Source organism: Neoarius graeffei, chromosome 4 (genome assembly GCF_027579695.1).
Source record: "Neoarius graeffei isolate fNeoGra1 chromosome 4, fNeoGra1.pri, whole genome shotgun sequence".
NCBI classification, from domain to species: Eukaryota; Metazoa; Chordata; class Actinopteri; order Siluriformes; family Ariidae; genus Neoarius; species Neoarius graeffei.
Window position 1 is genome coordinate 82,731,074 of NC_083572.1, and position 288,358 is coordinate 83,019,431.

Here is a 288,358-nt window from a genome sequence, read left to right on the forward strand (position 1 = left end):
GTACATACAAAAGAAAGAAAATGAGAAATAAAATAAATAAATAAAACAACATAAAGAGCTAAGACATTACAAAACACCGCACATGGACTCTAAATTGTCCATAGGTGTGAATGTGAGCGTGAATGGTTGGTTGTTTATTACTGTATTAGCCCTGCGACAGATTGGTGACCTGACCAGAATGTATTCTACCTCTTGCCTGAAGACAGCTGATATTCTATCCACATTCACTGGAGATGAGCAATCTCACGCCCTGATTGGCTACTGTACTACTAGGCTATCAGCTCCTATACCGTGAATAGAGAAAAACAAAATGGCGGAGCGCGTCAAGTCAGATACATCAAGTATTTAAAAGAAACAGAAATAGCTAAAAGAATATAGTCGTCCCCCCCCCCCCCCCCATTGCCTGTTCCACACTCCAGCCCAGTCGGTGGCATGCTCCGTTTCTCAAAATCCAGTGAATGTGGATAGAATAAAACAATTATTCCATTAAATCTTCTTGTACATGTCTTTTCGCCAACTCGGTGCTACATGCCTCGTCAGCTATCAGCTCATGTACGACTCGATTTCATGGAATAACTTAATTGACTCCAGTTTCCCCTGTGACTCTGACGGATAAGTGGTATGGATGGGGATTAATGTCAAACACCTGATAATACAATACAGGACAACAACACAGTGTATATTTTATTTTATTTTAAAAGATCATTTTCATATGCTTTTTCAATATATTCTGTTCTGTTTAAATAAGTTTCACCAGACTTATTGAAGCCTGTGAAATATTATTAGGAGATGCATCATGTATTGTTTAATGGTAGTAAGAATAGATTCATGTCAAATCGCTGATTGAACACTTGGTTTATTTGAGCTACTGTGTTTTGCATGCGCTACAGGCTTCAGTAAATCTGGTCTCTTTTGTGAGAATAGTATGAAGAGGTATACAATAAAGTAGATTTCATCTAGGTTACTAGTGGCATTGCAAAACCGATAGCCATTATATAATCTGCTTTAAGTTAAATGTACATAAAGGTCTATCTGTACTGAAATGCAAAATTAGGATTATGTATATGTCATAGAAATGAGGGATAGAATAAAAGAGGCATGACAATTTCATGCATATAAATAAAGCTACCGCATTCAAAAATAAGTGCATTCAGCATGCAGTCCTCATAAATAAGGAGTTCTATAGTATAAGGTCATCTAGATCATCTCACCTGAGATTGTACAGAGGTCTAAAAAACAGGAGACATTCCTCGGGCTCTACCAACATATCAGTTCGATCATTTACAGTAGGAAGCAATCATCTAGAAAGCACAGGCCAGTCACAGAGAAGTTACAGTCGTTTAAAGAAGCAAGACGTAATCTAAAAAAATAATAATAATCAAAATAAACAGATTTGGTCACTCATGCTAAATTCAGGCAGAAAGTATGTGGCCTGTAAAGATGGATATGCAAACGTTCTCATGTTTCCTCCATGCTGTTTTTTGTTGTCCTGTCTATGTGGACTAGTTGTAGCGAGTTACACAGAGAAGAAACAAATAAGTGCATATTTAACTCGCGATCATGTTTTTTTCCATGATATTTCCATAGTAAGTTGATAAAATATGACAACACTCATTCCTTAGGTAATCTGCCTCCATCTTTACAAACAATAAATTGAACCATGATTTCAAGTTATGCATCATTCATTACTTGACCCTCAAGTTTTGTTTTGTTTCTTTTTTTTGGACACTTTCACACTCGTCACATCACATGCAGCAAAAGTCTTAAAATGAGCTTTAAGACGATGCAATAATGCATAACTTTATGTCAAATGGAACTGTGGAGGACAGTCACCTGCATATATTTTGTGGGTTCTGCCATCATCCCCATAAGATCTCTGATGTTACTAGCTGTTTGTCATGCATTTTAAATAAGGCTTTACAGTCTGGTCTGCAGCAAAGAACAGAAATTCTTTTCTCGCACTACATTTAAGAAAATGCTAAAATAGGACCTGTAGGTTGTAGCACTAAACAAGTTCAAACTATTGCTTTGATCTATCTGACAATACAGATCTGCATCCGTTTCATCATACAGGAGACACAGAAACGTAACTGTTTGGAGTTACAGACCCCCCCCCCCTAGTTCTTTTTTCCCCCCAACACATCCATCATCCACCTGGCAAGACTTCACTAACTAAGATCTTCTCTAAGGCATACTTCTACAATCTTCCAGACATTGTGCTCTTCTCTGAAATCGTATACTGCGGTGCAGTTCTCAGGAATGTAAAGGTGCTCTGCGAAAGAAAAATTAAAAATGTCTTCGGTAAAACAGTTTCTGCTTCCTCCAGTTGAAGGACTTTGGGTTCTTGGCTTATACTCCGTCAAAAATATTTGCCAGTTCACATGTCCAGGTTGAAGGCCCTCATGAGTAAGTCCAGGTCCCCAATGTTTGCTGCCTGGAAGAGCTCGGGCTGGTCCAACATTGAGAGTGCTATCCTCAATGCTGCCCAGATGTTTCCAGACATGACCTGGTGTGAGAGCTGCTGACTCCTGCTCTTCCTCTGCAGGCTTAATGCTGTCAGGAAGTTGCTGGCAGCTTCCCTGCAACAAAAGATGAAATGCCAAGAATTGAACACATGATACTGAAACTTTTGCTTGAATTCTGCTAAAACCTGGTTGCCTCTGCTAAGAGGCTGCAACTTGGCTGGAGATGGACCTTTAAACAAGATAATGGCACTACGCTTACTATAAAGAGTATGAAGGAAGTGGTCCAAGATCCACCTACAAGTGTTCACAAACCTTGTTAGATATTACAGGAAGAGGCATAATGGTTGTTATTCTGTTCAGGGAAGGCTGCACCAAGTATTAAGGAGATGGATGCTAGTAATTTTGAAACCATAATTTTGCTGAAAATATTTTTTAGGTTTGAAAATAATGTATACATAACATAAAAGTATTTTGCTAATTTGATAATGCAGGGCTCGAAATTCGCGGTGGTCCGGTCGCCCGAGGTAACTTAATTTGCCATTTGGCGGGTAATTCCTGTCACTAGCCAGCCTGGCTGGCTAGTTGAAAATAAAAAATATATATGAAGCGAAGATTCAGACTAGGGCTGTGCGATATATCGAATATACTCAATATATCTCCGAAAATTCTGTGTGAGATACATATAATTATTATATCGTAACTATTGAGTATTTTGTGGTCATCTGCCGACTTGCGTTTGTTTCGTGTTTGTTGCATTTGTTTAAAACCTTTTCCGGTGGTTTTCTCCCTGTCCCTCAGGCAGTAACATGAGAGGCTGCCTAAGGATAAAAAAACCCCCCAATAACGTCACACATTCGCCAACCAATCCCGGGCGACATCTCGGTGCTGAAAGGAACTTGCGGGAAGATTTTCTAGTTTCGGTTTACAGCGCTGACTCAGTTTGTGCAATCACTGGTGTTGCATAGGCTACCGTGTAAGCTCTGTCAATTTCAGCGACAAATTAAAAATGGAAGCGGACAAATTGGTTCCTAAAAGAACTAGTAAGGGGTCAGTCATCTGGCATTTTTTTTGGATATCGCGAGGAGGACATGGAACAGCAAATGCCAGTTTGTAAAGTGTGCAAAAAACCCCAAAACCGTATCAAAATACTCGGGTCTTGAAATAAATGCACATTAGCCATGAACAATGGTAACTACTCTCTTTTGTGTTATTTTTGACAGAAGTAAAATTCATACATGAACAAATTTTGGCTAGTTGATTTTCTGTTTAGCTAGTTACTTTGGAAGGTAACTAGTCCGGCTGGCTGGTGAAAAAAATATATGAATTTCGAGCTCTGTAATGTGTGTTTGGCATGCTTGAAACTGGTACAGGCCTTTCTGATTGCTACTTGTTTTGGTTAGTTAAATCTTTGAGATTTATCTTTGCTTGCACATTCTGATCTCTGCCTAATGAAGGTTATGTTGACCAGTAATGTCTTTCTTCTTTTCATAAGATTATGATCCTGACAGGTGAGGTAATGGTACATCATGTCTTTCTTCTTTCATACAGTAGTGTAGTCTAAACCAGTGATGTAATGCTTCATCACCCATTTACATTATACATAGATAACTTAGCTTTGTTAATTAAATCATCATCCAACCACATAGCTACAACACACTCTTGAATGTGACTATATATTTATGTTTGTTCTACAATACTGACAACTGAGAAACATCTCTGAGCAGCTGTGTTTGTATCAGTGACTATCTGCTCCCGGATGTGCGGCAGAGGTCTACATTCCAAGATCATACTTTGTCAATTCCTTCAGTACAGACAGATTAAATAAGCCTAACAATATCTCCATTTATTCTATCCACATTCACTGGATATGAGCAATCATGTGCTCTGATTGGCTACTCTACTACTAGGCTATCAGCTCATATACTGTGAGTATATGAGGCAGAGCGTGTTGCTGAACCAACTGAGGATGAAATAAAAGCTACTTGAAGACAAAACCCCCCAAAATACAAAAAGGCAACAAAATATGGAATACAAGTATTTGATAAGAACATATCTTTTTTTTTATTTTTCAAGAATTATTATAGCATTTTTCACAAATTGCTACTGTCATTTTGCCGGATTGTTTACATTCTGTGCGGAAATAATTTTGTCGGACGTTTTATATAAAGTTTTTATTTAATGTATTTGCAAAAAATAAAAATGCTCGGTTTCTCAAAGTCCAATGAATGTGGATAGAATAAAACAGTTATTCCATTCAATCTCGTCACACATGGTTTATAGCCGACTCGGTGCTATGCGCCTCATCGGCTCATGTATGACTCGATTTTGTGGAATAACGTAAATATTTAAGGCATTTGCATGTATTGTACATTTATTTTTGTTCATTTTAAAGGAGAACTGAAGTCATTTTTAAACTTGCTTTATTTCTTAATTGACGTGTTATTCAATTATGTTTTCAGTTTTAGTAACCTTATATCATGATTCATATTGGCAACTAATTGCAATTAAATATTATACTTATCGGCCTATTCGGTTTTTAGCCATGATGAATTTAGTTCGTTTGGTCCACGGCAGGCGTCACTTATCCACGCAATCTTCACAAGACTTGTGCGAGACTTCAAAATGTGAAGTGTCAGCCAGGTGTCAGTGCCACCATTTTGAAAACTGTTTTCCAAACGAAATATTGCACAAAAACAAGTTTAAATGACGATTACTGCCTACTTTTTTCAAACTTTCCTGATTGCTATCAAACAAACAAAACTTCCAGCTTGATTACATCAGCATTCGAAAGAGGGCGCACGTGTCTTTTGACAATGTTGGCAGATGTTGGTCACTTTGATTTCTGCTGTACGTTTTACTTCCGTCCTACGATGTCTCGCACAGGTCTCAACGAATCTCGTTTACGGCCATTGCTTTGACATATGGACTGATATATATTACATAGCATATTTCAAACACTCATAACTTGCTATAGCAGTGACAAAATAGCTGTCAGAAATGCATTCCTATATTTAATAAATTGAGAAATAGAATTTTGATTATAAAAAATTTGCCTTCAGTTCTCTAACGAAGGACAGTAATAATTCTGAAATTGATTGTAGTCAGTGCTAATATTCCTCCCGTCTTCATCACGTGTTGTGCCCTTTCATAAAATCTTACATTCAAATCATTGAATACAAGCATTCCAAATTCAGTCATATGCTATGGCTAACTGGGATGCTGTTGTGTTGTTAGATGATGTTTTAAAAATGTAAGAACATAGGAGAAATAAACGTCAGAACTCCCAGACCTGTGTGCACCCAGGTTGATGCAGCTGATGCCCAGGTTGTAGCGAGAGCGAATGAAACCAGGCTGGAGCTCCAGCGCTCGGGTGTACGCTTCCACTGCCTCCTCACTGCGGTCTCCATTAGCTAGTGTTGCCCCGAGACGATTCCACAGCAAGTAGTCCTGTCAGTGGTGCGAAGGAATAGTATTTATTTATTTATTTAGTTAGTTGCTCCACTTTTGTTTATAACCTTAAAAGGATAGTTCGGGATTTTTGACATGAATCTGTATGGCATCCCCATCAATAGTGTCGTGCAAACACACTGACTTACCCCTGACAGCATCCTGTGAGTCCAGTTTTGGTCCAGACGAAAGTAGTCCGGCAAGTTTGTTGGGGTCACGAAAGTAAAATGTTTTTCGTCTCAAAACAGTATGTGTTCAAAAGAGTGATATATTTGCATCACAAAACCGTTGTCAAATAAAAAGTCAGACCTCGAAATCGCTTGGCACTATTTTCTCTCCCTCGGTATCACTGCGCGCTGCCGCCAGGTGACAGCCACGGCTGTTTCATTCATTGTTTACTAGTGATGGGAATTTCGGCTCTTTTTCGGGAGCCGGCTTTTTTGGCTCTTCTTACTATAAGGAGCCGGCTCTTTCGGCTCCTGAGATTTTATTTTTGATTTAAAGGAATACGCCACCCTCAGATGAAATTGAGTCAGTCCCTGCAGTCCCTAGAGTTGGATGAGTGAGCCAAAGCGTTTTGTAGCCGACCCAGCCATTGTCCTGATCTATAAACGCCCCGGTTAGCTTAGCTTAGCGTAGTCACTGTAATCAGGCGTGTCCAGCTAGCATTGTCGTTACAAAAGTGAATTAAATAACTCAAGATTGTTTATAATTATTTCTCATGACTTGTACAGTCACATCGAGTACACATATCAATGCAAATTAACACGAAGGGATTTACTAGACCAATTTATATCTGGAACTATTTTCAGCCACAGCACAGGCAAAGCACCGCTGCAGGCGCAAAGACACCGCGCAGCGCCTGAAAACGGGTCCGCAGCGCCTGAAAACCCGTTTTCAGGCGCTGCGCGGTGTCTTTGCGCCTTCCTTTTCCTACCTATTCCTTTAATTGCTGCAATTAACTAGTTAATTCTGATTCTATTTCTCCTCTCAGTTATAATCTGTCCTGCTTTTGAAAAGATCCTCTCTGGGGGGACAGATGCTGCCACTATACACATCCTCCGTGCCATCACGTGTGTAAGCCGTGGATAGAGTGCAGCCTTGGTCTCCCACCAGCTTAGTGGGTCTGCATTTCGCTGTCACCTGGCGGCAGCGCGCAGTGATAAGAAGGGAGAGAAAATAGTGCCAAGCGATTTCGAGGTCTGACTTTTTATTTGACAACGGTTTTGTGATGCAAATATATCACTCTTTTGAACACATACTGTTTTGAGATGAAAAACGTTTTACTTTCGTGACCCCAACAAACTTGCCGGACTACTTTTGTCTGGACCAAAACTGGACAAGAACTGGACTCAGAGGATGCTGTCAGGGGTAAGTCAGTGTGTTTGCACGACACTATTGATGGGGATGCCATACAGATTCATGTCAAAAATCCCGAACTATCCCTTTAAGCATTTGAGCTTTTACCAGTATACCAGTTTAACTTCTACAAATAAAAATGTATAATGTACACAGTCATACTTAAGAAAGTTTATAAATGTAATGCCTGGAATTCAGTCCAATTCTATTTGTATAGTACTTTAGCAATAACATGAGGAAGAAACCTTCAGAGGAACCAAAGAGAACCATTTCTGGGTGACACCAGATACATGGATTATAAATATTACAGAATACAGGTATGGAAGAGAAAGTAAAGAGTATTGAAAGGATGCTCATTATTAGCATTTTGCAAGGAAGAATCAGCCCAGGACAGTCTTTATGATTACAGCAGCAGTTCATTGGTACAATCATCGGCATCCACTTGAGATTATTCATTGAACCAGTGATGAGTCTTGGCCGTAAACTTTTTTTTTTTTGGAAATACAGGTCTTTTGGTTATTCATAAGCAACCATCCTACTTTAATTTCCGAAGCCCTTGTGTGTAGAATCTTCATAAGGAACCACATGAATTTGAAAGCACTCAAGTGTATTAAAAAGTACATTTTAAAGATGAAGCCGTTTGCCTTTGGTATTGACATTAGAAATTTTTTTAATACTCCAAGTGAGTTAAAGTGATGTAGCTTTTGGAGCATGACGTCTTATATTTCCACCAGAGAGTCTATGCACAAAGGCAAAAGGCATCCTGATTTATGGTTGCTTTATGGTTATACACCTACAATGTCACTTTTTGATCTCTTTCAAAATTTTTTTAAAATCTCCTGCCATCATAAAGCCATTACAATATTGATACCATCATTGATCTTTAATATTCCAAACTGTAGACATTATATATCTACATCTACTGTAACATCAGCATTAAAAAAATCCCAGCGTTAATCCTAATACTTTGTACATTATTAAAAATGAACCCCATTATCGGTTATCTTCTTGAGGTCTGTTTTTTTTTTTTTCTGTCCACTGAGCCTCTATGTTGCCATGTTTACCGGGAATGCAGCTCTGTGCTCATAGTGTGTGTCTGAGCAGCTTGATGCCCAAGGCATGCCTGGTGTTGGAAACTGGCACAGACATTCAGTTTCATTGTATTGAAGAACTGAGTCTCCCAGTAGGCTGGCACACATTACCATGTCAAATAAACTGGAAGGATTTTTGATTGTGTGTAAATGTAGCCTACGTATAGAGACTGAATAGAGCTCAAAAACCAAGGTCAAACAGAGGCTTATTACACATTCTCATAATAATGGTGGTTTAGTATAAAGCTTCACTTAAGATCTAAATGAATTCCTTTCTGTTCCTCGATGGTAGGTCTATATTCTTTTATAGGTCCATATTCTCTATATAAGAGACTATATTCTTTTAGCTATTTATGTTTCTTTTAAATACTTGATCGCAATTTTTGTGTAGAGTAGAGTTTTTATTTTGTCCTCGGTTGGTTCAGCAACACGCTCCACCATTTTGTTTTTCTCTACTCACGGTATATGAGCTGATAGCCTAGTAGTAGAGTAGCCAATCAGAGTGCATGACTGCTCATATCCAGTGAATGTGGATAGAATAATAGCTGATGTTCCACTGATTTTCTCACCTTCCTCGAGCAATCACAGGGACAGCAAGCTCACTGCCCCACTTAGCTTTATTATTATTGCACCTGGCGGCACGGTGGTGTAGTGGTTAGCGCTGTCGCCTCACAGCAAGAAGGTCCTGGGTTCGAGCCCCGGGGCCGGCGAGGGCCTTTCTGTGTGGAGTTTGCATGTTCTCCCCGTGTTCGCGTGGGTTTCCTCCGGGTGCTCCGGTTTCCCCCACAGTCCAAAGACATGCAGGTTAGGTTAACTGGTGACTCTAAATTGACCGTAGGTGTGAATGTGAGTGTGAATGGTTGTCTGTGTCTATGTGTCAGCCCTGTGATGACCTGGCGACTTGTCCAGGGTGTACCCCGCCTTTCGCCCGTAGTCAGCTGGGATAGGCTCCAGCTTGCCTGCGACCCTGTAGAAGGATAAAGCGGCTAGAGATAATGAGATGAGAGATGAGATTATTGCACCTAGTGGTCAACAGAATTGCAACAAGTGCTAATAGAGAAGCATGGAGCAGGAATCGTTCCCAGTGAATAACAAAAATTTCACTGGGGAAGGAGAAACAGACACAAGTTTATGGGTTGCCAGATTGGACCACTTTAAAATACTACCTTTTGGTTTGCTTCAGACATTGTGTTTTTTACATGTAGTTGGACTGGACATTTTTCTGAAACCTGTAACCCTGGTTAATGATATTTTATAACAGGAAAACATGGATAAATTAATTTTATATGGCATCAAACACATAGTAAATACACAAGACATGCATGTGTATTTTTAGTAACCCACCAAAACAGTCAGTGAGAAGTCTGTAGTTAACACTTCTCTTAGAATATCTGGCCTTTAATGTGTACTGTGTATATACCTACACTCAACAACCACTTTATTAGGAACACCCATACACCTGCTGTTTTATGCAGTTATCTAATCAGCCAATTGCTTGACAGCAGCACAATGCATAAAACCATGCAGATACAAATCGAGAGCTTCAGTTAATGTTCACTTCAAACATCAAAAACTCAAAGTCCCTCTCATGCCAGAATCTAGTCTTCCCAGGCAGTCTCCTGTCCCAGTACTAACCGGCTATTTGAGGCATATGGGTGCGGTGCTGATCTCTGTTTCGATAGCACTCCGTCTCTCGCCTATACAACTAGGGTTACAGTGGATGGGGGGGGGGCTGGTCCTCTGGTAACCGTGAGAGTTTGTCTTCCCCACTCGCATCTGTATTGCAGTGTGCCTTGCCAGACAGCAGTAGGTACCATTTTTATGATGGTCTTTGGTATGACCCGATCTCCTGATCGAGAGGTGGACATGCTAACCACTAGGCCAGCTTGCGGTCACTTGGAAATCACCCCACAGATCACCCTAACAACCCTCTAGGCTGCTAACACCATTCACACCCGGCCTCCAGTGACCCTAACACCTATAGAGAGTGTCAATGACCTATGTGATCTCAATGACTCTCCTTAGGTTTGCTTTTGTTCCACTAGAGGATAAATACCTGGAACCCCCAACTAGTCAGACAGAACTGAAGAAGCCTTTTGGATGAGAGGTGAAACGTCTTCAAGAATTTCAAGCAAGTCCAGTTGCCTTCTTTAGCACCTACGGTTTACAACCGTGGTGAGCAGAAAAGCATCTCAGCATGCAACAGCAGAAGACCACATTGGGGTCCATTCCTGCCAGCCAAGAACAGGAATCTTAGAATCAAAAACAAGTTCCTATTAAAGTGGCTGGTGAGCGTATACCATCCAGTGTGCAAAATGTACTGTGGTATCAAAGTCAGAGGTGGTAAAAGCATGGGTGCAAGTATAAAATTTTCAAAAACCTGAAAAGTCTGACAAAGTCAGACGTGCATGGCATAGCTATGCGGGGGGGGGGGGGGGTTTACAAAGGGGGGTGAGCTCCCCTTAGGGCTCGAAAAAAATTTCAATTACAAGTTAAAATGGTTGTCTCTCATGCAAACATCTCTCATCTCATCTCATTATCTCTAGCCGCTTTATCCTGTTCTACAGGGTCACAGGCAAGCTGGAGCCTATCCCAGCTGACTATGGGCGAAAGGCGGGGTACACCCTGGACAAGTCGCCAGGTCATCACAGGGCTGACACATAGACACAGACAACCATTCACACTCACATTCACACCTACGGTCAATTTAGAGTCACCAGTTAACCTAACCTGCATGTCTTTGGACTGTGGGGGAAACCGGAGCACCCGGAGGAAACCCACGCGGACACGGGGAGAACATGCAAACTCCGCACAGAAAGGCCTTCGCCGGCCACGGGGCTCGAACCCGGACCTTCTTGCCGTGAGGCGACAGCACTAACCACTACACTACCGTGCCGCCCATTAATAGTTATATGATTTGCATATTCACATCAAATGTTTAATACATTTCATCAATTCATCTGAAATAACAATATTTCAAGTACAAGGCTTGATATTTCAAAACATCTAGCAACTACTTACTTAAATGTTGAAACAACCATTTTTAATATGCTTTTGCTGTGATACCTTTTTTACAATATATACACAGCTTGAGTTAAAATAAGGAGCCACATGTCTTGATGTCCTCAGAAACTCCTGGATTTTAGCAAATAACAAGATTTAGCTTTTTCCATATACAAAAATATCTATATTTTATAATCGATTACTGACTACAAATGAGTTTTTCAACCTAACAACCACATTAGAAAAGATGATAAAAAAGCTAACAAACTTATTTCAAGACCTACTTTACTTTTATTTAATAATTGAAAGGTAATCAAATGTAAAAAAAAAAAAAGTTTATAAAAGCAGATATTTGTGATGAATAATTTCAATTCTAGAAGAAAGCACATTGCATTTGCACATCACACAATATCAGATGACAATTTAAATCACCAATAAATGTTTTGAATTCACTTATTACTACATAGCACAAAAATCAGAAAAGTGATTAGTCTCATTGGCGGGACTTTTAAGTCCCTTCTTCCCGCTGGAGCCGTACTTGATAGTCTTTGAACAGCAGTCACAATACGCAACTCCCGGGACGTCCGGTTTTCTCAGCCATATTCCCCCATTTGTCACCGTTTTTGTCACACTCGCTTAACCATTCCCATCTCCATTTATTTCTAGACGTCTTTTCTAATTCTTTTGTATTGAAGCCTTCCGATAAAAACTTCATTTTGACATATTCTGATTAGCAACCAGAAGCAAAGCACTTGGATCTGTCGCAAGGGAGGGAAGCGAAATAAGACTGATTATAAAAGCTGAAGTTTCATTGGACGGCAGTTAACAGTGAGCCAATCAAAAAGCACCATTCTAACTTTCACCAAAAGAAACGGCGACTCATGGGAATAGCTGTGTTGATTTGGTCGAACAACGTGCTACGTGCATGAAACATGATATCACACATGTATAACACCGTGAAACAACGGGCTAGTCAGGACCGCTCGTCGGTGAGCGGCGTATAAATTGAATGAGGTTTGTGGCGACGACAAGATGAAAAGATTTGTCTCGTGCAGAGACTGTACCACGGTAACCCGGTAATTGAGGTATTTCACCTGACGTCACAGGGTCACGTGACGCCCCGGTGTCCGCCATTTTGAACGTCAAGCTACATACTAACACTGCAGACAGAGAGGGAGAACCAGCTCGAAAAAAAACGTGTTACAGACACCTAGAATAGATTAATTTGTCAGTAAGCACTCTATAAATAACCATGGTGTTTGCTTGTTGTGCTGTGGGCTGCCACAACAGACAGGGACAGCGTGCAGGATGCTCCTTTTACCGGTTTCTAGTGATGGGAATTTCGGCTCTTTTGGCTCTTCTTACTATAAGGAGCCGGCTCTTTCGGCTCCCAAACGGCTCCTGAGATTTTATTTTTGATTTAATTGCTGCAATTAACTAGTTAATTAATTACATTATTATTTATATTTTATCAATAGGATGTTTTCCATTTTATTTTTTAGTTTTTGTAGCCATTGTAAAGCTTTGTAAAGTATAGCAGTGTAACAATGTTCTAGCTATAGAAATAAAACTTACTTACCAATTTATAAATTATTTTCTCACAAACATAATGCAAAACTGTGTTATATTACCAATATAAAATACACAGCTGATTTTCCCCTCCTCAGGTGCCTCACAGACTCCTCTCCGCTGCGCTCCACAGCTTTAAGCATTACACCAATTTTCGTATTTTCGCAGCTGTGAATGACATCAACCCCCCCAACCAAAAAAAGTAGGCGTACACCATGCTACTTTTTTTCCTTTGAATGGTAATAGACAACACAAAGACGCAATCAGACAGCAACTTTTTTTGTTTAAGTCTCTCTCTCTCTGAGGCACCTAAGGACAAAAAACTAATTCGGCTCCCCAACTCGGCTCCCACCGAAGATCCGGCTCCCGTCGTTCACTTCAAAGAGCCGGCTCTTTGAACTGGATCGTTCGCGACCGACACATCACTACCGGTTTCCTACTGACCCAGACAAGAGGGCCAAATGGATTGCAGCTGTGAAGAGACAGGATTGGGAGCCAACAGAGTACTCCAGACTTTGCAGTGATCATTTCATTTCAGGTTAATTTATCAGTTAACGCAATTTTGATAAAATATATAGCAAAAAGTAAATGGGTCAGTGTTTGTTAACCCATCTGAGCAGTGAAACAAGGCAGTGTTAATTTGTCTAGGGTTGCATGTAGCAGACATCAGACATAAAACGCAATAACAGAGGCTAGAAAGAAACGGGACACAGAAATAAATAAACAGGGCTCCATACCAAGGCTGGGTACAGTGTTTGTGATAAAAGACAGATCCAATTTAACACGAATCACAGCTTACTTTCTTGTTAAAATGTGCAAAGGTCTCCACCATCTCATACCGCCTTGCACTGAAGGACTTAAGCGTGCCGTCCAAAATGGCTGCGTCACGTGACTTGGTCACGTGGGTGAAATACCTCAATACGCTGAGAGTGAGACAGTGAGAGAGCCACCCCTATACCCCCCCAAAAATCTCAACGGATTTACACGATTTGGAAAAATGACTTTTTCAGAACCGAAAAAAAACGGAGCTTCCGGCACATGCCGGAAAACTTGCACCCATGTAAAAGTACTGAAATTCTTAATTTAATTTAAAGCATAATTACTCATCTAAATAAATACGCTGGTAAAAAGCTAGGGTACACTGTCAAGCTCACTCAAGTTGAATAAGAAAAGTATAAACTTCAATTTACTAGAAGTATACATAGGAAAATACTAGCTAAGGCTAACTAACAACAACTTTATTCCTAATGTCTCTAATGTTATCCAGTATGAAAATTACCTCTGAAAATACAAGCTGGATTCTGATGGCTAGTTGTCACAAGACAAACTGCCTTAGTGTACAAAGTGTACATATCCATAAATAGATTACAGCAAGGTCTCATACTTGCTGTCACATCTGTTGAAAGTTCTTGAAGCTGCCTGCTAAAATGTCACCTTATGACTTTAGAAATACAGTATATAATTATAGAAAAATGGACTGAAGTAGTGTTTTCAACTGCAGTGACTAAAAAGTAAAGAAGATGCATTAGGTGAAAGAAATACTCAAGTAAAAGTACTCAAGGAAAAGTGTATACTTAAAGTAGTTAATAGTTCCTTCTTAAAGCTAGACAGCCTTTTGATTTCATAAAATCAGTGAAATTTAGTTCCCTCTGAAATTTGGTCATTGTGATATATGTTTATTTCTGGAATATCTTACAGAATATCAGACTATTCTGTGGCTGGGAAGTTATTTAATTTGAGGGGATTCCCGAGCAAATAATGTGCATGAAATCGCTCGCGTCGCGCAGTCAAGCAGACGGAGGAAGTCCGTGTGCAGGTTTACCTTGACCGTACACTGACAGTTACATCATTTTGTTGCTAAACGAACAGCTGATCACACCGAGGTGCTCGCTGACTGCCGATATTTATTAGTTTGGTCCTGCGTTTCCTTTCCTTTGCAACATAACGTCTTTTCTTCTCGCTTTCTGTTACTGTAGTCGGTCTTTCACGTTTCATTTGCACACTCACGTCCTCAATTTTTCTCTCCTGTTTCAAATTTGTATCCCACAATGCCTTGCGCGAACGGGGAAAGCCCACCACATGATGTATGATGTATCTTGAATTGGGTCATGGTGAAGCAGGAAAAAATAGCGGAGAATTTGTGGCCCTAAATTAATTAATTGTTCTATTAACAACAACAACAAAAAACTAATAAAATTGGAAGTCTGTGATTCAAATTCAGTCGTTTTCAGTCCACTAAACAAAAATAATTGTGTGTCTACCTTTAATTCCCATATCTTCTGAAATTGCTTTGTAAGAACAGTAATTTTGTATTACACTTTATATACTGTAGTTTTTGTGGAGCCTCTGCATTGCTTTTTATTTTACATTGCAGTCTTGAAGACACCACATTTCATCCCATTGAATATCAGAATAAAAATCGATGTTTCAGTTCAGGAGTGTCAGTGTCAGTCCTGTGCGCTGTGGCGCGTGCACCTGAAGGGGCGCCCTGGGCTGTGCGTGCGTCGAGTGGACTCCAGCACGCGCACCATTAACAATGCGCACCTGAACTTAATTAAGGAGCTATATGTGCACCTATTTAAGGACTGTTCTGATGCATGATCAGTGCGAAGTATTACGCTACGTCAGTACGCATTACCAAGCCTTGTTTCCTGAGTCCTCGTTCTTGTTTTTCACTCTGCCTTTGATATTCTGTTTGTGCCTCACCCTACCCTTTGCCTGATTAACGTTTTGGATTTAGCCTCCCGTACCGGACAGTCAGAATTTATTTAAACATGTTTGTTTCTGTGTGTTGCTCTGTGCTCCTATTTGTGTTTGTGTATAAATCTTTGTGAAGTCTTGCATTTGTTGAAACTGCATTTCTAAGCTGTGGCTCCCATATCCATGGTCCTAGTTCTCTTGTCTCAACGATTTCTTATTCTACATTTTTTTCTGCATTTGACCTCAGCCTGCTAATCAAAAGTTGACTTCATTAAGACACTTCATGTCTTAAAGTGCATATCCTGGACCAATTTCGTGTTTTTTTTTTTTATATGAAAGTATGCCCCTTTACACACTCATCCAGAAGGGTAATTTTCCACAAGGCCATCTGTCTACAGCAGAAAAAAATAAAATCACAAAATGCGTCTGGAAAAATCCCAAGGGAGTCTGGAGCCAGATTCGTGACGTCACGTGTGGATCCGCCAGCAGGCTGCGAGAGCTCACATGGATTCAGTGCACAGTCTGTGTAGAACAAGTTTAACAGCTAGCGATTTTGCATTGAAATATGGAATTGTTGCCTGAGCTTCTAAATCCATGGATTGATGTATCAATGCTCATCTATCTATTGTTACATAAATCATAGTTTTTCTAATTACTATTATGTATTTACAGTGCCTTGAAAAAGTATTCATACCCCTTGAACTTTTTCACATTTTTCCACCTTACAACCACGAACTTAAAAGTTTTTTATTGAGATTTTATGTGATAGACCAACACAGAGTAGCACATAATTGTGAAGTGAAACGAAAATGATAAATGGTCTTCAAAATTTTAAACAAATAAAAATCTAAAAAATGGGGTGTGCATTAGTATTCAGCCCCCTGTACTCTGATACCTCTAAATACAATCCAGTGCAATCAATTGCCTTCAGAAGTCATCTAATTAGTTAATAGAGTCCTACTGTGTGTAATTTACTCTCAGCATAAATACACTTGTTCTGTGAAGGCCTCAGTGGTTTGTTAGAGAACACTGAAGAACAAATAGCATCATGAAGACCAAAGAATTCACCAGACAGGTTAGGGATAAAGTTCTGGAGACGTTTAAAGCAGACTTAGGTTATAAAAAAAATCCCAAGCTCTGAACATCTCAAGAAGCACTGTTCAATCCATCATTTGAAAATGGAAAAAGTACAGCACAACTGCAAACCTACCAAGACATGGCCGTCCACCTAAACTGACAGAGCGATCAAGGAGAGCACTGGTCAGAGAAGCAGCCAAGAGGCCCATGATCACTCTGGAGGAGCTGCAGAAATCCACAGCTCAGGTGGGAGAATCTGTGCACAGGACAACTATAAGTCGTACACTCCACAAATCTGGCCTTTTTGGAAGAGTGGCAAGAAGAAAGCCATTGTTGAAAGACAGGCATAAGAAGTCCCGTTTGCAGTTTGCCAGAAGCCATGTAGGGGACACAGCAAACATGTGGAAGAAGGTGCTTTGGTCAGATGAGACCAAAGTTTAACTTTTTGGCCTAAATGCAAAGCACTATGTGTGGTGGAAAACTAACACTGCTCATCACCCTGCATACACCATCCCCACTGTGAAACATGGTGGTGGCAGCATCATGCTATGGGGATGCTTTTCTTCAGCAGGGACAGGGAAGCTGGTCAGAGTTGATGGGAAGATGGATGGAGCTAAATACAGGGCAATCCTGGAAGAAAACCTGTTGGAGGCTGCAAAAGACTTGAGACTGGGGCCAAGTTTACATTAGACCGTATCTGTCTCGTTTTCTTCGCGGATGCACTGTCCGTTTACATTAAACCGCCTGGAAACGCCGGGAAACGGGAATCCGCCAGCGTCCACGTATTCAATCCAGATCGTGTCAGCTCCGGTGCTGTGTAAACATTGAGATACGCGGATACGCTGTGCTGAGCTCTAGCTGGCGTCGTCATTGGACAACGTCACTGTGACATCCACCTTCCTGATTCGCTGGCGTTGGTCATGTGACGCGACTGCTGAAAAACGGCGCGGACTTCCGCCTTGTATCACCTTTCATTAAAGAGTATAAAAGTATGAAAATACTGCAAATACTGATGCAAATACTGCCCATTGTGTAGTTATGATTGTCTTTAGGCTTGCCATCCTTCCACTTGCAAGTGGTAAGTGATATGCGCTGGGATCACACACACAGCGGCTCAGTCCTGAATAACTGCTTGTGAACTTCACTCGCGCGCTCTGTGAGCTGCGCATGGCCGGAGTGCGCACCCTCCAGAGGGCACTCGCTGTTCAGGACGGAGTGATTTGGAGCGCAGGATGCCTGCGGAGCCGAGCGTATCCGTGTATTGGCGTTGCTATGTGCATGCGAATCGTGTATTGGCGTTGCTGTGTGCACACTAATCGTTTTAAAAACGTTAATCTGATGATCCGCTGATACGGTCTAATGTAAACTTGGCCTGGGAAGGAGATTCACCTTCCAGCAAGACAATGACCCTAAACATACAGCCAGAGCTACAATGGAACGGTTTAGATCAAAGAATATTCATGTGTTAGAATGGCCCAGTCAAAGTCCAGACCTAAATCCCATTGAGTATCTGTGGAAAGACTTGAAAATTGCTGTTCACAGACGCTCTCCATCCAATCTGGCTGAGCTTGAGCTATTTTGCAAAGAAGAATGGGCAAAAATTTCAGTGTCTAGATGTGCAAAGCTGGTAGAGACATACCACAAAAGACTTGCAGCTGTAATTGCAGCAAAAGGTGGCTCTACAAAGTATTGACGCAGGGGGGCTGAATACTAATGCACACCACATTTTTCAGATTTTTATTTGTTTAAAATTTTGAAGACCATTTATCATTTTCGTTTCACTTCACAATTATGTGCTACTCTGTGTTGGTCTATCACATAAAATCTCAATAAAAAACTTTTAAGTTCGTGGTTGTAAGGTGGAAAAATGTGAAAAAGTTCAAGGGGTATGAATACTTTTTCAAGGCACTGTATATATTTCTTCATTCTTCATTGGCTACTGTAGGAGAAAGATTTCATAAGCTACACACATGGAATTGGCTAAGCAGGGTTGTAATGTGTTTGACAGGTCCCAAGATCTCAAGCCCTGACACACAAAAGTAAACAACACGAAAGCGCTGGGCGATAATACACTTACTTCACATGTATCAAGGGATACATGTGAAGTAAGTGTATTATCGCCCAGCGCTTTCGTGTTGTTTACTTTTGTGTGTGTCAATAAATAACATTATCCGTGTACCACACAAACACAGGAACACCTAATTTAGAGTATAGTCTCTCTTATTTCTTACCCTGGCAACAGTCGACTTGTGAATTGCCAATTTTTCTTGGTCTTTTTCTCGGCTCTGATTTGGTCCTCGGCTTCCGGATGCCTCGCACGAAGCGCTCCCATTTCTCTCTCATTGTCTGGTCTTTTGGAAAATGATGAGTAGTAATCCCATCATGATTGGTGTTGCTACACCCTCCTACAATACATCTGTTAACCATTTTAATAATTGCGTAATAACATTGAAGAAATTTGCAAAAAACTACCAGGTCGTTTTCTCATAAACAAACCAGCGCTGACGTAGGATTCAGAAGGAGGCGTCCCGCATGCGACGTCACGAAAATCAATGTTCGCCGGGAAATCCAAATGCCAAGTTTTTTTCAGGGGCAGACGAATTCGCCTCAAATGACTTGATTTCAACTGAATTTTTCTGGTATTGCGCAAGGTAAAAAAATTGCACAAAATGCAAAATGTTACAGATATTTGACCAAATTTAATATAAAATAGGAGAATTACATTGATCTTGCTCCTGAATTTACCTGTGATATACACTTTAGACACTACTGGCATTATCTTAAAGTGTCATCAAGGTAAATGCTGGCTATTTTGAAGAATCTAAAATATGAAACATTTTGTTTTTTAACACTTTTGTTTACCACATCGTTCCATACATGTTCCAGATGTTATTTCATAGTTTTGATGTATTCAGTATTGTTCTACAATGTAGAAAATAGTCAAAATACAGAAAAACCTATGAATGAGTAGGGGTGTATAAACTTTTAACAAGTACTGTGGCTGTGTGGCATGTAACGGCAGTGTGTCAGCAGAATGAGTACCTCTGGCCGGACAGACAGTGCAGCATTGAAGGCCTCTACAGCCTTGTTAAACTCCAAGCTAAGGTTGTAAAGCACACCCAGGCCCGTCTGCAGGTCCGGATCAATTGTTTCTGGGTTCTGTTGGGCTGCTTCCAAGAACAGCTCCTTCACTTCAGGGAGCAGAGAGCTGAAATAATTGCGAGAAAGAGATATGATAACAGATACTGATCAGAGGCTGAAACCACTGACCTACACGGCACAAAATAAATAATTCTCGCCATTATTACAGTACCATTCAAAGCATTTTGGAGCCGAAACAAAGTGTGTGTGTTATTTTGTTTACTGAAGTGAGGCATCAATGAACATTCTATTGAACGAGCCCATCAGCCCATACCAAATATATAAACTTTGTCTGAATTCAACAATAAAAACAATATTTATGTAAGCAGACAACTCCCTTCAGGGGTTCTCGTGATACCTTTGGTCGGAGGCCAGAGTGTGAATAATGAAATAAAAAAAATTTTTAGTTTCGTATTGACAAAAAAAAAAAAACCCACACATTTATTTCAGTTCAAATACACATTTTTTTAACCATAGAAATGAAATAAAAACAAATGAAATGGTGAAAAAGCCCTTACTCTCACCTACACTACCAGTCAAACTTTCGCCTTCTCACTGAAAGGTTTCTTCATTTTTATTTTCTACTAATTTAAGAGAATAATGAAGACATCAGCATTCTAGTGATCAAAGTGTTAAACAACTCAATTATTTTATATGTTAATTCTTTGCAGTGTTCCTGATCAAACTTTGTGCACACTTCCAACCAGCTTCATGTGGGAGCTCATGAATTTCCTAAACAGACCAAGCACTTCACTGCTTCTCCTACATTTTACATGAAACCTGCCTGCTAGATTTACTTTTAAATAAAACGTACAAGTAAATAAGACGTGTTAAAATGTATTTTGGGACATCTAGTGTGGCCAGACTTTGAACTAAGAATGTACTGAATGTGGTGGCAAACTTACTGGTTAACTTCTTTTAAATTCAGAGCAAAGTTTAAAATCAGAAAAATATGTTTGGCAAACATGATATTATTATATCCTCACCATGCCATGGGCGCAGAGTAGGAGAGGTGGCGTGAGCTTGGTGAACCCTGCAGGTTATTGCGGTTCTTCAGATGTTTATATTTCGGGTTATGTCTCAGCCAACCCAGTAGTGCCTCACATGCTTCCTGCTTCATGCCCGTGTTGGTTAGGCTCACTGCCAGTGCCATGAGGGCCTGGAGGTTGTTGGGGTGGAGCTCCAGACACCTGCACGTGTACGCACATATCAAAGACACACACACACACACTCTTCAGGACTGAATCAAATGGACTGCAGCTTTGATGGACACTAATTAGCTCACAAGCAGCATAACGAGTAGCAGATGTTTCCTTTTTAATTTACAGGTGACTACCTGTACCATCTCATGTGTACTTCATCAGGAAGACTTCAAGTTGTACAAAAAGTGCTTTAGAGTTAAATTCAAGAACTTCCTTATTATAAATAATTATAATAAAGAAATTATACAAAATACTGGCAGCAAACTACAACTACTAGAGAATTACAGTAATTAACTCTACATTTAAATCAAAGCTTTTTATTTTTTTATTTTTTACTATATATTACTATAAATAGTAAATACTGGGAAAGGCTTACATTCACACCGACATTGCATTTTTCCTCACAGTTTAAAAACGACCAGAGTTTTAATTTCATTTACATTACTGTTGATTACTGAAAAATGAAAAATCAATGCTCGTCTCGTCTCATCTTCTTCTGCTTATCCGGGGCCGGGTCGTGGAGGCAGCAGTCTGAGCATGGAAGCCCAAACTTCCCTTTCCCCAGACACCTCGGCCAGCTCCTCAGGAAGAACACTGAGACGTTCCCAGGCCAGCCGAGAGACATAGTCCCTCCAGCGTGTCCTGGGTCTTCCCCGGGGCCTCCTCCCGGGGGGACATGCCTGGAACACCTCCCCAGGGAGGCGTCCAGGAGGCATCCGGAAGAGATGCCCAAGCCACCTCAGCTGATTCCTCTCGATGTGGAGGAGCAGCGGCTCTACTCCGAGCTCCTCCCGAGTGACTGTGCTTCTCATCCTATCTCTAAGGGACCACCTAGCCACCCTGCGAAGGAAACTCATTTCGGCCGCTTGTATCCGTGATCTTGTTCTTTCGGTCATTACCCAAAGCTCATGACCATAGGTGAGAGTCAGAACGTAGATCGACCCATAAATCGAGAGCTTCGCCTTTTGGCTCAGCTCCTTCTTCACCACGACGGACCGGTAAAGTGACCGCATCACTGCGGAGGCCGCACCAATCCGCCTGTTGATCTCACGCTCTATCCTTCCCTCACTCGTGAACAAGATCCCGAGATACTTAAACTCCTCCACTTGAGGCAGGACTTCTCCACCAACCTGGAGAGGGCAAGTCACCCTTTTCCGGTCGAGAACCATGGCCTCGGACTTGGAGGTGCTGATTCTCATCCCAGCCGCTTCACACTCGACTGCAAACCACTCCAGTGCATGCTGAAGGTCCTGGTTTGAAGAAGCCAACAGGACAACATCATCTGCAAAAAGCAGAGATGAAATCCTGTGGTTCCCAAACAGGATTCCTTCCAGCCCCTGGCTGCACCTAGAAATTCTGTCCATAAAAATTATGAACAGAACCGGTGACAAAGGGCAGCCCTGCTGGAGTCCAACATGCACTGAGAACAGGTCTGACTTACTGCCGGCAATGCGAACCAGACTCCTGCTCCATTCGTACAGGGACCGGACAGCCCTTAGCAAAGAGCCCCGAACCCCATACTAGAGCCCTGCACTCCCGCGGGAGTCCCGCGGGACTCGTGGGACCCACCGCAAAGCAGTGCGGCGTGGGACAAATTTTGAAAGCTCATTGCGGGCGCGGGCGGGACCGGAAGTGCACATATGCGCACGCGGGCGGGAGCGGGAGTGCACATATGCGGCGCGAGTGGGAGCGGTGATAAGCTGCAGTCCCGCTAACTAAAAACATGTTTGAAATAAAATTTATAAAATTATTAATTTATGTCTATCATATATAATTTGTGCTGGATATTTTATTTGGCATTAATAAAAACATTTTAAGATGCCTAAATTTACAGAGAGAGTCAGATTGCCAGAGGAATAGCATCTTAAATTTGCCATTGATCACCCTAATGGGAAATCCTTTGATCACTCTAATGACTCGCAGTTCACACCCAGCTAGCAAGAGAACCATGAGTGAAGTGATTTACTGCTTGCGTTAGTCTACAACTCTAATCAGAGAGACAGGTTACACAGTGACGCTAGGCTTGACTCAATGCTATCCCAGAAATCCTTCCTGTAATATGTAAATTTGGCCGCCTCTGATTGGACAGCCAAATTTGCATATTACAGGAAGGATTTCTGGGATAGCATTGAGTCAAGCCTACCGTCACTGTGTAACCTGTCTCTCTGATTAGAGTTGTAGACTAACTCAAGCAGTAAATCAATTCACTTCTCTTACTAGCTCTGCTTTGCAATAAAAAAAAAAAAACACCATTGGTACAAAGCAAGCCCATTCACTTTTTTTATGCTGATCAGAGAATTACAATGGTTTCTCATGTGATAAAAATGTGTGATTCGCGATTAAATATTTTAATTGCTTGACAGCACTAATTATTATTATTAGAGACACTACATGCTGAATTCAGAAACAAGGTAAATAATAACAAACGTGAACGTGAGCTATAGATATTTATGCTCAAATCCACTCAAAGTAGGGGGCGGGGCACCATCACGCTGTGTCAAGACAAGAACTTTCCTGAGAAATAACGCGAACGTCTGCATCATGTGGGATTTGCGGGTGGGAGCGGGACAAAATATGGCAGGCGGGAGCGGGACTGAAAATCATAATTTTTTTGTGGGCGCAGGCGGGAGCGGGACTGAAAATCATAATTCTTTGCGGGCGCGGGCAGGACTGCACAATGCGGGCGGGAGCGGGACTGAAAAATCCGACCCGCGCAGACCTCTACCCCATACTCCCGAAATACCCCCCACAGAATACCATGAGGGACACGGCCGAATGCCTTCTCCAGATCCACGAAGCACATGTGGACTGGTTGGGCAAACTCCCATGAACCCTCGAGCACCCTATGAAGGGTATAGAGCTGGCCCAGTGTTCTGCGACCAGGACGAAAACCGCATTGCTCCTCCTGGATCCGAGGTTTGACTATTGGCCGAATTCTCCTCTCCAGTACCCTGGAGTAAACCTTCCCTGGGCGGCTGAGAAGTGTGATTTCCCTATAATTGGAGCACACTCTCCGGTCCCCTTTCTTAAAAAGAGGGACCACCACCCCAATCTACCACTCCAGAGGCACTGTCCCCAACCGCCACGCGATGTTGCAGAGGCGTGTCAGCCAAGACAGCCCCACAACATCCAGAGACTTGAGATACTCAGGGCGGATCAAATCCACCCCCGGTGCCTTGCCACCGAGGAGCTTGCTAACCACCTCAGTGACTTCAGCTTGGGTAATGGACGAGTCCACCCCTGAGTCATCAGCCTCTGCTTCCTCAATGGAAGCCGTGACGGTGGGATTGAGGAGATCCTCGAAGTATTCCTTCCACCGCCCGACAATGTCCCCAGTCGAGGTCAACAGCTCCCCACCCGCACTGTAAACAGTGTTGGCAGAGTACTGTTTCCCCCTCCTGAGGCGATGGACTGTTTGCCAGAATTTCTTCGAGGCAGACTGATAGTCCTCCTCCATGGCCTCACCGAACTCCTCCCAGTTCCAAGTTTTTGCCTCCGCAACTGCCCGAGCTGCGGCATGTCTGGCCTGCCGATACCCATCAGCTGCCTCAGGAGGCCAACATGGCCCGACAGGACTCCTCCTTCAGCTTGATGGCATCCCTTACTTCTGGTGTCCACCACCGGGTTTGGGGATTGCCACCACGACAGGCACTGGAGACCTTGCGGCCACAGCTCCGAACAGCCGCATCGACAATGGAGGCAGAGAACATGGTCCACTCAGACTCAATGTCCCCCGCCTCCCTCGGAAGCTGGGAGAAGCTCTCCCGGAGGTGGGAGTTAAAGACCTCCCCAACAGAGTGCTTGGCCAGACGTTCCCAGCAGACCCTCACCATACGTTTGGGCCTGCCAGGTCTGTCCAGCTTCCTCCTCTGCCAGCGGATCCAACTCACCACCAGGTGGTGATCAGTTGACAGCTCAGCCCCTCTCTTCACCCGAGTGTCCAAGACATAGGGCTGGAGGTCTGATGAAACGACAACAAAGTTGATCATTGACCTCCGACCTAAGGTGTGCTGGTGCCACATGCACTTATGGACACCCCTATGCTCGAACATGGTGTTCGTTATGGACAAACCGTGACTAGCACAGAAGTCCAATAACAAAACGCCACTCGGGTTCAGATCGGGGAGGCCATTCCTCCCAATCACTCCCCTCCAGGTGTCACTGTCGTCGCCCATGTGAGCGTTGAAGTCCCCCAGTAGAACAATGGAGTCCCCAGTCTGAGCACCTCTCAGTACCTCTCCCAGGGACTTCAAGAAGGCCGGATACTCTATACTGCTATTCGGCCCGTAGGCACAAACAACAGGAAGAGCCCTCTCCCCGATCCGAAGGCGCAGAGAGGCGACCCTCTCATTCACTGGGGTAAACTCCAACACATAGCAGCTGAGCTGGGGAGCTGTAAGCAAGCCCACACCAGCCCGCCGCCGCTCACCATGGGCGACTTCAGAGAAGTGGAGAGTCCAGCCCCTCTCGAGGAGCTATGTTCTGGAGCCCAAGCTGTGCATGGAGGTGAGCCCGACTATCTCTAGCCGGTACCTCTCAACCTCCCGCACAAGCTCAGGCTCTTTCCCTCCCAGCGAAGTGACATTCCATGTCCTAACAACTAGCCGCTGTGTTCGGGGATCAGGTCGTCGAGGCCCCTGCCTTTGACTGCCACCCAATCCACACTGCACCGGCCCCCTACGGGTACCTCTGTGGGTGGTGAACCCACAAGAGGTCGGGCCCATGTCACTGCTTCGGCCGGTGTGCCACTCAATCAATACTGTGCCACTTAATTATGAATGACAAGACTTGAACTCACATCATTATTGTTATTGGCAGGGAAAACAGATGTTTTAACAGATTTTTAAAATTGAAACTACACCTTGGTTCTTTTATCTCATGTCGTTTTCGTGTGGTATGAAAACCCTACAGGCTGCTTTTGGCAGTATGCCTTTAAAGCAGCATTATGTAGGAATTTTACCTGAAAATATCAGCTTCAAAATCATTTTGATGGCACATTGACTAAATAGGGAGAATAGTAATAGGGAGAATAACTTGTCTTTCATTCTGAGTCCATGCCCGGTTCACCAGTTATAGAACAAATGTAACTCTGATGGCATGTCCTGGAGACCTCTCATGAGAACTGCATAACTCTTTATAACACCATGTCACACATCAACAAATATGGGTCTTAAGAGAGCTAGCTATAAGAAGAAACCTGTTCACAGACCTGTTGTACAAAAGCAAGATCACACTTACGGTACAATCTGCTGTTCTGCTGAATATCAGCACAGTTATGATTACCTAGCGCACTCTGAATGAATGAGTCACGCACGCACACTTTACTATTTTAATTAGAACTGGCTCTAAATCCTACCAAACATTTCAGGTGTGAATGAAATGCATTAATTTCAAGAATGTGATTAATAGCACTCGAGTTTTATGAATACACACCACTGATGAATTTATATAAACTAGCCTTCTAAAAGAGCCAACTCATTCACAGACTACATGTCTGTAATTATCTCAGACTAAAACTATTTTTAGTTTGGAGTGAAGTAGCAGGGACCAGGGTCACAGCCCTTTTTTTTAACGAAATGAGCTAGCTAACAGTAATTCAAGGAAAAACAGTACCTCACCAACTCGTTATATTAAATTAAGCAAATGCTCTCATGAAGAGTGACATACAACATACCCATCGCAGCCTGGGGTTAGGTGCCTTGCTCAAGGGCACTTCAGCCATTCCTGCTGGTCCGGGGAATCAAACCAGTGACCTTTTGGTCCCAAAGCTGCTTCTCCAACCATTAGGCCATGGCTTCCCATGGCTAGTTAAGCTAGATAATTCTGTGAAATGTTAGTTAATATGTGAACTTATTGTAAAAGAAAATTAGTGGACAGTTACTGGAGAGTCAAAGAAGCTGGAGAGCTAATTTAGCTAAATGTGTTGGAAGTGAATTTTTGATGTTAACAGCGCATTAAAAAACTTTATAGTTGAACTTTATAGTTAAAAATACCTGTAAAACAACATATTTTTTTCACAGTGCATCACATGCAGTCTCGTTTGCTTTCTTTACAACATTTTCCACAAAGTGGTCTGGAAAATGCAACATGACTGAGAAAAAAAAAGCCTAAAAAACCCTAAGACCCTCCCAGGAAATTTAATTTAATTAGAATGTTACACAATCTTGCACTATGCTCCAGAATATAGTATTTGTTTTAATTTATACAGTAGTGATGGTACAAGGAGAATATCATGCTTTGAGAGTGTAACTAGTGATTAACATAATCAGATGTGTTTTCACTGCTGGTTCCTCAGAGGAACCTGTGTAAGATTATCTATCTGCAATAAATGTAAAATCCCAAACGTCTTGCTGTGTATAAAATGCAATTTTAATAGGATCAACAATTTATTATGTTTCTGCACTGAAAGCAGAAGAGGAGACAGCAGAGAAATACATTCTTTTCCACATCGGTAATTACACAAATTGTTTTATAGCTACATTCTTGTTTTGTGTGTGCAATTTTCACATAGATATGCACGCTAAATGTTTTCTTAACACCAGCTGTTCAACTGCTTCAAATCTGTTAAGAGCAAGTTTCATAGTATATATTTTTTTCTTTCAAACCTTTCTTTCAAATGTTCTTTGTGAACACTATACACCACCTTTTTAAAAGTGAATCCAACCAGGAAAAAAACAATACGACCCAAACCCTGGGGAGTTGTGTGTTGGCACCTCCTTACCTCTGGAGGGAGACAATTGCTGCCTGCTCATTCTCATTCTCTGCCTGTGTGGTCCCCAGGACTTGCCAAGCCTGAAAAAATACAATGGAGATGGAAGGCTGAACAGCAGGGTTATCACCGTGACTCCAGTGAGGGGAGTGTATTGTTGAAGACCACAGCACAACTCAGGGGAAACAGGCAATTTCTACCAAAGCTGAAGAATCTTGATTCTTGTCTAAGAGGTTTGTAGAATAAACTTCCATCTCACGTTGCCCATGCTTTGCTGCTGTTGCTCAGTGAAGCAAAGTCAGAATCACTTTAAGCTTACAATTACAATATTTATCAAGTACAGGGATTTTCTTTGGGTATGAATGATCCCTGTGGTGGGCATTACATAAAGAACAAAACATCACAGGACAATAACCAATGATGGTTATTGGTATGAGGAAGCAGATTTTCTTAAAATTATTTACCTCTAAAAGTATTCCCCAAAGTGTTTTCTTCCTATTATACCATGACAATATGCCAACACTAGTCATTTTTATTGATTAAAGAATGACACATTGTTTGTCTACATTTTTTGTTATCCATTTACAGATACACTCATTGTTGTGGAACGTCTGTGAAACAAGTTAGTTTGTTATAGCACTTACATTATAGCAGTTATAATCAGTTGTCCCATCACCACCCTCTCGTTTTGGCTCATTTTAATTTCACAAAACCAAAACAAAGCTTGCAATGTTACTGAGAATCTACAACACACAAACATCTCTGTCTTGAAGATTTTTTGTGGTAGGTGTATCAGACGCTTGCTGGCTGTGCTGTGAAAATTGTGCATGCAGACGCTCATCTAAGTTTCCAAATCTATCATTGCTTAACTCTTGAATATTTTTCTATGGTGAATACTGTCATTAAAAAGCTCATAATTTCTGCTTTCGAAAGAAATTTATCTCGCTAAGATCTGTTCAGTATTTTGGGAGTAACAGCAGGTTGAAGTTGGTACAACAGAGTAAAAAAAAAACTCTGGTCACGTAACGTCAGGAATCTGCCAGTGCTTTTTGAGTCACAGGAAAGTGGTCAGGCTCTCTCTTCTGACTGGTTTCTGACTGGATTGCTCATGAATATCAATCAGATAACTTTTATAGGGATGTTCTCTCGCTCTCACTGTTTCTGAAGAAGTATTCAGCAAAATTTTTCATCTGCTAGTTTTGATGTTATGCTTCATGGGAGACTTTTGAAGTGAGTTTTCATAGCTTTGCCTACTTATTTTTTCAAATCAAACTGATTCATGTAAATGAATAACTCTTTTAGAATATAACTGTAGTTGTTTTGATGAAAAATATTGAGATCTTAGTGGTCGGAATGAGATTTTAAAAAACCCGGAAGTTAGAAATGCGAGTGTCAATTTCAATTCAATTAAATGGAATTATTTACTGGATGTGGCTCACACAGTTTTTTCGAGGTTAGCCTTGAAAGTTAACTTCACATGAGGTTATATTATATTGAACCTCATTTATATTCTTTAATATACACACTAGTAGGCCCTACTTTTGAGAAATACAAAGGCCTACAGAGCACAAAGAGGGTATTAGAAATAATATTTTATTACTTTTTTATTGAGTGCTCCGATTTAACGGTTTTACCGAATTAGCATAATCAATACTAATTAAACACTAATTTGCATAATTGTTTTTTAGTAATTTTTCAAACTTTGTATTCAGTATACAGTCATCTATGTGCCTACCAATTTCCATGTAAATATCTTGAAAAATAAAAAACTTATTAAGAAAAATTTGAATCTCATTCAGGGCGGCACGGTGGTGTAGTGGTTAGCGCTGTCGCCTCACAGCAAGAAGGTCCTGGGTTCGAGCCCCGGGGCCGGCGAGGGCCTTTCTGTGTGGAGTTTGCATGTTCTCCCCGTGTCCGCGTGGGTTTCCTCCGGGTGCTCCGGTTTCCCCCACAGTCCAAAGACATGCAGGTTAGGTTAACTGGTGACTCTAAATTGACCGTAGGTGTGAATGTGAATGGTTGTCTGTGTCTATGTGTCAGCCCTGTGATGACCTGGCGACTTGTCCAGGGTGTACCCCGCCTTTCGCCCGTAGTCAGCTGGGATAGGCTCCAGCTTGCCTGCGACCCTGTAGAAGGATAAAGCGGCTAGAGATAATGAGATGAGATGAGATGAGCATTTTATGGATTGAAAATGCCATCTACTTTTTAAAATCATCTCTGTGTCATGAAATGTGTGTGTAAATCCCCACCTCCCACAGCCCCCGCCCTTGAGTGAAAATCTGTGAAATTGCTCTCGTTTTCAAATATATGCTGATCGAGACTCACTGAGCAACTCCTATCTCACACATCCATGCCCCTCACCCATCCCCATCCTCACCTGCTCACCCTATCCTCCTCTTCAGCCCTTTGCCAACTTTTTTTTTTTTTAATTATGCCATGCGTGGAGTTAGGCTCAGAGCTGTGGATGAAGTTACCCTTTAAAGGTGCACTATGTAGGATTTAGTTGTGAGGTTGCAGACTGCACCCAAATGAATTTCCTCTCCCTCACCCGTCTTTCCAAGTGTGTTCGACGAACCTATGGTGGCTATCAGGTGCAATAATATCTATTTGCAGAGCAATATTTTACACCAGCAGTTTCATCCCAGTGGAAGAGCATGTGTGGCCAATATTTTTTGGTTTATTTTAACGACTATTAGATTAATCAACATTTCAATCCTTTTAGGTGGGTTTCTGATACATTTGTGATATAAAATAATGCTAGTGTCATAAACAATTTGAATCTTTTTACCTTTTTCTTCTGAAAACTAAGAGTGGTTGGTAGGCTAGGTGGTTTGCCTGGGCTTTATGTATACACTACATGTGCAGGAATAAAACTACTTCATACAGCCTTAAACTGTAAGCATCATAATATATATTTTTTTGGAACCACCAAAACAATTACATAAGCAAGAATACAACTCCACTGACATTTACCTCTTCTTTTTTCATCTTCGTCTTCCTTTCATTTTTCTTCATCTTTCTTCTGGTGCTGGATTCAAGCCGTTGCTTGTAAAAATGCGAAACGTGAAATGCGCTCTCTAGATTCAGTGTCTAGGTTTGTCCCTTCTGGGCTACTGTAGAAACATGGCGGTGTAACATGGCAGGCTCTGTGGAAGAGGACCCGCTCACTAGATATGAAAGGCTCATTCTAAGCTTATGCAAACACAATGATTCGAGCTACAGCTGATTATACACTAATGAAAACATAATCGAGGATACTCTATTCAATTTCTCCTAATAGAGCCCCCTAAATCCTACATACTGCACCTTTACGTTTAGATATGTGGCGCATCTCTACTGAGGTCATCTCAATATTTATGATGTTTTATAAAGAATAGCATATTACTGTTTCTCAAAACACTTAATTTGGATCTTTTAATGCAGTTATGATATTGTTATTGCCATGACGGCACTGTTATACTAATTATACTGCAGTGTTGGCTTATGGTCCCCTTTATAGAGCCAATACCTCTGGGGCATATACAGTGCATGAGCATCAGTTACTAATTAGTCTAAAAGTATTCCAGCAGCACAAGGGGGATAATCCTCCTTGGTTCGAAGAAAGAATATTAAACGACACGAAATAGACTGACATTTTAATTTAGAATGAGGAAAGATCTGCTACTTTTTTCTATTGACTGTTCCTGCAAAAGTAAAGACCAGTTTGGCTGTTTTGTCAAGGTAAGCATACACTGCCTTCTTCAGTTTTCTAAGCTCACAAAAGGTCAAACCAGTGTCTGGTGAAAGAGCAGCACAGCTATCAAGGTGCATGCTGTTATTTTGATGGTACTGAAGGAATAGTTTGGTAAAACAGCTTCAGCTCATTTGACCCATATGTCTAGTTACCTCTGAGTCTTGAGGATCCTGCAAGATGGCTGCCTCCAGGAGAAGAACAGCATTTGGCAGCTCTCCCTCTCTGGCCTTCCTCAGTCCCTCCTCAAACGCATTTGGCCAGTCTTTATATGGATTGTCTGTGTGGAAGTAATATCCCTGCAATGGAAAATGCTCAAGGCATTATAACCTGATATACTGAGATGAATTTTAAATCACTTTTTAAAAAGATAAATACATGAGCCTTAAGGCTTGGCTCAATGTAGTAAACCTTTTCAAGAGGAGACACAGTAGAGGGAATCTGGGCTTGCTCATTCTCTGTAAGCCAGTTTCTGCGAGCCAGTTCTTCCCATTCAGCCTGCATCTTGTCCCAGAACTCAGTGTCTGACTGAAAAGCACATTTGAACCAAGAAGAGTTGAAAATGAACTTCACAGATCTACATCAACCAAACTCCCTGCAGTCAGCAATCTGAATAATGAATCATGGTGTATTAATATTGATGAAGGGAAGTCATGCAGTTGAGACTTTGGTGCAATTTTTGATTGCATGCAAGTACAGAAAGTGAACTACTGTACTAAAGTAGCCACATGGCTAAAGTATTGTTTTATTTTTTGCTAATAAGTCACCAACATGTGCGGCACGGTGGTGTAGTGGTTAGCGCTGTCACCTCACAGCAAGAAAGTCCGGGTTTGAGCCCCGTGGCCGACGAGGGCCTTTCTGTGTGGAGTTTGCATGTTCTCCTCGTGTCCGTGTGGGTTTCCTCCGGGTGCTCCGGTTTCCCCCACAGTCCAAAGACATGCAGGTTAGGTTAACTGGTGACTCTAAATTGACCGTGAGTGTGAATGGTTGTCTGTGTCTATGTGTCAGCCCTGTGATGACCTGGCGACTTGTCCAGGATGTACCCCGCCTTTTGCCCGTAATCAGCTGGGATAGGCTCCAGCTTGCCTGCGACCCTGTAGAACAGGATAAAGCGGCTAGAGATAATGAGATGAGTCACCAACATTATTTAAGTACGTAAACTCATGACATGCTTAGTTTTTGAGTATATTTATAATGCCTTGAACAATTCTTAACAACGAAGGGCTGCTTTAACACCATATTGTTGGCTACTGGCTGTATTAATATTCAAGGCATTTACAGTGGTGCTTGAAAGTTTGTGAACCCTTTAGAATTTTCTATATTTCTGCATAAATATGACCTAAAACATCATCAGATTTTCACACAAGTACTAAAAGTAGATAAAGAGAACCCAGTTAAACAAACAAGATAAAAATATTATACTTTGTCATTTATTTATTGAGGAAAATGATCCAATATTACAACCTCGATTCCAAAAAAGTTGGGACAAAGTACAAATTGTAAATAAAAATGGAATGCAATAATTTACAAATCTCAAAAACTGATATTATATTCACAATAGAACCTAGACAACATATCAAATGTCGAAAGGGAGACATTTTGAAATCTCATGCCAAATATTGGCTCATTTGAAATTTCATGACAGCAACACATCTCAAAAAAGTTGGGACAGGGGCAATAAGAGGCTGGAAAAGTTAAAGGTACAAAAAAGGAACAGCTGGAGGACCAAATTGCAACTCATTAGGTCAATTGGCAATAGGTCATTAACATGACTGGGTATAAAAAGAGCATCTTGGAGTAGCAGCGGCTCTCAGAAGTAAAGATGGGAAGAGGATCACCAATCCCCCTAATTCTGCGCCGACAAATAGTGGAGCAATATCAGAAAGGAGTTCGACAGTGTAAAATTGCAAAGAGTTTGAACATATCATTATCTACAGTGCATAATATCATCAAAAGATTCAGAGGATCTGGAAGAATCTCTGTGTGTAAGGGTCAAGGCCGGAAAACCATACTGGGTGCCCGTGATCTTTGGGCCCTTAGACGGCACTGCATCACATACAGGCATGCTTCTGTATTGGAAATCACAAAATGGGCTCAGGAATATTTCCAGAGAACATTATCTGCAGTGTTATGCAAGTTCACACTTTTTTTGAACTAGTTCAAGTTCAGTTCAAACATGTTAAAAGTGAACTGGTCACGTTCATAGTTCACAGTTTTAATTCTGAACTAGTTCAAAGTTCAGTTCATTTTACTTTTAGGCGGGATATGAAAATAAAGACTAAAATCATATGCTACATTCTAGCTCAAAACTACTTACATTATAGATATTATATTCTATCACACAAAATGGAAGTTATTGTACATACTATATATGGAAAAAGGACAAAATATTTTGATTTCTTCACTGACTCAACCACTGCACCAAAACGTTACACGTGACTTCAAACAAATGCTTTCAGTTTCAACTAACAGTAACTTCTAATAAACTAGTCTGATGAACGAGGGTTTCTCAACTTTGCTTAGTGGTTGTAAATCTTCCACAGTGTAGTCAATAATCAGTTTATCTACCTGCTGCTGGGAGACAGTGGTACTCTTGAAGGCTGCAGGCAGTGTGACTTGGATTTTGGGATTTTGGCAGGGGATCTTCTTGCCCTTTCCCTTCTGATCCTCGAGGACTTGCATACAGTATATGCTTTGAAACTGGACAGATGCTTCAACTCAATGTGTCGTTTCAAATTTGAGAACGACGTTGTCGATGTTCTTACTTGTTTTTTTCAGAGAAGGTGGACAGAGCTTACACAGAAAGGTAAGGTTTTTACCGTCTGAGTCTGTGTGAAATTGTGTAAAATTGCTGTAAATAACCATGAGGAGAATCTGTCTCATCTGTGTTTTCCGTGCCGCTACTTGAACTTTCACTGGCCATGTTGCTGTGAGTGTGCGCCGGCTGTGGTGTGCGCGCTGTCTGCTGCCTGTAGCTAGGGAACGCTGGGTTACGCCTACTCTGCTCTGCTGCATCATGGGTAACGTAGTATGGAGCCAAATCATAGAGCCATCCACTATCTCCGGCTTCACACTACGTTATCCATGATGCATTGCACACACGCGGCACCTCAGGGCAGTGAGTGACAACAACATCAGACCGACAGTGAAGTCGTAGAACGTAAAATATCTTGCAAGTAGACGTGCCACTCGATTCATCAGGTTTCATGTTTCGTTCATCTTCATGTTTGTCGTTCATGTCGCATAATTTGAACGAATTCACGTTCAAGTTCTTTCATTACAAAGTTGTTGCGTTCAGTTCAAAGTTCATGGAAAAACGAGCGTGTTCTTTTGAACGCGTTCATGCACAACACTAATTATCTGTGAACACAATTCACCGTGCCATCCGCCATTGCCAGCTAAAACTCTATAGTTCAAAGAAGAAGCCGTATCTAAACATGATCCAGAAGCGTGGACTGTGACAAAGTGGAAAACTGTTCTGTGGTCAGACGAATCAAAATTTGAAGTTCTTTATGGAAATCAGGGACGCCATGTCATTCGGACAAAAGAGGAGAAGGAGGACCCAAGTTGTTATCGGCGCTAAGTTCAGAAGCCTGCATCTCTGATGGTATGGGGTTGCATTAGTGCGTGTGGCATGGGCAGCTTACACATCTGGAAAGACACCATCAATGCTGAAAGGTATATCCAGGTTCTAGAGCAACATACAGTTAGGTCCATATATATTTGGACACTGACACAAATTTTGTTTTTTTTTACCTGTTTACTGAAACATATTCAAGTTATAGTTATATAATGGACATGGACATAAAGTCCAGACTTTCAGCTTTCATTTGAGGGTATCCACATTAAAATTGGATGAAGGGTTTAGGAGTTTCAGCTCCTTAACATGTGCCACCCTGTTTTTAAAGGGACCAAAAGTAATTGGACAATTGACTCAAAGGCTATTTCATGGGCAGGTGTGGACAATTCCTTCGTTATGCCATTCTCAATTAAGCAGATAAAAGACCTGGAGTTGATCTGAGGTGTGGTGCTTACATTTGGAAGATTTTGCTGTGAAGAAAACATGCGGTCAAAGGAGCTCTCCATGCAGATGAAACAAGCCATCCTTAAGCTGCGTAAACAGAAAAAAACCATCCGAGAAATTGCTACAATATTAGGAGTGGCAAAATCTACAGTTTGGTACATCCTGAGAAAGAAAGAAAGCACTGGTGAACTCATCAATGCAAAAAGACCTGGACGCCCACAGAAGACAACAGTGGTGGATGATTGCAGAATAATTTCCATGGTGAAGAGAAACTCCTTCACAACAGCCAACCAAGTGAACAACACTCTCCAGGAGGTAGGCGTATCAATATCCAAATCTACCATAAAGAGAAGACTGCATGAAAGTAAATACAGAGGGTTCATTGCATGGTGCAAGACATAAGCTTCAAGAATAAAAAGGCTAGATTGGACTTTGCTAAAAAACCTAAAAAAAGCCAGCACAGTTCTGGAAGAACATTCTTTGGACAGATGAAACCAAGATCAACCTCTACCAGAATGATGGAAAGAAAAAAGTATGGCGAAGGCGTGGTACAGCTCATGATCCAAAGCATACCACATCATCTGTAAAACACAGCGGAGGCAGTGTGATGGCTTGGGCATGCATGGCTGCCAGTGGCACTGGGTCACTAGTGTTTATGGATGATGTGACACAGGACAGAAGCAGCTGGATGAATTCTGAGGTATTCAGAGACATACTGTGTGCTCAAATCCAGCCAAATGCAGCCAAACTGATTGGTCGGCGTTTCATAATACAGATGGGCAGTGACCCAAAACATAAAGCCAAAGCAACCCAGGAGTTTATTAAAGCAAAGAAGTGGAATATTCTTGAATGGCCAAGTCAGTCACCTGATCTCAACCCAATTGAGCATGCATTTCACTTGTTAAAGACTAAACTTCAGACAAAGGCCCACAAACAAACAGCAACTGAAAACCGCTGCAGTAAAGGCCTGGCAGAGCATTAAAAAGGAGGAAACACAGCGTCTGGTGATGTCCATAAGTTCAAGACTTCAGGCAGTCATTGCCAACAAAGGGTTTTCGACCAAGTATTAGAAATGAACATTTTATTTACAATTATTTAATTTGGGGGCGGCACGTTGGTGTAGTGGTTAGCGCTGTCGCCTCACAGCAAGAAGGTCCGGGTTCGAGCCCCGTGGCCGGCGAGGGCCTTTCTGTGTGGAGTTTGCATGTTCTCCCTGTGTCCGCGTGGGTTTCCTCCGGGTGCTCCGGTTTCCCCCACAGTCCAAAGACATGCAGGTTAGGTTAACTGGTGACTCTAAATTGACCGTAGGTGTGAATGTGAGTGGTTGCCTGTGTCTATGTGTCAGCCCTGTGATGACCTGGCGACTTGTCCAGGGTGTACCCCGCCTTTCGCCCGTAGTCAGCTGGGATAGGCTCCAGCTTGCCTGCGACCATGTAGAAGGATAAAGCGGCTACAGATAATGAGATGAGATGAGATTAGTTAATTTGTCCAATTACTTTTGAGCCCCTGAAATGAAGGGATTTTGTTTAAAAAATGCTTTAGTTCCTCACATTTGTATGCAATCATATTTTGTTCAACCCACTGAATTCAAGCTGAAAGTCTGAACTTCAACTGCATCTGAATTGTTTTGTTCAAAATTCATTGTGGTAATGTACAGAACCAAAATTAGAAAAATGTTGTCTCTGTCCAAATATTTATGGACCTAACTGTATGCTCCCATCCAGACGACGTCTCTTTCAGGGAAGACCTTGCATTTTCCAACATGACAATGCCAAACCACATACTGCATCAATTACAGCATCATGGCTGCGTAAAAGAAGGGTCTGGGTACTGAACTGGCCAGCCTGCAGTCCAGATCTTTCACCCATAGAAAACATTTGGCGCATCATAAAACGGAAGATACGACAAAAAAGACCTAAGACAGTTGAGCAACTAGAATCCTACATTAGACAAGAATGGGTTAACATTCCTATCCCTAAACTTGAGCAACTTGTCTCCTCAGTCCCCAGACGTTTACAGACTGTTGTAAAGAGAAAAGGGGATGTCTCACAGTGGTAAACATGGCCTTGTCCCAACTTTTTTGAGATGTGTTGTTGTCATGAAATTTAAAATCACCTAATTTTTCTCTTTAAATAATACATTTTCTCAGTTTAAACATTTGATATGTCATCTATGTTCTATTCTGAATAAAATATGGAATTTTGAAACTTCCACATCATTGCATTCCGTTTTTATTCACAATTTGTACTTTGTCCCAACTTTTTTGGAATCGGGATTGTACATATCTGTGAGTGGCAAAAGTATGTGAACCTTTGCTTTCAGTATCTGGTGTGACCCCTTGTGCAGCAATAACTGCAACTAAACGTTTCCGGTAACTGTTGATCAGTCCTGCACACCAGCTTGGAGGAATTTTAGCCCATTCCTCCGTACAGAACAGCTTCATCTCTGGGATGTTGGTGGGTTTCCTCAAATGAACTGCTCGCTTCAGGTCCTTCCACAACATTTCAATTGGATTAAGCTCAGGACTTTGACTTGGCCATTCCAAAACATTAACTTTATTCTTCTTTAACCATTCTTTGGTAGAATGACTTGTGTGCTGAGGGTCGTTGTCTTGCTGCATGACCCACCTTCTTTTGAGAGATTCAGTTCATGGACAGATGTCCTGACATTTTCCTTTAGAATTCGCTGGTATAATTCAGAATTCATTGTTCCATCAATGATGGCAAGCCATCCTGGCCCAGATGTAGCAAAGCAGGCCCAAACCATGATACTACCACCACCATGTTTCACAGATGGGATAAGGTTCTTATGCTGGAATGCAGTGTTTTCCATTCTCCAAACATAACGCTTCTCATTTAAACCAAAAAAGTTCTATTTTGGCCTCATCCGTCCACAAAACATTTTTCTAGTAGCCTTCTGGCTTGTCCACGTGATCTTTAGCAAACTGCAGACAAGCAGCAATGTTCTTTTGGAGAGCAGTGGCTTTCTCCTTGCAACCCTGCCATGCACACCATTGTTGTTCAGTATTCTCCTGATGGTGGACTTGTGAACATTAACATTCGACAATGTGAGAGAGGCCTTCAGTTGCTTAGAAGTTACCCTGGGGTCCTTTGTGACCTCATCGACTATTACATGCCTTGCTCTTGGAGTGATCTTTTTTGGTCGACCACTCCTGGGGAGGGTAACAATGGTCTTGAATTTCCTCCATTTGTCCACAATCTGTCTGTCTGTGGATTGGTGGAGTCCAAACTCTTTAGAGATGGTTTCATAACCTTTTCCAGCCTGATGAGCATCAACAATGCTTTTTCTGAGGTCCTCAGAAATCTCCTTTGTTCGTGCCATGATGTACTTCCACAAACATGTGTTGTGAAGATCAGACTTTGATAGATCCCTGTTCTTTAAATAAAACAGGGTGCCCACTCACACTTGATTGTCATCCCATTGATTGAAAACACCTGACTCTAATTTCACCTTCAAATTAACTGCTCATCCTGGAGGTTCACATACTTTTGCCACTCATAGATATGTAATATTGGATCATTTTCCTCAATAAATAAATGACCAAGTATAATATTTTTGTCTCATTTGTTTAACTGGGTTCTCTTTATCTACTTTTAGGACTTGTGTGAAAATCTGATGATGTTTTAGGTCATTGTAGCAGTTTGTATGGGTGGGTGGAGCACAGAGGACGGCAGGACAGAGATCAGGTTCGTAAACGGTGGTTTTATTGCCACACTTTTCAGTGAACAACTCGTAAACTTAAACACACACACACACAACCGGCGTCTGGTTCGGGGATGAGCTCCTCTGCTTTCGCTCTCCCTCCTTAAGTAGGGTGCAGTCACTGGGAAGAGACACACAAATACAGGTTAATTGACATCAGGTGTAGTGATTCTGCCACTTACCTTCCCTGACTCCGCCCTCCTGTCACAGACCGGTGCTTGACCACGCCCCCGCTGCCACATACCCCCACCGCCCGACTCAGACCGGGCAGCCGTCCGGCCTGCAGCCGACTCCCCCCCCCCCCCCCTTGACAGGAGAGGAATTTCGCCACGACCATCTGTGCCCCCGGCCTGTGGACCACCTTGAAATTAAAGGGTTGGAGCGCCAGATACCAACGGGTGATCCGCGCGTTGGCATCCTTCATGCGGTGGAGCCACTGGAGGGGCGCGTGGTCTGAACAGAGGGTGAAAGGGCGTCCCAGCAGGTAGTAACGGAGGGCGAGGACCGCCCACTTGATTGCCAAGCACTCTTTTTCGATAGTGCTGTAGCGCCCCTCCCGCACTGACAGCTTCCTACTGATGTATAAGACTGGGCGGTCCTCTCCCTCCACCTCCTGGGACAAAACAGCCCCCAACCCTCTGTCCGACGCATCCGTCTGTAACATAAAGGGGAGAGAAAAGTCAGGGGAGTGTAAAAGTGGCCCCCCACACAGTGCGGCCTTTACCTCAGAAAAAGCCGGCTGGCATTGCTCCATCCACTGGACCGGATCTGGTGCCCCCTTTTTAGTGAGATCAGTCAGTGGGCTGGTGACATCCGAATAATTAGGTATAAACCTACGATAATAGCCAGCCAGCCCCAGGAACTGTCTCACCCCCTTTTTGGTCTTGGGCCTCGGGCAGGCCGCAATTGCTGCGGTCTTGTTAATTTGGGGACGCACCTGCCCGTTGCCCAAGTGGAAGCCCAGATACCATACTTCCACCCGCCCAATCGCACACTTCTTCGGGTTGGCTGTGAGACCCACTCGCCTCAGCGACCTAAGGATGGCCCTCAGATGTTTGAGATGCCTCGGCCAGTCATTACAATAGATGATAATGTCGTTGAGGTAGGCGGCCGCATAGGTGGCGTGGGGGCGGAGGACCCTGTCCATCAGCCGCTGAAACATAGCGGGCGCCCCAAACAGCCCAAACGGAAGTGTGACGAATTGGTGTAAACCAAATGGTGTGGAAAAGGACGTTTTTTCTCGGGATAGTGCAGTCAAGGGGATCTGCCAATATCCCTTCGTTAAATCCAGTGTCGAATAAAAGCGAGCAGTGCCTAGTCGATCGAGCAACTCATCAATACGAGGCATTGGGTACGCGTCAAATTTGGACACCGCGTTGACTTTTCTATAGTCCACACAGAACCGGACCGACCCGTCGGACTTGGGTACCAAGACCACCGGGCTGCTCCAGTCACTGTGGGACTCCTCGACGATGCCCATTTCGAGCATGGCCTCGAGTTCCTCCCGAACCACCTTTTTTTTGTGTTCGGGTAGCCTGTAAGGGCGGCTACGCACTACCACCCCCGGGGCGTCTCAATGTGGTGCTCTGTGAGGTTGGTGCTGCCGGGCAGGGGCGAGAACACGTCCAAAAACTCGGTCTGCAACTGGGCAACCTCCGCGAGTTGGGTCGGGGAGAGGTGGTCTCCACAGGGGACCGGAGAGGTATGCGATGTCAATGCGCCTTTTTGAACCTCCGGCCCCAGCTCCGCCTTCTCCAGAACCACCGACACCAACGCAATGGGGACCTCCTCGTTCCAGAGTTTGAGTAGATTGAGGCGGTAAATCTATAGCGCCCCACCCCTGTCCGTTCGCCTCACCTCATAGTCGACGTCCCCGACTTGCCGTGTGACCTCAAAGGGTCCTTGCCACTTGGCGACTAATTTAGAGCTCGATGTGGGCAACAGTACGAGTACTTTATCTCCCGGTGTGAACTCTCTAAGGCACGTACCCTTGTCGTACAGGCGGGCTTGCCGTTCTTGGGCCTGCCGCAAATTCTCCTGGGTTAGGTGCGTGAGGGTGTGGAGTTTTGCGCGCAGGTCAATAACGTATTGAATTTCGTTTTTACTTGGTGAAGGTCCCTCCTACCAATTTTCTCGCAGCACATCTAGAATGCCGTGCGGCTTACGCCCATATAATAATTCAAACGGGGAGAACCCCGTGGAGGCTTGGGGGACCTCTCGCACTGCAAATAACAAGGGTTCGAGCCATTTATCCCAGTTACGTGCGTCCTCACTTACAAATTTTTTAATTATGTTCTTGAGGGTGCGATTAAACCGTTCAACTAAACCGTCCATTTGTGGGTGATACATGCTGGTGCGGATCGGCTTAATACCTAATAACCCATACAGTTCGTTCAGTGTTCGTGACATAAACGAGGTGCCTTGATCAGTCAGAATCTCTTTTGGGATTCCAACTCGGGAGATGACGCGGAAGAGTGCCTCCGCAATACTGCGTGCTGAGATATTGCGAAGAGGCACGGCTTCTGGGTATCGCGTTGCATAGTCCACCAGGACTAATATAAAGCGGTACCCTCATGTTGACCGATCTAATGGCCTGACGAGATCCATCCCAATTCTTTCGAACGGGGTCTCGATTAATGGTAGAGGGCGCAAAGGCACTTTTGGAATGGCCGCTGGATTTATTAACTGGCATTCGCGGCACGCCGTACACCACCTACGGACATCGCCGCAAATCCCCGGCCAATAGAATCGGGCCATTATTCGGGCTAGTGTCTTATCCTGCCCTAGGTGTCCAGCCATGGGATTAAAGTGAGCCGCCTGAAATACCAATTCCCAGCGGCTCTTCGGAATTAAAAGCTGCGTGACTCGCTCTTTAGTTTGAGTGTCTTGCGTCACTCGGTATAATCTATCCTTCATAATCGCGAAGTAGGGGAAGGACGGGGTGGCGTTTGGCTGGAGCATTTGACCATCGATTACTCTCACTTGGTCAAACGCATGCCGCAGAGTTTCGTCTCGCAACTGCTCTAATGGGAAATCCGCGAGGGATTCCCCAACAGCGAGAGGAGGGGCCGGCGGCTCCTCACTCTGACGCGGAGATGACGTAGACGGCTCTGCGACAGCTGCTCCCGCCAAAGCAACACCGGGACCTCCCCCTATTGAATGGCAGGACCCACTCTTCACTAAGTGTGTCATTAAATCCAGAAATCCCGGCCAATCAGTCCCCAAAATTATAGAGTGGGTAAGGCGAGGATTAACCTGCTGCCTTCACTATAAATTTTTCCCCTCGGAAAAAAATGTGGACCAACACCAAAGGGTAGCTGTGAACGTCCCCGTGCACACACAACACCTTCACCCCCTGTGCTCCCCCCAATGCCTCGTTTTGCACCAGGCTTTGGTGAATTGAGGTCTGATTACAACCAGAATCCACCAACGCCTGATATGTATCCCCTTGTATACTCACTGGTATGTGATACGCTCCGGCCCGATCGAGGGCGGCTCCTGGCGCGTCGGGGATCCGAACCACTGCGCCCACCTCCATTACTGTGCACTGTTGTTGGAGGTGGCCCGGCTCCCCGCAGCGCCAGCAAACCGGCCCGGGCTTCCTCTCCTCACCGGTGTTCTGGGGCTCACTCACCTGAGGGGGGGGACAGACAGACACAGAAGGGAGAAATGGGAGGGCACCGCGGGTGCGGCGGGCCGGCACCGGTGGCGCCGACCCCCTCCTCCGCGGTGGGTGAATGGGGCGAGGACGAGACACAGGAGGAGAGGGAGAGAGAGAAGAGGAGAGGGGAGAAGAGGCTGTCTGCTGTCCTGCCACCGGGACAGCCACCATATGGTCCTCTGCCAGCTCGATGGCCTGATCCAGCGACGCCGGGCGGTGGCACTGGACCCACTCCGCGGTTCCTGCTGGCAAGCATGTGACGAATTGCTCCAGTACCACCTGGTCGATGATCCCCTCGGCGTCGCGGTTGTCAGCCCTCAACCACCAGGAGGCGTCCCGGAGTTGCTGGCCAAATGCGAACGGCCGGCGGACTTCCTCAAAGCGCGGAAGCGCTGACGCTGCTGCTCAGGGGTGTGCCCCACACGCTGGAGGACGACCCGGCGAAGGTCCGCGTAGGCCAGCCAGTGGTCGGCGGGGAGCTGTAGCGCGGCCAGCTGGGCCTCTCCCGTTAGCAGGGGGAGAAGGCGCGCCGCGCGCTGCTCCATCAGCCACCCCGAGGTCTCCGCGACTTGCTCGAAGAGCGCGATGAATGCCTCGGGGTCGTCCTGTGGGCCCATCTTTGTTAGGGTGAGGGGGGACGGGCCCGCGGTGGGAGCGCTGGTGGACCCCGCTGACGCGAGGAGGTGCCGGAACGCCTGACGATCTTCTTGCTGGGCCAGCACCAGGGCCTCGAACCGCTGTTCCTGCTCCTTTCGGAGGGTGACTAGCGCCTGGTGCTGGCTTTGCTGGGCCGTGGCGAGGGCGTGGACCAGTTCAGCGAACGGGGAGGACTCCATGGGGCTGTTCGGCTGCTGCGCTCCAGATCCTGGGTTTCAGCACCACTGTAGCAGTTTGTATGGGTGGGTGGAGCATAGAGGACGGCAGGACAGAGATCAGGTTCGTAAACGGTGGTTTTATTGCCACACTTTTCAGTGAACAACTCGTAAACTTAAACAGACACACACACACAACCGGCATCTGGTTCGGGGATGAGCTCCTCTGCTTTCGCTCTCCCTCCTTAAGTAGGGCGCGGTCACTGGGAAGACACACACAAACACAGGTTAATTGACATCAGGTGTAGTGATTCTGCCACTTACCTTCCCTGACTCCGCCCTCCTGTCACAGACCGGCACTTGACCACGCCCCCGCTGCCACAGTCATATTTATGCAGAAATATAGACCCCTTCGCAGTAAACGTCATTCATACATAAGCGGAAATTGCGCGCGCAACCTGGACTCAAAAAAGACTCAGCGAATGCCTAGTTGTTGTGTTGTCGGGTGTCAGAATCGTAGCAGTGATGGGGTTAAAATGTACAGAATTCCAGCAGGATCTCACCCATTCCAAAAAAATCGCTGACGTCTATGGCTACAAGCCATTAAACGTGTAGACTGGGATGAAAGGACTATCAAAAATGCGCGGGTTTGCAGCGCCCACTTCATCACAGGTAAGATCAGGCTATTTATTAAATCTTTCTTTTTTATTCTTTCTCGTCTTCATTTATTGATGTAGCAAAATACTTTGGTAACGTTTGTCTGATTAGCTGGGTCATAGTTACACAATGTAATGAATATTGTTAGCATGTTAACTTAGCTTTGCATGCAATTTTGTTTGTAGGAGAGCTCTCGCTTGACTCAAGCAGTCCAGATTTTGTGCCATCATTATTTGTGTATGCCGAAAATCACAATTTTAAAGCAAGGATGGAAAGGTAAAATTGTGTGCCCTCATTCTAAATGCCAACTTATGTTGACTGCTCTAACCTAGCTCCCGCCCCGTTCAGTTTCATTTCTGGTCTCTGCCTCTCGCTTTTTACGCAGCTCTGATTTCTCTTAGCTGCACTCTTTACACTATCATTCCTTTCATGCCATTACCTCCTGCAAATTGCTGTTTAGTGTTGGTATTTGCTGTTGTAGCTAAAGCTAAAGGTACGAGTATATATCTGGCCATTGTATACCAGGGAACTTACTAACATCGTCCGTCCACTCTTTAATTAAATACGGATCCGGTAGGTGATGTCCACTTGTTAGAGTTAACTTATTTATGTAACATTCTCGATCTTGTAATGACAATTGTTTTGCATAATCTGACAGCTCATAATGCCGGTCTATGGGCAGCGCCATTGTTTCTGAGTCCAGGCTGCGTGCGCATCCTGGCAACGGTCGGTTTGTTTACAAACATGCGAAGGGGTCTATAGAAAATTCTAAAGGGTTCACAAACTTTCAAGCACCACTGTACCTCATGAACACTGCATTTAACATAAATCCCATTCATCATATGATTATAAAGCTCTTCATAAAAACATTAACAAGAGTGCTCTACTTCTGTGCACTAGTGAGCCTGAGAACTACTCATGTGATGGCGGCTGAGTATTTCTTTGAGCTAGATCACATTACATGGGATGTTATTTTGTTCAGCATCGTCCCTTGTGTTGCAGAGATAATTGCTCTTTTACGGTCCGTGATGGGAACAGTGTTGTTAAGCATCCAATTATTATAATTGGATGACCTCTGTCATCTCTGCGCAGTGACAGTCCAACTAGTCAAAGGGCAAAGTTGAAAGCTCATTATCTCCCCTGTCCTCGAGCTATATGTCTGACTGTGTCATTCAGGATGTGGGTATGAAAGGTTATGAAGATCCTTAGCACACCTGAGCTGCTGAGACGAGAAGTTCTTCATTTAAAAAGTTGGCCTTTTGTCTAAATGTGGAAGCAAGTGCTGTTTATCTAAATTTTTTTTAAATCAGTGGCTGTACATTTCCTTATCTCTATTAGTCATCCTTGAGCCCAACAATCAGTGTAAAAAATATACCAATCAATCACTTATTAACAACTAGAAGATAGCTCTTGCAGTAGTAAAAACTAACTTGCTGCTTTATCACTCTGGCTGTAAGTAATGAAGTGAAACCAAGACCTCCCTGAGCCAGTATAAGGCCTGTACAAAGACGAAGAAAAAAAAAAGCCAGAAATCGTACAGCAGCTGTCAGTTAAGACAGATGTCAGTTTGGAAAAGCTCGGTGAATCTAGAGATAGTAGGCAGAGACATAAAGCTGTATGACTTTAATAAAGTCTGACATGCTGCCAGCAACTCAGCTGCCCATGACGGAGGGCTTAACTGGGGCCCAGGCATCACAGAGGACAAGAGGGCACCACCAACAACAGGGAAATGACTCCTTTCCAATTATTCACTATTTTCTTAGCACAAGCCTTATTACGATCACTTCTTGGCATGGTACAAGTCTACCGATAGTAAGAACTGCACATATACACTTATCATTTATATTTGTACCGATCAGCATATGTAAATCTAGGACACAAACAGTCTGAATCATTTTTTAATAATTGCTATAAATGTAAGCCCGGTTTATTTATTTATTTTAGAATTCTTTGAGGAGAATATCTGTGTTTAAATTACAGTTTAAACAGCTAAAAATTATGCATCAGTGACATTTACTGTAGACTTTGACAGAAGGCTTATTCTGCACAGCAGTCATAAAATATGCTTCCAAGTGAGGCATTTTCATGCTTCATGGTCCAATACTCATTTTTAAGCATAAAGTATGAAAAGAAGTATGAATGTATGAAAAGAATGACAAATGATTATGGTCTGTACACTAATTTATGATCTCCACAAAAGAGAAATTCATATAAGCGTTAATGTCTCCTTAAGTAAATACACTCAGTTGAATAATTAAACTAATACAGAGGATGGATCAGACTGGGTTCAAGACAGAAATGACAAAATGATTTGAGGAAGTCAGTTTGAAAGGCATTACTAGGACTTTTTTTGATAATTACTTGAACTGCTTTAATTATTTAACTAACAAAACTAAATTAAACTATATATGATTTATTTATAATATTTAGATGTTTGTATTCTTAAAGAGTAATGTGTAAGAGGAATAAGTAATAGTATAAGGATTTGTGCATAGGTTTTGAATCTCTCTTTTCATTCATTGAAATTCATGGTGGATCTGGAGCCTATCCTGGGAACACAGGGCATGGGACAGGAATACACCCAGAAAGGATTGCCGTTCCTTCACAGGGCACCATGCAGACACACATTCACATCAGTCATCGCCAATACACCTACTGGCTGAGAGCTGAGATGAAACTGGAGAACCCAGAGAATACCCACATGCACACTGGAAACACCAGAATGAGATTGAGCCGAGGGCCCTGGTGCTATAAGGCTGAAATGTGGCATGGGGCAACTCGCAATTCCCCTTACTACATATTACTCACTGGTGTGAATCAACAAAAATAACCATCTTACTTAAGTTATTTGAATAATCTAAACTCAGTTTGGCTTGCAAAATTGATGTCATTTAGTATATCATTTATTATTATTATACATAAAGGACCACTTTTCGACGGAGTAAAAACATGTATTCTATTCCCTTCTAGAGGGTTTCATTCATTTGGTTGGATAGGATGCAATATTGTTATCATATCGCTTATCCTACGTGTATTACGTCACTCTACCCAATGGAGGATGAGTACTGAATATGGTTTACGATATTGCATGGTTGTCAAGACAACATGACGTCACACATCGGAGACGTAAAACTTCTGTGCTAGCGAGCGACTGAGACAATTTGTAAATAAACATGGCCACCAGGTTTATTTCGTTAAATATGGAAGATTTTGAGAGAATTTTGTACTGTGTACGGTATGTATTATAATAATAATAATAATAATATTGGATGGCTTTTTTTCGTGGTATATCAGATATATTCCATTCAGCTAGCATGATATTGAACTTGTCTTTGACTCATTCAAAATCATGCTAGCTGAATGGAATATATCTAATATACTAATAACAAACATGACCGCCAGGTTTGGCTCATTAAAAACAGAAGATTTTGAGAGAATTTTGAAAGAGAAAGACGTGTTGAACACATGAAAGGCTACCAAAACTTCATTAGATATTCTTCACGCATATTTCCAAGAGAAAAACAGGAGTTTTTGGAGTTGGAACATTTCTATTGTTAGAACTTTGACTTTTTAGATGTACATTGGATTGACAGAACATGGAATTACATTGGATCAGAATCATCATTCCATATTGGTAAATAAATCCCGTTCTTAACTTTTTGTAAAATCTATAATTGTTCCATCAAGTGTCTAATAATAATAATAGTAATAATAATAATAATAATATTGACTGGCTTTTCTGTCACACGTCGGAGACGTAAAACCTTTGTGTTAGTGAACGACAGTGACAATTTGTAAACAAACATGGCTGCCAGGTTTGCTTCGTTAAAAGCGGAAGGCTTTGAGAGAATTTTGGCTGCCAGGTCACTCCGTTGTGTGTAGCTGTCGATGTTGATTTTAAAAGCAACTAAGTAAATTACACAGGGAAAAAAAAATAATCGGTTTGACTGCGCTAGCATTGGCCTTCGCTAACATTACACCGGCTGGAAGGTAACTGGACTGCTGCGCTAACAGCATTGAGTCATGGGTAAGCTAGCATTGGCTTTTGCTAGCGCTACTGCTACACCGGCTGGAAGATAACTGGACTGCCGCACTAACAGCACAGAGTTACAGGTAAGCTAGCGTTGGCCTTTGAGAATGCTGATATGAAGAGAGTATGTATGTATGTATGTATGTATAATACTAATAATAATATTGGCTGGCTTTTTTGTGGTCTCTCAGATATATTCCATTCAGCTAGCATGATACTGAACTCATCTTTGACTCATTCAGTATCATGCTAGCTGAATGGAATATATCTGATAGACCACGAAAAAAAGCCAGCCAATATTATTTAAGTATATAGTATATCCATGTCTTGTGTGGCGTCATTCATATTAATACAACTAATGATGGAGCTTGATAAATGAAAGCAAAAAACTGTTCATTTCTAACAAATGAACAGTTATATGGAAGCCTACCACCAGTATCATCTAAAATAGCATACATGAGGCTGAAGTTAGCTGGACATTGTGTCAGACATCCTGAGGCAGTGGCATGGAAACTAGTCTTGTGGCAACCAATGACTGGGAAGCGGAACGTGGGCAGGCAGGCCATATCCTACACAGATGTCTGATGAATGACACAAATCTGGGAAGTGTTGAGGAACTACAGACGGCCATGATGGGCGAGACGTGACTTGAAGCAAACGGAAGCTCGACTGAAGTAAGTAAGTAAAAAAGAGACAGTAAGACAGTCTTACAGGCAGATATTTATAGTTTCGGCAAGAGGGCATAATTTATGTTACCTGCAGTTCACTGCCAAGATGTGAAATTTACTCCTTTCCTGTGCAAATATTTCACTGAATAGAACACTCAAACTCCATTTCAGTTGTAATCAGAAAGATAATTGAAGCAAAATGTTTCTTTGCAGCAGTTGCTTTCAAAAGAAAAACACTGTTTTTTAAAACAGTGTGGCATTAGAATACTTAATGATTATCTAGAAGCAAAGAAATTGACAACCTGTCAAATTCTTCTTGGTAAAATCAGCCCCTGCTGTGGAAAAAAAAGCATTACCTGTCATTTTGTATCAGCTAAAACCCAGTCTGATAATGGAACGCAATTTCACCAACTGGGAGGTGAAAGGTGTGTTGTTCCAGATGAGGCTCTTATCATTCTTCTCAACCCTTTGCTGCATTCTTGAATGACAGTAGAATTTTTATTTCGCATATGCCCTGTGTGAGTACTGTACTCTAACCCTATGTCCGAAATAGCTCACTCGCTCACTACTCCCTACTCCCTATATAGGGAATTACTATATAGAGGACTAATGAGCTCATTGGTAAAATGAAGAAAAAAAAACGCTTTCAGACACTAGTCCGTCGCACTGGTATTTATGTCATTACTGTCGCACAATTAAAACGTACCAGATCAGTTGGCTGGTGGGTTTTCAAAATAATAAACACATGCATGTATTTTGTGATAAATACATATTATACTGAGCGTATTTCACACATTAATCAATACAAAGTACCTGCACTTTTTTAAAATCAAGGCTGAATACTTTATTCTTTGCCGCTGCCTTTCATTAAATTAAATTTGAGACTTTTAATTTGATTTCTTTCAGTGCGACTGCAATGCATGATGGGATATATTGCTTTGGTTAGTGACCATCGGTTGTACACTACTTTTCGTGATGCATTGTGGGATACTTTGAGTGCACTATATAAGGTGTAAATAATCCTCACTAAGGTTTCGGACAGCACTACAAAATGGTGTCCCCACTATATAGCGCCCTATATAGTGAGTAGGGAGTGATTTCAGACACAGTCTAAAAGTCAGGGTCCTTAAAGCAAAACAACAGGCTCACATTTTCATAATAATGCTTGCACACCACCGAAGTGGAGTAGACCACTGCTGCTCTGCTCAGATTAAGGATAAATAAAGGACCTGTATCTGCACTAATGGTACTGTCACTGAGAGGAGCAGCCCACCTCATGTTAAAGCTGATTCTCACCTGCTGTTGCTCCTAATGAGAGCAACGTGGCTTCACTTGTGCATTGTCTTTTGTACATGTGAAAAAAGGGCTTGGGTGGTCACGGCTTTTTTCCCTGGTGATCTATTTTTCAGGGTGCACCAAATTAAAATATGAGGTAAGCATTTTACAGGGCCCAGCCACCCTCGCAGGTCATTCCACTTTCATAGACCCTGGGAAGCATTATGCTGGAAAAGGACTTTAACCACAAGTTTCTTTGTATGCTGCTCTAATGTGCAGCACCGGCTGGAGCTTAACAGCTATTCATTTTTAGTCCCTGTGCTATTCCTTTGTTCTGGACAGCCGGCAATTACACAAATTAAATGGATTGGAAAAAAGCCTGCATGCCACAGGAAGTAGATTTCCAGGCAACCAAGCGCCACACAAGGTTCTTAATTAGAACAAATGTATGCAGATAAGAACCTACACAGAACGCTCAGCTGGTCGTGATCTTGAAAGCTTAAGTGTCTCAGTATGCAGGATGCCATGATCGATGAATCTTCCATTTGTACTCAAATGGTCCTGGATAAGGTTACTTTATTGGAAATAATACCATCCACTCACTCACAAACTCACTCAGCACTGCAGTGCACTGGAGCTCACCAGTGAAACCAGGGACTCTAAAGCGTTTGTGATAATATAAAAGTACTGTCTGGAATGTTCCTTCTAGAGTACCCCTCTCAGTCTTGCCTTTGACTGGGTCATTTTTCAGTCATTTACAGTCACTAATCACTTGTCTTTGGCTTTCCAGGACCCTGCAACTGCAACCACATGTAATACAATAGCAGGTACAACAACCAGATGAGGCGAGGTCAGAGCAAGATATACATACATCAACACCTTCAGTGTCGTAATCCAGAGTTTTCATTTCATATTGCTGGCTGTAAGCGATTAAAGCATAATAGTAAAGGAGATACGCAGAACCATGGCCTGACTCTTTGTTTATAAGTGCCTTGAGACCTCAAGAATGGCACAGGAATAGTTTTAAGCGTTAACAATAAATCTAATATAGTAATTTTTACAATTAAAATGATTCATATAGGTAGCGGTCTGAGTGAATGACCTTGACATCTGTGACGTCACCGCAGGAAGGCTATTGGTCTCATCGCCATTTTCGCTATACTAAAACACAGAGCTGACTGCAACTTCGAGCTTCCATTTTGAGCTAATTTATCGCCGTGCCACATAGATGTGTTGCTGCCGGGTGCAGCAACACAACAGAAGGTGTATTTAGATTGCATTCATGGCCCAAGAATGTTCAAACTGCAAAGATTTGGATGTGTTTTGTGAGGAAAGGAAAGTAAGTTCAGTTGTACCAGTTCTCCCGGAGTGTGATCCGAGGGCTGTTGCTAAAACCCGGGATGGAACAGAACATGACATATTATCGCTCGGGCAGTGACCTACCCGCGGTTGTTGCTAAAACCGGTGACGTCCCATCCCGTCCTGGGTTTTAGTAATTGCCTGAGCCGAGCAGTAATGGCGGAGTACTCAGTATGGAGAAAATGGAGGATGAGTGGAGCAGCCATCTGATTTCTCTGCTGGATATTGCTGCCATCTTGTCCTTACATGGAAGAAGTGAATGAGCGGAGAACTGAATGAGCAACTGAAAGTCAGATTGTTTCGAAACAATCGGCCACAAGATCGGCCTTCAAGAAGTGAGAACACAGACAGGTAAGAAGCATTCTCATTTGGATCTCATTGGAATCTCATTTGGATACAAAACAACAACACTTGTTGTTTACTTGCATTTAGATTAACACATGTAACTTGTATTGTGTGTTTAAGTTACCGGTATACGATTATTTAATTTGCTTCAGAATGCGATTGTCTCAGGTCATCTGATTATTTAATTAGCCTTTTACGTTTTATCAGTGAAAATGCATGCATGTACATGTATGTTGCATAAGTTATAATATCCTGTTTTAATGACAGTCAACCCACAATCAATGAAGTCAAATCAGTCTTAGTTGAGCAAGTCGGTAACGGTATTTCTTATTTTCGCCATAAATTTTTATTTATATGACTTTGGTCTATAGCTGTCAAAGGCCTCGGCCTTAAAACCAGTTCCCGCTGTGATGTCACGCACTCAGGGCTGGCTGGCTCGCTCAGCGGAGCAGCTTGAATGCCAACTTTGCAGTCGATTTTAACTCTCGAAAATATATTTTTTTATTCCCATTTATGCAGCATACAAAAGTCAAGGATGGAGATACTATCTACTTAGAAATGTATTTAAAAATAAAGGTTCTGCGTATCTCCTTTAAGAACATGAGATATGCGCACCATGGAGTTGTAGAGAGTAGTGTCATTGCCTCACAGCTCCAGGGTCCCTGGGTCAATCCTCAGCTCCAGTTACTGACTATGTGAAGTTTTTATGCATGTTCTCCTCATGCACATATCTGTTTCTTCTAGGTTCTCTGTTTTCCTTCCAATAACACATTCCTCGGTGGTTTGGCTTGGCTAAATTACCCTTAGTGTAATTGTGTGTGTGCATGGTGCTCTGTGATAGACAGTGTATTCCTGGCTTGTACCCACTGTTCCTGGAACAGGCTCTGGATCCATTGTGACATGTTTCTGTTATCCGTTGATAATTTCACAACTCTAAAAAATTTGATTTTTTAAACCCAGAAATTACATTCCTGTAGAAGGCAATGGGAAACCACTACTGTAAATCTTCCCTAGAAACTTTGTTGGCTGGAAGAAAAAGCCGTCAATATAACCACGTCACTGCAGCGATATACCAAATACAGAGAGAGAGAAATTACATTGATATTTTCATTCATTATCCATAAGATATCCTTAATTACCATGTGATGCTCACCAATATGGAACAGTTGGAATTTATCGCCAAGGTAAACAAACTTATCTGATTTGGGTTACTGATATACCAGTACTGCCATCTAACCCCATGTGCCATGTTTCAAGTACAACTTATTTGCCTGAGTACAAGATTATGTGTGATGTGTTTGTCTACTGACAAGCTTTATAAGACATTCAGTCAAAGTTGAAATTAGATGGTGTCCAAAATCCTCTGTGTGACAATCATACAACCCAATTTCACGGTTGTCAGTACATCATCCACATTTCACTTCACATCACACTTCACATTTTAAACATGGTGATATTAAATTACATTATACTGTAGAGGCAATGTAAATTCTAAATCAGTTTCTGACAGAAACTGTACATTACACCCTGAAAGGGGACGTGGGTGCAGCCAGTACTGCTGAGCTAGCAAACCGCATGACTGATCGACAGGATTGGGGCACCAGGTATGCGACTCGGTTGAGGCTGCCATGAGTGAGTGAGTTGTACATGAGCTGATAGCTGACGAGGCGCCTAGCACCAAGTCGGCTCTAAGCCATGCACGATGAGATTGAGGGGAATAACTGTTTTATTCTATCCACATTCATTGGATTTTGAGAAACAGAGCATTTTTATTTTTTGCAAATTCAATAAATAGAATTCTTTTATACAAAACATCCGACAAAATCATTTCCGCTTAGAATGTAAACAAACCGGCGAAAGGGCAGTAGCAATTTGTGAAAAATTTTATAATAATTAATAATTCTTGAAAAAAAACATTCTTACCATCAAATACTTTTTATTCCATATTTTGTTGCATTTTTTGGGGTTTTGTTTCAAGTAGTTTTTATTTCATCCTCAGTTGGTTCACCAACATGCTCCGCCATTTTGTTTTTCTCTACTCACAGTATACGAGCTGACATCCTAGTAGTAGAGTAGCCAATCAGAGCACGCAATTGCTCATATCCAGTGATTGGGGATAGAATAATATACTATATATGATAATTTAACTATTCAGATTTCTTCTTGAAATGGTATGGTATGCCATTATATCCTCATGATATGACTAACAACATATTCCTGTGGACTTATCTGAATTATGGCTTACTTCTACAGCTGCTTTAGCACGCTCAAACTCTTCCTCGAGTGACTGGTTTCTGGATAGGAGTCCTCCACCCCACCTCTGATCTTTGCTCTGTCGGCCCTGTCACATGCATACACACACACACACACACACACACACACACACACACACACACACACACACACAGCATGAGTTAGACAGCATGTGGGTAAACCTCAACAGTCTCTCCCTTCTGAGAGAAGAAAAAACTCTGGGCTTGCAGAGCTCTGATGCATTAACAGCTCACACCCCTCTCAAACACTCTGCTGTCTTCCGCTGACATCTTTTCATCAGCCACTCAACTTAGACTGGCCCTGAACTGACATGCTGACATGCCGCAGTCAGTAAATGGACATTTGCACATTTTCTCTTTGTGAATGTATGAATATTGCATAGCTTTATTCTTAATTTGAATCAGAAAAAAAGGCATGACATTTCAGAGAGGCACACAGGTAGGCATGCTACATGTGAAGCAAAGCAATGCATTTCATAAAAACAGAACACAAAATGTTGTAGTGGCTTGTATAAATCTCTAATATCACCTACAGTCTAAAAATAAACATTTATATACAAACCCATGTGTCCCACTGCTGTCCAGCTTCATTTCATACAATCAATCATTTTAATCAATTTATAATTTTGTCAATGATGACAAATGTTACATGCTCATCCATTAAAATCATATAACACATCCGGTAACAATTTGATTACTTTCACTTTCAATTGCAGTAGCAATCACTCTGTCTGTTAGTCCTTGAATCTTCTGTCCTTCTGATATTAAAAGAGAAGTTGCACTACAACAATATCTTAGCAAGTGAAAATAAAATGAAGTGAAAAAGTTATCTAATAATTCTCATGATGAGTTTATTATATAACAAATAAGACTAAGTCTATTATGATATAAATGCACTAATTTCAAACAAATATGGCCTTGTTCTATTGACAGATAATTTTGCTTCTTTTAGACCAAAACAAGAAAATGCTTGAAATAAGCAAAGCAACGACCAAAGGAATAAGACAGTTTCAAGCTCAAATGAGCAAAAATATCCAGAACTAGGTTCAATAACATTGTTTATTTAAAACAATTAAATAAATAGAATTATTAGTTGAATTTCAAGATATTCAATATTCAAGATATTTTTACATGCTATCTTTTTTTTTGCAGTGTGGATCCGTTTTAATATCAAATGGACGCCCTGCCTATCAAAGGCAGAACTTTGCTACCTGAATTCAATCTTCTGTATAAGCAAGTCTTACTGAACAAAGAGCACAGGAGGTGGTGTTTTAGACCTGTCTCACTGGACATTCATCAATTGCCAGGGTTAAGGTATTAAATGGATTTCAGGAAGTTATAATGGAGGCCTGGGAGCAGACAATCAGTCTTGCTTTAGTGTGCTGTAACCCTAGCCTGTGTCTTGATGACTAATGTGCTCCATCAAACTCTGAGTCTGAGCAACAATTACCCTAAACATTGCCCTTTCCATTTTTTGTGGCCCCTCATTTTTAAGCACGCAATCAAACAAAACTTACACTGATGGGAGCAACTACTGTGCAAAATGACTCTCATGGCAGGCTCCCTAAGATCTGAAGGTAAATTTTATAATTCCAGTTTTGTCATTTTCTATTGTAGAACATGTCATTGCTGGATTTTATAAAGCACCAAAATAATGAAGACCAGTGTACTTGGTACAGTTAGACTGCTTTCTGAGCAAAAAACCCTTGTGTATTATGTACTATTGTACCATGTGCCTAAATATGCAAAGTGCATATTTACAGGCCCGTCGCCATGGGCGGGCCTTAGGGGGCCGTGCCCGCCCTGAGACTCATGTGGGCCCGCCCTGCTGGAACCCAGAGCAGAGACTTTTTTTTCATAGGAGACAGGTCACTGAAGAAATCTTCCACAGAAATGAATGGGGACAGTTCGTAACGGCAGCAAACATTCTAATCAACCGTCTCTGATGGCAGTACGGGTCTGCAAATATCCCGCCTGTTCCGCTGCCAACAACCAATCATATGTCGATCTGAACCAACAGCTTTCCAATCATCTTGCAGCTTCATGCTCCGCTGTCCCTCTCCTGCCGTTATAGAAGTACTGCGCCTGCGCAGTGTCAAAATAATCCACGAGAAAAGTGGATTTTAAAGCTTTTTCTGAGTCATGAGAACCAACCTAACACTCAAGTATAATCAACTTTTCATGGCGATTTCAATCATATGCTCTTCGCGACCGTTAGTTTTCACAGAGTCCAGTATTGATATCTCCCCATTCATGTTCAGAGGGTCTGGTCTCACTAATCCGAAAAAGATGCCTGAAAGTGGCCGGCGAGTGACAGCACTTGGCCTGATAGGAGCCCGTCACAGCTTCTTCTTCTTCTTTGTTTTTTTTCCCCCTCAAAAAAAAAAAACGTAAACTACAAGTCAAAGTTTTTCAGTATAACAATAATAAAGAAAAATGTGCTCAATTTAAAATGTATTGAAACTATTCGAAATCGGCTGATCGGTTCATTCATTATTATCCGTGAGTAATAATTTCTGGATCATTGCTATAAACGTGGACTAATATTTCTTGGGAACCAATGGGTTAATGTAATGGAATGAACCAACCGACCAATCGCATTTTTCCTTCAAATGGTATCTGGGTAAATCAGCAGCTGTCTCAGCCAATCACATTTTATTGCTGGACGGGATCATATCACGACATCTTCCGGTAGATACCCGAAATCAGCTTTGTGCGTTGTGAGGCCAGCGGAGCAAAAAAAAAAAAAAAAACCCTTTTAATATGCTGAGCAATGTTTGATAGATTTTGGAAAGTTGTTTTGGTTGCTTTATAGGTTTCTTAGAATATTTAACTCGTCACGTCTGTGCTGCTCTCCTGGGTTGCTAGAAACAGTTGTGCTGCCCTGGCTTGGCGTATAAAATGTGTGCCCCCCCAAAGCAATTCAAGGCCCGTCCGTCAGTCCGTGTCTGGCGCCGGGTCTGCATATTTAGTGAGTTTCCCGACCTCTCTTACATGTCTCTGGAATACCTGGACTTGTTTTCAGCAAGACCCAAGCAGTGTCCCTCCCTCCTCACAGACCCTATGACTGTGAAATCGACCTCCTGCCCGGGACGGCACCACCCAAAGGGTGATTCTACTCTTTTTCTCCCGTTGAAAGGCAAGCCATGGAGAAGTACATCTCTGAGTCTCTGGCAGCTGGGATCATCCGCCCTTCCTCATCCCCAGCAGGGGCGGGATTTTTCTTCGGGGAAAAGGACAAGTCACTCCGCCCCTGCATTGACTATCAAGGCCTCAATGCCATCATGGTCAAGAACCGCTACCCCCTACCGCTCATGACTACGGCCTTTGAACTACTCCAGGGAGCCAAGATATTCACCAAGTTGGACTTACGCAATGCCTACCATCTTGTCAGGATCAGGGAGGGGGACGAGTGGAAGATGGCCTTTAACACCACCACTGGCCACTATGAGTACCTCGTGGTCCCTTTCGGCCTGACCAACATGCCCGTGGTCTTCCAGTCACTCGTCAACGATGTCCTAAGGGACTTTCTTAACATCTTCATTTTCGTGTACCTGGATGACATCCTGATCTTCTCTCGCTCCCTGGAGGAACATCAGGGCCATGTCCAGCAGGGCCTCCAGTGCCTACTAGAAAACAAGCTGTTTGTCAAGGCGGAAAAGAGCGAATTCCACCAGAGCTCTGTCTCATTTCTGGGGTTCATCATCTCCCCGGCTAGGATCCAGATGGACCCCCTCAAGCTTGAGGCAGTCGCAGACTGGCCTACCCCATCCTCATGACGAGAGCTCCAGCATTACCTGGGATTTGCTAATTTCTGCAGGCGCTTCATCCACGACTTCAGCATGGTGGCCGGACCTCTCCCTGCCTTGACCTCGATTAAGACCTTGTTCAAGTGGGGGGAGGAAGCAGAGAAAGCCTTCTCCATGCTTAAGTGCAAGTTCACCACAACACCCATTCCCACCATACCTGACCCAACCAAACAGTTCATCGTGGAGGTCGATGCTTCCGAGTCCGGGGTCGGAGCCATTCTCTCCCAGAGGGCCAGCGATAACATGGTCCACCCATGCTCCTTCTCTCGCCGGCTGTCCCCTGCTGAATGTAATTACGACATTGGCGACAGAGAGTTGTTGGCCATCAAGGTAGCCTTGGAGGAGTGGAGGCACTGGCTCGAAGGTTTGGATCTCCCCTTCCTAGTCTGGACTGACCATAAAAACCTGGAGTACCTCAAGTCTGCCAAATGTCTCAATTCCCGTCAAGCCTGTTGGTCTCTCTTCTCCTCCCAGTTCAACTTCACACTCTCCTACTGCCCAGGCTCCAAGAACGGCAAACCCGATGCCCTGTCCAGGATGTTCTCTTCCCACCAAGAGGAGTCCAAGCCACCCAAGACCATCCTTCCTCCATGCTGCCTGGTGGAAGCCGCCATTCTAGAGGTTGAGACGCTCGTGCAGAAGGCCCTGGAGCAGAACCCCGGTGAAGGTAACTCAAGCAACATACCACCCAACCATCTGTTTGTTCCCTGTTCTGTGTGAACCCAGGTGCTGCAGTGGCGTCATGGCTCCAAGTTGGCTTGTCACCCGGGAGCTGCTCAAACCCTGGCGCTTGTCCAACAGCGCTTCTGGTGGCCATCCATCTAGGAAGACATCCAGGAGTTCGTGGCAGCCTGCGACACGTGTCTCGAACAAGACAGCCAATCGACCCCCTGCTGGCTTGCTAAGACCCCTCCTGATTCCTCATCGCCCTGGACTTCATCACAGGACTCCCCAACTCAGGTGGCAATACATGCATCCTCATTGTCATTGACCGTTTTTCCAAGACTGTCCATTTCATTCCTCTGCCCAAGCTCCCCCCAGCCAAAGAGACCACAGAACTACTCATCCACCATGTTTTCCACCTACATGGTCTGCCTACCGACATTGTTTCTGACCGGGGTCCTCAGTTCACTGCACAGTTCTGGAGAGCCTTCTGCAAACTCATCGGGGCCACCTGTAGGCTCTCCTCAAGCTTCCACCCACAGACAACCGGCCAGGCAGAACGGGCTAACCAGGCTTTGGAGGTTGCACTCAGGTGCATGGCGTCCAGGGATGCCACGAGTGTGGTTTTTGTTATGTTACCAAATGAGAGTCGCGTCTTTCCTGTCCGTGTTCTCGCTTCTTGAAGGCCGAGCTTGTGGCCGATTTGTTTTGAAACAATCTGACTTTCAGTTCTTCATTCATGCGCTTCTTCCACATAAGAGTGAGATATTGCTGCTGAGGCAAGCATATCCAGCGGGGGGAGAAAAGAAAGGGGAAAAAAGAGCATATCCAGCTGAGAAGTCTGACGACTCATTCGCCATACTGAGTACTCCGCCATTACTGCTTGGCTCACACACTGGAAGCATTGGTGCAACTGAACTTACTCTCTTTTTCTTGTAGTTTTCTTTTCCTTTAATTGTTGGTACTGCACCCTCTTTCGCTACGGGCTTATAGCCAACGCTCCTCAACAAATCCGAGGTTTCGTACGAGTCCTCAGTAAAATGTGCAGAGCAGAGGGGAGACCACTTCTTAGGCGCCCAATCCATGAATTTCTCGCAAAACGCGTCCAAAACTTTGCAGTTTGAACATTCTTGGACCATGAATGCAACATAAATCCACCTTCTGTCGTCTTGCTGCACCTACCAGCAACAAATCTACATGGCATGGCGATAAATTGGCTCAAAATGGAGGCTTGGAGTTGCAGTCAGCTCTGTGTTTTTAGTATAGCGGAAATGGTGATGAGACCAATAGACTTCCTGCTGTGGCGTCATGGACGTCAACATCATTCACTCAGACCGCTACCTATATGAATGACTTTAATCGTAAAAATTGCTATATCAAATTTGTTAACACTTAATTATTCCTATGCCATTCTTGAGGTCTCAAGTCATTTATAAACTAAAAGTGAGGCCATGGTTCTGCGTATATGCTTTAAGGAAATCTGTTTTAATATAGCTGGTGTTTTCAGCTGGTTGTGGGGTGGCTTTGAAGAGTTAATGGACTGCTTATGACAAGCAGATCTGGCAATCCTGCTGATATTATCTAAAAGTATGCAGAAGGATGTGCCGAAAGAATAACATTATTCAGCTCTAAGAACAAACAAACAAAAAAAAAATCAGGAAAAAGTACAGATTAAAGTACACATTACTCTGGCTTTATTTTTACCATAAGCTATTGTTTCAACCTTTTAAGTGTGCGTCCTGCAGCACTAACCTTTTCATTTTACCACACTCCAAAGTCTGTTTTTGTTTTAATTTAAATTGAGCTTCTCAAGAATATTTTGATGCGAGGAAAATTTCTTTTTTTTCGTCATAAATATTTTATCAACTTGCTGGATGAACATTTCCACCTTTTCACTAGAAGCTTTTAAACCGTGTGCCTCAAGCACAATGCAATTAATAGGCCATCCCATGATATACAGCCTGAGTAAACCGAACTGTAATTTCAGTTGCATTGTAAATGCATACTGCAGTCACTACAAGTTGTGTTTTGAATGGCATCTTAAGCAAATTCCTCTGTATCATGCACATCTGACAAAGTTTCTGATTGTAATATATTATTGACCTATATCATCAGGTGACCATCAGATATACAAACACTTAAATGTCATAATAAACACTGTCAAACCTGAATGTTCAACTGGTTCTGTTCCTTACATTAATTTCCCCCTCCAATCCCAATCTCATGCTTTCCTAAGCGTCACTAAAATGTGACCAGTAGATGACTTGTTGTTGTGGACATCTTATACTGCAGTAAGCACAGGAAGAAGTTGCTGAATAATTAATTAGCCATCAATCTAACAGATGCTGTAGCAACAGGTATAGCAGCCCAGCATGCGCCAATGAGGACACAAGCGCATAACATTTGAACCCTGTAGCACCACCAAAAAACAAAACAAAACAAAAAAAAGATGATGCAAAAGTTTCAATTTGATTATTAATTTTTTTTTAAATGAATCGATGCTGCCATGACATGGTCCTTTTTTAATTAATAAAAAAGAATGTGGCGATGCTGTTGGCATGGCACGGTGCAAATGCATATACTGGTCAGCATGTCATACAAAAAAGCATAGAGAGGCTTACATGTCTTCCACTAATATACTGCTTGTTGAGCTGTAATGACAGAATTCTATGAGTTAGCAGATAACCAGCACATATATTTATATGTGATTACAGTATAACATTTAAAGCATAAATCATCACGTACTTTGGCATGAAACTGGAAATACTAGCTTAAAATGCAATATTTCTGACAAAGAGATGGGTGGGTAGTAAAATGTTTATGTTGCAGGTCAAAAAATTTCAACCTACGTGATTTTTTTTTTGACCTGGGTTAAAAAATTTTAACCTACAGTGGTCCTTGAAAGTTTGTGAACCCTTTAGAATTTTCTATATTTCTGCATAAATATGACCTAAAACAACATCAGATTTTCACACAAGTCCTAAAAGTAGATAAAGAGAACCCAGTTAAACAAATGAAACAAAAATATTATACTTGATCATTTATTTATTGAGAGAAATGATCCAATATTACATATCTGTGAGTGGCAAAAGTATGTGAACCTTTGCTTTCAGTATCTGGTGTGACCCCCTTGTACAGCAATAACTGCAACTAAACGTTTCCGGTAACTGTTGATCAGTCCTGCACACCGGCTTGGAGGAATTTTAGCCCATTGCTTCGTACAGAACAGCTTCAACTCTGGGATGTTGGCGAGGTTCCTCACATGAACCGCTCACTTCTGGTCATTCCACAACATTTCGATTGGATTAAGGTCAGGACTTTGACTTGGCCATTCCAAAACATTAACTTTACTCTTCTTTAACTATTCTTTGGTAGAACGACTTGTGTGCTTACGGTTGTTGTTTTGCTGCATGACCCACCTTCTCTTGAGATTCAGTTCATAGACAGATGTCCTGATATTTTCTTTTAGAATTTGCTGGTATAATTCAGAATTCATTGTTCCATCAATGATGGCGAGCCATCCTGGCCCAGATGCAGCAAAACAGGCCCAAACCATGATATTACCACCACCATGTTTCACAGATGGGATAAGGTTCTTTTGCTGGAATGCAGCATTTCCTTTCTCCAAACATAACGCTTCTCATTTAAACTAAAAAGTTTTATTTTGGTCTCATCCGTCCACAAAACATTTCTCCAATATCCTTCTAGCTTGTCCACGTGATCTTTAGCAAACTGCAGACGAGCAGCAATGTTCTTTTTGGAGAGCAGCGGCTTTCTCCTTGCAACCCTGCCATGCACACCATTGTTGTTCAGTGTTCTCCTGATGGTGGACTCATGAACATTAACATGAGCCAATGTGAGAGAGGCCTTCAGTTGCTTAGAAGTTACCCTGGGGTCCTTTGTGACCTCGCTGACTATTACACACCTTGCTCTTGGAGTGATCTTTGCTGGTCAACCACTCCTGGGGAGGGTAACAATGGTCTTGAATTTCCTCCATTTGTACACAATCTGTCTGACTGTGGATTGGTGGAGTCCAAACTCTTTAGAGATGGTTTTGTAACCTTTTCCAGCCTGATGAGCATCAACAACACTTTTTTTCTGAGGTCCTCAGAAATCTCCTTTGGTCGTGCCATGATACACTTCCACAAACGTGTTGTGAAGATCAGACGTTGATAGATCCCTGTTCTTTAAATAAAACAGGGTGCCCACTCACACCTGATTGTCATCCCATTGATTGTAAACACCTGACTCTAATTGCACCTTCAAATTAACTGCTAATCCTAGAGGTTCACATACTTTTGCCACTCCCAGATATGTAATATTGGATCAATTTCCTCAATAAATAAATGACCAAGTGTAATATTTTTGTCTCATTTGTTTAACTGGGTTCTCTTTATCTACTTTTAAGACTTGTGTGAAATCTGATGTTTTAGGTCATATTTATGCAGAAATATAGAAAATTCTAAAGGGTTCACAAACTTTCAAGGACCACTGTAGTTCATAATTTCCAACCTAGGTAAAATTTAGAATTATCTAAAATTCTTTACAGGGATTTTCCATCACTTCTTTTGTCTCTTTTTTTCCATCTACTTCCTCTCTGTCTATACCTACCGAGTATTTCCTCTTGTCTATCTCTTTCAAATTCGCATTTAAAAAATAAAAATCACTCATGCTTAACTGGGATTTGAACTCATAACCTTCTGATTTTTAACCCAACCCTTTAACCACTAGACCAGCAACAATTACAATGGAAGGCATGATATATATTTTGAATTTATTGGGTCCAGTCTTATTACATCATCAAGTAGTTTAAAATGCAAAGTCTTCCCAAATCCTAACCCTAAACCTAACCCCAAGGTACTTTATGCTTTATTATAAAATACAAAGTCTTCCCAAATCCTAACCCTAGCTATAGTAAGTCTCCCTAATACAAGTAGCAAATTATGAACTGGGGTAAAAATTCTAACCTAGGTTGAAAAGTTCCACCTGACCTCCAATTCTGACCTGTAACATATATATATATATATATATATATATATATATATATATATATATATATATATATATATATATAACTTTTCTGGCTATTTTTATGTCAATTACATTCAAGTTTACTGTTTATGGTTAATACATATGACAGAAAAATTATTCTTTAGAAGCTCCATAGCACTGAATTTGATGCTATTCTCACAACATGTGACTCATCTAATGTGTAATTCTGCCCTTTTCCCCTTTATTATGGATCTTGGCTTTTCCGGGCAGCATGGTGGTGTAGTGGTTAGCACTGTTGCCTCACAGTAGGAAGGTTCTGGGTTTGAGCCCAGTGGCTGACAGGGGCCTTTCTGTGTAGAGTTTGTATGTTCTCACTGTGTCTGTGTGGGTTTGCTCTGGTTTCCCACAAAGACATATGGGTAGGTTAAATGGCTACTCTAAATTGTCCATAGGTATGTATGAATGGTTGAGAGGAGAAAACCTCTATAATAATCCAGTAGAAGGCAATGGGAAACCACTACTGTAATGTTCCCTAGATACTTTGATGGCTGAAGCTGTCAAGGTGGCCAAAATGGATGGCTTTTCTACCCACCTCACCTTTTGTTCTTTGATCTCAACTTAATTAGGGCATGTATTGAAACACCGGAGTTTTAGTAAACGCTGTTACAGAGGTGAAATTTTCAACATGTAGAAAATAAATGAGCTTACTTGAGTGGAAGGGGATGTCTCTGCCTCAGCCTTGTAATTTATTTCTAATGAGTTCTTGGCAGCTGTATCAGGTTGTGTTTTGCTGTCAGTAGACCTTTGGGTGTATCAAAAGGGACAGAAGCAATAAGACAGTGGTTATAGTGATGCTTGCTTTGTATGGTTTCCTATAGAACATTTCACCTACTGCTTTTCAGAACATATGGTAGAGAAGAGGTTTACCAAACAAATTCTCCAGAATTTTTGGACGACCGTCTTTTGTTTAGTTTCCATTTCCTGCTACCGGTTCTCTCTGCATGAGGATTGAGTTCCTCCCATTTCTCCAGTGGTGAAGTAACACCTGCTGCCAACATTCAACCAGATACATTTCTAAGATATAGCAAGTGAATTATTTAAAGGTTTCTCGTATTCACATTTACTTATCTCTTGACCTGGATACCTGAATCCAGAGAATCTTTCACAGGTGTATGAGAGCAGGGTTTGTTCTGTTCAACATCCACTTGGATCAGCTCGGTTTCATCTGCTTTCTTTCGATGTGGTGTGCTCTTGGTGGACATGGGACTCTTCCTGTCTTTACTGTTCCTCCTCTCACCAGGCTCACTTAGGTCCAGCAGGTCCAGAGAAGAGGACAGCACTGGGAACAGGAGATGTGAATATGTTTAATAGCTTCCAGACGTTTAGGATGACCTCATTTATTCATCACCCCAAAGAGCATACCACACAGTTTCCCTCCCAAAATTAGCAGCACTGTAATATGATGGGACAGAAACTGCTGCTACACTGAAGATTGGCTAACTGGGAGAACAAAAGCTAATTAAAATGTCTAATTTTAGGAGCAGCTAATTTTTTTTTACACAACATACTAAATGATGCAAACCTAACAATCACAATCAAAACAATAGCTGATCTACAGTACCAGTCAAAAGTTTGTACACCCCTACTCATTCATAGGTTTTTCTGTATTTTGATTATTTTCTACATTGTAGAACAATACTGAAGACATCAAAACTATGAAATAACATAAGGAACATACATGGAATTATGTTGTAAACAAAAAAGTGTTTCATATTTTAGATTTTTCAGCATAGCCACCATTTACCTTGATGACACTTTGCACACTATTGGCATTATCTTATCCAGTTTCATAAGGTCATCACCTGGAATGCTTTTCAATTAACAGGTATGCCTTGTCAAAAGTTAATTAGTGCAATTTCTTGCCTTGTTAATGCATTTGAGATCAAATAGTAAATAATAAAAATACAGTAAATAGCCCTATTCCACAACTGTTTTAATCCGTATTATGTCAAGAACCCTTTGACTAAGTAAAGAGAAATGACATCCGTTATTACTTTAAGACATGAAGTGTCTTTTAATTAATAAAATAAAAAAACCCACTTAATTAGAAGGTGTATCCAAACTTTTGACTGGTACTGTATGTCAAAAGCATAGGGTTGTGTCTGTTAATTCATATACATGTATAGTAACAAAGCAAATGGATGTTTTACCAACATAGCCCTTGGTTCAGAGAAAAGTCTGCACATTACTGCAGCAGTATGAAGCTGAACGCTTGCACAGTGTGACTATCGACAGGAAAGACAGAGAAATTATAACATTCCCTGGTAGCTGCTATGGCTCCGGGCACTTACCTATATGTAATCAACAGCATGTGGATCTGACAACCCGAGGGCTCAGAATTACATTATCTTTGATTTTATTTCCTTCCCTGCAGCACAACTACAGTTTTGAAAGGTGTGTAAAAGTTGAGCTGTACAGTATTTTGATCGTTAGAATTGATCCATGCAGGGGAAAGCCAGAACAATTTTGTGTGTTGTATTAAATGACTCAATGATGCTTTAAATTACAGACTTTATATTTTTCACATAATGTTATACATACGTTTGCTTCTGATATCAAGTTTCTTTTTTGACACAGTGGTGGCGTCAGCCATCTTTCATGGTGTGGTTTGCTGGGAGAGCAGCATCTCCTCCACAGCTGACAGGAAGAGACTGGACAAACTGATCAGGAGGGCCAGCTCTGTGCTGGGATGCCCCCTGGAGCCAGTGGAGGTAGTGGGTGGGAGGAGAATGATAGCTAAGCTGTCATCTATGATGGAGAACGACTCCCACCCGCTACAGGACTTACTCACTGGACTGCAGAGCTCCTTCAGTGGAAGGCTGCTCCACCCTAAGTGTGTGAAGGAGCATTACTGCAGATCATTCCTTCCTGCAGCTGTTAGACTGTACAACCAGCACTGCTCACAGTAGACTCACATCTGTATGTCTGTCAAGTTGTTCCATTTTTTTTTGCAATTACTACCACCTGACATGTGCAATAAGTGCATTTCATCTACTTCATAATTCCTCTAATTTAGTATTTATCGTAGGTATATATTTTTTCTTTTATATATATATATATATATATATATATATATATATATATATATATATATATATATATATATAACACTGGTGCTTGAAAGTTTGTGAACCCTTTAGAATTTTCTATATTTCTGCATAAATATGACCTAAAACATCATCAGATTTTCACACAAGTCCTAAAAGTAGATAAAGAGAACCCAGTTAAACAAATGAGACAAAAATATTATACTTGGTAATTTATTTATTGAGGAAAATGATCCAATATTACATATCTGGGAGTGGCAAAAGTAAGTGAACCTCTAGGATTAGCAGTTAATTTGAAGGTGAAATTCGACTCAGGTGTTTTTCAATCAATGGGATGACAATCAGGTGTGAGTGGGCACCCTGTTTTATTTAAAGAACAGGGATCTATCAAAGTCTGATCTTCACAACACATGTTTGTGGAAGTGTATCAGGGCATGAACAAAGAAGATTTCTGAGGACCTCAGAAAAAGCGTTGTTGATGCTCATCAGGCTGGAAAAGATTACAAAACCATCTCTAAAGAGTTTGGATTCCACCAATCCACAGTCAGACAGATTGTGTACAAATGGAGGAAATTCAAGACCATTGTTACCCTCCCTAGGAGTGGTTGACCAACAAAGATCACTCCAACAGCAAGGCATTTAATCGTCAGCGAGGTCACAAAGGACCCCAGGGTAACTTCTAAGCAACTGAAGGCCTTTCTCACATTGGCTAATGTTAAATGTTCATGAGTCCACCATCAGGAGAACACTGAACAACAATGGCGTGCATGGCAGGGTTGCAAGGAGAAACCCGCTGCTCTCCAAAAGAACATTGCTGCTTGTCTGCAGTTTGTTAAAGATCACATGGACAAGCCAGAAGGCTATTGGAAAAATGTTTTGTGGATGGATGAGACCAAAATAGAACTTTTTGGTTTAAATGAGAAGCGTTATGTTTGGAGAAAGGAAAACACTGCATTCCAGCATAAGAACCTTATCCCATCTGTGAAACATGGTGGTGGTAGTATCATGGTTTGGGCCTGTTCTGCTGCATCTGGGCCAGGACAGCTTGCAATCATTGATGGAACAATTAATTCTGAATTATACCAGCGAATTCTAAAGGAAAATATCAGGACATCTGTCCATGAACTGAATCTCAAGAGAAGGTGGGTCATGCAGCAAGACAACGACCCTAAGCACACAAGTCGTTCTACCAAAGAATGGTTAAAGAAGAATAAAGTTAATGTTTTGGAATGGCCAAATCAAAGTCCTGACCTTAATCCAATCGAAATGTTGTGGAAGGACCTGAAACGAGCGGTTCATGTGAGGAAACCCACCAACATCCCAGAGTTGAAGCTGTTCTGTATGGAGGAATGGGCAAAAATTCCTCCAAGCCAGTGTGCAGGACTGATCAACAGTTACCGGAAACGTTTAGTTGCAGTTATCGCTTCACAAGGGTGTCACACCAGATACTGAAAGCAAAGGTTCACATACTTTTGCCACTCACAGATATGTAATATTGGATCATTTTCCTCAATAAATAAATGACCAAGTATAATATTTTTGTCTCATTTGTTTAACTGGGTTCTCTTTATCTACTTTTAGGACTTGTGTGAAAATCTGATGATGTTTTAGGTCATATTTATGCAGAAATACAGAAAATTCTAAAGGGTTCGCAAACTTTCAAGCACCACTGTACATCAGGGAAAAACAATGATAAAGAATGATACATTTATTACTCTACATGATTTATTCAATACTGTGTGGTTCCATGATTTAAAAAAAAGTCTTTATATGAGCATGAGACTTTTCTGTCTCAGTGCTCCAACTTTCTCTACTCTGAACAGAGTGAGACACCTCTGAAGCAAGATACTTTACATTTATAGCAGATGTTACAACTGTACTAGAGGTCACACTCATGCTTTCTCATAATCTGGTAAACAGAAGCAGCATGCATAAACTCTGAAAGCTATGCTAACAGTAACTAGAGATAAACTCAATAGACACTTTAATAGGAACACCTGTACACCTGCTCATTTATGCAGTTATCTAATCAGCCAATTATGTGGCAGCAGTGCAATGCATAAAATCATGGTCAGGTCAAGAGCTTTAGTTAATATTCACATCAAACATCAGAATGAAGAAAAACTGATCTCTGTGGCTTTAATCATGGCATGGATGTTGGTGCCAGATGGGCTGGTTGGAGTATTTCAGAAACTGCTGATCTACTGAGAGTTCACACACAACAGTCAGTAGAGTTTACAGAGAATGGTGCAAAATGGGGAAAAAAAATATCCTGACGGTCTGCAGGCTGAAACACTTTGCTGATGAGAGAGCTCAGAGAATGACCAATGGTCTGAGCTGACAGGAAGTCTATAGTAACTCAAATAAGCACTCTTTACAACCATAGTGAGCAGAAAAGCATCTCAGAACACACAACATATGAAATCCTGAGGTGGATGAGCTACAACAGTAGAAGACCACATCAGGTTCCACTCCTGTCAAGCAAGAACAGGAGACTGAGCCTTTCATAGGCACAGATTCACCCAAATTGGACAGATGAAGACTGTAAAATGGTCCAGGTGATTTTTTTTTTCTTTTCTAATCTTCAACTGTACAGTTTGGGTGATTTCTGTGCCCATGATAGCCCCAAATTCCTGTTCTTGGCTGACAAATATGGAACCTGATGTGGTCTTCTACTGTTGTGAGTTGTCATGATGAAAGTCACAGAGATCAGACTTTTCCCTTTTCTGATGTTTGATGTGAACATGAACTGAAGCTCTTGACCTGTATCTGTATGATTTTATGTAATGTGCTGCTGCGACATAATTGACTGACTGGATAAATGCATAAATGAGCAGTTTTCTGGGTGTTTTTACACGTTTTTGAACAGAAAAGGAAAAATACTTACTATGCTGTCTTGTACTACCGGTATGTGTGACACTGCACCAAAATAAATTTCTTGTATACCCTGTACTTGGCGAATTAAAAACATTCTGATTCTGGTTTAAAAAACATATTCTGAAACCTAGCAAGAGTGAAAATATACCCAGTTGGATTTTTCAAATAGACAATGAGAGGGCACACTTGTATATGGATGTAATATTGAAGCTGTATTTCGAGGTTCTCTCCTACTAGCCAAAATGATATCACGATTGAACAAATCTTCCAGCCGTCTTTTGAGTTTTATTACCAGATGATAAGTTAACACATGGTAATTCCAAATCACTTTCAACTCATCAAAATATATAATTAACAGTTATTCCACGAAATCAAGTCATACGTACATGAGCCGATAGCCAATGAGGCACGTAGCAGAGTCGGCTATAAGCCATGTATGACAAGATTGAGTGGAATAACTGTTTTATTATATCCACATTCACTGAATTTTGAGAAACACAGCATTTTTATTTTTTGCAAATTTGATAAATAAAAACTTTACACAAAACTTCTGACAAAATCATTTCCGCTTAGAACGTAACCAAACAAACCGGCGAAATGACAGTAGCAATTTGTGAAAAATGCTATAATAATTATAATTCTTGAAAAATAAAAAAGATATGTTCTTACCATCAAATACTTTTATTCCATATTTTGTTGCTTTTTTTGTATTTTGGGAGGTTTTGTTTTTGAGTAGAGGTTTTATTTCGTCCTCGGTTGGTTCAGCAACACGCGCCGCCATTTTGTTTTTCTCTACTCACGGTATATGAGCTGATATCCTAGTAGTAGAGTAGCCAATCAGAGTGTGCGATTGCTCATATCCAGTGAATGTGGACAGAATAATATCCTTATTTTACTTGATAAATTGGTTCATCGCAGTCTGAATATGCCAGTATTGATGGGCTCTACTGCAGACAATTTCTCCCTGATGGACAACATAAGCCTGCCAATGAATATAATAATAGGAAGCTGGAGCATCATTCATTCAGGTCATCCACAACTCTAAAGTGCCAGAAATTACTACAGACCTTTACTCACATGCCTTCTCATTACTCTCAGTAAACATCAGTGGCACAGTTATTATCAGGATGAGTGAAGCCTTCACATGAGGACCACCCCCCAGATGGCTGACATAAAATCCTCTCCGTCACAAAGAGAAAACGACAAAGCATTTACTTATAGCTATAACTGAGTGACTTGAGTGACTGCTTGGCGATTAATGAAAAGATCAGGACATCACATCTGTTCTTCTGGTTAGGCATAGAAACCTTCTGACAAAGCTGCTAGGCCATTTTATTATGTTGGCGTCCAACTTAAAGGAAAATCCAATATTTATTTTGCATAATTCTTAGTTGACTTTAATAGTCATTGACATGTTGGTCTATTTTCACTTTGGTTAATTGTTTCCGATATTACCCACAATTCTGTTTGACTCCCTGCTGATAATGGTGCCAGTGGGATTGAGCCCCTGCTTTATGTCTCACTAAACAGAGTATTAGTTTGTCCAGTTCTCTCATGTCCTTATCTGTATACACTACTCAAATCAGATCATGCTCCAAAGCATCACCTTACATGCTACTACCACTATTAACACTATCAAACTCATCATGTCGTAGATAGCTAACTAGCCATGCGTATTGTAGCAAAATGTGGCTGTAGTGTGGCATGCATCATTCCTCACAAACTAGAACTTGAGGTGCCATCTGCGTCCTATAGCTGCAATGCATTATGGAGCTTTGAATCCAATGTTTGCCATCTCTCCTACTTCTACGTTAATATGACATGGAATGTGCTGAAAAAATGGTAAGTGAGAACAGTCTAGACCCACAAGGAACACAAATGGATTTCCCAGAGTTATGGTTGAAGCAAGCCAGAAAACAAAACTGATGGAATAAAAAAAACAACAACAAAACCCCCCCCAAAAATATCTTCCTTTGTGAAGCATATTTTAAATTACATGAAATGACTATGGCAGCTGTTTCTGTAATAATATTCAGAAGACACTAGAGACTGCGAATATTAATTGTTACCCAAGGAGAAATAAAACGGCCAAGTCTGAGGTTTTTCTTAATTAAGCAGATGCGACCAGATGTTCAGCTGTTTATAAATCCTGCTTCCAGTCTTGGTAAAATTTCCCCAAGAGATTACATCACACTTTCATACAACGCAGCAGTATCACTTGGGGGTTACTGAAGCAACTATAAAGAAATTTAGTCAAACAAGAGACTTTCCTTAGAAAAACATAATACAGTTTTGCATTAGAGGAAAGAATGAAAAGCTGTCTAATAATCAAAGCATAATCACACAAAAATCAATAGCCAGCTCCGGATATTACTTTCTAAATAAGCATCTTGTCCTTTTCTGAGAGAACTAAGTGCCACCACAAAATAATTTGTATGCAGTGAGTAAAACCCAGTCTTAGAGTGAAAGACTGCTGCTTTATTGCAAATAGAAGGATTGTCAAATGAAAAGTGGATTCAATTAGAGCCCTGATAGAGGCCTCTCCAAATGTATACACAATTAGACTAACAGCAATGGGTCTCCTCAATGGATGTGAATGTCTTAATTGTCTTGTGAAAGAGAAAAGCTAGAATGCATGAATAAGGATCATTAGTCTTTTTGTGTACTTGAAATAATGAGTCTGTCTGAAAGTAAGCACGCTCACATTTCTAACACATGATCTTCATTTATCTATGTTTTGGTAGCACACAGAGTGTTCACTTGTATAAGAAAGTAAACATCAATCTCAGAGGAATTATGAAAAAAGTGCTTATATAAATTTAAATTCAAGTTCAAATGTTATTAGTCACACACAGCCACACACAGTATGAAGTGCAGTTCAATGCGTTTTACAACTGACATAAAAATAGAATTTACAAGTGCATAAACTAGACTTTACTGGCATAAAAGTCGAAAAAAGGAACATATAAAAACATAATATAAAGGATATAAAAGACAGATGGCAACAACTGTGTGTGTGTGTGTGTGTGTTTGTGTATATATATATATATATATATATATATATATATATATATATATATACACACACACACACGTGTGTGTGTGTATGTATATATGTGTGTGTATATATATATATATATATATATATATATATATATATATATATATAATATAAACACATACATACATATTGTGTGTTTTTTCTCATCATGGACATGACAAGAATGTCAAGGCAATATTGGACTTTCAATAAGTTATTTGAACTGTTATTTATTCTGAGTCAAAATGATTGTTCAACATACATCTTTAATAGAAAAAATCCCAAGAATTTGGTGCACAATTTTTAATATACTTTGGGTTTTCTGAAATCAACACTAGGTCAAAATGATACATACAGGATCAAAAATATACATATACCCATGTTCATGATGATGTCAGTGGTGCTGAAAGTTTCAAAATATCTTTTAACTTGCCAAGGCCAAGGCCTCTTGACCTCCTGTCAGGGATCATGACTGACTACAGCTGGTAGCTTCTCTGTGCCAACATAAAAAGGGTTTGTTTGACAAGTATAAATTATTGGGAGGTCTAGCCACATTGCCAAGGTCTGGAAGAAGACCCAAAATGTCACCCTCAGCTGAGACCAAATTGGTTTAGATGGTCAGGAACAACCCAGGAACCACCAAGGCACAGGTCTGCCATGAAATGTAAATTGCTGGAACACCAGAATCATTATCTACAATCAAGCAAGTTTTAGACTGCCATTTGCTGCTGTTCAAGAAAGAAACCCTGCTCTAAAACTGACACCTTCAAGCTCAACTAAAGTTAGATCATTTTTGTCCATGTGGTCATGGATAAAAAAAAAGCCCTTTGGAGGAAAATTTTATGGTCAGGAGACAAAGATTGAGTTGTTTAACTACAATGACCAGAGGTACAGTGGATATAAAAAGTTCACACATCCCGTTAAAATGGTAGGTTTTTCTGATGTAAAAAAATGAGACCACGATAAATAATTTCAAAACTTTTCCCACCTTTAATGTGACCTATAACCTGTTCAATTCAATTGAAAAACAAACATCTGTTAGGGGGGAAAACATAAAAAATAAAAAACATACAATAAGCTGGTTGCATAAGTGTGCACACCCTTAAACTAATACTTTGTTGAAGCACCTTTTGATTTAATTACAGCATTCAGCCTTTTTGGGTTCACACCTGCTATCAATTAAAATGACTCTGATTAACCCCAAATAAATTTCAGACATTTACTCAGTTTCATCCTCCAGCAAAAGCCAGGGTTCACAGAGAGCTTACAAAGCATCAAAGGGATCTCATTGTTGAAAGGTATCAGTCAGGAGAAGGGTACAAAAAAAATTCCACAGCATTCGATATACCATGGAGCACAGTGAAGACGGTCATCAAGAAGTGGAGAAAATATGGGACAACAGTGACATTACTGATAACTGGACCTCCCTCCAAAATTGATGAAAAGACAAGATGAAAACTGGTCAGGGAGGCTGCCAAGAGGCCTACAGCAACACTGAAGGAGCTGCAGGAATTTCTGACAAGTACTAGTTGTGTACTACATATGATAACAATCTCCCGTATTCTCCATATGTCTGGACTATGAGGTAGGGTCAAAGAAAAACATCCAGGCCCCGATAAATTTTGCAAAAAAATTCATCAACTCTCCCCAAAGCATGTGGGAAAACGTGTTATGGTCTGTTGAAACCAAGGTTGAGCTTTTCAGCCACAATTCCAAAAGGTATGTTTGGCACAAAAACAACACTGCACATCACCAAAAGAACACCATACCCACGGTGAAGCATGGTGGTGGCAGCATCATGTTTTGGGGTTGCTTTTCTTCAGCTGGAACAGGGGCGTTAGTCAAAGTGGAGGGAATTATGAACAGTTCTAAATACCAGTCAATTTTGGCCCAAAACCTTCAGATGTCTGCTGGAAAGCTGAAGATGAAGAGGAATTTCAGCTTTCAGCACGACAATGACCCCAAAAAAGTTTTTGGAATGGCCAGCCAGAGCCCAGACCTAAATCCAATTGAAAATCTGTGGGGTGACCTGAAGAGGGCTGTGCACAAGAGATTCCCTCGCAATCTGACAGATTTGGAATGCTTTTGCAAGGAAGAGTGGGCAAATATTGCCAAGTCTAGATGTGGCAAGCTGATCAACTCCTACCCAAAAAGACTGAATACTGTAATTAAATCAAAAGGTGCTTCAACAAAGTATTAATTTAAGGGTGTGCACACTTATGCAACCAGCTTATTGTATGTTTTATTTTTTATGTTTTTCCCCCTAACAGATTTGTTTGTTTTTCAATTGAAATGTACAGGTTATATGTCACATTAAAGGTGGGAAAAGTTTTGAAATTATTTATTGTGGTCTCATTTTTTTTACATCAGAAAAACCCATCATTTTAATGGGGTGTGTATACTTTTTATATCCACTGTATGTTTGAAGGAGTAAAAATAAGGCATTCAACCCCAAGAATACTGTACCAAATGTTAAGCATGGCTAAACAGAGTGGATGGATTAATGGAGAAGGAGGACTACCTCAGAATTCTTCAGCATTTTTCACCTTAACTGATTGACTAGACAGTTCAAACTTGGACATAATTGGGTGTTCCAACAGGACAATGACCCCAAACACATCAAAGCTAGCTGTGGAATGGATAAAGCAGGCTATCATTAAGCTTTTAGAATGGCCTTCCAAGTTTTGACTCAAGCCAATTGAAAATGTGTAAACTGTTATTAAAAGTTGAGTCTGTCCCAGGAAACTCACAAATTTGATTGAACTCTATTAATTATGACAAAAAAGAGGGGTCAAATATCCAAATTCTGCCAGAAGCTTGTTGATGGCTAGTCTGGCTAACGCAACTTCAAAGCTCTGCGAGCATTGGTCTGGCATAGATATTAAGCCCAACCGTTTCCCAAAGTGCGTGGTTGACCCGCCTCCCTGAAATGCCTCAGTTTGCTACTGGTCGAAGCCAGAAAAGGCTGTGACGAAGCTTAAACCAATCACATCACTCTTTCCTCTGACGTATGTGACACGACGGAAACTGCTTGAGTAACAGGAAGAAGAAGGAGGAGCCGGTCGGGAGCAAGGCGAAAACGTCCTTCCTTTCAATAAATACCTCCAGGGCTGCTCTTTGCTCCGTTTTCAATGAGAACTTCCCGGTGAATGCTTTCAATACAGCATCTACCGCTGTGTCAAAGGCTTGCAGCTGCTCCATGTTCGTAATGTTTCTAGTGAATGAAGCGCTTCCGGCATAGATTGTGTAAACAATCTATGGCTTCCGGTCGCAGTTCTACTACGTCACTGCCTTGAACACGCCTCTACCCAGGGCCGTTGGAGATGCTCAAAGCTGATTGGCTCCCAATTTTTCGGGAGCTTGGAAGAGCTGGAGATAGCTTGCCTTGCCAGACTAAGTTCGCAACAGCCCCCCGTGTTGCGTCACACTTAGGATGGGCGGGCCCAGGCTAGTTGATGGCTACCCAAAGCCTCTGGTGAAGGTGAAACTTGCCTAGGGTCATTTAACCAAATATTAGGTGAGCTGTATGTATATGTTTGACCCTGTATGTATAATTTTGATCCTGTGCTGATTTCAGAAAACCCAAAATAAGTTAAAACATATGCACCAAATTCTTTATATATATATATATATATATATATATATATATATATATATATATATATAAAAATTATATAATATACTATATTATTACTATATTATATATATTATATATATATATATATATATATATATATATATATATATATATATACACACACACACACACACAACTGAAAATAGTACAAAGACAACATATAAAATGTTAAAACTGAGAAATGTTATTGTTTTCTGAAAAAGTATATGCTCATTTTGAAGTTGATGTCTGGAACACAGTTAAGAATAGTTGGGACAGGGGCAACAAAAGACTGAAAAAGTTGTGTAATGCTAAAAAAAAACTAAATTGTGTAATTGGCAACAGGTCAGTAACATGATTGGGTATAAAAAGAGCATCCCAGAGAGGCTGAGTCTCTCAGAAGTAAAGATGGAGAGGGGTTCACCGCTCTGTGAAACAATGCATGGCCAAACAGTGCAACAATTTAAGAATAATGTTCCTCAGTGTAAAACTGCAAATAATTTGGGAATCACATCATCTACGGTACATAATATCATTAAAAGATTCAGAAAATCTGGAGAAATCTCTGTATGCAAGAGACTAGGCTGAAAACTGACATTAGATGCCTGTGATCTTCAGGCCCTCAGGTGACACTGCATTAAAAGCAGACACGTGTCTGTAGTGGAAATCACTGTATGGGCTCAGGAACACTTCAGAAAACCACTGTCTGTCAAAAAACAGTTCATTACTGCATCCACAAATGCAAGTTAAAACCATTTATAAACAATATCCAGAAACACTGTCACCTTCTCTGGGCCTGAGCTCTTTTACGATGGACTGAAGTGAAGTGGAAAATCTCATCTCATCTCATCTCATCTCATCTCATCATCTCTAGCCGCTTTATCCTGTTCTACAGGGTCGCAGGCAAGCTGGAGCCCATCCCAGCTGACTACGGGCAAAAGGCGGGGTACACCCTGGACAAGTCACCAGGTCATCACAGGGCTGACACATAGACACAGACAACCATTCACACTCACTTTAGAGTTACCAGTTAACCTCACCTGCATGTCTTTGGACTGTGGGGGAAACCGGAGCACCCGGAGGAAACCCGCGCGGACACGGGGAGAACATGCAAACTCCACATAGAAAGGCCCTCGCCGGCCACGGGGCTCGAACCCAGACCTTCTTGCTGTGAGGCGACAGCGCTAACCACTACACCACCGTGCCGCCCTGAAGTGGAAAATTATCTGATAAATCAAAAGTAGAACTTGTTTTTGAAATCATGGACCCCACGTCCTCCAGGCTAAAGAGGAGAGGGACCATCTGGCTTGTTATCAGTGCACAGTTCAAAAGCCAGCATCTGTGATGGTATGAGGGTGCATTAGTGCACATGACATGGGTACTGTAGCTTGTACATCTGGGAAGGTATCATTAATGCTGAATGACACATACATGTTTCAGAGCAATATGCTGCCATCCAGACAAAATTTTTTTCAGGGAAGGCCTTCCTTCTTTCAGCAAGACAACGCCAAACCACTTATTGCACTTATTAAAACTACATAGTTCTATAGTAAAAGAGTCCAGGTGCTAAACTGGCCTGCCTGCAATCCAGACCTGTCTCCCATTTAAAACATTTGGTGCATTATGAAGTGCAAAATACAACAAAGGAGACCCTGAACTGCTGAGCAACCGAAATTGTATAATCAAGCAAGAATGGGACAACATTTCTCTTTCAAAACTAGAGCAATTGGTCTCCTCAGTTCCCAAATGTTTACAGAGTGTTGTTAAAAGTAGAGGTGTTAAACATGCCACTGTCCCAACTTTTTTGAAACGTGTTGCTGACATCAAATTCAAAATGAACATGTATTTTTCAGAAAACAGTAAAATTTCTCAGTTTCAACATCTGGTATGTTGTCTTTGTCCTATTTTCAATGAAATATAAGGTCTCCATGATTTGCAAATGATCACATTCTGTTTTTATTTACAGTTTAGACAGCATCCCAACTTTTTTGGAATTGGGGTTGTATATGCCTAATTAATGAAGAATCATTATATACATTTATAAATAATCGCCTCTGCTGGGCCTACAGGGAAGGTGTTTGTTCTGGTTGGTGCTCATGCATATTTAGAGTGAGGGCTGGAACTAGACATCTTGGAAGAGAAGTCAGCTTTTTGATTACCTGCTGTGTTGGAGGTCACGGGGCGAGCAGCTCCATCACACTTGGTCTCGCACAAGAAGTCGTCGATGGAGGGGCTTAGCAAGGGACGGCTCTCTTGTTGTTCACTCACCAGCTGAAAAAAAGTGCAATGTTTCACTGAGATCTCCATAAATGTGCATTTCAATGAACACAGACAGCACCCTTCGGGCAAACACCTTCCGATTTGTCAGTCCCATTCTAACTGTGGTCTATTTACAGATAATACTCCCAATTCCCAGCTTTGGTCCTGGTGTGGTGCAGCATGACTCGTGTATCCTTTTTTGGCTTAATGTAGGTTTTTTTTGGTTCCTTGAAGGCCAAGTTGCAAAAGTCCTATCTAATTATTCAGCTGACAGAGTGAAAATGAAATAACACAAGTATATGATAGTTTTGGCATTTCAGTGCACACGTGTAAAGTTGATGTAATTAAGATGACGTCCCCCAGCTATTCCTTACGACTCTCATCTTACAAGTACATACATATTTGAAAGGTTGTCTGGCCTTCAGGGAGTCCAGCATCAAAGAACTGAGAAAACACATCAATCATCATCCAGCTCTCATGGTGCTCGTTCAGTCATGTTAGACTAACCCAGTGAAAGACATTTGTGAGTGCACGGCAGGCATCTTCAACTGTAAATGGCCCTACATCAGAAATCTGAGGTCTTAAAGATGGATAAAACGATAAAGCACTGATGCTAAATCTTTTATGAATCTATTTTTCCCCTTTTCCCTCCCTATATAGCTGCTGATGACATGCTGTAAATATTTTTAATTGAAAATAAAATCCAGATCCATAGATGCATGAATTGGCTGTGTTTGCGTTATAGTGTTACCGTATACTGCAGAGAGAAATAAGGCATCTGGTGTCCTGGACATTCAATGTCTACCAGCTGGTTAGGCAATAACTCACATGCAGTGTTAGCTCCCATCCACATGTTCTGTAGCTCAGTTTTAACATCAACAGACACACTAGTGTACTTGTGTATTTCAGAAACAAATGCGAGCATGATTTGAAAATTTTAGCCTATTAAGGCTAACGCCATTGTCAAGTCAAGTTTATTTGTATAGCGCTTTTAACAATAAACATTGTCGCAAAGCAGCTTTACAGAATTTGAACGACTTAAAACATGAGCTAATTTTATCCCTAATCTATCCCCAATGAGCAAGCCTGTGGTGACGGTGGCAAGGAAAAACTCCCTCAGACGACATGAGGAAGAAACCTTGAGAGGAACCAGACTCAAAAGGGAACCCATCCTCATTTGGGCAACAACAGACAGCATGACTATAATATTAACAGTTTTAACATGAAGTCGGTTTCGTTGATGTTATAACTCTTCATTGATGGAAACTTGGAGAGTCTTCAATATTCTATTGCATATTTGATGTTTTATTCAGATTAATGTTTTGATTAATTTCTTCTTCTAAATCTTACCAATGATGAAATTATGTTTTCAAACCTGGAGCTTGTATTTATTTTTGTTTTATCATACATTTTGAACTTTGAAAGTTCATACTGGTTCAAGGAACAAAAACAGAAACATAACCATCCTTAATTGTTCCTGAACAGAAATGTTAATTTAAATATCCGTTACCCAATAACAACATTTATTTGTTCTTCTTCATGTAGCCCACTTGCTTATTATTTAAGTCTTACCTCCAAACTCCCAAATGTGTTTTGCTCAAATCCAATCTTATTTACATTTCATTCAATGCATCAATTTACATGCGCTGTGCAGCACCATGCATCATGTTCCATGATGTCAGTTCATGGATCAGTAAACGAAATGATTTAAACTTAACTCTAAATGTTCTCTCAACATAAGATTTCATTAAAGGAAAATTCTGGGATGTTTTAACCTGGGCCCTATTTTCCCATCTCTTTGGATCCAGATATTTACTAGGGACAAAAATGATTGAAATTGGTCCAGTACTGAGTGAGAACTCTGGGAACTGAAAAATGGCTACAGAATGTAATTATATGAGGAAATCATCCATGTCAAAGTAAACCACTTGTTTTTGCCACCAACAGGCTTATAATGTTATTATAAGTGTTTGACAACATGGAAAGGATCCCTACAGAGATATACAATACTGTGCAAAAGTCTTAAGCACCCTATTTTTTCCATACAAACTTTGTTATAGATTTCTATTTTATGACTTCTACATTATCGAGTCAGTCCAAAAACATTTTAGAGTCCAAACATTTGTTTTCCAGAACAAACTTAAATGTTACTGAAAAAAGTTTGTATCTGAGCAGCATATTACATAAGAGAGCACTTTTCAGTTTAAAAAAGAAAACATAATGAAGGCTGCTGGGTTTTGCTGCAAAATTAAGAAGCAAGTGTGACATTCAAAGTGTCCAGAAGAACTGTGGCTGGTTCTGTAAGATGCTCAGTAAAACCTACAGCTCATTTCCTTATAAAACTGCACTCATTGTACCGGAGGCTACCATCATTTATTTATTTATTTATTTATTTTAAGCAAAGGGTCATCTCACACCAAATATTGACTTTGTTTCATTTATTATGGCTTACTTCTGTTTATAGTATTTTTTTAAATGTTGAAACATTTCATTTCATTATTTTTTAGCCATTTTTGGACTACAGCATTTCTTTACATGTGTCTAAGACTTTTGCACAGTACTGTACCTGTGTAAAGAAATGTGATGATTTTATATGCACATATGTAGTCACGAAAACATACACACACCTTAAGTAATCACAAATGTACTCTGATTCATATAACCATACGTACACTAATTTCATTTTATGCTGATTATATATTAATTCAAAGCTGAGTATGTTAATTTTCAGTAAAGAATAAATGAAGTTAATTCTATTAAAAGTAATACATTGGTTTATGAATGATCATACTTACAGTAAAATACAGCAAAGGCATTGTTTATACTGAAGGTTGTTTTCTGCTAAGTGTATTATTCTGACTCCAACACCTGGAGCATTATCATATATGAGAACGAGTTAACCAAGGCCATGTTGAATTAACCAGTTGTTCATTCTGGAGTGTGTGCATACCGACATAGTACTTTTATCAGGCCATTCTAAACTGGATAGTGTTAGAAGCTGCAGAGTGCATTTTCTTTTTTTAAAATTATATGGAGTAGCAGACTGATCAAGGCCACGAGTGGTTTGTTTACTCGCACCTGCAGCCTGTATTAGCCTTAAACTTGATTTGAACCCAGTCATTTTGAATCATGTATTGTACGCTCTGAATGCTGTGTTGTTTATACCATATCCCTTCTTATCGTATGCTTTGACTCTTTCTGAATTGACCATTCATACTGGAAAATTTGGTTTAGTTGATACAAAATATGAGAAGCGTGAGATGTATTGCCCGATAGAAAATGTTGAAGAGATATGATAACCAATGAAATTATTTGTATACACTGTCGGTTCACTCTGCAGACTGAATACAGCTTTTATTGGTTGAATAAAAGTCTAAACCTCTCTGCAACTTCTTGGACTTTGAATCATTTTTTGCTTGGAGAGTTAGAGTTTTCATGATAGAAACTGTTGAAAATGACTGTTTCTACACTCACTGTTTTACTTTTCTCTTCCTCCGGTCTCTGACGCAGCATCCCATTCAGTGCATGAAGGCGATTATCACATGGGGGCTGTTTTCTTATGTTTACAAAAGAAGAAGTCAAGCAGAATTTGTGAAGAAGTCTATTTCCTAACTAATGCCTGACAAGTTAGCTTATTAAAACAATATGAATGAGTGTATGACAACATGGAAAGGATCCCTTTTGTTTTAGTGCCTAGTAAATATTTTTTGTCCCTAGTAAATATTTGGACCCAGAGAGATGGGAAAATAAGGCCTGGGTTTAAAAAAAAAAAAAATCCCAGAATTTTCCCTTAAAGTATGCATCAGACAGATATTCAACCCTGTTTGTTGTTGTCCTGCGCTCAGAATCTCTGTGAGAATTAGAGAAAAACAGCTTAGCTAGCAAACCCAGACAGAGATGGGACTTAGCCAGCTAGCATGTCTGAGTATTTTTAAATGGGGAATTTCTAACTCCATTGATTACATGCAACACTAGAATATGACTTATTTTGACCACAACAACTTGTGTTATTTTATAACTTTTAATTTTATTTTTTATTTTATAGGCAATTTATTATGTATTTATTATATAGTTCTTTTTTTTTTTTTTTGGAGCACAAACAGTAAAATTCCAAAGTCTGCAGTCACTTAATACTGTTGCAGTAATTACTGTGGATACAGTACCAGTCAAAAAAGTTTGGACACACCTTCTAATTCAATGGTTTTTGTTTATTTTTATTAATTAAAAGTTACCTCATGTCAAAGTAATGATGGATGTCATTTCTCTTTCCTTAGTTGAGCGGTTCTTGACATAATATGGATTACTACAGTTGTGGAATAAGGATATTTATTTTATTTTTATTATTTACTATTTACTGTTTGATCTCAAACACATTGAGAAGGTAAGAGAGTCCACTAACTTTTGACGAGGCACCTGTTAATTGAAAAGCATTCCAGGTGACTACCTCATGAAGCTGGTTGAGATAATGACAATAGTGTACAAAGTGTCATCAAGGCAGGCTTGTAGTACTTGAGTCTGACTCGTGCCCTAATTTTAAAGACTCGTGACTTGACTTGGACTTGAGCACTGATGACTCACCTGGCATAATAATTTGGCATAAGATATTTATATCCACATTAATTTTTATACTAATTTTGTGCACGAGAATGCACATTCACCTGTTCATACGTCATGTTCAGGAACAAACTAACGTTAATGGTGCTAAAATGCCTGGAGAGAAGCCCCTAGGATTGTCCACTTTGCTTATACAGACTTCTCGTGCAGTAGGAAAAAATGTACTGCTATGTGTTCCATATGTAGAAGAACTATCGAGGAGACGACGGGGACAACCTCGAACTTCAATCGTCATTTGGCAAGACTCCACCAAGAGAAAGAAGTGACACGCTATGTTCATTACTCTGTTGATAGTGGGGCTTGCTGAGCGATGAACTAGCTAGTGTTAACCCTCTCTCATGTTATTTGCCCTGTTGATAGTGGGCGGGGCTTGCTGAGTGATTAACAAGCTTTTTATCTGTAGTCTATGAACTAAAATGGGGCAGTCAAGCAGTAATGTTAGTCCAACACAGTAGCAGAGATGGTTTCCATTAAAGGCAGCAATAGCCACCATCAAATGGTACGGTTGGAGTCTTGTTCTCAGACTCGACTCGGATCAATAGTGGACTCGACTTGAAATTTTCTTTAATGACTTGGACTTGAACACTGGGGACTCGAGACTGGACTCGGACTTGAGGTTTACTGACTCAACTACAACACTGCATCAAGGTAAATGGTGGTTACTTTGAAGAATCTAAAATACAAACCATATTTTGTTTAACACTTTTTTGTTTACCACATAATTCCATATGTTATTTCATAGTTTTGATATCGTCAATAGTAGACCCTCTTGGTGGCATAATTTTAGTAGCATGCCTCTGTCATTGCTAGTAGCTTTTTGCTGCTGGGGAATGCCTCAGGTTTCCTCACATGAACTCCTACAGTTACAACACTTTAGAGAGGAAGAACTGGAGACGATTCATATTTCTGTTAGGATTTATGGACTTGTTGTAAATAAATTATATACAGTATTTCACCAGTCTGTAAAAATGAAATGATGATCTCTTCAAAAGCGAAATCATTTTACAGTATAGATTTTTTTTCATGTGGAAGTATTTCATGTACCATGTTATGCATTAGTGTAGCAGAATCAGGCTGGAAGTTTCATAGATAAATCATTAATCCTTGTGAGAGCCATTTGAATTCTGCACGTCAGTCTCATTAAAAAAAAAAAAAAAACAACCTTCATCTTCTAATTGCCAGCAGAATACGAGGAGATAAAATATTTTAGAACTATGCCATCTAATTAGATCATTTTCTTTCTGTATTCAATTAAAACCTTTTTGCACTGAAAATGAATATAAAAGGACAGATGCCACTGATGGCAATCATTAAGAGGACAAAGTCTGTCCTAGTAATTAAACCAAAACAACTCCAAGCATCATTGTGATTTGGCAAAAAAAAAAAAAACCCAAAAAACGGTTATTTGCTTCTGGCTCATTGTATGATCGCGTCAGCAGGTAATTAAATGTAACCAACCTCAAATTCTGAATGGAGAGAAGACAGAGCTAGTTCTTATTTATTGCTGAAATCCTGATATGGGACAGGATCTTAATGATACTCAGCAGGGATGTGTACACAAACCACAATAAATCAGGAAATCTAATTATCCAGAGTACATCAAGAATTAAAATTACGACAGAGTGCAGGTAATAAGTTATGCTACAGGAGCTTAATATCCAAATTGAGTGAAGTAATTAGTATAACATATGGTTATACAGTACCCATCAAAAGTTTATACACCCCTACTCATTCATAGCTTTTTCTATATTTTGACTATTTTCCACATTGTAGAACAATACTGAAGACATCAAAACTATGAAATAACATATGGAACATACATGGAATTATGCGGTAAACAAAAAATGTTAAAAAATGTTTCATATATTTTAGATTCTTCAAAGTATCCACCGTTTACCTTGATGACGCTTTGCACACTATTGGCATTATCTTAACCAGCTTCATGAGGTAGTCACCTGGAATGTTTTTCAATTAACAGATGTGCCTCGTCAAAAGTTAATTAGTGCAATTTCTTACCTTCTTAATGCGTTTGAGATCAAACAGTAAACAGCCCTATTCCACAACTGTAGTAATCCATATTATGCCAAGAACTGCTCAACTAAGTAAAGAGAAATGACGTCCATCACTACTTTAAGACATGAACTAATTAAATTAATAAAAATAAAGAAAACCCACTGAATTAGAAGGTGTGTCCAAACTTTTGACTGGTACTGTACAGTATATGGGCCAAGGGTATTGTCTGACCCAAATTACCTACGCAAATGCCACAGTAATATGCTGATGTAGCCCAACATAAGAACAGCAACCAAATCAATCTGTTAAACTAGACTAAACAAAGTTTCAAGACTTTAGGACATTATTGCACACACAAATCCATAGTGGCCTGTATCTCACACAGTGTTAGGCTGTGTCCACAAACCTCACCATTCATTGACAATTAGCCTGTGGTAGTTTGAATGAGAATGGGGTTTAACCAGCTGCTAAACTAGCAGGAGGTGTAAAGTATTGAGCTAGATTGCATCCAAACAAACTACTGTGTTAAAAAAAAAGACTAAAGATGGAGGCCATGTGCTAGTATTTATCATGAGGTAAAACAGAGAGATTGTAAATGATAAGGTACACTGTCAGAAACAGGGGTACAGTAAGAGTCCATTTCTGTCCTCCAAGGTACAAGCTACACTAATGTACCCCCTAGGGATCATTATTGGACCTCAAGGTAACTATGTGTGGACCTTTTTTAGGGCCAAAAAGGTACATACTGTATATGTTCCCAAGCAGTATATAAAGGGTACAAATACATATCTTAGAGGGTCCTGCCCCAGTGACAAGCTGTTGTACTCTTAAACGTACAATGATGTACTTTATTTTCTGAGAGTGTAGTGCTAAAATAAAGGTCAACTTCAGACACCTGACTCATCAGAATCACCCTGACATGAGCCAGCACTACAAAGATTCACAAACTCAAGTTCATGATGTGGGGCATCAAGGTCATGTAGTTAAGTATTTAATTAGGATAAGCTAATTAGTCTTGAATAAATTCTACTCTTCTGAGATTACACCAGAAACATTCTTTTGATGTCCTGTTTTACTGTGTCTTTTCACAACTCTAACTGCCAGTGGGCCTCATCATGTGCATAATGATGCTCCTTACCCTTTCCTCCCACTGCAAAATCTAGCTGGAAGTGAAAGGCCACTTAATTACCTATGTTGCCCAACAAAAAACATGAATCATATAAGTTTCTACTCTCACAATAATTACAGGAACTTGTCCTGATTCATTCTTCTAAAGAGGCATTTTCTTGAGGACTTGTCCATCTGTTGCCTCTCAGTGAAATCAGGTGATCATTTTCTACCTTTTTTGCTCTTATTCCCTACAACATACTCTTTCCCTTTGTTTACACATGCTGGAGGGCAAATCCAGAATTATGTAATGGAAAAGCGCAGCTAATTGTGTCGCCCGAGTGTGGTTCCTATTGCCATCTCTAAGATATTGTTGTCAAGGGAAACCAGGAGCAGGGAAGCTGGCAGGAGTCTTGAGGGACAGAGACGGGGCCAGCAGGGCAGGAGAGGGGGTTAAGGAGACAATCAGTACACTGCTTTTAGATAACAGCAGGAATTTACTCCCTGCATTGCATGACTATTATATTTCAGCAGGACGGATTTTCCTAAAAATACTTTACCTTTCCTTCCTATCTCACTGGTGAAATTTAAAACTACCTGATTTCTCCTATCTTTGAAATTAAATTAAGTCAACCATTGAGCATTCCTCTGGTCTCTCAGAGCTGATATGAATTTGTTTGGGGATTGGAATGAAAAAAAAAGAAAAAAGACACCTTAAGACATTATAACGCTCACGATTTAGAGGTTTATAAGTAAACCTTGGTTGTTCTGTATTGATTTTTTTTAAAGGTCGACATCTTTATTGACTTTTTAGCAAAGTCAAAAATTCAGCATTACTTGAGTTTCTTTCCCCCAGCTGTGTTTCATTTAGCGTTTTAGAAAATATAGACCTGATGTAAACATGTCAATATAAGCCTGACACCACTGCTAAGTTTAATAGTGTAATATCACATGTTTTTATCCACAGTGTGGTAATTCAATCAGGATTAAACTATAAAGCAAAAACCCAACAATCAGACCACTTACAAAGCCTAAGTATTTCTAATAAACAGCTGAATCTCACTCAGCGGAATGTGGAAACATGTGGAAAAGGTAAAATGTTGATATACTATACAAACTTCTAAATACCACACATATTTTGCCAAATTTTAAAATATGTAACATGCACACACTAAAATACAATCAATAATTAATAGTACACTCCACTCAATTAAACATCAAGCTAGCACATGTATTATTACACAAATTCAACAAACGGATTTTGCACCTACTTGAGCTCTGCGCACACACACGCCTACATGCACACGCATATAAGAAGTTTAAAAAGCATTTCACAAAGCAAATGACTGGAACACACAAGAAACACACAAGCAAGCCAAGAGTGGCACTGGCTAAACCCAGACCAGGCACAGAGAAGCAAAGCAACTCACTATAACACACACACAGACACAAAAGAGACTGCGTAGAAGTCTAAGGAAGTTGGAAAAGATTTTCATGCTGTTACATACACAACTATAGAATGAAACAGAGACCAAGGTTAGCTGCTTATGAGGTGTAAAAAACCCATTATGCCAGGCAGTGAAGTACTACTCTGAATGATTTCTCCTGTTATTTCATTCCACAGCTTTTATTATGGAACAGGCATATCACCTTGTGACAAAGTTGTACTTAGTAGAAGTAAAGTTAGATACAACTAATGTGTGCTTAAACTCATCCACTTAGTCCCATTTCTGCAGCTAAGATAACATACATGTAAACATACTAAAATGCTCCGTTTTAAACCCCATAGAGCAGCTCAGAATGAAATAAAAACAGCATGTGGGAATTGGTCAGTGAGTTTTGATGTGAGACAGATACTATGAGTTTAAAGGCTTTAAAGTATAGGGAACAAATGGGATGGTCAAAGCCTTGCCATTGGCAAAGTCCAATCCAAATGGGCAAGGCCTTTGACCTTCAGGGTTGCTGCGATAGATCTGCCCACCTTGTTGGTCACCGTGAGGAGGGGTTTGCCTTCTGGGGACGCCTTATTGGGTATCTCCTTCAGGACCATGGCAACGGCCTTATCTGCAGCCCTAGAGTCTTTCCCCTACAACAGTGAAATCAACAATGACTTGTGTCAGGACAAAAATGTTCAGTTATTCCAGTATATTAATCCTCCTTGGGTGTTTATTCGCTAATGTTGCCCATCACACACATTTTCCTCACACACATCACTCTGTCTGCTGAAGCAGGGGCCGGAGCAGTGATGTAAACATCCATAGACTTGTCTGATCATCCACAGGCTTGACATTATTAGTTTGAGAAGTCTAGAAACTCAGTCATTTCTGAACTCAGCCATCACCCTTGGAACAAGAGTCTGACCATGTCAAAAGCTGCTTATCTAAGAGCATCAAACTGAGCCACAAACCAACCTTTATTCTAGAAAACAAGTAATATACGCACTGAAAAACCAAGTCACTGACTAGAAAACAAAGAAATTGAATTGACAAGACATTTAGTGTGTTTGGTTTCACAGATGATCCGAACAGGAGATAACAAAAGTGGTCAGATATGAACTCTACCAGAGTGCATGGCAAATCTCTGCTTCTTATTAATATCTGCTCTAACTCAGATTGGACATGGGGACTGATTTTGTCTTTTATTTTGTACTGTTACTTTACTGTAAGACACACCTAAGTTTCATTTTTAAATGCTGGAATTCTATTTTTATAGATAATTTGTAAAATACACAATTTCTTTTTCCTTTTTTAACCTACAAAACATTGAGGGTGCAAAGGTTTGTACTCGTCTGTATATAGGTACACAGTAACTTAATGACATACCTTTGGTCTGTGTATCACCTCAGTTTTGTGTCTTATGAATTAGTGCTTTTAATGGGGGGGGACCCACACTTGTATCCACACAAACCAAGTCGACCAAAGTGTAAGTAAAACATTTTACAAGGATAAATATCCTATGAAATCAACTCTCCTGGACGCTATCTGTAGGGCAGATGTAAGTCACTCTGGAAAAGGACATCTGCTCAATGCTATAGAACATGTAGGACAGACAATGCTTGCTTGATCAACATGATATATGATATCTCTTATGTGGCCATTAAAATACAGCAACAGTATAGCAGAAAAAATAAATATGGATCACTTGCTTAAGAAGAATGCCTGATGAATCAATTTGTTTGTAATACAAACCTGTAAAAAATTAGATGCTAACACAGCGTTGCCTTAAGTGCCTTAGGTTTTTAAATGAAACATGTTTACTAATTAAAAGGCCTGTATCTGCTACATCAGTCTCTTCAAAGTACTATAATGGGAATTTTATTGTATTGTATTGAAAACCAGTATCAGTGCACAATCTTCACCATGGAATAGACATTTGGAGCAGTGTAAAATAAATACAAATACATTACAGAATGGGGCGGCACGATGGTGTAGTGGTTAGCGCTGTCGCCTCACAGCAAGAAGGTCCGGGTTCGAGCCCCGTGGCCGGCGAGGGCCTTTCTGTGCAGAGTTTGCATGTTCTCCCCGTGTCCGCGTGGGTTTCCTCCGGGTGCTCCGGTTTCCCCCACAGTCCAAAGACATGCAGGTTAGGTTAACTGGTGACTCTAAATTGACCGTAGATGTGAATGTGAGTGTGAATGGTTGTCTGTGTCTATGTGTCAGCCCTGTGATGACCTGGTGACTTGTCCAGGGTGTACCCCGCCTTTCGCCCGTAGTCAGCTGGGATAGGCTCCAGCTTGCCTGCGACCCTGTAGAACAGGATAAAGCGGCTAGAGATAATGAGATGAGACATTACAGAATGCTATTTGAAGGCTATATTATTATATATTATATGGAAACGAGTGTTTGACTGGAAAATACACCACTCATATTTTTCATACGAGGTACTGTACATGGAGATTCAAAACCATGACATATTTCTCTATATGTCACTTGTGAGGAAGTTGATGAATTATTTTGATAAATTTGGGTACTTTTTGTCTGTGAATGTGTCTATATAATAAAAAGAAAATCACATGTTGGCTTGAAGATATGAAGTTTATCTTTTCATGTTGAAAAATTTGCATTTTTCATACGAAATACATCGTGGATCTGAGTAACATATTTCCCGATATTTCACTCCGACGACGTCACTCCCAGTGTTTTCCTGCTGACTAGATGCATGTTGTCAAAATGGTGAACTGGTTCAAAATTAAAATTCTTTTGATTAACTTGGTGGGGTTTTTTTGTGTGTGGATGTGTCAATATAATATAAAGAACATTACACGGTGGCACAAAGATATGAAGTTTATCTTCTCGTGTTGAAAATATCGCTTTGCTCACTTGGGAGTATGTTCACTCCTCGAAGATAAACTTCATATCTTCATGCAACTGTGTAATATCATCTCTCTCTCATATATACACTAATTCTTATGTGGTATTCTTTCTATAGTAACAACATACATAGAGATGTGCATGGTTGATGTTCCACATAAAAGATTTTATAATATTTTTTACTATTTCTGGAAGGAGTCTTCAATGTCAGTGCCATGTAACAATCAGAGGTAAAGCCTCTGTTCCTTTAGATTTTCCAACATGGGAAAGTCTTCAGGATGGAAAGCATGACACACTGTATTTTTTTGTCTTAATAATTTCAAGAGAAAGGCTGATGAGGGAAGGACCCAAGTGATAACAGTAACTAACTTGTTCTGTGTAGGTTCCACAACCTCAAACATAACTACTAATGCATAAAGCATATAACGTGTCATTCTTCAATAAACTGTAATAGTTGGTAAACTGCTTTGATATAAGAGGAATAAAACATTTTGTGTCATCCAATCAGTGTTATATGATAATGGCATCACCTCTCCCCATTGTTTATTATCTTCGCCCGTGTCATGTTTTATTCTTTTCATAAATACCCATATGCTGCAAGTCCATGCTGCACTTGTTTAGGAACTAAGAGTCCTGAAGATCTCTTTGTGAGCACTTTTATATATGAATAATTAAACTTATTTTCCTTTGTCCTGCTGAGTTATGACAATGTCTATATTGTTAAAAGTGATGTACAAATAAAGTGACTTGCTTTTCCATTAGTATGACTAGGAGCTATTGTGTACTTCTGTAAAGTGGTTTCAAAGTTCTCTTTTATAGTGGGTGGATTACAGAATGCTTAACTGAGACAAATGTGCAGAGACAGCAATTAATGTGATTATCACAGCTATGACTATTCATGACTATTAAAGGAGAACTGAAGTCATTTTTAAACTTGCTTTATTTCTTAATTAACGTGTTATTTAATTACGTTTTCGGTTTTAGTAACCTTATACTGTGACTCGTATTGGCAACTAATTGCAATTAAATATTATACTTATCGGCCTATCCGGTTTTTAGCCATGTTGAATTTAGTTCGTTTGGTCCACGGCAGGCGTCACTTATTCGTGCGATCTTCACAAGACTTGTGCGAGACTTCGAAATGTGAAGTGTCAGCCAGGTGTCAGTGCCGCCATTTTGAAAACTGTTTTCCAAACAAAATATTGCATAAAAACAAGTTTAAATGACGATTACTGCCTACTTTTTTCAAATTTTCCTGATTGCTATCAAAACAAATAAAACTTCCGGCTTGATTACATCAGCATTCGAAGGAGGGCGCGCGCGTCTTTTGACAACATTGGCAGATGTTGGTCACTTTGATTTCCGCTGTACGTTTTACTTCCATCCTACGACGTCTCGCAAAGGTCTCAATGAATCTCGTTTATGGTCATTGCTTTGACATATGGACTGATATTACATAACATATTTCAAACACTCATGACTTGCTATAGCAGTGACAAAATAGCCATCAAAAATGCATTCCTATATTTAATAAAATGAGATAAATAGAATTTTGATAATGAAAAAATTTGCATTCAGTTCTCCTTTAACCTCAATATATTCATAATGTATTAGCCTATTATTCAATTTGTTTAATTCAGTCTTTGCCTAATTTATATTTATATATTATCATCTTAGTCGTGGCGGCACGGTGGTGTAGTGGTTAGCGCTGTCGCCTCACAGCAAGAAGGTCCTGGGTTCGAGCCCCGGGGCCGGCGAGGGCCTTTCTGTGCGGAGTTTGCATGTTCTCCCCGTGTCCGCGTGGGTTTCCTCCGGGTGCTCCGGTTTCCCCCACAGTCCAAAGACATGCAGGTTAGATTAACTGGTGACTCTAAATTGACCGTAGGTGTGAATGTGAGTGTGAATGGTTGTCTGTGTCTATGTGTCAGCCCTGTGATGACCTGGCGACTTGTCCAGGGTGTACCCCGCCTTTCGCCCGTAGTCAGCTGGGATAGGCTTCAGCTGGGATAGGCTCCAGCTTGCCTGCGACCCTGTAGAAGGATAAAGCGGCTAGAGATAATGAGATGAGATGAGATCATCTTAGTCAAACTTATGTTAAGTATATACCAGAAAAATTTTACCATATTGCAATTTACATTTTTCATCAATCAAATGCAATTTGATTGATTAAGCTGCATTTTCTATCACCTAATTCATTTGGACTTTAAAATAAGCATTTATTTTACTGGGAGTGGGCAAGACATAATTGCAGAACTGCTGCATAGAGAGCTCTACTCATGAAAACCTGCCAGCCTTGGAGACATAAAGTGCATACTGGTCGTTTTAATAATCTGAATGGGCCATCAACAAATCAAGCCTGGCACATCAAAATGCAGTTCTTCTTACCGATAACTTCGCCTGGATATCTACTGATGCTGCACATAAGTGTCTGAATTAGAGATGGATGACAAATTAAAAGACAAAAAAAAGATAACCCAGTGGCTCTATTACACTGTGGGAGCATTTATTTATTTAGCTGGTATGGTTTGGGTTTTAGAGCTGTCACTCAAAATCAATACAAAGTTCTTCTGACTGATCACCTTTATCCTACGATGAAACATTTCTAACCTAATGGATAGATTCTACCCTAGTGGATAACTCTGCCTTCTTGAACAGGGCACAGTGGCTCAATGAATAGCTTGATAAGTCTGAAAATGATGTAAATTATGCTATAATCTTCATACTCATCAGATCTCATCCCAGTTGAACACCAATGGAGGATTTGGACCGATGTTGGATGAGAGAATATAATATTGAAGAATGGTGTTCATGCCACCAGTATAGTTCCAGAGACTTCTATAATCAATGCCACAGCACAGTAAAGCTGTACTGGCTGCTCATGAAGGCTTTACATCTTATTACAACACATAGACACATTTGTTTTTCCTTTAATATATTGCTCAGCTGTAAGTTTCCAACTTTAAAAATAAGGCCCGCAGTGAGAAAGGAATTGGCAGCACTGTAACGACTGGTGCTTGGTCAGTATACAGTCCCAGGATAATGTAAGAGCAGTGTGGCTAATGGCTGTTAGCTGCATCTCCAGAGCTGCCTCTGGCACACAGCTTCCTGTATGCCATATTGATGCACCATCTCAAAGAGAAATCATCTTAAATGGCTTTGATGCTGTGTACACCATAAATTATCTTGGTTCAAGACACAAAGCCATTAGGTGTGTGTGTGTGTGTGTGTGTGTGTGTGTGTGTGTGTGTGTGTGTGTGTATAGCATAACACTGCACTGGGACAGCAAGGAGAAGTGAGCTATGGCCTGTCTTAAAACGAATAGGGAGCTCTTAATGAAGTCTACAGAGACAGATGTTAGGACATGCCCTTGCACAACACTATGCAGTAGTTCATCCAAGTACCTGCTGTCTGTCTCAACTCCTCCACGTGGAGGAATGATTCACCATCCAAAGCCTTTAGGTGTTTGTGAAAAGCTTCACATAGAGCAATTTCTCTCATGTAATCACCTTTTAAGGCTTCCTATGAGGATGTATGTTCGTGAATGAGTAGCTCATAGCTGTATAAATGTCAAATACCATGCCGTAGATTATTCACTGTAACCGATATACAAAGTGTCTCCCATTCCACTTAATCTTATAGATATTCCTACAGATACACAGTAAGATCAGACAGCGTCGACGGACATGCTTGCTTCCATTTCTTCAACAGCTTGCACTCTTCTATCAGAAGTTTCCTGACCTGAACATGTACAATACCAACTAATAGACTAATATTAATATTACCAACTAACATTAGACTAATATTACCTACTAATAATACCACCTGCAGAACTGCTATACACAGCTTGGCATACACAATGACTGCCAGAAATATTAAAATTACAGACAGTGCAAACTTCTGGGAGCACAAATACGAATACAAACTGGAGAGCCGTAACATGTGCAGGACAGTCACTAATGTCTGCTCAAAAGTTGCTAACAGATGACATGGATGGGATCCAGCTCTGCACTCTCCACTAGTGTCCAACAGGACTTAGTATGGGGTGACACAGTGGTGTAGTGGTTAACACAGTCACCTCACAGCAAGAAGGTTCTGGGTTTGAGCCTCAGGGCTAACGGGGGCCTTTCTGTGTGAAGTTTGTATGTTCTTGTGTCTGCATGGGTTTCCTCTGGTGCCCCTTTTCCACCAAAGCAGTTCTAGGGCTGGTTCGGGACCAGTGCTTAGTTTGGAACCGGGTTTTCTGTTTCCACTGAACAAAGAACTGGCTCTGGGCCAGAAAAACCGGTTCCAGGCTAGCACCAACTCCTTGCTGGGCCAGAGGAAAGAGCCGCTTACGTTAGCGGGGGGGCGGAGTTGTTAAGACCAACAATAATCGCAAGACCGCGAAAAGTCACCATTTTTAAGCGACGAGAAGCAGCAGCTGTACAAACGCAAAGTCATCCATTATTATTGTTGTTGTTGTTGCTGCCTCTTCTTCTCCGTGTTGTTGTTGCTTCGATATTCACGCCAAGGTTTATGCAAACGCAGCGACGTAACTGACGTATACAGCGACGTAACTGACGTATACAGCGACGTAATGACGTGGCTCCCCTTAGCACCGCGAGCTATGGAAAAGCAAACTGATTCTCAGCTGGCTCGCAAGTTGAACGAGTTGTGAACCAGCACCAGCACTGGCCCCGAACCAGCCCTGGAACTGATTTGGTGGAAAAGGGGTATGGTTGATCCAGTTTCCCCCACAATCCAAAGGCATGCAGTTAGGTTAACTCGCTATTCTAAATTGCCCATGAGTGTGAATGGTTGTTTGCCTGGGAAACTGTGACAGGCCTAGCAAGTTGGTGGTAGATGAAGTGTGCTCAAGATAGACGCAGACAGCCTTGTGAGAGGCTGGCAACTGACAGGCCAATTGGCCTACAGGGCGTCAGAGTGAGTGAGGACTTAGTAGGGTTGCTCCAGTTACCAGTAATTTACTGTTACTGGAAAATCTGACATTTGAAACTATCACAATTTTACAAATTTGGGTAGTTAACATTGCATAACTGCATTTTGCTGCTTTTTTTATACTTTGAAATGCACCTTTAAGAGTTTGCTCTCTCACTTGCCCTTTAAGACTAAACCAGCAGCTTGTTGGCATGATGCAAGTCTAACATTAACAGTGAAGAGCTCTCCCTCTGACCAGTGAGCTGTCACACCACCTCGAGTTATCTAGCTAAGTCTGGGAAGACGCTATGGATTCAGTAACTGCTGAATGAACTACTGACATCAGATTGCTGAAACTTGTCAAGAAACAAGGCTCTCTGTGCAAAATATGGTGATATTTTGCTTTTAGGGGAAGTGATAGTGGAGAGATGGAGTCTTCTTCTACACCTGTGTGCAAACGGTGCCTCAGCTCATGTGTGGTAGAAGGAGGCATTACATCTCACCTAATGGAACATTTGAGACACCATCCATCCATCCATCTATCCATCCATTATCTGTAGCTGCTTATCCTGTTCTATAGGGTCACAGGCAAGCTGAAGCCTATCCCAGGTGACTATGGGCGAGAGGCAGGGTACACCCTGGACAAGTCGCCAGGTCATCACAGGGCCGACACAGACAACCATTCATACTCACATTCACACCTACGGTCAATTTAGAGCCACCAGTTAACATAACCTGCATGCCTTTGGACTGTGGGGGAAACCGGAGCACCTGGAGGAAACCCACATGGACGGGGGAGAGCATGCAAACTCCACACAGAAAGGCCCCTGTCGGCCACTGGGCTCGAACCCAGGACCTTCTTGCTGTGAGGCGACAGTGCTAACCACTACACCACCTTGCCGCCCCATTTGAGACACATACATCCCAATTTCTACAAAGAATTCCAGGAATGGAAGGTGCACATGATGATCACATAACTAAATTGAAAATAAGATTGTCTAAATGATGGGTACTGAACTTTGTCCATCTCTTCTCATTATCTCTAGCCGCTCCATCCTGTTCCACAGGGTCGCAGGCAAGCTGGAGCCCATCCCAGCTGACTATGGGCGAAAGGCGGGGTACACCTTGGACAAGTCGCCAGGTCATCACAGGGCTGACACATAGACACAGACAACCATTCACACTCACATTCACACCTACGGTCAATTTAGAGTCACCAGTTAACCTAACCTGCATGTCTTTGGACTGTGGGGGAAACCGGAGCACCCGGAGGAAACCCACGCGGACACGGGGAGAACATGCAAACTCCGCACAGAAAGGCCCTCGCCGGCCCCGGGGCTCGAACCCAGGACCTTCTTGCTGTGAGGTGACAGCGCTAACCACTACACCACCATGCCACCCCATTTGAGACACATACATCCCAATTTCTACAAAGAATTCCAGGAATGGAAGGTGCACATGATGATCACATAACTAAATTGAAAATAAGATTGTCTAAATGATGGGTACTGAACTTTGTCCATGGTTAGCTTATTCACAATATTTCCCATCCTGAATCTAGCTAACAGACTAGCCTAATTTTAATGCAAGTTTAGCTGACTTAACGTTATGAGAGGCTAACTGGTAGCCAGCCGCTGTGACAATGGCGCTAAGGCTGCTGTTTCTCTTCTTAGGCTACATCCACATTAGGCCACACCAATTTAATTAGTTGGTTCTCGGATTTTTTCAGGAAAAATATGAAGTGAGTGGGTGAAATAAAAATAAAAATAAAAAAAATGCTCTGATGGTAAAATTAGCAGTGGAAATAGACCAAACAATACAGGCAAACCAGTAAACAGATAGGCTAAATAAACGATTTAATTACAGTCAATTGAACATCTACAATGCACAGAAAAAAAGATTTGACCAGGAGTAGGCTACTTCACAAGTCTTTAATGAAAGTGAAAGGGGTGATTTGATTGGTTTTCGATGTCACATGATCTCACATCACATGACCTTTTCTGTTGGCGGGAGTTTGATTTCGATTTTTTTTTTTCATTTTTCATTTTCTTCAAGCGGCGATTCTGAGAACCAACTAATCGAATTGGCGTGGCCTAAATAAGTTTTATTTTTAAAATGCATAACTTTTGCTACTTTTATGCCTGGAGTCCACATTACTTTGGAGTTTTCAATCCCCTAAAATGGAGACTTTCTGCATTTGTATATTTTGATGTTTGTTCTCTGTTTTAATATTTTGCTGATTTTGTCTCTTTGTTTGCTGGTTGTAGCATAGCTCCAGACCCAGTCTTGAGCTTTGGTTTCCCCAGGCTGGTTTTAAAACTACAACATTTTAAAACTAAAGTTAAAATGCTGTTTTAAAACTAAAATGTATTATTGTGGATGTCGTGTTATCCTACTTTGCAGTCTACTCCTTAATGAATTCATGAATGAAATAATAACGATTCTATAGAAATAACCTTAGACAGATGTTTGTAAAATTAGCCTGCGACTAAATCTTTCTTCACTTGTCATCCACAGACAGGCAGAAGCAGGAACTCAACATTTTCACTCATCTAATGTGGTGTATTAATGCATCTAATGTGATTATTAATTTCATCAGTTTGTCTCTCTCTCTCTCATTATTTCTAGCCGCTTTATCCTGTTCTACAGGGTCGCAGGCAAGCTGGAGCCTATCCCAGCTGACTACAGGCGAAAGGCGGGGTACACCCTGGACAAGTCGCCAGGTCATCACAGGGCTGACATATAGACACAGACAACCATTCACACTCACACCTACGGTCAATTTAAAGTCACCAGTTAACCTAACCTGCATGTCTTTGGGGGAAACCGGGGCACCCGGAGGAAACCCACGCGGACACGGGGAGAACATGCAAACTCCGCACAGAAAGGCCCTCGCCGGCCCCGGGGCTCGAACCCAGGACCTTCTTGCTGTGAGACGACAGCGCTAACCACTACACCACCGTGCCGCTCATCAGTTTGTATGAAACTTAATTAAGTAACTTATTTAATTATTGCATTGGTACCAAGCTAGTACTGTTACCATTCTACTGTGCCAGGTACTGTACCGAACCCAAAATTTTGCTACCAAACCAACCCTAGGGCTTAGTGCTGGGTCCTCTTCTGTTCTCCCTCTATACCTGCTCTCATGGTGAGGTCAAATCCTTACATGGGATTTCATACCACAGACAACCAAGCTTTTCTATGGATGTCAGCATATCTGATAATCTTATCAGCATCCCGTTATGAATGGAAGTTCATCAGCTGAAAATTAATCCCAGAAAAACTGAATTGGTCATCTCTGGTGATTCATCTCCATGTCATCTTGTGATCTCCCTGGACAACTCAAATCTCACCATCTGTTCCTATCTTGGGGTAACCAAAGACAACCATTTCTTCTTCTCAATTCACGTCACTAAGCTCATGCTGGTTTTGCCTTTACAGCATTATAAGGATCTGATCATTTGTATTCAGAGGCCGCCCAGGTACATGTTCAGTCCCTTGTCAGTTCAAGACTGGACTACTGAAACTCACTCTTCATAGGTCTTCCTCTGCACAACATCCAACCTCTGGCAATTCATCCAGACTGCAGCTGCACAACTTCAGCCTTCTCAAGTTTCCAAGCTTCACTGCCTTCTTCTACTGGCTTCCAGATTTAAAAACACTGATGCTTGCCAACAAAGCCAAAAACCCACAGTGCCTACCTACCTTAAAGCACTCATCATACCCCCTGCTCTGCACCACACACCCTCAAGTCCTCTAGCATTGCTTCAATGGATGCACCATCTCTCAGGGTGCCAGGAAGACAAGGTTCTTCTCTGTCCTGGCACCTAGATTGTGAAATGAACTGGCTGTCTTCAAAAGAAACCTAAAGCCTTACCTCTCAATAAAATACGTACTTAAATTACATATTTGTTATTTTAAAAAGTGTTATCTTGTGTGTTTTTCAAACTGTACTGACGACCTCAGCAGGGATTTTAGACTGATGGTAATTTTAGTCCCTGACCCAGTAAACCAGTATGAAGATGTGTTTATTGATGGGAACTTTAAATTACTTCTGTATGTCATTCTGGATAAAGGTTGTCCAAATGCTAGACATGTAAATGTAAGATTTGTCACCAGTTTTTTTTTTTTTTGCTTTTAAAATATAGTTGCTAAAGGTCTGTATGTTGGCAACAATACTCTCATGGCTTATTGTAAAATTTAGGGTTCTTTAACAACAGGGTTCTTTAATACCTCTGGTAAAAGGAGTAAGTGTTCTATGCAAAAGCCAACTACAAAAATAGAATAAGAGTTAATACAAGAGGTAGTAAGAGATAGTTGCATAGTAAACGAAGATGATGATGATGATGATGAAGAACGATAATAATTTGATCTACAATCTGACAGTCTGCACTCTGCCATTAAAAACACTTTCTTCTGAGCAGATTTAATACATGATCTAATGCAAATATTACCACATCACTCCTTCTTCACGAACCAACTACCCTGGGCCTACCATACACAGTAATCCTCATGTCCAATAATAATTAATGGCATTAAAAAGAATTGCATATCACACTGAATAAACACAAACATTGTTGACAAAAATGCAATTTTTCCTCCATGTGCTATAAGCTCTTCAGTCAACTTATCTAATTAATAACTACACGGAGCCCAGCAATAATTAGGATGCAGTGCTGCTGCACTTTTCTGCACAGGCAGAAATTACCCGAAATTTCCCATTCATTTCTATGGAATTATTTGAAAAACTACACATATTTATAGCTACCCCTAGAACGGTCTGGCGCAAAGTTGTGAAATTTTGTACACTGATTCTTGACAATGTCAGGGTTCTTCTCAGCAAGTTTCAAGTCACCACCGTAAACTCTTTAGCGCCACCAACAGCTCAAAGTCACAGGTACATTTCTGCTTGTAACTTTTGAACCGTTGGTCCGATTTTCAAAAACTTGGTATCCCTGGAATCCTTGGGCCAACATGAATCCAGCACAACCTCTAACAAAATTTTCAACCTTGGAAAGTTTTTGCGCTATTTTGAATTTTTTGAAAATCAATTAAAATGCTTCTCCTCCCTCAATTTTTGACCAATTTCTCCCAAACTTGGTACATGCCAACTTTGGACTAAGCTGCAAAAAAGACATTCCCAGATTTTTGAATTTCATAAGCGTTTGGCTGTGGCAGCCAATCAAAATTGGCTGCGCAGACGCGAAACGGGAAGTGTGCTCATATCTCGGCCGCACTTTGGCGTATCTTAACAGAACTTGGTGTCATTATGCCCCACCCCTCCACGAAGGCCCACAAAAAAAGTGGAACAAGTTGGCCGCTAGGGGGCGCTACAGCTGGGAAAAGTGTCCTTTGGCTCATATCTTGACGTCATATTCTGGAAAAGTTCTGCAATTTTGCACACTGCTTCTTGACAAACTCAAGGTTCTTCTCAGCAAGTTTCGAGTCACCACCTTAAACTCTCTAGCACCACCAACAGCTCAAAGTCGCAGGTCCAAAAAACCCCATCTTCCATACAAATTTTGATTCGTAATAACTCAATAGCCATACGTCGCACACAGACAAGCAATATATCAAAACATGCGGCTCGATCAGACTCGGTGTGCTATTACTTTGTTCGTTATTCTACAACTTTTTCACGAAATGGTCGTGAAAAAATTGTCCAAAATTTCCCAATCATTTCTCGGGAATTAATTGAAAAACAACGCACTTTTTCAAACCTCCGCTGCTCTGGCATGCATTGACCTAGAGACATGATTCAAATGTAAAAACGTAGAGAAACTTCTCCTGTGTGGATCTGGCATTCAACTTTTTTGCTAGGTTCTATACTTTTGGATCAGTCCCGGCTCAAACACCATGAGCAAAAATGGAGAAATTCGGGGTTTATAATGGGTGTCTATTGCGTTACACACCAGTGAAGCTCGTTAAGTTAGAGTGTAGAGGGCCTGAAAAAAACCCTCAAATTTTCTCATTTAAACTGTGTTTTCAGCCACAAATTTCACTCTACAGACATAATTTTCTCAAAAGTAGTAGTAAAACTTGTCCTGATTCACACAATGTGTCTACCTAAACGATAGGATTTACAGTTTTTGAATGAGAAGCCTCAAACTGAGGAGAGGGCTGGCGAGCTGTCTCATTCACTCCCATTATAAACGTGACAGAAAAGTCACTCGTTTTTAACTCGCTCTAGTGTCCTCATTTTTAACACGACAGACAAAAAATTACATCAGTGTATTCAGGAGACCCTTGTGGTGCTCAAGGTGAAAGAATTTTGTGAATAGCTGCTTTCGTTTTTGAGTTATTCGTCGTTGTTCGAGGCCTGGTCCTGAGCAAAAACCAGCCAAAAACTGACAAGATTTTGTGTGACTCAGCGCCTTCTCAGGACCGTCGCCATGCCAACTGGGAGCAGTGAGGGAGCAGAGTGGGGGGGCTGCTGTCTCAAGCACACACATAATCATTGCATTGAAACATCATAGCAAATGACACATTCACAGCTAGCGAACATGCGTGACCAAATTACTTCGCGCACTGCATCCCTCTCACAATTTCCAGCAGGGGAATTGTCGTCTCTACTTATTAGGATGCAGTGCAAAGCACTGCAACTATTGTTCTTCTACGTGTTTCTTCTTCTTCTTCTATTTATTCCTACGCAAATTTCGATTTCGAATAACTCAATAACCGTACGTCGCACACAGACAAACATATCAAAACGTGCGGCTCGATCGGACTCGCTACGCTATTACTTTTCTCTACAGAATACGATTTTTTCGCGACATAGTCGCGAAAAAATCTTCCAAAAAAACCCCATTCATTTCTATGGAATTAATTGAAAAAAAAAGCACTTTTTCAAACATCCGCTGCTCTCGCATGCTTTCACCTAGAGACGTGATTCAAACTCTAAAACGTAGGAAAACTTCTCCTCTGTGGATCTGGCATTCAACTTTTCTGCTAGGTTCTACACTTTCGGATCAGTCCCGGCTCAAACACCATGTGGGTTCTGGGAGAAAATCCGGCTTTTGAATGGGTGTCTATTGCGTTACACACCAGTGGAGCTCGTTTAGTTAGAGTGTAGAGAGCTTGAAAAAATAGCTCAAACTTTCTCGCTTAAACTATGTTTTCAGCCACAAATTTCACTTTACAGACATGATTTTCTCAAAAGTAGTAGTCACACTTGTCCTGATTCACACAATCTGTCTACCTAACTGATAGGACTTACAGTTTTTGAATGAGAAGCCTCAAAGTGAGGAGAGGGCAGCCTCGCTGCCTCATTGACTCCCATTATAAACCTGGCAAAAAAGTCACTAGTTTTTAACTTGCTCTAGTGTCCTCAGTTTTCACACTAGTGACAAAAAAATTACATCTATGTGTTCAGGAGAACCTTGTAGCACTCACTGTGAAAGAATTTTGTGAATAGCTGCTTTCGTTTTCGAGTTATTCGTCGTTGTTCAAGGCCTGCTCCTGAGCAAAAAACAGCAGAAAACTGACAAGATCTTGTGTGACTCGGCGCTCCTGCTCAGGCCCGTCGCCATGACGACTGGGGCCAGTGAGGGAGCAGAGAGGGGAGGGGCTGCTGTCTCAAGCACACACATAAATCATGGCATTGTAGCTTCATAGCAGGTCACACATTCACGGCCAGCGAACATGCGTGACCAAATTGCTTCGCGCACTGCATCCTCTCACAATTTCCCCTGGGGAATTGTCCGGTCTAGTTAGTTTAACTGTACAAATTGTGATCATGTTCGTCCTTTGGGGTTGAAGATGACCATGACTTCAATTTGGTGGGTGGCGGTTGTGGGTCCGGAGGTGAGTGATAAGGCCAATCCGGGCTTTGAAGGTACACCCACATGTCGGGCATGCGGGGGTAGGTGCTGTAGTGGGGATGGAGATAGTTCGAGCCTTCCGTGCAGCTCGTTTCTTCTAGGCCTCGGCGATGTGTTTCATCTCTGCTTCATGTGTGCCACTGGTGAGCTTTGCTGTCCAGCATGGCAGATCCTGAGCAAGCAACTCCCAGGAGTTGAGATCAATTTCTCAGGTTTTGAGGGACACTTTGAGATTGTTCTTGAAGCATTTCTTCTGCCCCCCAGATGAGCACTTGCCTTGGCACAGCTCTCCATACAGCAACTGTTTGGGCAGTCGACTGTCTGGTATCCTGACAACATAGCCAGTCCATCTAACTTGGGCTTTCTGCAGAAGAGAGTTAATGCTGGGAAGTCCAGGCCATTTTAGGACCTCTGTGTCTGGGATTTTGTCCTGCCACTTGATATGAAAGAGTTTGCGGAGGCAAGTCAAGTGGAAGTGATTGAGCTGCTTAGCGTGTCTGCTGTAGACAGTCCAGATCTCACAGGCGTAAAAGTAGGGTGGTAAGTATCACAGCACAGTAGACCTTCAGCTTAGTTGTAAGGCTGAGCTCTCTCCATTCCCAGACATTCTCACGAAGTCTCTCGAAAGCGGAAATCTTGTTGTTCACCTTGACATCTATGTTCACTGCTCGGGAAAGGGTGCTGCCCAGGTAAATGAATTTGTCGACTGCCTTAATGTCCTGCCATTCACTGTAATATGTGGTTCTTGGTAGGGCCTTCCAGGCACGGGCTGGTACATTTAGCTCAGTCTTTTGGGTGCTGATGGTGAGACTGAAGTTGTCGCAGGCTTGTGAAAAACAGTCCATTTCGTGCTGCATCTTCTGCTCTGTACAGGTGTTGTACAAACTGTACATACACAGACAGTGATAGCAAAGGTGCAACAAATGAATGTTTGTGCTTCTAGTGTTAATTAGCTATCCGTAATACTCTGCTTGTACACACACTTAACTTGCTTAATGAACAGGACAATGAAAAGGAAAGATTTCCCACATGCATGTGCATATATCAGGGTGGAGTCTTTAAGCTCAAGAAATCATCTCATGGTGGCTTAAAGAATAATCTTTTCTGCATGGTTTTGGTAAATCTTCCCCCACTGCTTTGATGATATACAAAGCTATATATAGCTGAAAGTACTAAGAGTTCTTGAACACATTCGAAGTTTAACACCCATGTTTAACCTGCCACAGAAGAACAATGCCAAATGTGGCAGAAAGATTGCATTCAGAATGTACTAACTTTAAATTGTCCTTGCTTGCTTTCCTCTTCAACAGTGATGGCTCATTTGCTACAGTGAATATTTTAACATCAAGACAACCTGTTCTATACTTAGAGGTTCAAGATAAAGAAGGTTGCATAATAATAATAATAATAATAATAATAATAATAATAATAATGTTAATAATAATAATAATAATTTAGAAGGTATTTACATTAAAGTATATTTAGCAAGATAAAATACCTATAAATAATTATAAATAACCTAGAAGTACGTTTTTAATCTGGGTTTTAAAACACTTAAAAAGATATAAAATCCTTTGAAAAGCATCTTTTTGCATGTATAACATAAGAAATTTCATATGGACTGTAGACTTATTGACTGACAAAATATAATTATGGAAATGATGTCACGGGCGGCACGGTGGTGTAGTGGATAGCACTGTCGCCTCACAGCAAGAAGGTCCTGGGTTCGAGCCCAGCAGCCGGCGAGGGCCTTTCTGTGTGGAGTTTGCATGTTCTCCCTATGTCTGTGTGGGTTTCCTCCGGGTGCTCCGGTTTCCCCCACAATCCAAAGACATGCAGGTTAGGTTAATTGGTGGCCCTAAATTGACCGTAGGTGTGAGTGTGAATGGTTGTTTGTCTCTGTGTCAGCCCTGTGATAACCTGGTGACTTGTCCAGGGTGTACCCCGCTTTTCGCCCATAGTCAGCTGGGATAGGCTCCAGCTTGCCTGCTACCCTGTAGAACAGGATAAGTGGCTACAGATAATGGATGGATGGAAATGGATGTCACATGCAAAATTGGGGGCTAGAAAAACTATTTAAATGAGTTTGTTTTGCTTGTGATAAATGCTCTTGATAGCCATGGCTATCATTTGGATCATAAAGAGAGAAACTTGTTCAGTTGCGTATAGATGTGACAGCAAGTACACTGCTGAATAAAGTTAGTGATGTGTACCAAAAAACAGTTCAAAATTCAACAGCAAGGCAAAAAAAAAGTGCAGACCTGAGTGTGTCCTGTGCATTCTGTCTTTTTTTGTGTGATGATAAGGTCACACACACACACACACACACACACACACACACACACACACACACACACACACACACACACTCGTGTTTCACTGGCTCTCTTTAAATGCTAATAGCATCAGATGGTATAAACATCTGTCTTATACAGGTAGTCGTCGACTTACAACCTATGCAACTTTTCGGAAGGACTTTTCGAGGTTCACCTTACGGCCTAATGCACAGGTCGAAGTTCATGCCGATGTAAACAACAAACATGGCTGCCTTCAGTGAGTTTATGCCGAGATTCAATCTGAACACTTTTAGCTTGGAAGTTTTTGATGAGGGATATAAATCAAATATACCATGCACTGAGAGGCACCAGTAATTATGGATTCTCTTCGGTGACTGGCACAGTACCATTTTCTGAGGAGCTACACCCCTCAGAAAACAGTGCTGTGCCAGTCACCACAGAGAAATCCATAATTTCAACTGGAGCCTCTCAATTCATGGTATATTTGATTATTAACCCGCCTGTATGATGGTAATATTTCATCCTAAAATTTAATTGTAGAAACTATAGAAAAGTAATAATCCTCAATTGATGGAAACAGGCCTCCACAAGTTTAGTACCTGATCTTTGGTTGTATAATTTGCACACACAATCATCATTCCCAAAGTGACTTTCAGGTTGAGAAAATCACTCCATGGGTGATAAATGAATCTATTTGCATTGGCAATGCCCTGTATTTTGCACTGCTTGGCCAAAAGACCCCAAATTACATAATTATTAAGGCAAATAACACATGGCATTTTTTTGTATTTGAAAGACTCAATGCTTCATAGAGGGCACAAGCTTAAGGATGATGAGTGAAAAGCACAACCCACCAGCAAGCACTCCTCAAGTACACCTCGGAATTAACAGGAAGCTTAACTCAATGGAACAAAGTGTTGGGAACCATTCAGCACTTTAAACATTTCAAGTTGGACTTTGTGCAGAACCTAATGGTGATTGAATAAGGCTGTGGTAACAGCAATAACTACAATTTTTAATTTACATAGCACCTTTCACCAACCCAAGGACACTTAATAAGCTCTGTTACATCCTCAACTAGCTGAAGCTTCCTTAAAGGAGATATGCAGAACCATGGCCTCACTTTTTGTTTATAAATGCCTTGAGACCTCAAGAATGGCACAGGAATAGCTTTAAGCGTTAACAATAAATCTAATACAGTAATTTTTACGATTAAAGTGATTCATATAGGTAGCAGTCTGAGTGAATGACCTTGATATCTGTGACGTCACAGCGGGAAGGCTATGGGTCTCATCGCCATTTCCGCTATACTAAAACACAGAGCTGACTGCAACTTCGATCCTCCATTTTGAGCTAATTTATCACCATGCCACGTAGATGTGTTGCTGGCGGGTGCAGCAACACTACAGAAGGTGGATTTATGTTGCATTCATGGCCCAAGAATGTTCAAACTGCAAAGACTTGGACATGTTTTGAGAGAAATTCATGGGCACATTTTACTGATGACTCGGACAAAACCTCTGATCTGTTGAGGAGCGTTGGCTACAAGTCTGTATTGAAAGAGGGTGCAGTACCAACAATTAAAGGAAAAGAAAACTACAAAAAAGGAAAGTAAGTTCTCCCGGAGTGAGCAGAGCAGTAATGGCAGAGTACTCAGTATGGACAAAATGGAGAAGGAGTGGACGAGTCGTCAGATTTCTCCGCTGGATATGCGTTTTTTGTTTTTTTCCCCCCCGCTGGATATGCTTGCCTCAGCAGCAATATCTCGCCCTTACGTGGAAGAAGTGAATGAACGAAAAACTGAAAGTCAGATTGTTTCAAAACAAATGGCCACAAGCTCGGCCTTCAAGAAGCGAGAACACAGACAAGTAAGATGTGACTCTCATTTGATTACATAACAACAACAACAACACTCGTTGTTCACCTGCATTTAGATTAATACATGTAAGTAACTTGTATTGTGTGTTTAAGTTACTGGAATAAGATTATTTAATTTGCTTCAGAATGTGATTGTCTCAGTTCATCTGATTATTTAATTAGCCTTTTATGTTTTATCAGTGAAAATGCATGCATGTACATGTACATTGCATAAGTTATAACACCTATCCTGTTTTAACGACAGTCACATGAGACTGTCAGTTCAAGTCCATCCAATTCTCCAGACGGCTTTGTTCTCTGGCTTTATTTTGTAAGGTGGGGGCCTTCGTGGCTGACGTGTTACTATCAGATTCACTTTCCGATGGTTCAGGCTGATACGGTTCTACATGTATAGCAGTAGCATGTACACACTCCAATTTCAGGACTATCACAGTCAGATGTATTACTATCTGAGGAATCTGAAGAATCTCCAATAAATCCAAATGAAGAGGCCATTGCAACCACTCTCGCCTGCCGAGTCTGGCTTTGGTCTATAGCACCAGATCCCGCTGTGACATCATCCACTCAGGGCTGGCTAGCTCAGCGGGGCAGCTCGAATGCCAACTTTGCAGTCGATTTCAACTCTCAAAAGTATATATTTTTTATTCCCAGTTATGCAGCATACAAGAGTCAAGCATGGAGACTGTTTTAGGCCACATATTGTTTTTCCATTATATACAATATCTTGAACATGTGATTTACAAATATAATATTGACTTTCGCTTCTTGGTGGCTGGTAAACAATTATATTTCTGTCAGATTCAGTGGTACTGCTGCACATTTGACCTTAGATCTAGATTGCTATTCTATTAAAACAAAAGCAAGCACCACCTTGGTGTAGCTTATTGTCATACTGAAAATAACATATTTGAAAACCATAGCTTTAAAAAAAAAAACGCTAACCCTACACAATCCTGAGAAACTAGTATATGTCATAACATCTAGATTGGACCATTGTAATGTTTTGCTGGCTGGCTGCTTTGCTGTCTCTTTAAAGGAGATACACAGAACCTTTATTTTAAAGTAAATTTCTGACACTGTAAACCCGGACTTTGTATTTAATTAAATGTTTTAATTACAATGTACGTAAAAATTTAAGTTTGATTGCATTACTAAAAAATATTAAGTATATTCTACTAATTTGTACACATAGTCAAAAGTGTTAATAAGTTTAAGTTGAATGGCCTTAAAATTCTAAGTTTTAGTCATGACCACACCTCTTTTTTAATCTGCGCAGAGTTGTGAAGCCGCCATTTTAACTTTCACAGATCAGCAGCAGTTACGTGAGGTTTGGTAAAATTGAGTGAGCTTCAGCCAACGTTTCTTCTCTGAACTTAGTATTTTGGATCCTGACTGTCGGTGGGAATGTTTGTTTTAACTTTAAGAGCAGTGGAAATCGCGTGTTTTACAGTTACAGGTGGTATTTTACCAATTTCACGTCATTTTCATCTGTTGGCTAAGTTGCTTTTGTCACTGTGGAGAGCTCTCTGGATTTGGACACTTTTTTTTTGAAAACTTTTCGGATAATGTAAGTATACAGCGTCCCGCTGGCAGTACGGGGAATGTTAAGGGGCTACGTATTAATGTTAGCACATATCTGGTTAAAGAAAAAACGTTTCATGTTTCAATGTTTATTGTGCACTTGTTAATAAAATACAAATGCAATGGAAAAACTTTATACACTGTCATTTGTTTTATTGCTTTAACAGGTAAATTAATTCTTGTTAAGTTAAAATGTAAAGTATAATCACTAAAGATTAATTCTAGGAAAGTTTAAATATTAAGTTCAATCAAATAAACATATTTCAGTTTAATGTACTATAAATTTCAAGGCAACCAGTTTCCCAACACTGTTTGAGTAAATACGACTTATCAGGCTTTTAAGTACAAAAAACTTAAAATGGTTAGTTCATGCTGCATGGTAAAGCAATTTACATTTACAAGACATCTGAAGTTTAATGTACTATAAATTTCAAGGCAACCAGTTTCCAAACACTGTTTGAGTAAACTCAACTTATCAGGGTTTACAGTGTAGCTTGTGAACTTTTTTAGGTTCTGAAAAATCAATTTGAGTTTAAAGCAGTCTAACCAACCAATTTTTTAATCTGTCCAATAGTACAGTATATAGTTGATAAACCAGAGTACACACCCCTGTTAAAATTGCAAGTTTTTGTAATGTAAAAAAATTAAACCAAGATAAATGTCAGCTCTTTTTCCACCTTTCATGTGATACAGCAGCCAATAAATTCAACTGAAAAACAAATACAAAACTTTTCAGAAAAAAAAGAAAAAAACATAATAACCTGACTGCATGTGTGTGCATAACTAATCCTTTGTTAAAGCACATTTTGACATTTTTCTTTTAATACAGCTCTCAGTCTTTTTGATCTTCTGAAGCCATTCTGTGGATTCTTTGGTTGATTTGGATTTGTGCTTTAGGTTGTCATCTTGCTGAAAGTTGAAATCTTTCTTCATCTTCCGCAGACATACAGAGACCTGCAGTTTTTTATTAACAAAACAGAATGATATATCTCCATGATTCCCTCTATCTTGACTACAGCCCTAGTCCCAGCTGGAGAGAAGCAGCCTCATAGCATCATGCTCCCACCACCATGCTTCACTGTTGGTATGGCGTTCTTTGGGTGACAAGACATTAGAATTATGTCATAATCAACTTTTTTTTAGTCTTAGTCTCATCACATCACATATGGGGTGATTATTTGCATGTTTTGCCAAAATGTAGGTGGGCATGGATGTTTTTTTTTTCCTTCATGAGAAAAGGTTTTTGTCTAGTCACCCTACCTCATAGCTCAGACATGTGAAGAATACATGAGGTTGTTGTCACATGCAGGGACTGACCAATACTTGCCAAAAATTCCTGGAGCTCCTTTAATGTTGTCATAGGCATGGAGAACATGCACAGAAACTAGCCCAAGCCCAAAAAAGGAACCATGGACCTGTGAGGTGGTAATGTTACACACTGCACTACACCACCTCACCTCCTTGTACATTAAACATTTGTTATATAAACTGCACTTAATCACTAATGTTAATTGGAATTGGTGCCCAATTTTTTTTTACTAATTGTAGATGGTAGAAAATTATTCTTCTTATTACATTTTCACTTTAGCAAAATTGTAGTTATTTAATTTACCAGCTTATCAAAACAAGAGAAAGAAAAATAATTAATTGCATGTATTGTAATATTTTCATGGAGAAATAATTACAGCAACACAAACCAATTTACAACCAAAGATGATAAACAGGTCATGGTGTAGGGCCCATCCATTTATGTGAAATAATTGGTTCACGTCTCAGCATGATATAGTTCAGTGCAGCACTGGCCAGATTCACAACATTTCTAAAATCCATTAATCATACAAATAACCATCAGCTTCTTGGATGAGAGTACACCTCTCTTTCTGAAGATTGCGGTTTTCATCAATAATGAAATTGAGTGCAGTGTAGTGATATTATTTCTCAATTTTTTGCTGACTGTCTAATGAGTATATAATGAGTATATAATGTCTGGGTGGATGCTGGTGTCGAGCAGGTCCTCCTTTTGTGGATGACTGGCTCTTGTGGTTCAGAACTCTGAAAAGCACTTTTGGACCCTGTATATGACCTGCACACTCTGCCAATTTTGATCCCCTTATGCTTTGCCAATAAGGCCCGCTTCATTATTTCTGCTGACCAAATTGTTTTTAATTGGGCAAACTGTTTTCAAAGTCCTAAGAGCTCCAATTAATCAATATCTTGATTCTATCTGATTGGTTTTGGAAGGCTATTGGATACTTTGCAGTTTTGCATCACTTACTTCTATGAACCTCTATTGTTTCTGTGTAAACATACACCATTGGAAAGGAGAGAAGTGCATGTACATACACACACTGGATCCCCTCAGGTAACAAATTACATCTCAGAGCTGACCATGAGCTTACTCAGAGAGGATAAAGGAATTGTCAGCACATCCCAGAGTATGGTCTTAGAGTTTGCTCATAAGGATGTGGCAGTGACTCACAGTAAAGTGGTCTCGCAAGGCTTTGGCTGGCCTTTTTCATCTTCAGCTCAAATTACTCTGAATTCCCTGATCAGAGCAAGCAACACTCAAAAAACACAATCAGAAGCATGAACAAAGTTAAAATGGTCTGAAACTGAGTCTCTGGTACCTCAAGCGAAAAGGGGGAATGCAGTGTTTTAGACAGTCCTTGTAAAATAAAAGTATTTACATAAGTAACAAATGAATGAGCAAGATAGAGTGTGTTTCTCACTCATATTGTCATGCTCTGCCCCAGACTTCTACTCCGGAGATTACTTATCTCCCAGGTCGGTGCTAATCCAAATCCCTGCGGTCTCAAAAGTAGCCGGTCACCGGCGGCAAATCGCCGTCTGTGGCTTGTTATGCCGCCGGCTATTGTTAGTCGAGTCACAAAATTTAATATTAAATATTTCTGACGGCAAAAAAAGTTGTGAACGTAAATTACATCCACTATGTCATGTATGTCTGTTGCCGCGTCAACTTTGTTTGCATCCTTGACATGAGTGCAGCCATTACTGCCCCTTGTGCCATATGTAAGCCGTACTCTGATTGGCTTAGAGTGTTCCATGGACTGTGAATGGTTCATACCATCATGTGACTCACAAATGGCGACGAAGAGAGTTGCAAGCGGCTCCATGCTGGATGCGTGGCTAAAAAGGTCTAGAGGGAAAGGTAAGTACGTTTTGAATGCAAATTTATTCTGTCATTGTGTTGATATAGAAAAATAAATATGTCTTAGTCCATCGTTTCTCAGCCTTGCTTAAGACGTTATAATCGCAGATCGTAAAGTTGACTCTGCGTTTGACAGCTGCTCGAAAAAACAAACTGCGTGCGTAACAACGCTAATCAAGCTTAAGCTAGATGACCCGCCTCAAATACCCATCCCGGGTAAATGTTATCCCAATTTTAGATAACCTGTTCCAAACCATCCCGCCCCATGAAAAATTCATACTTGCATCTCTCTCTCTCTCTCTCTCTCTCTATCGATATATATATATACACACACACACTCGTATAATATTTGTTTTGCCTAACCCGCACTAAATAACTAGATTTATATAATTTCTATTCAGTAGGCCCCTACATGATTAGGTTGATGAGATTTGGATAAAAGTTATTTTCAATAGAAATGCTGAGACTGTCAATGAGTGCAGCTAGCTGCTGTTTTTTAATAACGATGAAGTCAGCTGATGAAGTACATGTAGCTGCATTTTATGTAACAGTTTATTGACTGCCAAAAAATAAACATTTTAATTATAATTTAAGTTGTTTTGTTCTTCATCTGTATTCAAGATTTCACCATATTCTTCAATAGTATTAGAGAATCTGGAGAAACTTGTCACCTTAGCTTAGTCAAAGTGCACATCAGACTTAAAATTATTATATCATCCATATGTGGATTTCAATCGGACTACTTTTTATGTGTTTGTTTGCAAATATTTCTGAAATTTGATAAAATGACTGAGGTATGGTTTCATATTTCAAGTTTCCAAATAGTATTGATTACCCTTTATTTTTACTGTTAAAAGTTACCAGAAGCCACCATTTCTCAGTGCATTTCATAAAATTTTCCGTGCCCAAAGGGGGGGGCGCACCCCCCTTTGAAACCCCCCCCCTGCACGCTTTGCATGCATTATGTCTGCCACTTGCAGACATTTTACCATTTTTTGCACCCTGCTGTAAATTATTTGTACCCTGCTATTCTCCCAAACTTTGAAGCCCCTGAAATCCGGGACGGGAATTCCATCTAGCCTGCATTTCACTTCCTGGTTCTCTCTGCTGTAAATAAGCCGTTCTCAGACCCTGACTTTGCCAGAATGGCTTGTTTCGCTATTCTAGCTGTTTCTGTGCCTTCATTGTGGTTCATGGTTTTTGCTCAAGCTATTTTTTCTAGTTCATGGTATTTGCACTTAGTTTTTTTTTTTCTTGTTTATGGTTTTTTGCTCTAGTGTTTTTGTCCTTGTCTGTCTTGTGTTTTTGTCTAGTTTTTGTCTCTTTTTACCTGGACTATTTTTGCCATGTGTTTTTGTCCCATTTTTGCCACGTCCTTTTCCCTGGATTAAAGCACCTTATTAATTGGATTACTGTCTGTGTTCTGCTTGTGGATCCTTATCTCACCACACCTCCACCACCCCTAACAGTACGTTCTGGCCCACATGGATCCAGCGGAACTCACCCGTCTGAGAACGGCCATCCAGCGGAAAGGGACTCTCCTCGGGACCCATCAACAAGACCTCCAGCAGCTCAACCAGAACCTCGCCACCCTGTCCAACTCCCTCAATCTCCTCACCACAGATGCAGCGCTATCAAGCCGTGCCTACCCCTGCCCAGCTGTCTCCTACTTCAGCTCCTCTCTGCGAACCCAGACTTCCAGTGCCTCAGCCCTATGATGGAGAACCAGGTACTTGCAGATCATTCCTATCTCAATGCTCTTTGATCTGAGAGCTGCAACCTCTGGCCTTCCCCACAGAATGCTCCCGGGTAGCATATACAATCTCGCTCCTCACCGGCAAGGCCAGAGAGTGGGGAACAGTGGTCTGGGATGCCGATGCACCCTTTTGTTCCTGTTTCAAGGATTTCTGCGAGATGAGGTGAACTTTTGACCGCTCTCTATCAGGCTGGGAGGCAGCTAGAGAGCTCATGGAGCTGCGGCGGGGTCCCAGTCTACCTCGGACTACGCCATCGAGTTCTGGACATTGGCGGCATTGTGCGGTTGGAACGAGAGTGCCCAGGTCGCTGCGTTCCTGCATGGCTTGCCTGACGCCATTAAGGATGAACTGGTCTTGCGGGAACTGCCGTCGGACCTTTCCAGTCTCATGGACCTTGCCAACTGTATTGACGCCTGTTTCCAGCAACAGAGGAGAGAGAAGACCCACCCCAGCTTCACCTCCTCTCCACCTCCCGTCTTGTCTATCGACCCATGCAGGTAGACCGGGTACGGGTGTCAGCGGAGGAATGACAGTGCCGGCGGAGCACAGGGGCCTGTTTCTACTGTGGTCAGCGAGGACACATCTGCCAAGCCTGCCCGCTAAAGGGAATGAGACCACCAGTTAATTGAGGGGCCCTGGTGGGCAACACTTGGAACCAGCCCCCTGCTGATCGACTGTTACTCCCGGTCATCATCCACGACAACCAGCATCACCATCTCCAGGCCCTCATTGACTCGGGGTGGACAGGAACCTGTTCTGCTCTGCCACCGCCAAGCGTCTGGGAATTCCACTACTCACCCTCGGCGTCCCTCTCACAGTCCTGACACTCAATGGCACCGGCTTGACCACCATCACCCACCTTACTGCCCCGCTCACCCTGAGGATTTCCGGCAACCACTCTGAAACCCTCTAACTCCACATCATGAACAACCCCCATGTACCCATCATCCTAGGATTACCCTGGTTAATGCAGCACAACCCCCACCTAAACTGGGCTGATCATACCATCCTAGGCTGGAGCCATTCCTGCCTAGCTTCCTGCTTAAACTCCGCTCTGCCTCCCGCCAAACCACCACAGCCTTCAGCCAGCGAGTTTCCTGACCTCTCTCTCTCTCGTGCCTCTGGAATACCTGGACTTAAGACTTATTTTCAGCAAGACCCAAGCAGTGTCCCTCCCTCCTCACACACCCTATGACTATGGAATTGACCTCCTGCCTGGGATGGCGCCACCCAAAGGGCGACTCTACTCTCTCCTGTTGAAAGGCAAGCCATGGAGAAATACATCTCCAAGTCTCTGGCAGCTGGGATCATCCGCCCTTCCTTGTCCCCAGCAGGGGTGGGATTTTTCTTCGTGGAAAAGGACAAGTCGCTCCACCCCTGCATTGACTATTGAGGTCTCAATGCCATCATGGTCAAGAACCACTACCCCTTACCACTCATGACTACGGCCTTTGAACTACTCCAGGGAGCCAAGATATTCACCAAGTTGAAATAATGCAATGCCTACCATCTCGTCAGGATCAGGGAGGGGGACAAGTGGAAGACAGCCTTTAACACCACTACTGGCCACTACAAGTACCTCGTGGTCCCTTTTGGCCTGACCAACACATCGTGTTGGTCACGACATCGTTTTGGCAGGACATCGTTGACAAGTCTTCCAGGCACTCGTCAACGATGTCCTAAGGGACTTTCTTAACACCTTCATTTTTGTGTACCTGTATGACCTCCTGATTTTTTTTTCTCTTGCTCCCCGGAGGAAAATCGGGGCCACATCCGGCAGGTCCTCCAGTGCCTGCTAGAAAACAAGCTGTTTGTCAAGGTGGAAAAGAGCGAATTCCACCAGAGCTCTCTCGTTTCTGGGGTTCATCATCTCCCCGGCTAGGATCCAGATGGACCCCCTCAAGCTTGAGGCAGTCGCAGACTGGCCTACCCTATCCTCGCGACGAGAGCTCCAGCGTTTCCTGGGATTCGCCAATTTCTACAGGTGCTTCACCCGTGACTTCAGCACGGTGGCTGGACCTCTCTCAGCCCTGACCTTGACCAAGACCTCATTCAAGTGGGGGGAGGAAGCAGAGAAAGCCTTCTCCATGCTCAAGTTCACCACAGCACCCATTCTCACGATACTCAACCCAACCAAACAGTTCATCGTGGAGGTCGACGCTTTTGAGTCTGGGGTCGGAGCCATTCTCTCCCAGAGGGCCAGCGATAAGGTCCACCCTTGCTCCTCTCACCGGCTGTCCCCTGCTGAACGTAATTATGACATCAGTGACAGAGTTGTTGGCCATCAAGTTAGCCTTGGAGTGGAGGCACTGGCTCGAGTGGTTGGATCTCCCCTTCCTAGTCTGGACCAACCATAAAAACCTGGAGTACCTCAAGTCTACCAAATGTCTCAATTCCTGTCAAGCCTGTTGGTCTCTTCTTCTCCCGGTTCAACTTCACGCTCTCCTACCGCCCAGGCTCCAAGAACGGCAAGCCCGATGCCCTGTCCAGGATGTTCTCCTCCCACCAAGAGGAGTCCAAGCCACCCGAGACCATCCTTCCTCCATGCTGCCTGGTGGGAGCCGCCATTCTAGAGGTTGAGACGCTTGTGCAGAAGGCCTGGAGCAGAACCCTGGTGAAGGTATCTCAAGCAACATACCACCTAATCATCTGTTTTCCCTGTTCTGTGTGAACCCAAGTGCTGCAGTGGGGTCATGGTTCCAAGTTGGCTTGTCACCCGGGAGCTGGTTGAACCCTGGTGCTCATCCAGCAGTGCTTTGGTGGCCATCCATCAAGGAGGATGTCCAGGAGTTCGTGGCAGCCTGTGACACATGCTCCTGGAACAAGACAGCCAATCAACCCCCTGCCGCCTTGCTAAGACCCCTCCCAACTCTACATCGACCTTGGTCTCACATCACCCTGGACTACGTCACGGAACTCCCCAACTCAGGTGGCAACACATGCATCCTCACTGTTATTGACCGTTTTTCTAAGACTGTTCATTCCTCTGCCCAAGCGCCCCTCAGCCAAAGAGACCGCAGAACTACTCATCCACCACGTTTTCTGCCTACATGGTCTGCCTACTGACATAGTTTCTGACCGGGGTCCTCAGTTCACTGCACAGTGCTGGAGAGCCTTCTGCAAACTTATTGGGCCCACCTGTAGTCTCTCCTCAGGCTTCCACCCACAGACCAATGGCCAGGCAGAACGGGCTAACCAGGCTTTGGAGGTTGCACTCAGGTGCATGGTGTCCAGGGATGCCAGTTCTTGGAGCAAGTACCTACCTTGGATCGAATACGCACATAACACTCTCCCTTTCTCTGCCACAGGTCTCTCTCCATTCCAGTGCTCACTAGGGTACCAACCACCATAGTTCCTCAGCCAGGAGGAGGAGGTTGCCATACCCTCATCCCAGATCTTCATACGCTGCTGACATGGGCAATGGCCCAGAGAAGACTCATTCGCCGCTCTAAGGTGCCCACCTATCAGGTGGGGCAACAAGTCATGCTCTCCACACGCCACCTGCCACTCAGAACCGTCCCCCACAAGCTGGCTCCCAGGTACCTAGGACCTTTCCTCATCAGCAAGGTAATCAATCCATGTTCCATCAGACTGGCTTTACCACTCACCATGCAATGTGTTCACCCCACCTTTCACATATCACAGCTTAAACCCCTGGTCTCCAGTCCTTTGCTGAAGGTCAAGAAACTGCTGAAGGTGCGGTGGCGAGGCAGAGGACTCCAGTACCTGGTGGACTGGGAGGGTTACAGTCCTGAGGAGAGGAGTTGGATCCCTACCAGGTTCATATTGGACCCAACACTCATCACTGATTTCCACCAGCAACACCCTGACACTCTTCCTAAAGCACCTGGAGGAGCTTGTTGGGGGGGGTACTGTCATGCTCCGCCCCAGACTTCCACTCCGGAGATTACTTATCTCCCAGGTCAGTGCTAATCCAGATCTGGGACGGGAATTCCATCTAGCCTGCGTTTCACTTCCTGGTTCTCTCTGCTGTGTATAAATAAGCCATTCTCAGACCCTGGCTTTGCCAGAACGTCTTGTTTTGCTATTCTAGCCATTTCTGTGCCTTCGTTGCATTTCATGGTTTTTGCTCAAGCTATTTTTTTTCTAGTTCATGGCTTTTGCACTAAGGTTTTTTTTCTTGTTTATGGTTTTTTGCTCTAGCGTTTTTGTCCTTGTCTGTCTCATGTTTTTTGTCTCTTTTTACCTGGACTATTTTTGCCATGTGTTTTTGTCCCATTTTTGCCACACCCTTTTCCCTGGATTAAAGCACCTTATTAATTGGATTACTCTGTGTTCTGCTTGTGGATCCTTCTCACCACACCTCCACCACCCCTAACACATCACAGAACACACTGTGACCTTTCAGTTATGGGTCATGTAACCTGGAGTGAGTGGGGTGCAGGGCACACTCCATAAGGGTTTGTTCTTAATTATGAATATTAACACCTAAAACACAAGAAGGAAAAATCTATTCTTGAAGAATTAGTCAGTGTACCAGATATCAATGCTCATGGAACCCTTATGGTCAAGTTCACTTGCTTGTGTTTAGATGTTCAAGGTATTGATATACTGGATGTGTGGAGATATGCTACTAGCAGTGCTTACTCATCCTGCTGTCTGTGTTTTCTTCATAGTTACATTGCCTTTGTCAGAAGTTGTAATATCCTGTTAGGGCTATTTTACTGCTGGTTGAATACTTAATTAATTGGAATATAACTCTGCTGCACAAAACAGTTTTTCCCCCTTTATTTTAGCTTAGTGGGAATTAATATCTACAGTTTCATTTCAGAGGCTATTCTGGTATGAAATGACTTGCATTTGCAAAGCCTCTGAATGAACTGGATCAGTTTTGCTGAAACCGACTAACACTAGTCTGACCTTATTGTTCTTTGGAGTTTTATGGATGTAAGGGACTTAATTAAAAAAATAAAAGCATGGTGCTTATGAAAATCTGCTATGGCCAATATTTTAAAATAAGAAACTTTATTGATCCTCCATAGGGGAAATTCACAAGAAATGAAAAATGACTTAAAAGATTGTGCCAGCAGCTTTACACAGGCCATGAAAAATAACGTACATATATCAAGTGACTTAAAAGATGCAGCAAGACAAACTCAGCAAATGATGTTGTATAAAATTGTAGGTATCATGCCGCCATCTTGTGTCAGAACTACAATTCCCAGGCAACTTCCGTGTGACCTACGTCACGCGTGGGCGGGATCACCTATGTCAGTCTGCCATGCACGCATAAATCCAAGCGGAAGCTCCGCCACCTTTGTCTCTCACGTCTGGCTCCCGATGAATCTGGACGTATAAAGAGGCGCTCTCCACCCCAAAAAGACGTCTTCTTTCTTGCAAGATCCATCACTCAGCGCGATCTTCTTACCCTTGGCAAAGGTAAACTCTAGAGTCGCGCGATCTTTAAACTCAACCTGAGTTACAACCGGTTTACTTGCATTAGAAGTGACGTCACGACTGCAGCCCAGGCAGTTAAAAGTTGAGAAGCGATTGAATCCTTTTTAACTCAAAAGCGCTGTGCATCTCATTCTGATCAGAGACTTTTCCTCACGAATGCTGAGGTTCGGACCAAGAATCCTCTGCTTTCCACGGGAACCACCCAAGTGCTCCGCTGGACCCGAAAGTTTTCTACGCCTCCATCACGAGCAGCTCACGTGCTCCCACGGCGAGGCCCGAGACTACACCGGCGAATAGTTCTTCATATCTTGCTAAAGGCAGGATTAAGTAAGATTTTGGCATTTGGGCATAATTAGGATAGTCTTAGGAATTTGCTTTTATTTGAAATGGTGTGAATTTAAACCCAGGTTTATTCATTACACTGTTAGACACGCAGCGTGTTGATTTATTTTGGTTCTATGTTCTCTCAATTGTTTAATAGATAGGCTGCGCATGCTTCTCTCTCTCTTATTCTTACTAACATTATAATTTCATTATTATACATCTTGATCTCATTAAGATTTCAGTGGATTCAGTATGGTTATGAGCTAGTGGGTTAGCTACAGCTTCCCTTTTGTCTGCTTAGCAACACAAAGCTAATCAAGGCCTACCATGTGCTCAGCAGGCCATCAGGCCTGATAAACCACACCTCAGCTAGAAATCCACAAGCCAGCTTTTAGTTAGCTACGGCTAATACCCTTGTCTTTAGCAACACGTGCTCAGTAGGCCTCACCAGGCCTAACAGACACACTTTAGCTAGGCCATAGGGCCTTTAGCAAACACACACTAGCAACACAAGGCTAATCTAGGCCTCCACCACGTATAATTAGCTACACGAGGCTAAACACATGGTCAAGTCCTACACACACACACACACTGTTTTAGCTAGCCACAAGCTAGGCCATACACACACACCACACATGTATATACACCTCACTGCTTGTATATATTGATTATCCATTTTTTTTAATCTTTGTATAATAAATTCATTTATTATCAAAGCTGTGTGTATTCATCTTGTTGGTGAACAATATGTGAAGTCCCCAATCTTCTCAAAGAATTCAGAAAGGGTGCATATGTTATGTAATATGGTAAGTGATCGTAATAATTTGGAAATATACCATAATCTAGCTGTTTGGTAATTTATCCAGGATTCATTGAACGATTCACTAAATGATTCATTGAACGATTCACTAAATGATTCATTGAACGATTCACTGAATGAGACTGATTCTATGGTATGATTCAATTCAAACGAGTCAAATTAAACAATTCAATGGGATTGATTCATTTTAATTATTGACCTTCAAAATTTAATGAGACTGATTTAACGAGATTGATCACTTAATTTCAATAATTAACTGATTGCACCCACAAAATGAAATTAGCAAGCACTTAAAAGTAGATGGCCTTTCAATTTCATAAAATCTGTGAAATTTAGTTCCCTCTAAAATTTGGTCATTGTGATGTATATTTATGTCTGTAATATCTAAAAAAAAAAACCCAGGCCATTCTTTGGCTGGGGAGTTATTTAATTTGAGGGGATTCTCTAGCAAATAATGTGCATGAAATCTCTCGCTTTGCGCAGTCAAGCAGACAGAGGAAGTCCGTTTGCGCATGCTTACCTTAGCCATTGTTGTCTTCATCTTTTGGGTTTTATGGCAGCTAGCATCCAGTGTTTGCATTACTGCCATCTACAGGTTTACCTTGACCGTGCACTGACAGTTACATCATTCTATCGCTAAACGAACAGCTGATCACACTGAGGTGCTCGCTGACCGCTGATATTTATTAGTTTGGTCCTGCGTTTTCCTTTTCTTTGCAACATAGTGTCTTTTCTTCTTGCTTTCCGTTACTGTAGTTGGACGTTCACATTTAATTTGCACGCTCACGTCCTCCATTTTTTTTTTCTCTCCTGTTTCAAATTTGTATCCCACAATGGAACAGGGAAAGTCCCCCACATGATGCATGACGTATCTTGAATTGGGTCATGATGTAGCAGGAAAAAATAGCGGAGAATTTAGGGCCATATGGGCCAAGTTATCTTATCTTAAAAAAAAAATTGTAAGTCTGTGATTCAAATTCAGTAGCTTTCGGTCCATTAAACAAAAATAACTGGGTGTCAGGGAAAATTATTTTTATGACCTAACCTTTAAAAATCTGAAAGGCAGTCCACCTTAAAAGAGAAATTGGTAAGCTCAGAGTTGTGAGGTTAGTAATATATACAGTAGAGGGTACTTTACATCAATCTGGGGGTGGGGGGGAATAAGAGGAAAGCTTTCATAACACAAAATAAAAAACACTGAGACTTTGGACTCCTATTCTATGACAATCATGATCTCTCTCATTTGCCTTCACCTACTTTTTCTACTTTGACCTAGTGAGAAAAGCTATTTAAGATCTCTGAGCTACACTGAACCTAAATGTTCTTGAAAAACGTGCTCTAGTTTAATGGTAGAAACTAAATCAATGAAAATGTTCCTCAAACTAACATGTTTCTGTTTGTGATCCACCATCTGTTTCAATAAGTTAACTTCTTGACACCAAAAGCATTTTCATATATATTGAAAATCAAACCTTGAATAAGTGTTATTTCTGTACTGGCATATTCAGAATAATGAACAGTTAAGTAGATAAAAAAGGATCAACACTGTTGGTTAAGTGAAACCATTTTCTTTTTCTTATAATTTAGTTGTTAAAGTTTGTTGAACAATTACATTCACTAAATTAATAATTTGTTTTTGTTTACCTCCACTTTCTGTGTGGAGTTTGCATATTCTCCCAGTGGCCACGTGGGTTTCCTCTGGGTGCTCCAGCTTCCCCCACAGTCCAAAGACATGCAGGTTAGGTTAACTGGTGACTCTAAGGCCCTGTCCACACGGCAACGGATTCAGGTGAATCCGATACAATTGTTTATCGTTTCAGCCTGGCGTCCACACGGCACCGGCGTTTTGGGTGCCCCAAAACGAAATCTTTTGAGAACGGGTTCCAGAGTGGAAAGATCTGGCAATGGCGCCGTTGCGAAGTCGTCTGGATGAGTAGAACGGATTTGTTTACGATGACGTCACAACCACATGTGCTTCACGCCGGGTAGAAGTGTAACGAACTCGATGCGAGTTGTCAACAAATCCTATAACTTGGTTCATGAAACGCGCTTACAAAATATTTTCACTGTGAATATTTATTGTGTAATGGTGCAAAGTGAGAGAGAGAGAGAGAGTGAGAGTCAATCCCGCCAGCAAAAATAGGGAAAAAAAGGAGCGATCTCACCTCTTCAGATGTTGGTTTAAGTCCTACAATACATTCCTCAAAAAGGGTGTAGAAGAACAAATTAATCCATCAACGTGTAGCATTCAATTTATTCCGGACCATTAAAGACGCCGCCTTCCGCGTAGAATCATACGTCATCCTCGCCACCATATTGGATGGGGCAAAGCGGAGAATAAAGATGCCTCATTCATGTGCTGCGTTTAACTGTACCAACAGGTTTGCCGTCCAAACGAGATCACATGGGATTACCTTTCACAGGTGAGACTGGAAAAATACTTTTCATTGTATTTGGTCATTATAATGTAATTTTACGAACAGATTTTTCGGACTTTGTGGCTAATATGAAGTCTCGCGCATAATAGTTTATGCGCATGCGTCCTTACTTCTTCTATTGTTCTGGTGTCTCCGAAGGGACCGTCTTACAGCGCCCCTAGAGGTGTGGCATGTGTATTGCATCATTTTCAGCAAGCGTTGCGTTGCCATATGTACCTGATATTTTACTGATCCGTTGCCCATGTGGCCGCGATATTTTTTTTAATAACATCTCGTTGCCGTTGTCGTGTGGATGTAGCCTAAATTGACTGTAGGTGTGAATGGGAGTGTGAATGGTTGTCTGTGTCTATGTGTCAGCCCTGCAATGACCTGGTGACTTGTCCAGGGTGTACCCCGCCTCTCGCCCATAGCCAGCTGGGATAGGCTCCAGCTTGCCTGTGACCCTGTAGTACAGGATAAGCGGCTACAGTTAATGGATGAATGGATGTTTATCTCCAATATCTCATCTCATCTCATTATCTCTAGCCGCTTTATCCTTCTACAGGGTCGCAGGCAAGCTGGAGCCCATCCCAGCTGACTACGGGCGAAAGGCGGGGTACACCCTGGACAAGTCACCAGGTCATCACAGGGCTGACACATAGACACAGACAACCATTCACACTCACATTCACACCTACGGTCAATTTAGAGTCACCATTTAACCTAACCTGCATGTCTTTGGACTGTGGGAGAAACCAGAGCACCCAGAGGAAACCCACGCGGACACGGGGAGAACATGCAAACTCCACACAGAAAGGTCCTCGCCGGCCACGGGGCTCGAACCCGGACCTTCTTGCTGTGAGGCGACAGCGCTAACCACTACACCACTGTGCCGCCCTATCTCCAATATATAAATGTATATTTAAGTTGTTCCACGAAATTCAGTTGTACATGAGCTGATAGCCGACAAGGTGCGTATTGCTGAGTTGGCTATAAGCCATGTACGACAAGATTGAATGGAATAACTGTTTTATTCTATCCACAGTCACTGGATTTTGAGAAACAGAGCATTTTTATTTTTTGCAAATTCAATAAAAGTTTATACAAAACGCCCAACAAAATTTCCGCTTAGAATATAAACAAATGGGAGGAATGACAGTAACAATGTGAAAAATGCTATAATAATTCTTGAAAAATTAAAAACAAGACATTCTTACCATCAAATACTTTTATTCCATATTTTGTTGCTTTTTTTTTTTACTTTTTGGGGTTTTGTTTTTGAGTAGAGTTTTTATTTCATCCTCGGTTGGTTCAGCAACATGTGCTGCCATTTTGTTTTTCTCTACTAATGGTATATGAGCTGATATCCTAGTAGTAGAGTAGCCAATCAGAGCACACGATTGCTCATATCCAGTGAATGTAGATATAATAATTTCCAATAGTTCAACAGTAGCCAGTAGGGGTGTGGCAGTATGACAAAAAATATCATATTCTCTCAAACACATCTAAGATGCACAATATGCATCACAATATATGTCTGTAAATAATTCCCTAAAGCAATTAAATTGTAACGAGAGCCTCAGCATGTGCACTCTCTTGACCAGTTAAAACTGATGATAACATCACTGTGTCTTTGGGAAACTGGGTCTAGGCTGTTCAGGTGTGCACTCTGAACCAGCAAACGCTGATAAAAGTACCCATAATGTCGTTCTGAGGATTATCCTCTAATTTACAACAAAGACCAGCATGGAGCCTGCCTTTCACATGGTTAACTCGGTAACCATCAGCATTGTGCCAACCCACTGCCCTTTTGGCTAGCTATGCTCTGCTTTCATTGGAAATGCGACAAGAGGCATGCTGTGCCATTAAGGCTAGATGGCAAGCTGCTGAGCAGGTGTGTTGAACAAAAATAAATCACATCCCAGGGGGCATGGCATTATTCTTTGTATATCTGGTGGGGGAGGGTAGAAGGTGTCGTATCCTACCTGCAAATTACCATGAAATATGTGCCACAATCTGCAAGCTTGCAATCTTTGGGTGCTACAGATGGCTTATGTATACATGAGACCTCACACAACTTCATAGGACAGTGAGAGTACACAATGGTCCAATAAAATCATTCAGGAATGACCCAGTAAATGGATTAGCAGGGACAGCATTTTAAAGACTCCCATAAATGTGCTGCAGTAATATATTTCCAATTGAGACATTTTAAATGTTGTTTAGAGCAGTAGGGCATGAATTTATTTTTAAAAAGAAAAGAAGGCTTTACCCTTGTGATGAACATCACGACATATTGTATATTTTCTCAATACTGTTCCTCCTGAACCATTATCCCCACTGAGACCGGTGTTTACCTCACTTGTGAACGAGGTTTAGAAAGACGTTTCAAAACATCACACTTACGCAGAAGCTGTGAAAACTGTACAAGTATGAAGCATCTTCCTGCTGAGCTTTTATGCAAAGTTTACTCCCAAACCTAATCTAACACACCTGAATCAGCTAATTAATGTCTCCAGAAGACTCTAATTAGCTGAATCTGCTGTGTTAGATTATGTATGGAACGAAACTCTGCTGGAAATCAGCACTACAGGAAGATTATAGACTTCCCAAGTGTTCATTTTTGGATCCCTCTATCTTTTATGATGGATGCACATTTGATTGCTTCTCTTTAGACAAAAGCAGAGGGTTCTTCATGCCAGAAATGTTCATTCTTATTTTATGCAGAAAGCACACCTCACACTAACTTTATACAAGTTGTTTTAATACTTAGGACATTCAACTATTTGGGGCATTGAGAACCTCCCATGACGTTGGGGTTTGTGGATTTTTTTTTTTTTTAAACTCTCCCAGGTGCATACTCTGGCAGCTATGTGCATTGTAGTTGCTGAATAAGTGTGGAATAAAAGATGACAGGGTGTGTTTTTAAAGGAAAATAATCCAGGGTAATGTGATGCCACCCTTAAGTGGATTCTTTTTCCGCTGTCTCAAAGTGATTTATTACTCTAACACTACAGTGATTTGACAACTATTACATTTAAAAAACAAACAAACCATGTATTACCGAATCATGCTTTTTTATCTTTTATAGTTAGAATTAATGTGGAACATCCATGAGAAAAGTTAGTTGTTCATTTAGATTATATCTGCTAGAGCAGCGGCTACAATTAATCGACAGTCCATAATTATCAACACCTTTTCAGATTTACCAATAAAAAACAATTCTACAAAAGGTGAGTTTCAGTTACAACAGGTATTATTGGTTAATTAATCAATCAACCAGAAGACCCCCCCGGCCTTTGATCTTGTCATCTGATGACACAGCTCGTTACCTGAGATGGAATTTTTTTTATCACGATCAGCAATTTGAGGAAAACCCGGACGTTATCATCACAGGTAAGTGGGGCAGTGGGGGCGTGGTCAAGCGTCGGTCTGTGACCGGAGGGCGGAGTCAGGGAAGGTAAGTGGCAGGATCACTGCACCTGAGGTTGATTAATGTGTTTGTGTGTCTTCCCCAGTGACCGCGCCCTATTTAAGGAGGAGAGCGAGAGCAGAGCGGGCTCTCTCCTGACCAGAACACGTGTGTGTGTGTGTGTGTGTGTGTGTGTGTGTATATAGTTATATATGAATAAACGTGTAGAAGCTGAAAAGCTGTTAATAAAAGAGTGATTGAGAACTCAGTACTGGCCTGCCGTGCTTCTGTGCTCCCACCCACCTAGAACGCTTGTTACAGTGGTGCTGAAACCCGGGACGGAGCGCAGGAGAGAACAGCCCCATGGAGTCCTCCCCCTTCAAGGACCTGGTCTATGCCCTCGCCATGGCCCAACAGAGCCAGCACCAGGCGCTGGTCGCCCTCCGGGAAGAACAGGAGCAAAGGTTCGAGGCCCTGGTGCTGGCGCAGCAGGAAGATTGCTGGGCGTTCCGACACCTACTTGCGTCGGTGGGGTCTGGCACCTACTTGCGTCGGCGGGGTCCACCACCTCCACCGCCGCGGGCCCTTCCCACCTCACCCTGACGAAGATGGGCCCGCACGACGACCCCGAGGCCTTCCTCGTTCTCTTTGAGCAGGCAGCAGAGGTGTGGGGTTGGCCGGTGGAACAGCACATGCCGCGCTCGACTTCCAGAGGGAACCGCGGAGTGGGTCCACTGCCATCACCCGGCGTCGCTGGATCAGGCCATTGAGCTGGCGGAGGACCATATGGCGGCCGTTCCAACGGCAGGACAGCGTGTCTCCCCTTCTCCCCTCTCTCTCTCCTTCTGTTCCTCTCCCTCGCCCCATTCCCCCACCGCGGAGGCAGGGCCTGGCTCCACCCCAGCCGGCCCACCACACCCGCGGTGTCCTATCTTCTCCTACTTCCGTGTCTGTGTCTTCCCCCCCCTCAGGTGAGTGATATCCGGAACACCGGTGCAGAGAGAGAGCCCGGGCCGGTGTCCTGGCGCTGCGGGGAGCCGGGGCACCTCCAGCATCAGTGCTCGGCAATGGAGGTGGGCGCGGTGGTCCAGATCCCCGACGCGCCAGGAGCCGCCCTCGATCGGGCCGGAGCGTATCGCATACCGGTGAGTATCCAAGGGGATACGTATCAGGCTTTGGTGGATTTCGGCTGTAATCAGACCTCAATCCACCAAAGCCTGGTGCAAGACGAGGCATTGGGGGGAGCACAATTGGTGTTGTGTGTGCACGGGGATGTTCACAGCTACCCTTTAGTGTCAGTCCACATTCTGTTTCAAGGGGAGAAATTTATAGTAAAGGCGGCGGTTAATCCTCGCCTCACCCACTCTATAATTTTGGGGACTGATTGGCCGGGATTTCGGGATTTAATGAGTCATCTAGTGAAGAGTGGGTCCTGCCGTAGTTTAATAAGGGGAGGTCCCGGTGTCGCGTTGGCGGGAGCAGCTGTCACAGAGCCGTCTACGTCAGCTCCGCGTCAGAGTGAGGAGCCGTCGGCCCCTCCTCTCTCTCTTGGGGAATCCCTTGCGGATTTCCCATTAGAGCAGTCACGAGACGAGACTCTGCGGCATGCATTTGACCAAGTGAGAGTAATCGATGGTCAAATGCTCCAGCCAAACGCCGCCCCATCCTTCCCCTACTTCACAATTATGAAGGATAGATTATACCGAGTGATGCAGGACACTCAAACTAAAGAGCAAATCACGCAGCTTTTGATTCCGAAGAGCCGCCGGGAATTGGTATTCCAGGCGGCTCACTTTAATCCTATGGCTGGACACTTAGGGCAGGATAAAACACTAGCCTGAATAATGGCCCGGTTCTATTGGCCAGGGATTCGCGGCGATGTCCGTAGGTGGTGTACGGCGTGCCGCGAATGCCAGTTAGTAAATCCAGCAGCCATTCCAAAAGCGCCTTTGCACCCTCTCCCATTAATCGAGACCCCGTTCGAAAGCATTGGGATGGATCTCGTCGGGCCATTAAATCGGTCAACACGAGGGTACCGCTTTATATTAGTTCTAGTGGACTATGCAACGCAATACCCGGAAGCAGTGCCTCTTCGCAATATCTCAGCATGCAGTATTGCGGAGGCGCTGTTCCGCGTTATCTCCCGAGTTGGAATCCCGAAAGAGATTCTGATTGACCAAGGCACCGTGTTTATGTCACGTACACTAAAGGAACTGTATAAGTTGTTGGGGATTAAGCCGATCCGCACCAGCGTGTATAACCCACAAACGGACGGTTTAGTTGAACGGTTCAATCGCACCCTCAAAAATATAATTAAAAAATTCGTAAGTGAGGAAGCATGTAATTGGGATAAGTGGCTCGAACCCTTGTTGTTTTCAGTGCGAGAGGTTCCACAAGCCTCCACGGGGTTCTCCCCGTTTGAATTGTTATATGGGCGTAAGCCGCGCGGCATTCTAGATGTGCTGCGGGAAAATTGGGAGGAGGGACCTTCACAAAGTAAAAATGAAATTCAATATGTTATTGACCTGCGCGCAAAACTCCACACACTCGCCCACCTAACCCAGGAGAATTTGGCCCAAGAACGACAAACCCACCTGTACAACAAGGGTACGCGCCTCAGGGAGTTCGCACCGGGAGATAAAGTACTCATACTGTTGCCCACATCGAGCTCTAAATTAATCGCCAGGTGGCAAGGACCCTTTGAGGTCACACGGTGAGTCGGGGACGTTGACTATGAGGTGAACGGACAGGGGTGGGGCGTTACAGGTATACCACCTCAATCTGTTAAAACGTTGGAGTGAGGAGGTCCCCATGGTGCTGGTGTCGGTGGTTCCTGAGAAGGAGGAGCTGGGGCCGGAGGTTCAAAAGGGAAAATTGGCATCACCCACCGCTCCGGTCCCCTGTGGAGCCCACCTCTCACCGACCCAGCTCGTGGAGGTCGCCCGGTTGCAAACAGAATTTTCTGATGTGTTCTTGCCCCTGCCCAGCCACACCCACCTCATAGAACACCACATTGAGACGCCCCCGGGCGTGGTAGTGCGTAGCCGCCCTTACAGACTGCCCAAACACAAGAAAAAGGTGGTTCGGGAAGAACTTGAGACCATGCTCGAAATGGGCATTGTCGAGGAGTCCCACAATGACTGGAGCAGTCCAGTGGTCTTGGTACCCAAGGCCGACGGGTCGGTCCGGTTCTGTGTAGACTATAGAAAAGTCAACGCGGTGTCTAAATTCGACGCGTACCCAATGCCTCGTATTGATGAGTTGCTCGATCGACTAGGCATGGCTCGCTTTTACTCGACACTGGATTTGACAAAGGGTTATTGGCAGATCCCCTTGACTCCATTATCCCGAGAAAAAACGGCCTTTTCCACACCGTTTGGCTTACACCAGTTTGTCACACTTCCTTTTGGGCTGTTTGGGGCGCCCGCTACGTTTCAGCGGCTGATGGATAGGGTCCTCCACCCCCACGCCACCTATGCTGCCGCGTACCTTGACGACACCATTATTTATAGTAATGACTGGCCGCGGCACCTACAACACCTGAGGGCCGTCCTTAGGTTGCTGAGGCGGGCGGGTCTCACAGCCAACCCGAAGAAGTGTGCGATTGGGCGGGTGGAAGTATGGTATCTGGGCTTCCACTTGGGCAATGGGCAGGTGTGTCACCAAATTAACAAGACTGCAGTGATTGCGGCCTGCCCGAGGCCCAAGACCAAAAAGGGGGTGAGACAGTTCCTGGGGCTGGCTGGCTATTATCGTAGGTTTATACCTAATTATTCGGACGTCACCAGCCCGCTGACTGATCTCACTAAAAAGGGGGCACCAGATCCGGTCCAGTGGATGGAGCAATGCCAGCGGGCTTTTTCTGAGGTAAAGGCTGCACTGTGTGGGGGGGCACTGTTACACTCTCCTGACTTTTCTCTCCCTTTTATATTGCAGACGGACGCGTCGGACAGAGGGCTGGGGGCTGTTTTGTCCCAGGAGGTGGAGGGGGAGGATCGCCCAGTGCTGTACATAAGTCATAAGCTGTCAGTGCGTGAGGGGCGCTACAGCACCATAGAGAAGGAGTGCCTGGCCATCAAGTGGATGGTCCTCGCCCTCCGTTACTACCTGCTGGGACGCCCTTTCACCCTCTGTTCGGACCACGCGCCCCTCCAGTGGCTCCACCGCATGAAGGATGCCAACGCGCGAATCACCTGTTGGTATCTGGCACTCCAACCCTTTAACTTCAAGGTGGTCCACAGGCCGGGGGCGCAGATGGTCATGGCGGACTTCCTCTCCCGTCAAGGGGGGGGGGAGTCGGCTGCAGGCTGGACGGCTGCCCGGCCTGAGTCGGGCGGTGGGGGTATGTGGCAGTGGGGGCGTGGTCAAGCGGCGGTCTGTGACCGGAGGGCGGAGTCAGGGAAGGTAAGTGGCAGAATCACTGCACCTGAGGTTGATTAATGTGCTTGTGTGTCTTCCCCAGTGACCGTGCCCTATTTAAGGAGGAGAGCGAGAGCAGAGCGGGCTCTCTCCCGACCAGAACACGTGTGTGTGGCGTGTGTGTGTGTATATAGTTATATATGAATAAACGTGTAGAAGCCGAAAAGCTGTCAATAAAAGAGTGATTGAGAACTCAGTACTGGCCTGCTGTGCTTCTGTGCTCCACCCACCTCGAACGCTTGTTACAGTAAGCATGGTGGAAAGATCATAGACATGTTTTTACTTAGCAAATTCACAGATATTTCATGATCTCCTTGTCGAAACCTACAGTACTTTGTTTCATACTCTTTCATTTGACAGTCACCATTTTGTATCTAAACGCGCGTTTGAGAAGTCACGTGAGGTGTTGATAATAGTGATCACTTTCACCAGTGTCCACCATTATCACACCCTGTGGAATTAAGTGACATTTACAACTGTTATGTATCGATCTTTGTGTAACATTTGTTGAAGTGGATGAAGTACTTTAAGAAAAAATAAAAGTGCGGTGATAATTTTTTTCTGATTCATAACAGAATGGGATGCTTATAGAGTATTTGGAATCCTACTGCAATAAATAGAATTAGACCAGAATTAAATTCCTCGCATATAAAAAATTATCACATGCTTGAAATATTCAGATTTTTTTTATTCCATTCAGAATTTTTTTTTGTAGTTTGTTGTAAATATCTACCACATATTACAATATCAATAGACATTTTATATTTTTAGATGTAAATTTAAAATCTCAATTTAAAAAATTGACCTTTGACCTGGATTTTCATGTGGTTACAATGCCAATTGCCCGTTGACATTTATTGGTAAACTACAAAACGAGAAATTAATACCAACAACAACAACTGATTAACAAAATGTGAGCTACGAAAATACTTAGAAAGTGGGTAGAAAGTGGAACAAAAAGATTTGGCAGGTTAAACTATCAGTTCATTTGTTGACAAACATTAGAATTACTTCCTCATTTGCATAAGCACCGACATTGATATATTTATATAAAAGATATTTTGTACTAAATATAAGTCTATGTAAAACAAATTTTAAATACAAACTACGTTTTGTTAACTTAATACCACATACAGATTATTATTATTTTTTTTATAAATAATCATCTGGGGGTCAATAATTGTGGAACGGTGTCGATAACTCTGGACAAAGGAATCAATAATTGTGGAACGGTTTCATGTGATCTGATACACCAAGTAATCAGAAATCAACTCGTTTTTTTTTTCCAGTGGAAGTTTGAGTAATTAATCATGCATAATTTTACATATTGGAAGTCTTTTCTATTTTTGCAATCACCAAAAGATCATTAAGGTGTCGCTAATTGTAGCCGCTGCTCTATAACAGTTGTTCTCATACCAGCGTCTCTTTTTTTTCTCCATCTTGAAGTTAATAAGGCAAAAAACCCACCACAGATGTTAGCAAGATACAAGATGTCCTCAGTCCTGTTGACAGGCACCACTATCCTTCAAGGTTTTAATAATACGTTGGACAGATCTTGACCCAATTCAAGTCATTTCAGCAATCTCCTTTGCAGTTTTCTTTACATGCTGCAGGCCAATAATTTGACCCTTTGGAAACACAGTAACATCTTTTCCATGATCATAGGATATATGTCTTTAAGAAATGAGAAGCTTCTCACTGCATCAGTTAGAGTTAAAAGAATTGCTGCCAGCTGAAACATTACTTGCTGCAGTAATTATCCAATCAAAGGCTCTTGAGTATTTGCATATTTAAATCCAGAACGTGACTCTTTTTGGCCAGTCAGTGTATTTAATTCCTTTTTAATATTAGACAACACACTCATTAGATCATGTGGCGCATCTCCCATACAAGTTCTTGTGTCTGAGTTGTTGCTATAGAAACCACAATATACTACAACTTTAATCTAAACCTGTCAGGACTACTGTAATAGCTGCTGTTATGGAAAATTAATCAATGATGCATGGCTAATTAGATTTGAGAATTCAATATGCTATATTATTTTACATACAGGACCCTTTTTCAATGGAATTAAAGCATATATTCTACTCCCTTCTAGCGGGTTTCATTTATTTGGTTTGATAGCATGTAATATTGTTAGCATATCACTTATCCTATGTGTATTACATCATTCTCTCCAATGGAGAATGAGCGTTGAATATGGTCTATGATACTGCATGGTTGTCAAGACAGCATGACGTCACACACCGGAGACGTAAAATTTCCATGCTAGTGAGCAACTGAGACAATTTGTAAACAAACATAGCTGCCAGGTTTGCTTTGTTAAATACGGAAGATTTTGAGAGAATTTTGAAAGAGAAAGACACGTTGAACACCCAAAAGGAATGTATAATAATAATAATAATAATAATGTGTCTCCGCTACGTCTCCGATGTGTGACGTCATGTTGTCTTGACAACCGTGCAGGATCATTGGCTGGCTTTTTTTTCGTGGTATAGCAGATATATTCCATTCGGCTAGCATGATATTGAACTTGTCTTTGACTCATTCAGTATCATGCTAGCTGAATGGAATATATCTAATATACTACTCAATGCCATCCAATATTATTTAAATAAACTGGGACTTTAAGGGGGTAGCAAAAGTCCACAGCACATACTGGAACCAGTAAAGACTTCCTATAGTTCTTATTAACATGTCTTTATCGACCTCTCTTCTTGAAGTGTGTGCAAGTGTGCATTATCTATGTCACACAAGTGGCCACTTGCAGCACCATGACGTTGTATGCTCTAGGAACTCCAGGAATCTCCCAGATTCCCTGGTGAACTACCAAACCCCTCTCTCAGCCAACTATTCAAAAGTTCACCAGTTTACCAATCACACTCACCAGCACCTCATTTACTAATCACCCCTTCACCTCTCAGTTTGATTTGTCCAATACAGTATTATGTTTTTTTTTGTCCCTTTAGCCTACATTTCTCAGCCTTTTGGCCAGTATCAACCTTTTGTGTATGAGTTATGGTCTGTTTTCGGTGTGTTTTGACTTTTGCAATTTTTTGTACTAATGCTGTCTTTTGAATAACTGCCGGTTACTTCCTCTTTGATTTTTTTAGCTAGATGTTTTGGATTCTTTGCCATGAGTTGCTTTTAATAAAGCCCATTATTTGTTTTACCCTGCATATGTCTCTGCGACCCTGTCCAAGTCTGACATGGGAAATGAATGTATAAGAAATAGAAATACACTGCAAGAAATAGAAACACACTGTAGTTAAAAGTAGTTATTTCCCCCATCAGCTTCCTTCAAACTATGTATAGAATCATATGAGCCTATTAACAAGCTAGCAGAAGACAGAAACAGATATTTCCCTTTGACAGACTCTAGTTGGCTTCATAAAGCCTAAATTGAAATATACCTTTTTTTGCTTACTCCACCATATAATGTTGATATACAACCTGATTACCACATTATGTATGTTGATTTAGTTCCCTATCCTGATAAAAGCTCATCTAATGAAAATGACTTGAGATGAAATCAGGATAAATGCATGGTAGGGAAATTCCGCAACAGGAAATGACAAGTATGAATAAGTAATACTGTAAATAAATAAATAGCTCAATGTAATGTAATTTTTTTTTCTGTCTCTCTGTTTTTAATTCACTTGCACTCAGCATTTTAGCGTAATGAAATAAATAAAACAACTATTTTGCCAAGTGTCTGAAAGCATCTAATCAACATCCCTAAAATGAAAAATGTCTGCATCTAATCCTTACATTATACTGGACAAGAGTTGGACCAGAGGCAGCATTATAAAAGCTTTTCACCATTTAAAACAGAGAGCACTTCAGTTTCTAGTATCAAAACATACAGATTTTTTTCCCTCTTTCGGTAAATTACAAAATTACGTTGCCCAGTTATTAACTACACATAACTATTACATTTATGAGTAACCAGAGGCAGCATTATAAAAGCTAAATGGTAATCGACATTTTCCAAGTTTGACGACATATGCACCTTTCAGTACACGTTCATGTTAATCTGAGTTAACCTCTTTCAGATTTTTGTTTCTCTTTTTCTCTTTACCCCTTTTTTGAAAATGGTCAAGTTGATATTTTTATATAAATATATCCTTTTTATGTAAATACACCCACAACTGTGAATATTACACACGTGTTCCTTGGCATAATGGTCCAAATAAACTCAGTAATCCTTGCTATATATACACACATTTCTTCCTGAAGGTGAACTAAAGATGATCCTACACCCACTTTACACAAACTTTAAGTACTTCCTTCTTTGTCCAGTGAGGCCATTTAGCTCAATTCTGCTGCAAGACGAAGTAGAATCATACAGTGGTGCTTGAAAGTTTGTGAACCCTTTAGAATTTTCAATATTTCTGCATAAATATGACCTAAACCATCATCAGATTTTCACACAAGTCCTAAAAGTAGATAAAGAGAACCCAGTTAAACAAATGAGACAAAAATATTATACTTGGTCATTTATTTATTGAGGAAAATTATCCAATATTACATATCTGTGAGTGGCAAAAGTATGTGAACCTTTGCTTTCAGTATCTGGTGTGACCCCCTTGTGCGGCAATAACTGCAGCTAAACGTTTGCGGTAACAGTTGATCAGTCCTGCACACCGGCTTGGAGGAATTTTAGCCCGTTCCTCCATACAGAACAGCTTCAACTCTGGGATGTTGGTGGGTTTCCTCACATGAACTGCTCGCTTCAGGTCCTTCCACAACATTTCGATTGGATTAAGGTCAGGACTTTGACTTGGCCATTCCAAAACATTAACTTTATTCTTCTTTAACCATTCTTTGGTAGAACGACTTGTGTGTTTAGGGTCGTTGTCTTGCTGCATGACCCAATGTCTCTTGAGATTCAGTTCATGGACAGATGTCCTGACATTTTCCTTTAGAATTCACTGGTATAATTCAGAATTCATTATTCCATCAATGATGGCAAGCCGTCCTGGCCCAGATGCAGCCAAACAGGCCCAAACCATGATACTACCACCACCATGTTTCACAGGTGGGATAAGGTTCTTATGCTGGAATACAGTGTTTTCCTTTCTCCAAACATAATGCTTCTCATTTCAACCAAAAAGTTTTATTTTGGTCTCATCCGCCCACAAAACATTTTTCCAATAGCCTTCTGGCTTGTCCATGTGATCTTTAGCAAACTGCAGACGAGCAGCAATGTTCTTTTTGGAGAGCAGTGGCTTTCTCCTTGCAACCCTGCCATGCACACCATTGTTGTTCAGTGTTCCCCTGATGGTGGACTCATAAATATTAACATTAGCCAATGTGAAAGAGGCCTTCAGTGGCTTAGAAGTTACCCTGGGGTCCTTTGTCACCTCGCCGACTATTACACGCCTTGCTCTTGGAGTGATCTTTGTTGGTCGATCACTCCTGGGGAGGGTAACAATGGTCTTGAATTTCTTCCATTTGTACACAATCTGTCTGACTGTGGATTGGTGGAGTCCAAACTCTTTAGAGATGGTTTTGTAACCTTTTCCAGCCTGATGAGCATCAACAACACTTTTTCTGAGGTCCTCAGAAACCTCCTTTGTTCATGCCATGATACACTTCCACAAACATGTGTTGTGAAGATCAGACTTTGATCGATCCCTGTTCTTTAAATAAAACAGGGCGCCCACTCACACCTGATTGTCATACCAATTGATTGAAAACACCGGACTTTAATTTCACCTTCAAATTAACTGCTAATCCTAGAGGTTCACATACTTTTGCCACTCACAGATATGTAATATTGGATCATTTTCCTCAATAAATAAATGACCAAGTATAATATTTTTGTCTCATTTGTTTAACTGGGTTCTCTTTATTTACTTTTAGGACTTGTGTGAAAATCTGATGATGTTTTAGCTCATATTTATGCAGAAATATCGAAAATTCTAAAGGGTTCACAAACTTTCAAGCACCACTGTAGGCTTAAAAACATGCACACACACACACACACCTCTTGTTGTCTCTCAGACACAGTGATATGCTCAGGTTTCCTTTACCACCTATGATGTTATATATTGAACAGGGCTATCTTTAACAGCAACTGTTTGCATAAAGTAGCCTACAATGAAAAAAGGGAATATGTGCTCAGTCATCCATCATCTGTAGCCACTTATCCTGTTCTACAGGGTTGCAGGCAAGCTGGAGCCTATCCCAGCTGACTATGGACGAGAGGCAGGGTACACCCTGGACAAGTCGCCAGGTTATCGCAGGGCTGACCCAGAGACAAACAACCATTCACACCTATGGTCAATTTAGAGCCACCAATTAGCCTAACCTGCATGTTTTTGGACTGTGGGGGAAACCCATGCAGACATGGGGAGAACATGCAAACTCCACACAGAAAGGCCCTCACTAGCCGCTGGGCTTGAACCCAGGACCTTCTTGCTGTGAGGCCACAGTGCTAACCACTACACCACTGTGCCGCCCCGTGCTCAGTCAGATTTAAGATAAAATATGATGTATAGTTTACATAAAAATATTTAGTTTCTTATCAAAACATGATTCCATTGCTAATATGAAATTTATGAAGAGTGTGATCAATTATTTACTAGTATTAACATGATTCAAGTTATAAAATTTTGCGAGGATGCTGCTGCTGACAGGAAGAAATGACAAGTATTACAGTTTTTTTTTTAATTTTACAATCATTTTCACACTTGTCTCAATAGGGGAGAGCGGGGTAAGATGAGCCAGGGGGTAAGATGAGCCACCCCCTGTTTCTAAGAAACAGTAAACAAATGTGACCATGTGACCACATTCAAAGGGGGGCGGGACCATTTACTTACACTTGTGGAGAGGAGCACCACATGTCAAACTAGGTGAGGGAGATATTTATAAAAATGTGTTTTTGTGCTTTCTAAGTCAATTCCATGTTTGTCCACAGTGAAGATGATTTAGAGAAGACAAAAGTAGAATTAAAGCCGCAAGCGGCCTTGACGGGCCCTCGCGCCAGCGGCCAGTGGGGGCGGGGGCATGCGTCCCCGCGAAATACCGTAAAGAGTCTGCTTGCCAAGTTTGACCAATCAGAAGCTGCAACATCGTGTGTGCCATAACCAGCACCCCCAGGGGTGAAAGTGCACAAAATTTGGCGGATATGTCAGGAGAGCTATGAAGAGTTTGCTTATGAAGTTTGATGACAATTGAGTAAATAGAAGATGAGAGATAGATTTTTGAAGAATAAATGTTTTGGTTTTTCCCATGTCAGAAGGTGGCGCTATGCTGTACATGAGCGATTATGAGTTGGAGAAATAAGTGTCTACAACAGCAACGCACTATCACAAGGTAGTGGTGTGAAGGAAAAGCATTATGGAATTATTTACCAAAAACCCGTTTTGGAGAAATTGCGTCGGCCAAAAACAGCGCCCCCCATGGACGAAAATTCCCAAAATGTGGTATACATGACATGGGCGGTAGTAAGAGGGTGGCCGTGAAGTTTGACCAAATTTGAGGAAAGATTGGATTGTTTGCCCAAAAATAGCGCCCCCAGTGGCGAAATATCACAGAAAATGGGGAACATGTCAGAAGCCCAATGAGGGATTTGCGTGTGAAGTATGAGCAGTTTTGAGCAATTAGAAGATTTGTTATGAATTTTTAAGCATGTAAAATTTTGCATTAAAAATTGATTGACGTATAACTTCTGAGCGGTTCAAGCTACGTGAAACTTATTTAGTAACTTTTGTCAGCCATGTCTGTAGATGATGTGTATCAATTTTGGTGACATTCCTATGAACAGTCTAGGAGGAGTTGCGCCGTCTTCGTGGCCATGCATTTCGCACAAAAGTGAAATTACCTCACTTCCTGTTGGGCGTGGCTAATGCATTGGCATTACATTTTTGTCCGGCTTAGTGAGATACATATGCGTACCAAATGGCACGCCACTCCTACAAACTACATGGCAACCAGGCACCTTAAAGCGGGAGGCCAAAATCACAACGAGTTAGGGGGCGCTATAGAGGCCCTGAGGCCCGGCTGGATCTGGGCTTTTGGTTCTCAGTAGCGGTGGCAGTCTAAGAAAAAGGAGCCAAATTTCGTGCGTTGTCGACCATGGCAAGCGCCCCAATAAGGGTCTTGAAAAGAGTTTGCTTGCCAAGTTTGACAAATCAGAAGCTGCAATATCATTTCCGCCATAACCAGCACCCCCAGGGGCGAAAGTGCACAAAATTTGGCGGACATGTCAGGTGAGCTATGAAGAGATTGCGTATGAAGTTTGATGACAATTGAGTAAATAGAAGATGAGATATAGATTTTTGAAGAATAAATTTTTTGGTTTTTCCCATGTCAGAAGGTGGCGCTATGCTGTACATGAGCGATTATGAGTTGGAAAAATAAGTGTCCACAACAGGAACGCACTATCACAAGGTAGTGGTGTGAAGGAAAAGCATTATGGAATTATTTACCAAAAACCCGTTTTGGAGCAATTGCGTCGGCCAAAAACAGCGCCCCCCATGGACGAAAATTCCCAAAATGCGGTATACATGACATGGGAGGTAGTAAGAGGGTGGCCGTGAAGTTTGACCAAATTTGAGGAAAGATTGGATTTTTTGCCCAAAAATAGCGCCCCCAGTGGCGAAATATCACAGAAATTGGGTAACATGTCAGAAGCCCAATGAGTGATTTGCGTGTGAAGTATGAGCAGTTTTGAGCAATTAGAAGATTTGTTATGAATTTTTTAGCATGTAAAATTTTGAAGTGAAAATTGATCGACGTATAACTTCTGAACGTTTTATCCTACGTGAAACGTATTTAGTAACTTTTGTCAGCCATGTCTGTAGATGATGTGTATCAATTTTGGGGACATTCCCATGAACGGTCTAGGAGGAGTTGCGCCGTCTTCGTGGCCATGCATTTCGCACAAAAGTAAAATTACCTCACTTCCTGTTGGGCGTGGCTATGCATTCATAGAACTTTTTTTGTTCGTCTCAGTAAGATACATATGTGAACCAAATTTCGTTCCTCTACGACAAACTATATGGCAACCAGGAGCCTTCGAAAAAAGGCAAAATTTTCAAGGCGTTAGGGGGCGCTATAGAGGCCCAGAGCCCCGCCCAGATCTGGGGTTTTGGATCTGAGTAGCGTAGGGGATGCCGATAAAATGATCCAAAATATGCGCGTTTTCGTCCACAGGAAGTGCCCCAAAAAAGGCCGAACAGCGACCGCGACTAAGGAATAATAATAATAATAATAAGAATAATAATAATAATAATAATAATAATAATAAAAAACCGAACAAGATCAATAGGGCCTTCGCCCTATAGGGCTCGGGCCCTAATAATATTTAGACACATTAGGGTTAAGTTAGTGGCTTTCTAAGCTATGATATGAATGCTAATAAAAATAATTTTGATTAGCCTAATCCCCTTTATTAGCATTTTTCTACAAAATGGTGGCCACGGGGTAAGATGAGCCATTAGATGTGGGGCAAGTTGAGCCACTGGCTCAACTTACCCCATTGGTGGCTGAGCTTACCCAATATGGATGACACTTAAGTTTTCACATTTACTGGTCATATATGACAACAACATATACATATGACATCAGATGAGGAAGACCAGTTGTTAGATGTGGGGGATTATGTTGTGGCAAAATTCACGGGGAAGAAGAAAGTGCATTTCTTCATTGGCCAGATAATCAAATTGGATGTCTTCGAAATAGAGGCAAGATTTCTCAAAAGAAGCCGGTCATGCCATGGCTCTGCAAGAAAGCCAACCTTTGTCTTCAAAGAGAAAGATGAGGCTGTCCTGTCAAGACAGGATATTGTGAAAAAATTGCCCCGCCCCTTTACTGTTGGGGGGACAGCACGGAGGGAGAGGCAAATGGTGTTCCCTTGCAATTTGAACGCTTGGAACATTGAATAATGATGAAATGAATGATGGAATGATTGCTGCATGTTTTAGCAATGTTTCAACCTACTGAAAGAAATAAGATTTTTTGGCACTGTTCTACTGTTTTAGTAATTTCTATAATATAGTATATCTCTCATTCCCTCTCTAACCATCCCTCTTTCTATCTATCTATGCATATCTCTCTCTCTATCCATCTATCTATCCCTCCCTATCCCATCTCGTTCTATCACCTCTCTCTTCATCTCCCCTTCTCTATGCAACGGCCCTATCCCCCACTTGATTGACTTGACTTGATTCACTGATTGCATTTCTAATAATAAAAGTTGTTTACTTTGTTAACCTAACGTGTTTTGTGTTGGCTCAATTTACCCCACACAGTGGCTCATCTTACCCCGTGCATGGGGTAAGTTGAGCCACTTGACATTTTTTTTTCAAGAGGTAATATCACTCTAACCATAAGAGCTTATCAATTATGTTTTGCTCAGATAGTAACAGTACACTTTGAAATTTGGTATGATGTGTAGACTGGAAGCAAAAATGGCTTTAACATGTAGTTATGATGAAAAATGTAAAAAGTGGCTCATCTTACCCCGCTCTCCCCTACCATGTTCACGTTTTCAAAACACAACACATTCACCATATCTGTAGACTATGTGAGCTAAACTGAGAATACTTTTGCATTGCTTTCATACAAAATGCATTCAGTGACATCATCTTCCAAAATTCATAAACATCTCTCTGTCAGTATTCACCATCTGTAAAATTCTGTACAATTACAACAATTTTTGCAGACATTTAAATACTTTGTTCAAAACAGTTAACTTTCAGTTCAAAAGCTAACAAAATTTAAATCACTTTAGATGGAAATATACTGCATTTCAACAAATGAAGCTATTGTAAAAGCATGAATTACTGTCAGATTAGTCTGATGTGAGCTGAAAGTTAGTTCTGTTTTTTTGCAGCCTTGTTACCTTCTGTACAAAAGTGGTGATGTTTACAGTATATTTCATATTTGCAAATGTCTCATCTCATTATCTCTAGCCGCTTTATCCTTCTACAGGGTCGCAGGCAAGCTGGAGCCTATCCCAGCTGACTACGGGCGAAAGGCGGGGTACACCCTGGACCAGTCGCCAGGTCATCACAGGGCTGACACATAGACACAGACAACCATTCACACCTACGGTCAATTTAGAGTCACCAGTTAACCTAACCTGCATGTCTTTGGACTGTGGGGGAAACCGGAGCACCCGGAGGGGACCCACGCGGACAACATGCAAACTCCACACAGAAAGGCCCTCGCCGGCCCCGGGGCTCGAACCCAGGACCTTCTTGCTGTGAGGCGACAGCGCTAACCACTACACCACCGTGCCGCCCTATTTGCAAATGTGAAATTCATAAAATTTTTATTCAAAATTCAGTGGATGGATAAGCCATTTCAGCTAAAGACCTACCCAGGTGTTTCTGTTTGTGCCCTATTACCATATATACAAAAGGAGCCATCTTTGGATTGACATTTGCTTTCCTTAATTAGTAGTATATGTGAGTAAAATGGATGTAGCAAGATGCATAAGAAGAAGACGACATTAGTGGAGAAGAGCTAGAACCGTTGTTTCTGATGAAATCAGAACCATAATAATTGACCGTGTGGTAAATCATGGTCTGTCCTTGAGGGATGCAGGTCTGAGGGTTCAGCCAAACTTACCTAGATCCACAGTGACATCAATAGTGAGGATTTTCAGGGAAACCTACAATATTCTGATTGATATGTATATACAGTTGTGGTCAGAAGTTTACATATAGTGACATGAATGTCATCTTGGATATGAATGTCATGGCAATATTTGGGCTTTCAGTAATTTCTTTAAACTGTTCTTTTTCTGTGGCAGAATGATTGTACAGCATACATCTTTAATTTAAAAAACAACAACACAAAAACCACTAGAATTTGTTGCACAAGTTTTAATTTTCTTTGGGTTTTCTGAAATCAACACAGGGTCAAGAATATACATACAGCACACCTAATATTTGGGTAAAATGTCTCTTTGCAAGATTCACCTTGACCAAACATTTTTGTTTACCATGAACAAGCTTCTGGCAGAATTCTGGTTGGATATTTCACGACTCTTCCTGGTAGAATTGGTAGAGTTCAAATAAATGTTTTTTTTTTTCTTGGCATGGACTCGACTCATAAGCACGGTCCATATATTTTTAATAGGGTTGAAATCAGGATTTGTTTTAAGCTTAAATGCTAGCCTGCTTTATCCTCCACAACCAGCTCTGATGCATGTTTGGGTTCATTGTCCTGTTGTAACTCCCAAGTTCCAAGTCATGTTCAAGTTCCTGATGGTTTATGCTGAAGAATTCTGAGGTAGTCCTCCTTCTTCATTATTCCATCCACTTTGTGCAATGAACCAGTTCCACTGGCAGCAAAACAGCCCCAGAGCATGATGATTCTACCACCACCACCAGCTGATACAGTGTCCCTCTGTACATGGTGGTCATTGTGGCCAAACAACTCAATCTTTGTCTCATCTGACCATACAGCTATCCTCCAGAAGGATTTTTCTTTGTCCGTGTGGTCAACTTCAAACTTTAGTTAAGCTTGAAGGTGTCAATTTTGGAGCAGGGGTTATTTCCTGGATAGCAGCCTCTTAGTCCATGGTGATCTGAACTGTAGACAGTGATCCATCAACTTCTAGTTCATGGCAGGACTGTGCCATGGTGGTTTCCAGGTTGTTCCTGACCATCCAAACCAATTTCCTTTCAGCTGAGGGTGACAGTTTGGGTTTTCTTGAAGCAAAGTGGCTTGGCAAAGTGACTACACTTCACAATAACTTGGATACAACTGTTTGAACTGATCTTGGAATTTGCAGTTGTTTAGAAATGGCTCCAAGAGACCTTCAAGAGTTGTGTATATCTGCGATCCTCTTTCTCAGATCTGCAATGAGCTCCTTGGATTTCCCCATTTTATTGTGTGTTGGTCAATCCAACCAAGTGCTGTAAATAAACCCTTTTTATGAAGGCATAGAGAAGCTACTGGCTGTAGTCAATCATGATCACTAACCGGAAGTTAAAAGACCTTGGCCTTGGCAAGATAAGAGACATTTTGGAAATTTCAGCACCACTGAATTAATAATCTAAGTGAGCGTATGTAAATTTTTTTACCCTGTATGTATAATTTTGACCCTGTGTTGATTTCAGAAAACCCAAAGAAAATTAAAACTTGTGCACCAAATTCTAGTGGGTTTTTTTTAATTAAAGATGTATGTTGTACAATCATTCTGCCACAAAAAAAGAACAGTTCAAAGAAATTACTGAAAGCCAAAATATTGCCATGACATTCATATCCAAGATGACATTCATGTCACTATATGTAAACTTCTGACCACACTGTACGTAGACAGTAGTAGTACTGTGATTTGACATATACCCCTTTTCCACCAAATCAGTTCCAGGGCTGGTTCGGGGCCAGTGCTGGTGCTGGTTCACAATTCGTTCAACTTGCAAGCCAGCTGAGAACCAGTTTGCTTTTCCATAGCTCGGGGTGCTAAGGGGAGCCACGTCATTATATCACTGTATACATCAGTTATGTCGCTGCATTTGCATAAACCTTGGCGCGAACATCGAAGCAACAACAACACGGAGAAGAATAAGAAGCAGCAACAACAACAATAATGGATGACTGCTGCTTTACTGCATCCATGATATCTCGTTGCTTATTTAAAAATGGCGACCTTTCGCGGTCTTGCTATTGTTGTTGGTCTTAACAACTCCGCCCCCCTGCTGACATAAGCGGTTCTTTCCTCTGGCCCAGCAAAGAGCTGGTGCTAGCTTGGAACCGGTTTTTCTGGCCCCAGACCCAGTTCTTTGTCAGTGGAAACAGTAAACCCGGTTCCAAACTAAGCACTGGCCCTGAACCAGCCCTGGAACTGATTTGGTGGAAAAGGGGCAATAGTGTCTTTGGCTTACAACTATAGGACACAGAAGTTACCTCCCACAGGCGGAAGGGGAGAATATTTATGCCTCAACAGGAGGATGCAATAGTTGATGAACTGTACGAGAGACTTTTAGCAGACAGGCAGAATTTACCTGTATTTGTGATTGTATGGGACAATGTGGCCTTTCATCACAGAGTGGTTTATAGCTCATCCCAGGCTGATGTCATTATTCCTGCCACCATAATCTCTTTTACTGAACCTGACTGAAAAATTTTCTTCTGCATAGCGATGGAAGGTTTATGACCACTGCCCACATGACCAGATATCCCTTTGAGGTGCAATGGCTGATGGTTGTACGGACTTAACAGTGGAGAACATCCAGGGCTGGATAAGGCACTCTAAGAGATTTTTTCCTGTGTATGGTAGGAAAAAGCATTCAGTGTGATGCTGATTAAAATTTATGGGAGAGGACAGGATGGATTAAGCCAGGCCAACAGTCTACCTCTGAGACACTGATGGACAATATATGTGCAAATTACCGAATACAGAGAAAGCTTGCTGTTTGGCATTTTTGGTATTGAATGTCATGTATTTTTCTTTTACAGTATATTGCAGATATAGCTGAATTTCAGATTTACTGTATTTAATGGTTTTTCTTTTATTTTGCAATGCAACACCATGTAAAAATATAGGAGATGGCAACACATTTTATATATATATATATATATATATATATATATATATGCATTTTGCAGTGCTTCAAGTTGTATGTGGTTTTTCATTCATTGGACTTTGAGGGACAAAGTAGTCTTATAGGAGAGAGCATGTGCTATAGTTATGGCAGCATGAGTCACCTTTGGGTTAAGTATGAAGTGTTTTGGTGGTTTTAGTGTATTTTGCACCAAAAGTTAACTGATGTGCTCAGGTACATGTTCGTAAAGCACACTGTGTGAAGAGTTTTGAAAAACTGGACATGGTATCCCTGACTTGCAAGTGACGTCAAAGCAAAATAGAAACCCGGATGTCGGCCATGTTGGTGGATATACAAATGCGGGGTCAAGCAACATTCCATACAAAACATAGTCACGTGTGCACAACTCTCTTTGTTTTTCCACTGCTTTAAGCGTTCTTCTAAGCCACATCTTTGTGCTGTATATGGTTGTGGTCACAACAGTACTCGTGACCATGGCACGTTCCGAGTTTTTTTTAGAATTCCATCCATGATTCGGAAAGAGGGTGAGGAAACTCTGAGGCTTAGTACAGAGAGGAGACGAGCACGGCTGAACAACATCGGCAGGGCTGATCTAACAGAGGCTAAAACCCAAAAACAGCTTGTGTTTGCAGTAATCATTTTATCTCAGGTGAGATTCAAAAGCTTTCTCGATAATATCATGGAAGAATTTTATTTTGTGTTGCTAGAATTTTGCTATAAAATGAGCATTCCCTTGTTCACTCGGTTGTTGTTATAATTTTAACATGTGTATTACCATTTCACTTCTAGGAGCGCCAGCAAAATTATACGATAGAAACAATCCAGACTGGGCACCTACTCAGAAAATGGGCTATGTTTAGTCCAAGGTCAGACTTGATTCTTCAGCAGCCAAACCAGATAGAACGCGATATCTGGGTACTCGATGGTTGGTAGAAGCATCTTATCTTCAGAAAAGTCTGACTTTTTTAAATAATATGGGTCAAAACCACAAATATCCATCTTCTCTTTGTATCGAATCTTCGCTCGACCATTCAAATCGTGGTAATACTGAGAAAATTCAGCCTTGTTTATAGACACGCTTTCAGACGTGCTGTCATCCTAGTTGTTTTGTATGTCCACCATCATGGTGGACGCTCATGACATAGCACATTTTCATCACATGGTTGCAAGTCATCTATTGAGACAAGTGTGAAAACGATTGTAAAAAAACCTTGTAAATTAACTGGATCATAGTTTGGCATGGTAAAGTAGTGGGCCATGCTACTGCGTCAGAGCTTCAGGGTCCTGGGTTTGATTTTGAGCTTGGGAGAGTGTGTGAAGTTCAGTCCTGTTCCAGAGCTTTGAAAGTACATGATAAAATCATATTAGCTGTATGAAAACAAACTGTGTTAATGCAACTCAAGTCATTCACATGAAACAAAACATATCTGAAAAAAAGTAAATTCAATGAGCTTTTTTCCCCCTCTCATGTACCATAGTCATTATTTTCTAAGCTAATAAGTATTATGCTAAATAAAACCACTTATTTAGACACAACAGTCATTCCTCTTCATAGGACATAATTCAACATTTGTAGTCAAATTTCTAAAATGCATGTGGATGCGCTTCAAGTTAAAATGAGAGCACAGCCTGTTTAGAATCAATAAAACAATAATTCATAGACACACTGTGCTCAGCACTAGATTTAGGTCTATTAGTACAAAACGCCCTAAGTTACTGTTCCATCCGTTAAAATAGCCTTTTGTGTCTCGTTCAATATTCTGACTCTGACCAATTTGTCATCTAAGATAACTAGTCTAATCCTTTAAGACAAGTGCAATATCTCAGTTTCTGCTTCATGTATCCTGATAAAACAAGGGAGACACAATGGATCTGCTGCTGCTCTCACTTTACTGCACTAGATATACCCTGATTACCTCACCAAAGGCAATTCCCAGGACATTGCCTTCTATTGGTGACCTAGATCTATGGTGCTCAAAGAAACATAGCTGGATAGCTAAAAAGGAAATGAAGAAATCTTATCCCACAGGGGTTACTTGGGCAGTTTTTCCTGGTTAGCTATATTAGTTACGTATATTGGAGGTGATACTGCTCAGTTGTGTCAAATAATGTTTCGCTAAATTTCAAAGTGATTCCCTACTAAAACATCTGTTTTGCTTTATGAACAGACCAAATCTGTGTCTCACAAAGCACAGCCTAAAAGATTTGCATAGAAGGCCATGGCAGATGGTGTCAACTCGACAAAATTTGAATTGAAGCCTTTTTGAAACCTCGCTGCAATTTTTCTTGCTATAATGCTATAAGCAACATGCTAAATTTACCAGATATTTCTTAAGATGGCATAACATTCATTTTTCCACTTCGCCCAAGACTTCTCTGATAATAATCCTGCACTTAATGTCGCCTTACTTTAGTTGGCTATGACTGACTCAAGTTGACTTTTCATTATTCCTACTTTGTAAGCCTGAAAGAGCTTCAGGAGACAAGGGGCAGTCCTCTGTGTTTCCAAGCAAAGTGTTTCATAACAGAGATCGAATTTAGGCCAAGCTTGCGAATTACAACAGCATAGTAAGATTTATGTGCCCAAGTAACCACTTTCAACCTCATCATCTCAAAACAGAAAATGCCAGCGCATACTTCTCGATTACCAACTGAAATTCTATTCAGAGTTGTTGTTTTTTTGAAAGAAGAGAAAATCTCCCCATCAGTGAAACATGATAAATTACACATCATAGGGCAATACTGCCATATGCTGATATGACAACTCATAGTTGTGTGTAATTGTGCAGCTAATGCCTTTTGAAAGATTGATTTGCAGGGTGAGTCTGCAAATGAATTTAACAAGATGTGGCACATATGGTGTTTTATTGCTGGCCATGGCAATTATTCAAGGAAATGTCAAGAAATTCAAGGGGACAACTATATATACACAGCACTATACACCAATTGGCAGTACCATTAAAATCACTGACAGGTGAAGTGAAGAACATCTAAACATTGTGTTTTAGTGAGCACGTTTTGGTGGCACAAAAGGGACCTAGACAATATTAGCTAGGTGGTTTGAATGTTATGGCTGATCAGTGTACATGGTTTTGACTGATGCCTTCAAAAATACTGAAAAAGAAAAAAAAAGTTTATACACAAAAAAGAGCCGTGAACAGTAATAAACTAAGCAAAGTGAATATTTGGTGTAATGATGCTTTGTTTTTTTAAAACTGCACAAGTAATCTCAGTTGCACTTTGTTGGTCTGTTTTTCTGAGCATCTTGGAGAATTTGCTACAGTTCTGGAAACCCTAAGTGTTGCACTCATGTCTGTTTTTACAGATAAATCTCAAAAGACTTCAATAAGTGTGTGTGTGCATATATATATATATATCTCATCTCATCTCATTATCTCTAGCCGCTTTATCCTTCTACAGGGTCGCAGGCAAGCTGGAGCCTATCCCAGCTGACTACGGGCGAAAGGCGGGGTACACCCTGGACAAGTCGCCAGGTCATCACAGGGCTGACACATAGACACAGACAACCATTCACACTCGCATTCACACCTACGGTCAATTTAGAGTCACCAGTTAACCTAACCTGCATGTCTTTGGACTGTGGGGGAAACCGGAGCACCCGGAGGAAACCCACGCGGACACGGGGAGAACATGCAAACTCCACACAGAAAGGCCCCCACCAGCCCCGGGGCTCGAACCCAGGACCTTCTTGCTGTGAGGCGACAGCGCTAACCCCTACACCACCGTGCCGCCCTCATATATATATATATATATATACACACACACACTATATATATATATATATTAGTGCCAGTCAAAAGTTTGGACACACCTACTTCTAATCTCCTGTTAAATGTGCTATACAAATAAACTTGACTTGACCTACACATTCATAGGTTTTTCTTTTTTTCTATTTTCTACATTGTAGAACAATACTGAAGACATCAAAACCATGAAATAACACATGGAATTATGTGGTAAACAAAAGAGTGTTAAAAAATATGTTTCATATTTTAGATTCTTCAAGTATGGCGGCACGGTGGTGTAGTGGTTAGCGCTGTCGCCTCACAGCAAGAAGGTCCGGGTTCGAGCCCCGTGGCCGGTGAGGGCCTTTCTGTGCGGAGTTTGCATGTTGTCCGCGTGGGTTTCCTCCGGGTGCTCTGGTTTCCCCCACAGTCCAAAGACATGCAGGTTAGGTTAACTGGTGACTCTAAATTGACTGTAGGTGTGAATGGTTGTCTATGTGTCAGCCCTGTGATGACCTGGCGACTTGTCCAGGGTGTACCCCGCCTTTTGCCCGTAGTCAGCTGGGATAGGCTCCAGCTTGCCTGCAACCCTGTAGAACAGGATAAAGCAGCTTGAGATAATGAGATGGGAGATTCTTCAATTAGCCACCATTTACTTTGATGATGCTTTGTACACTATTGGCATTATCTTAACCAGCTTCATGAGGTAGTCACCTGGAATGCTTTTCAATTAACAGGTATGCCTTGTCAAAAATGAATTAGTGTAATTTCTTGCCTTCTCAGTATCTTTGAGATCAAATAGTAAATAATAAAAATAAAGTAGCCCTATTCCACAACTGTAGTAATCCATATTATGTCAAGAACCGCTCAACTAAGTAAAGAGAAACGACGTCCATCGTTACTTTAAGTCATGAAGATCAGTCAATCCAGAAAATTGCAAGAACTTTGACTGTATTTTCAAGTGCAGTTGCAAAAACCATCAAACACTCTGATGTAACTGGCTCTCATGAGGATGGTCCCATTAAAGGAAAACCAAGACTTACCTCTGCTGTAGAGGATAAGTTCATTATGGTTACCAACCTCAGAAATCAGCAATTAACAGCACAACAGATTAAAGGCTCTGTGAATGCTTCACAGAATTCAAGTAGCAGACACTCTCAACGTTAAGTGTTTGGGCAAGACTGTGTGATTCGGGCCTTCATGGTTGAATTGCTGCAAAGAAACCACTACTGAGGGAGGCCAATAAGAAGAAGAGAATTGCTTGGGCCAAGAAACACAAGGAATGGACATTAGACCAGTGGAAAGTACTGTATTTTGGTCTGATGAATCCAAATTTGAGATTTTTAGTTCCAACTGCCATGTCTTTGAGATGCAGAGAAGGGGGAACGGATGGTATCTGCTTGTGTGGTTCCCACCATGAAGCATGAAGGAGGAGGTCTGCTGGTGACACTGTTGGTGAGCTATTCAAAATTAAAGGTACACTCAACCAGCTAAACATTCTTCAGTCACATGCCATCCCATCTGCTTTATGCTTAGTGGGACCATCATTTGTTCATCATTAATTTTTTTAACAAGACAATGACCAAAAACACCCCCATGCTTCATAAGGTTTAACCTCCTAGGGCTTAGCGGTCACATGCGTGGACAGCACTTTTTAGAAATTCGGAACAAGAATCCACATATGTGGACATACTTTTTCTCTAAAAGTACATCTTATCAAAAGATGATGCTTAGTTTTTATTCTAATCAGGTTCTAATAAGCCCAAATAGCAAAGAGAAATAAAAAATGCATGTAAAAAAACAGCTTGGGCCTTAGGAGGTTAAAATTTAAGCAAGAAGGAAAGTGAAGGAGTGCTGTATCAAATGATCTGAGTCCCACAATCATTCACCCTAAACCCAACTGAGATGGTTTGGGATGAATTAAGACATTGGTACTAGCTTACCAGGCTGTCAAGGGGTTAGGACCAGCATATCTCTAGAGTCTGATCTGCCCCTACATGCCAGCCAGATCCCTACGTTCTGCTACTACTGGTCGCCTGGCCCCTCCTCCTCTCTGCTCCTGCCCAGCCCACTCAAGACTACTGTCTGTCCTGCTTCCCCGTTGGTGGAATGATCTTCCCATTGAGGTCAGAACTGCAGACTCCCTGACCAGCTTCAAGTGCAGAATGAAGACTCACCTCTTCAGGCTGCACCTCTCCCCTCCTTCCCTGCCCACTGTGTAACTGTGTTTCAGTCTAGACCGACCCAGGCTGTTTACTGTCTAGCCTGGGGTTAGCTGTGTGAGTTCTCTATTTAGTTGTACTTTATATGGTTGGTTTGTTTCCTTGGCTGTTTGCCGAGTATTGGTACTTCAACAGAATGTTACTCTAAGTGGGTGGCACGGTGGTGTAGTGGTTAGCGCTGTCGCCTCACAGCAAGAAGGTCCTGGGTTCGAGCCCCGTGGCCGGCGAGGGCCTTTCTGTGTGGAGTTTGCATGTTCTCCCCGTGTCCGCGTGGGTTTCCTCCGGGTGCTCCGGTTTCCCCCACAGTCCAAAGACATGCAGGTTAGGTTAACTGGTGACTCTAAATTGACCGTAGGTGTGAATGTGAGTGTGAATGGTTGTCTGTGTCTATGTGTCAGCCCTGTGATGACCTGGCGACTTGTCCAGGGTGTACCCCACCTTTCGCCCGTAGTCAGCTGGGATAGGCTCCAGCTTGCCTGCGACCCTGTAGAAGGATAAAGCGGCTAGAGGAGATGAGATGAGATTACTCTAAGTATTGTTATCACTTGCTCAATTGGCACTAGAACTTTCTTGTCTAGAAGGTCAGCACTTCATGTACCTGACTTTTACACTCGTTATACATCGCTCTACATAAGAACATCTGCTAAATGCCATGTAATGTAATGTAATGTAATTGGACAACAGAGTGAAAGAAAAGCAGCCAAGAAGTGCTCAACATATATGGGAACTCCTTCAAGACTGTTGGAAAACCACTCCAAGTGACTACTTCATGAAGCTGGTTGAGAGAATGCCAAAAGTGTGCAAAACTATCATCAAAGCAAAAGGTGGCGCCTTTGAAGAACCTAAAATAAAAAACATTTTGCTTTGTTTACACTTTTTTGCTTACTACCTAATTCCTTGTGTTATTTCACAGTTTTGATGCCTTCAGCATTGTTCTACAATACAGAAAATAATAAAAAAAATAAAGAAAAAACATTGAATTAGAAGGTGTGTCCAAACTTTTGACTGGTACTTTTTATATGTGGCAGACAGAATGTTTCTGTAGACTTCTGAATTTTGCTGCTACCATCATGATTTCCATCATCAATAAAAATTAGTGAGCCCTTTCCAGAAACAGCAATGCAAGCCCAAGCCATGACACTACGTCACCTCCACTGTGATTGACTGATGAGCTTGTATGTTTTGGATCATGAGCAGATCCTTTCCTTCTCCACACTTTGGCCTTTTCATTGGTTTGTTAGAGGTTAATCTTGGTTTCAGAAATTCTGTCGCCCATCTGTGTATTTCTTTACAAAGAAATTTTGTTCACTGAGTTCAAACAAAAGCTGCAGTGTTCTAAGTTTTTTTTTGCACATCTAGATGTACAACCCCGATTCCAAAAAAGTTGGGACAAAGTACAAATTGTAAATAAAAACGGAATGCAATAATTTACAAATCTCAAAAACTGATATTGTATTCACAATAGAACATAGACAACATATCAAATGTCGAAAGTGAGACATTTTGAAATTTCATGCCAAATATTGGCTCATTTGAAATTTCATGACAGCAACACATCTCAAAATCGTTGGGACAGGGGCAATAAGAGGCTGGAAAAGTTAAAGGTACAAAAAATGAACAGCTGGAGGACCAAATTGCAACTCATTAGGTCAATTGGCAATAGGTCATTAACATGACTGGGTATAAAAAGAGCATCTTGGAGTGGCAGCGGCTCTCAGAAGTAAAGATGGGAAGAGGATCACCAATCCCCCTAATTTTGCGCCAACAAACAGTGGAGCAATATCAGAAAGGAGTTCGACAGTGTAAAATTGCAAAGAGTTTGAACATATCATCATCTACAGTGCATAATATCATCAAAAGATTCAGAGAATCTGGAAGAATTTCTGTGCGTAAGGGTCAAGGCCGGAAAACCATACTGGGTGCCCATGATCTTCGGGCCCTTAGACGGCACTGCATCACATACAGGCATGCTTCTGTATTGGAAATCACAAAATGGGCTCAGGAATATTTCCAGAGAACATTATCTGTGAACACAATTCAACGTGCCATCCGCCGTTGCCAGCTAAAACTCTATAGTTCAAAGAAGAAGCCGTATCTAAACATGATCCAGAAGCGCAGACGTTTTCTCTGGGCCAAGGCTCATTTAAAATGGAATGTGGCAAAGTGGAAAACTGTTCTGTGGTCAGACGAATCAAAATTTGAAGTTCTTTATGGAAATCAGGGACGCCGTGTCATTCGGACTAAAGAGGAGAAGGACGACCCAAGTTGTTACCAGCGCTCAGTTCAGAAGCCTGCATCTCTGATGGTATGGGGTTGCATTAGTGCGTGTGGCATGGGCAGCTTACACATCTGGAAAGACACCATCAATGCTGAAAGGTATATCCAGGTTCTAGAGCAACATATGCTCCCATCCAGACGATGTTTCTTTCAGGGAAGACCTTGCATTTTCCAACATGACAATGCCAAACCACATACTGCATCAATTACAGCATCATGGCTGCATAGAAGAAGGGTCCAGGTACTGAACTGGCCAACCTGCAGTCCAGATCTTTCACCCATAGAAAACATTTGGCGCATCATAAAATGGAAGATACAACAAAAAAGACCTAAGACAGTTGAGCAACTAGAATCCTACATTAGACAAGAATGGGTTAACATTCCTATCCCTAAACTTGAGCAACTTGTCTCCTCAGTCCCCAGACATTTACAGACTGTTGTAAAGAGAAAAGGGGATGTCTCACAGTGGTAAACATGGCCTTGTCCCAACTTTTTTGAGATGTGTTGTTGTCATGAAATTTAAAATCACCTAATTTTTCTCTTTAAATGATACATTTTCTCAGTTTAAACATTTGATATGTCATCTATGTTCTATTCTGAATAAAATATGGAATTTTGAAACTTCTACATCATTGCATTCCGTTTTTATTTACAATTTGTACTTTGTCCCAACTTTTTTGGAATCGGGGTTGTATATGATTGTTGAACCAGTTTAGCACATTGACTCTTTTACTGCGGAGCCATGCAGTTGTAACACATGCAGAATGTGGTTTGGCATTGTCTTGCTGAAATAAGCAAGACCTTCATTGAAAATGATGTCGTCTGGATGGCAGCATGTTGCTCCAAAACGTGTATATATCATTCAGCATTAATGGTGCCTTCCCAGATGTGCAAGCTACCCATGTCATGTGCACTAATGCCCCCCCCCTCTCATCACAGGTGCTAGCTTTTGAACTGTGCACTGATAACAAGCTGGATGGTCCCTCTCCTCTTCTGCCTGGAGAATGCAGTGTCCATGATTTCCAGTTTTCCACTTCGCCTCAGTGCATCGTAAATGAGCTCGGGCCCAGAGAAGGCGGCGTGTTGTTCATCTATGGTTTTAACTTGTCAGTAAAATGAAAACTGAAATTCTGATCCATCGTTTCATAATCATCTTTTGACCTCAAACCCAAATGTATTCAGTGTATAGCAAAAAACACGGCTGTGGCACCGGATTCAGTAACAATACTTTTTTCTTAATGAATGGGCAACTGTTGGAATGTAATGAGTTGTAATTTCACCAGAAACGTGCTCATGTGGAATTCATTCATTCATCCTTCTTCAGTAAAGGCTTCATGCCAAGAACACAGGGCATGAGGCTGAAACACACCCTGGATGAAACGCCAGTCCATCACACCATGCACACACACGGAATACACATTACTTGGAATTTGACAGCATTTTGATACCTATCTACATCTCTGTAATTTCCTTCTTCTGTAATATGTGCAGCGAAACTCATTTATAAGTCAGACAGTAAAGACTAAATTAACAAATCCATAGTAAGACTGAAAGTGTATGTGAATATTTAGAATAGGCTCCTATTGCAGCCCTTTTCAGAGGTAAAATGTGCAGATGTTGCTGTATGAGTCATTCTATGAATAATAAAAACTGGAAAATCACTCGGCTAGCATGACACGGAAATGAACACTGACATTAAAAGGGGTAATGTTCCACCACAAGGAATAATCACTGTGGTTGTATTAAGTGCAGACACCTCGAAGGAAGGTTTTGTGTGAAGGGAAATTAAACCGATCTTGAATGGCATCCTCATACGATATTTGTGTATCGTCATGTCTCTCTATGAAATGAGTCTGATGGAAAAAATATATTCGAAATTAATACTGGCCAGGAATGATGGACACGAGGAATCTGACAAAGCATTTTTCACACATACCAATTGCAAATTACAACACACAGTTTCAAGAAGGAAAAGACAACAATATGTATTTTAGGACCTGTGTGTACAGATGCCATGTATAAATATAGAAATCTGTAAACTGCAGAGCAAATTTTAATGATAGCTGTATAAGCAATGAAGTAACTTACACACACGTAGCTGTCAGTTACTGGGGGAACATTTGTCAGCAAAATCAGAGGCACAGGGAAGAGATAGTACTTTCTGTTCCAAGGGTTTTATGTTCATCTTGATGGCTCGATATCTCCAAGATGCAGCAGATTATACTGTGATGGATCATCTCTCTTTTTGGATTGGGTTTTCCTCATAGATTTCATTGTCCCTTCTGTCCAAAGCAGACATTTCTGGATAATGTGAGGATGGTTTTGAACAGGGGCTGTCAAAATTTCTGCAGCCAGGGACCCCTTTAACGGTCAATAAATTTCATGAACCTCATCAGAACTGATTTATTTTATGAGCATTTTCTATTCACACTAAAATAATTATTCAAATAGTAAGCTCATTTTTAAATATGTGCAATATTAGAGCTATAGAACTTTCTTGTTCCTGAACACACTGTCATTAGATAAGTTAAGGCCCAGTCCCATAATACCGATAACTCTAACTCTAATGACAACTATAACAATAACTATAAATAAATCGGTCCCCTGCAGTTTATGTGGTTGATGGTCACACCAGACCAATAACGATACCTATAGCCCAGGCCTGGGTTTATCCATATCGGTGAGGTTGCTTCTGGAGCGATTTTTCCAGGACTGGACCTGATCCGATAAAACATCTGACCAATCAGGTAATGGTTTACATTGTTGTGACGTTGCCTGAGCACATGCTATATTTCCCGGGCATCTTTGTATACATCCTTGTTGCATCATGAAGTCACAGAATATGGATTCACAGAAAATAAAAAATATAATACAAAGCATGGCTCTTTTATTCACGGATATGTGATTTTTGATGAAATATCAAGAGTAAATTAATAAAGTAAACATATAAATGCAGGCAAGATATTTTAATTATGAACATCAGCAGTCCAAACATTTAATTGTTTTAGACTTCTTAATTTTTTATCCGTGCTGCATCATCCGTGTGAACTCGGTAACTAATCTGTAATATACTGAAACGTCCGTGACCAATCTGTAAATTATTAGCATCCATGATGCATCCATATTAAAATCTGCAACCACTCCGTATTTTGTATCCTTTTTTATTATATTTCCATAATCCATGACCTATACATATTTTATCAACCACCGGAGTATGTGCATTGGTTGTTTTGGAGTCCAAGCTGTACAGTACAACCCAGAATAATGTGCTACTACTTGGAAAAAACTTCCATGACTCTTCCTAAGTTGCCTGCATTTATTTCCCTGAGTGTCAGGACCAGGCGATATTATAGTCGGGATTATAGTTGTGGTGTGACTGCTCCAGACTGGAACTAAATTCAGGTATAGGTATAGTCATAATTGTCATTATAAGTATAGTTATCGGTGTTGTGGGACCAGGCCCTTACTTATAGAATTTTATAGGTTATTTATACTAGTTTCTTTTTAGTTATTGAGGGTTGGATTAAACCTGTTCAATTCTAGTGACCAGTCAAATAGGCTAATAAATATAAGAACTTAACAATAAATCAAATTTTTATCATGGTGGATTGTGATTTTGGGCGGCACGGTGGTATAGTGGTTAGCATTGTCGCGTCACAGCAAGAAGGTTCTGGGTTTGAGCCCAGTGGCTGATGGGGGGCCTTTCTGTGTGGAGTTAGCATGTTCTCCCTGTGTCTGTGTGGTTTTCCTCTGGGTGCTCCAGTTTCCCCCACGGTCCAAAGACATGCAGGTTAGGCTAATTGGTGGCTCTAAATTGACCGGAGGTGTGAATGTGAGTGTGAATGGTTGTTTGTCTCTATGTGTCAGCCCTGTGATGATCTGAGGACTTGTCCAGGGTGTACCCCACCTCTCACCCATAGTCAGCTAGGATAGGCTCCAGCTTGCCCGTGACTCTGCACAGGATAAGCGGTTACATATAATGGATGGATGGATTGTGATTTCTACCATTGTAACAAAATTACAAAAAAAAAAAAATCACAGCCCTTTGGGGTCCTTCCTAGACCCATGGGAGTCCTGAGATCCCCCAGAATTATGGGCTTAGAATACAGCTGTATAATGAGTGACTAACACTGCCAATAATGCCTGTAGTAGGATGTTCTTTCTAACATATACTGATGTACCTTCTTTTTTAATGGAACTGGATTTGTTTTCCCGGAATAATCAGAAAATATTATATCATGAAAAACCATTTACACTGAAATAATATGAACCTATTTACATTCAGTATGCAGAAATGCAAAGGTAGATCCCTCTGCCTTCCCGTTTTGTTTGACCAGAAATAATTACGTTCTCCATTAGTGTGTCATGTTTAAATGTTGAAAATAAGCAGCAGCAGAGGCAGCACTTCAAGGTGAGTTTCAAAAAGAGACAGGAAGGGAGGAAATCAGACGCCTGACACGACAATGGTTATAGGGCTTTCACTGCAACTGGCCATTTCAGGTCATTGAATGCTATTGGCTAATGTTGACTCAAACACATTGTAATCCCATCTGATATACGTATGTAGTGCTGTACTACATTAAATGAATCACTGCTTGTCAAGTTTTGCCTGATAAATAAACCTTAAGCAGTCAGATTCTTTCCAGTGAGGATCTTGGCCCTTGATGCCAGCTTAAGCAAGGATACTGATGTCCTGATATGGCTGCTCTGAGCCTGGCATCTGGACAGCAGATTAGCAGAGCAGAGCAGTTTTATATGGGTAGCTGTGCAAGGCCAGATACTAGAATGGGCTTTATCACCTCCCGTTTTCATGAACCACATGTCAGGACACTTGAAAATTGCCCAATTTAAATATTTTACTAGAAGGTGATGGAATACCCATTTATGATCATGATTCATTTCTTGGGTTAATTCATATGCACAGTACAATTACAGCGATCCATTAAAATCTCACCTGACATACAATCTTGCTGCCTCACGCAAATATTTCATCCTCCTCCTCATGATATTATCTTCACTGGAAATGATGAGAGCCTGAACACTATAATGTACATATTCATTGCTATGGATAAAAATAGCAGCGTGAATGTTTGCTCTTTATGAGCCAGAAAACTGAAAAGGTCTGGTTTAGCGTGTACAGCTTTGATCACAATTCTCCAGAGGATGAAGGAGCAGGGGCATCTAGGTAATATGATATTAGTATGTACTCTGGGCTCTCCACTGTGTGGAGTGTGGCATCCCCTCTATGTCTACCGCATGAACAGATTTAGAAAGGCAGATTGGCCTCCTTCCACATATTGATTCAAACGTATGGAGTTACAAAGCAGCTTTCTAATCTTAGGAACTGTGCCTGTTCTCAGTGATGAAACTGAGTCGGACATTTCCCCACCCTCAGTTCTTCACTTTATCTCTATTTTGTGCACATCAGAGTCAGCCCATCCACTCCATCACGCCCTAAATGACAGATGTGCGCAGCTTGATATGTTCTTTTCATCAGAGCAGCATTGTTCTAAGAGACTGAAAAAGACACAAAGTGCTTGATGGTAATCAGTCTTTGGGGAGATTGGGAAGAGGGGACTATACAGTATTTTCAAAGGAGTCAAGTATAGCCGTGGCCTGAGCTGTGCTTTTTTGCAAGATGGGGAGCACTTCGATAGTCAGACTGTAGGAGCTAATCACTTTACATGAAGAGCTCATCATGGAACACTTTTTGGTAAAAATATATGCCTTCATGGCTGTTTTGGAGACAGAGTGCTCTGTTCAAGATTAGGGAAGTACTATGGCCCTGATTGCACAAAAGGCTTTAAGAGACTTTGGTAATCATGCCATCGGCGATCACTCCCAAAACAAAGCAAGCAGCCCACATTGATCATTTAAATATATTCTGACCTACTCTGAACTACTGATTGAACATCAGAAAATCTTTATTCTGAAGATGTGTGAATACTGTATCATTAGTTTCACTTTCACACCTTTGAAAACACAATTGCTATGAAATCTGAGTAAATGAATAATTGATTGCAGAAACGTGGTCATTTGGTTTGAGGTGAGGAAGTGTCATGCCTAAATACAGTACACTTTGATTTTTTTTTAAGGAAGGGAGGAATGAAAAGAAGGAAGCATGACAAATTTGTTATGCATAAAGCAGCTGTTGTTTCACTAAGAATAAATGGAACCATGATATCATGTTATTATTCTAGCCACATTCACTGGATATGAGCAATCGCGCGCTCTGGTTAGCTACTCTACTATGAGGCTATCAGCTCATATACTGTGAGTGGAGAAAAACAAACTGGTGGAACGTGTTGCTGAACCAACCGAGGACGAAATAAAAACTCTACTCGAAAACAAAACCCCAAAAATTATCAAGTATTTAAAAGAAACAGAAATAGCTAAAAGAACATAGGTCGTCCCCCGTCCCGCCCCAATATCGCCTGTTCCACACTCCAGCCAGTCGATGGCGGTAATGCACCTTTAAGTTGGTTTGCCAACTGCCAAAAAAACCTAAAGAAGAAGAAAACCCCAAAAAATACAAAAAAACCACAACAAAATAGGGAATAAAAGTATTTGATGGTAAGAACATATCTTTTTTTATTTTTCAAGAATTATTATTATCGCATTTTTCACAAGTTGCTCCTGTTATTGCGCTGGTTTGTTTACATTCTAAGCAGAAATGATTTTGTCAGACGTTTTGTATAAAGTTTCTATTTATCGAATTTGCAAAAAAAAAGCTCTGTTTCTCAAAATCCAGTGAATGTGGATAGAATTAAACAGTTATTCCACTCAATCTCGTCATACATGGCTTATAGCCAACTCGGCGCTACACGTCTCGTCGACTATCAGCGCATATACGACTCAATTTTGTGGAATAACTGTTAATTATGTATTGTATATGGTTGAAAAAGTGGAGTTTTTCCTTTATATTATATGGACACAAATGTTTTACTGGGAAATACACCACCTGTATTTTTCATACACGCTACATCTGGGACATGGAGAACCAAAACCGTCTCTGTCAGTCGTGAGGAAATCAATGAATTGTTTTGATAAATTTGGGTACTTTTTGTTTGTGAATGTGTCTACAGAATAAAAAGAATCACACATTAGCTTCAAGATATGAAGTTTATCTTCTCGTGTTGAAAAACTTGCATTTTTTTTATACAAAATACATCACGGATCTGAGTGACATACCGTATTTCCTGATATTGCAGTCTGATGACGTCACTCCCAGTGTTTTCCTGCTGACTGGATGCGCGTTGTCAAAATGGCGAACCAGTTCAAAATTAAAATTCTGCTGATTAACTTGGGTATTTTTTTGTGGATGTGTCCATATAATATAAAGAACATTACATGGTGGTGTGAAGCTATGAAGTTTATCTTGTCGTGTTGAAAAATATTTTCACTTGTTCACTTCGCACACTCATGAATATATACATTCACCACTTGAAGATAAACTTCATATCTTTGTGCAACTCTGTAATATCCTCTATTTACAATATTTCATAACCACATTAAAAATGAACTATGCCTAATTATTGCAAAATAAAGTAAAAAGCACAATATTGTGGAGGAAGAAATAGAACCTCTCAATGAATTGATGTAGGCAATTAAACTTTTAGATTTTCAGCTTGATTGAAAAAAAAAGGACAGCATCCACCTGGTCTTTTTAATTATAGGAACAATGACAGTCATTTAAAAAAAAAAGGTTAGGAAGATCAATGGCAATGGGACTACAGGGATTTTGGAGGGAATAAATAAATGATACAGTGGGATACTGTTGTTTTTCTCTGAATGCGGCCAACCGTGACGAACTGCAGGAGTCCTTGACAGGGCCATGGTCATGACTGACCTTTTAGCTCCTCTAGCTACAAACGAGACAGCGGTGCCTGTGGGTAGGACGTAATTGACGTGCCAGGCTTCTGAGGAGTTGTCAGGAGGTCTGGCGTGAATTCACAAGACAAAATAATTACAACAAAAAGTTTTAATGGATCTCTTTTTAGTACATTAAACATAGTGTCTTGCATATTAAGGCATCCTGCACTGCTGGTTTTGTCATTAATTCTGTCTTGCACTGACTACAGTTTTGTCAGTAATTTAGAAATGTCACTGTAAATTCATTAACTACAAGTACAGCTCATGTGTCAGCATGAACGGCATTTCCTGTAAATGGTAACATTCAGTTCCTTTCATTTAGCAGCAAACTACGTTTCTCCTGACCTTTTCTCTCAGCTCTTTTTCACACAATTTCTTCCACTCAAGAAATAATAATGTGCATTTTTGCCTCCGAGCGCCCACTTTTCCGCTACACTGCTTCTACTTGCCGGCAAATAGAGCCCAGCCTTCAAAAGGTATTATTTCCTGTAGATGACTGTTCTTTATATGGGGAGCTTCTGCATTCCTTCTGCAGTCATATGCATTTCTTTCATGTTACGTAGTCTTTATTATCATGTGTACCAAGAAAAGAACTTAGTGTTTCTCTTGAATTTTTTTTTTGGAAAACTTTTAGAAAAGTTTAACACACTGGAGATAATTCAACTACAACCCCGATTCCAAAAAAGTTGGGACAAAGTACAAATTGTAAATAAAAATGGAATGCAATAATTTACAAATCTCAATAACTGATATTGTATTCACAACAGAACATAGACAACATATCAAATGTCGAAAGTGAGACATTTTGAAATTCCATGCCAAATATTGGCTCATTTTAAATTTCATGACAGCAACACATCTCAAAAAAGTTGGGACAGGGACAATAAGAGGCTGGAAAAGTTAAAGGGACAAAAAAGGAGGACCAAATTGCAACTCATTAGGTCAATTGGCAATAGGTCATTAACATGACTGGGTATAAAAAGAGCATCTTGGAGTGGCAGCTGCTCTTAGAAGTAAAGATGGGAAGAGGATCACCAATCCCCCTAATTCTGCGCCAACAAATAGTGGAGCAATATCAGAAAGGAGTTTGACAGTATAAAATTGCAAAGAGTTTGAACATATCATCATCTACAGTGCATAATATCATCAAAAGATTCAGATAATCTGGAAGAATCTCTGTGCGTAAAGGTCAAGGCCGGAAAACCATACTGGGTGCCCGTGATCTTCGGGCCCTTAGACGGCACTGTATCACATACAGGCATGCTTCTGTATTGGAAATCACAAAATGGGCTCAGGAATATTTCCAGAGAACATTATCTGCGAACACAATTCACCGTGCCATCCGCCGTTGCCAGCTAAAACTCTATAGTTCAAAGAAGAAGCCGTATCTAAACATGATCCAGAAGTGCAGACGTCTTCTTTGGGCCAAGGCTCATTTAAAATGGACTGCGGCAAAGTGGAAAACTGTTCTGTGGTTAGACGAATCAAAATTTGAAGTTCTTTATGGAAATCAGAGACACCGTGTCCCTGATAACCCTGATAACCCAAGTTGTTATCAGCGCTCAGTTCAGAAGCCTGCATCTCTGATGGTATGGGGTTGCATTAGTGCGTGTGGCATGGGCAGCTTACACATCTGGAAAGACACCATCAATGCTGAAAGGTATATCCAGGTTCTAGAGCAACGTACTGTATGCTCCCATCCAGACGACGTCTATTTCAGGGAAGACCTTGCATTTTCCAATATGACAATGCCAAACCACATACTGCATCAATTACAGCATCATGGCTGCGTAGAAGAAGGGTCCAGGTACTGAACTGGCCAGCCTGCAGTCCAGATCTTTCACCCATAGAAAACATTTGGCGCATCATAAAACGGAAGATACGACAAAAAAGACCTAAGACAGTTGAACAACTAGAATCCTACATTAGACAAGAATGGGTTAACATTCCTATCCCTAAACTTGAGCAACTTGTCTCCTCAGTCCCCAGACGTTTACAGACTGTTGTAAAGAGAAAAGGGGATGTCTCACAGTGGTAAACATGGCCTTGTCCCAACTTTTTTGAGATGTGTTTTATCATGAAATTTAAAATCACCTAATTTTTCTCTTTAAATGAGAAATTTTCTCAGTTTAAACATTTTGATATGTCATCTATGTTCTATTCTGAATAAAATATGGAATATTGAAACTTCTACATCATTGCATTCCATTTTTATTTACAATTTGTACTTTGTCACAACTTTTTTGGAATCGGGGTTGTATTACAGCAACTATACAAGTCAGTGATTGGTGGCATTGTGGCACAGCAGGTAGTGTTGGTGTGTCACAACTTCAGGGACTGGCATTCAATCCTGAACTTGTATTACTGCCTATGTATTGCATATTCTCCCTATGCTCATGAGGGCTTCTTCTGTGTTTTCCTGCATCCTGTCCAGTGTATTTGTGTCCCTGACAAAAAAAAAAAAAAGAGGTCACTAAATATTAAAGCTAGATGGCCTTTCGATTTCATAAAATTGGTAGTTCCCTCTGAAGTTTGGTCATTGTGATATATGTTTATTTCTGTAATATCTCACAAAAAAAAAACCCAGGCCATTTTGTGGCTTGGACGTTATTTAATTTGAAGGGATTCCCTAGCAAATAATGTACATGAAATCGCTCACTTCATGCAGTCAAGCAGACAGAGGAAGTCCGTGTGCGCATGCGCAGGTTTACCTTCTTCTCTTCTTTTTCTTCTTCTTTTGGGTTTTACGGCAGCTGGCATCCACAGTGTTGCATTACTGCCATCTACAGGTTTACCTTGACCATGCACTGACAGTTATATCATTCTGTAGCTAAACGAACAGCTGATCACACCAAGGTGCTCACTGACCGCCGATATTTATTAGTTTGGTCCTGCGTTTCCTTTCCTTTGAAACATAACGTCTTTTCTTCTCACTTTACATTACTGTAGTCGGTCTTCCACGTTTCATTCGCACACTCACGTCCTCCATTTTTCTCTCCTGTTTCAAATTTGTATCCCACAATGCCTTGCACGAATGAGGAAAGCCCACCACGTGCTGCATGACATCATATCTTGAATTGGGTCATGGTGAAGCAGGAAAAAATAGCAGAGAATTTAGGGCCACATAGCCCTAAATTCATTAATTGTTCTATTAAAAAAAAGCTAATAAATTTGGAAGTCTGTGATTCAAATTCAGTAGCATTTGGTCCGTTAAAGACAAATAATTGGGCATCAGGGAAAATTCTTTTTATGACCTACATTTGAAAAATCTGAAAGGCAGTCTAGCTTTAAATGAAATAATGAAGTCTGTGAAATCATTTTATAGTCAGAATTTCTAACAAAGACAGCTGAAGAAGCAGCCTTTTTCCAGAAGGTAATTGGTTTAAAAATGTAAGAATGATTCAGTGCAAAGAATGTCCACTCTCTATATATAACTTCTCTCAGATTGTTAAAAAAAAATAGGTATGCTCTGACTCTGAGGTAGAGATTTATAGAGGTGTCTGGGTTAATCTGCTGAGAGTGCATGTTTGTAGAATAAGTGGGTCTGGCCAGACAAACAGGCTGCTTCAGCAGGTGGAGTTCCACAGGGATGGCTGCATTTTAGAGCATCGCAAGCTACAAGCGAACACACCCAGACAGACTGTGAGGTTAGAGAAGTGCATTACATCTCACAAAGATGTTATGAATATCATTTTGTGGAATATTCATGTGCAACTTTCAACAATGCCCATCACCATCTTTCTCTAGTTCTGTCGCGCTCTTACAAACACATACACACACAACCACAAACACATGCACTCGCAGGTGTTCAGCCTTTTGGTTTGTTGATAATTTGGATGATTCCCCATGACTGATGACAGTGTAGCTGACTGAGAGCCTCGGCACTCTCCATGTTTTCCGAGTGGATGTGCGTGATTCAGAAAGTACCATGCATTAGAGGCCAGTAAGACATGGCTCACTTTGTCAGACCAAAAATAGATGTGCTCACTGTCGTGTACCATGCCTGAAAACAGAGCATTCTTAGTGGCCTCAATAGCACCTCCATTTGTTTTTTTGTGTGCCTTCATGGTGAACGTTCAGGATGGTTAGTGCTGTGGCAATGAAAACTATGGAACTGCTGCCGGCTGTGAGTTATTGTGTTTCCGTCATTGCCTCTCTGAAGGGAGGTCAGATAAGATAAATGGGAAGACTCACTGAAACAACCCAGAGGAGCCACTCACTTTTTTTTTTTTTTGCCATGCATCTAACTGAATATACTATACTCTTCACAGAAAATATAATACACACTTCACGTCCTGATCTACTACAGGAATCTGCTGTACATTACCCTCAAAACTCATCCCCAAACTACTTCCTCCCTTCCCTACATAATGTTCCATCATTACAGCCTCTTCCATCTGTATCCATTGACCCCTTTGTTTATTCTTCTATTATAGCTACCATATCTTTATCTTTAATACTCGAGGAACTGGGAAAAGGGTGGGAGTGGTTAATGCCGTTTGACGGATGCCATGTGACTCTTAATGGTACCTGCAGAAGTGCTTCCTGAGAAAAGAACTGATTGCATCTGCAGTAGCTGATCATATAGGATGATCAAGGAAGTGACTAAGATGCATCCTTCAATAGAGAACACTTCGCTCCGAGACCCTTCATTAAGATAATGGATAGTAGTGTTGTAGTTGCTTACTGTATTTCAATATTTGCAATGTCAGTGAGAAGAAGAATGCATATTTATGGTTACACAATTCCCCAATCCACTTATCATAGATAGAAGGTCAGTATGGCATTGTACCTCCCTAGAGAAGCCGCAAAAGGGTTAGTAGAAATAGAAGCAAAAAAAAGTTCATTTAGCCCTTCAACATAAAAAGCACGCCTGTCTGAAAATGACAAGTATAAACACAAGTGAGACACACTGCCGTCGGTCTCAAAGATGCACATATGACTACATTGAATCCCAGTAGTAATCGAAAGACAAACTGTCAGGAGAAATGCAAGGATGCTTGAAATAACTTAAAACGCATTGACTGCATTGATGACACCCTGCAGATGCTCAATGACAGAGACCTCATTTCATCCAATTACACTCATATCATCTTACAGTAATTATCTGGTTCACCGGTATCAATTCTCAGCCTCCACATCATGGCCTCTTTTTCTTCCCAAACATTACATAACAAAGCTTTGAGACCAATTATTTGTTTGTTTCGCAAATCAGCCCTTAAAATTAATTTGTAAAATCAGAGCAGCCTTTGTTTGTGTTTTCTCTCTGATCTCTGTGGAGCAGTTTTCAAAAATGGCTGGCTTCAGCAGTCGAGAAAGAGAGAGAGAGCACGTGCGCGAGAGAGAGGCAGGCAGATATGAATATGATGAAATTAAATAATTACATAATAAATCTGTATTGCCTCCATCTTTGTTGGACCAATATAGTTTTGAGCCACTGGAGCACCTTCCTTTTGTATACATGTTTGTTGGCTTTGTGTGGTCTCGTTCCTCTTCCTATTTTTACATAGCTAATGGGCTTCAATCATGAAAAACTATATGTGTTAAATATAATTAAGAAGAAGAAGTCTTTATTTGTCATATGCACACTCAAGCACACAGTGAAATTCATCCTCTGCATTTAACCCATCTGAAGCAGTGAACACATGCACACACACCCAGAGCAGTGGGCAGCCATACTACAGCACCTGGGGAGCAGTTGGGGGTTAGGTACCTTGCTCAAGGGCACTTCAGTCCAAGGCCCCCCAATGTTAACCTAAAGCTAAATTAAAATGTCTGTGCATAAAATCAAAAACTAACTCAAAATCTAAAACTTTTAGCCAGTCAACAGATTGCTAAGCCCTGATGCCAATAGGTCGTGCTATATAATAATAATAATAATAATAATAATAATAATACATTTTTTATACTGCGCAAATTTAGCTATACAGTTTTCAAAAGTGCCTAACAACAAGAAAAGTGCTCTGAGAGCACAATGCCCCCCACTGGCAACTATGCCCTAACTCTGGTAAAATGCGACTAAATTGAACGAAATTGCAACATGCGTATTACCGACATATAACAAAGAATCTTGCCAAGTTTCATGAAATTCCTCCAAAAATTGTGAGAGGAGTTGATTTCAGAAGGTGAGTACCCTTCCCAGGATGGATGGACAGATGGACGGATAGACATCGTCACGACATAATCCCCCTTTGGGCCTTTCGGTCAGCAGGGGATGAAAACAACTAAATAAATATAGCTAATAATAAAAGTAACTATACCTACATTTAAAAAAAAATGAGGAAAATGAGTTCATTCATCTAAATGGGTCATTCCGTGCCAACTCACCTAAATTTCAGGAACTCCTCCACATCACCGTCTCAGATTTTACTCAAAAAATTCTCTAATCAAGAATCATATGTTTGTACCACACATGCAAAATATTAGCCCCCAATTATGTTGTAGTTTTGGAACTACAGGCCTTTGAAATATTGGTCAAAACACCACGTCGAAATTGGCTCTTTCCCCAACTTCAGAGACCCATAACTTTTTATTGCAGCTATCTAGAAAGTTGTGTGTGCAGATTCTTACTGAATGATACCCACTCTTTTCAAATCTGTTGCCAGAAAGCCTCTGAAGGACATACTTTTTGCATAATAGGAAGCCAAAAATGGCATTTTGGCCAAAATCGCTTAAAATTCATTAAAACTCTAAGGGGCCTAGTAGAAATATGAAACTAGTTAGATTTTTTTCCTCATTACATAGTAATTGTAGGGTTGTTATCTGTTCACAGAAACATATTTTGCTATGAAAATTATATTCCTGAATTTTTAAATTTTTTTTTAACATCTTACGTCCTTTCCGAGGGGGCTAAAATAGGGCATTTTTGCCATCTTATTTGGTAATGTGGCTAGGGGTTTAGGATCTTCTAATTTTTTGTGAAGATGCTCTCATATAAGATGTAACTACTCCCTGATTTTTTTTAACAAACGCCCCTTGCTTCATATTTTAATAATTTGTTTTGTACATGGACAGTTTCATCATTTTTCACTTTTTTCCACATTCAGAACTCTGTAACTCTACATTGGAAAATTCCTACTAGCAGCTATTTCAGATTTACATACACTGACATACAAATTTTCATATTTTAGTAGTAGTATGCCCAAGAAATTCATATTTTTCTTTCTATTGGGACCTAAAAACAGCTATTTGGCCAAAAATGACAAAAATGTTGACTTGATATTTTTCAAGTTCTGGAGGGAATGGGCTATTTTCCTCATAAATTAAAGATGTGGTGACTTTTTCTATCCATATATATATATATATATATTAGCAATGATATCCTTAGCAAATGGGGGACGCCAATACCAACTAACAGAGGATGACTTCAAACTTGTGAAAGACTTAAGTTTTAACTTATGTACTACTAGATGACAGTTTATGAGTGTCTTAGCACATCACATGAAACTGTACTGCCTGTGAATGAATTACCCATTATCACGGATGCCCATATTTGACTTTAAATTATGTACAAATCTTGTGATGTTTTTCAACATCATGATCATGGATCATTGAATGTGTTAATATGTAAATAAAACCTCATTGCTAAATGTTTTGTGCTTACACAACCTTGAAGTATATTAAAAATACTACTCCAGAATTTTGTTGTTATTTTTCTATATTTTCCAAGGATATTCAACAAAAATTGCAATTATACCTAAAATTTTCTAATTGCAAAAAATACTATACAATACAGTAAAAGTTGTTCAGGAAATGTGTATGCCTAGATTAGGTTCTTATGAGCCTTAATTTGTGTGCAAAACACCCCTTCATTATTCCCTTGTTTATTAAAAGCTGCCCAGCTTTTTTGTCATTTTTGGCCAAATAGCTGTTTTTAGGTCCCAATAGAAAGAAAAATATGAATTTCTTGGGCATACTACTACTAAAATATGAAAATTTGTGTGTCAGTGTATGTAAATCTGAAATAGCTGCTAGTAGGAATCTTCCAATTTAGAGTTACAGAGTTCTGAATGTGGAAAAAAGTGAAAAATGATGAAACTGTCCATGTACAAAACAAATTATTAAAATATGAAGCAAGGGGCGTTTGTTAAAAAAAATCAGGGAGTAGTTACATCTTATATGAGAGCATCTTCACAAAAAATTAGAAGATCCTAAACCCCTAGCCACATGACCAAATAAGATGGCAAAAATGCCCTATTTTAGCCCCCTCGGAAAGGACGTAAGATGTTAAAAAAAATTTTTTAAATTCAGGAATTGAAATTTCATGGCAAAATATGTTTCTGTGAACAGATAACAACCCTACAATTACTATGTAGTGAGGAAAAAAATCTAACTAGCTTCATATTTCTACTATGACCCCTAGAGTTTTAATGAATTTTAAGTGATTTGGGCCAAAACGTCATTTTTGGCTTCCCATTATGCAAAACGTATGTCCTTCAGAGGCTTTGTGGCAACAGATTTGAAAAGAGTGGGTATCATTCAGTAAGAATCTGCAAACACAACTGTCTAGATAGCTGCAATAAAAAGTTATGGGTCTCTGAAGTTGGGGAAAGAGCCATTTCGTCATGTGGTATTTTGACATCAAAATTTCAAAGGCCTGTAGTTCCAAAACAACAATGAATTGGGAGCTAATATTTTGCATGTGTGGTACAAACATATGATTCTTGATTATAGAATTTTTTGAGCAAAATCTGAGACGGTGATGTGGGGACCCTTAGGTGAGTTGGCACGGAATGACCCAAATGCCTGTCGGAAGAGGACTGTTTTTAGCTTACTCCTGAAAACATTAAAATAGCAATAGCATCACCATCATCATTATTTTGGGTTTCCCTGGCCAACTGTGAGCTCTCGCCACACATTATTGTCCAGCATGCACGCCCTCCATTCCACAGTGGACTCGAGACCGGTGTCCTGCTTAACCTGGTCGATGCATGTTAGAAATTGACCCCCCGCGAGGCCTGGCCATGCTTCAGTTCCCAGAGTACCACTGGATTTGCTGGGAGGCCCTCATGTCACATGCAATGTCCAGCCAGTTTCAGCCTATGGGATTTTATTTTTGCCGAGACCATGGGTAGGTTTCTGTATAGGTCCCCATTTCTGCTCAAGTCCCTCCATGTCACATTCAAGACCATTCACAGCATTCTGGTATAGCATCCATCCAGCCCGGCTTCCTGTTCTTTGTTTAGGGCCCAGCTTCGCACCCATACAGTAAGATTGATTCAACTGTAACATACACTAGTAGGGGTCCATAAATTATGAGTTCAGAAAATTATGTCTTACACTGACATTACAAACTTAATGGCTGCTGATGTTTGAGCTGATTCACACTTCAATCAACATGTTTTATCCACAATACAAATTAATTGCGTTATCCACCTTAATAGAGGACATGGAAAAAAAGGCGGCCATTCAGCAACTCTAGTGGGTTTAAAAAAAAAAAAAACTTTTCTGCAGCAATGTGTAAGGCTGTATAGCAAGTCCAGTCACTTTATTCATATAGCACATTTTAAACAACCTACAAGTTGACCAAAAGTGCTTTACAGAGTTAACAGATAAAATATAGAAAGTCATCAATAAAAATAGGATATAAAAGTAAATAGTACATAAATGGATAACAACAATACAACACGACAGGGAGATAAAATACAAGCACATAAAACAACTAAAATGGCAAAGAAAACACATAGCAGATCCTCTGCTGCAGCCTATCATTATAATCATCATGTTGCAGCCAGAGACATTATAAGGGAGGAGACAAACCACTTAAACAATCCTGAGTAGAAATCTACAGGAAAATCCGTAACGCCAAAGATAACAGTTGTATGCACATATCCCGCCCCTCTCCCCAAACAGCCAATCATCTGCCGAACCGGGAAACATATTAAGCCAATCGTGTTGTTGTACTGATGCAAGTGCACAGTTGCAGAAATATAATGACCTCATAGCAACCTTGCACATCTCATCTCATCTCATTATCTCTAGCCGCTTTATCCTGTTCTACAGGGTCGCAGGCAAGCTGGAGCCTGTCCCAGCTGACTACGGGCGAAAGGCGGGGTACACCCTGGACAAGTCGCCAGGTCATTGCAGGGCTGACACATAGACACAGACAACCATTCACACTCACATTCACACCTACGGTCAATTTCGAGTTGCCAGTTAACCTAACCTGCATGTCTTTGGACTGTGGGGGAAACCGGAGCACCCGGAGGAAACCCACGCGGACACGGGGAGAACATGCAAACTCCGCACAGAAAGGCCCTCGCCGGCCACGGGGCTCGAACCCGGACCTTCTTGCTGTGAGGTGACAGCACTAACCACTACACCACCATGCCGCCCAACCTTGCACATCTCATCTCATCTCATTATCTCTAGCCGCTTTATCCTTCTACAGGGTCGCAGGCAAGCTGGAGCCTATCCCAGCTGACTACGGGCGAGAGGCGGGGTACACCCTGGACAAGTCGCCAGGTCATCACAGGGCTGACACATAGACACAGACAACCATTCACACTCACATTCACACCTACGGTCAATTTAGAGTCACCAGTTAACCTAACCTGCATGTCTTTGGACTGTGGGGGAAACCGGAGCACCCGGAGGAAACCCACGCGGACACGGGGAGAACATGCAAACTCCACACAGAAAGGCCCTCGCCGGACCCGGGGTTCGAACCCAGGACCTTCTTGCTGTGAGGCGACAGCGCTAACCACTACACCACCGTGCCGCCCAACCTTGCACATGTGTAGTAAAATTATTTTGGGAAAAAGATCTTTTTAAACCTTATTCAGGGCAAAGTCACCAAACATTTCAAGTGCCTTTTACCAGATTTGACAGCTGATTCTATATATGAAGGTTTTATGTCCCAGTGGCCACTGAAAGTGCAGTTATAGCTCTCTCTTTCCATTCATTTAGATAGGGGCTTGATCTTATTAGCCCAAAATAACTGCCGAGGCACATTACTAAGATGGCTGCTGAGTGGTGAGACTTGCCTATAAGGATTTTGTATAAGCTTATTCGCCGCACATCACATTCAAAACTGATACATCAGTGGTGTTAGTCAAATGTGATAACATGAAGCACCATTACAAAACAAAACAAGCACTTTGATTAGCTTATGGTTATACATAAGACAATCATCAAATGGTTAAACATTACAGGTAACTGTTGTTGTTGTCATTCGCTGTGTTAAGGCCCAGTTCCACAATAACTGACTATAACTATAATGATAACTATAAATAAATTGGTCCTTTTCAGTTTATGCGGTTGATGGTCACACCAGACCGATAACGGTTATGGTTATACATAAGACAACGGATATGGTTATACATAAGACAATCATTAAATGGTTAAACATTACAGGTAACTGTTGTTGTTGTCATTCGCTGTGTTAAGGCCCAGTTCCACAATAACTGACTATAACTATAACGATAACTATAAATAAATTGGTCCTTTTCAGTTTATGCGGTTGATGGTCACACCAGACCGATAACGATACCTATAGCCTGAGCCTGAGTTTATCAGTATTCTGAGATTGCATCTGGAGCGATTTTTCCAGGCCTGGACTTGATTCGATAAAACATCTGACCAATCAGGTAATTGTTTACATTGTTGTGACATTGTCTGAGCACATGCTATATTTCCCGGGCATCTTTGTACATCCTTGTTGCATCATGAAGTCACGGAATATGGATTCATGGAAAATAATAAAATATAAAACAAAGCATGGATCTTTTATTCACGAATATGTGATTTTCCATGAAATATCAATAATAAATTAATAAAGTAAACATATAAATGCAGGCAAGATATTTTAATTATGAATTTCAGCAGTCAAAACATTTAATTGTTGTAGACTTCTTAATTTTTTATCCCTGATGCATTGTCCGTATGAAATTGGTAACCAATCCGTAATATACTAAAATGTCCGTGACCAATTCGTAAATTATTAGCATCTGTATTAAAATCCGTAACCACTCCATATTTTGTATCCTTTTTTATTATATTTCTGTAATCTGTGACCTATGCGTATTTTATCAACCACCGGAGTATGTGCATGGGTTGTTTTGGAGTCCAAGCTGTACAGTATGACGCAGTGCTACCACTTGGAAAAAACTTCCATGACTCTTCCTACGTTGCCTGCATTTATTTCCCTGAGTGGCGGGACCAACCGAGATTATGGTTGTGGTGTGACTGCTCCAGACTGGAACCAAATTCAGGCATAGGTATAGTCATAGTTGTAGTTATAGATATAGTTATCGGTGTTGTGAGACCGGGCCCTTAGCTGCTTATCCAGATTTTTGTAAGTGAGGAATTTACATAGTTGCACCTTTATGAATTTTAGTTGAACAGCCCTGCTCTAAATCTTTAATGAAAGTGCCTTTAAGGTTTCAGTGGAAGAACATTTCTACAGGATCATCCAGAAATGATATCAAACTAAATTCTGCATGCTAAAAGCATCTATGATGCCTGAACTGGGACCTCTGACCAAATGTTCTGTGATTGAATGTTCTGTGGTTACGTGTCATCATGTAAATTGAGGCACTTTACTCTGAATAAGGTGGGGTTTACATTAGACCGTATCAGCGGATCATCAGATTAACGTTTTTAAAACAATTAGTGTGCACACAGCAACACCAATACACGATTCGCGTGCACACAGCAATGCCAATACACGGATACGCTCGGCTCCGCTCCAAATCACTCCGCCCTGAACAGCGAGTGCCCTCTGGAGGGTGCGCACTCCGGCCCTGCGCAGCTCACAGAGCGCGCGAGTGGAGCGCACGAGCTGTGATTCGGGACTGAGCCGCTGTGTGTGTGATCTCAGTGCATGTCGGGCATGCGCGTCACTTACCACTTGCAAGTGGAAGGATGGCAAGCCTAAAGACAATCATAACTACACAATGGGCAGTATTTGCAGTATTTTCATACTTTTATACTCTTTAATGAAAGGTGATACAAGGCGGAAGTCTGCGCCGTTTTTCAGCAGTCGCGTCACATGACCAACGCCAGCGAATCAGGAAGGTGGATGTCACAGTGACGTTGTCCAATGACGACGCCAGCTAGAGCTCAGCACAGCGTATCCGCGTATTCTCAATGTTTACACAGCACCGGACCAGACACGATCTGGATTGAATACGTGGACCCTGGCGAATTCCCGTTTCCCGGCGTTTCCAGGCGTTTTAATGTAAACGGACAGTGCATCCGCGAAGAAAACAAGACAGATACGGTCTAATGTAAACTTGGCCTAAGAGAACCCTGAGCCCGATGCCTGTCTGTCCCTAAACATCCAATGTCTAGACACATTCCAGATAAGTGTGTAAGGTTCAGTGCTGTTCGAGGACATTACTATTTGATCTGTGAGAGCTCTTGGATAGAGATGTAGCACTTTATAGAGCACCCTTAAAGCTTAAAGGTGGAAATTAAAGCAAGCCTCAGCAAGCCTATTTTAGCCCAATTATGAATGCAGCCTAGGGAGAACACTGTTCTGTTCTTCTATTATAAACTCTCCACACTATGGCTATCATTAGCCGAAAAGAAAAACAAAGGTGATTGTTACCTTTGCCAGTCAGTTAGCATAGCAATATGTGCTTCAAAAGAAGGTATGTGGCTTGCATGTACGACTTAATGCTTTTTATTACCATCATGACAAAAGAAGTTTAAATATTTTAAAACAATAAGTGATCGTCACCATGCCACAACAGCATTAGCCAGCCAACTCGGCATAAATGTTTATATCCGACGGAGTGATTAGTCAGGAATGATTAGAGGTCCCTTTTCATGGCAACATACCACTAATTAGAGCACAGAGAGCTCTTCATTGTTGTAAATCCTGATCTTGTTTCTGAGCCTTGTAAAGCTTATTTCAAATATATTTTCGATGTGTATATTCACATATCAAGCACCTAAGTACAATTATAATTTACTGACATTTTGACTGGCTGAGCAAACTGCAAATAACTGCCTGCAAATAATTGTCAGCTCATGCGCAGTTACTTCGCACTTTTGTCAAAATGACTCGCTTTCTTTGTTATTGTTTGACTCGTTGTGCAAACTTTATAATCAGTATTTCAAAAAGATTTGAATCATAAAACAATTACTGAACTCAGTTTTCACAAAATATTGTGATTTGTTAATGCCTCGCAAACAATTATTTGTCTCTGCCTTTGGCATCAGCAAATAATTAATTGCTTTTTCGCCACTAATAAATCACAATATTTTGTTCAACCTTGTCCAATAATTGCTTAATATTTGACGAAAGTGACAACAGCCTTAAGCATTAACTCACTCGTTTCAAACCAGTAACCAAGAGTCGTTTTTCTTTGCTTAAAGGATTGTCTTTGACATCTCAGATTCACTTGTGTTTCTTTTAAAGATCAACTTTACCACACACATTTCTCCTAAAAGAGAATGAGATCCAAAAGAGGTGTGGTATTTTTTAAAAGTAGACTGCCTTTCAGATTTTTCAAGTGTAGGTCATAAAAAGAATTTTCCCTGACACCCAATAATTTTTGTTTAGTGGACCGAAAGCTACTGAATTTGAATCACAGACTTACAATTTTATTAGTTTTTTTTAAATGGAACAATTAATGAATTTAGGGCCCTAAATTCTCTGCTATTTTTTCCTGCTTTACCATGACCCAATTCAAGATACTACATCATGCATCACATGGTGGGCTTTCCCCGTTCACGCAAGGCATTGTGGGATACAAATTTGAAACAGGAGAAAAAAATGGAGGATGTGAGTGTGTGAATGAAATGTGAAAGACCGACTATAGTAACGGAAAGCGAGAAGAAAAGACGTCATGTTGCGAAGGAAAGGAAATGCAGGACCAAACTAATAAGTATCGGCGGTCAGCGAGCACCTTGGTGTGATCAGCTGTTCGTTTAGCAACAGAAGGTAAACCTGCGCATGCGCACACGGACTTCCCCGGTCTGCTTGACTACGCGAAGGGAGCGATTTCATGCACATTATTTGCTAGGGAATCCCCTCAAATTAAATAACTTCCCAGCCACAGAATGCCCTGATATTTTGTGAGATATTACAGAAATAAACATATATCACAATGACCACATTTCAGAGGGAACTAAATTTCACTGATTTTATGAAATTGAAAGGCTGTCTAGCTTTAATAATATTAAAGGAGTCAAGACAAAGACAAAGACCATTACATGGCATGGGTAAGAGTCAAACATTCAATATCCTGATTACAGAGCAAACACTTTACCACTGCATCACCTGGACTCTTTTTAATTGGAATTTTAAACATTTTTCCTGTTAGATTGTCTGATTAGGTTTACTGGTTAGTTTAACAAGTCAAGTTTTGACTGAAGCACTGAACAAAATTTGAGCAAACAGGGATTGCAATATCTTCTTTCTATAAAATACAATTTTAAATGCTTGATATAAAATTGATCTCACTCTTTTCTAGGAGAAACTATGCAGCTAACAAGACGATCCACATTTAGATTTTGTTACACCATTGATGGGGCGACACATGGTGGTGTAGTGATTAGCACTGTTGCCTCACAGCAAGAAGGTTCTGGGTTCAAGCCCAGTGGCCGACAGGGGTCTTTCTGTGTGGAGTTTGCATGTTCTCCCCATGTCTATGTGGGTTTCCTTCCTGTGGGTACTTCAGGTTTCCCCACAGTCCAAAGACATGCAGGTTAGGCTAATGGTCTACTCTAAATTGCCCATAGAGATCTTGCAGTCACGTGACCGGAAAGTACACAGCCGCCATCTTGTCGGTCAACAGCACAGCTGAATACTGCTGCACTCGTGTACAGAATGGATCAATTTCAACCGACGGACTACACGGCTCATTTTTCTAATGAACAGATAACTAGATATATGTCTAAAATAAACGACCTACAGATTAGTGACCCTTATGGCTTTCCGGACGGAGTTTTCACGACCGTGTCAGTGGATGTTGAACTGCCAGAGGTGGAATACCCGGACGTGTATAATTACCTCATTAACTTTCCCTCGCTGTTCAGTGGTGAAGCACTGCGTGCTTATAAATCTCTGGACAGTTATCTTTACAGAAATTCAGGATTTGTCAGCGACTCAGATGTGGCATCTTGTAAACAAGAAAATGATCCTCACTGGATGGGTAAGTCACTTAAGTATTGAGTATAGCACTGACCAGCCGATTATAGAATAGAATAAGGTAATTCCAAATCGTCCGTCTTGTTTACCTGGGGTTGGAGAGGTAGAGGCTTAGCAGTGGAGATTTGAGTGGCTGTTTTCTGAGCTTAGTCAACTCTGACTCGCTTTTGCTTCCTCTCCCGGTGCCGCCTCCTTAGCTTTGCTTCCAATAACAATCCACGGAGACCCCGCTGGTCTCACTATCTCGTCCGGAATGTTTTTTTTTTTTCCTCTCTGGTCCGGAATGTTGTGCATGCGATGGAAATCGCTACAAACCGTCATTTTCTGCTGGAAACCAATGTCCAGTAAGTCCATACGGTTGTAGTGGATATTGAAGTCCGGTACAGACGAACAACACGCAAAAATACACACAAAAAACATAAAAAACGTGCATAGGTAGGGAGAGCTTGCAGCCGTTGTAGTAGAATTGTATATAGTAGGTTTTTCCAGAAGAAAAGGTAGAAGGCGGAAATATGGCGTTTGACCGCCAAGATGGCGTCTGTCACAATCTGGATCGGCTGTGACGTCACATGCAAGTGCTCCATAGGTGTGAATGTGTGTGTGAGTGTGCAGAAAGGAACTGGCCATCTTACTGCTGCAATTCTGACCAAGTCAACCAAACACTGTTTGCCACAAGCCCAGATCGGGTTCGGCGACGACGACACCATTGATGGGACACCAATCCATTGCGGGGCACCATGCATAAAAACACATTCATATTCATCTAAGGGCAATTTAGCATAGCCAATCCACAGAGAAGTATGTTTTTGGGAGGTAGGAAGAAACTGGAGAACCCAGACAAAACCCACATAGACAAAGGAACATGAGAACATGTGAAAATCCATACAAATTGTAACCAAAGCTCAGGATCAGTAACATTTTCCAATAATCCTGTCTGTGTGAAGTATGTACTGTGATGAAAGATAATGGCCAGTATTACAGTTGGTTCCCCCCCCCCCACAACATTTTAAGTTTTCATACGGTGGTGTAGTGGTTAGCACTGTCACCTCACAGCAAAAAGGTTCTGGGTTCAAGCCCAGTGGGCAGTGGGGGCCTTTCTGTGTGGAGTTTGCATGTTCTCCCCGTGTCTGCGTGGGTTTCCTCCACAGTCCAAAGACATGTGGTTAGGTTAACATGGGGCAGCCATGGCTTTAAGGTTGGGCTGAAGTGCCCTTGAACAAGGCACCTAACCCACAACTGCTCCCCGGGCACTGTAGCATACAGTGGTGCTTGAAAGTTTGTGAACCCTTTAGAATTTTCTATATTCCTGCATAAATATGACCTAAAACATCATCAGATTTTCACACAAGTCCTAAGAGTAGATAAAGAGAACCCAGTTAAACAAATGAGACAAAAATATTATACTTGGTCATTTATTTATTGAGGAAAATGATCCAATATTACATATCTCTGAGTGGCAAAAGTATGTGAACCTTTGCTTTCAGTATCTGGTGTGATCCCCTTGTGCAGGAATAACTGCAACTAAACATTTCTGGTAACTGTTGATCAGTCCTGCACACCGGCTTGGAAGAATTTTAGCCCATTCCTCCGTACAGAACAGCTTCAACTCTGGGATGTTGGTGGGTTTCCTCACATGAACTGCTTGCTTCAGGTCCTTCCACAACATTTCGATTGGATTAAGGTCAGGACTTTGACTTGGCCATTCCAAAACATTAACTTTATTCTTCTTTAACCATTCTTTGGTAGAACAACTTGTGTGCTTAGGGTTGTTGTCTTGCTGCATGACCCACCTTCTTTTGAGATTCAGTTCATGGACAGATGTCCTGACATTTTCCTTTATAATTTGTTTGTATAATTCCGAATTCATTGTTCCATCAATGATGGCAAGCCGTCCTGGCCCAGATGCAGCAAAACAGACCCAAACCATGATACTACCACCACCATGTTTCACAGATGGGATAAGGTTCTTATGCTGGAATGCAGTGTTTTCCTTTCTCCAAACATAACGCTTCTCATTTAAACCAAATATTTCTATTTTGGTCTCATCCATCCACAAAACATTTTTCCAATAGCCTTCTGGCTTGTCCACGTGATCTTTACCAAACCGCAGACAAGCAGCAATTTTCTTTTTGGAGAGCAGTGGCTTTCTCCTTGCAGCCCTGCCATGCACACCATTGTTGTTCAGTGTTCTCCTGATGGTGGACTCATCAACATTAATATTAGCCAATGTGAGAGAGGCCTTCAGTTGCTTAGAAGTTACCCTGGGGTCCTTTGTGACCTCGCCGGCTATTACACGCCTTGCTCTTGGAGTGATCTTTGTTGTTCGACCACTCCTGGGGAGGGTAACAATAGTCTTGAATTTCCTATATTTGTACACAATCTGTCTGACTGCGGATTGGTGGAGTCCAAACTCTTTAGAGATGGTTTTGTAAACTTTTCCAGCTTGATGAGCATCAACAACGCTTTTTCTGAGGTCCTCAGAAATCTCCTTTGTTCGTGCCATGATACACTTCCACAAACATGTGTTGTGAAGATCAGACTTTGATAGATCCCTGTTCTTTAAATAAAACGGTGCCCACTCACACCTGATTGTCATCCCATTGATTGAAAACACCTGACTCTAATTTCACCTTCAAATGAACTGCTAATCCTAGAGGTTCACATACTTTTGCCACTCATAGATATGTAACATTGGATCATTTTCCTCAATAAATAAATGACCAAGTATAATATTTTTGTCTCATTTGTTTAACTGGGTTCTCTTTGTCTATTTTTAGGACTTGTGTGAAAATCTGATGATGTTTTAGGTCATATTTATGCAGAAATATAGAAAATCCTAAAGGGTTCACAAACTTTCAAGCACCACTGTAGCTGTCCACTGCTCTGGGTATGTGTATGTGTTCATTGCTCACTTCTGTGAGCATGTGTGTGTTCACTGCTTCAGATGGGTTAAATGCAGAGGACGAATTTCACTGTGTGCTTAAGGGTAGTATCTCACTGGGCTGCGACAGCCTGCGACTAGTTGGAGACACAACAACTGAGATAAAATATGCAAATTAGCGACAATTTTCACTTGGAATCACACTGAATTGATATTCGCATATTTTACCGCAATTGTTGTGTCTCCAACTAGTCGCAGGCTGTCGCAGCCCGGCTTTCGCTCGGCAGGCAGGGAAGTAGAGGAAGCCTTGCGGAAATTGACTTGAGAAGGGTTCGCGACGGCTTTGTGACACCAGCGACGCATTTGCGGCTATTTTGAGAGAAATTGTCGCACGAATTTTTTGAACATGTTCAAAATTTCAGCGACGAAGGAGCGACACTTTGCGACTTTGTGAGGAAACTGAGAAACCCTGCGAATGTTTCAAGACACTTTTGAAACTCTCTTGCGAATGACGATCGCAATTTGTCGCAAGCTGTCGCAGCCCAGTGAGATACTGGCTTAAGTCTGTGTTTGAGTGTACGTGTGATAAATAAAGGCTTCTTCTTCTTCTTCTTCTTCTATTTATTATATTATGGAACATCTCTAGCATAAGGTACTGATATCTTATTCAATGGCTCTGAAGAAAATTAACAAGATCGAGATTCCATGGCGCACACTTTTTTTTTCTCCAGAGGCATTAAATGCTCTGCCTTGCTCTCCACCTGCTTCTTCCTTTTCTTCTGTACAATATCTCCTGAGCTAGCCTTGCATTTCGTCCTCTCAGGTAAGTGGTCACAAGAGAAGTGACATACTCAACCTAATCGTCGTTTACATAATATTAAAAAAATAAATGTTTCCCCCACAGAAGAGCAGTTCTCATAATGGTGAGTCAGCATATCAAAAGCTTTGAGTGAGAGGGAAAGCACTGAGATGAATGCACTAATGGTCTCCTTGACTCAGCACTGTAATTATACTTGCCAGCAGACAGCACACCTTGAGTGAGACAGATGGTCTGCTGATTTTAGTCTTTGAAAAGCTGTCATCTATCTCTCTTTATTGTAGAATTCTCAGCAGACTCAGTTATTGAAACTTCAGAAAGCAACGCAGCATTTTACTATGTGTCAGCAGTGTTATCTACACACACAAGAAATGCATGTCTAGCTCGAAGGCTAATGCGACTAACAAGCAAAGGAAGCTTTTAAAGGAAAGGAAATAATCAGCATCATACTGATGGCACGTACGCTTGTTGAAAAAAGTGTGAAAGTTGTTAAACAACCTTAGACAGACTTGTCGGTGTGGTCTATGGTAATATATGAACTATAGTTTGTCGTGAAAATTATCTTTGCATTGCTAATAACTGTAGTGTTAGCCAGTTAAAACTTGGAATCACTTGATTTAAAATACAAAACACAGACTCAATAAAATACTAAAAACAATAGAATATAGGCCTTTAAATGAACTCTTAAAGGAGAACTGAAGTCATTTTTAAACTTGCTTTATTGCTTAATTAACGTGTTATTCAATTACGTTTTCGGTTTTTAACCTTATATCACGACTCGTATTGGCAACTAATTGCAATTAAATATTATACTTATCGGCCTATTCGGTTTTTAGCCATGTTGAATTTAGTTTGTTTGGTCCACGGCAGGCGTCACTTATCCATGTGATTTTCACGAGACTTGTGTGAGACTTCGAAACGTGAAGTGTCAGCCAGGTGTCAGTGCCGCCATTTTGAAAACTGTTTTCCAAATGACATATTGTACAAAAATGAGTTTAAATGACAATTACTGCCTATTTGTTTTCAAACTTTCCTGATTGCTATCAAACAAACAAAACTTCCGGCTTGATTGCATCAGCATTCGGAAAAGGGCGTGCGCGTCTTTTGACAACGTTGGCAGATGTTGTTCACTTTGATTTCCGCTGTGCATTTTACTTCCATCCTCCGACGTCTCGCACAGGTCTCAATGAATCTCGTTTACGGCCATTGCTTTGACATATGGACTGATATTACATAGCATATTTCAAACACTCATAACTTGCTATAGCAGTGACAAAATAGCTATCAAAAATGCATTCCTATATTTAATAAAATTAGATAAATATAATTTTGATGATAAAAAATTTTGCCTTCAGTTCTCCTTTAAACAAATCAACTCTGGTTGCTATGTGACAGCTGATAAGATCAGTCATGTCTATTCAGAAATCAGCTAATTTGTTTAGGTTGATTTATGATTTATTAGGCTCAATACCAGCATTCATATCCAGAAGAAAAACTTATTAAGCCTCTTTCTCTCCAGAGGGAACTCAGAAAGGTCATGAGGCCCATTTTTCATAAGTCAATAGCCCTGATCATTGTGGGGTCTCACCAACCTGGTTGTAAAACACTGCAAAATACTGCAACACCACTCACCCAGACAAGTTATACACACATCCAAACCTAAACGCCATGATATTTCTCAAGTGTCTTGTAAGGTGTCTCTAGAGGTTTCATTGTGTGAGAGCTCCAGATGGGCTGCTGCACTTCTCCCCAACATGTGCCACACGCTCCATCACTTTCATAGACAGTGCAGTTAAAGGCAACAAGAAAGAGCCCCTTCTGAGCTATCAGCGCACTATAGCACCAAAACACAGGCCAAGTTTACATTAGACCGTATCTGTCTCGTTTTCTTCGTGGATGCACTGTCTGTTTATATTAACCCTCCTGGAAACGCCGGGAAACGGGAATCCGCCAGGGTCCACGTATTCAATCCAGATCGTGTCTGGTCCGGTGCTGTGTAAACATTGAGAATACGCGGATACGCTGTGCTGAGCTCTAGCTGGCGTCGTCATTGGACAACGTCACTGTGACATCCACCTTCCTGATTCGCTGGTGTTGGTCATGTGACACGACTGCTGAAAAACGGCGCGGACTTCCGCCTTGTATCACCTTTCATTAAAGAGTATAAAAGTATGAAAATACTGCAAATACTGATGCAAATACTGCCCATTGTGTAGTTATGATTGTCTTTAGGCTTGCCATCCTTCCACTTGCAAGTGGTAAGTGATGTGCACTGGGATCACACACACAGCGGCTCAGTCCCGAATCGTGGCTTGTGCACTTCACTCGCGCGCTCTGTGAGCTGCGCAGGGCCGGAGTGCGCACCCTCCAGAGGGCACTCGCTGTTCAGGGCGGAGTGATTTGGAGCACAGGATGCCTGCGGAGCCGAGCGTATCCGTGTATTGGTGTTGCTGTGTGCACGCGAATCGTGTATTGGTGTTGCTGTGTGCACACTAATCGTTTTAAAAACGTTAATCTGATGATCCACTGATACGGTCTAATGTAAACCCCACCACAGTCTCATCAAGGCACAAAAGATTAAACAGGCTCAAGAGGACTGAATCCTCAGCATTTAAGGTTTCAGAAAATTTAGAGAGACACATGCAGTACAGAAATACACAAAAAGTTTGTTTCAGTCAGAGTTTTAGTGCAGTTTCAGTCTCCTCATGAATGCAACTTGATCTTCTTGCACATCAGGGGATAATGTTGCGATATTACAAATTCCGCACACACTTTCTTCAAACTCACAATGACTCACTGCTTATTTATATGAGAGAAGTTTATGGGCAAGGAAATGCATGCATGATACTGTTATAGAAAACTAATGCTAATGCTGAGCAGGAATACTGGTAAGAAAATCCACACGAGATGAGAAACAATAACAGACATAATAGTAGAGATTTCACTGTTCAAGCTCAGCAACGAATGATTCATTCTCTTGCTTTCTAAATGAGAACTGTTAAAGAGAAATACTAAATACAGATTCATAGAAAAAAAAAATGTCTGCTGCTCTGAGAAACTCCATGCTGTTGCGATTAAGATTTGGGAAGAAAAAATAAAATAAGGTTTTTCTGTCTTTGACCATAAATATACTACAGCAAAAAAAAAAAAGAAAAGAAAAAAAGTTGAAATGCTTGGATTTTTTTGTTTAATCTTGACTAAGATATCTTTCTGCAAAGACCATGTCAGATAAAAAAGACAGTTTAAAAAGTCAGGGGTAAAAACAGTCAGTTCATCCAAAGATGTCTAAAACCTTGCTAGCTATGTGCAATTTCCTCAAACTTGCCTGACAATCATAGTTTATCACATTGATGGTTAGGTTCAGTGAACTCTTGGGTAGTTATGTGCCATAGAAAAACGGACATACTTTATATTGGTTCAGTATGTAATCAGATAACAGCTCTCAAAACATCTGTGATGATACTGTAATGATCCTGTGCTAGAATCCGAATGGAATCTTTCAATGCAATTTTTATCCATTTCACTTAAAGCTAGACTGCCTTTCCGATTTTTCAAGTTTAGGTCATTAAAAAAAAAAAAATATCCCCCCCGACACTCAATTATTTTTGTTTAGTGGACTGAAAGCTACATAATCCGAATCACAGACTTCCAATTTTATTTTATTTTTTTTAAATAGAACAATTAATGAATGTAGGACCACGTGTCCCTAAATTCTCCACTATTTTTTCCTGCTTCACTATGACCCAATTCAAGATACTACGTCATGTATCACGTGGTGAGCTTTCCCCGTTCACACAAGGCATTGTGGGATACAAATCTGAAACAGGAGAGAAAAATGGAGGATGTGAGTGTGCGAATGAAATGTGAAAGACCGACTACAGTAATGGAAAGCGAGAAGAAAAGACGTTATGTTGCGAAGGAAAGGAAACACAGGACCAAACTAAGAAATATCGGCGGTCAGCGAGCACCTTGGTGTGATCAGCTGTTCGTTTAGTGACATGATGTAACTGTCAGTGCACGGTCAAGGTAAACCTGCGCGTGCGCACACGGACTTCCTCTGTCTGCTGGACTGCGCGAATGGAGTGATTTCATGCGCTGGGGAATCCCCTCAAATTAAATAACTTCCCAGCCACAGAATGGCCTGTTTTTTTGAGATATTACAGAAATAAACATCTCAATGACCAAATTTCAGAGGGATCTAAATTTCACCGATTTTATGAAATTGAAAGGCCGTCTAGCTTTAACCAGACTTTAAAGTGCTAGAACATAACATTACTTCTGATTACAATACATGCAAAAGAGAAACTATTGCAGTTAAGGAAAAGCCTGTAGATTTCATAACTATGGGTGGCACGGTAGTGTAGTGGTTAGCACTATCGCCTCACAGCAAGTAGGTTCTGGATTTGAGCCCAGCAGCTGATGGGGTCCTTTCTGTGTGGAGTTTGCATGTTCTCCCTGTGTCTGCGTGGGTTTCCTCTGGGTGCTCCGGTTTCCCCCACAATCCAAAGTTCAAAGACGTGGTTAGGTTAACATGGGGCGGCCTTGGGCTGAAGTGCCTTTGAACATGGCACCTGAACCCCAACTGCTCCCTGGGTGCTGTAGCATAGCTGCTCACTGCTCTGGGTATGTGTGTATGCTCATTGCTCACTTGTGTTTGTGTATGTGTGTGTTCACTGCTTCAGATGGGTTAAATGCAGAGAACGAATTTCACTGTGCTTGAGAGTGCATGTGACAAATAAAAGCTTCTTCTTCTTCAACAAATATCGAAATTTCACCATTTGTAAGGTTTTCCCAGGCTTCCTCACACATCAGCTTGCCACTCGGTGAAGCTTGCTTGAGATAATTGAACCATGCAAATGGCAAGCATTTCAAACACATGAACCGATATCAGGATTATAAAGCTCACACGAATTCAGGAACACAATAGAAAATGCACAAATACACAATAGAAGTTACACAAGGTGTTTTATCTGTTCCAGACAGCAGGGTATAGCAACGATGCCAAGAGTGAGATGGAAAGATCACTGCTGCAGATAAGGGCTTTCTGATTACTCATGATAGTCACACTGAACGGTCTCAGCCAACTCAAAGCACCAAAAGCTAATCACCTAAACCCTGATCACTGGATCACTACTACAAGCTATAATCTAAGTAATTGCCATTGCTTCTGAAATGATCGGTTTTATGCCTCTTTCAATCTTTCAGTCAAGCCATCTTGCATGCTTGTTTGTTGACCACAAATAAAAACCAACACAGAGACCAGACTCGTTCTCTGTCTCATAAAACCAGATTAGATATCTAGTGAAGTGATGGATCTTTTTCCAGTAAAAGATTGTCATTGACAGGCTTGTTTGTGTCGTATTGTACTTTATTAAGCACAAGCAGATACATGTCTGGTAAGTGTCACTAAAATAGCATTAATTAATATAATTATGCTGTAGTTAAAAAGAGAACTGCTGACATGACAAGAGTAACTCAGTCGAGAGGGAGCCATTGGGAAATATTGATTTCCGATGCTGACTAATGTGTTAGGTGAGGTGGCTGTTTATTATGGCTTTGTCACTCTGGACTGTGTATCTGTCACAGAAACTGTAATAAGTGGAGATCAGTTTCTAGGATTTTCCAATGAGGTTGCGCGAAAACAATAACCAGAACTGATCCTCAGTCCCTCACCTTAAAGAAAATATTTCGCAAATAAACAAATTGAGCTAAAAGTCGGTCTTTATGTCTGTCCTTTATTTAAAAAAAGCTGCATGCTGAATTAGTTCTTAACGATATAACCACTAAAATGATGAAAATAGACAAGACTGTTTTTTGTCAGGGAGGCCGCCATAACTCCATCGTGCATGATGTAATTTTCCACGAGCACAGCGGAGGTGTACAAGTGCATGCTATACTAGTGTCAGCAGGGTGAAGTATTCTGTCAGCGAAGTGAAGTATTCTGTCAGGAATGGTTGGAGACTTATGTATGTGCAGAAGATCTTTATTATAAAGAAAAGTGCAGACAGGCAAGCAGTCCAAATCGGCAGGCATATATTGTGAACGCTAAAACAGGCAAAAGGTCAAGCGAGGCACAAACAGAATCTCATAGACAGAAGCAGGGTCAAAAATGAGGAACAGGAAACAGAAACCAGGAAATCAATCAGGAAACAAGGCTCGGTGATGTGTCACAACAGTGCAATGCTTCGCAAAGTAAGTCTGCATTCTGAGTCCTTATATCGGAGTGCTGACCGCACCTTAATCTCGTGCAGGTGTGAGTCAATTCAGAGTGTGTGCTGTCCAAAGCGCGTCTGAGAGTCCTCCTGTTGTGACAACTAGACTATAGTATAATGTTATGATCTAGCGTGACTACTCGGTCAATTTGTTTGCATTTTTCCACAAAAATTATGGCAATGCAGTATTAGAAAAGGAATCAAAATAAAGTAGTGGCTAGTTTATTGCCTGTTTATTTTTAAAAATCTTTTAAAAAATATTCATCTGCTTATCTTCCATCCGTTTGATGCGTGGCACGGTATGCTGTCATGCGGAATTCTACATCACACAGCGCCACCCTCATTTTCGTCTCCTAATAGCCATGTATCTGGCTAATCCAGTATGGCCATGCCCGGGGAAATGGCCCAACGGACTGATGTTACAACTTTAACATGTTTTTTAAGCTAAAGTCCGCTTAATTTTTTCATCTAGAACATCTTGTATTAATGTATAATGATGACATTTCATAATCCTGTAATTTCAAAATTTCCTTTACTTTAACTCTTTATGAGGTTTATACAAACTTTTATTTATTAAATTTGGAATTTACAATTTGTAATAAATGCACATTTATTGCTGAAATCTCACTTTTCATTCCATAATGTATAAAAACCTATGATATGTGAAAATATGATACTGGGTTAAAGATAGTGCTCAGTATATACTTAGAGATTTTTCCAAGGAACACTCAGCTGCCAATATTAACACAAGTCCATCTGCTTATGAGTGTTTTTGCAGCTATGCCTCTGTAAAGTACAAATACAACATCTGATTTTCCCTGAGGGGACATTTACCTATGCACTGCCTTTTTACCCGACAGGGAAAATGTTAGCCTTGCTCATTCTTCAGTGCCTGAAATGATAAGCACTGAAGCTCTAGCCGGTGTTTTGTAACCCTCAAGTATACATCAGCTGGGCTTTCTATGTTTCTGAACTGCAGAACAACTGGTTCAGATGAATAATAACAGGTATTTTATTTCATCATATTCACAAATCGGGGCGGCACGGTGGTGTAGTGGTTAGCGCTGTCGCCTCACAGCAAGAAGGTCCTGAGTTCGAGCCCCGGGGCCGGCGAGGGCCTTTCTGTGCGGAGTTTGCATGTTCTCCCCGTGTCCGCGTGGGTTTCCTCCGGGTGCTCCGGTTTCCCCCACAGTCCAAAGACATGCAGGTTAGGTTAACTGGTGACTCTAAATTGACCGTAGGTGTGAATGTGAGTGTGAATGGTTGTCTGTGTCTATGTGTCAGCCCTGTGATGACCTGGCGACTTGTCCAGGGTGTACCCCGCCTTTCGCCCGTAGTCAGCTGGGATAGGCTCCAGCTTGCCTGCGACCCTGTAGAAGGATAAAGCGGCTAGAGATGATGAGATGAGATGAGATGAGATATTCACAAATCTGCCTATAAAAAGGTTTAAAAGTGCTGAAAAAAATTACTTCCAGGATCTTAACTCAGTTCTTGTAGGAAAATGTGCTCTGTAAACAACAATTATTTTTCTTACATTATACTATGTTCATTGTGAAATTTTATATTTGGTTTGACAAAACCTATGGCATATGAAGCGGCAGACCTGTGATTGTAGTCTTGCAATTATAAATCTTTGTAAAGCATTATGGAAGATTCTACCATAACAAAGGCCAGTTAAGTCCCATCTCCTTAAATTGCTGAATTGATTATTTTGATCATTCTATTAAGTTTTTCTAGTAGCATTTGGGGTCTTGGACATTCACAGTAAATTTTAAGACAGTAGTCCTGGTAACCAATTTAAAAAAGCCTGACATGACAGACATGCTAAATGACAATAGAAACACATCGGTTTCTATCATCAAAATCTGACAGACAAACTAATGTCTACCATCATATTCTGACAGACACTCTAGATGACAATAGCAACAAAACTGTTTCTTACATTATTAATCTGACAAATTTAGTAATAATATTAAATACCTCATCACTAGAACCAAATAATAAAATAAAATATTGAAATAAAAAAGATAAAATTTATTTTCAAAATTGAAATATCAACAATAATTGTCAGAACAGTGACGACAGACACGACTGTGTCACTTTCGCAGGGAAATAACACATTGAAATGACCTGTCGGCTGAAAGGGTCGCAAGTGGCTCTGATTTATCTCAACTTACGATAGTTTTCCTCCAGAAAAATTTAAATATGAATGCACAAATATATTCTCAATGTTTCTATCGTCAAAAATTTCTATCGTCAGGATAGCTGACTGAAAATCTTACCTTGATTTATTTGATGAAATCTAGCTGTCAGAACTCCAAGTCTTGCCCAGAAATAAATGTCTGCTGTCACAAAAATCATGCGCAGTAGAATTTCCTCTTTGCGTCAGTCAACATGTGCGTGGTGAGGGCTTGAATTTTGCTATCGTCAGGTGCATTTGACTGACAGACTGATGATAGCATTTTTTAAAAATAACTGTGGGCTTCTCTCGTGAACGAAATAGTTTTTTCGCTGTTAATCTATTTCAACTCTATCTGTTGACACCCAAAAATTATAAAGCCTGCTTCCATACGATAACTACCAAAGATCCATAATGGCTGAGTCATTGTCAGGTCATCTGACAGAAATTCACTGACGATAGCAACAGGGATAATGAAAGGAATTTTTAAAATGAGAGTTATGTCTGTCAGATATGTCAAAGAAATAGAACTTTATTCTTTAAAAATCTTTTATTGATATACTCAGTGTATTTTTAAATGACGTGCTGTTTTAGAAGACCAAATACCATATTTTCAATCTTGAAAATATTACCTCACTGAAAAAAGGACAAGAAAAATTTCTTATTTTGTGGGCAAGTGGTTAATGGATCCAGTTACGGTAGAATCTGCCTTATGACTTCTTATTGGGATTATTTAATGGTTTATGTGTTTATATGCCTGCATTCAGGCTGTGCTGGTAGATTATGTGGTAGGGGGATTATTCATAACTGTAAAGTAATATCCCCAGTGCTGATTTAAATAGATATGATTTTTTTTTTGTTAAAAATAAAAAACAAAAATATGATTAGTGAGAGGGCGGCACAGTGGTGTAGTGGTTAGCACTGTCACCTCACAGCAAGAAGGTCCTAGGTTCGAGCCCAGCGGCCAGTGAGGGCCTTTCTGTGTGGAGTTTGCATGTTCTTCCCGTGTCCGCGTGGGTTTCCTCCAGGTGCTCCAGTTTCCCCCACAGTCCAAAGACATGCAGGTTAGACTAATTGGTGGCTCTAAATTGACCGTAGGTGTGAATGTGAGCGTGAATGGTTGTCTGTGTCTATGTGTTAGCCCTGCGATGACCTGGCGACTTGTCCAGGGTGTACCCCGCCTCTCGCCCATAGTCAGCTGGGATAGGCTCCAGCTTGCCTGCGACCCTGTAGGACAGGATAAGCGGCTACAGATAATGGATGGATGGATGGATGGATGAATGGATGGATGATTAGTGAGTCATGGGTGAAAAAATACTCAGTGTGTTCCCACATAATCCTGTAATAGTAATTCACAGTTAGCACCAGTAGTGTTGAAAGTGGTGATAAATTTGTACACATGTTATATGTGGCACAGCTGGCTGACACATATGGCACAGACATATGTGAGCTGGAGTCAATCCCAGCTGACACTGGGTGAGAGCTGGGGTACACCCTGGACAGGATGAACACAGAGACTAACGACCATTCATAGTCACATTCACACCTACAGGCAATTCTCTTTTACATACCCATAATGCTTTGCATCTTGGGGGATAACCAGATGCTATATTTGTTTACTAAGTCAGATAACCTCAGTCGTTTCTTCGTATTCACATGGGGAAAAAGACTTTTGCTGATTTAAAGTTTTATAGAATACCTAAAGAAGCTAAGCGTCGAAAAGCGTGGGTTAGACAGAATTCGCCGACAGACGACACGCGACTGTGTTCTGTACACTTCAGTGGTGGAGTAAAGTCTGATGATCCAAGTCACGAAGCCTACAACCCCTCTGTCTTTATGTTTAGTCATAAAAAGTGTGAAAACTGAAAAACATGGACAAGTCAAAGAACTGAAAAGGACAACTTTATTGAAGGATCAACTCCCAAAACAAAGCGCAAACGATGCAGCGTAAGTAAGCTTATATGTCCTTCCCTGTTTAGTGTTTATGTAGGTAGATCAAATGTAATATTTGACCCTGTAGTCCTAACAACTTGCTCTAACAGTCCAAAGATTGTCGTAATCTGGTAGCATATAAGCTCGGGGAAAATCAGAGTGAAGGAAATCAAAATCAACTTAAAATTAAAAAATAAAATTGACAGTTCTGCTGTGTTTACAGCACTTACTCAACTGAGTGAATTCCTTGCTTGTGTTCCTGTTCACAAAGCATTTTATATTTTCTTATAGCTTTCTCGTCGTAACCAGCACCCAGCAAAAATGATTTCACTGTGGTTTCTTCTATGATCAGTGTCAGTCTTTCGAAGCTCTTCTGCCAATTTTTCAAAGCTCTTCTGCCAATCTTTAAACTTCTGCAGGTAAGTAATTGTTGGAACAACCATGTTGACAGACGAAGAAGGCTGTTGACTCACTGTCACCCGAAGTAGAGATGTTCAAAGCGTTCGATACGATATTTCCAAACGCTTTTTTACTGACTGATTTCTCGAAGTCTACAGAAAAGGCTTTGCAGATTTCTTTAAGCTTTGGTTTAGTTAGTTTTGACACTTCTTTGAAGGTTTTGGGGAGATTTAAATTCGAAAGATTACTGTCAGTGTGTAACACCATGTTGTTTTAGTTTGTTTATATTTTGGTTTCCTCCCCCAAGGTGCAAAGCATTATGGGTAATGTGAAAGTAGTCAATTTAGAGTAGCCAGCTGACCTAATCCACATGCCTTTGGACTGTGGGAGGAAACCAGAGCACCCTGAGGAAACCCACACAGGCATGGGGAGAACATGCAAACTCCACACAGAAACACTCTGGTCGATGAGCAGGTTTGAACCCAGAACCTGCTTGCTGTAAGCTGACAGGACTAACCACTGCACCACCATGCTGCCCATCAAACATCATCCTGCTCCAATTTCAGGCTTGAAACAAGTCCAACTGTATGGTGACTGGCAGGAGCTGTAGCCAAGCAGGAGAGAGTAAGTGTTAAAAACAAAAGTGAGAGCTTGAAAGAGACTGATCTTAAACTGAAAGAGGAACCGATAGCACTATAGCCTTTTCCTTGACAAACAGGTAAGGCATTTTTTGTTCTCCAATTTCGTGGGAAGCTTTGGAATGATTAATGACACAAGTTAATATTGTTACCCACTTGAGTGGTTATGCTACAGAAGTCATAAGAGCCAGATTGTGACAGGCAGAGGTGTCACTTAATTTTTCCATTTTTTGTGGTTGTAAACTCTTATGTCCAGTGAGAGTGAGTAATTTGAGCCCTCTGCTCGCATAATCTGTGGAACACTCTCTGGTTTGTGCCAAGCCGATGAATAAAAAGTACATATTCAATGCCAAAATACACAGAGAACACAAACTGGGTTAACAAAACAAAAAAAAAAAACCACACTGGAAACAACCTGACATTAAGGTTTTGTTCTCTACATTCTAGTTCATCTAATTGGCTAGAGCTAGCAGGCTCGGAGATGTGGGTATCCAGTGGTTTAGCCCCCAGTGTATTCGCCCCATCTTCAAGCGTTTTGGCCCCATCTTCATTTGATTTAGCCCCATGTTTAAATGTGAATAAAGTTAATCTAAAATATGTCTATGATTGATCATTCTAGATTTAAAGAGGACAGAGCTTTTTAAAGAAAAGTTTGAACTTGAAGTTTTTGACGGGATTTTTCATTTGACTTATGTAAATTAACTTAAAGGTAGACTGCCTTTCAGATTTTTCAAGTTTAGGTCATAAAAAGAATTTTCCCTGACACCCAATTATTTTTGTTTAGTGGACTGAAAGCTACTGAATTTGAATCACAGACTTCCAATTTTATTAGGTTTCTTATTTAATAGAACAATTAATGAATGTAGGGCCACATGGCCCGAAATTCTCTGCTATTTTTTCCTGCTTCACCAAGACCCAATTCAAGATACTACGTCTTGCATCACGTGGTGGGCTTTCCCTGTTCACACAAGGCATTGCGGCATACAAATCTGAAACAGGAAAGAAAAATGGAGGACGTGAGTGTGTGAATGAAACATGAAAGACCGACTACAGTAATGGAAAGCAAGAAGAAAAGACGTTATGTTGCGAAGGAAAGGAAATGCAAGACCAAACTAAGAAATATCAGCGGTCAGCGAGCACCTCGGTGTGATCAGTTGTTCGTTTAGCAACAGAATGATGTAACCGTCAGTGCACGGTCAAAGGTAAACCTGTAGATGGTAGTAATGCAACACTGTGAATGCCAGCTGCCGTAAAACCCAATAAAAGAAGAAGGTAAACCTGTGCATGTGCACACGGACTTCCTCTGTCTGCTTGACTGCGCGAAGTGAGCAATTTCATGAACGTCATTTGCTAGGGAATCCCCTCAAATTAAATGACTTCCCAGCCACAGAATGGCCTGGTTTTTTTGGGCAATATTACAGAAATAAACATGTATCACAATGACCAAATTTCAGAGGGAACTAAATTTCACCGATTTTATGAAATCGAAAGGCCGTCTAGCTTTAAAGGCGTTAAAGAAGCTCACTAGCTACCTGAATCAAATCAAGGGTTTGCATGTTTAAATGTATGCAGCTCAACAGAGTAGTTTCAGAGGGCATTCTAAAGATGCGATCGTCATTCTGTGAAACGTATTATGTTTCGCCAGTAATAATTCGGTGCGATGTTGAATTCTCCTCTTCAGTACCGTTTGATGTGAATAATTGCCGGTAATAATTTGGAGCGATTTTGAATTCCTCTTATCTTTAGTATGTGCAATCGTGTCACATATCAGATGTTAAACAAACACAAGCAATAATCCTTTCTCCAAAGTATGATGAAAAGCCGAACTGAAGTGCTTCACGTCACGATTTCGTTACTGACAGTATTAACTTCGACATGAGATCGACATGCATGTAAACAGAATCGAAACCACTCTGATTTCATAGCAAATCACAAAAACATAAGTTTCATTTCTCCTACTTGTTATATTTTGGCTTTTGTTGATCTTTTGAAGATCATCTGAATTGAATAAACTGATCTGAAACAGAATTAAGAGATTCTTGTCATGCCTTCTAAAATCACGTATGGTGTTTTAGCCAAACGTGCAAGATCCCTGAAGACAGGGCTAATACACTGGGCGCTAAACTATCAGTGGGCTAAACCACCATAAACTGAGATGTACCTCAGGGAAAGCCCCGATATTCAGCCTTTGGTCTGGTATACGAATGCGAATACCTTTTGTCATTGTACATGTACAACGAGATTCAGTGTTGGAAGAGCACTGAGCCACTGCGTCTAGATGCACCACCATCTTGGTCTCACTCAGTGTGATGAGTTTATAGAGGAACAACCTTCAATTAGAGCTCATATTTTAGCTGGCTAATGCTCGATCACTACTTCATTCTGTTGGATATATGCTGTTTATGATTCTACACAATGAGCACAGGTACACCATGGGAGATTGGAGCTGCATGGGTTCTACTACTTGCAGTCACAGTTAGAGCTAACAGGCTGACGGTAGCTAAGAGACAAGTTGTTGTTCTTTATCTGGTATTCAGATACTTTGACAGCCACACTGATTTTTATCCTCATAGCAGGTAAGTGATACTGTTACTGATACTAATTGCAAGTTGTGAATATGTAGGTTAATATTTAGGCATACGACTTATTGTGCATTGTGTGGTATGGGACACAAGCTTGAATTCGATCTAAACATGCACACTCACAGCCTTGAGATTAAAGTGCACAAGAGAAAGAACGCAGCGCAACCCACATCACAGAATGATCTTGCTCAAGCTGTTTACGATGCCATTTTTCAACCAGAGAAATTCAAAAATCTTACATGCTGTAAATTTAAGCCAAGCTTATATAAACGTCCCCCAAAATCCACTACTGAAAAATATACAACTGCACTGTTAAACAAATCCATGCATCATACCTGTGCTTACTACATGATCCCTGATAAGATCGTATGGGTTCAGAGATGAGCTGATTTAAAAGGAGCTTTATCACCATTCATATCCAGAAGGGGAAAAAAAAAACAAAACAAAACTTAAGGCTCTTGCTCTCTAGAGGGAACAATAAACACTGCGTCTTCAGTTGGACACAAATAAACACTGAAGGCAATTGAACACTATAGGTGTTCATTCAACACTGGGAATTCTGCCAGACACTCAGTCATTACATTTTTCAAAATAAACTCTTGATTAACAAAAAATTGCAACAAAGATAAACCATCCTTTGTATTCTAAGCCCATATGCTAAGCTACAATACCATCTGAAGCTCTTTAAAACTGTATTTAACTATTCAGAGCAGGCAACTATCACTACGTTCAGACTGCAACCTGAAACGACCCATATTCGATTTGTTGTGAAATCCGATTTTTTTGTTAGGCCGTTCACATTACCAATTATATGAGACTTGTATGCGATCTCCAATATGAACGGAAAACGACCCAAAAGTGTCCCGCATGCGCAAATTGACACGTAATAAGCACATCTACGTAATACGTAAACAAAAAAAAAGCGCACTCTTCAAGTTTAATGATTTCTTTTTTGTTTGTTTGTTTGTTTAATTATCTGGTTAGTGTTAAAGTGTGAGGTCTCGTGTGTGTTTTTGTTTCTGAACTGAAATGAAAACGTGTAGCCTGGTAACGAGGGTTGACTCCTAAATGTCTCTCTAATTTCTATATAAGTGCACTACATGTTACTAGGAAGTAATGGATTTTTAAACTCTATATAGTGCACTCGAGCTTCAGTAGGCAGTCATTTGGGATACGGCCGCTGTATTACCAAACTCTTAATTCAGGCTTAATAATTTGCACATATTTATTTCGTCATATTAATAAACTTCTTCTACATTTTTATAAATATTTATTTAGATTGTTTATAGCCAGCTGAATTCTGCAACTTCTCTCAGCGCTGGCTCAAGGTGCATAAACACCAGTGCAGTTTGCGATGGAGATGAGGCGAGACCTGGCGATGTGGTTTTTGTGGCGGTGGCGGAACTCACACAATAATCTGATTAATGTGGGCAGCAGGCTAATGAGACCGAAGGTGTCAAATTACTGGAAATTTCAAGAACAATCTTATAATCTTGTAATACAGGATGGTTTAAGTTATAAATCAGTTATAGAAACTGTTTTATTTAATCAGGCTAACAGATCAACATCCAGGTCCCTACCAAATCCACCATTAGCTTGATCAATTCTATAAAAGTCTATTTAAATTCTGAAAACTGTACAAATGTTGTTGTTTTCCACCAAAGAGGCGGGATTAGCCAACGCAGAATAGTGACGTTTGTCTCTTGTTGATGACGTGTAGGTCGCATGAATGCGACCTGTCCGGTCAGACTGCAGTCGCATGTGAAAATATCGGATATGCATCGGATTTAGGACCACATATCCAAGCGGCCTGGGTCGCATGTGAAAAAATCAGATCTGTGTCGTTCAGATTGTCAATAACAAATCGGATACAGGTCGCATATGGGCAAAAAAATCGGATATGGGTCGTTTCAGGGTGCAGTCTGAACGTAGTCTATGATAGAAGTGAAAAACTAGATATCAAGATCAGGCATCTTTACAACATCCCTACAAAAATATTCATCTACAGCTTGTTCTCGAAATGGACTTTAAAGGAGAACTGAAGTCATTTTTAAACTTGCTTTATTTATTAATTAACGTGTTATTCAATTACGTTTTCGGTTTTAGTAACCTTATATCATGACTCGTATTGGCATCTAATTGCAATTAAATATTCTACTTATTGGCCTATTCGGTTTTTAGCCATGTTGAATTTAGTTCGTTTGGTCCATGGCAGGTGTCACTTATCCACGCGATCTACATGAGACTTGTGCGAGACTTTGAAACGTGAAGTGTCAGCCAGGTGTCAGTGCTGCCATTTTGAAAACTGTTTTCCAAACGGAATATTGCACAAAAATGGAGTCTAAATGACGATGACTGCCTACTTTTTCAAACTTTTCTGATTGCTATCAAAACAAACAAAACTTCCGGCTTGATTACATCAGCATTCGAAAGAGGGCGCGCGCGTCTTTTGACAACGTTGGCAGATGTTGGTCACTTTGATTTCCGCTGTACGTTTTACTTCCGTCCTACGATGTCTCACACAGGTCTCAACGAATCTTGTTTATGGCCATTGCTTTGACATATGGACTGATATATTACATAGCATATTTCAAACACTCATAACTTGCTATAGCAGTGACAAAATAGCTATTAAAAATGCATTCCTATATTTAATAAAATGAGAAATAAAAATTTTAAATTTGCCTTCAGTTCTTCTTTAAACAACTTTTCTTGACCTTCCATTACTACCTACAGACCAAATGCTGAAATATTCATTCATGCCCATTCAGACTTGGGTGTTAATTTATCACGCCAAGAGTAAATCCAACACCTCACATTATGTAAATGTAGCATTTTTGTTGTGTGTAAGCAAGAGTTGCTAACTGTGCCATTTCTGTCAATATGCTGAAGTCTGTATATGAGCAATAGTGTTTAGCCTGCTTTTGCTGCCCAGCTGGTAAAATAAAAGGTTGTAAGTCAATTACATAGATTGCACTTAATAATGTGTCTAATCACTGATTAGCTTGTGGGAAATGGGCCAGACAGAATTGAGTTCAGGGATCCACACAAGTTGAGCTCTGCTGGAGCAGGGCAGAAATGGACAGACTCTTGATGCAGAGCTGGAGTCCAGCACACTTTGGTCACTACCCTGTTCTAACACACCTCCTAACCCTGGTCATTACCTGATAATTTGCATCACGTGGTGAGAGCTGGAAAATTACTAAATGATGCCGCACTCTGGACATTCAGCTCATGTAACTTTCAGCGTCCATTTTTGCCCAGATAAACATGGATAGAAATGAAAAGTTTTTAATATAACAATATTCAACAAGGAGTTTGTGGTGCAACTTGTAAATTCAGCTGTAGTTTTTTTTTTCTTTCCTGTGTGGTCCATATCTGGTCATGTATGCTCAAAGTCAAGCCCAGTTTGGTGATTTTCCTGCACAAACACCCCTGATTCAAGTTATTACAGTATATCATTGTGTCAGTTTTCCCACACTCAGAAATAAGGTACTTTCCCTGTCATTACGGAGGTACAATAAAGCCAGAGCTTTTGTACCTTTAGTGTTTATTGTGTATATTCCCCCTGGACAGTGGTGGCTGAAGGCTCTGAATGACTGATCGACTGTTGAATTTGAGCCTCAGCACTGAAAAGCTGCCACTGCTGGATTGGTTCAACCTATCCACATCAACCCAACATAGAAGTGGGGTAAAAAAAAAAAAAGATGTAAAGAGAAGAAATGTGTATATATCTTCCCCCTGAACAAGTCACTTTTAAAAATTACATAATTCGACAATAAGGATCAGAGATGTAACTTTCTAAAATCAAGTTAAAAGGTAAACCACATACACCTTCCCAGGTAAAAGAGGTACAGAAGCTGTTGGCTTCATGGTACCATCTCATCCACAAGGAAAGGGACCACTTGGTAATGTTTATTTCTGAGCTACATCAGGGTCATGCTGATCCTCTGGTCACTGGAGCAACTTTTCACTCATTGTTTCACGCTGTCCTCAACATGCAAGAAGAAAAAAAAATGCTGATCATGCACAATCATAATCATAATCAAACCGCTCAGGAGCCTGGAAGTGTTGGATTTGTGTTAGTGATAAAGACCAGCTGCTTACCTGCAGGTGTCCCTGGTACATATTGAGCTGAGAGTTATCAGTTCGAGCTTCTCCCGACTATCAGAACAAGTCAGTTAGACAGCATGTGTCACCTGGGGAAAAGCCAAGTGTTCACTAAGTAATGGAACAAAACACCTCTAAAGAAGTGCTAATACATAAACAGAAGAGTGCATGGTGTCAGGGTGAGATGTTCTTCTGATGGCTCTTATAGGCAGCACAAAGCAAAAAAAAAAAAAAAAGGTTTAGAAGAGATTCAGTCCTGCTCTTTAGTCTCTTATCCAACTCGCGTTGGAGCTCAGCAGTCCAGATGTGTGTTTGCTATTGAACAGCATTCTCTCTCTCTCTCTCTCTCTCTCTCCTCCCGCTGCTCTCCTTTAGTAGTTGCTGTTAATGCTTGCGAGCTTTATTCAATCTCCTTGCTCATCCTCCTTTCTCACTCTTGCCCTACCCACTCAGCTTTAGGCGGAGCTCCTGTACTCCTATGCAAAACCTTCACATGCAGCAGCACTCAGGGATGGACGTTTACACCTGGTTGCCAGATAAAAGCGACCTGTATATCCGCTCATGTTTTAACAGATGATTTCTCGACAACCCAGAACTAATCAATCAATATGTCTGTTTATTCATTGCCTCCAGCAACTTTGTTGGAAGAGGTAACGTTTTCTTCTCCGTTTGTTCGTTCCCAACATAACTCAAAAAATACTGAACGGATTTTGATGAAATAAAAAAAAAAGTTGGACATGAGCCAAGGAACAATGAATTAGATTTTGATGCAAATCATGATATGTATGTGGATCCAGGATATATATATATATATATATATATATATATATATATATATATATATATATATATATATATATATATATCCTGGATCGACATACATATCATGATTTGCATCTCTCTCTCTCTCTCTCTCTCTCTCTCTATATATATATATATATATATATATATATATATATAGAGAGAGAGAGAGAGAGAGAGAGAGAGAGAGTGTGTGTGTCATATAATTTTTTTGGGATTTTTTTTGTCTGTTCCCAACATACATAACTCAAAAAGTAGTGAACGGATTTTGATGAAATTCGGTGTACAACTTTGGTTCAAGTGATATGATTTTGATGTTGCTGGGGGAAGCCATGGCCATTTAGATTTTCTTTTTTCATGACTTATTGCAAATAGGTTAGCTTTTTAGATTTTGAAGTGTTCGGCCCGCGCGAGCTGAGCCCCAGAGCGTGGATACATAAAGAAACCCATCCAGTTGTTTTCTGATGGTTTCGGTCCTGTGCGTACCTCCCACCGTACCAGTGTTAGTAATTATAGAGTCATACACACCGCCTAGTGGCCAGAGTTAGTAATTACCACTCATACACACCGTCTAGTGGCCAGAGCTAGTAATTTCCAGTCATACACACCGCCTAGTGGCCAGTGTTAGTAATTACCAGTCATACACACTGCCTAGTGGCCAGTATTAGTAATTGCCAGTCATACACACCGCCTAGTTAGTAATTACCACTCATACACACCGTCTAGTGGCCAGAGCTAGTAATTTCCAGTCATACACACCGCCTAGTGGCCAGAGTTAGTAATTACCAGTCATACACACCGCCTAGTGGCCAATATTAGTAATTGCCAGTCATACATACCGCCTAGTGGCCAGAGTTAGTAATTACCACTCATACACACCGTCTAGTGGCCAGAGCTAGTAATTTCCAGTCATACACACCGCCTAGTGGCCAGTGTTAGTAATTACCAGTCATACACACTGCCTAGTGGCCAGTATTAGTAATTACCAGTCATACACACCGCCTAGTGGCCAATATTAGTAATTGCCAGTCATACACACCACCTAGTGGCCAGAGTTAGTAATTACCACTCATACACACCGCCTAGTGGCCAGTATTAGTAATTACCAGTCATTCACACCACCTAGTGGCCAGTGTTAGTAATTGGCAGTCATACACACCGCCTAGTGGCCAGAGTTAGTAATTGCCAGTCATACACACCGCCTAGTGGCCAGTGTTAGTAATTGCCAGTCATCCTAAACGCCGCCTAGTGGCCAGTATTAGTAATTACCGGTCATACACACCGCCTAGTGGCCAGAGTTAGTAATTGTCAGTCATACACACCGTTAGTCATAACCAGTCCTAAACGCCGCCTAGTGGCCAGTGTTAGTAATTGCCAGTCATACACACCGCCTAGTGGCCAGAGTTAGTAATTACCAGTCATGCACACTGCTTTGTGGCCAGTAAGGCCAATTTATGCTGACAACCCAGTCCTCGCAGATAGCGTCGCAGACAGTGTCTGCGTAGCCCCCCCACCTTCGCAGACGCTCTGCGCGCACCTCCCAAAAATTGTGACCACCGCAGAAGCCTCGCAGACAGCGTCGCAGACAAGAGGGCTCTGATTGGTCCACTCTACATCCGCTGTACACACACTTCCGCTTCCCTACTTTCCCGGTTTGTTTTGTTTTCATGACCGGCATTTTTAAAAACACAAGCGAAGATGGAGCAGCATGAAGAGCGGTTGATTGAGGAAGTGAGGAAGTATGTACATCTATACGACTCCAGTTCTAGTCATTATAAAAAAAAAAGTTCTAGTCATTATAAGTAACCGGAGGATAAACACTCCACTAACCACACCCACCAACTACTCCTAGCGACTTCGCGCCCCCTTGCGTTGTTCCGGTGAATAACATCGCGCACGCCTATTACTCCCCGCTCAACGATAAATTACAACTGTCTGCGAAAAGCTATCTGCGAAAGCCTTGTCACAAGAGCATGCAGAGGCCTTTGGTACTTACCAGTCATACACACCGCCTAGTGGCCACTGTTAGTAATTACCAGTCATACACACCGCCTAGTGGCCAGTGTTAGTAATTGCCAGTCATTCACACTGCCTAGTGGCCAGTGTTAGTAATTACCAGTCATACACACCGCCTAGTGGCCAATATTAGTAATTGTCAGTCATACACACCGCCGAGTGGCCAGTGTTAGTACTTACCAGTCATACACACTGCCTAGTGGCCAGTGTTAGTACTTACCAGTCATACACACCGCCTAGTGGCCAGTGTTAGTAATTGCCAGTCATACACACCGCCTACACGGTGGTGTAGTATGGTTAGCGCTGTCGCCTCACAGCAAGAAGGTCTGGGTTCGAGCCCCGTGGCCGACGAGGGCCTTTCTGTGCTGAGTTTGCATGTTCTCCCCGTGTCCGTGTGGGTTTCCTCCGGGTGCTCCGGTTTCCTCCACAATCTAAAGACATGCAGGTTAGGTTAACTGGTGACTCTAAATTGACCGTAGGTGTGAATGTGAGTGTGAATGGTTGTTTGTGTCTATGTGTCAGCCCTGTGATGACCTGGCGACTTGTCCAGGGTGTACCCCGCCTTTCGCCTGTAGTCAGCTGGGATAGGCTCCAGCTTGCCTGCGACCCTGTAGAAGGATAAAGCGGCTAGAGATAATGAGATGAGATGAGACACACCGCCGAGTGGCCAGTGTTAGTACTTACCAGTCATACACACCACCAAGTGGCCAGTGTTAGTAATTGCCAGTCATACACACTGCCTAGTGGCCAGTGTTAGTACTTACCAGTCATACACACTGCCTAGTGGCCAGTATTAGTAATTGCCAGTCATACACACCACCTACACGGTGGTGTAGTATGGTTAGCGTTGTTGCCTCACAGCAAGAAGGTCCGGTTTCGAGCCCCGTGGCCGACAAGGGCCTTTCTGTGCTGAGTTTGCATGTTCTCCCCGTGTCCGCGTGGGTTTCCTCTGGGTGCTCCGGTTTCCTCCACAGTCCAAAGACATGCAGGTTAGGTTAACTGGTGACTCTAAATTGACCGTAGGTGTGAATGTGAGTGAGAATGGTTGTCTGTGTCTACGTGTCAGCCCTGTGATGACCTGGCGACTTGTCCAGGGTGTACCCTGCCTTTCGCCCATAGTCAGCTGGGATAGGCTCCAGCTTGCCTGTGACCCTGTAGAACAGGATAAAGTGGCTAGAGATAATGAGATGAGATGAGATATACACATCGCCTAGTGGCCAGTGTTAGTAATTGCCAGTCATACACACCGCTGAGTGGCCAGTGTTCGTAGTTTGTACTGTATTTTTATGCATTCTGAAGTTGAATAAACTGCATAATACAACCCCAATTCCAAAAAAGTTGGGACAAAGTACAAATTGTAAATAAAAACGTAATGCAATAATTTACAAATCTCAAAAACTGATATTGTATTCACAATAGAACATAGACAACATATCAAATGTCGAAAGTGAGACATTTTGAAATTTCATGCCAAATATTGGCTCATTTGAAATTTCATGACAGCAACACATCTCAAAAAAGTTGGGACGGGGCAATAAGAGGCTGGAAAAGTTAAAGGTACAAAAAAGGAACAGCTGGAGGACCAAATTGCAACTCATTAGGTCAATTGGCAATAGGTCATTAACATGACTGGGTATCAAAAGAGCATCTTGGAGTGGCAGCGGCTCTCAGAAGTAAAGATGGGAAGAGGCTCACCAACCCCCCTAATTCAGCGCCGACAAATAGTGGAGCAATATCAGAAAGGAGTTCGACAGTGTAAAATTGCGAAGAGTTTGAACATATCATCATCTATAGTGCATAATATCATCAAAAGATTCAGAGAATCTGGAAGAATCTCTATGCGTAAGGCTCAAGGCCAGAAAACCATACTGGGTGCCCGTGATCTTCGGGCCCTTAGACGGCACTGCATCACATACAGGCAAGCTTCTGTATTGGAAATCACAAAATGGGCTCAGGAATATTTTCAGAGAACATTATCTGTGAACACAATTCACCGTGCCATCCGCCGTTGCTAGCTAAAACTCTATAGTTCAAAGAAGAAGCCGTATGTAAACATGATCCAGAAGCGCAGACGTCTTCTCTGGGCCAAGGCTCATTTAAAATGGACTGTGGCAAAGTGGAAAACTGTTCTGTGGTCAGACGAATCAAAATTTGAAGTTCTTTATGGAAATCAGGGACGCCATGTCATTCGGACTAAAGAGGAGAAGGACGACCCAAGTTGTTATCAGCACTCAATTCAGAAGCCTGCATCTCTGATGGTATGGGGTTGCATTAGTGCGTGTGGCATGGGCAGCTTACACATCTGGAAAGACACCATCAATGCTGAAAGGTATATTCAGGTTCTAGAGCAACATATGCTCCCATCCAGACAGCGTCTCTTTCAGGGAAGACCTTGCATTTTCCAACATGACAATGCCAAACCACATACCGCATCAATTACAGCATCATGGCTGCGTAGAAGAAGGGTCCAGGTACTGAACTGGCCAGCCTGTAGTCCAGATCTTTCACCCATAGAAAACATTTGGCGCATTATAAAACGGAAGATACGACAAAAAAGACCTAAGATGGTTGAGCAACTAGAATCCTACATTAGACAAGAATGGGTTAACATTCCTATCCCTAAACTTGAGCAACTTGTCTCCTCAGTCCCCAGACGTTTACAGACTGTTATAAAGAGAAAAGGGGATGTCTCACAGTGGTAAACATGGCCTTGTCCCAACTTTTTTGAGATGTGTTGTTGTCATGAAATTTAAAATCACCTAATTTTTCTCTTTAAATGATACATTTTCTCAGTTTAAACATTTGATATGTCATCTATGTTCTATTCTGAATAAAGTATGGAATTTTGAAACTGGGCGGCACGGTGGTGTAGTGGTTAGTGCTGTCGCCTCACAGCAAGAAGGTCCTGGGTTCAAGCCCTGGGGCCGGCGAGGGCCTTTCTGTGCGGAGTTTGCATGTTCTCCCCGTGTCCGCGTGGGTTTCCTCCGGGTGCTCCGCTTTCCCCCACAGTCCAAAGACATGCAGGTTAGGTTAACTGGGGACTCTAAAGTGAGTGTGAATGGTTGTCTGTGTCTATGTGTCAGCCCTGTGATGACCTGGCGACTTGTCCAGGGTGTACCCCGCCTTTTGCCTGTAGTCAGCTGGGATCGGCTCCAGCTTGCCTGCGACCCTGTAGAAGGATAAAGTGGCTAGAGATAATGAATGAATGAATGAATTTTGAAACTTCCACATCATTGCATTCCGTTTTTATTTACAATTTGTACTTTGTCCCAACTTTTTTGGAATTGGGGTTGTAATAATAGATGGTACATTGGGTAGTGTTGGTGCCTCAGCTCCATTGTCACTTAGCTTGATCATGAGGTCAGGTTACTGTTTGTGTGGAGTGCCTCCTGTGTTTGCTTGGGTTTCCTATGAGTCCTGGTTTTCTCCTGTCTCTCAAAAATGTGCTAGATGGACAGTTATAATGGTTTTGCACATGGTTAGATAAGCAGCTTTGGCACCAAAAGGTCACTGGTTTGTGTCCCTGGACCAGCAAGAATGGCTGAAGTGCTCTTGAGGATGTCACCTAACCCTTAACTGCTCTGGGTATGTTGTATGTTGCTCTGGATAAGAGCATCTGCTAAATGCCTGTAATGTTGTAATACAGTTTGTGGCTCGGCCTTTCGACTTAATTTCTAGTAAGGACTTGCAGTGAATCTGGATCCTATCCCAAGAACACTGAACATGAGGTGGGAATGCACCCTGGATCAGATGGCAGTCCATGGCACGGCACCACACACACACACACACACACACACATTCATAATTGTCCACCTAGCACATTTTTGGGAGACAGGAGAAAACCAGAACTCATAGGAAACCCGAGCAAACACAGGAGGTACTCCACACAAACAGTAATCTGACCTCATGATCAAGCTATTGCCGCTTTTCCACTACCAACGCGGCTGAGTTGGGCTGAGCCGTGCTGTGCTGAGTTGGGCTGAGTCGAGCTGAGTGGGGCTGTTGGAGTTGCATTTCGACTACAACCGCGCTGAACCTTGCTGGCTGGAAGTGGGTGGACACATTGGGTAGAGTTAGTAAAAGTGGGTGGACGTCAGGTGATGTCGTTAGGCGGCGCAAACAGTGACATCAGTGATCTTTTAAGCGGTAGTCTCACAACCCGGAGAGTAAACAATAAACATGGAGGACATGGAGTCGTTAGTGTTGCTGGTCTTGGTGCTGTGGCTTGTTGTCACCGACAACGCCAACAGATACTGGCAAGAGTGTATAGATGAGGCGAGGCGCATAAGGCTTCATAATTCTCGTAATTCGTAATTCTCCTTCTTCCGGGTTTACGGTGTTTACAGATCCCAGCGTGCTCGCGGGGCGTGTGTGGGCATGTGAGGACACTCCTCCTCACCAATCAGTGCACAGGGGAGTGTCTGCTCATGCCCCTAGCCTCACTCAGCTCGGTTTGGCTCGCTTCAGCCCCACTCCAAAACCGTGCGAGTTTTGGGGGCTGAGCAGGGCTGAAGCGAGCTGAGTCGTGCTGTTCTTAGATAGTCGAAACGCGAGCCGTGTCGGGCTGAAGTGAGCTGAAGCGAGCTGAAGTGAGCTGAAAAAGGGTAGTGGAAAAGGGCCATAAGTGACAATGGAGCTGAGGCACCAACACTACCCAATGTACCATCTATTATTATTATTATTATTATTATTATTATGCAGTTTATTCAACTTCAGAATGCACACAAATACAGTGCCATAGGGTGGCCAGCATAACCTATGGGACTATATCAACTTTACAATCTAAAACACTTCAAAATCTAAAAAGCTAACCTATTTACAATAAGTCATGAAAAAGGAAAATCTAAATATTGCATCTCAAAAAGAAAAGAAAAAAAACATTGTCTTTGACTCCCTATGTACTATGCTTGTGATTGCGAGTTCATACTTATCTCAGTATCATCTTATTGACTAGATTGTGACATGCTCTTAAGTCCTAGCAATATTCAGTGTGCTTGATGGGATCATATCAACTTTGCAATCTAAAATGCTTCAAAATCTCAATAAAACTAACCTATTGACTAAATCATCCAAAAAGAAAATCTAAATATTGCATCTCAAAAAGAAAGGAAAGAAAATAAAAACAATGGATGGTGATTGCGAGTTCATACAGTTTATCTCAATACCATCTTACTGACAAGATTATGACACAATCTTAAAAGTCCTAGAAATGCTTGATTATAGAGTTTGGCATATTCCTTTGTCTTCGCTTCCAGTAACTTTCATACAGAATCCTCCATTTCCACTGACCATCCTCCTAACGTGTCCATTATAATGTTGTACTGCTGGACATCATATCCAGGATACCCTTCCTTTAACTCCCACTGCAGCGGACCATACTTCAGGGTTTTTTCTTCATCTTTCCTTGTCCTGTTTTCGATCCATGGGCAGCTCATCTCCAGGGTGATGACTGACTGTGTTGCATGGTTTGTGATCTTTACATCTATCCTGTTCACTGGCAATTCCTGATGTTCCACAAAAATTTGAATGTTCCAGTCTGCTTCCATATTATTATTATTATTATTATTATTATTATGGCGGCACAGTGGTGTAGTGGTTAGCGCTGTCACCTCACAGCAAGAAGGTCCGGGTTCGAGCCCCGTGGCCGGCGAGGGCCTTTCTGTGCGGAGTTTGCATGTTCTCCCCGTGTCCGCGTAGGTTTCCTCTGGGTGCTCTGGTTTCCTCCACAGTCCAAAGACATGCAGGTTAGGTTAACTGGTGACTCTAAGCCCATGTTTACATTAGACCCTATCAGCGGATCATCAGATTAACATTTTTAAAACGATTAGTATGCACACAGCAACGCCAATACACGATTTGCGTGCACACAGCAACACCAATACACAGATACGCTCGGCTCCGCAGGCATCCTGCGCTCCAAATCACTCCGCCCTGAACAGCGAGTGCCCTCTGGAGGGTGCGCACTCCGGCCCTGCGCAGCTCACACAGCGCGCGAGTGAAGTGCACAAGCCACGATTCGGGACCGAGCCGCTGTGTGTGTGATCCCAGCGCATATCACTTACTACTTGCAAGTGGAAGGATGGCAAGCCTAAAGACAATCATAACTACACAATGGGCAGTATTTGCATCAATATTTGCAGTATTTTCATACTTTTATACTCTTTAATGAAAGGTGATACAAGGCGGAAGTCCGCGCCGTTTTTCAGCAGTCGCGTCACATGACCAACGCCAGCGAATCAGGAAGGTGGATGTCACAGTGACGTTGTCCAATGAGACGCCAGCTAGAGCTCAGCACAGCGTATCCGCGTATTCTGAATGTTTACACAGCACCGGAACTGACACGATCTGGATTGAATACGTGGACGCTGGCGGATTCCCGTTTCCCGGCGTTTCCAGGCGGTTTAATGTAAACGGACAGTGCATCCGCGAAGAAAACGAGACAGATACGGTCTAATGTAAACGTAGCCTAAATTGACCGTAGGTGTGAGTGTGAATGGTTGTCTGTGTCTATGTGTCAGCCCTGTGATGACCTGGCGACTTGTCCAGGGTGTACCCCGCCTTTCGCCTGTATTATTATTATTATTATTATTATTAATCATCATCATCCATTATTTCATCCACCCATCTATTATCTTGTGTCAGGGTCATGGTGGAAGCTGAAGCCAATCCCAGCTGACTTTGGGTGAGAGGTGGGGTACACCCTGGCAGGTCACCAATCTAGCACAGTGACAAACAACCATTCACACTCACATTCACACCTATGGGCTATTTAGAGTAGCCAGGTGACCTAATCAGCATGTCTTTGGACTGTGGGAGGAAACCGGAGCACCCAAAGGAAACCCACACAGGCCTGAGGAGAACATGCAAACTCCACACAGGAACAGGGAGAATTATTAGGGTTGTACAAAGTTCCATTTATTGTTGCTGCGTTTTCAAATCTCATCTCATCTCATTATCTCTATCCGCTTTATCCTGTTCTACAGGGTCGCAGGCTAGCTGGAGCCTATCCCAGCTGACTACGGGCGAAAGGTGGGGTACACCCTGGACAAGTCGCCAGGTCATCACAGGGCTGACACATAGACACAGACAACCATTCACACCTACGGTCAATTTAGAGTCACCAGTTAACCTAACCTGCATGTCTTTGGACTGTGGGGGAAACCGGAGCACCCAAAGGAAACCCACACAGGCATGAGGAGAACATGCAAACTCCACACAGGAACAGGGAGAATTATTAGGGTTGTACAAAGTTCCATCTATTGTTGCTGCGTTTTCAAATTTAAAAATAAAAATGTAGTCTATATATAAAAATGGGGGTTTCTTGCAATCTGGCAACAGTCTAGCGACGGGCATTGCGACTCACCTTACTGATTCAACTCTTTGATCCTTCCACTTGTTCAGTTGAATCGAACTGTGAGATGAGAGTTGCTTCTTTGATTCACCACACTCCGTAATATCCAGAAATATTGTGTTAGTTACAATTTCGACACACATCTGCACTAATCCACAATCAACATCCCATCTTTAAGGCTAACATATATATTTTATGATGTAAGCTATACAATAATATAGGCTATAAGTAAGTATTTATATTCTGTAATCCAGATTAATACATTAGTAATACAAACTGCAACTTTTCTAAGATTAAGAGTTTTAGAAAAATAAAAAGTATAAAATGAGAGACTTTTGTACTTGTAAATTGATTCTTTATATTGTCCATCAGACTGTTGGTATGTTTAGATCAAAAGAGTGAAGGAGTTTGGAACTGGATGGGGGAGTGAGGAGGAGCCATGGTGGGGAGGAAGATCATAGCTAAGAGCATAGGTAATAAATAAAATTTATTCCATGAACATCTACTGAAATGCTGGCATATATAAATATTTAAACAAAAATCTAGAAAGTTCAACTGCACAACTTTTCGGCTGTTCTGACCTAAAATGAAACGCATACATCTGTTGTTTGCTCTACTTCTGTTCTTTAAAACACGTTTTGATGAACAGCAGAAGCCGCTTGCTCTCGAGGTTTTATTACATAACGGATCTGTCAGTTCCCTCTAAGGCAGATGCTGTGGTACCAGTAAGTGAGTAAAATTTATAATTCTATTTATAAAGCACATTTAAAACAAAAAAAATTGAAAAAGAACAAAACCACAATGAACAAAAACACAAACTATTGATAAGAGGAGAAATAGTTCGAACACAATCATACTGCAACCCTGTAGAACAGGATAAAGCGGCTAGAGATAATGAGATGAGATGTCTTTTAGGAGTGGTGGCACGACATGGTGTAGTGGTTAGCACTGTTGCCTCATAGCAAGGAGGTCCTGGGTTCGAGTCCAGTGGCCGACGAGGGCCTTTCTGTGTGGAGTTTGCATGTTCTCTCTGTGTCTGCGTGGGTTTCCTCTGGGTGCTCTGGTTTCCTCCACAGTCCAAAGACATGTGGGTTAGGTTAATTGGTGGTTCTAAATTGACCGTAGGTGTGAATATGAGTGTGACTGGTTGTCTGTGTCTATGGCCACGAGTACGCGGCCTCACCCAATACGCTGGCGTTTTGAAAAAAAAATCTCCGTAAACACGGCGTCGTTTCGATTCACTGGAAATGACCCAAAACGCTGTAGTACATATGCCAGGCCTGTATGTGGCGCTGTGACACCGCCACACCAATACACTAAAACCGGAAGAGAAGCCATGGAGCATGCGTATAAAGGTCACGCGCTGTTTACAAAATAAGCTCATAACACGAGAAGCTTTGTTGCTCCTCGCAGTAATATAAAAGCAGAAGGTTTTGTTGTAGCAGCCGTAATAGACTGAGTTGTTTCTGCAGTATGAGCACAAGCCTGTAGTCCGCCGTTGTTGTTGTTATGACGCGTCTAGCAGCGGCGGCTGAGGTTAAAGGTTAGAGAGGCGGGGCTTATACGTCATCGTTTCTGAAAAAATCCGCTTCGCCATCCAGATGACTCTGGGCTATCCGGCGTTTTAGGATTTTCCCACTCTGGGACCCGTTTTCAAAAAATACCGGTTTCACACCTTGAAAAAGCCAGCTCCGTCTGGACGTGAGGCCAAAACGATAAAGTATTTATGCGGATTCGACAAAAACGTACTCGTGTGGACGGGGCCTATGTGTCAGCCCTGTGATGACCTGTGGGACAGGATAAAGCAGTTAGAGATAATGAGATGAGATGAGATGTCTTTTAGGAGGGGTGGCACGACGTGGTGTAGTGGTTAGCACTGTCGCCTCACAGCAAGAAGGTCCTGGGTTCGAGTCCAGTGGTCGACGAGGGCCTTTCTGTGTGGAGTTCTCCCCGTGTCTGCGTGGGTTTCCTCCGGGTGCTCTGGTTTCCTCCACAGTCCAAAGACATGTGGGTTAGGTTAATTGGTGGCTCTAAATTGACCGTAGGTGTGAATGTGAGTGTGAATGGTTGTTTGTCTCTCTGTGTCAGCCCTGCGATAACTTGGCGACTTGTCCAGGGTGTACTCCCCCCTCTCACCCATAGTCAGCTGGGATAGGCTCCAGCTTGCCTGCGACCCTGTAGAACAGGATAAGCAGCTACAGATAATGGATGGATGGATGTCTTTAGGAGGGGTGGCATGGTGGTGTAGTGGTTAGCACTGTCGCCTCACAGCAAGAAGGTCCTGGGTTCAAGTCCAGTGGCCTTTCTGTGTGGAGTTTGCATGTTCTCCCCGTGTCTGTGTGGGTTTCCTCTGGGTGTTCTGGTTTCCTCCACAGTCCAAAGACATGCAGGTAATTGGTGGCTCTAAATTGACCGTAGGTGTGAGTGTAAATAGTTGTTTGTGTCAGCTCTGTGATGACCTGGCGACAGGGTGTACCCCGCCTCTCGCCCATAGTCAGCTGGGATAGGCTCCAGCTTATCCCCTTAGACCCTGCACAGGATAAGTGGCTACAGATAAAGGATGGATGTATTTAGGAGGCTGTTCTACAACCAAGGCACAGTCACTGTAAAAGCAGTTATCTTAGGGGTAGGGTAAGGCTGTTACAGCCACATGAGGGCTTCAAGGTAGCAGTGCAATATTGCTGATATACAGAATTAAACAACTCTCAGCATTTGGATTACTGTTGTGGGAACGAGACAGCATCCAACTCACTCTCTAGCTGCATGGAGGCTCTGTGTTTTATTACATGCCATTTCAGTTTCCCCTTGTGGAAATCCCCATTGTTACTGTAAGGGCCATTTCATTATTTTCCCAGTTCAAGTGAAATTTGTTAATTTACCCAAAAGAAGCCTGAGTAATCAAGAAAACTACTGAACAACTAACCTGACTTCAGAAATAAGAATCATCCAAACAGTGAAAAAAAAATAATAACAGGCACATACAGTATAAATATAAGCAGAAACTTTCAAATAATATTTCAAAAACATAACATTTAATGTGCAATGTTTAAATTGGGCTTGATGGAGCCAGTTAGATTGTCTATGCATGATCACTGATGTAACTTCACTTTATTCTGCTGGCTAGGAAGCATAATGATACACACTTTGAGGAAAACTGGCAGTGGAAATATCTAAGGAAGAAAATTAACAGTGCAAATATACAGGGTGCCTGGTGCTAAGGGAAAGTGCTTTCCTGAAAAAAAAAAATTAATTCTGCTCCTTTTCTAGCTGCCGGTGAGCCACTGATGCAACATACATGATAAACACTTCTGTGAGAGGAAGTTGATGAGGAGTGTTGAAAGCAGTAATGAAACAGGGCCTATAACTTAAATGGCAAAGGATGCATGCAAAACTAAATCAGTTCTTAATGAGCTTTTATATCAGAACTCGACGCCCACAGTAGTACTTTCTGTGTTTCATTAACTGTGGGAAATTGTTAATTAAAATAAATTGGGTTGTTGTGCATGATGCATTTGGATTTCTGTTAAAACAGAGCTCTGAAATGGCATTGAAGGACAATAAATATGATATGTATTATGTATGGTCTGAGAGGAAAAAACCCCCAGAGATAAACAACGTGACACATCAAAGGTTGCATAAAAGAAAAATTGAATCAATAAAAAAAGTGCAGGCTTGTGGTATCCTATGGTGTACTGTTTTATTTTTAGCTTGAAATTTCCTGTCCAAATGAAAGAAATGTGGTGGCATGGTGGTGTAGTGGTTAGCACTGTTGCCTCACAGCAAGAAGGTTCTGGGTTTGAGCCCAGTGGCCGACGAGGGCCTTTCTATGTGGAGTTTGCATGTTCTCCCTGTGTCTGTGTGGGTTTCCTCCGGGTGCTCCGGTTTCCCCCACAGTCCAAAGACATGCAGGTTAGGTTAATTGGTGGCTCTAAATTGACTGTGGGTGTGAAGAGTTGTGTGTCAGCCCTGTGATGATTTGGTGACTTGTCCAGGGTGTACCCCGCCTCTTGCCCATAGTCAGCTGGGATAGGCTCCAGCTTGCCCACAACCCTGTACAGGATAAGCGGTTACAGATAATGGATGGATGGATGGATGAAAGAAATGTAATGCTTTAGTTAATATAGTGATTTGGAAGTCAGACATTTCACTTATTCTTTGTAAACCTGAAAATGAAGGATGTATTACAGCAATCAACAGTAAATGGACTTCCCGTTGAAATAGGCAAGCTTTCATTAACAAACTAACTTACCTTAATAAAATTAGATTAGTCCTGTAATCTTACTGAAACATGCACTTTCATTATAGTAAAGAGTCAGCTGATTAAGTGACTCAAATATTTATAAACGATCTTAAGAATAGAACATTTGGTTCATTACAAAGATCCATCATAAATGTACGAAGTCTCCGCCTGCTTTGAGTGTGATTAATGACCTCAATTAAAATTGCATAATGCCTATTTTGGGGAGCACATTATATGATTTTACATCCTCATGAAAAAGAATATACTGATGTACAATAATTACTGTATGCTGCTATAGTGAAGCCTTTAGAGTCATGTATAATATCATTCAGTTATTACTGCATATATCTGGTATGGATATATTCAGACTAGGCTGCTTCCTGCCTTAAAACCACTATCAGTCCAGGTCACTTTGTGTCTCAGAGGTATTATTGTGTTCTGTCAACACAATCCAATCATTATGTTGCACGACCTAGTGTCGAGCGCACAGCACAGCTATAGTGAATGCTGCTTGTGTTTGTGTATGCTGTTGTTTGGCTATTAGAGATGCGACTGGAGGATCCCCAGTGGATGACAGTGAAATGTTTGGCTTGGAGTGGAGCGTCTCCAAGGCAGGATGGGAAAAGTGACACCACAGCATGATAAACAAATCATTTAGAGCCAGGATAGTGCCTGTCATCACTTCTGACATCACAGCAAATTATGTTTGCATAGGCTACCCTTATCAAAAAGAAGTCTACTTCAAGTTCATTTTATTAAGTATACTTAAGTAAAGTTAAAGTATATTTCCTTAAGTATACTTTTGTGTACCAAGTATACTGATATCAATGTACTTACAGTATACTTGTAAGTCAAGTCAAGTCAACTTTATTGTCAAATATGCTATACATGCTCGACATACAGCACAGATGAAATTTCAGTCCTCTCTGACCCACGGTGCAAACAGGCAATGCAATAAATAAAAATAGAATAATTGAAAAAAACAAACAAACAAACAAACAAACAACAATATAAACAGTATAAACACTCTAGATAGGAACTAGACATAGACTAAACACTCAGACAAACAATATAAACAGTATAAATAAATAGTATAAACACTAGATAAGAACTACACACAGACTAAACACTCAAACAGACAATATAAACAGTATAAACACTCTAGATATGAACTAGAAGTAGACTAAACACTCATATATACATATATATATATATATATATATATATATATATATATATATATATATATATATATATATATATATATACACACACACACACACATAAATTGGTTCAAATAACCAAACAGTCAAGGGCACTTGAGGTATAGCAGGTAAACATGAAACATGAAATAAGCAGTATAAACAAACTAGCAGCTGTTAAGATGAGGTAGTGCGGAATAGTGCAAATGAGCGAGGTAAAGTGAGATGTGCGGTCCCTGAGTTCAGTGTGTTAATGAACGATGAGATATGTGTGTGTGTGTGTGTGTGTTGGGGGGGGAAACTGTGAAGATGACATGTCAGATGATGAAGGGGGGTGTGCGAGCAGAATCTGTGGCAGGGGGCAGAGGGGGGAGGAGGGGCAGAACAGGGAGGGAGTTGAGCCTCCTGACCGCCTGGTGAGAGAAACTGTCCTTGAGCCTGCTGGTTTTGGCCCGGAAACTCTGCAGTCTCCTCCCCGACGGCAGCAGGCTGAAGAGGCTGTGAGATGGGTGGGTGGGGTCACCTGCAATCCTGACGGCTTTGCGGGTGAGGCGGGAGTTATAAATATCCATTAGAGAAGGGAGAGAGACACCAATGATCCTCTCAGCTGCTCTCACAATGCGCTGCAGTAAATAAAATAATCTAATATTTCTTGGGACTAAATTGGCCCACTTTTAGTTTATAAAAAGTATACTTTAAGTCTAAGAGAAGTAAACTTTGAGTATACAACTAGTATTTTTTTATTTTGTACTGCAAGTATACCACAAGTAAACTTGTATAATAATAGTTTACTAGTTCTATACTTGTATTCCACTCTTTAGTTTACTAAAGCATACTTCATAGTATACTGGAAATATACTATGAGTTTACTTGTTTTATACTTCTAGCCCACGTTTTAGTTTACTGAAGTATACTTTGTAGTGTTCTGGAAATATACTATTGCTTTACTCGTTACACACCTCTAGTCTACTTTTTAGTTTATAAAAGTATACTTTATAGCATATTGGAAATATACTATTAGTTACTGGTTATATACATCTAGTCCACGTTTTAGTTTTGAAGTATACTGCAATTACCCTTCTAGGCATACTATTAGTTTTCTAGCCCTAACCCTTACCTCATGCACATTACCAGTAGACAACTTAAGTGTTTTGAGCTGACCACAAACTTATGGTACATGTAGGTTTAAAAGATGGGATTTAAAACATGCTGCCATATATCAAAAAGAAGCCAATATGTGTGAAAAAGAAGTATTTTATAGGCTACTATCAAAAGGATAAGCACAACTACAGGGCAAGTGCACTTAAACAGAAGGCACAAATATTTTAATACTTTATTACACTTTTGTTAAGTATATCTTGATCAAAAGTTTATGTATAAGCTTAATATACTTAGACTTTTCTATATACTTTTCAGTATAAACCAAGTATGGACCCTTTTCACGTGACGTCACGACAAACGCGGCCGCCATTTTGGACATGTACTACCAGTAGTTTAGCACAGCCAACATTGAGGAACGGCAGCAAAGAAAGTGTTTATTTTCAGCAAGACTTCCATCATGCCACTATATTGTTGTGCACCTGGATGTAGTAACCATCAACAAACAAGGCAAGGGTTATCATTTTATCGGATCCCAGTAGATGCTGACCGACGGAGAAGATGGATAGCGGCATACCAACGCTTGTGTAGTGACCACTTTGTTGGAGGTAAGACGAATAAAATTAGCCAGAAAAGGCATTACATTGCTGTTAACATTCCATTCTAATTTACTGTAATTATGATCTGGCAGCTATTTACACCGGATCCAGTGTAAATAGCTGCCGGAGCCAACGTCCGAGGTTCCGGAGTGCGCTAGCTCGCGGCCGGCCGGAGTGCGCTCCGGCAAGCTCGGACGTTGGCTCCGGCAGCTATTTACACTGGATCCGGTGTAAATAGCTGCCAGATCATAATTACAGTAAACTAGTAAATACAGTTTTCTGCATCTCGTTCCTTTTTCTTTTCTGTTTGTCGCCTTCCTCGCATTCAAACCGATTCGAGCTGAAGTCCACTACATGTCCAAAATGGCGGTCGCGTTTACGAAGGTCACGTGACTGAAAAGGGTCTATACTTATGTATAACTTTATTAAGTATATCTCTGATAAGTCAATAAAAAGTAAACTGAAAGCATACTCTCTTAGTTTAAAAGAAGTGTACTAGAAGCACACTTGAATAAACTTCTTTTTTGTAAGGGTAGTTGTACAAAACAATAGAGGGTCATGAATTTAAATCTAGCACATATTGTACTGTCGTAAATTTACACTTATAGTGTATGAAGAGGAGTTTTGTGTTTAGCCAGTGTAATTCATAGTGGTAATAATATGTGTTTAGTTAAATGGTAAAGGAAAAGTGATATGGCCTGGTAACCGACAAAAGTCAAGATTAAAACAAATAGAAAAATATTATGAAATTGGATGAAAATATAGATGAAAAAACCCCAACCCTACAATCTTCATACTTGCACTCTGTTTGAAAATGGAGTTTGTAGTATAGTGACGTTTCTTCAGTGTTAACCCATCCCATTCTGACACATCCATAAGTAATATAGTTGCTATAAAAGGAAAGGGAGTTGAATCAAGCCCAAATAAAAACAGCTGTTTCTGCAGGATTCCTTGAAACCTTTGTGTTTGAATCCTACTGGGATGGCCATTGTCCACAAGGAGCTGACAAAACGTCTATGTTATCTTATTGTTGAAAGGCACCGAGAGGAGTATAAAAGAATATCAAAGGCATTGGATGTACCATGGAGAAGTATGAAGACTGTGGAGAGTGTGGAGAAAATGTGGCAATAAAGTTGATGACAGGACATGGAGAAGGTTCATTAAGAACATTTCCATGAAGCTTCCAGCAACAGTAATGGAGCTGCAGGAATTTTTTCTCAGGTACTGGTCAGTTTTCATGTGACAATCTCCTGGAAGACATTTCTCACAAAACAAAGGAACATCCAAACACCCTCATATGCACATTAAAAAAAAAAAAAAAAAGAACATGAAATCACCCCAAACTCATCTCATTCTCATCTCATTATCTCTAGCCGCTTTATCCTGTTCTACAGGGTCGCAGGCAAGCTGGAGCCTATCCCAGCTGACTACGGGCGAAAGGCGGGGTACACCCTGGACAAGTCGCCAGGTCATCACAGGGCTGACACATAGATACAGACAACCATTCACATTCACATTCACACCTACGGTCAATTTAGAGTCACCAGTTAACCTAACCTGCATTTCTTTGGACTGTGGGGGAAACCGGAGCACCCAGAGGAAACCCACGCGGACACGGGGAGAACATGCAAACTCCGCACAGAAAGGCCCTCACCGGCCATGGGGCTCGAACCCGGACCTTCTTGCTGTGAGGCGACAGCGCTAACCACTACACCACTGTGCCGCCATCACCCCAAACTATATGGGAAAAATGTTTTATAGTCTGATGCAACAAAGGTTGAACTTTTTTCTTTTCCTTTCTTTTTTCTTTTGTCCTTCATTTCAAATATGCTTGTCACAAAGGCAACACACCTGATCACCCAAAGAATGCCATAGCTACTGTGAAGCATGGTGGTGGTAGTTTAATGCTTTGGGGCTGCTCCTCTTCAGCTGGGACTCTAATTATGATAGATGGCATAAAAACTAGCTGCAAATATCATGCAATATTTGCACAGAACCTGCTGGCCAGTGTCAGAAAGCTGAACATGAAGAGCAACTACGCTTTGCAAAATAATAGCAACCCAAAGCACACGTCAACCAAGAAAGATCAAAACCTTGGAATGGTCCTGTAAGAGCCCTGACTTCAATCCTATAGAAAACATGTGAAATGTATTTGATCTGTTTTGAATAGCACTCATCTATTGCTTGCATTTGAACCATGGCCAATCATTTGGCCACTCAAACACCAGTGCCTGTTTAGGCAGTAGGGGTAATGGAAGCCTTATTACTGAGCCTGGTTTGGAATTAAAGATGGGATAGATTTTCTAAATAAGCATGGAAAGCATGGGGCTATTTATCCTGACTTAAAATTTATGTACCACCATAAAAGCAGGATGAGATGAGTTTAGAGCTGTAATGAATGCTGTCTGCCTCCTAAAGTAATTAAATTACTATGTGCATCTTTTCTCAGAAATATTAGCTAGTGCTATGGGTCCATTAAAGATTTGAAAATCTTATAATTACATTGTGGCATCTAGACAGCCATTTTCTTATGAGTAATTTGTAAGCATTTGTAAAACAAAATCATTCATTACATGTACTGCATATCCTTCACTGGTATAAGGCTAGCACTCTGACTGTGGTGAAATCCACACCAGTACACTGTGATCTCATGTAGTCAATGTCAAACAGTTCAGTTTACAGTTACCTAAAGCATTGAGACAATGGAGGTGGTTATCAACACCATTGTTGTGTCTCAAAGGGCGAACGTCTGTAGAAGATAAATGAGATAAGGATCTTCTCTCTATTAGGATGAAATGAAGGAAGCTAGATAGTCACTGAAAAAGGAGAGAAAAGTGCCTTGGAAACAGAAAGAATCCATGCGTACTGCACATCTCTCCCATTAGGGACAAGTCTATGTGATGAACCTCTTGTAGCTTGTCACCAGGGATCGAGTCACAGTGGAGGTTGTCACTCAGAAACACTCACCTCCCTACCAGCACACTGACAGAGCTGTAATTACCTGTGCTTCTTTACAGTATTATTTTACACCTGAACATACATATACAAACACACTAAGTAGAAATGCAGCATGATGCATTTAGAATGTGTTGTGAATTAAAATGAATGCAGAGGTTAAAAGTTTAGTGTGTAAGGTCATGAAACCATATATATATATATATATATATATATATATATATATATATATATATATATATATATAGGGCTTTACATGAGCACCCGCCAAATGCGGGTAAAATTCGGCTTTGGTGGGTAATGACTTTAGTCCCACTAGCCACTTTGGCGGGTGGTTTATTCTGTGGTATGACAATATATTTTAATTGTAGTTTTATCTGAAGGCATCTGGTATAATAAAAGCATTGCAATGTAATATTACACGCCTACAACTCCCATGAGCACCTGCATAAACATTCTGACAACATGTTAGAATTGTTTAGAACGTTCGTTAACGTCTCAGATAAAATCAATGATACGGTAACCTGCTGTTAATGAACGAAGCAACAAAGTTGCTGACGACTGTCAAGCGCACTATGTGGCAGCATATCGCTGGAGTTTCAAACCCTGCTGCTCAGGACAAAAGGGGCAGAGATGATCAGGGCCGTAGGCAGCATTTTAAAATCAGCATTTTAAAATCGATGCGCAAAGCGTGCGCTGAAAAATGTTCGACATATTTAAATGAGAGGGTTGAATTACATGCTACACAAGAGATCTATTCCTGAAATTACTTTTAATGGTGTTTGAACTGAATATCATCAGTTTTGAAAAAAGAATTATGTATGTGGCAAGAGTAAGAATAATTTAAGCTTGTTTAATGGTTTGATCTGGCCCAAGCAATGAGGACAAAAGATACCCTAACCATGTAGCCTATGTAACTAAGATACATTAACAATCTGGCATCCGTTACACTTATGGCCCTTTTCCACTACCCTTTTTCAGCTCACTTCAGCTCGCTTCAGCTCACTTCAGCCCGACACGGCTCGCGTTTCGACTATCTCAAAACAGCACGACTCAGCTCGCTTCAGCCCTGCTTAGCACCCAAAACTCGCACGGTTTTGCAGTGGGGCTGAAGCGAGCCAAACCGAGCTGAGTGAGGTTGGGGGCGTGAGGAGACACTCCCCTGTGCACTGATTGGTGAGGAGGAGTGTCCTCACATGCCCACACACGCCCCGCGAGCACGCTGGGATCTGTAAACACCGTAAACGCGGAAGAAGGAGAATTACGAATTACGAGAATTTCTGGAGCCTTATGCGCCTCGCCTCATCTATACGCTCTTGCCAGTATCTGTTGGCGTTGTCGGTGACAACAAGCCACAGCGCCAAGACCAGCAACACTAACGACTCCATGTCCTCCATGTTTATTGTTTACTATCCGGGTCGTGAGACTACCGCTTAAAAGATCACTGATGTCACTGTTTGCGCCGCTTAACGACATCACGTGACGTCCACCCACTTTCGCTAACTCCACCCAATGTGTCCACCCACTTCCAGCCAGCACGGTTCAGCGCGGTGGTAGTCGAAATGCAACTCCAATAGCCTCGCTCAGCTCGACTCAGCCCAACTCAGCATGGCACGGCTCAGCCCGACTCAGCCGCGTTTGTAGTGGAAAAGCGGCATTACTGTACATACAAAAAAAAATTCTGGGAAAAAAATCAGTATACACTATCATGTTTTAGGCAAAGTTATCCAAGGCAAACATAAGTTGAAACTTTCTACTCTATTGCTTTGGCTTATCGAATGATTTATTTTTAAAATCACAAACAAGGTAGGCTACAACTGCGCTGCTTCGAAAATGTCAATTTAACAGCTTGATGAAAGTGCGCTGATGGTTACCATGAAAACCCCGTGTCTGCGTTCCTCCTCCGAGTCGTGCGCTCATTTGGTTTTGTCTCCTTGGTCTCAGAGTCGCACGAAACAGACACAGAAGACAGAATCAACGTTTAACATAATTAACAATGCACTTTTTACGGAGACATTTTAATGTTATTCTTTATTTTTTTATCCAGTTGAATATTTAGCGTACAAATGTATTTTCAGCTCTTAAAAATGACTGAGGTCCGGACTTCGGGGGCCTCAGAGCTGACTACGGCCATGGAGATGAACAAGACGCTAATAGGAAGATAAGACAGTTCAATGACAGTTCATAGCAAAACCGAAAATACCATGTACTGCGAAAACTGTAGAAAGTATGGCAAAGACAAGCACCAGTAATTTTAAACTCGAAACTATAAAGGACCACGAAAAGTCAAATGCACACATCAGTACTATAACATCAAAACAGGCGAAGACGGCTGGTTCACTACAGGACAGCATTGCTTTCAGTCCCTGGTTGTCATGAAGTTGGCTAAGCTGGAGAGGATGGAGCTGCTGTTTAGAAACGTTCAGGCGATTGGAAAGAAGTTGATCTCGCCCCAGCTATTAACTTGTGGCCTTCTGGAGGCCTCAGGTCACGAAGACCATTTTTCATGGACCATTCAGACTCATCTGATGATGAATGTAATGAGGACATTTAATGTCTCGCTCTACACATGTACACACACACACACACACACACACACACTACTAATAGATAATAAATAATATACATAATAATACTTGATAATACACATAATACTTGCATATCAAAACATCAAATTTTTCAATGATAAATGTTTTGAATTGGACTTTTAATATTAGAATCAATTCAGTTGTACTGAATGTTATTTTTCATATGATACAATATTTCATATTGTAAAAGGCTTGAATTTGAGTTCAATAAACAGAATACTCTGTTGATATTTTTGTCTGAATTGGTTGCATGTTTTCATATAGGGAGCTACCTTAACAGCACTGAATACTTGAGTACTGTAGAGATACATTATACACTGCCATTCATAATTACAACCCCAATTCCAAAAAAGTTGGTACAAAGTACAAATTGTAAATAAAAACGGAATGCAATAATTTACAAATCTCAAAAACTGATATTGTATTCACAATAGAGCATAGACAACATATCAGATGTCGAAAGTGAGACATTTTGAAATTTCATGCCAAATATTGGCTCATTTGAAATTTCATGACAGCAACAAATCTCAAAAAAGTTGGGACAGGGGCTAATAAGAGGCTGGAAAAGTTAAAGGTACAAAAAAGGAACAGCTGGAGGACCAAATTGCAACTCATTAGGTCAGTTGGCAATAGGTCATTAACATGACTGGGTATAAAAAGAGCATCTTGGAGTGCCAGCGGCTCTCAGAAGTAAAGATGGGAAGAGAATCACCAATCCCCCTAATTCTGCGCCAACAAATAGTGGAGCAATATCAGAAAGGAGTCCAACAGTGTAAAATTGCAAAGAGTTTGAACATATCATCATCTACAGTGCATAATATCATCAAAAGATTCAGAGAATCTGGAAGAATCTCTGTGCGTAAGGGTCAAGGCCGGAAAACCATACTGGGTGCCCGTGATCTTCTGGCCCTTAGACGGCACTGCATCACATACTGTTAGGACTAGGACTGTTTTGGCCTCTAGAGGCCGCTGTTATTTCCTTTTCGTGTCATGTTTATTTTGGCCTCTAGAGGCCGCCACTGTTCCTGTGTTTTGTGTTTGTGTTAACTGCCTGTTTAGTCCTGATTATCTTCACCTGTGTTCAATTTAGTTTGTGTATTTATACCCCCTGAGTTCAGTCCTCTTGTCACGGAGTCTCTGTGCTGTTATGTTTATCTCCAGTTTCCTCTGTACCATGTTCTTTATTTTGCATTTTGCTTTTCTTTTGGACCTAGTAGTTACTGTGTTTTTTGGATCTTCTGAGCTTTGGTATTTTTGCCTTTTCCGTTTTTTTGGCTTTTGTTTTGTACTTTTGGATTTTTTATTTTTTCCCTTATATCTTCTGTATTTTTACTGTTTGGATATTTTTTGTACATATTGTAAATAAACCTTTTTGATACTTTTTCTACTTCCGCCTCACGCCTCTGCATTTGAGTCATCCCCCTGGTGGCCTAGTGGGGGTTTGCTGGATTATCACACCAACGAACCAGGTTTGAATCCCAGCCAAACCCTAACAGAAAGACTCCGTCATGACCGACTCAGCAGAGGCTGCTTCAACTGTCTACCCAGCCAACCTTCAGGGAATTACAGCAGCTTTGACACGCTTCGGAGCGACCATGGACGCTCATGGACGTACGCTCACCAGCCAACGTGAGGCCCTTGCTCACCATGAGGAACTGCTTCAGCAAATTGGGAAAACCCTGGCACAGCTGACATCTCTGCCTGCATCTCCTGATCCAGCTCCCGCTCCTGCTCCTGTGCCTCCTGCCATGCTGCCTTCTTCACCTCGCGAATCCAGCCTTCCTGCACCACAGAGGTACGACGGCAAGCACAGTGAGTGCCGAGAGTTCCTTACCCAGTGTCAACTCACCTTTGAGCTTCAGCCTACCACCTACACTATGGATCGCCGCAAGATTGCCTTTCTGATCACCTTATTAGCTGGTAAGGTGCGAGCCTGGGCTACTGCTATCTGGCAAAGACAGGGACCTGAGTGCCTTGATTTCCAGCTGTTTTCTGAAGAGATGCTTCGGGTCTTCGATCAGGCGGACATCAGTACCGACGCAGCCCGAAAGCTCATGTCCATCCGGCAAGGAGGAAGCGTCGCAGATTACGCCATCTCATTCCGGACGCTCGCAGCAGTAAGTGGATGGAACGAGACTGCCCTGGTGTCAGCCTTCCACCATGGTCTGTCTGACCCCATCAAGGATGGTCTGGCCTCTATTGGATGCCCAAGTGACCTCGAAACCCTCATCTCACATGCTATTCATCTGGACAACAGGATGAGAGAACGCCACCAAGCCTTGAGCCCCCCCAGCCTCCCTACCTCTACCTGGAGACCGTCTACCTTCTTCAGTGACTGTCCAGAACCCATGCAAGTGGGTCGTACTCGCCTCTCCGCATCTGAGAGGGAGTGCAGAAGGAGGGACAAGTGCGGCATATACTGTGGCAAGCCTGGTCACTTCCGAGCATCATGTCCCGAACTCTTGGGAAAAGGACCGCCCCGTCCAGCCGAGGGAGGATTGTGACGGGGCCTACCCTCTCTCCCGGACTCCCTGGCCAAGGAATCTACATCCCGGTCTCCATCTCCTGGGGTGAGTCTGTCCACTCTTGTCAAGCTTTGTTAGACTCAGGGGCGGCTGGGAACTTTATGGATATTCACTTTGCCCAAAGCATCAATATTCCGACTGTGCCTCTTGAAGTCCCACTGTCTGTGTCTGCCCTCGATGGCCAAGCGTTAGGTGATGGAAGAGTCACCCAAGTTACTTCTCCAGTCTTCCTCCAGTCTCAAGGTCACAAGGAAGAACTATCCCTGCACCTGATTCCTTCACCTGAGTTCCCAGTTATTCTAGGCCTTCCTTGGCTTACTCGCCACAACCCTCGCATAGACTGGGTAACAAGCAAGGTTGTGGAATGGGGCCCTGCATGCCATGCCTCTTGTCTGCTCTCTAGCTCTACTGTGTCTCCTGCCGAGCCCCCTGATCCCACCGAGTTATCTCAAGTTCCCACAGAGTACTGGGATCTCAAGGAGGTATTCAGCAAGAGCAGGGCCGCCGTTCTTCCTCCGCACCGGGCCTACGACTGTGCCATCGACTTGCTCCCTGGGACTACCCCTCCTCGTGGCAGACTGTTTTCCCTCTCTCAGCCAGAACGCAAGGCCATGGAGGAATACCTCAAAGACGCCCTGGTCTCTGGGTTCATTCGACCCTCCACCTCACCTGCTGGTGCCGGCTTCTTCTTTGTCGGCAAGAAATATGGAGGGCTCTGACCATGTATTGACTACAGGGGCCTGAACAAGATCACTGTGCGCAACCGATATCCCCTTCCGCTGATGTCCACTGCTTTTGACCTGCTCCAAGGCGCCACCGTCTTCACCAAGTTGGACCTACGGAACGCATACCACCTCATCCGTATCCGACAGGGAGACGAGTGGAAGACTGCCTTTAACACCCCGTCTGGGCACTACGAATACCAGGTGATGCCCTTCGGACTCACCAACGCACCAGCTGTTTTTCAGGCCCTAATCAACGATGTCTTAAGGGACATGATTAACCTGTACGTTTTTGTCTACCTCGACGACATCCTTATCTTTTCCAAGACCGTGCAGGAGCACCGCCACCATGTCCACCAGGTTCTCCAGAGGCTGCTACAGAACAATCTGTTCGCCAAGGCCCAGAAATGCGAATTTCATGTTCCCGAGGTCTCCTTTCTGGGATTTATTGTACGGACAGGCCAACTCCAAATGGACCCTGCTAAGACCCTGGCCGTCCGGGACTGGCCTACTCCCAAGTCCGTTAAGGAGGTTCAGCGGTTCTTAGGATTCGCTAACTTCTACCGCAAGTTCATCAGGAACTTCAGTTCTGTAGCAGCACCCATGTCAGACCTTACCAAAGGGACAGGTGGATCTTATATCTGGTCTCCTCAGGCGGAAAAGGCGTTCAAAGACCTCAAGGACCGCTTCTGCATGGCACCCATTCTGGTCCTCCCGGACACCTCCCAACCATTCATCGTGGAGGTGGATGCCTCGGACAGTGGTGTCGGCGCGGTGCTCTCTCAATGTTCGGAAGGAAAGCTGCACCCCTGCGCTTACTTCTCCCACTGCCTGAGTCCTGCGGAGTCCCGGTACGATGTGGGGGATCGAGAACTGCTAGCGGTCAAACTGGCCCTTGAGGAGTGGAGGCACTGGCTGGAGGGAGCGCAACATCCATTCCTGGTTTGGACGGACCACAAGAACCTGGAGTACCTCCAGCAAGCCAAGAGACTGAACCCTCGACAGGCTAGGTGGGCCCTGTTTTTCAGTCGGTTTGACTTCACCCTCTCGTACCGCCCCGGCTCCAAGAACACCAAACCTGACGCACTGTCCAGGCTGTTCTCTGCCACTAACAGGGAGAATGAAGTAGGGCCTATTATCCCTGTGTCCCGGATTGTGGCCCCTGTCCGCTGGGGTATTGAGGAGGCTGTCCGACGAGCTCAACGCCAGGACCCCGGTCCTGGGACGGGGCCACCTGGTGGCCTAACATGGAGAAGGAAGTAAGGTCATAGTTGACAGATTCTCCAAGGCCTGCCGCTTCATACCACTGTGCAAACTCCCCTCTGCTCTTGAAACAGTGAAACTTATGTTTAATCATGTCTTCCAAGTCTTTGGTCTTCCACAGGACATCGTCTCAGACCGAGGGCCCCAGTTCTCCTGCCGAGTGTGGCACGGGTTCTGCAAGGTCATCGGAGCCACTGCCAGCCTCTCCTCTGGGTTTCACCCACAGTCCAATGGTCAGATGGAGAGGCTCAACCAGGACCTGGAAACCACCCTGCGAGGCCTGGCTATGGATAACCCGACATCGTGGAGCACCTGGCTGCCATGGGCAGAGTACGCCCACAACACCCTGCAGTCATCGGCCACCAAGCTGTCGCCATTCCAGTGCCAATTCGGGTTCCAGCCACCTCTGTTCCCGGACCAGGAGGAGGACGCGGGGGTGCCCTCGGTCAACCAATATGTGAGACGGTGTCGCAAGACCTGGAGCAAGGTCAGGAAGACCCTCATCCAGACCTCCAGAACCAACCAGACTCAGGCCAACTGCCATAGAAGACCTGCACACGCTTTCCGCCCTGGGCAGCGGGTTTGGCTGTCCACTAAGGACCTTCCGCTGCGGGTGGAGAACCGCAAGCTTGCTCCTCGCTACATTGGCCCCTTCAAGGTGGTGCGCAGGGTGAACCCTGTCTCCTACCGGCTCCAGTTGCCCCGGACTCTGAGGATCAACCCCACTTTCCATGTTTCCCTGTTGCGGCCCGTACTGACGTCTACGTATGCCCCTGCCCCTAGGAACCCCCCACCCCCCGCATCTTCCAGGGTCAGACTGTGTTCACTGTGCATCGCCTGCTTGACTGCAATATCTGGTGGACTGGGAGGGCTATGGTCCTGAGGAGCGCTGCTGGGTTCCTGCTCAGGATGTCCTAGATAAAGAACTGTGTCGGGACTTCCATTCGGCCCATCCGGATCGCCCTGGGAACGGTAGGAGACGCTCCTAGAGGGGGGGTCCTGTAAGGACTAGGACTGTTTTGGCCTCTAGAGGCCGCTGTTATTTCCTTTTCATGTCATGTTTATTTTGGCCTCTAGAGGCCGCCACTGTTCCTGTGTTTTGTGTTTGTGTTAATTGCCTGTTTAGTCCTGATTATCTTCACCTGTGTTCAATTTAGTTTGTGTATTTATACCCCCTGAGTTCAGTCCTCTTGTCGGAGTCTCTGTGCTGTTATGTTTATCTCCAGTTTCCTCTGTACCGTGTTCTTTATTTTGCATTTTGCTTTTCTTTTGGACCTAGTAGTTACTGTGTTTTTTGGATCTTCTGAGCTTTGGTATTTTTGCCTTTTCTTTTCCATTTTTTTGGCTTTTGTTTTGTACTTTTGGATTTTTTATTTTTTCCCTTATATCTTCTGAGCGTTTTTGTATTTTTACTTTTTGGATATTTTTGTACATATTGTAAATAAACCTTTTTGATACTTTTTCTACTTCTGCCTCACGCCTCTGCATTTGAGTCATCCCCCTGGTGGCCTAGTGGGGGTTTGCTGGATTATCACACCAACAAACCAGGTTCGAATCCCAGCCAAACCCTAACACATACAGGCATGCTTCTGTATTGGAAATCAAAAATGGGCTCAGAAATATTTCCAGAGAGCATTATCTGTGAACATAATTCACTGTGCCATCTGCCGTTGCCAGCTAAAACTCTATAGTTCAAAGAAGAAGCCGTATCTAAACATGATCCAGAAGCGCAGATGCTTTCTCTGGGCCAAGGATCATTTAAAATGGACTGTGGAAAATTGTTCTGTGGTCAGACGAATCAAAATTTGAAGTTCTTTATGGAAATCAGGGACACCGTGTCATTCGGACTAAAGAGGAGAAGGACGACCCAAGTTGTTATCAGTGCTCAGTTCAGAAGCCTGCATCTCTGATGGTATGGGGCTGCATTAGTGCGTGTGGCATGGGCAGCTTACACATCTGGAAAGACACCATCAATGCTGAAAGGTATATCCAGGTTCTAGAGCAACATATGCTCCCATCCAGACGACGTCTCTTTCAGGGAAGACCTTGCATTTTCCAACATGACAATGCCAAACCACATACTGCATCAATTACAGCATCATGGCCGCGTAGAAGAAGGGTCCGGGTACTGAACTGGCCAGCCTGCAGTCCAGATCTTTCACCCATAGAAAACATTTGGTGCATCATAAAATGGAAGATACGACAAAAAAGACCTAAGACAGTTGAGCAACTAGAATCCTACATTAGACAAGAATGGGTTAGCATTCCTATCCCTTAACTTGAGCAACTTGTCTCCTCAGTCCCCAGACATTTACAGACTGTTGTAAAGAGAAAGGGGGATGTCTCACAGTGGTAAACATGGCCTTGTCCCAACTTTTTTGAGATGTGTTGTTGTCATGAAATTTAAAATCACCTAATTTTTCTCTTTAAATGATACATTTTCTCAGTTTAAACATTTGATATGTCATCTATGTTCTATTCTGAATAAAATATGGAATTTTGAAACTTCCACATCATTTGTATTCTGTTTTTATTTACAATTTGTACTTTGTCCCAACTTTTTTGGAATTGGGGTTGTAAATCTAGATCTTCCGAACTTTAGCGTATCATGGTGAAGAAAAAACTGCGATTTCCTGGCAACAAAATTGTGGCTAGTGGAAAGGCTGAATGGCTAGTGACTCGGGAAAACCACTAGCCACAGTGGCTGGTGAGTAAAAAAGTTAATGTAAAGCCCTGGTACATATACACATACAGTGGTGCTTGAAAGCTTGTGAACCCTTTAGAATTTTCTATATTTCTGCATAAATATGACCTAAAACATCATCAGATTTTCACACAAGTCCTAAAAGTAGATAAAGAGAACCCAGCTAAACAAATGAGACAAAAATATTATACTTGGCCATTTATTTATTGAGGAAAATGATCCAATATTACATATCTGTGAATGGTAAAAGTATGTGAACCTTTGCTTTCAGTATCTGGTGTGACCCCCTTGTGCAGCAATAACTGCAACTAAATGTTTCCGGTAACTGTTGATCAGTTTAGCCTATTCCTCCGTACAGAACAGCTTCAACTCTAGGATGTTGTTGGGTTTCCTCACATGAACTGCTCACTTCAGGTCCTTCCACAACATTTCGATTGGATTAAGGTCAGGACTTTGACTTGGCCATTCCAAAACATTAACGTTATTCTTCTTTAACCATTCTTTGGTAGAATGACTTGTGTGCTTAGGGTCGTTGTCTTGCTGCATGACCCACCTTCTCTTGAGATTCAGTTCATGGACAGATGTCCTGACATTTTCCTTTAGAATTTGCTGGTATAATTCAGAATTCATTGTTCCATCAATGATGGGAAGCCGTCCTGGCCCAGAGGCAGCAAAACAGGCCCAAACCATGATACTACCACCTCCATGTTTCACAGATGGGATAAGGTTCTTATGCTGGAATGCAGTGTTTTCCTTTCTCCAAACATAACGCTTCTCATTTAAACCAAAAAGTCCTATTTTGGTCTCATCTGTCCACAAAACATTTTTCCAATAGCCTTCTGGCTTGTCCACATGATCTTTAGCAAACTACAGACGAGCAGCAATGTTCTTTTTGGAGAGCAGTGCAACCCTTGCAACCCTGCCATGCACACCATTGTTGTTCAGTGTTCTCCTGATGGTGGACTCATGAACATTAACATTAGCCAATGTAAGAGAGGCCTTCAGTTGCTTAGAAGTTACCCTGGGGTCCTTTGTGACCTTGCTGACGATTACACACCTTGCTCTTTGAGTGATCTTTGTTGGTCGACCACTCCTGGGGAGGTTAACAATGGTCTTGAATTTCCTCCATTTGTACACAATCTGTCAGACTGCGGATTGGTGGAGTCCAAACTCTTTAGAGATGGTTTTGTAACCTTTTCCAGCCTGATGAGCATCAACAATGCTTTTTCTGAGGTCCTCAGAAATCTCCTTTGTTGGTGCTATGATATAGTTCCACAAACATGTGTTGTGAAAATCAGACTTTGATAGATCCCTGTTCTTGAAATAAAACAGGGTGCCCACTCACACCTGATTGTCATCCCATTGATTGAAAACACCTAACTCTAATTTCACCTTCAAATTAGCTGCTAGTCCTAGAGGTTCACATACTTTTGCCACTCAAAGATATGTAATATTGGATCATTTTCCTCAATAAATAAATGACCAAGTATAATATTTTTGTCTCATTTGTTTAACTGGGTTCTCTTTATCTACTTTTAGGACTTGTGTGAAAATCTGATGATGTTTTAGGTCATATTTATGCAGAAATATAGAAAATTCTAAAGGGTTCACAAACTTTCAAGCACCACTGTGTGTATATATATATATATATATATATATATATATATATATATATATATATATGGGCGGCACGGTGGTGTAGTGGTTAGCGCTGTCGCCTCACAGCAAGAAGGTCCGGGTTTGAGCCCCGTGGCCGACGAGGGCCTTTCTGTGCGGAGTTTGCATGTTCTCCCCGTGTCTGCGTGGTTTTCCTCCGGGTGCTCTGGTTTCCCCCACAGTCCAAAGACATGCAGGTTAGGTTAAGGACCGTAAGTGTGAATGGTTGTCTGTGTCTATGTGTCAGCCCTGTGATGACCTGGCGACTTGTCCAGGGTGTACCCTGCCTTTCGCCCGTACTCAGCTGGGACAGGCTCCAGCTTGCCTGCGACCCTGTAGAACAGGATAAAGTGGCTAGAGATAATGAGATGAGATTTTATATATATATATATATATATATATATATAAAATGTGTGTGTGTGTACGTGTGTGTTCTATCCACATTCACTGGATATGAGCAACCTGCGCTCTGATTGGCTACTCTACTACTAGGGTATTAGCTCTTATACTGTGAGTAGAGAAAAACAAAATGGCAGCACATGTTGCTGAACCAACCGAGGACGAAATAAAAACTCTACTCAAAAACAAAACCCCAAAAATTATCATGGATTTAAAAGGAACAGAAATAGCTAAAAGAATATAGTTTTGTTTTTTTGTTGTCCCCCCCCCCCCCATCTCCTTTTGCACACTCCAGCCCAGTCGGTGGTGAAAATGCACCTTTAAGTTGGTTTGCCAACTGCCAAAAAACCCTCAAGAAGAAGAAGAAGGAAACCCCCCAAAATACAAAAAAGCAACAAAATATGGAATAAAAGTATTTAATGATAAGAACATATTTTTTATTTTTCAAGCATTTTTCACAAATTATAGCATTTTTTACAAATTGCTACTGTCATTTCGCCGGTTTGTTTACATTCTAAGCGGAAATTATTTTGTCGGACGTTTTGTATAAAGTTTTTATTTATCAAATTTGCAAAAAATAAAAATGCTCTGTTTCTCAAAATCCAGTGAAAGTGGATAGAATAAAATAGTTATTCCATTCAATCTCATAATATATGGCTTATAGCCAACTTGGCACTACACGCCTTGTCAGCTATCAGCTCAATGTACGACTCAATTTTGTGGAATAACTGTTTATATATATATCAGCTGGATACTACAGTGGTAATGCTCACTGACTACGACGCAGGAGATCGGGGTTCGAATCCCGGTCGGGGCAAAACATCATCCAGTAAGGGTCCTTAGGCGAAAACCCCTCATGATATATCAGCCTACCTCAGGAATGAGTGAAAACATAACTGATAGAGTCATACCGGCTCAGACGTCGCCCGGGTCAACAAGGTCTGCGTCAGTTGCTAGGGAACCAGGGCAAACTGATGAGAAATGGGCTACTGGAACAAGACAGCGATGGACGAGGACAGAAAATACGGATTTGCTGGAATGCTACTATACAAGCAATCCCAGAGAGAGGGGATACATGCAGAGAATGTGGGACCATTGGATACTTCGAAACCCACAATCAAGGCTAACAAAGAAACAGCTATTAGCCCAGTGTTCCAACATCCATAATCGAAATCTGCTATCACAACTAGAGATTAATGAAATACAACAACGATGCTACGGCAAGGGGGATGTCATCATCCCCACAACCAGAGATTGGGTACCAAGCCCCAACAGCTAACAGCCTCAACACAAGAGCTGCTGACCTGAGAAGGAAGATCGTGACCCAACTGGAAACCTGGAGCCCCCGACGAATACCAAAGCTGAGTTGCCAAGTACCTTCAGAAGATCTACTAGTAGATGTGAATGCTGCTCTGAAGACAATCTCCACAAGAACCATCACTGAGACCAACAAGCTGATACACAGTACAGCAACAGTAATCATGGAGATGCTTGGACACAAGGTGGGCTCGGGACATAACAAACAGTATCCACCATGGAAGAGACGATTAGAGGCCAAGATAAAGGCAGCAAGAAGAGAAGTTAGCCAGCTAGCTGAACTACAGAAAGGGAACATGGTGAATAAAGGGGCGCCCAGGAAGTACAACTCACTCTCCATACCAGAGGCACTCGAAACTGCCAAACAGCGACTAACAGCTCTGGCCACCCGGTTGAGGAGATACACTAAGGAAGGAGAGGCCAGGAGAATAAACAAGCTGTTCTCCACTGAACCAGCCAAGGTGTACTCTCAATGGCAGGGGAACCGGTCAGACCCACCAAGAGCTGAGGTGGAAAAATACTGGAAAGACATATGGGAAAGAAAGGCATCACACAACACCGATGCCCAATGGTTAGTGGACCTAAGAGCTGACCACAGCAACCTCCCAGAACAAGAACCAGTAACCATCTCAATGGCAGACGTCCAAGAAAGAGTGTCAAAGATGAAGAGCTGGACAGCACCAGGCCCCGATATGATCCATACGTACTGGCTGAAGAAGCTAACTGCACTCCATGAACGCCTAGCAGCACAGATGAACCAGCTGCTGAGGGATGGAACCCACCCAGAATGGCTAACCCAAGGCAGGACAGTCCTAATCATGAAGGACCCCCAGAAGGGACCCATCCCATCCAACTACCGGCCAATTACCTGTCTCTGCACAACATGGAAGGCCCTGTCAGGCATCATTGCGGCAAAAATGAGTAAGCATGTGGCTCAATACATGAGCGAGGCACAGAAAGGAATTGGCAGTAACACCAGAGGAGCCAAGCACCAGCTACTGGCCGATAGAACAGTCGCCCGAGACTGTAAGAAGAGACAGACCAACCTGTGCACTGCCTGGATTGACTACAAGAAAGCCTACGACTCAATGCCACACACATGGATACTGGAATGTCTGGAACTGTATAAGATCAACAGGAACCTAAGGACCTTCATACAGAACTCAATGGAAATGTGGAAGACAACCCTAGAGGCCAACTCAAAACCCATTGCCCAAGTCAACATCAAGTGCGGCATATACCAAGGAGATGCGCTATCACCACTGCTGTTCTGCATAGGCCTGAACCCCCTCAGTCAGATCATCACGAAGAGCGGCTACGGGTACCGATTCCGTAGTGGGGCAACAATCAGCCACCTGCTCTACATGGATGACATCAAGCTGTATGCCAGGAACGAGCGAGAAATAGACTCGCTGATCCACACCACCCGGATCTACAGCGATGACATAGGGATGTCATTCGGATTGGACAAGTGTGGCCGGATGGTCTCAAAGAGAGGCAAGATGATCCGGACTGAAGGGATTGACCTACCAGAGGGCAACATAGGTGATATCCAAGACAGCTACAAGTACCTTGGCATCCCACAGGCTAATGGAAACCATGAAGAGGCCACAAGGAAGTCAACCACAGCCAAATACCTCCAGAGAGTAAGGCAGGTCCTGAAAAGTCAGCTGAATGGTAAGAACAAGGTCCGAGCCATCAACATGTACGCACTACCAGTCATCAGATACCCCGCTGGTATCATAAACTGGCCAAAGGAGGAGATAGAAGCCACAGATATCAAGACTAGAAAGCTCCTCACCATGCATGGAGGGTTCCACCCCAAGTCCAGCACCCTGAGACTATACACTAAGCGGAAAGAGGGAGGCCGAGGGCTAGTGAGCGTCAAGACCACGGTCCAGGATGAAACATCGAAAATCCGAGAATACATCAGAAAGATGGCCCCAAAGGATGAACTGCTAAGTGAATGTCTCAGGCAGCAGAACCCTGATGAGAGTGCAGAGGAGGAGGAGGAACAGACAACCTGGAGAGACAAACCCCTACATGGCATGTACCACCGTCAGATAGAGGAAGTGGCTGATATCAAGAAATCCTACCAGTGGCTGGATAATGCAGGACTGACAGACAGCACAGAGGCACTAATCATGGCAGCACAAGAACAGGCCATAAGCACAAGAGCCATAGAGGCCAGGATCTACCAGAGTAGATCAGACCCAAGATGCAGACTGTGCAAAGAAGCCCCTGAAACAGTCCAGCACATAGTAGCAGGGTGTAAGATGCTAGCTGGATCAGCGTACATGGAGAGGCACAACCAAGTGGCTGGGATAGTATACAGGAACATCTGCAACCAGTATGGAATAGAAATACCCAAGTCCCAATGGGCCATACCACAGAAGGTGGCTGAGAACAACAGGGCCAAGATTCTGTGGGACTTCAGCTTCCAGACTGACAAACAGATCCTGGCTAACCAACCGGACATAGTGGTGGTGGACAAAGAGCAGAAGAGGGTGGTGGTGATAGATGTGGTGATCCCAGCTGACGCCAACATCAGGAAGAAGGAACATGAGAAACTTGAGAAGTATCAAGGGTTGAAAGAGCAGCTGGAACGGATGTGGAAGGTCAAGGGTTGCGTGGTCCCCGTGGTAGTGGGGGCACTTGGGGCAGTAACCCCCAAACTGGGAGAGTGGCTCCAGCAAATCCCAGGAACAACATCTGAAGCCTCAGTCCAGAAGAGCGCAGTCCTAGGAACATCGAAGATACTGCGCAGAACCCTCAAACTCCCAGGCCTCTGGTAGAGGACCCGAGCTTGAGGATGACATGGATACCACCCCCCCCGCCGGGGGTGAGAAGGAGATTTTTTTTATATATATATATATGTACAGTGCTTAGCACTGTCGCCTCACAGCAAGAGGGTTCTGGGTTTGAGCCCAGTGGCCGACGAGGGCCTTTCTGTGTGGAGTTTGCATGTTCTCACCGTGTCTGTGTGGGTTTCCTCTGGGTGCTCCAGTTTCCCCCACAGTTCAAAGACATGTGGTTAGGTTAACGGTCTACTCTAAATTGCCCATAGGTGTGAATGTGTGTGTGAGTGCGCAGAAAAGGGCACCTAATCCAGAGGGCACCTAACCCACAACTGCTCCCCGGGTGCTGTGGCATAGCTGCCCACTGCTCTGGGTACGTGTACGTGCTCACTGCTTCAGATGGGTTAAAGGATATGGGACATGGATTTTTTTCTGGGTATAATTATGTATAAAGGACATAAGAAATGCCATCTAAATCACTGCAGGGCGTCAAAAATGTGAAAATCATCACATTATTCAACTTTTTTATACATCAGCGTAAAACAATGATTCGTTAATTAGCTAGGTGGTCACGTGACCCGTGATGTCACAAAAACTTTCCAAGGAGCCAGCGCTTGGGAATCTAATGTAAACAGGTTACCGAAATGGACACCATCGACAGTGATATTCCCGATGTTTCACAGAGATGTGAAGTTAGACCCTATCAATTCGAACCAATAGCTGGAAATTCACATGAACATAGATCTTGTCTTTACTCTGACGGGTCAGATGATTCTGAGAGTGAGAGTTCATTCAGTCCCCATGAAACTAAAAGCAGTCGGCTCGATAACACTTCCTGGTAAGTTAAAAACAATTCTGCTCAAAGGCTAATGATCTGTTGAAAGAAGTATTATTTTTGTATCATACATTGAAAGTTCATCATAGATCTAGCTAAAGTCCGTTGCAAGCTAGTTTTTTTTGCTGATATTTTTCGAGCTTGATTGAGATACAATGCTTCCAGAGTCCGAGATGAAAACATTCAAAATGGCGAAACGAGTCAGAATTATGATAATCAATAATTGATACACCCAAAATTATAATACTAATCCTTACCTCGGCTTTCAGTCGCTTAGCGAATGCACCTCGTGGTGGCCGTAGCACTTTGGGTTTCACTCCGCCGTCTTGTTCCTGAATTGGGACGTTGGGAATGGCTCCATCTTTAAGTAGCCTCTTAAATTTGGCTTGGCAATTAATATCGCTCAGTACCTGAGTATTAATGTTGAAAGAATCCTCAGTGAAATGGTCCGAACACAGTTTGTGGGAAACAGTAGGTGCAAAGTTTTTTCAACAGGTGTTCTGTAAAGTTATCCTACCTCTTGGAGTTGTCCTACTAAGCCTACTGCGCATGCGCGAAGCTTACTGCGCATTAGTGATGGGAATTTTGGCTCTTTTTCGGGAGCCGGCTCTTTTGGCTCTTCTTACTATAAGGAGCCGGCTCTTTCGGCTCCCAAACGGCTCCTGAGATTTTATTTTTGATTTAATTGCTGCAATTAACTAGTTAATTAATTACATTATTATTTATATTTTATCAATAGGATGTTTTCCATTTTATTTTTTAGTTTTTGTAGCCATTGTAAAGCTTTGTAAAGTATAGCAGTGTAACAATGTTCTAGCTATAGAAATAAAACTTACTTACCTGTTAGGACTGGGACTGTTTTGGCCTCCAGAGGCCGCTGTTATTTCCTTTTCTTGTCATGTTTGTTTTGGCCTCTAGAGGCCGCCACTGTTTCTGTGTTTTATGTTTGTTGTTTTCCATGTGTCTTGTGCCCCGCCTAGTCCTCATTAGTTTCACCTGTGTCCTATTTTAGTTTGTGTATTTATACCCCTGAGTTCAGTCCTCTTGTCACGGCGTCTTTGTGCTGTTATGTTTAGCTCCAGTTACCTCTGTTCCTATTTCCTCGCGTATGTCCTTGTGTTCTTTGTATTTTTGCTTTCTTTTGGACTTTGTGGATTTTGTTTTTGACTTTTTGGATCTTCTGAGCGTTTGGATTTTTACCCCTTCTTTTCTGGTTATTGGCTTTTGTATTTACTTTGAAATTTTGGATTTTTTTATTTTTTCCCTTATATCTTCTGAGCGTTCAGGATTATACTTTTTGGATTTTTTGCGTGTAAATATTGTAAATAAACCTTTTGATACTTTTTCTACTTCCGCCTCATGCCTCTGCATTTGAGTCATCCCCCTAGTGGGGGTTTGCTGGATTATCACACCAGCGAACCAGGTTCGAATCCCAGCAAAACCCTAACAGAAAGACTCCGTCATGACCGACTCAGCATGACTTCATCTGTCTACCCGGCCAACCTTCAGGGAATGATGGCTGCATTAACACGCCTCGGATCCACCATGGACACTCAGGGACGGACTCTCGCAAACCAACGTGAGACCCTTGCTCGCCACGAGGTACTGCTGCAGATTGGGAGAACCCTGGCACAGCTGACTTCTCTGCGCCATCTCGTTCTGGACGCTTGCAGCAGTAAGTGGATGGAACAAGACTGCCCTGGTGTCAGCCTTCCACCATGGTCTGTCTGACCCCATCAAAGATGGTCTGGCTTCTATCGGATGCCCTAGTGACCTCAAAACACTGATCTCACATTCTACTCGTCTGGACAACAGGATGAGAGAACGCCGCCAAGTCCTGAGCCTCCCCGGCCTCCCTGCCTCTACCTGGAGCCCATCTACCTCCTCCGGTGACTGTCCAGAACCCATGCAAGTGGGCCGTACTCGCCTCTCCGCATCTGAGAGGGAGCGCAGAAGGAGGGACAAGTGCTGCATCTACTGTGGCAAGCCTGGTCACTTCCAAGCATCATGTCCCGAACTCTCAGGAAAAGGACCGCCCCGTCCAGCCGAGGGAGGGTTGTGACGGGGCCTACCCTCTCTCCCGGACTCCCTGGCCAAGGAATCTACATCCCGGTCTCCATCTCCTGGGGTGAGTCCGTCCACTCTTGTCAAGCTTTGTTAGACTCAGGGGCGGCTGGAAACTTTATGGATATTCACTTTGCCCAAAGTATCAATGTCCCGACTGCACCTCTTGAAGTCCCACTGTCTGTGTCTGCCCTGGATGGCCAAGCCTTAGGTGACGGAAGAGTCACCCAAGTAACTTCTCCAGTCTTCCTCCAGTCTCAAGGTCACAAGGAAGAACTATCCCTGCACCTGATTCCTTCACCTGAGTTCCCAGTTATTCTAGGTCTCCCTTGGCTTACCCGCCACAACCCTCGTATAGACTGGGTCACTAGCCAGGTTGTGGAGTGGGGTCCTGCTTGCTATACCTCTTGTCTGCTCTCTAGCTCTCCTGTGTCTCCTGCCAAGCCTCCTGATCTCACCGAGTTATCTCAAGTTCCCACAGAGTACTGGGATCTTAAGGAAGTTTTCAGCAAGAGCAGGGCCGCCGTTCTTCCTCCGCACCGTGCCTACGACTGTGCCATCGACTTGCTCCCTGGGACTACCCCTCCTCGTGGCAGACTGTTTTCCCTCTCTCAGCCAGAACGCAAGGCCATGGAGGAATACCTCAAAGACACCCTGGTCTCTGGGTTCATTCGACCCTCCACCTCACCCGCTGGTGCCGGCTTCTTCTTTGTCGGCAAGAAGGATGGGGGGCTCCGACCATGTATTGACTACAGGGGCCTGAACAAGATCACTGTGCGCAACCGATATCCCCTTCCGCTGATGTCCACAGCATTCAACCTGCTCCAAGGCACCACCGTCTTCACCAAGTTGGACCTACGGAACGCATACCACCTCATCCGTATCCGACAGGGAGACGAGTGGAAGACTGCCTTCAACACCCCGTCTGGGCACTACGAATACCAGGTGATGCCCTTCGGACTCACCAACGCACCAGCTGTTTTTCAGGCCCTAATCAACGACGTCTTGAGGGACATGATTAACCTGTACGTTTTTGTCTACCTCGACGACATCCTTATCTTTTCCAAGACCATGCAGGAGCACCACCACCATATCCGCCAGGTTCTCCAGAGGCTGCTACAGAACAATCTGTTTGCCAAGGCCCAGAAATGCGAATTTCATGTTCCCGAGGTCTCCTTTCTGGGATTTATTGTACGGACAGGCCAACTCCAAATGGACCCAGCCAAGACCCTGGCCATCCGGGACTGGCCCACTCCCAAGTCCGTCAAAGAGGTTCAGCAGTTCTTAGGATTTGCTAACTTCTACCGCAAATTTATCAGGAACTTTAGTTCTGTAGCAGCACCCATGTCGGACCTCACCAAAGGGACAGGTGGATCTTATGTCTGGTCTTCTCAGGCGGAAAAGGCGTTCAAAGACCTCAAGGACCGCTTCTGCATGGCACCCATTCTGGTCCTCCCGGACACCTCCCAACCATTCATCGTGGAGGTGGATGCCTCAGACAGTGGTGTCGGCGCGGTGCTCTCTCAATGTTCGGAAGGAAAGCTGCATCCCTGCGCATACTTCTCCCACCACCTGAGTCCTGCGGAGTCCCGGTACGATGTGGGGGATCGAGAACTGCTAGCGGTCAAACTGGCCCTTGAGGAGTGGAAGCACTGGCTGGAGGGAGCGCAACATCCATTCCTGGTTTGGACGGACCACAAGAACCTGGAGTACCTCCAGCAAGCCAAGAGACTGAACCCACGACAGGCTAGGTGGGCCCTGTTTTTCAGTCGGTTTGACTTCACCCTCTCGTACCGCCCTGGCTCCAAGAACACCAAACCTGACGCACTGTCCAGGCTGTTCTCTGCCACTAACAGGGAGAGTGAAGTCGGGCCTATTATCCCTGTGTCCCGGATTGTGGCCCCTGTCCATTGGGATATTGAGGAGGCTGTCCGACGAGCCCAACGCCAGGACCCCGGTCCTGGGACGGGGCCACCGGGCCTCTTGTACGTCCCACATCAAGCCCGGGCCAAGGTTCTCCAGTGGGGTCACTCTTCCCCTCTCACCGCCCACCCGGGAGCTCGGAGGACCCTGGACTTCCTGAAAAGACGCTTCTGGTGGCCTAACATGGAGAAGGAAGTAAGGTCATTTGTCCTGTCCTGTGAGATCTGCACCAGAACCAAGAACCCGCGACAGCGTCCCCAGGGTCTCCTGCATCCTCTGACCATTCCCTGGCGTCCCTGGTCCCACGTGGCAGTCGACTTCATCACGGGTCTCCCTGAGTCTCAAGGTAACACTGTCATTTTGGTTATAGTTGACAGATTCTCGAAGGCCTGCCGCTTCATACCACTGTGCAAACTCCCTTCTGCTCTTGAAACAGCCAAACTTATTTTTAATCATGTCTTCCGAGTCTTTGGTCTCCCACAGGACATCGTCTCAGACCGAGGGCCCCAGTTCTCCTGCCGAGTGTGGCACAGGTTCTGCAAGGTCATCGGAGCCACTGCCAGCCTCTCCTCTGGGTTTCACCCACAGTCCAATGGCCAGACGGAGAGGCTCAACCAGGACCTGGAAACCACCCTGCGAGGCCTGGCTATGGATAACCCAACATCGTGGAGCACCTGGCTGCCATGGGCAGAGTACGCCCACAACACCCTGCAGTCATCGGCCACCAAGCTGTCACCATTCCAGTGCCAATTCGGGTTCCAGCCACCTCTGTTCCCGGACCAGGAGGAGGACACGGGGGTGCCCTCGGTCAACCAATATGTGAGACGGTGTCGCAAGACCTGGAGCAAGGTCAGGAAGACCCTCATCCAGACCTCCAGAACCAACCAGACTCAGGCCAACTGCCATAGAAGACCTGCCCACGCTTTCCGCCCTGGGCAGTGGGTTTGGCTGTCCACTAAGGACCTTCCGCTGCGGGTGGAGAACCGCAAGCTTGCTCCTCGCTACATTGGCCGCTTCAAGGTGGTGCGCAGGGTGAACCCTGTCTCCTACCGGCTCCAGTTGCCCCGGACTCTGAGGATCAACCCCACTTTCCATGTTTCCCTGTTGCAGCCCGTACTGACGTCCAAGTATGCCCCTGCCCCTAGGAACCCCCCACCCCCCCGCATCTTCCAGGGTCAGACTGTGTTCACCGTGCATCGCCTGCTTGACTCCCGCCGGGTCCGCGGCGGGCTTCAATATCTAGTGGACTGGGAGGGCTATGGTCCTGAGGAGCGCTGCTGGGTTCCCGCTCGGGACGTCTTAGATAAATAACTGTGTTGGGACTTCCATTCGGCCCATCCGGATCGCCCTGGGAACGTCAGGAGACGCTCCTGGGGGGGGTCCTGTTAGGACTGGGACTGTTTTGGCCTCTAGAGGCCGCTGTTATTTCCTTTTCTTGTCATGTTTGTTTTGGCCTCTAGAGGCCGCCACTGTTTCTGTGTTTTATGTTTGTTGTTTTCCATGTGTCTTGTGCCCTGCCTAGTCCTCATTAGTGTCACCTGTGTCCTATTTTAGTTTGTGTATTTATACCCCTGAGTTCAGTCCTCTTGTCACGGAGTCTTTGTGCTGTTATGTTTAGCTCCAGTTACCTCTGTTCCTATTTCCTCGTGTATGTCCTTGTGTTCTTTGTATTTTTGCTTTCTTTTGGACTTTGTGGATTTTGTTTTTGACTTTTTGGATCTTCTGAGCGTTTGGATTTTTACCCCTTCTTTTCTGGTTATTGGCTTTTGTATTTACTTTGAACTTTTGGATTTTTTATTTTTTCCCTTATATCTTCTGAGCGTTTAGGATTATACTTTTTGGATTTTTTGCGTGTAAATATTGTAAATAAACCTTTTGATACTTTTTCTACTTCCACCTCACGCCTCTGCATTTGAGTCATCCCCCCTGGTGGCCTAGTGGGGGTTTGCTGGATTATCACACCAGTGAACCAGATTCAAATCCCAGTAAAACCCTAACACTTACCAATTAATAAATTATTTTCTCACAAACATAATGCAAAACTGTGTTATGTTACCAATATAAAATACACAGAAGACATCAACTGTTTATCCTTTATGGCTTTATTTCACACTCGACCTTGAACAAAATGCCACAAAATAAATTATGAAGTATAAATCAGGCCTAAGAAACTATGAAGCAAAGTTGGAAATTATTTTAACAAACACAGAACAATGTGCAACAAAATATTTTATTAAATAAAATATTAAATAAAATATTAGACTCCTCTCCCCTGCGCTCCACAGCTTTAAGCATTACACCAATTTTCGTATTTTCGCAGCTGTGAATGACATCAACCCCCCCCCAACCAAAAAAAGTAGGCGTACACCATGCTACTTTTTTTCCTTTGAATGGTAATAGACAACACAAAGACGCAATCGGACAGCAACTTTTTTTGTGAAAGTCTCTCTCTTGAGGCACCTAAGGACAAAAAACTAATTCGGCTCCCACCGAAGAGCCGGCTCCCGTCGTTCACTTCAAAGAGCCGGCTCTTTGAACCAGATCGTTCGCGACCGACACATCACTACTGCACATGCGCAGGTGAGCCCACACTTTCCTCAGCTTCAGGTCCTTGGGGAATGCAAAAAAACTTACTCCAGGGCATTTCCCATTGGAATTATTGCAACCATAAGCAGCACAATACACCATGATGTCCAATGTATGATGTCCAATGTACTTTAAAGACTATAAAAACAATTTTCTTGTCATCCACTTCTCCATTCATCTACCCGCTTGTGCTGTGCCCGAAAGTTTTTGTGACATATGATCACGTGACAGCGGCTCTTCCGGTTGTAGAAAATGCATATCGGAAGTCGAGCAGAAATGCCATATAATCATCACGAATATAACGATTTTGCTGAATTTAATAGATGATTTTGTATTTGTTGATGCAATTAATTCATATTTTTAATGGAAAGAAACTGATATAGCGTGCATTTATGTTTCATGTCCCATATCCTTTAAAGGCAGAGGTTAAATTTTACTGTGTGCTTAAGTCTGTGCTTGAGCGTACGTGTGAAAAATAAAGGCTTCTTGGCTTTATGTATGTATGTGTATATATATATATATATATATATATATATATATATATATATATATATATATATATATATATATTTTTTTTTTATATGAAATACATCCTGGATCTGAGTGACATATTACTTTTTTAGAATTGGGGTTTCAAATACTACATGAAAAGCAAAGATTTTACCTCCAGAAAAAGTGTGGATGCAATCATCTGCATTTTAAAATTTCGTTATTACACACATATGGTAATTTGAACTTATTGTACTGTAAAGTGTTTGTGTAACTCATCAAGGTCATGTTCCAGTATGGTTATTTAAATGTTTTCATGCCATTGTCAGTGATTGGCATCTCATTGAGCAGTTTTTAACATCCCTTAAGCAAAATCCTTATGTGAATAAAATAAAAGGGCATATCCAGGCAAAATGAGGGGCAGCTTTATGAAAGATTTACAGCAGGTGATATCATTTACTTGCATAATTGTACAATCAATTTTGACCATAAATGTCCTAAAAAAAAACATGGCTGTGTGCAAGACTTCAAATGAGTCAAAGTGAGGAATGTAGCAAAGCTAATGAACGTTGAAATGAAAGTGAGTGTCAAGAGCTATCAATTATAATACAACCCCGATTCCAAAAAAGTTGGAACAAAGTACAAATTGTAAATAAAAACGGAATGCAATAATTTACAAATCTCAAAAACTGATATTGTATTCACAATAGAACACAGACAACATATCAAATGTCAAAAGTGAGACATTTTGAAATTTCATGCCAAATATTGGCTCATTTGAAATTTCATGACAGCAACACATCTCAAAAAAGTTGGGACGGGACAATAAGACGCTGGAAAAGTTAAAGGTACAAAAAAGGAACAACCGGAGGACCAAATTGCAACGCATTAGGTCAACTGGCAATAGGTCATTAACATGACTGGGTATAAAAAGAGCATCTTGGAGTGGCAGCGGCTCTCAGAAGTAAAGATGGGAAGAGGATCACTAATCCCCCTAATTCTGCACCGACAAATAGTGGAGCAATATCAGAAAGGAGTTTGACAGTGTAAAATTGCAAAGAGTTTGAACACATCATCATCTACAGTGCATAATATCATCAAAAGATTCAGAGAATCTGGAAGAATCTCTGGGCGTAAGGGTCAAGGCCGGAAAACCATACTGGGTGCCCGCGATCTTCAGGCCCTTAGACGGCACTGCATCACATACAGGCATGCTTCTGTATTGGAAATCACAAAATGGGCTCAGGAATATTTCCAGAGAACATTATCTGTGAACACAATTCACCGTGCCATCCGCCGTTGCCAGCTAAAACTCTATAGTTCATAGAAGAAGCCGTATCTAAACATGATCCAGAAGCGCAGACGTCTTCTCTGGATCAAGGTTCATTTAAAATGGACTGTGGCAAAGTGGAAAACTGTTCTGTGGTCAGACGAATCAAAATTTGAAGTTCTTTATGGAAATCAGGGACGCCGTGTCATTCAGACTAAAGAGGAGAAGGACGACCCAAGTTGTTATCAGCGCTCAGTTCAGAAGCCTGCATCTCTGATGGTATGGGGTTGCATTAGTGCGTGTGGCATGGGCAGCTTACACATCTGGAAAAACACCATCAATGCTGAAAGGTATATCCAGGTTCTAGAGCAACATATGCTCCCATCCAGACGACGTCTCTTTCAGGGAAGACCTTGCATTTTCCAACATGACAATGCCAAACCACATATTGCATCAATTACAGCATCATGGCTGCGTAGAAGAAGGGTCCGGGTACTGAACTGGCCAGCCTGCAGTCCAGATCTTTCACCCATAGAAAACATTTGGCGCATCATAAAACGGAAGATATGACAAAAAAGACCTAAGACAGTTGAGCAACTAGAATCCTACATTAGACAAGAATGGGTTAACATTCCTATCCCTAAACTTGAGCAACTTGTCTCCTCAGTCCCCAAATGTTTACAGACTGTTGTAAAGAGAAAAGGGGATGTCTCACAGTGGTAAACATGGCCTTGTCCCAACTTTTTTGAGATGTGTTGTTGTCATGACATTTAAAATCACCTAATTTTCTCTTTAAATGATACATTTTCTCAGTTTAAACATTTGATATGTCATCTATGTTCTATTCTGAATAAAATATGGAATTTTGAAACTTCTACATCATTGCATTCCGTTTTTATTTACAATTTGTACTTTGTCCCAACTTTTTTGGAATTGGGGTTGTATCTCCAACCCACCCATTCACCACATTCCACACCCTCATCTATTCTATGATTGTATTTCACCATGGTTGGAGCTCATTATGCAGTTCTCATCAATACATGCCTCATCACACCATGATTTTATCCCATTTTTAGTTTTTATCTTTGTTGTACCCTTGCAAAAAAAATAAAAAATCATAAGACACAAGAAAGGTAATGGCCACTTGAATCAGTGTTGTGATTCTTTTATGATTAAATTGTTCATGAAATTGAAATGTACAGCATACTCAAGAGTAAGGAGTGGTGAGTGCTATTTCTTATGTCTGTCCAACAAAGGGGAACTGTCAGGGCCTTCTAGGTGTTCAGAGAAGGCCCAAACATCAGCATTTCAAATATCATATTTTATTTCTTTCATTCTTTAATTGCTTTCCTTCTTTCATAATTTCATGATAATTATTCTCTTTTAATTCTAATTTGCCCTCATTTTCTATCAAATTTGCTTCAGAAATGAAAGGGTTACTGTCCTGAAAACATTAAAACAGAGTTATCCAATTTGATTTTTTTTTTGTTTGTTGTGTCTAGGCTGAGAAGGGTTTAGAGTTGGCTCACTCATTGGTTAGGACTTCATTGCCGGGACAGAAGGCCATGGCAGTGTATGTTTATGTAGGAAATGAATTAGACCAATCAGATTTTGATTTATAGTGGGAGGAACCAAAAATGTATTGCCCTTGGTCTTCTCGAACACGAGTGCTAGCTTAACCACGAGTCAGCACTGTCAGCGCAGCCGTGAAGTCACCTTCCAGCCAGTGTAGCATTCATCAATAGTGTTAGCGAATACTCATAAAGCAGTCAAGCCAGTGCTATCGAGAGCAAGTAGCACAGGCTAATGACCAAGAAACTAAGATTTTTGTCTTCTTCCACACACACTCACCACACACACAGCATTTTTCACTCAGACTTAAGTATTCATTTCCTTATGTAATTTACTTAGTTACTTCTAAAATCAACATTGACAACTACACAGAACGAAGCTACCTGGCACCCTGTCACTAATCCCTTTGCAAAATTCTTTGCCCTGTTGCTTTTTTGGTGTGTCTGGCTAAGTTTTGGCTGAGCCGAAGTCCCAGCTCTAATTGTAATAGTTCACCACTGCTGTCCATATGCATTTTAAAAATCAACTGGTAAGGTGTTTAAAGTTATGTCCTTTTCCCCCACCCTCTACATCTACAGACCTTGCAGTAAATCAGTTTGTCATACGAGAGAATTTTCTACTTACCAGCAGATACAAAAGCATGTGCATGTTTTGGTGTTAAGGAACAAGCTTAGTCTCGAAAGCCTTCAGCAAAAATGAAGGTACTGTATTATGATCAGCATGCTAAAACCTTCTTAAACATCTGATGATCTGAACAGGTATTTCCGAGGCATGCTTGTGTAACTGCAAGGTCAATTACATGTAATGGTAATGTAAATAATTAAATGCCATCATCAGTGGAACATTTTGCGAAGCACGTTTTCACATTCTTCACTCCTCACCTCTTATTCCATTAAAAACCATGAAGTAAATAAAAATAACTTTCAGAATGAAAGGTAACTGAGGGAATTATCACTGATAAATGCAGAGACATCAATATTCCTGTGAGGAAAAATATCTAAAGTCTTATGGGGAAAGACGTCTGTAGGCCTATGATAAGGGACATCTGTAATCTTAGGAGGAGAGACATTTGCAATTTTATGTTGATAGACATTTATAGCCCTATGAGGAAAGCCATCTGTAGTCATATGAGGAGAGACATCGATAGTCTTATTTTGAGATACATCTATAGTTTATGAGGAGAGACATCTATAAGGGGAGACATCTATAGTCCTATGGGGAGAGAAATCTGTAATATTTTGGGGAAAGACATACAGTTTTATGGGGATGGACATCTGTATTCTTATGGAGAGACCTTATGGAGAGACAACTGTAGTCTTATGGGGTGAGACATTTATAGTTTTATGGGGAGGGACGTCTATAGTCTTATGGGGAGAGACAACTATAATCTTGTGGGGAGAGACATCTATAGTCCTATGAGGAGAGACATCTGTAGTCTTATGGAGAGAGACATCTATAGTCCTATGGGGAGGGACAGCTGTAGTTTTAGGGAGAGACAGCTATAGTCCTATAAAAGAGACATCTGTAGTCCAAAAATTTGATTTTCACAAGGTATAAGGATGAAGGGGATTCATCATAACTGGCTGTTTATTGTGTAATTTTTTTTTCTTTTTTGAGTCTTTGTCTGTTTTGTTTTTATTTTGTTCTCCATTGTGAGTGTGGTATTTGTAGTAAATTTGTGTGTAGACATATGGATATACATATATAATTAATTAATTATATGATATAGTCATAGAGAATTGATATCTGAATTGTTGAAGTAATGAGTAATATACAGTGTATATATATATATATATATATATATATATATATATATATATATATATATATATATATATATATAAGGAAGCTCGATAATCAATTTATATTGACTAAAGTAGAGGGTGGGATTAAATAAGTTTTTACTTCAGCCCACTCCTTTTCGGACATGTAAACTCAAAACTGCTTAGCGCGTCCTTGTTTGTATTTTTGTCTTGTTTTCTTTTGTTTTGATTTTGATATATTATTATTACCTATATTATTTAAGGTTTATTTTCTAATTTAGTGGCTTTTTATGTGTTCTTGTTGCAAATGCTGTTTTGCTTTTCTTGTTATCTGCTTATTTATTCATTGTTTGTTTACATGTTTGAAATAAACTATCATCATCATCATCCTATGTGGAGAGAAATCTGTAATATTTTGGGGAAAGACATGTATAGTTTTATGGGGAGGGACAGCTATATTTTTAGGAGGAGAGACCTCTGTATTCTTATGGAGAGACGACTGTAGTCTTATGAGGTGAGATATTTATAGTCTTATGGGGAGGGACAGCTATAGTGTTAATGGGAGGGACATCCGTAGTCTTATGGGGAGATACAGCTTTAGTCTTATGAAGAGAGACATCTGTAGTCCTATGGGGAGAGACAACTATAGTCCTATAAGAGAGACATCTGTAGTTCTATGGGGAGAGACATCTGTAGTCTTATGTTGAGAGACATCTATAGTTTTATGGGGAAAGTAATTTGTAGTCTTAGGAGGAGAGACATCTGTTGTTTTATGGGGAGAAACATCTATAGTTCTGTGTGGTGAGACATTGGTAGTGTGGTGGATATACGTTTATAGTCTTATAATGGAAAGGATCTTTCTACTTATGAAGAGAAACATCTCCAGTCTTCTATGGAGAGATATGGAATACTTATTGTCTTGTAGGAGAGACATTGCGCAGATGAATAGGGTTTGGTTAGACACAGCAATATATGAAACCATGCAATAAGAGAGTGAATGCATGGCTCATGTGCTAGGATTAGACACGTGTAAAAGAGCACTGAGAATGCTGAGCACACCAATCCTAATCTATATGGTAAATAATTATCAACATGACATGGTTTATGACTACAATTGTTGAATAGAAGCCCAGCGCTGAAGGGTGAAGGACCTGAGAGGAAGTGATTACAGAGCCAGTGTTATTCATAACAATTACAAATCACATGCAATAATACATGACAAAGCACCCAACTACTTTCTATAATTGGAATGGAAATGTCTTGGTGTGTTGCCAATCAGAGATTAATTGTGGAAAATTTGCAGCAAGACACTCCAGTGTTGCTACAGAGGGATAGCTAATTCAGAGCCGCAGGCGCCAAAAGGGCTTTAAGTAGATGATTTAGGGAATTTGTTAACAGCTCTTGCAAACAGCATTTGCCTTAAATCAGCACTTTTCTGAGGAAGTAAATTTTTGAACACACTGTAGAGAAGAGGCTTGATGGCAAAAGAGCAGAAAAAAGTCCAGAGGCAAAAAAAAAAAAAAAAAAGATTTAAAAAAAATAGTTGAGCCAGAGTTCTTGTTTTGGGCTCAGTCATCTTCTCTCCCATCTGTCAGCATATAATATAATCCTCATAAAAGAGAGTGATTAGAAACACAGTGGTGTTCTTCAGAGCAAATTAGTGACAGACAAAGACAAGCCATTTTCCAGTAACTTAGTAACAAAAGGCTGAATATACTTTTACTCTCGTGAATATACTCTGTGTCTAGTGTACAGCTGACTGCTAACATTCTCGCAACAGGCAATTATGGTCATTAACTTGATCACCTTTCATACATTGCCATGTTTAATGCACTGCTTTGAGAAAACCTTTCCATTCCACCTTTAAACCAGGGGTAGGTGTTATGGTAATAAAAATATTATATGATGATAGACAGACATTTTCAGGAGACAATACCCAGTATGTGGCGGCATGGTGGTGTAGTGCTTACCACTGCTGCCTCACAGCAAGAAGGTTTTGGGTTCAAGCCCAGTGGCCGATGAGGGCCTTTCTGTGTGGAGTTTGCATGTTCTCCCCGTGTCTGTGTGGGTTTCTTCCAAGTGCTTAGGTTTCCCCCACAGTCCAAAGACATGCAGGTTAGGTTAATTGGTGGCTCTATATTGACTGTAGGTGTGAATGTGAGTGTGAATGGTTGTTTGTCTCTGTGCCAGCCCTGTGATGACCTGGCGACTTGTCCAGGGTGTACCCCGCCTCTCACCCATAGTCAGCTGGGCTAGGCTCCAGCTTGCCTGCAACCCTGCACAGGATAAGTGGTTATGGATAATGAATGGATGGAATATGCAGTATGTAGTTGTACTCTGCCTGGCCAAAAAAACCCTAACTGATGCAGTGAGTAGCTTTTCATTTCTTAAACAGGAAGATATATCCTGTGGTCATGGAAAAGATGTTATTGTGTTTCAGAAGGGTCAAATAATTGGCCTGCATCAAGCAGAGAAAACAACAAGGAGATTGCTGAAATGATTGGATTTGGGTTAAGAACTGTCCAACGCATTATTAAAACCTGGAAGGATAGTGGTGGACCGTCAACTTCACAGAAAAAAAAATGTGGTTGGAAAAAGATCCTGACTGACCATGATCAGAGATCACTTAAATAATTGGTGAAGTCAAATCATAAAAAAATTGACAGTAGAACTCACGGCTATGTTTAATAGTGAAAATAAGAGCATTTCCGCACTCACAATGTGATGAGAACTTCCAGGATTGGAACTAAACAGCTGTGTGGCCATAAGAAAACCACTTGTTAGTGAGATTAATCAGGAGAAAAGGCTTCAATTTGCTCGGGAGCATAAAGATTGGACTCTGGAGCAACGGGAAAAGGTCATGTGGTCTGATGAGTCCAGATTTACCCTATACTTTAGTGATGGGTGTGTCAGGGTAAGGAGGGAAGTGCATGAAGCGATGCACCCATCATGCATAGTGGCCACTGTACAAGCCTCTGGAGGCAGTGTTATAATCTGGGGTTGCTTCAGTTGGTCAGGTTGAGGCTCAGCAATGTTATGGGGCAATAAAATGAAGTCAGCTGATGACCTGAATGACCAGGTTATCTCATCAATGGATTTTTTTTCTTCCTTGATGGAATGGGCATAAAATTAGGGCTCAGATTGTGAAAGAGTGGTTCAGGAAGCATGAGCAATTATTTTCACATATGAATTGGCCACCACAGAGTCCTAACCTTAATGCCATTGAGAATCTTTAGGATGTGCTGGAGAAGACTTGACGCAGTGGTTTGACTCTCCCATCACCAACACAAGAGCTCAGTGAAAAATTGATACAACTCTGGACTGAAATAAATGTTGTGACATTGCATAAGTTTATTGAAACAATGCCATGGTGAATGCATGCTCTAATCAATGCTAAAGGCAGACCAACCAAATATTAGTGTGCAACTTTTTTTTGGGCAGGGGGGCAGGGCAGTGTATCTTGCATAAGATATATTTGCTTTGTTAAGGCTTTTCTAACAAAACTGCAACAAAAGCCTCGAACCACATTTCAGAAAAACAATAAGTAGTTCAGTGATTTTTTTTAAAATTTATTCACAAAAACAAACTATGCTGTCCCCAGACAGCGTGAGGAGAGCTCTCAGGACGACAAATGCACGGAAAGCCCCAGGTCCTGATAACATTCCTGGTCGTGTCCTGAGAGACTGTGCCGAGGAGCTCACAGATGTCTTTACAGACATCTTCAACATCTTGTTGAGCCAGGCTGTTGTCCCCACGTGCCTCAAAGCCACCACCATCATCCCGGTCCTGAAGAAGCCGTCTCCCTCCTGCTTCAGTGACTACCGCCCTGTCGCACTCACTCCCATCCTCATGAAGTGCTTCAAGCGGCTAGTCATGCAGCATATCAAGTCTGCCCTCCCGCCCACCCTGGACCCTTTCCAGTTTGCATATCAGTCCAACTGTTCGACCGATGACTCCATCTCCACTGCCCTCCACTCAGCCCTCACCCACCTGGAGACAAAAGACTCGTATGTCAGAATGCTGTTCATAGACTTTAGCTCAGCATTCAACACAATCATTCCTCAGCAGCTCATTTATAAACTGGACCAGCTGGGACTCAACACCTCCCTGTGCAACTGGCTGCTGGATTTCCTGACGGCGAGACCACAGGCTGTACGGGTCGGCAGCAACTCCTCCAGCACCATCACATTGAACATGAGGGCCCCCCCCCCCCCCCCCAAGGATGTGTGCTGAGCCCCCTCCTCTTCACTCTGCTGACCCACGACTGCACACCAACATCCAGCTCTAATCTCTTCATTAAGTTTGCGGATGACACGACTGTGGTGGGTCTCATCAACAATGGCGATGAGACAATCTACAGGAGTGAGGTGAGCCGCTTGGCCATGTGGTGCAAGGACAACAATCTCTGCCTGAACGTGGAGAAGACGAAGGAGATTGTTGTGGACTTCAGGAGAGCGCACACCCAGCATGCTCCACTATCTATCGACGGTGCTGCAGTGGAGAGGGTGAGCAGCACCAAGTTTCTGGGTGTGCACATCTCTGAAGACCTGTCCTGGAGCAACAACACTGCATCACTGGCCAAAAAAGCCCAACAGCGTCTGTACTTCCTCCGCAAACTGAAGAGAGCAAGAGTCCCGGCTCCCATCATGCACACATTCTACAGAGGCACCATTGAGAACATCCTGACCAGCTGCATCACCGTGTGGTACGGCACCTGCACTGTGTCCTGCTGCAAGACTCTGCAGTGCATCGTGAGAGCAGCTGAGAGGATCATTGGTGTCTCTCTCCCTTCTCTAATGGATATCTATAACTCCTGCCTCACCCACAAAGCCATCAGGATTGCAGGTGACCCCACCCACCCATCTCACAGCCTCTTCAGCCTGCTGCCGTCGGGGAGGAGACTGCGGAGTCTCCAGGCCAAAACCAGCAGGCTCAAGGACAGTTTCTTTCACCAGGCAGTCAGGAGGCTCAACTCCCTCCCTGTTCTGCCCCTCCTCCCCCCTCTGCCCCCTGCCACAGATTCTGCCCGTACACCCCCCTGCTCCCCTTAAGCATCTGACATGTCACCCTCACAGTTCCCCCCCCAACACACACACACACACACACACACACACACACACACACACACACACACACACACACACACACACACATACTCTCAACGTTCATTAACACACTGAACTCAGGGACTGCACAGTTCACCTTACCTTGCTCATTTGCACTATTCCGCACTACCTCACCTTAACAGCTATTAGTTTACTGTTTATACTGCTTATTTCATGTTTACCTGCTATACCTCAAGTGCCCTTGACTGTTTATTTGCTCCAATTTATATATGTGTGTGTGTGTGTGTGTGTGTGTGTGTGTGTGTGTGTGTGTGTGTGTATGTATGTATGTGTTCATTTATATATATATATATATATATATATATATATATATATATATATATGAGAGTGTTTAGTCTATGTCTAGTTCTTATCTAGAGTGTTTATGCTGTTTATGTTGTTTATTTCAATTATTCTATTTTTTTATTTATTGCATTGCCTGTTTGCACTGTGGGTCAGACATCTGTGCTGTATGTCGAGCATGTATAGCATATTTGACAATAAACTTGACTTGACTTGACTTGAAACTATGTAATAAGGAGCATTAGGGAAATTATACAATTGGTTTAAAGATTTTAAAGATTTTCTCCAATCACTGCATTCCTAAGATAAAAAGTATATTGGGTATTCCAGTACACTTCAGGATGTCAGGGGAGCATCCTCCAATGATGTCCTGGCACTCTCAAAGCACGAGAGGCCACTCAAAACACCTCACCTGGCTCGTTGCGTCATGGCCGTAGGCTTGCTGTAGCATTTCTTGGGTAGTAGGCTAACAACTCATTTACAACTTGTACAACAGAAGCTTCACATAATCTAAGGTTGGGTAATAAATGTATTTGTTAATTTACAAAGAAAAAATCTCATCAGTGAAGTGGTGAAATGGGTGACATGGTGGTGCAGTGGTTAGCACTGTCACCCAGTGCCATCACTAGGGGGTGCAGGGGGTGTATATGTGACATCTCAGAAGGAGGTGACACCAAAGTGACTGGCTATAAATATTTCATGCAGTGTTTCAGCAAAAATATATATTTTAATAAAAATATCCCTGTAGTTATTCATAACTAAACATGTAACAATATATCTTGCCATGATAAACTGGGGTACAAATTTTTGGCATTTGAATCAAGGAAATAAATAATGAACTGTGATTATTATTAGTCTGTGTAATGTGAGCTTTTCCTCGCTGTGATTGCATTGTTTAGGCAGCAGGGGGTACAATAATGTACAATAGAGGGCATGCATGTGACATCACTGTCAGTGGAAGTAACACAGCTCTACTGCGGCAAAAACACACAAAAATAGATCTAAATTGGAAAATAGTTGTTATGCGATTGACTGTATGAAGGAATTTAACAGGAAATTGGAGCTTTCTGTTTACAGACTGCTGAAAGCTAAAGAAAAGAGAAGCAAATGGAGGTAGTTGTTTTATGTTTAATCCTGACTAGAGCCTTCATAAATGTTCATAAATGATTATTAAGAAAAGGCCTTTTTTTATTCACTTTTCATTTTTAATCAATGGAATATTTTAGTTAATTCATTATATTTTACTTGAACCTTTACAAATGTTTGTAAATAATTATTGTTGAAATAAAAGTATTTTTATTTAATAAAAGGAATATGTAAGGCTGGGAAAGCTATAGCCTAATCATTAGAGAAGCAGCTTTGGGACCAAAGGTTGCCAGTTCAATTTTCTGGACCAACAGGAATGGCTGAAGTGCCCTTGAATAAGGCACCTAACCCTTAACTGTTCCCCAGGCCGTACTGGGTATGTTGTACGTCGCTCTGTGTCTGCTAAATGCCATTAATGTAATGTAAGTTGATAAAGTATATGAAAATAAGTGTTGTATTTTGGGGGAATACATTTTTCTTCATTTAATTTTCTCATCTCATTATCTCTAGCCACTTTATCCTGTTCTACAGGGTCACAGGCAAGCTGGAGCCTATCCCAGCTGACTATGGGCGAAAGGCAGGGTACACCCTGGACAAGTCGCCAGGTCATCACAGGGCTGACACATAGATACAGACAACCATTCACACTCACATTCACACCTACGGTCAATTTAGAACCACCAGTTCACCTAACCTGCATGTCTTTGGACTGTGGGGGAAACCAGAGCACCCGGAGGAAACCCATGCGGACACGGGGAGAACGTGCAAACTCCGCACAGAAAGGCCCTCACCGGCCACAGGGCTTGAACCCAGACCTTCTTGCTGTGAGGCGACAGCGCTAACCACTACACCACCGTGTCACCCTCATTTAATTTTTTTTTTTTAAATATCATGAGAAAATCAAATTATGAACTCAGTATCATGAATCAAACTGCATCATGAATTTGGTGACTCATTACATGTGTAACAACAAAAACTTATTTTGTAAGCCCAGACGACATGTATCAATATACCTAGAAGGCTAAACTTCAGTGCTAATTTACTTTTTGATCCTTCTTATGTGCTCCTTTCAGAACTGTCATTATTACCCAATTAAAGTGATGCTTTTAATCACATGGTTTCATCTGCACAAGCTACAAGCACACACTATTTTTTTTCCTCTGCTGCCGGTCATTTTATAGTCACTGATTTTGTCAAATGTACTTGTGTTTTCGTTACATTACCAGGGATTCTGTATGGTCTGGTACTGGAGTTGGTCCATTGGTGGGAGGCTGGGGTGGTACCACAAGTTACTGCACTGGGATACACAACCCTTGTGATGCCACTGTTGATGACTCACAGCAAAAAGATTCTGAGTTCAAACTTCATGCCTGACTGGGGCCTTTCTGTGTGGAATTTTCATGTTCTCCCTGTGCCTGCGTGGGTTTCTTTTGGGCAGTCCAGTTTCCTCCCACAGTCCAAAGACATGCGGATTAGATCAAGCTGATGAGGCTGGTGATGGAGTAACAGTTTAAAGCTGCTCTAATGTAAGTGATGACTACATTTATTTTGCAGAATTTCCATATTACATGCAACTATAAATGGTTAAAAAGTATGATGTGCCATTATATTGCATACAATAAAATAATAAAAATTGTAATAGTTGGCAAATTGCTGTAAGAGGAATAACACACTTCAGGACATACTGGTTTATGAAAACAAAACCAAATCTCTGTGGTATTTTATTCCTTACATATCATCATGGTATCACATCACCTACCTGTAATTTGAACAAAATTTTCCTTTACAGCAAAATCTTGTTGTAATAAATAAGTGCTTGCAGGCTGCTATATCCACATGAGCAAATGTAACTTGCTAAAGAAATATGGGACAAAAGAATATGAGTAATTAATTAGTCAGCAAAGAACAGAAGTTTAGTGAAGTGCTCACTGTGAGGAGAAACGTGTGTGTGTGTTTGTGGATGTGTGCAAGATGAATGTGTTACAAGGAGCCTGTCATCTAGATTCTAATTTTCTAATTAGACTCAGTGTTGGCATTTGTACATTTAGGCTAACCTGAAGGGAAAATCATGCAGAGCACAGAAAAGATGCTTTGAAAAATGGAATCTTATCTAAATATTAACTGCAAAATAATAGATTTCCATTCTGGCATGAAAATATAGCTTTATTCGCAGCACACCTTCTAAAACAAAACACCTTACTCCACTTCCATGCACTGATATTGATTGACAGGTGCATTTTCATTTTCATCACCAATGGCATGAGTTATTGCTGGTAAGGCAAAAATGCAATAAAAGTGATCAGGCCAATAAATTTTGAGGATGAGCTTAGATTTCCTTATTTCTGTAACACTTGCATTTATACAGCTCCTTTTCATTAGCAAACAGTTATACATCATTGTCTAACAGTTACCCCCACAAATTGATTAAGTAGTAAACAATTTCAATGTCTCTTTATCTCTTTTGTCTCTTGCATATTTGCCTAATGTTGAGTTTAAAATAGGGATATCTAACATCAAAACCTTCGATAGCTCAGCTAATTGGAATTTGTTGATCTATTATAGCACAGCCTATAAATTACAACCCCAAATCAGAAAAAGTTGGGATGGTATGGAAAATGCAAATTAAATAAAGAAAGTAATGATTTTTAAATTTACTTTTGACTTCTATTTCATTGCAGACAGTATGAAACTAAGATATTTCATGTTTTGTCTGGTCAACTTCATTTCATTCATGAATCTACAGCCCTTCCTGTGTTTCAGGCCTGCAACACATTAAAAAAAATGAAATGGGGGAAATTTAGGGTGAGTAATGAGATAAAATAATTAAATAATGATGTGATTTGAAACAGGTGATGTCACTGGGTGATTGTAATTATGATTTTTTTTTTTTACAAAATCAGATGGGCCGAGGATCTCCAGTTTGTTATGAAATGTGTGAGGAGAGTCTTGAAATGGGTGGCAAGGTGGTGTAGTGGTTAGCACTGTCGCCTCACAGCAAGAAGGTTCCGTGTTCAAGCCCAGCAGCCGGCGAGGGCCTTTCTGTGTGGAGTTTGCATGTTGTCTGCGTGGGTTTCCTCTGGGTGCTCTGGTTTCCCCAGTCCAAAGACTCTAAATTGACTGTAGTTCAAGTTTTATTTGTCACATATAATTACAAGTAATTACAGTGAAATTCTTATGTACCTTAGGTTGTTGAGAGTATAAAAGTATATAGATAAGATAAATTAAAAACAATAGAAATAAAGAGGAAGGGGGGGAAACCCTCAAGCTATATTAATGAGTGGAAGCATGGCAGAGATGTGATGATTGTGCGGTTACGAGTCCTTCAAGTCCAAAGTGCAGTAGTGCATAGTAGTGTACCTTGTTATCATTATGAACAGTTCAACAGTCTGATGGCCTGAGGGAAGAAGCTCCTCCTCATTCTCTCAGTGTTGGCCTTCAGCTGTCGGTAATGTCTCCCTGAAGGCAGCAGGGAGAACAGTCTATTATTTGGGTGGCTGGGGTCGCTGGCGATCTTCCTGGCTCTGTCCCTGCAGTGGTTGGAATAAATGTCCTGCAGGTTAAGGAGGGTGGTCCTGATGGTTCTCTCAGCAGAGTGAACCACCCTCCTGAGAGCCAGCTGATCTCTCCTGGTGGTGCTTCCCATCCAGTTAGTGATGCTCCCACTCAGGACACTCTCAATAGTGCAGGAGTAAAAGTTCCTTAGTACCTTGTGTGGGAGTTTGAAGTCCTTCAGTCTCCTTAAAAAGTAGAGGCGGTGGCGGCCTTTCTTAACCAGGGTGTTGGTATGACAGGGCCAAGAGAGGTCCTGTGAGATGTGGACACCCAGGTATTTGAAATTGCCCACTCTCTCTACCTGGGCCCTGTTGATGCAGATGGGTTGGAGGTCCCTCTGCTGCTTCCTGCTGAAGTCCACTATCAGCTCCTTCATTTTGCTGGTGTTGAGTGTGAGGTTGTTCTCCTCACTCCAGTCCGCGAGATATTTCATCTCAGTCCGGTAGGCAGACTCATCGTTATTGGAGATGAAGCCCACTACAACTGTATCATCAGCAAACTTAATGATGGTGTTGAAGTCTGAAGTGGCCATACAGTCATGAGTGTACAGGGAGTACAGCAAAGGGCTCAGAATGCATCCTTGGGGGGAACCAGTGTTGAGGGTGAGGGGAGATGAAGTGTGGCGGCCTACACGTACCACCTGTGGTCTGCCTGTAAGGAAGTTGTGGATCCACCGGCACAATGAGGGGTGCAGGCTGAGATCACACAGTTTTTGGACCAGCCTGGAGGGGATTATGGTATTAAACGCTGAGCTGTAGTCAATGAATAGCAGTCTAGCGTAGGATCCCCTCTTGGTGTCCAGATGAGCCAAGGTGGTGTGAAGTAGGTGAGAAATGGCGTCATCTGTGGATCTGCTGGAACGATAGGCAAACTGTAGCGGATCCAGGGTAGCAGGCAGGGAGGAGGTGGTGAGGGGTTTGACTAGCCTTTCGAAACACTTCATCACCACAGATGTTAGGGCTATGGGGCAATAGTCGTTCAGGCAGCTGGGCTGGGGTTTCTTAGGCACAGGAACTATAACAGATTGTTTAAAGCAGGTGGGGACAATGCACTGAGAAAGGGAGAGATTGAATATTACCATGAAGACACTTGCTAGCTGGTTAGCACATGCCTTTTTTTTTCCCCCCTATTTGAACTTCTACTTCATTTTATTATTTTATTTCTACTATTGTTTAATTCTTATTATATTTCTTATGTAATTTTATTCTCTATTGTTTACTGTTTTGCTTTTACTTCTGTAAAGCACATTGAACTGCCACTGTGTATGAAATGTGCTATATAAATAAACTTGCCTTGCCTTGCCTTAAGAACACGACCTGTGATCCCATCCGGACCTGCTGCCCTCCTGGGATTCACTCTCCTGAGTGCCATCCTCACGTCGTGCTCCGTCACGGTGAGTGCCGTCTCCTCTCTGCCGGTGATTATGTCAGTGTTTGTCTCTGTGTCAGCCCTGCGATAACCTGGCGACTTGTCCAGGGTGTACCCCACCTCTCGCCCATAGTCAGCTGGGATAAGCTCCAGCTTGCCTGCAACCCTGTAGAACAGAATATGAACAGGATATATCCATCCATCTATCCATTACAGATAATGGATGGATGGAGTATTGAAATGTTTAAAAACAATGTTCCTCAAAGAAAGATAGAAAGGGATTTGGATATTTCACCCTCTATGGTGCATAATATTATTAAACAAATCAATGAACCTGTAGGAATTTTAGTGCATAAAGGTCAAGGGTGCAAGCCTAAGCTGAACACCCATGATCTCCGATTCCTCAGATGGCACTGCATCAAGAACCGTCATTCATCTATAGCTGATATAACAACATGGGCTCGGGATTACTTTGGCAAACCTTTGTCAAGCACAACAATACAGAGTCATATCCACAAATACCAGTCAAACCTTTACTGTGCAAAAAGGAAGCCATATGTTAATGGTGTCCAGAAGCGTCATTGACTTCTCTGGGCTCAGAGGCATCTGGGATGGACCATCACACAATGGAAACGTGTTTTGTGGTCAGAAAAATCAGTATTCCAGGTCTTTTTTGGAAGAAATGGATGCCATGTGCTCCAGCTCAAAGATGAAAAGGACCATCCAGACTGTTACCAGCAACAAGTCCAAAAGCCAGGGTCTGTCTTGGTATGGGGTTATGAAGTGCCCTTGGCAAAGGTAGCTTACACTTCTGTGATGGCAGCATTAATTCAGAAAAGTACTTTGAGATTTTGGAGCAACATATGCTGCCTTCAAGATGACATCTATTCCAAGGATATTTCAACAAGACAATGCAAAATCACATTCTGCACACATTACAAAGGCATGGCTGTGGAAGAAGAGGGTGCCTGTCCCCTCAGCCCACAATAGAGAATGTGTGGTGAATTTTGAAATGAAAAACATGACCATGACGACCCTGTACTGTTGCACACCTTAAAGGGGAACTGAAGGCAAATTTTTTTATTATCAAAATTCTATTTCTCATTTTATAAAATATAGGAATGCATTTCTGACAGTTATTTTGTCACTGCCATAACAAGTTATGAGTGTTTGAAATATGCTATGTAATATATCTGTCCATATATCAAAGCAATGGCCATAAACAAAATTCGCTGAGACCTGTGCGAGACTTCGTAGGATGGAAGTAAAACGTACAGTGGAAATCAAAGTGACCAACATCTGCCAACGTTGTCAAAAGATGTGCACGCCCTCCTTCAAATGCTGACGTAAACAAGCCAGAAGTTTTCTCTGTGTCCGAAATCGCTCCCTACTCACTATATAGGGCACTATATAGCGAGGATGCCATTTTGTAGTGCTGTCCGAAACCTTAGTGAGGATTATGTGGGAAATGCGCTCAGTATAATACGTATTTATCACAAAAATACATGCAAGTATTTATTATTTTGAAAACCCGTCAGCCGCCTGATCTGACATGTTTTAATTGTGCGACAGTAATAACTTAAATACCAGCACGATGGACTAGTCCTTATCCTGTCGTCTTTCCAACTCTTCTCTACTCCACATTGGTTCGAAGTCATATGGAATAATCTCCATCATTGAAGAAGCTGGCAAATCTCGAAATTAATCTAAATTGGAATGATCTGGCCGCTGTGTAAACAGTTTTCAAAATGGCGGTGCTGACACTTCATGTTTGAAGTCTCGCACAAGTCTCGTGAAGATCGCGCGGATAAGCAACGCATGCTGTGGCCCATATGAACTACATTCAACATGGCTAAAAACTGAAAAGGCTGATAAGTGTAATATAATATGCCACTACGAGTCACAATATAAGGTTAATAAAACTGAAAACGTAATTGAATAACATGTTAATTAAGAAATAAAGCAAGTTTAAAAATGACTTCATTTCCCCTTTAAGACCTGTTTGCAGGAAGAATAGGACAAAATAACAGCTAAAACACTTCATTACTTGGTGTCTTCAGTCCCTAAACATCTTTTAAGTGTTGTGAGAAGGAATGGCAACATTACAAAGTAGTAAATGCTTTACCATCCCAACTTTTTTTGAAATGTGTTGCAAGGATCAAAATTGTAATGTGTTTATTTTGAAAACAACAACAACAACAACAACAACCCAACAACAAAAAACAAAATTCATGAATTCATGAGGTAAAACATCAAATAATGTGCTGCTGTATTGTTCTGAGTGCAATACAGATCCAAGATAATTTACAAATCATAGTTTTTAGCTTTAATTTCAATATACCATCCCAACTTTTTCTGATTTAGGGTTGTAGAAGGCTTAGAGCAGTGGATATTCATGCTTTAAATGCTAATTTTGTTTAGCTTTATCCCTGGTAACACTTTGCCATTCATTATCCTGCCTCTCTGCGTGACCTCTCTCAACCTTCGAGTTTGAATTGTGATGGGGAATCAAATGGAGAGTGTTCATTGTTACGCGGTGGGATTGAGCTGATTGAATTTTGATCCTCTTTACTAATTAGAGTCTGTTCCTGCATTTGAGTGGTTTCTGGGGAAAGATTTGTGCTCTCCTGATGGGGGCACAATTTAAAAACAACTCTTGCTTGGTTGTAGAAATAAAATAACCATTAGCAAATCTAGGCAAGCTGCCTCTGGAGAACTGCTGTCTGACCAGCTCAATTTGACTGCATGCTTGCTTCAATGCATCCACTTATTGCCAGGTTTAGTGAGTAACTTCAAGCCAGAAAATTATTAAATTGGGCTGGACTACAGATACAGAGGACCAGAGTTGAGATTGCCATGTCTAGGCTTTTCACCAAGTAGAAAAGGTGCTAAAGGAGGCTTTACGATGGTCTCACCACTACAAATGATGATATAACAAAGGTTAGAAATGGGTCCATTTGAGCAGTTGTAAAGTTGGAGCTTCAAACTATAAACATCAATCCAAAAGGATCTTTAGTATTTTAATCATTTTGTAATACTTTTTTTGTTCTTGTATGGCCTAAGAGGATTAACCTACCTTTGCTGCATAGTTGAGTGGCTCTTGAGATAAATAATCAGACTGGGTGGCAGGCAAACTGTCAGTTCTATGTTTAGCTGCAGACCAATTCACATTCCAGACCTCAGTGGAGCTACAAAGCAATTAGCACAGACATATGCTTGCTGATGCAGGACTGAATCAGAGAAGGAAAATGACTGTGACCAGAGTGGGCTTTGTTAATGGCTTTCTCATTCCCTCTGACAGGTCTGAGAAAGTAACACTTCTGGGGATAGAAATATACTCATTTTCCAGCTGAGGGTTATTGCTAATTTGTCTGAGCATGGCCCGCTTTACATTGATATGGTGAGCAGCAGCTGCATATACACACTGAAAACTGAGAGGAAGCACTTTTTCTTTGCATAATAGATGAACACATTGTTAAATAAAATAAATCAGACTTTGTAAAGCAGAGGTGGAGAAAGTACCCAACTTCATTACTTAAGTCAAAGTACAGATCCCACTGGTCAAATGTTACTCCGATGCAAGTGAAAGTTGTACAGTCAAATTTTTACTTAAGTTAAAGTACTGAAGATAGGGCGGCACGGTGGTGTAGTGGTTAGCACTGTTGCCTCACAGCAAGAAGGTCCTCCTGGGTTCAAGCCCAGCGGTCGGTGAGGGCCTTTCTGTGTGGAGTTTGCATGCTCTCTCCGTGTCCGTGCGGGTTTCCTCCGGGTGCTCCGGTTTCCCCCAAAGACATGCAGGTTAGGCTAATTGGTGGCTCTAAATTGACCATAGGTGTGAATGTGAGCATGAATGGTTGTCCATGTGTTTGCCACACACTCAAAAAAATAAAACATTGGATTTACTTAACCGAGTTATGGCACCCGGGCCCACAAAACTGTGTTAATTTAGATGTATTGAATACAGCTATGTTTTGAATAACTCAACATAACTGTATTCAATACATCTAAATTAACACAGTTTCGTGGGACCGGTTGCCATAACTCGGTTAAGTAAATCCAATGTTTTTTTTTTTTGAGCGCAACGCTTACAATACCTAATGCCAAAGACAGAAACGTGAACTCACAAAATGAATGCATGCTGTGCCATCATGGTGGTTTAATGTTAAGCTAGCTAGTCAGTGAAACTCCACCTGACATGCTAGCAAACTCTTTTCAAACTCGAAATCATATTAGGTAGCTAATGCTACTAGAAAAGAAAGATTTCTACATTCTGTTTATTTGGCAAGATTATGCTAAAACATATTTCTGAAAGGACTTCAGATAAGTTAACGTTATTCATGTTAGCATAACTTTGCTTTTACATGCTAACTAACAGTGTCCAAGTTAACTAGCTATGTATAAACGTTAGCCATGGACAAGGCTATGGGAACTTGGTGGGCAAATCCATAGAAAATCATTTGACTAACCAGACTGCATGGCTATTGCAATGTTATCGCTAGCTCTAAAAGCACAGACAACTTCGTTGCAAGCTTTCTCTTGCAACCTGCAAGCTTCTGCAGGTTGGATGGCGAGTTTTTGTAGGTGGTGATGTCGTTCGTTTTCGCCAAACAAAGCAAACATTTAAAATTAAATGAATCTTTAATCCTTTCAGAAAACTGAAACATGGGTTCTAGGTATGGCCCTGGGTGAGTGCATTCCCCAGAAGAACCACCTTCTTCCATTCTGCCATCAACTGATCATGTTAAAATAATGCTGTGGAGAAATCATTGAACTCGATTTTATACAGTCTATGGACGTGACATGACCCTAGTGATTACTGATAGTCTGTCTCAGTGTCAACTGCGAAAAAAACAATTATCTTTTAGAAAAGAAAAGAAAAAACATCCACTTTCAAAACTTCTTCATAGTAACGAGTAACGAGGACCTTGACAGAAATGTAGTGGAGTAAAAAGTACAATGTTTGTCTTTCAAATGCAGTGAAGTCATAAGTTTCCAAAAAAAATAATACTCAAGTAAAGTACAGATACTCAAAAGTGTACTTAAGTACAGTACTCAAGTAAATGTACTTTGTTACTGTCCACCTCTGTTATAAAGTAATACAATAATACACCCATATCTAAGCTTAGTTAAAGCAATTAACCAGAAAATTTTGGGGTGGCACGGTGGTGTAGTAGTTAGCGCTGTCACCTCACAGCAAGAAGGTTCTGGATTACAGCCCAGTGGCGGACGGGGGCCTTTCTGTGTGGAGTTTGCATGTTGTCTGTGTGGGTTTCCTCAGGGTGCTCTGGTTTCCCCCACAGTCCAAAGACTTGCAGGTTAGGCTAACTGGTGTCTCTAAATTGACTGCGAATGTGAGTGTGAATTGTTGTTTGTCTCTATTGGCCCTTTTCCACTACCCTTTTTCAGCTCACTTCAGCTCGCTTCAGCTCACTTCAGCCGGACACGGCTCGCGTTTCGACTACCAAAAACCAGCACGACTCAGCTCGTTTCAGCCCTGCTTAGCCCCTAAAACTCGCACCGTTTTGGAGTGGGGCTGAAGCGAGCCAAGCCGTGCCGAGTGAGGTTGGGGGCGTGAGGAGACACTCCCCTGTGCACTGATTGGTGAGGAGGAGTGTCCTCACATGCCCACACACGCCCCGCGAGCGCGCTGGGATCTGTAAACACCGCAAACCCGGAAGGAGAAGAATTACGAATTAGGAGAATTTCTGAAGCCTTATGCGCCTCGCCTCATCTATACGCTCTTGCCAGTATCTGTTGGCGTTGTCGGTGACAACAAGCCACAGCACCAAGACCAGCAACACTAACGACTCCATGTCCTCCATGTTTATTGTTTACTATTCGGGTCGTGAGACTACCGCTTAAAAGATCACTGAATCAGTGACATACAGAGCATCGTGGACGAGTTCGCGGAGCGCAAGGCTCGTCGTATGCCCTTCAAATAATGTGCGCAGTATAGGCTATTGATGTTTTATTATGAGCCATGTACAGTATCCTAATGTTTTTTGTTTCTGAGTTACATGTTTGTTTGAAGGACTTGATGTACTAAATAACATAGTTGCACCCGGTAGTGTTGAAATTGGTAAACACCGCAGTTGCGGACATTTTGTAGCCTAAAATGATGTTATGATAAGCTTTAATAAAGGGCCCGGTCATTTGCCCCGCCCCCGGCCCGACTCTGACTTGTTCCGCCACTGTCACTGATGTCACTGTTTGCGCTGCTTAATGACATCACGTGACGTCCACCCACTTTCGCTAACTCCACCCAATGTGTCCACCCACTTCCAGCCAGCACGGTTCAGCGCGGTTGTAGTCGAAATGCAACTCCAACAGCCCCGCTCAGCTCGACTCAGCTCGACTCAGCACGGCACGGCTCAGCCGCGTTTGTAGTGGAAAAGCGGCATATGTGTGAGCCCTGCAATGACCTGGCGACTTGTCCAGGGTGTACTCTGCCTCTTGCCCACAGTCAGCTGGGATAGGCTCCAGCTTGCCCGCCACCCTGCACAGGATAAGTGGTTACAGATAATGGATGGATGGACCAGGAAATTTTAAAATTACAGGGTTATGAAATGTCATCATTATACGTTAATACAAGATGTTCTAGACGAAAAAAATTAAGCCGACTTTAGCTTAAAAAAACATGTTAAAGTTGTAACATCAGTCAATTGGGACATTTCCTCGGCCGCAGCCATATTGGATTAGCCAGATACATGAGCCAGATACAGACGAAAATGAGGGTGGCGCTGTGTGATGTAGGATTCTGCACGCCTTCGTCATTCCGTCCCAGATCCAAGACGTTTGGCCAAGTGGCTTCATCAAGTCAAGCGAGAAAACTTTACTCCTGGAATTCAATCTGTTTATAGAATCCTTACAAGTAACTTATTTTCACTTCAGTGTTCTATGCATACAAGAAAGCTGGCTGTCTGCAAAATCTGATAAATCACAATTACAGTTAAAAAACTATGTAATGTTGGATCAACCCAAATCCTGTAGCCAGTATGGTGGTCTCGTTACTTATATACACAGTGACTTTGGCTGTGAAATTTTGATGAAATTAGATTATTTCTCTACGTGGGAAGGGCAGGTTATCAAAGTAAGTAACAAAGGTTCTAAGAAAAAAACAATAATCATTGTTAATATTTATAGGCCCCCAAGAGAACTAATTGCAGATTACTCTAGTTTTACTTCTGAACTTTCAACTATACTAAACCAATTAGACAAAAACAGTAATATAATACTGGTTAGTGACTACAACATTGACCTACTTAAAGTTAACTCAAAAAATCATATTAGTGACTACTTTGATATGCTGACAAGCTATAGTTACTACCCAAAAAATCACTCTTCCAACACGTTTCTCAAATAAACATGGTAGCCTCATAGATAACTCCTTCTGTAAACTATCTGAAGAAACCATTAGCACTAGTTCTGGTATATTATTGACTAAATTTTCAGATCATCAACCATATTTCACTTTCCTAGACAACTACTTTATCACTAAACAAAGATCAAAATATGTAAGCCTATCACTGCAAAACACTGAGACCATCAACAAATTTAAAGATGAAATTGCATCTCTTCTGCAAAAGTATAACATTAACACAGACAATAATGCTGATCCAAATGAGACATATTTACTACTACATGATGTCATACAACAAGCTAAGAAAAAGCATTTTCTTACGAAAATAGTCAAATTCAACAAGTACAAACACAAAAAATCAGCATGGATGACTGAAGGCATTTTAAGATCAATAAAATACAGAGATAAATTATACAGAATAAAAAAAAAATCAACAGACCCTGAATCTCACACTGCAAAAACCCGGCTTACAAAAACAAGAAAAAAAAGTAATAAAATTAGGAATATTTTACTTAAAATAAGCAAAATTATCTGCCAACAGAACAAGAAAATTTGACTTGGCAAGATTTTTAAAAACAAGTAAATATATCTAGCTTTAGAAACCCCACAGATGTCTTAAAACTAGTGTATACTAAAAACAAGTAAAGTTGTACTACTCATTTTAACATGCTAGATACTTTGTCCCCCAACCAACAGTTTGACTATTTCATCTGGGCATATTGGTGTGCTCTGTTTAAGTAAGTGTTTATACTAACTGAGACCACCAAATAAATCAAAATCAAAACAACAAACCAATCCATTTTGTAGCCTATTTTTGTTGCCAGATTGACAAGACAACAATTCATTTAATTTAGTTATCTGTTTTGTGTTAAGAGATTAAAAGAAAGGATAAGATGCTTGAAATAAGAAATTCTGACTTTGACAAACTTGTCATGGTTAATATAACACCGATGAAATTATGGTAATTCTCATTTTAAGACAGAACTTACTCATAACCAGTAATAAAATCTCAATAACAAGTTATAATACCTTATTAAGATAATTGAGGGAAAAAATGCTTAAAGTAAGTGAAATACTCTTACACAAAACCGGCCTGGAAAGGAGAATTATCTTGGCAGACAAATAACAAGCATATTTTGTCTTGATTTAAGATATGTAATCTTGGTTAGATTTTACTTTTTGCAGTGCAAGAGTACATTAAAGCTAAAACTAATTTAGATACTTACAATAACATCATTAGGAAACTTATCCGCATCTGTCAGTGTAAATATTATAACCAGGTTTTTGACAAGTCAGATATTAAAAAAACATGGAAAGCAATAAATAATATTCTCAATAGGATAAGTAAAAAGAAAGATTTTCCAATCTATTTCAGAGATAATGACAAAATTATAACTGACAAATTAACTATTGCTGAAAAATGTAATGACTTTTTTATTAATATTGGAGGAAGTTTAGCAAAAGGCCTAACATCATCCAATCCACTTGATTTTAAAAAATAATTAAAAATTAATGTTCATTGTAAACTTTCTTTTCACACTGTTTCTCAGAATGACATTGAAAAAATTATAGATAAGGCCAAAAAAAAAAGATAGTGTGTTTCAGGTAACATGAAATACTAAAATAAGGTCGGTAGGTAGGAAAAAGTTTTTTTTCTTAATTTTTTTTATTTTGTTCGAAAAAATTAACACAAGTAAACATCTTACAAAATAGTATTTTGGCACAGAATCCTTTATACCACACATCATAATAAAATAAAAGTGTTTTAAATCTTTAAACGAATAAAAAAAAATATCGCAAGAGTTCGAGTTATGATCTACGGAAGCGTATTGCTGCCACACTAAAAAAAAAAAATTGGCTTAGAATCAAGTAATTACGTGAAAAGATATTGTTAAAGTTATCACATTTTTACAATATATTTATCATGTAATAACATAACATCACGTAATTTCATGATACGAAATTATCACGTTATTTCATTATATTTTCATGTAATAACGTGAAAACACCTTATCAAGAAATAACGTGAAAATAACGTCCTAGGCTAGGCTACTTCAGTTAAAAGCAGATGGCCTAGCCTAGCCTACTGTAGAACTTGGGTCGAGCAAAAACACCGAGCAAAAACATGGCTGAATCCTGAATGACTCCTATTTGTATAAAAATGGGACTACATAGGCGGCAAAATGTAGTGTTTTTCCCTGCCATGGAAGCAGTGGCGGTTCTAGACCAAAATTACTAGGGGGGCCAAGGTGGGGCCAGTGTTTTTTCAGGGGGGCACATATGGACAAAACATGGCAATATTTAAGCGTTCAAAATTTTTGTTTAGTTTATTTAAAACCAAAACAATATACATTGAGCATAAATACAATGAGATAAACATTCTGTCTCAATTGAGGTTTTTCACCCACGTGACCAAGTCATGTGAGGCTGCCATTTTGGACGTCACAGCTCGAATCAGTTTGAATGCGAGGAAGGCGACAAACGAAAAACATAAAAGAAAAAGGAGCAAGATGCAGAAAACACCTTCACTATCCAGCGACGTAGGGCATTTACAGGCAGAGGGAGAGGTATTTGCAAAAATTGAGGTTAGCAGGCTTAGAGAACGACGTTTACCTGCTTCCACCAGGATTGTTCACTGACGTACGGAAGTACACGAAGCCCTCGTCTTTACCTGACATCGGCCCACATGATCTGTATACCTATGTCGTTAAAAACCCATCGCCATACACAGGTATTGATCTGAAAGCGTATAAGAGTTTGGATGCCTACAAATATTTTGTGTCAGGCTGGGTAACATGCCTACATCAGTGGGTCGTCCCTGGAGCCGGTGGTCGCCATCTTATTACAGCTAAGGTTTGTTCACATTTTCATTTACTTTCGGTCCTCAGGATAAACAAAATGTTATTAAATGTCATTGAAATAACTTCTTAGTCTGTTGAGACATGGCCCGTTATAAATTTGCTGTTACCAGGCAATGACCAAGAACTGTATTATTAGGGTCGGTGTCTGTGTTGTAGCAGTGTACTAGCAGCTAGCTGTTAGCACTAGCTAATGTCAACAACATAGTAGCTAGTATGTTACTGTAGCAATGTTTACATTCAGTCATTTGGATGACTGTTAAAACCTTTCAGTCTCAAGTTTTTCCTTTACTGTATTTACTAGTTTACTGTAATTATGATCCGGCAGCTATTTACACCGGATCCAGTGTAAATAGCTGCTGGAGCGCGCTCCGGCAGCTATTTACACTGGATCCGGTGTAAATAGCTGCCGGATCATAATTGCAGTAAACTAGTAAATACAGTAAAGGAAAAACTTGGGACTGAAAGGTTTTAACAGTCATCCAAATGACTGAACGTAAACATTGCTACAGTAACATACTAGCTACTATGTTGTTGACATTAGCTAGCTTGACCTTCAAAATGGCAGACACCGGGGCGTCACGTGACCCTGTGACGTCAGGTGAAATACCTCAATAGCCTAAACATAAAATAAATTGTGCTCAATAAATCTTAAAACCATGTTTCTCTTTTTTGTAAAATAAGATTTCTATTTTTGCACACAATGAACCTTTTCTTCAGATGTGGCTGCACTGGAGTGTCGTCCAAGCACTTGCTGATATCTGGAGAAAGATGAATACAGTAAATATGAGAGTGCGACTGAGAACAACATTTATTTATCATTATTCATTTATTTATCATTATTCATTTATTCATTTATTATTATATCTATTATTTTTATTTTATATTTATTAATTATTATTCAGACTTCACACTTTCAGGGTAGGCTATAGGCCGACACTGCTCACACACACACATTTATTCAACATCACAAACCTGATGGTGCTGTACTTGATATGCATGGTGAATCTGGTTGTCCCAATGACTCGTTGGGTTGTCCCTCATTCTGTCCCTCAATCTGATCCTGAATGTCTTCATCCTCACTCTCAGATTGCCTTTCAGATGCCTCACTTTCCACCTCTCCAACCACCACCTCTGGCTCTCTCTCCACCTCTGGCTCTCTCTCCTCTTTCATAATCTTCATCTTCCTTACTCTCTCTATGTTGCTTTTTGCCAACAGGGGCAAAAAAGGACATAATGTCCTTCTTGCTCCTTTTCATGATGATAGCCTACTGTAGGCCTATACTAAAAAGTAAACAGAGAGGAATGTAGCCTCTACATATCACAAGGCCATTCAAGTTTTACAAGAAGGTTAAACACTGTCGGTTATTTTACCCATTTCCCAAAAATATTAAGTTAGGCTACTTATTGCTGTGCAACGCACTTTTAAGAAAGCGCAATAAAACGGATTTATTATTGTAGTGAACAACAACAGTAAAACACGGATATGTGCAAACACTGACGTTACGAAATTGAATAATTTTCCTTACCTTCGCCTCTTTGCAGTAGCCTAGTCCTTGCAGGGCTGCAGCTGTTATCTCTCACGTCCGAAGTTTACAATTCGCGCTGCTGCTGGTCTTTCTGCTGCAGGTAACAGTGTGCGTGCAGCGCTTTAAGGAGTCCGTGTAGAACACTCCATCATGTCAGTTCCGATCTTCGAGCCAGCGCACGTCGAAATTAATAAAGCTTATTATCTGTTCAGCACAGGGGCCACAACAGGGGCCAGGAGCAATTTTACAGGGGCACTGGCCCCCCCTGGCCCCCGTTTAAAACCGCCTATGCATGGAAGTGCACTTGTGTACTGAAGAGGAAGCAATTTGCATTACAGCCATGAATGAGGATTCAAAATGGCGCCTCGGCTCAGTTTTCCCTTCCTCCTTCAGTATACAAGTGCGCTTCCATGTTTATGCAGGAGGGCTGATAGAAGTGGCGAAACATTTTACTTTTTATCGTTTCTTTCACAACTTGAATGCGTTGAAATAAAAAAATTATGACAAACTAATGCCGCTTACACTAAAATATCGAGGGAAATTTGTAATAAAAACTTTACAGTCAGCAATTTCGACACGGAAATTCTCGTTCGGTCGGGTTACCCGAAACACACTTTTTTTTTTTGGCCTAAGCTAGCACCTAAAACCAGTTATGGATTCGATGAAATATCTACAAAGCTATTAAAAAGTATTAAATCTGTACTATTGTCACCAATTTTAACTATAGTTAATCAAATGATAACCACTGGCATTTTTCCAAATCTGCTAAAAATAGCCATAGTCACCCGTCTATAAAAAAGATGATGAAACACAGTTCTTAAACTACCGCCCTATTTCATTACTTCCTGCCATGTCAAAAATATTTGAAAAAATTATATACAATCAACTTTACAACTATTTTCATGTTAACAAATTATTTATAAATTCTCAATATGGCTTCCGATCTAATCACTCAACGGAATTTGCAGCTCTTGAACTAACTGATCGACTTATCTATGAACTTGATAATAATAATATACCACTTAGTTTTTTTAGACCTTTCTAAAGCGTTTGACACCTTAGATCATACTATACTTAAAATTAAACTAAGTCATTATGGAATACAAGGTCTATATCACTCTTGAAAAATTATTTATCCAATCAGAAGCAATATGTATCATTTGAAGATCATAACTTGTCTCATCAATCTTTAAACATAGGTGTTCCCCAAGGATCCATTCTTGGCCCCCTACTTTTTATTATTTACATGAATGATATAACAGCAAGTAGTAAGCTTTTCTCATTCATAATATATGCAGATGACACAACCTTACAAACAACTGTCAAAATAGATTTAAATAATAAACAAATTACAAACATCTCTACAGTAAATGATGAATTACAAAAAGTAAACAACTGGTTGCTGTTGAATAAGTTATCACTGAATGTTAATAAGTCTAAATTCATTGTATTTCATACACCACAAAAATCAGTTGGACACATTGATCTCCAAATAAATAATACTTCTATTGAAAGAGTCAGTACATTCAATTTTCTTGGCTTAACAATAAATGAAAACCTCAATTGGAAAGATCATGTTGACAAAATTGCAAACAAAATTTCTAAAACTTTAGGCATACTAAACAGACTAAAAAATATTCTACCCCTTGATGCAAAAATAAAGATTTACAATTCTCTTGTGTTATCACATCTAAACTTTGGTATCTTACTTTGGGGATTTAATTGTGAACAGATTTTTAAGATTCAGAAGAAAATTATTAGAGTCATTTCGTGTGCTAAATATAATTGTCATACAGAACCCTTGTTTAAGAACCTCCATTTGTTGAAGCTTGAAGATATTTTCTATCTACAGAAACTTAAATTTTATTTCAAATATCATGAAGGCACTCTTCCCAGCTATTTTCAATCTCTACCTTTTAATATTGTAACTCCAATTCATAATATACGCTCATCAAGTCAAATTTATCAACCAAGAACTAAACACAAATTTGCTGAAAAATGTGTTAGATATGATCTACCTCAAACTATTAAATCCACACCAAAAATCATTCTAGAAAAGGTTCATACACATAGTCTTCAAGGGTTCTCTTCATATGTTAAACAGCATATCATTCAGAACTATAGTGTGAGCTGTAATGTTGTGAATTGTTATATATGTTCCAGATAGATGTTCTTCATATATATAAAATAATATTGTTTATACACCACTGACTGCATGCCTATTACTATGTATAATGCTTAAGTATGTTATATATGTAAGATTGTTCAAAAGTGACATTGCTATGTGTAAATTTATCAAGATAAGTCAAATGTGAATTTTATCACAAACCTAAACATCATATTATGAAAATGTAAAAAAAGTTAACTACAAATATTTTATGTTCCTGCAGGGAGCCTATGGTGGCCTGCATGATAGCGGTTTTATTTTTATTACCTTAATGTAGGTCCCCGGATCTCTCATATTTCCTATTTCAAGTATTTTTGTTTTTTATGCTTTATGTATGTTTGTTGAAGATCCAAATAAATGAATTCTGAGTTAATTCTAATTCTGAATTCTGGAAAAAGCAGCAAATTGTGCAGTGAGCATTTTACAGAAGATTGTTTTGTGGAGGACTTGTATGAAAAAAATCACTGTGAAGAAGCGAGACACAAGGTAGAAATGACAACTGAAGCCAGATACAATCCCGACTTTGTTTCACCACAAAACACCAGCAGCATGACAGCATACCATGTCACACATCAAATGGATGGAAGATAAGCAGGCAAATATTTTTTAAATAAAAAATAAAAACTTTATTTTGATTCCTTTACTAATACTGCATTGCCATAATTTTTGTGGAGAAATGCAAACAAATTGACAGAGAAGTCATGCTAGACCATAATATTACAGTATACTATAGTCTAATATAGCATGCACTTGTACACCTCTGCTGTGCTCACGGAAAATGACATCACACATGATAGAGTTATGGCGGCCTCCCTGACAAAAAATAGTCCTGTCTATTTTCATCACTTTAGTGGTTATATCGTTAAGAACAAATTCAATGTGCAGCTTTTTTATAAAGGACAGACATAAAGACCGACTTTTAGCTCAATTTGTTTATTTGCGAGATATTTTCTTTAAGATATTTACTGTATAGAGATTCAAGGACATATCATATATACCAGTGATGTACCTAATTATAAAAGTTCAAACCATGCAACTAATTTCTCCATCTGTTAATGAATGCAATATAATGAACTAAATCTGGCACTACTATTCTTGTTAATGATGCTCATAAATGTGATAAAGCTGGCACAGATGGTCATTCATAGAAACAAAGAGGATAAATAAAAACAAATTTAAAAAAATGTTTATTTGCAACTGCACATGCATGCTCTTTCTTTTGAATGTCTGCTTTATATTTGTGTTAGGATAAGCTGATAATGATGTACTGTAATCAGTTTTATTTATTTCAGCGACTCACAGCTGCATGATTTTCACACGTTCTTTTAATGGAAAAAAACAGTTTTTTACATCACCTCCTGATTTCATTCACACGTAAATCTTGAGTGCTCAGAGGAGATAAACAAGTGCACATTCCTAAATGTTCTCTGAACACAAATACACTGCTGCTTCATGAGCATGTGAAACTCCAGACAAACAGTAATCCAAGGTCTGGATTAAACTTGGGACCCTCAAGCTGTGAGGATGCAACACTACCTGCTGCACCACCATGCCACCCACTTTTGTGTCATGAAGGTCATAATAAGTGCCGCAAATCAAAATATTATCATAAGGACCATCCATGCTGTATGCTTGTTATGGACCTGTGTAATTGTGTAAGCCATTGTAATTGGTTGCTATCTTTATAGAAACAAATTGAGTAATTCAATTTCCATGTATATTGCCACTTTTATAGTGAGGTCAGAATGGGGTTCACACTGACTCCTGTTTAAGTGAATTAATCTTTCCTTCTATTAGTAATATTTGGAGTGCAAGTCACAGAAAGGACAGGCTTGATTTAGATCAGAGTAAAGTCGGGTTTAGTGATCTTTAAAAGTGGAAATATACTTTGAAATCGTTCTCTTTCACTATCTAAATATAACGATCAAACACTGGCAATGACCTTTCATGATTCCTTGGCTTTTATTCGCACCTCCTGGATTGTTGCTTTGGGAAGTTTAACTGCACTCTGCTGCTGTGACTCTTGTATCAAAATATGATGGTTAAGCATATTGGCCCTATGATTTTCACAAGAAATTCTGTATGTATTTGTGACAAAAGGTCAAAGAACAAAATAACAATTGTGCTAAACAGCTATGAGACCAAACTGGCTCTTTCCATCCATAGAAACATGGCAAGTCAGCATTAAAATTAGAGTAGCATAGAACCATAACAGTAACACAATAAGTTAACTCAACCCTGATTCCAAAAAAAGTTAGGACACCGTCTCATCTCATTATCTCTAGCCGCTTTATCCTGTTCTACAGGGTCGCAGGCAAGCTGGAGCCTATCCCAGCTGACTACGGGCGAGAGGCGGGGTACACCCTGGACAAGTCGCCAGGTCATCACAGGGCTGACACATGGACACAGACAACCATTCACACCTACGGTCAATTTAGAGTCACCAGTTAACCTAACCTGCATGTTTTTGGACTGTGGGGGAAACTGGAGCACCCGGAAGAAACCCACGCAGACACAGGGAGAACGTGCAAACTCCGCACAGAAAGGCCCTCGCTGGCCACGGGGCTCGAACCTGGACCTTCTTGCTGTGAGGCGACAGCGCTAACCACTACACCACCGTGCCGCCCCGTTATGGCACTGTGTAAAACATAAATAAAAACAGAATGCAATTTGCAAATCCTTTTTTACATACACTCACTGGCCACTTTAGTAGGAACTTGTTCTTGATTCTAAGATTCCTGTTCTTGGCTGGCAGGAGTGGAACCAAATGTGATCTTCTGTTGTTGCATGCTGAGATGTTTTTTCTGCTCACCTCGGTTGCTATGAGTTGCTTTAACTTTCCTGGCAGCTCAAACCAATCTGGCCATTTTCCTCTGACCTCTCTTATCTACAAGATGTTCCCACCCATAGAACTGTTGCTCACTCAGTGTTTTTTGTTTTTTGCACCATTCTGTGTAAACTCTAGAGACTGTTGTGTGTGAAACCCCCAGGAGATCAGCAGTTTCTGAAATACTCAAACCAGTCCATCTGGCACCAACACCCATGCCACAGTGAAAGTCACACTTTGAGATCACAATTTTTCCCCATTCTGATGTTTGACGTGAACATTAACTGAAGCTCTTGATTTGTATCTGCATGATTTTATGCATTGTGCTGCTGTCAAAGGATTGGCTGATTACCGGTAGATAACCGCATAAAACAGTAGGTGGATGGGTGTTCCTAATAAAGTGGCCGGTGAGTGTATATTCAGTTGAATACAATACAAAGACAAAATATTTAATGTTCAAACTGAAAAATATACACTCATTCTGAATTGAATTGAATTTAACATGCAACAAGTTCCAAAAAAGTAAGGACAGGGCAACAAAAGAATGGGAAAATTGTGGAATGCTAAAAACAAACAAACAAACAAACAAACAAACAAACAAACAAACAAAGAAACAAATAAAAAACAAACACCTGTTTGGAACATTCAACAGGTTAACAGGTTAATTTGTGAAACTTGCCAATATAAATATATATTTATAAAAACTTCCTCAAGCTTGGATCCTCTACCTGTTTGATGGTTCTGCACAGTATCTTAGCATCCTAGGGCTGCACTCTTCTGCACAGAGACAGCTGGAACCACTCTCCCAGTTTGTGGGTGGGTCACAGCCCTTAATGCTCCCATCACCACTGGGACCACTTTGGACTTTACCTTCCACATCTGTTCCAGTTGTTCGTTCAGTCGCTGGTACTTCTTGTGCTTCTTCTGGCTGATGTTACTGTCATCTGGGATTGCCACATGAGATATCCTGAGATATAGACCAAGTGCTTAGGGCCTGTTCTTCCACTGGTCGGACTTCTTGACGTTTTCATGTCTTGATGTCACCTACATGCATTCACGGGTTTTTCTGTATTTTGACTACATTGTAGAACAATAATGAAGACTTCAAAATTATGAAATAACACATGGAACATATATGGAATTATGGGTTAAAAAAACAAACTATGTTTCATATTTTAGATTCTTCAAAGTAGCCAGCTTTTACCTTGATGAAGCTTTGCACGCTATTAGCATTATCTTAACCAGCTTCATGAAGTAGTCACCTTGAATGCTTTTATATATCTGTAACCGCTTATCATATGCAAGGTCACAGGCAAGCTGGAGCCTATCCCAGCTGACTATGGGCGAGAGGCGGGTACACCCTGGACAAGTCACCAGATCATCGCAGGGCTGACACAGAGACAAACAACCATTCACACTCATATTCACACCTACAGTCAATTTAGAGCCACCAATTAACTTAACCTGCACGTCTTTGGACTGTGGGGGAAACCAGAGCACCCGGAGGAAACCCACACAGACATGGGGAGAACATGCAAACTCCGCACAGAAAGGCCCCCATCAGCCACTGGGCTCAAACCCAGAACCTTCTTGTTAGATATACACAATGGTGCTTGAAAGTTTGTGAACCTTTTAGAATTTTCTATATTTCTGCATAAATATGACCTAAAACATCATCAGATTTTCACACAAGTCCTAAAAGTAGATAAAGAGAACCCAGTTAAACAAGCAAGACAAAAATATTATACTTGGTCATTTATTTATTTATTGAGGAAAATTATCTAATATTACATATCTGTGAGTGGCAAAAGTATGTGAACCTCCAGGATTAGCAGTTAATTTGAAGGTGAAATTGGAGTCAGGTGTTTTCAATCAATGGGATGACAATCAGGTGTGAGTGGGCACCCTGTTTTATTTAAAGAACAGGGATCTATCAAAGTCTGATCTTCACAACACATGTTTGTGGAAGTGTATCATGGCACGGACAAAGGAGATTTCTGAGGACCTCAGAAAAAGCGTTGTTGATGCTCATCAGGCTGGAAAAGGTTACAAAACCATCTCTAAAGAGTTTGGACTCCACCAATCCACAGTCAGACAGATTGTGTACAAATGGAGGAAATTCAAGACCATTGTTACCCTCCCCAGGAGTGGTCGACCAACAAAGATCACTCCAAGAGCAAGGCGTGTAATCGTCAGCGAGGTCACAAAGGACCCCAGGGTAACTTCTAAGCAACTGAAGGCCTCTCTCACATTGGCAAATGTTAATGTTCATGAGTCCACCATCAGGAGAACACTGAACAACAGTGGTGTGTACAGTGGGCTGCAAGGAGAAAGCCACTGCTCTCCAAAAATAACATTGCTGCTCGTCTGCAGTTTGCTAAAGATCACGTGGACAAGCCAGAAGGCTACTGGAAAAATGTTTTGTGGAAGGATGAGACCAAAATAGAACATTTTGGTTTAAATGAGAAGCGTTATGTTTGGAGAAAGGAAAACACTGCATTCCAGCATAAGAACCTTATCCCATCTGTGAAACATGGTGGTGGTAGTGTCATGGTTTGGGCCTGTTTTGCTGCATCTGGGCCAGGACGGCTTGCCATCATTGTTGGAACAATGAATTCTGAATTATACCAGCAAATTCTAAAGGAAAATATCAGGGCATCTGTCCATGAACTGAATCTCAAGAGAAGGTGGGTCATGTAGCAAGACAGCGACCCTAAGCACACAAGTCATTCGACCAAAGAATGATTAAAGAAGAATAAAGTTAATGTTTTGGAATGGCCAAGTCTAAGTCCTGACCTTAATCCAATCGAAATGTTGTGGAAGGACCTGAAGTGAGCAGTTCATGTGAGGAAATCCACCAACATCCTAGAGTTGAAGCTGTTCTTATGGAGGAATGGGCTAAAATTCATCCAAGCTGGTGTGCAGGACTGATCAACAGTTACCGGAAACGTTTAGTTGCAGTTATTGCTGCACAAGGGGGTCACACCAGATACTGAAAGCAAAGGTTCACATACTTTTGCCACTCACAGATATGTAATATTGGATCATTTTCCTCAATAAATAAATGACCAAGTATAATATTTTTTGTCTCATTTGTTTAACTGGGTTCTCTTTATCTACTTTTTGGACTTGTGTGAAAATCTGATGTTGTTTTAAGTCATATTTATGCAGAAATATAGAAAATTCTAAAGGGTTCACAAACTTTCAAGCACCACTGTATGAAACTTGCAAGATAAAGAAAAACCACATTCATTAACGTGGATGGATATAGTTTGCTGTCTTCTATTGAAAGCTATTTATATAACCTATATATTTTCTTGCATGTTTTTTATTTGATATTAACATGATATATAGATATAAACATCCAGTATGTTAGGAAAAGATGTCAGTAAATCAGTGTCAATTTATATTGAAATGAGAAAAGTGAAAACAAGCAGTATGTCAAAGATCATGTCTCATAAGCAAGGGTAAGCTATTCTTAACCCATCTGATCAGGAAACAAATAACATTGTGCTGATGTTATTTGGCTATAGTTTGGTCAGTTTTTAATGTTTTAAAGTGTATCTAATGCCTTATTGTAATGCTTTAAAATGAATACACATCATTAGTAACGACCAAAATGAATTAATAAAGCAGGGGGGAAAATAATATTAATTATTTGTTATTTTATTATCAAGCACAAAACTATCGATAAATCACGGCTTCCAGATCCTGGAAAAAGGCAGCCTTGCCTCAGGGCTAATCTCGCATGATGTCACGCGTGGAACCCCGGTTATCTGGGTCATTTTGTTTCGTCTGACTCCGTGCTTGTTTACTCAATGAGATTGGATATTGTTGTAGGGATCTTACAAAAATAACGGTGTGAAAGTGCTGTGTTGTGTTTGGATGTTCAAATCCATATATAACAAGATATTTGGTTCATGAATTTCCAAGATGACACTAATCTAAAGCAGCAGTAAAGTTTGTGCAAACGAAGCGGGCAGATTTTGTGTCAACTACTACTAATAAATCTGATTCATCATGTGTTCATCACCACCAAAAGGACCATATGGGAATTACTAGAGCAAAAAAGAAACCCATTTATTTAATAAATGACATTTGATCTGACATTTGGACAGTTCATTGATTCCTCTATTATTTTTCTCTCTCTCTCTCTCTCTCTCTCACACACACACACACACACAAAAAAACAGTGCACCAGACGCAGTATTATGAGCAACATTTACACGCTCGCGACATCTGATCTCATCATATCTGATGCACTTTAACAGGAAGAAAAATGCGTGCACGCAATCATTAATTATTAACTGAAACGTGTTAAATGCTCTCAGATTGCAATATTGCAAGACTCGATTTATTTTTAGTTTTGTTCAGGAAAACATGATGAAAAGTAACCACTGCATTCTGCACATCTATCTATCTATCTATCTATCTATCTATCTATCTATCTATCTATCTATCTATCTATCTATCTATCTACGTATCTACAGTATCTATCTATCTATCTCTCCATCTCACGCGTGCTACCAAGGAAGACTGTCGTGAACTGAGTGAACTGGCAGTTTCTCGTCTTGGGGGCTCGAAAAGAACCATTTACTCCGAAATATCCTTGATGATCATCTTCTCCTTCATCCGACATATAAAAATCCCAAACACTATCAGAATTCTCTCCAAAACGTGATTCCATATCAAGACTGGTATAACCACTGCTGCGCACATGAACGAAATTCATACCTGAATTGTTACACGTGTGACGTCATGCACCCCTTCAGGATCTTCAGGATCAGTCTCGGCAGATTCCGTGAAAATCGGCTGATCTTATTAATTTTCCATCAATTTATGGCCTTTTGGATCAGCTATAGTTCAAAAACACATGGCCAATCAACATACGGTAATGATTGTTGCTTTGTACAAGGAAAAAAGTGGGGTTTAGAGGCATTAAATTCACTTTAACCATGATTTAAGAGCCAGTAACTTTGATTTCTCACCTGTTTGACTTTCCACCACAAGTAAGCATGTGCTTTATACCAGTCAAAAGTTTGGACAAAATTCAATGTTTTTTCTTTATTTTTAATTCAATAATTCTTAATTAATTCTAAAATATGAAACCTACTTAGTTTTTTGACACTTTTTTTGTTTACCATATAATTCTATGTATGTTCCATATGTTACTTCATAGTTTTGTCTTCAGTAGGAAACTGTCAAAATACAGAAAAACCTATGAATGAGTAGAGGTGTCAAATTTTTTTGACTGGGACTGTATTTGGTTTGACAAGGAAATCTCAATATGCATACAATGTCTTGCAAAAGTATTCATCCCCCTTGGTGTTTGTTCTGTTTTGTCACATTACAAGCTGGAATTAAAATGGATTTTGGGGGGTTAGCACCATTTGATTTACACAGCATGCCTACAACTTTAAAAGGGCAAATTGTTTTTTTTTCTATTGTGACACAAACAATAATCAAGATGAAAAAAAAACAGAACTCTGGAGTGTGCATAGGTATTCACCCCCAAAGGTCAATACTTTGTAGAGCCACCTTTTGCTGTAATTACAGCTGCAAGTCTCTTGGGGTATGTCTCTATTAGCTTAGCACATCTAGCCACTGGGATTTTTGCCCATTCCTCAAGGCAAAACTGCTCCAACTCTTTCAACTTAGATGGACTGTGTTGGTGTACAGAAATATTCAAATTATGCCACAGATTCTCAATTGGATTGAGGTCTGGGCGTTGACGAGGACATTCCAAGACATTTAAATGTTTCCCTTTAAACCACTCAAGTGTAGCTTTAGTAGTATGTTTCGGGTCATTGTCCTGCTGGAACATGAACCTTCGTCCCAGTCTCAAACCTCTGGCTGACTCAAACAGGTTTTCCTCCAGAATTGCCCTGTATTTAGTGTCATCCATCTTTCCTTCAATCCTGACCAGCTTTCCTGTCTCTGCAGATGAAAAATATCCCCACAGCATGATGCTGCCACCACCATGCTTCACTGTAGAAATGGTGTTCTCAGGGTGTTGGGTTTGCGCCACACATGGCATTTCCCATGATGGCCAAAAAGATCAATTTTAGTCTCATTTGACCAGAGAATCTTCTTACATGTGTTTGGGGAGTCTGACACATGCTGTTGGGCAAACTCTAAATGTGTTTTCTTATATATTTTTTTCAAGGAATGGCTTTTTTTCTGGCCACTCTTCCATAAAGCCCCACTCTGTGGAGTGTACGGCTTAAAGTGGTCCTATGGACAGATACTCCCATCTACGCTGTGGATTTTAGCAGCTCCTTCAGTGTTATCTTTGGTGTCTTTGTTGCATCTCCTACAACCCCGATTCCAAAAAAGTTGGGACAAAGTACAAATTGTAAATAAAAATGGAATGCAATAATTTACAAATCTCAAAAACTGATATTGTATTCACAATAGAACCTAGACAACATATCAGATGTCGAAAGTGAGACATTTTGAAATTTCATGCCAAATATTGGCTCATGGGACGGCATGGTGGTGTAGTGGTTAGCGCTGTTGCCTCACAGCAAGAAGGTCCGGGTTCGAGCCCCGTGGCCGGCGAGGGCCTTTCTGTGCGGAGTTTGCATGTTCTCCCTGTGTCCGCGTGGGTTTCCTCCGGGTGCTCCGGTTTCCCCCACAGTCCAAAGACATGCAGGTTAGGTTAACTGGTGACTCTAAATTGACCGTAGGTGTGAATGTGAGTGTGAATGGTTGTCTGTGTCTATGTGTCAGCCCTGTGATGACCTGGCGACTTGTCTAGGGTGTACCCTGCCTTTCGCCTGTAGTCAGCTGGGATCGGCTCCAGCTTGCCTGCGACCCTGTAGAAGGATAAAGCGGCTAGAGATAATGAGATGAGATGAGATATTGGCTCATTTGAAATTTCATGACAGCAACACATCTCAAAAAAGTTGGGACAGGGGCAATAAGAGGCTGGAAAAGTTAAAGGTACAAAAAAGCAACAGCTGCAGGACCAAATTGCAACTCATTAGGTCAATTGGCAATAGGTCATTTAACATGACTGGGTATAAAAAGAGCATCTTGGAGTGGCAGTGGCTCTCAGAAGTAAAGATGGGAAGAGGATCACCAATCCCCCTAATTCTGCACCGACAAATAGTGGAGCAATATCAGAAAGGAGTACGACAGTGTAAAATTGCAAAGAGTTTGAACATATCATCATCTACAGTGCATAATATCATCAAAAGATTCAGAGAATCTGGAAGAATCTCTGGGCGTAAGGGTCAAGGCCGGAAAACCATACTGGGTGCCCGTGATCTTTGGGCCCTTAGACGGCACTGCATCACATACAGGCATGCTTCTGTATTGGAAATCACAAAATGGGCTCAGGAATATTTCCAGAGAACATTATCTGTGAATACAATTCACCGTGCCATCTGCCGTTGCCAGCTAAAACTCTATAGTTCAAAGAAGAAGCCATATCTAAACATGATCCAGAAGCGCAGGCGTCTTCTCTGGGCCAAGGTTCATTTAAAATGGACTGTGGCAAAGTGGAAAACTGTTCTGTGGTCAGACGAATCAAAATTTGAAGTTCTTTATGGAAATCAGGGACGCCGTGTCATTCGGACTAAAGAGGAGAAGGACGACCCAAGTTGTTATCAGTGCTCAGTTCAGAAGCCTGCATCTCTGATGGTATGGGGTTGCATTAGTGCGTGTGGCATGGGCAGCTTGCGCATCTGGAAAGACACCATCAATGCTGAAAGGTATATCCAGGTTCTAGAGCAACATATGCTCCCATCCAGACGATGTCTCTTTCAGGGAAGACCTTGCATTTTCCAACATGACAATGCCAAACCACATACTGCATCAATTACAGCATCATGGCTGCGTAGAAGAAGGGTCTGGGTACTGAACTGGCCAGCCTGCAGTCCAGATCTTTCACCCATAGAAAAAATTTGGCGCATCATAAAACGGAAGATATGACAAAAAAGACCTAAGACAGTTGAGCAACTAGAATCCTACATTAGACAAGAATGGGTTAACATTCCTATCCCTAAACTTGAGCAACTTGTCTCCTCAGTCCCCAGACGTTTACAGACTGTTGTAAAGAGAAAAGGGGATGTCTCACAGTGGTAAACATGGCCTTGTCCCAACTTTGAGATGTGTTGTTGTCATGAAATTTAAAATCACCTAATTTTTCTCTTTAAATTATACATTTTCTCAGTTTAAGCATTTGATATGTCATCTATGTTCTATTCTGAATAAAATATGGAATTTTGAAACTTCCACATCATTGCATTCCATTTTTATTTACAATTTGTACTTTGTCCCAACTTATTTGGAATCAGGGTTGTATGATGAGCTAAATTTCATTGTACATTTGTGCAGTGACAATAAAGGTATTCTATTCTATTCTTCCTCTGATTAATGCCCCCCTTGCCTGGTCTGTGTGTTTTGGTGGGCTGCCTCCTCTTGTCAGTTTTGTAGTGGTGCCATATTTTTTCCATGTTGCTATAATGGATTTATTGGTGCTCCGTGGGATTGTCAAAGTCTGAGATATTTTTTTAACCCACCCCTGATCTATATTTCTCCACAACTTTGTCTCTGATCTGTTTGGAGGCTCCTTGGTTTTTATGTTGCTTGCTTGGTAGTGTTGCAGAGTCAGGGTCCATCCAGAACAGGTTGATTTATACAGATATCATGTGATAGATCATGTGACACTTTGATTCCACATAAGTGGATCTTAATTAACAAATTATGTGACTTATGAAGTGAATTGGTTGGACCAGCTCTTATTTAGGCGTTTCATACAAAAGGGGGTGAATACCTATGCACACTACAGATTTCTGTTTTTTCATCTTACTTATTATTTGTGTCACAATAAAAAGACAATTGCACCTTTAAAGTGGTAGATATGTTGTGTCAATGAAATGGTGCTAACCCCCCAACAATCAATTTTAATTCCAGCTTGTAATGTGACAAAACAAGACAGACACCAAGGGGGATGAATACTTTTGCAAGACACTGTAGATAGATTTATTTGCATTTTTAATGGAGAGAAGGCATAGCTTTACAGTCCTCTTGAGACGTATGTACATTAGATGTCTATCCTACCTTATCCTTAATGTTTCATTTTTTCAATTGACAAATATAAATCAAAGGAAGGGCTCATTTATGAACAATTTGCTGGAAATTGTATGATCACTGTAAATTGTGGGATGACTGGACAGCTCTTGTTCCCCAAAATTCAAACTGAACAATGACCAATGATTGGGGTGGCCAATGCTATTTCCAGGGAAGCCATGGCCTAATGATTAGAGAAGCAGCTTTGGGTCCAAAAGGTTGCTGGTTTGATTTCCTGGACTAGCAGGAATGGCTGAAGTACCCTTCAGCAAGGCACCTAATCCCAACTGCTCCCCAGGATGCTCTGGGTATGTTGCTGTGGATAGAGTATCTACTAAATGACTGTAATGGTATGATTAAGGCAACTACAGGCTACCCCCTGTCTCCAGTGGTCCTATAGATAGTTTTCACTGACGTCACGGCATTCCGGGGAATGCCCCCCAGCCGCCATCTTGCGGGGCAAACAAAACGGACCATCGCCACTACTGGCTACGTTATCTCGGACGAATTTATGAAGTTATATAGTCAGTTTTCTAAAATAAAGATCAATGTCGGCAAAATCAAGCAAACAGAAGTATATAGATACATTAGACGACATCTCACAACAACGGTATGCAGCCAAACTGGCCTTGATTGGGGAAATTGACCCCTACGAAGTGGACAAAGATGCATTTTCAAGTGACTATGCAGGGCTGCCAAAGCCTGAAACTGCCAAAGCCTGCTCCAAAGCCTGAAACTGACTTCATCAAACTTTAAAGGCTGTCTGATATATATAACTTTATATATTCACAGCGCGCCTTTTGGCGGATGCCGCCTGAATCGCGCAGATCCGATTTTTTTTTTAGGAAGGGCGTTGGAGTGTCTGATTATAATTTCAAAGTAAATTCTGTATTAAAATTACTAAATAAACAAATCTGTTACAGTCCATGAAACAGGAAGTATAAGGATGAGAAAAAAACAGTTTAAATCGGAAAGCTGCGCACATTTGCGCAGTCCTGCACACCGCTTGGGCTGCGCAAATGTGCGCAGCTTTCCGATTTAAACTGTTTTTTTTCTCATCCTTATACTCTGTGCGATTCAGGCGGCATCCGCCAAAAGGCGCCCTGTTTGCATCCCAAACACAAATCAAATCATACAGAATAGACCTAAAATGTTTTTCAAAAATGACCCTTGCGTGAGTCAAGTGACAAGTTTCAAATAGAAACGTGACAAACGAGTGATATTAAGTGTACATTACAATGTAAACGTACACTCAGCGGTTCCAGTTAGGCATTCTCCAGAGATTGTTCACATGATGTTTTGGTTTCCAAAAACAAACTTAAACACAATTGATTGTTTATTTAAACAACTTACCACTTATAAAATGATCGGAGCAGACTTTGCTGTCTTTGGAAGGCTGATAATCCTTGCGGTTGATTCTCGCAAGCCATAGATTTCTCCTTTGTATGCTGAGTTTGTTTGCTCGCCTTCGTGCTCCCGTACAGTGGGAATTCCATAAAAGCTCCGCTTGACTTCATCATCTGACCTATTACGACAGCCGTGAATACAACAGGTGTGCACCATTGCTAGCTTTAAATAGCCTGCTCGGGTTCTTTTGAAGACTTTGTACTCGCGCGTTACAATGTGTGCTCAGTCACCCGTACGGTAAGCTTGACCCGCAAGATGGCCGCCACTAGGGAATCCCCGACTCTGTGACGTCATGTGAAAACTATCTATTGTTGCACATTACAATTTACATTGTTATTTTTTTCCACAGACATATTGTACTGCTTATCATAACAAGCCAAGTATAATTTAAGAAGCATTCTGCTTTCCTATTTAAAATGACTTTTTCATTGTCATTCATTTTTTTATGAAATGCCTAAAGAAGCTGAATTTATAGAGACAGCTGTAAACATACCAGGTCTCTTTCTTTCTCAACACACTGAGACATGACCCATAGGTGGGGTTAGACAGTAATTTCTGCTGTGCTGCTCTCATGCAACATTAAAAAGATCTCATTCAGTCCACTATACACAGGCTAAGCTCAAATGAGGCTTGAACTTGGGCTGTTGATTAATTTATGCAAAAGCCAACATCTGGCCAATGTTCCACTACAACTCAGGGCACCACACACTCAGTTTATTATTCATGAAGACATAACAACAACAACAATGTAGTTTGAGCTTAGAAAACATTTGAAATCAAATGCCATTTTCTTATACTGTCCATGTTGAATTATTGTGAAGATTTCAAAGTGAGAGCCCAGTCATTACTGACCATCACATACTGTTCATTATTAATTTGACCATCACATACTGTGCATTATTATCATTTTAAACGTATTTTATTATAATGGTAAGAAACTGTAATTCAGAATACAATGTAGATGCTGTAAGAATTATAGTAAACAGCTGGAAACTCTGCTGCCAGTATTTTACTGTATTTACTGAAATTCAGTGTTTTTTTCAATACAACAGTAAGAAACTGTAATTCAGAATACAGTCTACAAACGGTAAAAAATATAGTAAATAGCTGGAACCCCTGCTGCCAGTATTTTACAGGAAAATTTTTTACAATAATACTGTTATACCAGTGGGCGACATGGTGGTGTAGTGGTTAGCATTGTCGCCTCACAGCAAGAAGGTTCTGGGTTCAAGCCCAATAGCCGACAAGGGCTTTTCTGTGTGGAGTTTGCATGTTCTCCCTGTGTCTGCGTGGGTTTCCTCTGGGTGCTCCAGTTTCCCCCACAGTCCAAAGACATGCAGGTTAGGCTAACTGGTGGCTCTAAATTGACTGTAGGTGTGAATGGTTGTTTGTCTCTATGTGTCAGCCCTGTGATGATTTGGCGACTTGTCCAGGGTGTACCCCGCCTCTCGCCCATAGTCAGCTGGGATAGGCTCCAGCTTGCCTGCAACCCTGCACAGGATAAGCGGTTATGGATGGATGGA

General features: G+C 41.5%; 1 protein-coding gene across 2 annotated transcripts; it reads right to left on the reverse strand.

Annotated features, from left to right (window-relative positions):
* Positions 1-2,141: 2,141 nt before the first annotated feature.
* On the reverse strand, positions 2,142-199,731 carry pex5la (peroxisomal biogenesis factor 5-like a). Of its 2 annotated transcripts, none has more exons than XM_060918341.1 (15): positions 199,457-199,731; positions 88,399-88,503; positions 78,584-78,695; positions 64,929-65,123; positions 64,712-64,829; positions 64,493-64,586; positions 61,414-61,443; positions 54,293-54,388; positions 31,905-32,021; positions 31,649-31,792; positions 27,776-27,846; positions 20,839-21,042; positions 19,754-19,919; positions 5,755-5,912; positions 2,142-2,579 (listed from the first exon to the last, which is right to left on the reverse strand). In XM_060918341.1, exons 1-15 carry the CDS (start codon positions 199,475-199,477, stop codon positions 2,378-2,380), a joined length of 1,833 nt encoding a protein of 610 aa, XP_060774324.1. In that variant the 5' UTR covers positions 199,478-199,731; the 3' UTR covers positions 2,142-2,377. The 2 variants fall into 2 exon arrangements, with proteins under 2 accessions (XP_060774324.1, XP_060774323.1); XM_060918340.1 differs by having other exon boundaries at positions 64,712-64,832.
* Positions 199,732-288,358: the final 88,627 nt, after the last annotated feature.

What these genes read in the sequence shown, in the direction of transcription:
- pex5la (XM_060918340.1), bottom strand. Translation starts at nt 199,477, where the DNA reads ATGTACCAGGGACACCTGCAG. An exon ending in TGTACCAGGGACACCTGCAG is followed by an intron (nt 88,504 to 199,456) that starts GTAAGCAGCTGG and finishes TCACTGTTGTAG; the next exon opens with GGGAAAGACTCTAGGGCTGC. An exon ending in AATTCTGGAGAATTTGTTTG is followed by an intron (nt 64,587 to 64,711) that starts GTAAACCTCTTC and finishes ATACACCCAAAG; the next exon opens with GTCTACTGACAGCAAAACAC.